A 246409-nucleotide genomic window follows, 5' to 3' on the forward strand; every position below is an offset into this window, starting at 1 on the left:
ATATATTAAAATGAAAAATAAGGATTTTACCAATCACATGTAACGAAACACGCGATTAATACGAATTGTATTGCATTAACGTAATTCAAATCTGCATATTAACGGCAATTTGCATTATGTCAGTATATTTAACTTAGCAATCATTTTATTACTTATTGCAAATAAACACACTAAACAAGTAAAAGCTGTAATATTAAATGCATATGGTAAAATTTTTTTTAAAAATTCCAACATTCCTCATGTCATTACCAAACTATAAAATATACATATTCTATGCTGATTCCTACGTGTTCAAAAAATTCTTAGTATATTATAATAAAGTATTAATTAAATTATTATCCCATTCATAAAAATTGAATTTTTCTGAGATACTGAATAATTAAGATATCCAAACAACTAAAAATGTGTTCAATTTTACAAATCAAAGTCAATAACTTTGTTATTGAAAAGCTGAAAGTTTATTTAATAATAAATACTTACTGGGAGTATTTATCATCTTGTTCCTCCGGGCGTTTCTTCTTTTGTTCCATAACTGATTAATTCTCCAATCTTGCGCAACTTTTTTCCTTCTGAATAAAACCGCGGGCTAATTTCAATCCGTCTTTGCATGCAGAATATCCGAGTAAGTTCAAATACTTTTTTCAAAGAAGTAAATTACTATTTGGGCGCAACGCTGAATTCATATCATTACTATAAGGATAAGCAATTACTGAGGCGAGTTCTCGACGTACAAGATTAGATTTTGTGCACTTGAAAAGTTTTTGGAGTGGCACCATTTTTTTTCCTTTAATAATCAATTTAAAGCAATTTTCCTCTTGTTTTGAATTTAAACAGAATATGGACAGAAAATAATACAAATTTATTGAGAAAACAATAAATCCTTACACTTCGCTTTTTAATTTTCCTGTTCATTTAAAAAAATTTTAGTGGTTATTGGAACTTAAAAAAATGGAATTCGAATTTTTCATATATGTTGCAATGAATATAATTTGAGAGTAGGATCTCCTTTCCTCTTAAAATGTAGAGGGCATTCCAAAGGATAGAGGTTAATATCATGAAATAAAAATTAAATTAAATAACTGTTTACCGAATAAAATGTTTGTTTACAGCCCCCTAGTTCTTAGGAAATTTTTCATTAATCTTTTTATAGTGCAAAAGGAAAAAGTTTGTCAAAAAAATTAAAGATAAAATTTTTTCATCATTCCTCAAGAAAATATCCTCAATTCTCACTCACAAATGTCTTCGGATAGATCAAAATTCTTGTTTGATACCAAAGCAAAGATTCCTCGGTGGTTCATAAAGATCTAGAAAAACTGTCTCTTAAGTTAAAATATTAAATTTAGTAGTTATATCAGCTTTGAATTAATCTTTATTTCAGTAAAATTTCATCTTTTTTACTATTAAAACCATCGTTCAAGGACTATTTTTAAAGCACCTGCGACTGAATTCAAAACTGCTCTTAGATATTAGGTTTTTCTTTTAATTCAAAACTGTAGACCAACAAATAATTAGGAATATAAAGCATTTAGTTTGCAAAAAAACTGTTTGTAATTCGTTAGTCTTAAATAATGCACCTTTTGATTGAAACTTATATGTTATCATAATAAAATCTATTTCATGACCTCTCAAAAACTATGCTATTAATCCTGTGAACACTTCAACTTATTTTTTCCACTATATTTCTTTTTTATAAACTTGAGGCAAGTAGAAATTCTTTTTTTTTCTAATGGAGTATACTTATCTTTGCTAGTGTGAGAAATAACACGTGCCTTGAAAGTATACAATTTAATGCAATCTAATGAAAGTGTACAATTTTTAATAAAATAAATCGATTCGTATTAATTATGAAAATAGCTTCTTTTATCGTCTTGAAATTCCTTAAATTATATTAGAAAAACAAAATTAATCATTTTTATCTTTACTGAATACATTTGATACTTATACAGGCAGTTGTAGCCCAGATACTTAAAAGCTGAAAGCTGCTAATCAACTTAGTGACAAATTGTAGAGATTATATAATTTTTCAGAGGAAATTGCAAAATTCTATTTTGCTTTCATCAACAAATTCTTACAGTGACTTTTTCCATTGTAAGTCTTATTACCTGCACGGATATCTTCTTTAAAATTCCATAAAATAATATTTTCGATTCATTTCGCACCTACCAAACAGTTGACCTTTCCATCCTAAATAATACTTGTCCCAAAATGATCTGCCTTCCTTTTAAATCCAGATTTCCTACAGAAAAAGGTATAATTTTTAAAAATTAATTAAGAGAGTGAGACTTTAACTTTGAACTATATAATCATACGATAGAACCTATAACCGTACGATAGAGAATCCTTACGTGTTTGAACCGACAGATATGTTTCTTTTTTCTTTGTTTGTTTGTTTTTTCTCAAGCTCTGATGTGCCATAAAAAATGACAGTAGAGAACAAAATGAATTTATTACCAAAGGTTATTAAAAAGTTACAAATATAGTTACTTTTCGACATAATCATCATCAATAACCATGCATTTATCATAGCCGTGATCAATTTAATTCCCCGTCTTTGAAAACTTTTACTTCCAATTATAATGTAAGAATAAGCCTTAACGTTTCTTTAAACTGTCTCATTAGTCTAGAGGTTTTTGCCTACTAACCGGTTTTTTATTTTAGGGACGAGTTGGAAATAACTCGGCTCTAAGCCACGTTCTCAATGAAGTGGAATACGAAAACACATCTATCGCAAATGAAAATTTTGTTCGACGAATTCATCAAGTGATTTAAAAAAACAGTGGATGCTTGAAATCCATGTAGCAAACCAGCCATTATGGCAAAATTACTACTTTGGAGGGTGAATGTTTAGACATTCCTGCCCCATATTCTTTCTTTACATGAAAATTCAAAAAGTTTTTAGTCTAAAAAGAAACTTTAAAGTATCGATATAACTCATTTCAAATCACAGGTGGCAACGTTCATTGAGGGAAAGATTGGAAACCTTGTTAACGACAAATGTTTGAATCTTCATGACACTTGCTTCAAAAAGTAACCGTGTTTATATTTAAAATTTGGTAATGAACTCATATTATGTTCTATACTTTTCTTTTTTAATGGTCAATCGGAACTTGAAAAAAAATATTTATAAATATTGAGAAAATAGGCTTTTGTACCTTTTTATTCCAAAATAATAAGGAAAAAATAAATAAAGCTCTTTGATTTGTATTATCTTTTAAACCGGTAGTCCAATATTTTATTATTGTGAAATTATCATGTATTGTTTGTATCATTATTACATTTATTGAGAAAAAATCAGACTTTAAAGATTTGTCAGCGAAAAACTGTTTAACCTTTAAACGATAGGCTAGAGAAAAATGCAAACAATTTATTTGCGAAGAAAACTTGATGAAGAAATACTAAAATGATTTCTCTACTTTTCTAATTAGTTCAATTTAGTAATGGTTCCTTCAACTTCCATTGAATAGAGTTTTTATTTATTTATTAATAATATAGTAACTATCCTGTCCAGAGTGTGTAATCGAAGGAGGACCGATTGAGAAAATGTTTGATTTTTTTTATCTAATCTATAAGTCATAGAAAATAAATAATTCATAATAAACAAAACATAATAATATATAATTAAATTCATATAATACCGACCATCTATAGAAAAAATAAGGTTCAAAAAGCAGATCAAGATTAACCCATTTAAGAAATATCCGTAAAATTCCAACATAAAAATTATATTGAGTAGCTGGAAATTGTGAAGAACTAACCTTCAACATTGTCCTTGCAGAAGGAACCAAACGAATTCATAGGAAAAAAAACTGTCCCACTGTAGTGCAAAAATGTTCAGTATATCGGAAGGCTGGACCACAGCAAGTAATCATATTTGCACTGCCTTGACATTCTCAAAATAATCCCGATTTTCAGCGACTCGTGTACAAACCCTTCAAACCTCACAAAGAGCTATGACCCCTCATCAGTGAAGGGACTGTTAACCAACAAACACCGCCATATTGTATTTCCAAAAGATATGAAAGCATACATGGTGAATTTGGCAACTTCTTATCCGTATATTCCTTACACTCTCACCCTGAAACGCAAATTAAGTATAAAATATAACCTGCCCTTGGAACTGTTATGTTTCTTTTCTTTTATTATCAATTGCACAGATCAATTAAAAAGTTAATTGTATTCCTTCATCAAAATTTTGTGTAATTTCTCATAATTTATTTATCATACTGGAGATTGAACGATTAAACGGTTGTAAAAAGTTCGACTAGTTTATAAGAGCAGAGACACATTGTTCTATTAAGAGGTGTGGAATTCAATCAGTATATGAAGAGGAAATATCTTCATATACTGATATTTGTAGTATATACTGTACTGATATTTGAAGTATATACTGTACTGATATTTGTAGTATATACTGATAATTTGTAGTGACCATTTAGAAAATATAAAGATAAACAGCTTTTACAACAGGGCATGAGGCGGCAAATGCAAAGGATAATTACTACATGGGAGTAGGGGTCTACCAGTAAATTCAGTAAAAGAAATGGATACAACAATTAAAGTGTGAAAAGAGGTTTAACATTTTAACGAATACTAATTTACTTAATATGAATTTAATAATACTTAAATACGAATTTATTAGCTTCCTAATTAGATGACACATCTTATTTGGGACTTTAATTTTTATTTTACTTTCTATAATGATATAAGAAGCTTTCAAATATTGAAGTGTTTCTGGCTGTTTTTTTTTTTTTTGCATTTTAAATTACTTAATACTTTTACTCAACTGCAGATTTAAAATTAAAATTTCAGTAATTCGATGCACGTGTCAGGCACGTCATTGTATGCGAAGCGGTTAATGCAACAGAAATTTACAACAGCCTGACATCACCGTTGAATCGATCAAGTCCACGCGGCGTGACCATATCAGTAATAAACCTTACATTAAATTTTGAAAGGAATTACTCGCCTCCATTCAAAGAGTTTGTTGTTGAGCTTTTTTAAATTTCTATTCCATTAAAGCTCTTACAGCCCTTTGTTTGTTATAAATATCATTTTCTTTTATTTAATTCTTTGGCAGATAACATATTCCGCCTCTAGTAATCACGCTTTATATTTGCTACTTCATGTTCGATTGCAAACGGGGCCGGTGGTGAGATCTTGTCTTCTGAACCGGAGGGTTCGAGACCTGATTCCACCAAATAATCGTTGTGTTATCGGGTCTGGTGCACGTTAAATCCGTCAGGGATAAACTTCCTCCCGCTGGTATGGTGCAGAAGTTAGGAGAGGAGGTGCCAACTTAGGTGTCGTCCTTGTCATCTGACGGCGGTTTAAAATTAAGAGGTCTATCCCAAAATAACCCTATTGTTGCTTTGAAACGGGACGATAATATAAAGTAAATGAAATCAATTGCAAACGTTATTTATCTCCACATGCATAATCATATCCAGAAGTTTGTCAGTGAAGTACCAGGGCAGCTTTGTACAAAAAATTAGGACTTCTTAATCTTTCCAAACCGCCCGTATAAATTTGTTTGAATAAAAAAAATTTGTATGGGAGCAATTTTAATTATCTTCCTGGATAAATTTAAAAAAAATAAAATATTTCCCAACCGGACACCAAAACATGACATTGAAAATCCGCACGCTTGGTCCTACTCAGATGCAGGAAACCTACCGTTTCAAAACTCCTATCAATGCTTTATCATTCCCTCCCCCTTTTAAATAGCAGAGCGAGTATTTCCATTTGACTGCTGTTGCGAATCTGGCAGTAAGCACTCGTAATTGGTTGGAACTTCACTCGCCCAATTTAAACTCTACTCTCTGCCGATTAAACTGTTCTACAAATGAATCTTAATGATATTCGAATAATGCCTTCAGAGGCGACAAAACAGATTCCGATGCAAAATTTTCCCTGGTAATCTTTGCGATTAGTTTCACTAAACATCTTGTTTCACCTGTTCTAAATCCTTGCAATGCTTAAGCTAGAAGCCCTTTCGATCGTTCTGAAGCCCCTTGAAAGATGAACATAGAATTAATTTACATGTTTTAGTGCTTATTTATTACATGTTAATTGGATTTATTATTAAAAGACTGTGATTGCTGATGTCGATATATTGTTTTGATGGAAATGTATGCTTTATATAGATATGGCTGATTTCTGTTCACTTTCTTGTGTGAGAAGTACAGAGGAAGTATTGTAATTGTCAAAAATTCGAACTCAAGATTTTGACGAATTTTCATTTCAGATTCAGAAGTTCGAAAAACACATTTTTGGACTATGTTTATCAGTCTGTCTGTCTGTGAACACGATAACTCAAATCTCTTAAAGCTAGAAGGATGAAATTTGGTATTCAAGATAGAGAAACCCGACCAATCCCAGGGCCGCGGTGGCCTGGTAGTAAGGTCTCGGCTTCGGAACCGGAGGGTTTTCAGGTTCGAGACCCGATTCCATAGAAGAACCGTCGTGTAAGGGTCTGTTGCACGTTAAATCCGTCATGACAAAACGTCCTCCCGCTGGTGTGGTGCGGTGTGAAGAGGGGGGTGCCAGCTCAGGTGTCGTCCTCGTCATCTGACCGCGGTTCAAAATTACAAGGTCCGTCCCAAAAAATAGCCCTAGTGTTGCTTCAAACGGGACGTTAATATAACTAAACCAAACCAAACCGACCAATCCAAGCAGATATACGGGTAGATTACAAACAGTCTGTCGAAAACCGGTATAGATAGAAATAATGATAAATAGCGCTTTTATACACACCATGCCTGATAATTTCAAACAATATCAATAAAATATAGAACAAGATTTACATATAATAAGCGAGAATTTAGAAACTACGAAATCTACAATTATAACAGAATTTTTTATGAGATAAAGTACATGAAATAAAAAAGTTGTGGGGGATTATGAGCGAGGATAGAACTTGGGACCTTGTGGTTTGCAGCCGAGTAACAAGACCACAATACAAAAGCAATTGCTCGTGTAGCGTAGCTGTTAACTAGCTTATAAGCTTTCACCATAAAGTAATTTACATAATGGCAAACATATAATATAATAATGATAAAAGTAAAAGGTAAATAAAAAAAAGGGGAAACACAAACAAATACAAAATAGAAAATACAATAAACGTAAGAGGGGGCCAATGAAATTTGGCATATAGACTTACATATAAATTTAGAGATTTAATTGAATTTTGAACGAAATCCATTCACAAGAAGTCCGTCTGCCTCTCCGTTCAATTCCAAATAAACTCAATAACTTTCAAACGCAGAAGGTTGTTAATTAATTAATTAAATGAAGCATCTAAAATAATATAGATGCTTATAAAATTTTAAACCAAATTTGTAAAATGATTGGTCGTATGTCTGTCGGTACCTCCGCATGCATATGAACGCAATAACTGATAAACGCAGCGACTAAAATCAATGAAATTTGGTATAGTACCTTGTGACAACGATTGTAATATTTTATCAAATTTTTGTGTTGATCAGCCAGTGAAAAGCTGCAGAAAATATATATTCTCACGATTTATTCAATAAAAATGAAAGATTTACACCAAGGATATATATCTCGTAAGTATTGATCGTGAATGTCATGCACGGAATTTGCGATCTTGTCCAAGGTCAAAAATTTTACGCGGGAAGGAAGAATAAGTCTTTTATTATAGAGAATGTGAGAAAACTTAGAGGAGACCACCCTGGCTAGTTTGCTTCTTGCTCTTTCAAGTATGAAATAAATGTATTTAACAAGAATTTTCTAGTTATTATACAAAATAATTCTTGAATTTGTTTTATATTTGTGATATACTATTAATGATAAACAAAATATTATGTAAGAATTCCAGTGAATAAAGGGTAAGCAGTTCATCAAGCTTAATAACATAATTATTCCTAAAAAAACACAAGTATCAAAACATAACCGAAGCGAACGCAAAATCAGGGCTTATCGGAATCAGCAACATATAAATAATAAATCGTTATTAAACAGCAATAAAGCAGCTAAAGAGCCCACTCAGCGATCAAAGCTTCAAAGCGAGTATTGATCGACTCACTCGCTTATTTCTCATGTATTTGTATATTTCCATGATAAGGTAAGGAATTTTCAATAAAGATCGACTAAACTTGGATGCAATAGAGTTACTAATGCCATAATTCTAGTATTTTTAAGTATCTTCCTTTTTGTTGCTAAATTCGTCATTAAAGTCGGAGATCACGGACATGACATCCATTCAATATCCCTCAAAATTATTTGCAAATCTCTCCTTCTTACTGTGAGACCAATTGCGCTAGGAAATAAAATTACAAATTCATAGCAATATTTTATAATTTTTGATTAATTTAATTTAGTTCAGTAAAATCCCATTCAAAAGTTATATAAAGGTTATTTTAGTGCAAAACTCGTCATTTCGAATCATTTGCAGATGATAAGGACGGAGCATGATTGGTAGTCGTTTTCCAAAATTTCAAAACTGATCAGGTACAGAGCATTAGAACTCGACGAATTAAAAGTACATCAGGATTATGTACGAATCAGGTGTCATAGATTAGTCACCTAATCACTTGTCCAGCTCATCTCGTCATTTCACTACAAGCCATTAATTAATAACATTTAATAACAGAAAACATTTTGTTTATGTTCAGGTATAAAAAGTAAATAAATAAGAAAAAATAAAAGATTTGATAAATCAAGCCTCTATTTTATCTTTTTCTGCTTCAACAACATAATTCATTTGTTTTATTCTTCACTTATATGAAATATAAAATATCATCCGAAAGTATCACTTTAATAAAAATTGATTTCATATTAAATAAAGGACGCAAATAAAATGTAATTCTAGGCTTTCGGGGTTCGAGTCCTGGTTCGGGCATGGTTGTTCTCTTCCTTGTGTTCTCTCTGTGAGGTGCGTGAATGAGCCCCCCTGTAAAAAGGGGTAGTGCAAGCGAGTGTGTGTGTGCTATCTTCATTTGAGCTAGAAGTCAGACTTCTGCCCTCGGGTGCTCAGGGGTCTTTACCCTCAGAAGCTACTGTGCAAAAATTTGGCTTAAAATAGTCAACGACAAAAAAATGTATTATTATTATTAATTAGCATCTTATACTACATAATTTTAGATTGCTTTAAGTCTAATTTATTTTTTATCTATTAATTAAATGTTGCCAATAGTTCAGCCAAACAATATTATAGAATAATATATATTACATTTTTCATAGATAATCAGTATTTATTTATACCAAGAGTTTTTCATCTCTTTTTAATTTCTCATATATGAAATATGGAAAGAGGAAGTATTGCTCTCATCACAATATTTGATCTCGCGATTCAATGAATTAAGGAATCACCTCCTTTGTAGAACTCCCTTAGTAATAATAATAATAATAATAATAAATTAGAGACCATACCTCTCTATGTACTTGGAAATGCAACAAGCTCGGCATAATGAAATTTATTACGTGGCTTTTACATCAAAATAGATTTCAAGAAATTTATGATTAATGACAAATCTGATGGCATTACTCATCAATATGGATAAGAAGAATCAGAAGCATACTAGCTAGATAAATGAAATGTAGCAAAACCAGAATAGTAAATCAGCATCCGATTTCGGACCAAATCCGTTCATTGATTGAATGTAGGGTTATATGTCTATCTACAAATATGTGAGCACAATAACCGAACCAGCAGAGGGGAAGAAGGTCTCTCCGGCACTTTTTTGCATACTTTTAAATAAAGATGTCCCCTTCTTTTTCCTTGCATGAAATTATAGACTTCGAACGCCACAATTAATTAGATTTTTAGCGTGCATACATGCGTTGAAGTATTAATCATAGAAATTGTTTTTGCATCATCTTAGAATTCAAAAAAATGAGTTATTCAATTATATAAACTTTATTCCTTGTAATTTCTTTCTATTTTTAGTCAAAAATATTTTTTGCGGATTTTACAATAAAATATTAAATTGTTCAAATAAAACGTAAAGTCTTTAAACATTAATCGTTTATATTGCTGTTAGTGATATTTTATCCTGCTTTTCTTCCATTTTTGATGACCAAGATATGAAGATATGGCTTATTTTTTTTATTGCTGAGTCAGTCCCAATATAAAATATGCTGTTAATAAAAAATTTTAATTAATTATTTTTTAATTAGGGTTTAATTTCATTACCAAGTAAATGGGGAAAGCTTTTAAAGTGTTCCTATTTTAAAATACTGCTTTTTACTGTGATAAATTGGATTTTTAAAGACGTTCATAGACATGCACGGCACGATGAAAAGAATGGTTTAAGACTTCTAAAATAGTACTATGAGTCATATGTTTATAAAAATTTAAAGATTAAAAATATTTTGATTTGGAATCCATTACGACTAAATTATTAAACATACTGAATTGAAATTTTTAGCAATAATTAGTCCAGCGTAGGGCCTAGTTGCCAAAGGCGGCAATATGAAAATAATACTGAAGCCTCTAATAAAGAGATCTTCTTTCTCTCCCCATAAAATGATGGACTTTGGATAAGATCGTGATCGCTTCAAGTGCTCAGATTTTTATTTTCAGTAGTTGTATGCTCCGTACTACAGTAAAGAAACCAATCCTCGTGTATTAATTACATGGAATCAACGAACAATAATTACGAAATATCGATCTTGGACTTAAATTTAGACTAGTGTGTGCTTTTTGGAACTTAATTATTAGCATGCGGTTAATACAAAAATACCAGAAAATCGAATATATATTTTGGACACCTTTTTTATTTCTGACTGATTGAAATTAAAATCTGACGCAGAACTATAATTATGGTGATAGGTTCACATATCAAATTTCAATTATTTAGATATTTCGTGTTATCGCTTTTTCATATATAAAAAAGCATTGACCGACAGACGATTGCCCTCTTGTTAGATTTCGTTCAAAAATCTGATAAAAATCTTCACTTCGGATGTTAAAACAGTGAACTAAATTTCAATAGTCTAGATTTTTACGCTTTTGAATTATCGCATTTACATGGTTGTGAAAGTTTACATTGACAGATGATCAACCTCTTGATGGATTTGTTTCTAAATGGAACACAGATCTACATTAAGAATACTAAATTAAGAGTATAAATTTCATCTATCTAGCTTTTAACGTTTTGTATTTATTGTATTCACTTTTACTCTGACAGCCGAAGAGACAGATTTATTTTTCGGAAATGGATTTCGTTAACAATTCCATGGAAATCCACCAATTTAATGTAAGGACCACATACCAAATTTCATCCATCTAGCTCAGAACGCTTTTCTGTTATCGTGGTCACGGACAAGTAGATAAACACAATTCCCAAAATACATTTTTCGGGCTCAAAAAGTTTTTGAAATGTGGAAAATGGTCAAAATCTCGAGTTAAAATTTCTTAACGCTTACTGTGTGTGTGTGTGTGTGTGTGTGTGTGTGTGTGTGTGTGTGCGTGTGTGTGTGCGTGTGTGTGTGCGTGTGTGTGTGTGTGTGTGTGTGTGTGTGTGTGTGTGTGTGTGTGTGTGTGTGTGTGTGTGTGTGTGTGTGTGTGTGTGTGTGTGTGTGTGGTTCTCTGATAACATTCATCGCTGTGGGGTTTGCTTTGATTGATAAAAAGAATGTTAAAAAAAGTAACACTATACATGATTTCATCTTAAATAACTCTTTTTGATGAGAGATATCAAAAAGGTTGAAAGAAAAAACACTGAAGAGAAATTTTTTACGGTCCTAAATTCGGTCACGACCCACAGTTTATAAAGCAGTAATGAAATCCAAAATGTACTACTATGATTAATTCTATCAATATTATCTTTGCAAATTAATCATTATAATTTTTAAATGTAAATTAAAAACAATATTTTAATCAGTTGAATTGTTTAAATATATATTAAAATAGTTAAAAATAAAGAATTGTTGGAGTTTACGGTCATACAATGGTAAATGTAAGGCATCTTTGAAATTTAAATTAAAAATTCTATTCTCTAGTTTCTGTTTAATTCTCTCTGATTTATTTACTTCTTTTACACTTCATTCTCAATCTATGCCAGTTTCGCTTTACGATTTTTGTTTTACTTACTTGTTTTAATTTATTTGCTTAGATTGACAGCGTTGAGCAGCGCGGGAGAAGAGGAGGCCGGCAGCAAAAGTCCAGCCGTCACTACCGCCCAGCCCAGCCCTTCGATCCCCGCACGGACCGCCCCCATCTACGATTATGAACGGGTGAGGCACGTCCCGGGAATGGCCAAGAAGAAGGGACACACGGCCCCCGTAGGCAAGGGGCCCTCCGCGCTATTCCTCTTCAGCGAGACCAACATCGTCCGACGCATCATGAGGTTCATCATAGAGTGGCCATATCCTTTTGCACGATAAGTAACATTGCACACTTGCATGGCTTTTCTCATCACTACAGTTTTTATAGTTTCAATTATTAAAAGATATTGCTTTATAAAGATAGGTTAGCTGTAAGTAGTTACTTTTACAGTATGATTCAAAAGTCAAAGGGAAGACAATAAGAGGTGCTAGATCCTAATACAATAGATTTTTTTAGCTTAGGTTTGCGCAATCTGAGCGTTTAAACATAAGAACTAAAAATATTGAAGAAATAAATGTTTTACTTACATCATCTTTGGCTATTAAACATTTACAGCAGTGGTTCCCAAAATTTATTCCTATCCTACCCATTCCTTAGTTGTTTTTTTATAGAATACCATATCACTTCCCAATTATCTCTTCATATTCTCCCAATTATCACTACTATATCAACTCCCAGTTATCTCGTTGGGAAAAGAAGGATTTATGAATTATGCTAAAAATTTGTTAGTAGATGATGTCAGTAGATTTGAATAGCATTAGCAGCATTAATATATAATACCGGGTGCGCGTTTCCTAACAGCATTGAAATAATTTTACATTAACTTATAATAAAAGCTCATAATTAACGATCAATCGATAAAATTTAATAGCTAAAGATAATCAATATTCAAATGGAAAGCAGTAAATGCAATTATTGGACTTATTTCAAAAAGCTGAAACAAAGAAAATTCTCTTCAAATGAAGATTTAAACTCATATATGGAATTGTGAAAGGAGAAAACACAATAGATACACAATGCGATATTTATTAATAAAGCTTAGTTGATATATTTGTTATTAATATATATAATAAACGGCTAATTCCTTTGAATAAGTTATGTATTCATGAAAGATATTAATTGTTCGACGACTTCATCATTGACATCTTAGTACTATTTTTTTTTCATTATTATCTAGTTAGTTTTCTAACTTACAAACTTTTCATTTTAATAACTTATATTTTATATTTTCCACTATTATTAAAATTAGTTTCGCATACCCCCAATGATTACTGCATGCACCAAGAGTAATGCATACTATAATTTGATAGAGCCCCAATAACAGATTATCTTTGAACCTCTAATTTCTTCCAAATTTACTCAAGGCTAAGCCTATCAATTAAAATGCATACTTACCTTTTGCAATGAACTGTGGCTTCAGCTTGGAGGGGCAGCAGCTCATTTTAACATTAATGATGTATGTTACCTGAATACCATTTTAGGGGCTCGTTTGATTGATCATGGCAGTCTTATCTTCTAGCCGTTGAAATTAAAACCAAAGGGTTAAGGTAGCCCTTCTGGTAATTAATATCCACTCCGATTACTTTCCTTAACTTTCTTTCTTTCGCCACAGAATATCCCCGAATTAGGAATATGTAGGATTCCCTGTCGATTGAAAGGATATACGTGGGAGTATTTATTAAGAAAAAAAAATTTTAATTTACATATACAATACACAGAAAAAGTAACTATATAGAATATTATAATGATGAAGGAGGGGTTCGGTGGGGAGTATGAGTAGATGAAATCTATTGAAGTTAATATATTCTGGAGAAGAGCTTGGTTGAGAAATGAAACGAACATTTTATACTGGGCTTGGGTCTGGAGAAATCAATTCCTCGTTCTCTTGTAGGAACCGCACAAGATTTCTTATTTTGACCTTGGACATCTTGTTTCTCATAACGTTGGTCCACAGGTATTTTCTAGGTCGTGGATGGGTTTTTTGAGATGAAAAGATGTGGTGAGAGGGTAGCTAGTGGCATAATGAAGGGGATCGCCTACTTCGCCACAGCCACAATGGTCCGATCAATTAATACTGAATCTGTTGAAATAGGAAGGGAAAGGGCCATGGCTAGTTGTAAAGATAATGTCAAACCTGTTCCAAGATGATGGGTTAAAGGACACTTTGGAGATGATTTGATAAATGTTTCTGCCAGTTGAGCCATTGTCCTATTCTTCTTGCTAAAACTCCGGGGGTTAAACTCCGGTTCACCTAATATTATTTAACAAGATGCATAACATTTATAAATAAATGAATCAAATAGATTGCCCTAATGTAACAGACAGGAACTTGACTAATTACATTTGTGAAAATTCTGGTATTATTCTTAAGCTTTATAATTTTACAAAATTCGTAATTTTTGGAAATTTATTTGTTTTACTAAATAAATACCAACTATTATTTTTTTTTTATTCCACAACAAGTTTAATAACAATTTTTAAAATCAATCTGTCTGTAGCCTCCATTAACCACAGACAGACTGATTTTTTTTTTTTAAAGTAATGATTAAAAAAGAATGATTTGCCTCAACAGAAACCCGCCATCATACTTTGTCGTTTCAGTAAAAGCAATACTGACAATGATCCATAATATTTATTCAAATAGAAAAAAAGGTCCCTAACAGATTCGACATAATATATTTTCCAACCGAATTAACTAATATTTATTTCAAAGTAATTTTAGTTATATGACGAGTGTCGCTCATCATTGTTCGGTATGGTATAAAAAACTATAATAAGCTCGATTCTATTTTTTAACCACCCAAGGGTTCGATTACTACTGATATAAAGGGGCCGCGGTGGTCTGGTGGTAAGGTCTCAGGTTCAGGTTCGAGCCCCGATTCCATCGAAGAACTGTCGTGTAAGGGGGTCTGTTGCACGTTAAATACGTCATGCCAAACGTCCTCCCGTTGGTGTGATGTGTGAAAAATAAACCAACCACCATACCAGAAGCTTCTCATCCTCAATTACGAGGTGCCCCTCCCTTGGGACATTCTTACCAATTGTAGGACCACACTGGCCTGTGAACCTCGGTCGGGAGCTTCTCGAAAACTATTGGACATCAGTGGCCCGGTGGTAAGGTTTCGGCTTCAGAACCGGTTGCTTTCAGGTTCGAGACCCGATTCCACCTAAGAACCGTCGTGTAAGTGGGTCTGGTTCACGTTAAACGTCCTAAAGCTGGTGTGGCGTGGCGTGGCGTGGTGTGGAGAGAGGGGGGTGCCAGCTCAGGTGTCGCCCTCGTCATCTGACCACGATTCAAAATTACGAGGTCGGTCCCAAAATAGCCCTAGCGTTGCTTTACAACGGGACGTTAATATAACTAAACTAAACTAAACTACTACTGATATGAATACTATTGTATTAGACAAGAATAAAAATAGGCATAAAAGTCGAAAACTTTATTGAGAGTAGAAGATGGCATCACATAGATTAAGTCTAAAATTCTTGGATGCTTGGTTGAATAAAGCAAACGAAAGAAAAGAAGAAGTACAACTAAATCCTTTCCAAAGTTTCTGCGAATATTGTGCTTTTGTTTACCATCTATTATTTACAGTCAGTATGGGCAATAGTTGAATCTTCTTTTCCATTCGGGAAATACAATACGTAGAAAATGTTCCACTAAATAAAGTTGGGGAATAAAGGTAAGATTAGGCAAAGATTTGTTGAACATTATAGTAAACAATTCGATCTAAAAAAGAATAGTCGTTGAAGAAATCGGTCACGAAGAAATGGTAGTCCTGAATAAATCAACAGAAAAGAGGCTGATTTGACGAAAGAAAGTTCAATGGGATTAATTCCATGTCTTCTAATAAGAAATTCATTCGATTTGCCAAATGATAAAGTGATGGTTTATTTTCCTTCATTTCATTCCTTTTCATTTCCTTCTTCATTCCTTTTTTTTTTCATTCATTTTTGCAGATTTCAAAAGAATTTTTCATCTTAGGAATCAGAGAATTTTAAGATATTTTATCTGGAAATATTACCATGAATGTTTTCTAAATTTCCTTGGAATGCTTAACATTTAGTTTATAACATATAACACATATGAAAATTTTCATCATTTCTTATATTTTATTCATTTTTCTCCTCTTTGCTCAATTGCCAGTTTCTTTGTTTGTCGGTAGAATAGGCTCAAAATGCAAATAGAAATTTTCTTTTTTAAATTTCCTTTATGAAATCTAATTCTTTATTCGTTTCAACTCGTTATCTCTTCAGCTTAAAGAGGACATGGATAATAATTCATTTAGAAAAATTTCCCAAAATTCCTAGCGAGAAATGAATTGCATTTTTGTAATAAATGATGCAGCACTGCCTCAAAACGATTTTGAATCAGTTTCTGTTAGATTATCACCCCCTCCCCTCCCCGTTCCGAAGACTTTAATGACAGCCCGTGTTCTTAAGAGAGTTTATACACACACAAAATTGTCTCGCTTATCTTATCGCTATTAAGCAAATGTATAATTGGACATCCTTAGAGAAGTCTCAAAAAATCTCTCTGTCCTTCAAACCCATTTGTGCGAGCGTCTCTAGCGAAGAAAGCACGAGCCTCGAGAATTCAATCAATCACACTTAACGAAAAGATGGGAATTTTTCGCAATGATAGCAAAACGTCTCTGATGTCCATTGTAATTGCGTTGAACAGGTGTTTGGAGCTTTCCAGTATTGATAGAATTCATCTAATATCTGAAAACTGAAAAAAAAAAAAAAATTTGTTAGCACTGAATTTACTTGTTTATTTATTTATAAACTTCTTACTGGGTCTGCCTAAAAACTGTGAGACTGTACATAGGTCAACCATAGTAACATAAATAGTAACAACTGCTTATTGCCACCCATATCCTATTGTAAATATGGCATATTTCTGTGAATTTGATTTTCTCTTCAAGTCTGGGGAAGATTGGAAATGTTACGGCACGATAGTAATCTCGAATCAGGATTTTAGTAAGCTCTGCAAATATGAAATACTAACTACTTTGCATAGAAATAGCTTTTAGTACTTATTGTCACATGACAACAATCAAAATAAACAAACCATCGTACACATTGCAGACTTAGCATTTAATATCTTTACAGATGCATCGAATTCCTCCTTTCATTTAGTTAATTTATGGAGCTGCAAATTATTATTAGAAATGTTCTGGAGAGAGTTCGCCGTGCCATCAAAAGTCCATTAAGTCAAAGGAAAGAAGATATTAAAAGAAATCAAGAAATAGGTATTAAATAGAAACTTAAATTGAAAAAAATAGGTTTAACCGTAGGCAGATAAGTAATATAATTTGCTTTTGAATCTATAGGTAGCAGTTATCTTATAAAAATTGTCTTTGTGTCATCTTTAGACTCCAAAAATTTACTTTTTAATGATATCAATTTCATTTCTGTACAAGTGTTTTCCTTAATTTTAATAATAATTTAAATTCAATTTGATATATTATTTTTTTATAATCTTACGATGGAACTCAAATTCATTTATTAAAACATTCAATTCCGCGCTTTTGCCAATCATTAACACCCTTCTAGAATTTCCACTTCCGCCTTTATTTTGATTTTATATACTTTTTAATTTTCAACAAATAGATTCAATTTACATATTAATCATGTAATATATTTAAAAAACAATAAATAATGCATACAGTCTAGTCGCCAAAGGTGGCTAGTTACAGTAAAAAAGCAAAATACTATGACCTTATCTTTTACACCAAAATATGGAAACAGTCCCTTAACAAAAAAATGACAAATATTTCCTTATGTAATTATAATATATTAAACAATATTATATATATATATATAATATTATTGGATCGTATATAAATGGAATTAAAATTTCATGTATCGAAATATTATTAAATGATGCATTTAGTATTACTTTTTTTAGATTAAAAATATCTCTTAGTTTTTTTAATATATTTTAACGTATCTTTATTTGGAAAATTATAAAAAATTTGGCTATTGATATATCCTTACTTATGAAGTAGCGATCGACTCTAACATGCAGATTGTAATTTTACGCATCCTTTTAAAGTATTTCAGTAATAAAAAACGCAATTTCCAACATCCAGTAAATATCTATATATTTTACACCTAAATAGGGAAACAATCCTTTAACAGAAAATGCCAAATATTTCCTTATGTAATTATAATATATTAAACAATATTTTTACTCTGGATATTTTTCAATGGAAAATCTATTCAAAATGAGTGTTGCCGTTGTAAAATTCAAATTTTCTGCAATTTTAAATATGTGGACATTCCCCTACTTATATATTAGTCACAGTATTTGATAATATACATTATTATTTTTAAAATGATATTTTTAGTACGATGATCGACAACAGAGTATAACTGGTTGACTCCTTTCCTTATCCGCGATTTTACTTGACCCATTCAAAAGCCCAGAAATCATCTGTTTAATTTTCCATTAAAAAAAATCCAGATATTATCAAAAATAAAGTGTCGTTCCAAATTAACATGTGTCTTAGCATTCAAAACGAAGGTATACTTCGAATGAATTTTAGAAAATGCTTTTCTGTACCTGATTATATGCTTTTAACTAAATTCACCTTTTTATTTCTTTTCATAACGCTTAAGTACATTCTGAAACATTCATAAAAACATTTACTTTATTGATCTCCCAATTAAAATCGATGAAAATATCCATCTCTCGCCAAAATCCATTTCTTTCTTTCATTCAACTCAAGATTTTCTGGAATTTTTTTACCCCTTTTTTTTTACCGCCCAAAGCTTACTTCTTTTTCGATCAAGACGAAACATGCATTAGTCAATATCTATCTTTTTCCCTCGGATTTCTTTTTTCTTAGCTATGAAACATGTATTACACGAATCTGCTCTAACCAAAAGCACCGCGCATGCGCATTTCCACCTAGGAGGATTCGTGCGTTCGATAACGTTTCAGCCAGATTCCAGTCGTTAGATTTATGCGCTTTTATTTCTCTTCACTGATGAAAAATATTCATTTCTCATTGGTTGCGAAGAAAAAAAAATGATTTTTTCTTTTTTTTAAGCTTAATGTTTGAGTCTTTAAATTCTATTCGTGCGAAAGGATTTACCGAAGATATCTTCTTTGGGTATCGCACTGGTGTTATTGAAACACATATTATGATGCAAACAAAATTGTTCGTACTTATATGCTTTAATCCGCCATAAATTAAATCTTATGCTCATTAAAATTATAAATTTAAAAATTTAATTTTTTGTACTTAAAATCGTTTCAAATTGTTATTTATTAACAAACTCATATATTTTTACGTTTTACTCTAATGCAAAGCAAACAAAGGAAACTTATTGTAATCGTTAAAAATTTTAAATTCGAGATTTTATCAAATCTCCAAGCTTTAGACACGCATGATTCTGCTAAACATATATCTGGAATTAAGGTGTATGTACACGCTTAAAACTTCAAAAATCTTTCAAAATATCGAAAAAATTTATTGCTTAATAATGTTCTCTGATCCTTTAGCTTTCAAAAGATACCAAGATGTTGTCAATATTCGAAATATTTCTCGAGTTATAATTATTTTTCTTGAGGTGCTTTCATTAAAAACTCTAGTTACGGTGTTTTTAAAACTCATTTTATGAAGAATGATATTTTCCCACTATGTTGCTTCATTCAAACAATCATAACTCAACAAAAAATTAACCAAATACAATTATTTATGTATCAAAATAATTTGTATGAAATAGGGGATGTTTTGTGCCTCAATCAAAGTTATATTTATGGAAATAAATTTTTAATAGCTACTTAAATTTAAAATGACAGAAAAAAAATCTCGCTTTTTCTATTCATCGTTAATGAAAAAATTATTTTAAAAAAACTATATATTTTTATAACTTGATTGAGGCAGACAACATGACGACTAATATTAGGCATAATTTCCAACTAGAATTATGTGTCTGTATAAATTAGAATTTAAGCTATCATGTTTCAAAGAATATGCTAATTAGCTCATTAAATATTATTTAATTAATTAATAATTAGTGTAATATGGTTTTTTCTCCCTGAAATGAGTTTAAACATAAATTAATGACATACTGTAAAAAAACTGGATTTTTAAAGTTAAAATTAAAAAAAAATCTTCTAGTGTGTAAGTACACCTTAAGTCTCTTTAGCTTTGCACGCAAAAACACAAACTTTCTTTGAGCTGTATATATAAAATTCGGTATCTATTAATTATATCAAATTAGTAAATTTCTGACAAATTTTGAACGAAATCCATACATAAGAAATTTACTGCTTGCATATACTTTGGCAAATGAATGCAGTATCTTCAAAACTAAAGCATCTACTTCAATAAAATTTGGTACACAATTTTAGCATCTAAACCATAGATCTGTATTAAATTTTGAACTAAATCCATCCAAAGGAAGATTGTATGTTGATCTATATATTCCCATATATGTAACCGCGATATCTCAACTACGAATCCATGACTAAATAAAATTAATTTGATATGTGGTCTTACTAATAAAATTGTACTGTTGTACCATATCTTGGTTTCGGTCGATCGAAAAGATGGCATCCAAAATACATATTCGATTTTCTTCTCCATACTAAGAATCGCAATGTACTCATATACGGAATCTCAAAATAAAAATCTGAGCATTCGTTGTTTTCAAGATTTTATTTTGTGAAAAATTTCATGTCGGGCCGGGGGATGATAAATTATTTATAAAAGAGAACGGGATAAAGTTTCGGGGGATTCGTAATCCACCTATTTTTGACAAAGGTTCAATTTTTGCCTGTGAAATCTATGGAATCTCGTTTAGCGAGCATAATCCGTGCGAACTTCATATTTGTTATGCGAAACTCGTTAAACGAAGCAAATTTTTTTATAGCAATAAATGTAAAATAGCGTAATGCGAACCATTCTGAAAAAAATACTCAAATCAATTTATACTAATACAATTTATTATTTACAATGTATGCATTTTTATTTATAATTATAATTTTTTTTTAAATTTATCTTTGCCGAAAAGTAGATACAATATTATCATTGCATAAATTTATAGCCCGCTCTGTTACTGCCTTATTAATACTGCGCTTCTCAACATACGATACAATAATTTTCCATCTTTTCAGCATTTTCGTTATTTCAATGGAAGATTGTTGCTCTGTTACGTCTATCGTTTCTTGCTCTCTTGACCAAATATTTTCCGCAGCCTTTCGCCGAGACGAAGAAGGCATCTTTATAATCTCTTCTTCGATAGTTCTAGATATGTTTTTCATCAGCTCGTAGATGTTGTTGATATCCAAACTTATATGCATAATCTTGGACAGAGACACAATTTCGTCGATTACGGCTTTACCGGTACTTGCTTAAACCCTTCAGAGTCGCCTTCGATAACACTATCCGGCCAAAACTTCCCCCATATAGACATAAATGTTCTCTTAAAAGAAGCGATCAACACAACATCATACAAATCACTCCAACATGTGGCATCAGGATATCTCTTCGTCAATCGTTCTGCGAAACATCGCTCTTTAAGCGAGTTACTTTTTTACATTTTGTTTTGCTCTTTATTCTCTAAATTCTATATCTGAGAAATGTAGACTTTTGATCATTTTGAATTTTAGTTTTCGAATAAGTGTATTCCAAGACTACATTTAGTGATTAATAATATATGGACATACTAGGACAGAAGTCTAGGTCTAGTCATTAATATACTAGGACAGAAGAAAGAATAGCCTTGAACTCGTCAGAATAATTTCTGTGCAGTTTTGGGAATGTTTTTATTTGTTTAAATAAAAGATATTTATGAAATTTTTAATCAAATATACTGCCTGGATATCCGTTTTATGAGTAAATGACAGATAATTTTTGGAACTAGATACCTTTACCGATCAATGTGTTCGCCCATATTATTGAGTTTTTAGACAGTTAAGTATGAATGTGGAATGTATATTTTTAAAAGGATTTCATTTTATTATTTACTAGCCGCCTTTGGCAACCAGCCGGCTCGCCAGTCTTAATGCTCGTTAAAATTTTAATAATTAAATATTTTATGTAATTCCTACTTTAATAGCTTCTTTATTAAAATATTTTAAAACTCCAAATTCTGATAGTCATATAATTCACTCAAAATATTATAAAGGTCTTCAGTCATAACGTAATCTGTAACTCTCAAATTTTCTGTTAGATTCCCGTAGAATTTATGCTTTAAATTAAAGTGGAAATGATTAATCTACAATTAATATAATAATATTTTTATTGAAGCAAAGCATTTTTTTTATAATATGATTACTGAAAACAGAGTCACTGAGCATTTAAATCTTATGGGCACTAAAGAATATATTTCTTAATTTATGTATTCCTTGTAACTTATGTAATTCCTTGTTAGCGTCGGAGAAAAAAAACTGAAGCCTTACTCATTTGGAGGTGGGGAAATGAAAAGATTTTTTGGCGGGAAAGTTAGTTTTTAATTAATAATTAAAATTCTAATTAAAAATTCAAAAAAAGGGACTCCAGGTGCACATTCCCGATCTCCAAGGTATGCATGTGTCAAATTTGGTAGCTGTAGGTCGAACGATCTGGCCTGTAGAGAGCCAACACACACACATTAAGCTTTATATAAGTATAGATTAAGACCGAAAAACATGAAAATTGTTCAACAGTCATATCCGTGGATTTCTGAAACTAACGAAGATTTTTAAGAAATTTATTGCCGTCTGTCAAATTATGTTAATATATATGTATAAGGGATCTATTATATATAAATCAATACAGAACTTCCAGATGAATCTTTCAGATGTAAATAATGAAAACATACACGTTGCAGTTCATAAAATTTGAACCTCTTCTTACACTTACATTGTCAAAAAAAATCGGATGCGAAACATAGATTTGTTTCTCAATATGGATTAGTAAAAAAAAATGAGAAATTATTTATCAATATAGAAATTAAATTTATAATAGTTTTCAAACTCACTTTTTGTTGTAGTGAAACTGATATAAAATTTGTATAAGTAATTGGATGCATCTATGTGTATTTCATTAATATTATATGCGGTAGTTTCCTCTAGTTCCTAAAAACGGAGAAGGGCTTCAAAAGCAGAATTAAATCTGGCAGTTATAAGCAAAGAAATCAACTGAAATCCAATAAAAATAATTCATGGAATATTTCGTAATCCAATAAAAATATCTCATCTTCAAAGGAATATTTCGTAAATTTAAAAAATTGCTTTAATTTTCAGTTTTCATAAAACTATGCTGGAAAAAAAAGGGAAATAATACTGAAGGTAATCTGATAAAGCATATTTCTTGGTTTCACTACGACCACTCGGTAAAAAAAAAAAAAAAAAAAAAAAAAAAAAAAGGAAAACCTCTTTTTTTTTTATTATTGAAGCAATTGAAAGGTTTCTGAGGATTACAAAACGTTTTCCTTTTTTTATCGAAGAAAACAGAAAGTAAAATCCGTGTTACTGAAATGTCGCTGCAACTAAGCCTTCCAGATCATCTTTAAACTTCTTTATGAAAAACTAATGTTTTAAGGAATTTCATTCATGAAATATCTATTGGTGACATCCATTTTCAAAGGATGTTTAGTGAAATTTGATATCAGTACTACTTATGAGTAAATTTGACACCCAAATACGAGAGGTGTACTTTTATTAACATATATTTATATAATTAATTACATTAAAAAAATGACATTTTCGTGCTAAAGTGATCTATTTCAATGAATTCACGCATTTTTCTTAACACAAACAATTATAATAGAACTATTTTTTTTAAAAAAAATAACATTTAAAACATTTCGATTTTAAAACTGCATTTTCTAAAATCGAAATTGCAAAGACTTTTAATACGCTTTTATTAATTCGCTTTCTTCTTTGTCTATCTGACAAATTTGTCAATAGATTTTTAACTAATTTCCAATGAGTAAGAAACTTGAAGTTTTAATAATGGTTCAGAATTGGGTCAAGAATTATTAGCTCGTTTTCTTGTCTGTAGGCTTGTTTGTGTGTTCTGCATTTTGCAATCGATTATAAACTTTTATTCACGGCAGATGGCGCCCTAACAAGTCGTTAACCCATTAAAGTTTTAGTTACGTTAAAGTTAGTCTAAAATTGCCTGATAATTTTACACACATAAGATTATAAAGCAGAAAATAATTGTTTAAATAAAAATACAGATCATGCTTCAAATTTGTGATTGTTAATTTTTAAAATTCACAGTCAGGAATTTTTAGGACAATCTTTATCGATTAGGCATCTGTTTGAAATTATAAATATGTATGGGGCTAGTAGAAATTGCTTTATACTTTTTTGTCTGTTTTAAAAACATGGTATACTAGCTTCTTAATTGTATGATACTTTTTATACAATAATTCACGAAATCTTCCATTTCTTGAAACTATATGAAAATGGGGCTTAATGTGAAGTTCTTTTCTAAATTTTAATAGATAAGATTTAAAAATAATAGGTTTCTTTTAAAGAAATAATTGCATAGACATATCCAGTTTCATGAGTATATAATTTTAAGTTGATAAAAAACGTATATAGTGAAATTCAGATTGTTATTTTAAACCAAGATGCCATAATCCTGTATTGAAGGAAGGTTGGCTGTAGCGATTGCTTTTCACTTAGACAATTACAGAAATGTGCATTAAGGTTACTTACTATGCATAATAATTGAGTACATAGGATTGAAAACATAGGGTAGTTTTTTGTTGTTGTTTTTTTACTTACTACGCATAATAATTGAGTATATAGGGTTGAAAACATAGAGTAGGTTGTTGTTGTTTTACTTACTATGCATAATAATTGAGTATATAGGGTTGAAAACATAGGGTAGGTTGTATTTGTTTTACTTACTATGCATAATAATTGAGTACATAGGGTTGAAAACATAGGGTAGGTTGTTGTTGTTTTACTTACTATGTATAATAATTGAGTATATAGGGTTGAAAACATAGATTAGGTTGTTGTTGTTTTACTTACCAAGCATAATAATTGAGTATATAGGGTTGAAAAAATAGGGTAGGTCGTTGCCGTTTTTTTATCACCACTCTACCATTTATAATAATAGAAGAATGCTGGTTAAATAAATTGTGTTTTATTTTAATTGATAGATTTCTAAATTAAATCGATTATACTATTGATTTCTAAAAATAAAAATCAATCTCGATTACCTTTTACAAAAGCACTAGCTGATATTGCCACCGTTGCTTAGGATTCAAATCCTTTCTTTTGTAATATTTTTAATACAGACACTACTTTTGTATAACATGTAAGAATATACAAAATACTTTTCAAGGGGTAGGTTTTTGAAACAAAAGACAAACTTTAAAAGTAGTGGTAAAAACGTTCGAAATCTTGATGCTGCTCATGGAAAAGGGACCTATAACTCTTCTTCTTTCAAAATCATCAGTTTTAAATGTTGTCAAGAATGAATATCAAATAAAAGTAATATTGCACAAAAATGAAATTGGTTAACTTGCAAATGCGCAGTTTTTAATTTTATGAGGATTTAAATTATTTGGGAATAATTTCCTTCAATATATTTGTACAAAGAAAGATATAAAATATTGGTTGATTTCTCATAGCCTGAAGTTGTCGCAGTCGTCGAATATCTACTCCATTTGTTCGCAAGAACTTTTATTTTGTTTCCTTCTTTTGAGCGATTAACTTTTTCCTGTTTTCAGGCGTTGTGTTAAATTACTACTTTGAAACAAATAAAAACCTGGTAAAATGGTATTTATTAAAATAAAACACAAATTTGAAAAAATTGAGACTAAAAGGATAATAAAATAATTAAAATTAAGATATTAAATTAAGATAATTAAAATTTGACATTAATATTAATGCGAATAATTTTTTTTCAAAAAAATAATAAAGGTTTAAAGAAATATTATACAGAAATGAAATTAGTATCATTGAAACATTTATTGAAAATTTTGAATTTTAAGATGATATAAAAATATTTCTTCTATACCAATAGCCCTTAAAATTACTAGGGAAGAAAAGGAGAAATTTTGGTTAAATACTTAATTAATTTTTGAAATTTGAAAAGTATGTAAGTAAATGAAAAGTAAGTAAAATAAGTACAGCTACAGTATCCTTTCTCTTGTCTTAAATAAATGTGCAAATTTTGATTGAATTTAGTTCATTTCTTTAGAAGATGTGGAATATGATGATATACATTATAAAAATGATATTTTTGCTGCTATTATTAAAAGTTGGTATAGATTCGAAGAAATTATACAAAAGAGAAACAGAACCCAGATTTCTTATTTTAAATTATTTTGTGAATTATTTAGGAGAGAATAGTATAAAATAAAAAATATAATGATTAGCTGGTTACTAATTAAATTGAAATCTCTTCTTTTCAATAGCATCCCATAAAAAAATAGTGATCAGTTGATTGCCAACTAAAATGAAATCTCCAATTGTTTGAATATAAACCCTGCCTGTTCATACTTATGAGCTGACATTATGAGGCCTGCTTATAGATATTGATCTACGAGCCTCTCCTAGATATTTGTAATCTTACAAGGCGGCATTTTAAACAATCATGTAAAACATATCGAACATAGAGAATTGTACTACATATAACGCAAATCGGAAATAGATCCCAAATCGATGTTGTACGCATATTTATGATAAAATATGTATGACTCAGAATAAATTTTGTTAACTTGACATTTAGTCGATGGTTGAGAGCAGCAATATTTCCAATACGGCAATTTTGTAGCTATAAAGTTTTTAAATTCAAAAAGAAATATCTCTGAATTGTAACAGAATGCTAACAAGACTTTTTTTAGGACTGTACGCATTTGTCTCCAAAAATATTAACCCTTTAAATGGCCCTTTTTTTCTATTCATATTATGTTAAAATATTTTTAGGCTTGAAATTAGAATAAGAAAAGGGATTCATTTAGCTTATTAAATAAATTCAATTTGATTCATTAATTAATTTGGTTAATTAAGTAACAAATCAAGACACATCATTTTGTGTGAGATAAAGAATTGAAGCATCTAAGTTTCTGACTTACTAAAAAAATTTGTCAGAACTTAAGCCAACCTATATAATTTCATACAAATATTGATAAATTTGGTGGGAAGCATACTTCCCAAGGCCCTAGAAAGAGTTAAACAAAAACTGTGAAAATGTTAACTCAATCATAATATGGAACTGTTTATCTCACAGAATGGTAGTCACGCTTTTTCATTTCTTATACACATGCATATAAACATAGTCAGTAGATAAAGAAGATAAGTGAGACACTTCTTTCTCTAAAATTGCACATCAAACTAGGAGGACATGGAACCCCAATGGATCAAGAAAATTAAGATTTTAAAACCAAACCATGTTCTGGCTGATTATTCACTTTTAAATAAAATGTTTCAATTTATCCCATTTTTACTTTCTGTTATAATAAATATGCAAAGAAAAAGTATTGTAAACATTAAAAAAAATTATACTCGAGATTTTAATGAGTCTCTCCGTTTGGGGCAAAAAAAAACATAGTCTTGGAATTACATTTTCTGTCTGTGAACACAGTAACTCAAAAAGTTTTAAGCTAGGTGAATGAAATTTCGCATATAGTTTCTATACCAAGTTTATAGATTTCTAACAAATACAATTATATGAAGTAAATCTCTCTGATTGTATGAAAGCACTTGAATGCAATCATCACAAAAAGTGAAGAGAAAAGCGAATAAAATTCGGTACATCTAATGTGTAGATTCCTATTATATCTTTCAACAAATATATCGATTCTCGGTCAGTTCTTACGCAAGCATGTAAATGCGATGTTTCAAAAAACATAACGATTTGGATAAATGAAAATGTATTAAAACTTGGTTATTAAAATTATAGCTGTATATCATATTTTAATTTCAATCAAGGAAAAAAATTCATCTAAAATTCGTTTTTGGTTTTTCTTGCAATTCTACGAAACGTTCATGTGCAGGATATTGAAAATAAGAATCTAGGCACTTTTGGCATTCCCAGCCTTGCTGGAAGTCCAAAACTTTTATCCGGAGGTGGTGGGTATATTTTTTTAGGGAGTATGCAAGAAAGATTTTAGAAGACCCCTCACACTGGTTTCGTCACTGACGTATACGAATATGTACTGTACATATTAATATGTTGTTTTCTACTATGGATTTACTGTATTTTTCTATTATGGATGAAATTTCACCATGGTTACTTTCGAAAAGGTCTAACAATTTAAATTACTTAACATGAAAATTTCATTTCATTCGATTTCTCAAGCTTTACATATACGCGTCTGGGTCTGTTAATGATCAATTTTCTTATGAACAAGGACAAATTTTAAGAGATAGTTTAATGTTAATTAGTTTTTCTAGAAGAAGCTTCATGCGTCAAAAAAAGGGTAGAGAGATAAAGTACGTTAGTTTAAAAGAATAAGTTTATTGATTATCTGTCAAAAATGTGTCTGATAAAAATGTATATACCAAAAGCATATCTATCCAAAAAATATTCAATAATAAGTAATATATATATATAACTAGCAGTACCCGCACAGCTTTGCCCGTGGCGTTATATCCAAGAGGAAAAATTATCTTTAAACTTAAGTACCTAAATGTGGACATTCTTTCTCTGATATTCGCTAACTGCACTTTTCTTTTCTTGACATTTTCATTATAACGCAACAAACGAAGCGTTTTGGCATTTAATGTGCACCGGCCAAGGTTGGATTTCCTTTTCTAAGGTATAATGAGTTTTGAATCGCTGTTTAAAATCAGAAGAAACAACAAAACAGAGGTAAACAAAGAAATGTTGCGCATATACATATCACAGCTCTTGCTACTTGAGCATTCGCAGTTTGAGGTTTTCGCACATGCGCGGATAAATGCAAAGCTCAGATACTGCTGTTTTACGCATGCGCGAATCGTAGTAGGAAAATAATTAAAATCGCAATTATAAAACTCCATTTTTTATTTTCATATGACTTCAATGTACTAAAACCTTGTCGAATAAATGCCCTACAAATTTGTACAAACATCTCCAATATCAATTAAGTATTTCTCGAATTTTTCTCTTTCAAACATATAGCCGCTTTCAGGAGACTTCATTTTATACTATGTATAGATAAAATGTATTTGTCAAAAATGAATATCAATTGTACATATTTGTTATCTAAACTAAGATTTCGGTTGGAAAGTGTAAAAAAACTATTTTAGGGTGGACTTCATAATTTGAGTTGTAACTCAAATAAAAATGATGATATTTCTCCTCCAACCAATGATGAGCAAATAATTTCGTTTCCACATTTCTACATTTTTAAAACATTTAGCAACAAGAAATTCAATATGCAGTAGCCCTGCAATTGTGGGAAATAATTCAATGAAATTGAGTTTCGAACCTGAGTCATTCTCATCCCTAAACCGAAAATAAAACCACAACCGTAACGAGTGTTTTTGTCATATGGGAGAATTCTTACGTATTCTCATAAGAAAAAAAAACTTACTTACACTCATAAGAAAAATAATATTCTATCTCCCCCGCCTTTTATATAAGGAAGTCATAAAAGAATTTATAGTGCACCTACTCATCCCACATATTAAGCCATAATTTTACAAAAACCCTAACTATTGATTGATTAAAGCCATAAAACTATTGTCTTTGACGAAATAAACTACTCAGTATGCATTTCATTTAAAACATAAACCCCCGCATAACGGAAATAAAGACTATTTCGAAGCCAACAATGCTTAAATAATCTCTTCCTATTTTCTTCCCGATAAATTTTATTGGAGTTCAGTTCTTAATAGTTCCTCTCTTCCAATCTGCACCACGTTTTCCGTAAAACAGAACATCCGCAACATCCCGTCGCTATGGCAACCGCTCTCCCCCGCCAACCCCCACCCTCCCATCCGATCCAGACGACGCCTGGAAAGGGTTTTCACTGCGTTTGTAGGTCAGAGGCCAAACTAACCGTTCCACATATTTGGGGGAAGGGAATTCGGGTTTTTCATCTTCCTGTACCTTCGGAAAACTTATAAATGAGCAGAGGAATTTCCTATGTTTTATTTGCAGCTCTTAAAGCGCTCCTTTACTCTTTATTAAAAAATTTAATGAACGAAACGCCCGCCGCCATGTGATACAAAGTCACATTGTAGATATAAGATAAATATCTGCAGTAAATGTGACAATGAATCAGTATAATTATATAAATATTATTGTAACATTGTAGACATATAATAGTTGAAACTTATTACCAACTGTTACATTATTAATATTCGTTGCCGTGTGAATTAGTAAATGATCATTGAATTACAACCCTTTTTACTTTCGTATACGTAATATAGAGAAAACGATCGTCAGAAAATTGTATCTCGAGACTTTGACAACCCTCCACGTTTTAGACACCCATGAGTTCAAAAAACACATTTTTAGAAATTGACCATCTGTCTGTCTGTGACAAAGGTAATTCAAAAAGGTTTTGAGTTAGACGGTTTAAATTTGATATGTCTTTATACCAAATTTGTAGATAACTATCAAATTGTGAATAAACTCTCTTCAGGAGGAGTTCGTCTGTCCGGTTGTTCAATATAAGTTAACAAAATAACTACAAAACGAGGAGCGCCAAATTGATAAAATTCGGTACACATATTTAGCATCTATAGTTTATAGACCTGCCAAATTTTGAGGAAAATCCAAAATAGAGTTGATTGTCAGTCGGTCCATTGATCGGTTGTCGGATGGATTGCTTTCAAAAACATGCAAACCCGATAAATCAGGAACTCAACTTATATCAAATCTGGTACGGGATTTTGTGTCTACAAGTGCAGTTTTGTATCCAATGTTTATTCCAAATTGTAGAGAAAAATGTGTCTAAAGCACAAATTCTATTTCCGGATACTGTTAACGACATGACAGAGATTAATCGCCAAATAATTCACCAAGGATGATATGATAGATTCAGCCAAAATACTAAATTCATGCCAAAAGTTAATATTTCGTAACTTCTCTACGCCAATGCCATGCAAGGCGTTCTCTGGCATGACAAGTTTGTTAGAGAATATGAGAGAAAGTTTGGGAGGGACCACTCCCGCTGGTTATCAAAGTTAAGAAACATAACAATTAAATGCTTATAGTTTTAACCCCTTGCCTGTCGAGGGCCTATATATACGTCTCCCTAAATCAATGTGCTAACTGCCCCTGGCGTATATATACGTCTCCCTAAGTCAATGTGCTAACTGCTCCTGGCGTATATATACGTCTCGCAACTATATACGTGGCACTGGGGACCGAATCTCGCAAGTTATCCTCGGCAGGTAAGGGGTTAACTAACGAGCTGATCAGTTGTTTCGCCGAAAATATTTGTTGGGTTTAATCTCAATTCAATTCCTTATGCATAAATTTTCATTCATTAGCCCTTGAATATACATTTTAATTATCAAAAGTAAGGCAAACATTAAAGCGCTGTAAATTTAACAGCTGTACAACTATAAATACAGGTATATATATATATATATATATATATATATATATATATATATATATATATATATATATATATATATATATATATATATATATATATATATATATATATAAATGGAGACGAGTGTATGACATCGTTATTAAAAAACAAAGTATTTGGGTAATTTATTTCAAACTGCATGCTATCTTTCGGGATAATCTTAGAAAATGTGACTTTGAAAGTTTTCATCTTTATTTTTCTAACACTAAAATAAAAAAAAAACTGCAAGCTACAATCGTATTTCATTAGAAAATTTAGATAGAATCCATTATGGCTTCTAACTTGCTGAATCAATTCGCTCTCGTCACAAAGCTGGCAATGATTTCTTACTGGACTTGTGTTTTTCTTGCTTCTTCAATACAAAAGCAAAGTACACAAACTGAAGTTATAAAAAAGAATAAAAGAAAACAAAGTGAAGTCAATTGGTTTCCAGGAGATATTATGTGTGTTTAATGTTAAAGAAATCTCTTATGCACAGTTTAATCTTCTTGATTTCCTCAATAAAGAGTTTTTAAACATCAAATTTAATAGCTTTACAACTGCTATGTATTCCGAAATGAATCTTTTTGTTGCAATCTAGTTTTATGATATAGACTAACAATGAATGTAATTGAATCCTGTGGAATATTAAAACTGAAATGGCATTTGTAATTTAATATTCCTTTATAGTTTAAAAATCAATTTGTTGAATGACATAAACAATTTAAAACAAGTATCCCTTTAACCTATTTATTATATAAACATTTATACTATAAAAAGAAAAATTCATCTAAAAACATTTTTAGCAATGAGGATTTTTTTTTCTTATCAGAGAATTATCAATAATAATAAAAATGATAATTAATCTCCTTGGTGTTTACATTTTTTTCAGTTTCTGATATAAATATTTTCTTTTCAAAATATTTGTTAATTTTTTGACTGAGATTTCTGTTCCAAGTATATATATATATATATATATATATATATATATATATATATATATATACAAAAGTATCAGAATCAAGTTAATAGGAAAAACAAAAAATCAAATAAAAATTAAACCAAAAAAATTATTAAAAATATAAAAAAAGAATCCGGCCTGAAGACTTTTTCAAGGGTCGCCCTCAGGCAGGGATTCAAAGAAAGGGATTTTTTCTGTGAGGAAATACAGACATTGTCTAATAATGATTCCTCGTGACCCGAAAATCCCCTGAAATTATGCTCAAGAGATATACCATTTTAACAGAAAGGAAATATAAAACAACAAATTAGAAGAAATTAACCACAACAAAGTAAAAATACAATAACAAAAATAACAATAAAAACAAAAAATAGCACTAAAATTAAAAATTAAAAACGAAAAAGCCGGTACATACCATCAACAGTGAAGGAAACTTTAAACTATCGATTGTGATTCCCTGTTTTTAAAAAACTAGCGGTAAATTATGTAAACAGATGTAGGCTCCCAGCGCCATCTATTGAGTGAACCAATATGCAAGGAAAGTTCTATTTTTATTTAAGCCAAAGCATTAATCCCAAACCATACCTTGTTTAATTAAAAAATTGAAATTACAGTAATTTCTAGGAAATTCATTTTTAATTAAATTTTTAAGGAGGTTGTTTGATGCTTCAATATAAGAATTTTTATTATTGCAAACCCTTTTGATCCTGTTAACTTGTGAGAAAATTAGATTTTTGAAAATTTTAGAGTTTAGATTGGAATGGTAGTTACATAGTTTTATTATTTTAAAGTTGAAATCATCCCTTTTATCGTATATACCAACTATTGTTTTATCATTAGCAATTTCGATTTTTAAATCCAGAAAGGTAGCCTCAAGTTGATTTTTATTTGTATCTTTTAGAATTAAATCTTTTGGATAGCAATTAGTAATAATATTAGTATTGTCGAAGTTAATCAAAAGTAGGTCATCAATATATCTCCACCCGTTTATTAAATTATATTTAATTATTTTTTTCTCATAGTAATGCAGGAAAATATTAGCTAAAGCACTTGAGAAAGCTGTTCCCATTGGAATGCCCTTGACTTGTTTATAAAAATTAATACCATTAAACACGTAATTTTCAGTAATATTAAAATTACATAACTGAAGCCAGTTATTTTTAGACCTCATGAAAAATTAATAAAGGTCTGCACTTTTATATATGACGAATATTTAAATGAAAATATCATTCCTAACAAGCATTCGTCGGAGCAATAATAATCTAATGGATACAATAGTTTATTTATTATATTAAAATGATAAATTTTAAGAAAGACATATTAATTTTAAATGTTGTCCGAAAAGGATGAATACACTCGAAACATAACACTTTTATTTAAAAATAGTATTTTTTTTTCCCCTGAGACATTATTTCCTATGCTTGTTTATTCCCTTTTTCCTTCTTTATCATAATTGACTTTCAAAACCGAAATATATGCATTGATTTTTATCTAAGCAATTGTATTACTCATATCTGAAGATAACACTCATATCACTTTTGGAGCATTTATTGAGTTTATGTCACATTTATATTTGTTATGGCACTTCATTCGTTTTGAACTTCAACGTCACACCAGACTTAATTGGTTTGTTCCACAATTTGAGATTCTACGTACGCTGAAACTTGTAGTGCTTTCATCAAGATGACGTCGAGGTTTAAGCTGCATGCTCGTGCCAGCCAATTAATCTATGTTGATGAAAGCAGAATCACCACAATTTCGTGTCAGAAGTCAAACTCGCAAACAGCGAAACTCGAACTTTCTGTTTCACCGAACTTTAAAGTGTCAGGGAATAATTCATTTCCTAAATGAAAGTCGTGCAAATATTGATTTTGACGTTCTCGTGTAAAAAGAAAACGTCAACCATCAAAAATTCGAATTAGAGATTTCGATAAATTTTCACATCTCGATCCTTCTAAATCCAAAAAAGACATTGCTGAAAAATTCTCTCTCTCTCTCTCTGTTTGCGCATGCGCGAGTGTGTGTGTGTGTGTGTGTGTGTGTGTGTGTGTGTGTGTGTGTGTGTGTGTGTGTGTGTGTGCGTGCGTGCGTGCGTGCGTGCGTGCGTGTGCATAACTCAAAACCATTTTAAGTTATGCAAATGAAATTTCATATATAGTTTTTACACCAGATTTATAGATTTCTATCAAATTTTAAACGAAATTCTTTCGCTGAAATCTTATCTATCTATCCGAGTGCCGTTGAATATTATAATTACAAAACCAAAAGAACTAGATAGGTAAAATTTGGCAACAGTATTCAAGTCCAATCAAATTTTGTATCAAATCCGCCCATAATTGACTATCTAACGATCTGTGCATAACATGCATATAAACGCTATAGCTCATTAAAATAGTGAGTAAAATGAATGAAATTTGGTATGTGATCTTGTTGCAAATAATGTAGTCCTATGTCAAATTTTGATTTCAATTAATTGAAGTGAAAGGGTCCAAAACTCGGTTTTCTTCGTTATACTACAAAAGGAAAAACACTAATTTGCGGGACTCTTAAAATAAAAATTATCTGCGCGGCTTTTGTTAAATGCAAAGGAAGGGAGGTTATATCTTTAATAGAAAATAATAAATTGGGGGGAGGGAGAAATTCATTATTTTTTTTTTCGGTAGGTGGTTGTAGTGAACGTTGTAGTACCTCGTAAAATATCGATCAAACAATTTCAAATTTATTTTGGTTAAAGATGACATTTCCAAGGAAGTTTTGATGCATCCATTATGTAGTCCAGACCTGGCACCAAGCGATTACCATGTTTTTCTTGCATTGCAAAACTTTCTTAGTGATAAGCAACTGACATCAAGAGAAGATTGTGAAAATCGATTACTAGAGATTTTCGCGAAAAGGGACAAAGAGAAGAATTATTAAGCTACCTTTAAAATGCCAACAAATTATAGAACAAAACGTTACATATTTGGCCGAAATTTATCATTCGAAACATGTTAAATAAAGACTTGGAATTCACATAAAAATAATGAATTTCTTTTTCTCTTTTCCTGTTATTATATAAGCGAGACTGTTTCGGGGAGAGCCCCTTCATTGGTTGTATTTATATCCCAGAAATGTTAGCATAGTTTTCCGAATAGAATGTGCGTAATTCTAATGTGTTCGAAAATATCCTCATGTCTTCCGATTCACGTGTCATGTTAACTCTTCTTTTTTTATTTGGCTTCTTTTTTTTTTTATTCTATTCTTGTAGATTACCGATAAATGACAAGAATAGCGGCTGGACGTCATTTCCCCCATCGATCATAGTGCAGAATAACAGGAGTATTTCTTTTTTTTTCCATAGTTTTATTTATACTTTATTATATTCTTAGAGAAAGTTCGATCAATTGTATTAAACACAACCATGGGCAAGATATTTTCAAAAATTAAAAACTTTGTATTAAAAATCATCGAATTTCTGATAAAATTTTATTTGAAATCAGTTTTGGTAACACTTTTGGACGTTGACCTTTACTAACAAAAACTAATTTCCGAAATTCCGCCTGATGATTGCAATTACTATGCTATTTCTATCCTGGCTAATTGTGAAAAATAGTTGATGAATTGAAGCCAATGAAATTGCTCTCCCTTCGGCTTGTTCATTCACTTATACAACATAACGCATTTGTGCTTCGCTCTTAGTGGAATGAAAAAGAACTGGGCATAACTTTTAAACTTCATGCCTTAACTTAAAACTTCCTTTAAACTTCATAAACTTATTTTTATTATTAATATTATAAATTAATTTTATTTCCATTGATTGTTGTGCGTTTTAGAAATCGTTTCGGTACTTCTTATTTTCTTGTATACGTAGTATAGAGAAAATATAATAATCGTCGAAAAATTTGAATTCGAAATTTTGGCGAATCTCCACGTTTCAGACATCTCCGAGTTCGAAAAACTCATTTTTATAAAATGTCCATATGTCTGTAAGAAACATAACAAAAACTCTTTGAGCCAGATGGATGAAATTTGATATATGTGTATACCAAATTTGTAGATTTCTGCCAAATTTTGAGTAAAATCCCTTCAGAGAAAATCTGTCTTTCCGGCTATTCGAATATAAGTTCACATGATAACTACAAAACGAAAAAAACTAAACAGATAAAATTCAGAACACAGATTTAAAATTTTCAGTATAGATCCTTCTAAATTTTGAGACAAATCCAAAAAAAGGTTCACCATCTATCGGTTTGTACTTTCAGAAACATATAAATGCGATAACTCAAAAACAGAATGAATTAAATATATCAAATTTTACAGGTGTTTTTGTGAATTTAAGTGTAATCTTGTGTTAAAATTTTGTTTCTATCGGGTGGGAAGAACGTGCATAAAACCCAAATTAGATTTCCGGATGTTACTAACACATACAAGGATTATTCGCCAAAAGCATTCGCCAATAAAACACGATAGTTTCAGTAAAAATGCTAAATTCATACCAAAGGTAAATACTTCGTAGTTATTGTATGTCATTGTCATACAAGGGTTTCGCTGGGATAACATCTTTATTAGATAATATGCGAGAAAGTTTTGGAGAAACTTCTCCAACTGGTTTATAGCACAGTTTTAGTTTGTACCCCTTCCCTCCGCTAGTTTATGATTATTGATGCAAAAGTGCCTCGCCTCCTTATGGTACAAACACTTGTTACGAATAAACATCTCCGTTTTGGTGACAGAGCATAAACGTATTCCACATGCCACGTGTATTTTGTTGTACAAAACATTTTAGTTAGTCGATTGCTCAACTTTTAATTTCCATCGTGTTCGCTTTTTTAAAAGTATCTTCATTATATAGGTGAGAAATACTATTTAAATATTTATGATACCGTTCAAAATAACTACGTGGATGAGGTTAAACAAAGAAAGAACTTCATGGATGATGTTAGACGATATGGATGAAGAACTAGAACTATATGGATAGTGATAAACGATATGTTTGAAGAACTAGAACTACATGGATAGTGATAAACGATATGTTTGAAGAACTAGAACTATATGCATAGTGATAAACGATATGTTTGAAGAACTAGAACTACATGGATAGTGATAAACGATATGTTTGAAGAACTAGAACTCCATGGATAGTGATAAACGATATGGATGAAGAACTAGAACTATATGGATAGTGATAAACGATATGGATGAAGAACTAGAACTATATGGATAGTGATAAATGATATGTTTGAAGAACTAGAACTCCATGGATGATCTTAAACAAAGAAAGAACTACATGGATGATGTTAAACAAAGGAAGAACTACATGGATGATGTTAAACAAAGAAAGAACTACATGGATGATGTTAAACAAAGGAAGAACTACATGGATGATGTTAGACGATATGGATGAAGAACTAGAACTATATGGATAGTGATAAATGATATGTTTGAAGAACTAGAACTCCATGGATGATCTTAAACAAAGAAAGAACTACATGGATGATGTTAAACAAAGGAAGAACTACATGGATGATGTTAGACGATATGGATGAAGAACTAGAACTATATGGATAGTGATAAATGATATGTTTGAAGAACTAGAACTCCATGGATGATCTTAAACAAAGAAAGAACTACATGGATGATGTTAAACAAAGGAAGAACTACATGGATGATGTTAAACAAAGAAAGAACTACATGGATGATGTTAAACAAAGGAAGAACTACATGGATGATGTTAGACGATATGGATGAAGAACTAGAACTATATGGATAGTGATAAACGATATGTTTGAAGAACTAGAACTACATGGATAGTGATAAACGATATGTTTGAAGAACTACAACTATATGCATAGTGATAAACGATATGTTTGAAGAACTAGAACTACATGGATAGTGATAAACGATATGTTTGAAGAACTAGAACTCCATGGATAGTGATAAACGATATGTTTGAAGAACTAGAACTATATGGATAGTGATAAACGATATGTTTGAAGAACTAGAACTCCATGGATGATCTTAAACAAAGAAAGAACTACATGGATGATCTGAAACAAAGAAATAACTACACGGATAATGTTAAACAAAGGAAGAACTACATGGATGATGTTAAACAAAGAATGAACTACATGGATGGTGTTAAACAAAGAATGAACTACATGGATGATGTTACTCAAAGGAAGAACTACGCGGATCATGATAAACAAAGAAAGAACTACATGGATGATGTTAGACGATATTATGAAGAACTAGAACTATATGGATAGTGATAAACGATATGTTTGAAGAACTAGAACTACATGGTTGATGTTAAACAAAGGAAGAACAACATGGATGATGTTAAACAAAGGAAGAACTACATGGATGATGTTAAACGAAGAACGAACTACATGGATGATGTTACTCAAAGGAAGAACTACATGGATGATGATAAACAAAGAAAGATCTACATGGATGACGTTAGACGATATGGATGAAGAACTAGAACTATATGGATAGTGTTAAGCGATATGTTTGAAGAACTAGAACTACAAGGATGATAGTAAACGACTTTAAGTATCGACTTCATTTGCCATTAAATATGAACTGTAGGCATAAAGTTATAATGTATTTCTTTGCTTTACAAAAACATTGCAAACTATTTATTATAACAAACAATATTACACAACAACTAGCTGTACTTTGATAAATCGACAAAAATAGTCTTAGAATATGGCAAATAGTACTATAAAACTATGCTCCAAAAAGGTAAATTCACATTAAAAAGAAATTACTATCATTTTACTGAGCATCAAAGCGAAATAAACTGAAATTCATTCAAAGTTCTGTTAAAGAAATCAAATACGGTAGAAAATTTCTACCCAGATAAAATTTTAATCTATGAAGAATTCTAGTTTCCTATCTGCCTCAATGCTATCGATCTGTTCATGAAGCTTCGTCGTATGAATTTATTTTGAAGCCGATGAAAAGGTCATAGCAGCGCTGTTTAAGATTCTGTCTTGACGTCAGAAGGTTTCGGAAGATTTTTTCCCCTTTCTTACTTTTCCCTGTTTTCAGTCCATTAAATTCCTAATCGCTCAACATCAGATCTCGAAGCCTGATTCAGAGAAAGGAATAAAACAATCGTATTCGAAAGCAGAAAAACATTTTTTCTCGAAAATCTCTGAGTTATGTTGTTCGTCGTTTGCTTTAAAGATGATATTTTCGTCTTCAGATATCAGCAGAATAAATAGAATTATTTCTTAGATAAGATTGATGCATAATTTTATAATAAGTTTCAAATTTATTAAAGAGGATTTTGCTTTTATAAGAGTAAATAAAATATATTAGATAAGGGGAAATAAAATATATTAGATTTTTATTTCCTGAGTGTAAATCAATGGGCTTTATTTTCAAGGTTAAATAATATTATTGCCAAATAAAAGTGGGGAATGTTTTATAACAATTAACTATCATGAACCTTTGTGAAAATTAAATACACAAATCTATGTCTATTTACATATTTACATATATTTAAATACACATATATATACATGTATTTTCTTCTTTTATATAAATTTACATTGTTAGTGAGATTTGTCGTACGTGCTTTTGATGTTAAGAGGAAGTTTATAACCAACTTTACAAAATATAAAAGTTAACAATAATCTGTCAATTAAAAAATTGACGGTCGTTTTAATGCTTTTAGTTATATCATCCGGAAATATTATCACACAAAAATGGTATCTATACCTCTTAAAACTCAATTCTTATCTTTTTGATGCTGCTAGTTTATTTCTGTGCATTTTTTACTTTCTCGTGTTCGTATTACAGAGAAGGTATATTAATGGTAAAAAAATTCGCACTAGAGATTGTGTCGTATCTCTACTTTTTAGACCCATATGAGTTCGAAAAACACATTTTTAGAAAATTTCCGTCTGCCTGTCTGTATATGACAAAGATAACTCAGATACACTTTGAGCTATATAGTTGAAATTTGGTATGTGTCTTAATACCAAATTTGCACATTTCTATCGAATTTTGAGTAAAATCCGTCTATCCAAATAAAAACCGTCTATCCGAATATAAATTAACATGATAAGTGCAAAAGAAAGCTAGATAGATAAAATTGGGTACACAGATTTAATATCTATAGTATAGACACCTATCAAATTTTGAGACAAATCTGGTTGTTGTCGGTCTGTACGTTTAGAAACATGTAAACATGATAATTCAAAAACGTGATAAGTTAAATATATCAAATTTGGTATGGGATTTTTTGACTACAAGTGCAGTTTTGAGTCAAATTTTAGTTTCAGTTCGGTTGTGAAAAACACAAGTTCGATTTTTGGATACTATTAACACATGCCAGGGATTAATCGCTAAATAACTCGCCAAGTATGACACGATAGATTCGGTAAAAAGGCTAAATTCATGCCAAAAGTTAATATTTCCTAATTATTGTGTGCCAGTGCCATGTAAGGGGTTTTCTGGCATGATAAGCATGTTAGAGAATATGCGAGAAACTTTTGAAAAGTATTTTTTTCTTGTAGTTTGATTTTTTTTTCAGTTAATAAGATTCACGATCTGTAACAATGTTTTTATTGTGGTTTATGAGTTGAAGCAATGAAACTGAAACTAATGTCATTGCTTCGGGAATCCATTCATTATGTTATTTTTGCCATTGCGGAAATGAATTTTATTTGTTTGTTTTTAAAAGGCTTTCTTTTAAAAAAATATAAAATATCGTAAATATTAATAATGAAGCAGTGGATTTTCACTCACACTTTTCTTTCATAGTCTATATATTATTTAATTTATACGAGCAATAATTTGTAGACTGATTCCATTAAATTCATATTCTCAGTGCTATCAGATGGCAAAATGAAAATTTAAAGAAAGACATTACATATTAATAGTTTAACGCACAAGAAAGTCAATTTTCTGGGCAAACAAACAAGCTAGTGTTAAAAAGCAGTTTAATAGCAAATTAATCTTAAATATAAAAGACAAATGCATTATGTATCATATTAGATCAATTTCCTTTTTTTTACAATTAATAAACTTCGAAGAATATTAAAATGTGGACCAGTTTCTCTAAAAAAGGTTTCCATTTCATTATAAATCCGTTATTTAATATCTTGTTCAGATATATTACCATAAATGGAATAAAAACCTCCATCGTATTATCAAATTGATTGGGTTTTATTTTTGTTGAGACTCACAAGAAAATCAATTCATAAGTGAACAAGACATTGAATTTTGTGCCAGGACATTCATTGATTCAAAATTATGCTTTTTTTATTTTTATTTCTTAGTTTCTCCATCAGGCACGAACTATTTGTACTTCAATTATTTTAACTAAGCAAAAATTTAATTGCGATCCAATCATTGCTTTCAAAATGTGGAGTGAAAAGTACTTAGTTCTTCTAAGACAAAAGAATTCCAAGGCTACAATCGTACTTCTTGAAAAAAATTTAGATGGAATTCATTACTTCTGAATTGATTCGTTCTCGGAACAAAGATGGTGTGCATTTCTTACCAGCGCTCTTTCAGAAATAAAAACAAAATAAAAAGAGGCCAAAAGAAAACAAACTGAAGTTAATATAAGTAATGATCACCTGCTCCTGCAAAGTTATTCATTGCATAGCTGTTTAATATGAGAACAGAAAATTATGAATAGTCCTTTATTTCTGAAGAAAATTAAAAATTGGTTACTTGATTTTTTTTAAAACCTAACCAGATATTTCTAATTTATTATTCAAAACCAAACCGAGGCTATTTTATTATATTAGCTATTTTAGGCGATCAGTTGATTCGCAAGAAATGTTGGTTGTATGTCATTTCCATTAAACATGTTATGTAAAACTTTTGCGGTAATCTGATCTCACATTCGAATTCCTGTAAACTATGCTGATATCCCTCATATTCAAAAATTAGAGAAATGGATTAAATAGTATTTGTTAAAACGTTAAAAAACGATTTGAATTTCTCTGCAATAATGAAATATTTAAATGAAAATTATGCTAATTTTTTTAAAACTATCAAAATTTAGAAAATAGAATTTAAAGGCAATTACATAACTTTTATTAAAAAAGAAAATGTTTTCATTTTTAAAGCGGCGTAAAAAAAATGAGTTTCATAAAATAATATTTTTATGAGTTTTCGAGAGAAAACTTCAAAATTTCGCTTAATATTGATTGATTAAAATCTAATCCGAGATGCACATTTTCATCTTCTAAAATATGTGACAAATTTGGTATCTTTAGAAGGAATAGTATGTTCAAGAAAACGCTAACATACATAAACACACACAATCTTTTTTTATTAGTATTAAAAACAATAATATAAATTCTGATAACATTAATGTATGTGAAATATATATATGTATATATATTGGATATCTTTTTTTCACTGCAAATTTACCATCTGTAATTTCAATGTCCATTCATTATCAGTTTGTTTCTTTTAAATTCGAGCAAATTTTCTACTCATCTGTCCTTATTAGTGTATAATGGCTGAGCGGAAACACGCTACCAGCAACTTGCTTTCCCATGGGCATCCCAGAATAATAATTGTTGATACTTATCTTTTATCCAGTTGGCGTGCGTTCGCCTAGCGACGCTCTGGGATAAACAAATTTTTTGGACGGTCAACATGTTAATAAGACTTATTACTGACCTAGTTCAAAAATTTATTTCCTGAAGCTCATTTTGAGTAATGACATAAGGTGGTACAGAGTTAATACAAAGTTAGCAGGAAATTGCTTATATGTACTAAATAATTCATACATTATTTCTATTAGTAAACATTTTTAATATGATTATAATTTATATTTATATTTAATAGCATAAATATTTAGTAATCAATTTATTATTTTTATAAATTGATTTAGTAACATTTTTTTATAATTTTACTATCAGTAATCTATATATTATTTATTTATTTTTATAATAGTTATTTTTTTATATTTTTACATTATTTTATAATAAAATTATATTTTTATTATTTTTGTCATTATTTTATTGATTTTTTTTTATTTTAAACAAAATAAAAATGTCTCAGATTTAAATATGCTATTTATTTTAATTCTAATAATAAGCACTTTTTATCAAACGATAAAGTCGTGAAGAACTTAATATCGTTTTTATTGAAAATCGTTTGCATAATTTCCTTCAACTTTTTGGAAACTTTAGTTAAAAAGTATTATTTGGTAACAAAAATGGTGGAAAATAAAAAATTCCATAAAAAAATTTTAAAAATAAAATAATAAAGTATACACATCTATATTGCAAAAATAAATACATCAGATTGTCGTTACAGATTTGAGAATACGTTTAATGTAATAGGAAACGGAAATACTGTCAAGCGAATTAATTCAACTTCATACATTTCTTTCATTTTTAAATGCGCATATTGCTAACGAAATGTTACATTTTATAAAAATTTCTTTTGGAATCTGCATTGATTTTTACATTAAATCATTTTATAGAAAGAACGCCAGACCAAATGTATTACCATGTTAAAAATATTAATTTTGTCTTCTCAATTTAAATAATTTCAAAAATTATTTGTTCAATAATGTATACTTCATTTTAAAGCTATTTTTATTTCTTTGAGCTTTATATTATTTCTGAAATAAAGTATCTTTATAAAATATACTGTGTAATGTATAGTAAGTTCAAAAGTATTGTTTTCAAGAATATATTTAAAATATTTTTTAAAGTTTATAAAAATTAATTAAAAAAATACATGCACAGAAACACAATTTGTATAACTGAAAATTTAATAGTTTGGAATTTAAAGTGATGTCAAAATGGTCGTCATCCAATGATGCGCCAAAGTTAATGATAAAATATTTCGGATTATTTTTAATTAAAAATCTAATAGAAGTTTTCAAAAGACTTTTTTCTTAGTAACCATGTGTCTACTACCTTAAAATGTGCGAAATTTGATAAATTTAGGTCAAACGATCTGCCATGCAAAGTATTTTGAACAATAATTGCATCACTTAATTGAAATAGAATATCAAATTTAAAAATAAACAATCATTTAACAATAGTTATTTAACGAATTGGATATTTCTTCTCAAAATTCATATATAATTTTCTGAGTTATTTTTTAATCAAATTCTAAGAGCTGGACAGAATAAAACGGTATATTTTTTTCCTTTCAAATCTCATATATTATTTACAGATTAACCAAATTCTTTCCATTGAATTTTGAAGTTTCAATTTAAATTCGTTGAAACAGGTCGCAAATCAAAGGTGCATTGGATGGGTCATATTATTACATATTATACTGATTCATAAGTATTAAATGTTTAAGAGCTTCTACTATACTATATAACGCTGATGAGTATCTAAAAAAAAACAATCAAAGATGCCTTTCTTTGTTAGACATAAAAAAAGCACCTGCCATAAAATCTGGTTTCCTCGTTCCTGGTGAACTGTCTGCACCTGGCTTCATTAGGCCGATTGCTCTCCCAGCATTCTACTCGGCAAGCAAGATGGCAGCGTTGGACCTTTGCCACGGCTCATTGATTGGAGATGGTATGGGCGCGAAAACTTTCGATTCTGTTAATGCCCATATATCTTTCGGTACTTGGATGATTCCCCAGGTAAAGAGATCGATACTTGAGTTGACATCGACCGATTTTTCACATCTTTTATTATCTGCCAGCGAAAACTTTTCAAAATGTCTCCATTTTTTGATAACGAACAAACAAAGCGAGGAGGTGTTTCCCGCCATCCACGAAACAATTCAGAAACGGCGACCTGGTGGACGTCCTGGAATTGGCTCTGAATTGTTTTTCTGCTGCCATTTCTGAAGAAAGAGGTTTTTATTATTTAAGAGGTCTGCTTATTTCAAGACATATCCATCGAATTCAGATCGCTCTAAAGATCATTTATCTAACATTCTAGCTTTTCATAAAATTTGGCTCAAAATAATTCATCACAGTTAGAAGTTATATATTTTTATTGATCTGAGAAATATTGAAACTACTAGCGTAAGGTTTACTGATATTTAAAAAAACCGTATACTTACAGTAATGGTCAGCATACTGATGCGGCTTGGAGTGGGCAGCTCTTGTAATACAGCTTAAGATTTCGAGATCCAACCAAAAAGAAAATTTTTAAATTTTAAACTAGTTCCAGATATCACTGAATGATAATGTTATAAGCTTGATTTTTCTGTCCTGTGTATAATGACTTTTATTTCATTCCATTTACAGAAAGAAGGACAGATAAAACATATTCCCATGTAAAAGGAATATCTTTTGATTTGAATGCGGCATTATTAAATAATAATTTTGAAAAGAATATGATTTTATTCAATTTTCAAAAAAAAAATACATGACAGCATTATTTTTTTTAGCTATTTTGTCATTCTCTTTACTGATTATGTTAACCTCGGATATATACTACGATAAAATCTAGATTGGGACAGTTTCATTGATATATTAAGATTAAGAAATTTGTAAATTAAATTACATAAAGCTATTCAAAAAAAGGTCAGATTTTAAATGTTTATTTTTTATGAACAACAGTAAATAGGGACACGATACACACCTGGATAAAAAAAAAAATCAAAACTTTTTTTTCTACAATCGAATAATTCCAGTAGGTGGCGCTATTATTTACGGAAAAATGATGATGCCTCAGGAAATGTTGTTAAAATAACCCTAAAAATTTCATGGCATTTTTGAAATTCCCTATTTTTATTGGAATTTGCATTTGAAAGCTTTATAGCAGAAAAATTTTCTCTTTCTGTATTTCTATCATCTATTTTTTTACTTTAATATTCATTATCTTGAATTTGTATTTATTGAATCAGAAATCTAAGTAAATTTTTGGTCTAAATTTAACCATTGTTTGTTTTTAATTTTAAAAAATAAATGTTTCATATTTTTAGTCTGAGTACATAAACTTTATTTTTTTCAGAAATTTCTAATTTTATTGTTGGCTACATTTTATTTACGTTTATTTTATAAAGAACAAGTTATTTTAGCCAAGCGATAGTTCTTTTTTTATGATTTCATTGATTTATATTTCTGAATAATCAAGAATTTATTACACTTTCTATCTGAACAAAGATAAGACATTCTGTAAAAAAGAAGCGCATGTATACAAAAATGGTACGCATTCACTCTCTCAGAATTTTCCTCTATGTATGAATATTTATAAACAATAATTATAACTTTCAGAACTTCTGACCATTATCAATGTCGGTCTTCGAAAAAAACATAAACATTCGCAGTCATCTAAATCTCGATTGATATCGCTGTAAAACTCTAAACCAAACTATTGCGTGAATATGCTCCATTACTTCAAACTATTCAGTTTGCTAAAAATTTACGGATTATTAAAATATTGAAAACGATTTTTGAACTCAATAACATCTGCGTAAAAAAAAAGGAAAATAGAAGACGGTGATTTGTTTTACCGTATTTTCGAGTACTGTAAAGAATCACGAATAGATTTTTTCGACTGATAGTCAATCACTCCTGCTAATGGCTTTACTGATAATTTGGACAGATGACAAATAGAATTGACGATTGCGATTGGCAGAGAGGCATTGTCGTCTGTCTTTCCGGCTTTTAAGAGTTTGGTAGAAAATGATTTTGATAATTAGTCTGTCTGTCAAGACGTGCCTTGGAATGATTGCAAATCATCAGTTATAAATAGCATTTTGGTGTCATTCTGGAAAAATATCAATCATATTTTTAATTATTTTGTTTTTAAAAAATGCTTTATAAAGCAAATTTTTATTACTAATCTCTATTAATAATAAAGAAAAATGTGTGTCTATGAATTGCGCGCTTTACTAGACAGTCCATTTTAGTCAGAGTTATATAATTTGGCACGTATATGCGCCTCGGAGTAGGGTAAAATTAAATAGAACTGTAATTGATTAAATCGTGGCAAGATTGCGTTTTTGAAGAAAAGCAAAAAAAATGTATATAGGTAGCTTATTTTATATATATTTTTTTATATTTTATATATATATATATATTTATATTTTATATTTTTATATATTTTATACATATTTTTATTTTATAATGGTAGTATATTTTTATAAAGCTGTAGGTATGGTATACTATACAAGATGAACATAAGGGTTAAAATTAAACTAGATGTTGGGGTTTTTCCACTAGACTCATAAAAATATTATGACAAAAAATTAAAAATAATTATTAATTAATTACAAAAATAATTGTTTTCAATCACGCTAGTTTATCTGTCATGGATTTTTTTCAAAAATGAGATAATATTTAAAAAATATTTTTTTTTAAGTTAATCATCTTTTTTCGATTTATTTTCTCTAGATCTGCTGGAAAGTTTGTGACTTTAAAAGAAATTTTTAATAAATAACAGCTATTTTTTTTTCTTTCGTGGATAGAATATAAATAGAACAAATTACTATTTAAACGTTTAATAACTTCACGTAAATAATATTACGTTGCTCTTAAATATACAAAATCCGTACGTATTAGATTAGAAATTTAATATAAACCTGCATGCGGTAGAATTTTATACATAATTTTTCCAGTAGTTATAATTCAAAAATATAAAAAAATTAGTTATTTTTAAGACGATTTTCCGTAAAACTGTGCAAGCTGTGAAATGTTAGTTAAAAATAAAACCAATTCCCTTTCTATAAAAATTATATTTTATGTAAAATAAAGAAGACATCGAAAGAAAATACTATTTTCTTTTTTTTTTTAAATCTAAACAAAAAATATCTTTTAAAAAGTTCTTAATGATGATTCGAAAATGTGTTAAGATGCGACAAGTTATCAATTCATGACCTAAATTGGTTAGCTAAATAAATAAAATCACCTTAATCGTAACATTACATTCAATAATCTCAATGAACATATATTCATTTTAATATTCTTAAAATAATTTTTTTTTATCTAATATTGTATAATTGAAAAAAAAATCTGAAAACTTCATGATATTTTTCACTATTAATAGCATCTTAAAAATGTGTCATGGCCCACAAATAAATAAACAGGTTCTACAAATACATAGTTTTTTATATATACTATAACATAAAATTTCATATTTGTGTAATAAAGAAATTTTTATGCGTAAACATCTAAATTAGAAAAAATATGCTTTGAAAAAAAATTGTATATTTTTTTTTATTTTATTATCAAATATATATTTGTTTCATTTTAAAGGTCATTTTTTTTATATTTTCAACTTTTCTAAACTATACATGCTATGCATTTCCCCAGAATAGCTGAAATTTATCCAATGATTTGAGAAAAAAAATTAAAAGATCGATTTTTTATGATACAATTCATTCCAATTTACTTAATATTTACTAACTAATTCAAAACAACAGCAAAGAAAATGCAGAAAATTAGGAAAATTTAATTTTGGATACCAAAATAAAAAAGTCATATGATCTTATTACGATACTTTTAAGAGCATATGCATATACAACTTATATATACTCTGCATATACTACTTAAAAAATTGAGAATTGATAGGATAAGTAACGCAATGGTTGCATATTTCAGAATCTTTTACAAGCACCATAACGCAAATATTTTGTAGTGAAAGGAGCCCCCACTCTGACAGGGCGGAATTTCACCAACAGTGCTGGGATGTGGGTCGTGATTACAATTGACAGAGGATTGTTCTGAACATATCGTGTCCCTGAAATCAAGGGAGTGACCTAACTCTCTAAAAGACTGTCGAGCCTAAATAATTGCTGTTTGGTGTAAAATATACATTGCTTGATCATATACAAACTTGTCGAATCAGCACAGTTCAACAATGATGACATGGTCAGATTCACAATCTGTTCTGGAAAGCTTGATGCCCAAATTCACTAAAGGCCCAGCGTATGTTTGTATCTAATACATGATGCATTAGTAGGAATGAAATATCGCACACCTAGATCTAAACAGGTATTAACTCAAAAAAGCACTTTTTTCAGAAAAGACGAAAAACTGATTACTGTGTCCCTGTGCACTGCAGGAGTTTTCTGTATTAATTTATGCTTTATATATGCAGCTAGAAGAAAGATATTGTAGGAATCTTGTGTTTTAATCATGTTTTGGGGCTGAAAATTAGATTTTTATAGTTATTTCTCTATTCCTTTATAATGTATGTATATTTGTTTCATTATTTTTAGTTGAGCCCTTGTTGGTGAATTTAGTTTTTAGTTGGCTTTCTTTTGAAAAGGCAACATAAATTTAAAATGTAATAGCATTTTGTATTATTTATAATTAGTCCAATTCATAGAGCAGTCTGTGGATCAGCAGTAGGGGTATATTGGAAGATAAATTAGCAAGAAAACACTAGAAATACTGAAATCAATCAATATTTGTTATTAATAATACTATAAAAATTAGTTAATGACAGTCTCGTATGTCCCATTTAATTATAAAAGTAATACTAAGAAATAAAAGTTTCTTATAAATTTTAACACAACATAAAAAATATAGGAACCTGACGTTCTATAAAAAACAATTTTAAATGCACATAAAAAATCACATTTGATTTATATTTAAGTATGACCTTTCTCTGTTAATTCTTAGTATTAGATTTTAATAATGTCATTATTACAGAACGATACTCAGGACTCTGTTAAAACTCAAAAACACTCAGAATTCTGAGTTCAACCAACCATAGCTATAAAACTGTTTTTGTACTTATTTGAATAAAGTTTTGAGTATCGTTGTGTACTATGGGCATGACAATAATATATTAAGATAATTTTGATTTGTAACTTTAAGTAGATATTTTTTTATAATCTCTGCAGATATCGGCAAATTATTTGTCACTTGAAATAAATTCTCTTATTGTTTGAGCTCTCAAGTAGCGAGATTCAATCCTTGGAATAGAATTTATAAAATCTATAACGCTCTGTTTAATTTGTGAGTCAATAATTGGACGTGTTTGCCTCTCAAATCGGCTTGAATAACTCCTGATTCCGTTTTCTTGGAAAGGGCTGTTTTTATCGCTTTATAGCTCAAGTCAAGAGTGGATTTGAAAAAGGGCTTGCATACTCTAATTTTGGATCCATTAACTTCAAAATAAAAGGCGGTGTTAAGTGCTCTAAAATCTTGTGTGCTTGAGTATCGATATTTAGGTTTTATTTGTTGCTAGTCTCGTACTACAAATTATCTCTGTCTTTCAAGATTGCCGAGTCCCCAAAATGCATCAAATAGCTGTTGTCCCATTTCATCGATCTTATCTTTGCATTTTAGTCGACATTTTTCTCCACAGGGCGGTCCAACTTTTCTCTGTGGCACTTGTTTCTTCGATTTCGAGAAAGACTGGTAGGCTTTGCGAGAATCTCTTAGCACTTTTGCAACTTTCGATTTCCACTTCGCTGGTTTACGTATTCTCTTTTTACTTCTTTCTTCTCTCTCCTCGGGCTTTTGGGAATTAGTTCCAGCAACCGTAACATTTTGAGGGTCTACTTGCTCACTATCATCTTCAGTGTCCAACGAACTATTAGATTTCGATGAATTCGAGCTGCTACTGCTAGTGCTGGACGACGTCAACGATGCAATAGAAGGTACGATATTGGATGGGGTCTTACCTTTGTGAACCAATCGGAAATTAGGATCTTCATCGGAGTCTTCAATATCACTTTCATCGCTTCGGATTGGTGAAATAAAGTAGTTTGATTCACCAGTCTTTTGTTGTTTAAACGTGCTCGGAATAGAGTTATCAACCACGGATAAATCGGCATGAGTTTCTATAGATGAGACTTCATCACTACTTGATGACTTCAAGTCATCTTCCATAGTTGCATGTTGAGTAAATATGATAGGTGTGATATTGCCTTTTTTCCCTTTCTAATACTATATTTATTAAAAACCATCCACGTTTCAGTGTTTGTCTGAAATAGAAAATGTTTATTTCATTAAATTGTAGGATCCTGTGCGTCAAATAAATTTAAAAAGCCATCAATATAACGTTTTCGATCTCATTAGCGATGTTGTAAAATTAGACTTGGTGGAGCTCATCTAAAGAGATCTAACTCAAAAATTAATCAGTAAAAAAGGAACAAACTATGTAATTGCTAGAATGAAAATAAAATTATATTCAGATGAAAAGACTCAATCGCCAATAGCCAAAAAGGTAAATTTAACTTGTTTTTTAAAGAAATATAAGAGTTTCAAAAATGACTCAACAAAACAGACTCAACTATAAATTCAAAAATGTTTCAACAATACGGCAAGAATTCTAAATAAAAATAAAAACTTTACTCACCCTGCCAGCAATACTGGTTCAACTTAGAATGTTGCATTAATTTACTCAGCACAAACCATCAAAATGGCGATAACTCAAAAAAATACTGCTTCAAATTTCGACAACACGGGTACAACTCAAAATAACTACAATTTGTTTACGACAGGCAAGTGCGCTCTGCTTGTAATACTGATTGCAACTAGAGATGTCCTGTTGCGGTGGAGAGAGAGCGAGGCTGGCTAGTTCAACAAAAGGGGCATTTGTCGCTATCTAGCGTCGAATAGTGAAGATTATTTTTAAATCTCTTTTATTAGTCGGTAGGTATTCAAATAAGAAATTAGATGGTGTGCATAACTCAAAAATTAAGATTTTTGAGTTAGCTCCCTTTAGATCTAGGTGTGCGATATGTGGTCAAATATTCTCCTAATGGTATAGAACAGAAATTTGTAGGTGATCCCAACATAGGAAATAGCCTATGCAATATTGGCCATACTTCAAAAAATTCCGCAGTGGTCTGGTAGTGGTAGGGGTATAGTTTCGGAACTGAAGGGTACCAAGTTCAAATTCAGTTGAACAGAAGAATGTAGGGCTGGTTCATGTTAAATCCATCAGAACCATATATCCTCTCGTTGGTGTAACATGAAAGTTTGGCGAGGAAGTAACAGGTTTTGATGTTACTCTCGATATGTGGTTACTACTCAATGGATATAATGGCCAATAGATATAATGCTGCTTCGAAACGAAGCGTAAATGTCAATAAAATGAACTAACTAAATTGCGATTCAGACTCACGAAGTTCCTCAAAACTAAAGAAGAATAACTTCAAAACCGAACTTTAATCTAACTAAATTAAACTCTAAAATATCCTTAAAGTACCTTTAAACATTAAATGATTGATTTTAAAATATTTTGCACTTTCAATTCTTGAATAAATCATGAATAAAATCCTTTTCAAAAATTCTATTTTGTTTTCATTAGCACGATTTATGGCTTAAAAAATAGCATGGTGCTTATTGGCAACATTAAAACAACTGGAAACAAGAGAAAAACATCATTTTATTTATTTGTTCATCGCATTGCAGTGTGCATGCTATATATTGATTTAATAACACTTTCAGTGCGTATCTTATTGGCAACAAAGGCCATTAGAGTTTCAAATTTACTCTCACGCCATTTTAAAAGACAAAACTTCGTGTCTTGTTTAAAGGCAGCAGCAGTCGATATTTATGGATAAATTGTAATGTGAATTATAACGATATTCATTTAAACCAAAATCTTATTCTGAAAGGATGGTTGATCATCAAAAGTGCTTAAACATTTAATAAACACCAACAAAAATGACTATTTGGAAAGTTTTATACACTAGCTGAATATGTTTCCAAAAAGAATCTCACTCTCCCATTTTTTTTTTTTATTTTTTTTTTTTTTTTTTTGGTTACAGAACATTTCAGAGAATATTTTTTAGAAAAGTAACTAGACTTCCTTTGTTTGTCAGTATTAAACATTTTAAATGTGAAAACTTAAGAAAACCTAACCAATTCTTGACGACTCATAGAACCCGCCTACCGGCAGGCAGCACTTAACATTGAATCCACTAACTCTCTGGCAGAAAAAGCTAAAAGTTGCCAAGAATGAAGCAGCTGCTATGAAACATTTAGATAAAAGCCAACAAGGTGTCGAAAAGGAACTTAAACTGCCTCCCGCAAAATAAGATTTCAAAAGAGGAGAGAAACAGTTTCGGTATCTCCCAAAGCTACGCTTGATTTCAACGACCACGATAAGAGAGGAAGAAAATGATTCATCAAAAACTGCCAAAATGTATACAAGACGGAAAAGATGTTTTTTTTTAACTGTTTGTGTTCCTGGAGCATAAATTTTATTGCTTTTTGTGATAAACCTGAGGCCTCTGCCTCGAGGGGATCATTCGAAGTTCTGAAGCCTTTTGAGAAATAGTTTATGATACATATTTCAAACTCAGGTTTCTGCCGGTTCAATGTAGGTTTTTTAGGATTGATTCAAATTAACTATTCATGTTAATAGCAAGGGAAATTCTAAAAAGTTATCTAAATGTCAAACATAATTGTTATAAGTATTTAATGGAGTATTTTTATAAAGGATATCGCTTTAAATCTTCATTTTTAATGATGCCTCCGGTGACCAGCTATTAATCATCCATATTTATTCTTTGCACTCGGATGGTAACTCTTACCATCATTCAAGACGGTACATCATTTTGAAGTTTTATTTATTTATTTTTCAATTATAATTGTTAAAATTACCTACATAGCAGTGAGAAGATGTAAATGGATAACGGATAATTTATTTCGGGGTAATTCAAACTTAAAGCAATTATGTATATATATTTATTTTTTGGAGCAATAAACAAGCCCTTGTATTAGGTGATTAATTATGCATAGAATTACTTTTTCAAGTGAAAAGAATTAATAGTATTAAGAAGCATTTAATCTTCGTTTCCATGAGTCATACAAGCATCGAATTGCCACTTATAAGCTAAAATTAAATCATTCTATGATGCCGTGATTCGCTGAAAAAAAACTATACATAACCTATAAACATCTCAAGTACTTTATCGTTTCTTAATTGAATAAGCAGACTAGTACATTCGAAAAGGAGGGGCGTCAATTAAATAATGATATGGGTAATCGTTGATGGATTCAAATTTATTCACATTACACTGACAGGATGAGGTAACTCCAATGTGGATATCAAGTTACAAATGATAAATTAAGCTGATAAGTTAGGCACAGCTTAGATTTATCTAGTTTATGTGCTATTAAGCCTCCAGCTACTCATCCCGCGATTTCCACTGTTTTTCTATTGCATCCCGTGCTTTTCGCAGTTTAGTGTGTTTATTTTTACGATTACAGATTTTTATTATTATATATTATTGTCATACAACATGTGGTATCAGTTCGCTTTGTTTAAAAAATATTTGAACTTATTTGCAAATGTTGCATTAATCGTGATTTTAAAAAATTGTGCAGTCAGAGGGTAAATCACAGTAGCTAAAATTTATTAAGAGAGTGCCGTAGTGATCACGTGTTAAAGTCTCAGTTTCGAAATTAGAGGGTCGCAAATGCCAGACCCAGCTTCAAGGAAGATCTACTGTGCTTACGAGCCTGTTATGTATTAAATTCGATGAGGATAAAGGGCAATCCTGTTGGTATGGTGTAGAAATTTAGAGAGTAGGTGACGGCTCAAATGTCATTTTCTTTATCTGGAATGATGAAAAGTAAGAGCAATCGAATAATTTCAAAACTAAACAGTAATCTAACTAAACTAAACAAATTCAGTTAAGAATTATACTTCTTTAAAAATTTTAAAGCAGAAGTAAGTAAAAGAACTATTTGTCCTCTTATACTTCCAAGTATTTGTGTTGTTCAGGTAAAATTTGTTAATACCGAAATGAGGCACTAATTTTGAGTTAAAATAAGAAAGTCGACATTTATGAACAAAGCTATAACATAACTTTTCTAATAAAGTATGTAATAAAATTATTATCTTTATTCAATTACAATTAGCTGAAACTTTTTTACTGCCACTGATTCCCTTACATAAGAAATCAAATATTCTGCTGAAATTCTGAAGATGTCATATTAAGACATTCAAATTCCATATTAAGAAAATTAATTTATTTCCCTTGAAAACCTTTTCGTCGAATTAGTTCTATGAATATTAATTTCAATGCACAACTGATAAAAATGGAATGGAATATATTTCTGTTAAATAGAAGAAATATTCATTCATTTTTCCAGAAATGAATCAAACATTTGATATCCCATGCATTATTAATAACGATAGAATTAAACTTACTTTATTTAATTGCTCTTTGATTTATTCGCTCTTCATTTATTCTTAAAAATGTTAAATTAATATTATATTTATTAATATTTTAAATGCCATTAATTATTTTTAGTGATATTAACCATCATAAAAAAATTTGATTCTTGACAATCTTGTTCATTCGCCATAATTTAATTAAGCACACTCCATTGAAAATTATAAAAGTGCACCATCATTTTGCTTAAACTTTGATGATGACTTTGCTTCTTACATTAATGAAAATATTCATTTAAAGAATCGCACAAAGCCTTTTGATTTGATAAAATTTTCAAAACAAAACAAAGGAAACTCCTCTTCTCCACAGTCTCAAGTATTCATTAATACGATGCATTTCGTTTGTATCTTCTATTATAGTTATCAAAATCGATTATTTGTTTCGAACATCTTTCATTTCATCAGAAAATTTCGAATATATCCGAAATTTTTTACAGATCTATAACTAACCCCTGGGGGGGAGGGCACCTCGAAATGAGGATGAGATGCTTCCGGCAAGGTGGTTGGATCTCGCCACCCTGTAGGGTACACTAATAGGTGGGGAATCTGACTCCTCCCATCTATGACGGGACGTACTTCCTTCGGGGAGGGTTGTACCGTGGCCGGTGATAGCCCTTAGGACTCAACCACAGTTCCCGCCAGTGTTGCTGTTGCGGTGGTCTGGTCATTCACTTTTATGGTTTAAATCCGTGTGCCTTCGTGGGGGTCGGAGAGTCAGATGGCTGACTTACAGGTCTATAACTTTCGAATCAGGACCATACAAAAAAAAAATTCAATTCATTACATTGTTGCCGAAATAAGTCCGGTGAATGTAAAATTAGAAATATAATATGCTCGGTAATGTATAACGAAGCTTTATTCATCAAGAAAACGCGAAAAAAAACAAGTTGTAAAGTTCAATCGAAGCATTCAAGTACTTGTAAAAACAATACAAACAGAATGCAACTAGAGATATCGTTCTACTATCAAGAGGGCTCCCTTGACTCACTGATAGCTTCTGTTGAAACAATCTCTTTGACAAAGCATCAAATTTTCTGGCAGAATCGCTGGATTATGAATCAAAATAGAGATATTGCCGTAATTCTTGTGTTTTTTAGAACCTTCATTTTTTGTTATCAAATTCGTTGCCAATGATAGTCTCCAAGTTTGTCATCAAAGCTGGTTAATTGGCATGGATTCAGCATCTATTAAAAATATCTGTAATTCTGTATTTCTTGCAATAAGATCAATTGCGCATGGAAGCAATATTACAGATTCGTAATAATGTCGTTGTCTACAATTATCGTGTTCCCATAAACGCAGAAATTCAAATCCTCTGACAGTATATCTATATCCATAGCAAAATTTGAATCAAAATTTCATGTAGACCTCAATTTGGCGATAAAACCATATGTAAAATTCCAGTCATAAAGATTGTAGCGTTTCTAAATTATCTTATAGACATCTGCATGAAAGAACAGGCAGACTTCGTTCACAAAGAATTCACTTAAAACTTGATACAGACTTACAACTTTGGCGCTATTACCAAGTTCCGTCACTCTCGAGCTTTCACCAAACACTATTTATATGGATTTAAAAGTACCTCAAATATAAAAATTCACAAAATCTCAAGGTTCAATGTCTTGATAATTACAATGCCTTTTTTAGGGTACTTTAAATACGATAAGGTAAAAAGAGTCATATCTCTAAATCTGAATAAATTTCTTTGGCCTTTGCTCCTATATTCATGCCTTTTGGCATCATAATAAATATTTAAATTGTAAATTCCCATTTGGAATCAAAACGATCATCTAAAACCATCCATAACTAAACCAGCGGCTCCTTTTGCCTGAGACAGGCGTAGCATCTCAGTCAAATAACTTCGCCGTAAATTGTCAACTCGATCTAAAAGCTGAAAGAGAGACACTAGACATTCTCCGAGCCTTGAACTCTCATGAAATTTTTTCATTCAAGAAATGTTTGGACTCGAGCCCAGTTTTGGCTGAAACTCTCTGCCTTGCCGATTCCGGCGACAAGCAAATCGATCACAGGATTTCAAGTATTCTGCTGTACTACATTTTAGCTGCGAAACAAAAGTTAAATTTTTAACATTACTTTTTAATGCATTTTTCAGCTTCTTATAAAACGTATCTGAGAATGAAAGATCTGAATTTTAGTGTAATGAGATTTTTTCGAAGATAACTGCTATACTACATTTTAGCTGCGAAACAAAAGTTAAATTTTTAACATTAGTTTTTAATGCATTTTTCAGCTTCTTATAAAACGTATCTGAGAATGAAAGATATGAATTTTAGTGTAATGAGATTTTTTCGAAGGTAACTGCTATACTACATTTTAGCTGCGAAACAAAAGTTAAATTTTTTAACATCAGTTTTTAATGCATTTTTCAGCTTCTTATAAAACGTATCTGAGAATGAAAGATCTGAATTTTAGTGTAATGAGATTTTTTCGAAAGTAACTACAAACAATATAATATGTTAAAATGTGTTTCAAAAAAATAAAAGTGAGCATACATCCTTATTTTAGGCATTTTTATCTCACTTTTTAGAAAAGTCTCGGATTCCATTGGTTTTTATATTAGTTATATTTATATTCAGTTTTGCCGGCGTCCTGGCATAGGGGTAGCACGTCTTCCCCGTAATCTGGGCGTCCCGGGTTCAAGTCCCGGTTTAGGCATGGTTGTTCTTCCGTTGTTCTATCTGTGAGATGTGTGAATGTGCCCCTCTGTAAAACGGGGTTGTGCAAGCGAATGAGTGATGCATGAGTAACTAAGTCGTACTCTTGACCCTAGTTGGCGCTACTATAAAAACAAGAGGCGCTCCCCCTCCGGCTTAAAATCGCTGTATTAGAACGGCGGGCTTGTCTGTGGCAAGTGCCATGAGAAACAACAACAACAACGTCCTGTTTTAAAACAACTCAACCGCTATTTCTGTACAAGCATTATAACTCTGAAAATGGTCAGTTGATAAAGGAGAAGATGGAACAGCTGTTTCTTCGAAAGTTTTGCATCAAACTAGAGGAAACAAATGTGACCCCAAGGTATTTAAGGAATATTATATCTATTTTCAGGTCTGCTCAAAAGTGTATCGGAAAATTTTGGCTTAAAAACCAAGATTTAAAAATTAAACACTGTGGACTGCAATTTATTTTTCAATAAAATTGTTTCAATTTAATCTATTTTTATTTTCTCTTATAAGAAATATACAAAGCAAAAGTATTGCAACCATCAAATAATTCGAACTCGAGAGTTTGATGAAACTCTACGTTTAGAACTCCAGTAACACGTAAAACACGTTTGTGGAATTAAATCTGTATGTCTCTCTGTCTGAGAACTAGAAAGGAGACAGAGTTCTTTGAGTTAGAAAGAGGTAATTTGGTTCCTGTACTTTACACCAAACTTGTTGATTCCTATCAAATAATGAACAAAGTTAACCCTTTCTAGGACAGTGGGAAGTATGCTTCCCACCAAATTTATCAATCTTTGTATGAAATTTTGTAGGTTGGCGTCAGTTCTGACACATTTTTTTAGAAAGACAGAAACTTAGATGCTTCAGTTCTTTATCTCACACAAAATGATGTGTCTTGATTAGTTACTTAATTTTTAATAAACCAAATTAATTAATGAATCAAATTAAATTTATCTAATAAGCTAAATGAATCCCTTTTCTTATTCTCATTTCAAGCCTAAAAGTATTTAAACATAATATGACTAGAAAAAAATGGCCCTTTAAAGGGTTAAGAGGCCAAGTGCAAGTGAAAACAATAACGACGAAACATAAACAGCTGTAAATATGAAGCATTTGATACATCGATTTCATATTCTAAAGCATAAATCCATAACAAATTTTGGAGCAAATCCAACAAGAGATTAATTGGTTATGGATCTGTAAATTCGCATATACATGTATGCTCAATAATTCAAAAATGCGTTGATAAATAAATAAAATTTTATGTAGAATCTTGTAACTGCAGTTGTAATTCTATATGAAATTTTGATTTCAATGGATCGCAAAAACGGCTTCCAAAATACATATTCAATTTTGGTTACTTGGTTTGAAAAAGTCCATAATAATAATTTGAACATACTTTTTTGAATGATACGAGCAAAACGTCATTAAAGTTCTACAGTTTTTATGGTAACAGTGTGTGTCGAAGCTCATTTTGGTGTGTTTTGAATTATCACTTTTTCATACATACGAACGATAGTCATCCCATCAATAGAATAAATCTGTTTCAGACTGGAAATTATTCTCATAATGTTATGCTCTAATTAAACTTTTCGTGTAATCTAATGTCTAATAGTTCTTTCTCTTATGCTGTATAGTGATATAATGTCCTTGCATTAGATTTCAAATTAAACATGAATGAAATTCACAAATTCATGGATGAAATTCACATGGATTTACAAATTCATGAACATGGATTCACAAATTCATGAACATGGATTTCCTCCTTTGATCCAATCATTTCAAGTCTAATGTCTAATAGTTCTTTCTCTTATGCTGTATAGTGATATAATGTCCTTGCATTAGATTTCAAATTAAACATGAATGAAATTCACAAATTCATGGATGAAATTCACATGGATTTACAAATTCATGAACATGGATTCACAAATTCATGAACATGGATTTCCTCCTTTGATCCAATCATTTCAAGTCTAATGTCTAATAGTTCTTTCTCTTATGCTGTATAGTGATATAATGTCCTTGCATTAGATTTCAAATTAAACATGAATGAAATTCACAAATTCATAGATGAAATTCACATGGATTTACAAATTCATGAACATGGATTCACAAATTCATGAACATGGATTCACAAATTCATGAACATGGATTTCCTCCTTTGATCCAATCATTTCAAGTCTAATGTCTAATAGTTCTTTCTCTTATGCTGTATAGTGATAAAATGTCCTTGCATTATATTTCAAATTAAACATGAATGAAATTCACAAATTCATGGATGAAATTCACATGGATTCACAAATTCATGAACATGGATTTCCTCCCTTGATCCAATCATTTCAAGGAACAAATAATGCGGATTCATTTTTACATAATGTTGAATTTTACTGATATGCAAAAACGAAATCAAAATAGTTCATACGATGAACATATAATGATTATTTTGTTTTTCCTCAGTATACAAGAGAAAATCTAAATAACATTCTAGTCCATAACTATCCGGAATAACTATACGAAACTTTCACGCTTACTATTTGATAAAAGTCTTATCCGTCCCATCCTCCTGTGCATAAAATAGTATATTTTGAGCAAGGCCAAGAACGTCACAAATGCTCTGATGTTTTCTTCAGACTCCCGCACATGAGAGTTTTGTGCTACTTATTATAGTAAAAAATGCCATATACGTATTTTAAAATTTTTTTCTGCCGTTTGAAACCAAAATTTGAGATAAAACCACAATGTTATCGATAAGATTAAAAACTAAATTTCATTTATTTAAGTCGATGCTTTTTTATATGCATGCGAAATTACAGATGGCAGATGGTCAACATATTGACAGACTTGGTTCGAACTTTGGTAATCATCTAAGTTTTAAATGCATAAACCATCTAGCAAATCTTATTTATACAAGTTATTGACTATAAAATTCCAGCTTTACCTGCATGCGAAACCACACAAAGAACATGGGTAATTCCATAATAGATTCATATTTAATACAGATATATACTTTAAATGTTAAAACTATGTATCTAATTTTATTTATCTATGTCTTTATGTTTTGTAGATGCCTTGTTTCATTGTATTCGCACATCCAGGTATGCAGACTTCTTGTGAATAAATTTCGTTCAGAATTTAACTTAAATTTAAAACTTTGATGTTGAGACTATATACCAAATTTCATCAGTCTAGCTCATAGCATTTTTGACAATTACTATATTTCCAAATAGATAGCATAATTCAAAAATGTTTTTTTTTTTTTGGCTCAGTATTTTTTCTTTGTATGTGTCATATTCAAGAAAATAAAAAGTAACTGCTTTACGACAAGGGGTGGTGGAGAAAAAAAATATCAAATCTAGATAGAAATTCTCGTTGATTTCTTTACTTTTTCAAAAACGCGCTAGTTATCAGTTTTGGGGAGTTTCCATGTAAAAGCACTTAATTTTTTTTTTTTTTTTTTTAAAGGCTCGCCTTAACTATCTGTTTCTCCGTTGACGATCTCGTTCTTTTGCCGTGCCAAAACTTGGTTGCCCGGGAGACAGAAAATAGCAAAGAGATCGTGACATCGTATTTTCCTTCCAGGGGGAAGATGACAGAGCTTGTTTTTTCCTTCTTCAACTCAGTCGATTGGAAAAGAAAAGAAAGGCCGGTCGCATCGATCGAGAAACGAACCCCTTCTTTTTTAACTCTTTCTTTCTTTTTCAATATTGGCATCGCTATTGCAAAGAGAATAAATTCATTATGTGATTCGAGGTCAGTATTAACTTTGAATTCGCTCAGACTCTTAGCAATTTGTGAATTTTGTTCATATTGTTTAAATGGAAATGTTATGTCGTATTCATAAAATGAGACAGACCAATAGTGCTTATCTTTTTAATAATTGGCAACAACTTTCCATACAAATTTTAATCAGTGCTTCTCCTAATTAATATTTAAATTAATGTTTTAAATAATTGATATAAGAAAAGGCATGCTCATCTAATATTTATCAGTCAGTTTCATGTAATATTTATCCTTACCTAATAAAGCACGGTTGTTCAAAAAAAATGGAGCCAATTTAAAATACGGGGTAATTATATTAAAGTTCCACTTTGAAATGGTCATAAAAGGAAAACTACTAAACCAAATGTTATCATACTTGATAATAGTTTACAGGAGGTCATGAGAATTGCTTTTCTACAGAAAAAAAGATTCAAAAACTCCCCACCAGTGGGAAATGGCGCTGGATGCAATATTGTTAAGCAAAATAGGACATGAAGATACCGAATTAAAATGTGTTTAATCGTTTCTGAAATGTGTTACAAATCATGCTCAATATGGCGTCGCCATTTCCTGAAAGCAAGTTAAATCGCATTACTGCATTCTCAGCAGTAGCTCTTAGCCTATCAGGAAGAAAGTTACTCACATGTCGGTGTATCCCATCTTTCAGTTCCGCCAAATGGTTTAGATTATCACCATAAACAGTGCGTTTGAGGTAACACATATTGAACATGCTTTATGACACGTTTCAGAAACGATGAAACACATTTTAAACCGGTGTCTTCATGTCCTATTTTGCTTAACAATATTGCATCCAGCGCCATTTCACGTCTAGTGGTAAATGTTTGAACTTTCTTTTTGGCAGAAAAGAAGTTTCCGTGACTTTCTTTAAATTATTACCAAGTTTGATAACATTTAGTCCAGTAGTTTTCCTTTTATGACCATTTCAAAGTGGAACTTTAATTATAACCACCCTGTATATACTTGTAATGAAAATGAATGAAAAAGAACTTGTAATGAAAATGACAATAAATGGGGATACATAAAATATAAAGCTGGGTAAAGGAATATTGTTCGTTGCAGGATACCGATATTAGCACTTTTCGATGATTGTACTTCGCTAAGGGATGGTACGCAGAAGATGAACGTTTATTACGCCTCCTACTACCAAGAATAACCTGAATTCACTCTATTGCTAAATGTAAATAATTCCTTCTTTCCTCATTCTTCTCACTGCTATTTTGATTAGTAGCACAAGATTAGTAGCAAGATGCGTTATTGAGCATGCGTTAGGAATTGTTATTGAGCATGCGTCAGGAAATAAACGTTTCCTGACGCATGCTCAATAACGAGGAAGGTTCTTGAATCCGAAAATGAGGAGTAATCAGAAATCGTCAATTGATCACCACCCAAATTCACAATATTCGTCTTAAAATAGTCCTAATGTTTAGAAATATTAATATTTCTAAACTTAATTAAACAAATGAATATATACTTTGATTTGTTCTATTAACCCTTTAAAGGGCCATTTTTTTCTAGTCATATTATGTTAAAATATTTTAAGGCTTGAAATTAGAATAAGAAAAGGGATTCATTTAGCTTATTAGATAAATTTAATTTGATTCATTAATTAATTTGGTTAGTTAATAATTAAGTAACAAATCAAGACACATCATTTTGTCTGAGATAAAGAACTGAAGCATCCAAGTTTCTGACTTACTAAAAAAATGCTTCGGAACTTATGCCAACCTACATAATTCCATGCAAACTTTGATAAATTTGGTGGGAAGCATACTTCCATGGCCCTAGAAAGGGTTAATTCTTCTACTATTTTTTTTTTTAATTTTTCGTCAGTTAGTTTCGTTTTTAATTTTTGTTTTTATTACCTCTTCCATAATTAATTGTGCCTTTATTTCCAAAATTAGTTTTATAAATTTTTAACCCTTTAATTCTCTTCATATTCCGTACCTTAAATTTTTTTTTAATTATACCTAAAATATGATTTGTGTATTTAACAGTCAATGCAATTCATTGGTTATTATTGTAATTATTCATGTTAATCGAATTTATTACTTTAACCATAACTTTATACTATATGCATATTAATTTTTTTGTTATGGCCGGTTGCAATTTTTCTTTAAACTTCTGGAAATCAATCCAGTACGTAACATAAAAGCCAGAATACTAATATGACAGAAAATTTTGCTCATTATAAAGGAATGCAGATTTATTTTGAAAATATTCTTGTCTTGTCTTGTTATTTTTACATTATCGTACGTGAATTATATAAACATAAAAAAAGTGCAATTCTAAAAAATTTCGTTTTTTAAAGTAATAAATTCGAACCCAAACATGGAAAAGACGAATTCCTATGTTTTAGATGTTCCTCATACCTAAAGAACATTTTTGGAATGATATTCGTCTGTCTTTTCTCTCCGAACATAATAACTCAAAAACACTTTAATCTAAGTGTGTGAAGTTTAATGTGAGAGTGGATTTGATCATACAACTCTCATGAGCTAAGTTCTCAAAATAAAAATCTGAGCATTTGTGGCTTTCACGGGCGTTCGCAAGAATTACAATTGTATGTAGGGAAAATAGGAATAGCACTTTATTAAAGAATATACGAGGAATTTTCAAGGAAATCACTTTTGACGATTAATTTGAGGTATTAAGGGTTGTGAGTCAGAGCACATTATAAAACAACATGCCATCAAATGGCAGATAACATACTTTATAGCATACATATATCTATCTTGTGAAGTGACTCCATTACCATATAGGAAATAAATGGATTAGTTAACAATGTAATAAATTGTTTCCATTTCAATTTAGGAAAAAAATCGATTAATTAAGAATATAATAAATTATTTCTGCTAAGATAAAATCATAAAAAAATACATTGAAACTCTTCTTTTTGACACGTGAGATCTTTCTTAATAATTACAAGTTTGTTACTAAAATGCAGTAGTATTAAAAACTTTAGAATAATAAAAAAAGTATTTAAATGCAAATTTAATTAGACTGGAATTGAAATTACTAGAAAGTCACTTCTCAAATATTTTTTTAAAAAAAAGAGAGATCTTCCCCCTAAGTCTCATTTGAAAATGTATTAATTATTTTATTTGTTTATTTAGATTTTAATTGCCTTTTACAAAAAAAAGGAGAAAAAACTTTGATTGTAAATCACAAATTAGAAAATATCTGACATTTTCTAAATTTTTCTAACAGTTCTCGCAGCGATGTCCAGTAAAGGTTATTTTAATTACTATTTTCTTTGCACTATATTGTAGCTTTTCTAATCTTCTTAATTTCTATTCTTTTTAATCTATGAATTCTCTCATGTGAAAAAAAATATTTGCTTTAAGACAAAGAATCCATAAAATATGTAGTTTCTGTCGTAGAGCTAGTTATCACGCAATTCTAGGAAAATCCTCAAAGTTTAGGGGAAACCCGCATTCGCGTTCCGCCCATCGTCGGAAAATCCCTAACAGTACCTACAGCGCACTCTCAGAAGCAGCAGATGCAATTTTCTGATTTATTTCCCCAATTATTCGATATGTTGAAGCCTAAAATGACTATAGTTAACTTTTCAGAACCATTTATCAAGTAAATTTAAAATAAAAAAGAAATTTGTAGTCTGGAAACTGTATACGTGGGATCCTATATGGTATTACTTTCTTGAGTACGAAGAACAGAAAGCATAAAAAGAAAATTATTATAATCGTCAAAAATATCCAAACTTGGAATTTTACAAATCCCTTCATTTCTAATTTCCCAGAATCCGGAAAATCCATTTTTGAAACATGCCTGTCTGTGAATATAAGTGAAAATTATTTTGAATTTTTACACCAAATTCGTACCTTTAAAACACATTTTGAATGAAATCCAACTACAGGAAATCTGTCTAGCCGTCTGAGTGCAAATAATTGTGATAATTACAAAATTTAGTCACAGATGTAGCATTTAAAGTGAAAATTTATATCAAATTGAACCAAATTCAGGGAACCTTTCAGGGATTGTCTATCTGTCCATCTATGCTTTCGAATGCACGTAAACGCGACCCGAGAAAATGAAATTTAATACACAGTTTTAGCATCGAAAATATAAAATCATATCAAATTCTTCAAAAGGTTGAGTGTCTGCTTGTTTGTATTTTCTCATGCATGTAATTGTGATTAAACAAAAACGAAATGACCTAAATAAATAAAATTTCGTGTTTGGAAATTTTGTATATATCTTATTACTAAAATTCTAGCTCATATCTAGAGCTCATATTACATCCTTAATCTTTCGTTAGTGTTTCATTTTTATATAGATATTTTCACCCTAATTTTTTGATTTGGCAGATAAAGTCATTTCTCTTTTTACATTGTTATAAAGAGATTACGCAATGCTCAACGTTTTCCTTTATATTGTGTACTAACTGCCTTTGGCGACCAGCTGGTTCAATTGGAATTAATGATCGCTAAAATCTAGTCACTTGATCTCCTAATAGCTTTTTCAGCAAAACACTTTTAAGTTTCAAATGTTGATAGACATACTATTCTAGAATCCTTATGCCGTTTTGTTCATTGCATTACGTATCTCTAATTTAGTGCTTCAATTAGTACTGATTGTACTAATGATTATGATTATGTAATGATTATGTACTTGTTATAAAGCTCATTAATCTTTATAAATTGTAGATTATTAATAGAGTATTAATAATTAGTAGTGTATTATAAATATAAATCGCTATATAAAGCACTAACTCAAAAGTGTTAGGCGGCTAAGGAGTGATATCAATCCACATTATGCAATAATAGTACAAAAGATAAAATACCAAGCATACATATAAAGATTTATATGAAAAACAAGACAGTAAAGCTAATATATTACATATAAAGCTTCTGCTTCCTTTGACTGATGTACAGTTTTAATTTAAAGATCGGCCATGTATCTCTAATTTAGTGCTTCAATTAGTACTGATTGTACTAATGATTATGATTATGTAATGATTATGTACTTGTTATAAAGCTCATTAATCTTTATAAATTGTAGATTATTAATAGAGTATTAATTAATAGTAGTGTATTATAAATATAAATCGCTATATAAAGCACTAACTCAAAAGTGTTAGGCGGCTAAGGAGTGATATCAATCCACATTATGCAATAATAGTACAAAAGATAAAATATCAAGCATACATATAAAGATTTATATGAAAAACAAGACAGTAAAGCTAATATATTATAAAGCTTCTGCTTCCTTTGACTGATGTACAGTTTTAATTTAAAGATCGGCCATGTTTCACTTTTTGAATATCCAAATGTGATACATTTCAATGATTTCGATTTAAAATCTGCATGCTAACTTTCATTCTCTAATGCGTTCAGTTTTTTGAAACATCGTTTCCATTGGTAGGCCTGCAGACTTAATTCAAAAGTTGGTTTCTTTATAGGTCTCAAACTTGCAATACAAAAAAATCTTCAAGTAAAAATTTTTAATGGTTTCAATACAAGCTCTTTTTATGCTTCGAATTTTAAAAAGAAATATCCTATTCTGTAGAAATAATTAATTTATTCTTCGTAGAATTATTGCTCTTACGTGCATTCTTTGTTAACTTATTATTTTCTTCACTTATTTAATTATTGAATTTTTTTTTGTTGTTGTTTTATTGAGATCTTTTTTAATTATATTGCACCAGCAGTCTTTGGAGACCAATTTCTTCGCTCGGAACCTTAGTTTCCTGACTGTGGAACTATTAAGAGGGAAAATATTTACTTAAAATTTCATCTTGTTATTTTATAAAACAGAAAATATGAATTTAATGGGATCAGTCTTCTACAAATTACTACTTGCACAAATTAAAAAGAGTAGTAATATGAAATAAAAGCGGAAGTGAAAATACGACTTCACAGTTAATATCCAAAGAAAGCAATTTTTTTAAATTTTAATTTAAACATTGGCAAAAGCAGGAGGTTGAATGTGTTTATGGAGCAATAAATTTAGTTTATATTTCATCGTAACAATAAAAACGTTTGTCATAAACAGTAAATTAAATTAAAAATTTAAAAGCTCGTTAAAATTAGAGAAAAATTATAAGAAAATGAAATTGGCAGCATTGAAAAGTTGATTTTTGTAATTTTATCATGATAAAAATGTAACATGATATTTTGTGAGATATTATCTTAAATGAAATTTTTGCTGTTATTGTTGACGTAAGATAGTATTATCGTTAAATAAATGCTTACTTAGTTTTTAATTAGTATATTTTTAATTAGCTTTTAGACTTTTTCAATGACTTTCATACGCGTGCCAAATTTCAAAATCCGGCAAAAAAAAAATATTTGAATTAAAAACATACAAAAAAAATCTTATATTCTAGCCGACTTTGGCAACTATCTGGTTCATCAAGAATAGTGGTTATGTTTAATTTCAGTGATACCGTTTAAATAAAACTTCATGTCCATAATTCTGTCCATTTGTAAGATATTAAAACCGAAAATTTTTAATTTATTACATTAAGCTATGCTCAATGTGTACATAAACTTTTTTAATGGAAATGCATCGCATGACATCGTTCCGCGATATTTTAACTTCAATTTATTATTCGTCTTGTAAACTACATAGATCAAACAGAATCCATTTTCTTTAACCTTCAAAAATAGTAAAGAAATCGCTCAATTAATTATTTGATGATACTACAAAAATTTCCATGACTATTATCAAGCAAATTTTTGCTGTGTCGTTGAAAAGATTTTTCGCTGCAAATTTTAACTGGTATCATTGAAAAGATTTTTTTTTAATTTTACGATGATGTGAAAATGGATTTTTGTGCTATAACAGTTACCAAAATTATTGCAGGAAAAAGTCAAAGTTAAGATTAAATTTTAATTAAAATTTCAAAAAAAATCACTCCGAGATGCGCATTTCTATCCTCCAAGGTATATATGTACCAAATTTGGTAGTTGTAACTAAAAAAGACTGGCCCGTAAAACGCAAATATATACATACTCATTCAGTTGCGTTATTAGTAGATTTTCTTAATGAAAAATTAAATCTTGACTTAATTAGATAATTCAAACATTATTGGAAAATCAGTAGTAAACTAATAAATAAAAAAGTATACTTTGAAGAAAAATATATCCTTTGATTCAACTCTAGATTAAACATCGGCAGTCAAATACTTTGCAAAAGATCGAATTTAATTTCAACATAATTCCAAAGAATTAACAAGAATTAACACTTATCAATGAATGATTTTTTTTTTATCCAAAGCAAATTTTGAGAACTTTTAATCGGATTTTTTTCCTTACTTCTTTATCAATACTTATTAATTTAAAGCAAATATACTTTATTACAATATATAAAATTTTCTTCGTTACATTTTGCAAATACAAGTCGTCAAAAAAATTTTATTTCAAATTTAATGCATTTTTTTATGAAATTTTAAATCATGTTATTAAATGGGAATTTTTTTGCGATAATTAGATTAATTAATTGTACACGTGGGCAAAAATTTAAATTGCATAGTTTATAGAATTTATTGCTTAAAATTGGCCAAATTTTGATATTTCTATTATTATAATTTATTTTATTTATTTTCTGTTATTATTTTTATTATTTTATTTATTTAATATTATTATAATATTTTACTACTTTTTTTCTATTTTCAATAATTTTACAAGCTATAAATTATTGTTAACAAAATTTCGAAGACTTTTCTTAAAATTGATATTTTGCCGACGAAGCATATTAACATTTCATTCTTTTTTCCCCTGCGTAATATAAGGAGAAAAACTATTGTGATTGCCAAAAAAAAAAAAAAAAAAAAAAAAAAAAAAAAAAAAAAAAACGAACTCGATATTTTGACAAACGTTTTTTTTTTTTTTTTTTTTTAATTTTGTCTAATTTTTTTTTAATTTTGTCTATCTATATGTTGCTCTACCTTTCTGAACACAAGAGCGCTTTGAGCTAGACGAATGAAATTCGGTATGTGGTCTTAACTTCGAATTTGCTTTTATGAAAATTTGAGCAAAATTAATACATAGAAAGACTATCTGTCCGACTGTCCCAATACGAGAGAGCGTGACCGTAACAAAACGATATATAAAATTTGGCACACAGGTTTAGCATCTACACTGTCTGATCATTGTCAGATTGATCGTCCATCAATCAGGCTGTGCTAAGGCATGCATTTAAATTCGGTAACACAAAAATACAGCAAATTCATTTAAATAAATGAGATTGGTTACTTCATCTTATTACTACAATTGTAGTTCTGTGTCAAATTGTAGTTTAATCAGTTGTTTAAAAAAAAGGCTTCAAAATGCATATTCGATTTTCTTTATATACTACAAAGCACACAAATTTAATGCACAAAACTGTAAAAATAAAATTCTAAGCACTCATGGTGTTGACGGCCTTGCCCAAGGCTCTTCATTCTATGAAGGGGGAGAGGCTAACATCTTCATTTTTAAAGTTATTCTATGATAAGATTTGTTATCCATTTAATTCACGTATTAAATTTTCTTTGCTTTTCTTTGTGGTTTCAATTTTTTATATATGTAGTGTTATAATAAGATAAAACAGTAACACAAACAATATATAATATAGTATTCCCTTACATAGATTAGGGCCGCGGTGGTCTGGTGGTAAGGTCTCGGCTTTGGAGCCGGAGGGTTTCAGGTTCGAGACCCGATTCCACCGAAGAACCGTCGTGTAAGGGGTTCTGTTGCACGTTAAATCTGTCATGACCAAACGTCCTCCCGCTGGTGTGGTGTGGTGTGGTGTGGAGAGGGGGGTGCCAGCTCAGGTTTCGTCCTCGTCATCTGACCGCGGTTCAAAATGACGAGGTCCGTCCCAAAATAGCCCTAGTGTTGCTTCAAACGGGACGTTAATATAACCAAAAAAAAAACTTTACATAGATTAGCTAAGTAAGAGAGATAAAAAACTGACAAATCACTATCAACGATAAATTATGGTAATATATAGTCACAGAACGCAAAATTGTTTAGAGCAATGTCGCCTATTTGATGCCGTAAATTCACCTTCAGCTTTAAATCTAATGTCGAATAAAAACGACGTACATCGTGACGAATAGAGTTTGACTCGCCTCAGGGTCTTGTCGCAATAGACGAGCGCCTCAAGCACCGTCATTGACTGACTGAAGCAGTTGAATCAACCATTACGCAGCTTAAAAAAAAACTGCTATATTACTCGTATTTTTACTACATGCATGAAAAAGACAATAAAATGAATCTATTTTTTCTTGTTGATAAAAAACAATTCGGCTCTGTATGAGAAAAAAGTTGATGATCCTGCTTTATAATAAACACAATTTATAAAGTCAATCTGTATATTTATTTTATATATTCTTTACTTTTATTAATAAATAAGGCAATATATAATGGATATCTGCAAAAAAAAAGAAATTTGGTCTATAAGTGAGAAAACTACTAACTAATGTTCCAACTTTGCATTATTCAAATCTATCTAAATTTAGAAAATACAGTGGCTCCCAAAAGTGTTCGTACACCAACAAGAATCAATTAAAAACCTCATTATTTACCATTATATATTCTTATTTTTACATGAAACTTTTTTCATAGCATATTTTTACAGTTCTTAATAAAGCAGTGAAGAATAAATTTTAATTACGATGCAAATTATTTTTTTAAAAATGACAATAAATAAAATTGCACAAAAATAGGACACAAAAGTGATCATACACTTAAAAAAAAACATCACTAAATATGAAATTTTCTAAAAATTTTATAAATGTTTAGTATTTAGTAGGATATCCTTTATTCTTTATAACAGCTTTTAAACGTTTGAGCATAGATTTAACTAAACGGTCGGTTACTTCTGCACTGATCTTGTTCCATTCTTCGAACATTACTGCTTTCAGTTGAATTTTCGATTTAATGTCGTGACTTCTTATTCGCACCTCTAATTCTTTCCAAATATGTTCTATAGTGTTTTAGTCCGGTGATTGAGCTGGTGTTTTAAGGGTTTAAGGGCAATGATAGAGGTAAAAAAGACGAACATTCATGGCCGTGTGCTTAGGATCGTTGTCTTGGTAATACGCAAAGTTGTTTAAAATGCCCAATTTTTGTGCTGACACTTTTAAATTATTATTGAGAATATTTATATAAACTCTATGATCCATTATACCATCAATGAATACTAAATTGCGTACTCCAGCCGCTGACATACACCCCCAAACCATGACACCTCCACCGCTATGTTTTACTGTTCCAACTAAATTCTTGGAATTAAGTTCGGTTTTTTTTTTTTTTTTTTTTTTTTTTTTTTCCCATACAATGATTTTCCCATCCGACCCAAAGATGTTAAACTTACTTTCATCTTGAAATAAGACACGATTCCAATAGCTCTCTGGCTGGTTTATCATAGATTTGGCAAATTTAAGCCCAGCAATTCTGTTCTTCTGACTTACAAAGAATTTTCTTCGTGCAGAGCGGCCATGTATACCAGCATTCCGAAGAATTCTACGAATAGTTTCACAGGAAATAGAAGTTCCATTTGATTCATTATATTGTGAAGTAAACTTTATTGCAGTCAGACGTGGATTTCTTAGAAATTTACTCACAATATTTCTTTGACTTCTAGCTGACAGAATTTGAGGTCGACCATTAGGAGGCTTGTTTTCAATCCTTTTTCCCTCTCTGTAACGTTTTATTATGCTTTGCACCGTTGAATGAGATAGATTAGTTATAGTTGCAATGCCTCTAATTGATTTTCCAACTTTAAAATGAAATATAATTAATTTTCGTACGTCTAAACTCGTTTCTTTACGAATGCGCATCATGTCTAAGAATAAAGTAAATAGAATAAATAATTGCGATATTAAATACTGAAATCAAACGATTTTAATGTATTTTTCAATTAGAAGAAAAATAAGCCGCAAAAGATATTTTTATGATGAATTTAAATAAATAATGTTTGGATGTACGAAGACTTTTGTGTTCTAATTTTGTGACATTTTTTATTTATTTATTTTTTTAGAACAATACTACTTAATTTTTTATAAAGATATTTGTTCAGTTTTATTAAGAACTATTTAAAGATGCTAATTAAAAAAAAACCAACCAATAAAATGCTTTATTAAGAATTATAGAACACAATTTCTGCAAATTTCTTTAGTGTACGAACACTTTTGGGAGTCACTGTATATCTTTTTCTTTTTTCAATCTTTTTTGTTGTTGTTGTTGGTTAAAAGAAACTCGATTCTATCGTAAAATTTTTTATCTATTCTTATTGTAAAACCGACCAATCAAAAATCTTCATCTCAATCTCACAGATTCTTAATTATATAAATTTCTGCAAATTATAGATAAAATAAATAAATTATTGCAAAATTAAATTATTGAAGTTATTAATTAACTGCAAATGATAGATAAAATAAATTAATTATTGCAAAATTAAATTATTGAAGTTATTAATTAACTGCGAATTATAGATAAAATAAATTAATTATTGCAAAATTAAATTATTCCAGTTATTAATTAACTGCAAATTATAGATAAAATAAATTAATTATTGCAAAATTAAATTATTGAAGTTATTAATTAACTGCAAATTATAGATAAAATAAATTAATTATTGCAAAATTAAATTATTGAAGTTATTAATTAACTGCAAATTATAGATAAAATAAATTAATTATTGCAAAATTAAATTATTCCAGTTATTAATTAACTGCAAATGATAGATAAAATAAATTAATTATTGCAAAATTAAATTATTGAAGTTATTAATTAACTGCGAATTATAGATAAAATAAATTAATTATTGCAAAATTAAATTATTCCAGTTATTAATTAACTGCAAATTATAGATAAAATAAATTAATTATTGCAAAATTAAATTATTGCAGTTATTAATAAATTAAAAACTGCTTGAATATAATAAAGTATAAAATTGAATAAAATGTTAATTAAGAAATTAATTTTTACTATATTAATTAAAAGAAAAGGATTTACCATATTACGCCCATCCGGCTCAGAATTTATAAAATACCTCCTAATCTGAAATCTGCTATTAATTTAAGACCATCCAAATCATCTAAACAAAAGTGATCTCTACGAATTGCATTTTTTTTTTCACAATATCAAAATATAACTTTAAAAGCATCATTTAGTTCCTGAATTGAAAATATTTAAGACACTTAATTAAAATAGATTTCTAAAAGCAAAAAAAAAAAAAAATGTTCCACAGCTCTTCAATTGTTTCATTTGATATCATCAATCAACATCAAATCGGAACAGGTAAAAACCCAACGGTTGTGGTTTCTCCTAAACTTTCTCGCATATTCACTAATAAATGTTATCTCAGAGAACGCCTTGCATATTATTGGCGTATAAAAGTTACGAAATATTAATCTTTGGCGCGAATTCAATAATTTTACAAATCCTTGGCGAGTTTTTTGGCGATTAATCCCTGGCACGTAATTAATAGTATCGAAAAACACATTTTCGTGTTTTAGACGCGGTTTTCCAAGCCGATTTAAACAAAAATTTCTACAAAACTACACTTGCAATCACAAAATCTCATCCAAATTTGATATTTAAGCCATTATGTTTTTGAGTTATTATATCTACATGTTTCTGAAAGAACAGACCAACAGACGGTCAATCCCTTGTTGAATTTTGTGCAAAATTTTCTAAATGTCTCCGCTATAGATGCTATATATATACATCGAATGTTAGCTATCTAGCTATTGTAGTTTTTGTGTTAACTTATATTCGGACAGCTGGACAGATAAAATTCCTTTGAATTGGTTTTGCTCCAAATTTCAAAAAAAAAAAAAAAAAAAAAACTGTAAATTTTGGTGTCAAGGCTTCATACCAAATATTATCCGGCTGCATCAAAAAGTTTTTGAATTATCTTTGTCACAGCTAGACAGACAGATGAACATTTTCTAAAAATGTGTTTTTTGAACTCAGAGACGTCTAAAGAGTAGATATTCATCAAAATCTCGAATTCGAATTCTTTGACGATTACAGTACTCTCTCTACATTACGTATAAGAGATAGTAAAAATTTGAAGATTCTATAAATATTTAAATAATTAACACAAAATAGATTGATTTGGAATTAATAAATACACAATCTGTTTCACCTCCCTTTATTGTAAATGAGCATAAATTTGTCAAATCACATCATGTGATCCAAAATAAGAATGCCACTTCTGGAATTTTTTATCGATAACTTAAAAAATTCCTCATGTTTATTTTCCCTTTCGCCAAACTTTCAAATTATATTTACATATTTGTTCTTGCGATACGTGAAACCCGCTGATATATATGCAAAACCACAATGCAAAACATTCCTAACCAAGTCTTATTTATCAATATTTACGAAAGGAATGCAAGGAATTTTCCATTTCCGAAATGAGGTGCAGTCATTTCCATTAGAGTACAACCATTTTTCCCTACCTCAGACAGATTCCCTAGAGTGAGGGAAAACATGCCTCCGGAATCGTTCTTGGGTTCTTCTTCTAGGCGACCTAAGTCACTTTCTAGACACTTTTAGCACGCTCTTTCTGGGTGTTCTTCTTCGCTGGATCTTCGGATCTTGCGCCAGTGGACGTAACACAATTTTCTTGGATAGTTTCTTTATTTAGTTTTTCTTTTTCTTTTTATTTCATTGCACCTGCAAACGCCGATTATGCCAAAGCATTTTTTCCCTTTTCTTGTAAATGAAATAAAAAAAAATGGCGGAAGTTCCCTGATTACAATATGAAAAACGACTCGAAAAGGATGAGATAGAGCAATAAGATTATCTGTTCTCTTTCGTTAGATTTTATTTTGCAGAGATTTTTTTTCTTTATGTCTTCCTAATTGCATTATTGCGCCTTTCAGATTCATTTTTAGTAGAAGGGGAAAAGTTAAAATGAAGAACTTTTGCTTATCGCTAAATGTTCTTTAATGTGGAGGAAATTATTGAAAATGTTTTAGTTGGATGAAAAAGAAAAGTAGTGTCACGGCGAATTTTCTTTCCTTTTATTTCTTTCCTCCAATTTCAAGTATTTCTTTAACTTTCGAAACAAAATTGTATTAATTGTCTACAGCCTTTTCATCTGCAATTATGTCATTGAGTTTTTAAATTATTGCGTTTACATGTATATAGAATAGATTGACAGGCCGGTAACCTTTTGGCATTTAAAATTGTATTTTATTGTTTATAATTTGATAAAGATTTCACTTTAGATGTTAGAACTACCAAATCTCACTTACCTAGGTTGTTGTATTTTTTTAGATATCATATTTATATGAATGCAAAGCAGACAGTCCATCCTCTGGTATATTTTTTTCCAACTTTCATGCGAATCTCCATTTTAGATGCTAAACCTGTGTACTATATTTTATCTATAGAGCTCATCTTTGTGTAGCTATTGTGTTTACTTGATCTCTAACAGATGGACAGACAGACTTCTGAATGGGTTTCGTCCAAAATTCGATAGAAATCTGCGAGTAAGGTATAAAGACCTCACACTAAATTCCATACGTCTAACTTAAAGTGTTTCTAAGGTATCTTTACAGATAAATAGCAAAGAAATTACGTTGAAATATTATTTTGCTGGTTCATCCGTTTCATTTAGAGACGGTCTCATACATATAAATTGAAAAAATATATATATTTTATAATTCTTAAATAAATAAATTGATAAAAAATATAAACTTTAAGAATAAAGATCTATGAATACAGTTTCTATGAATAAATCTTGAAATTAAAATACTATCGTACAATTTTATCAAACATAATTAGTTACATTACTATATGACTCATTGTAATTAATTCATTATTACAGTATTTATAAACCCGAACCGTCTAAGCCATTTTTACTAAGTTAATGAAATAAAATAATGAACGAAAATAAATTAACGACACATTGATTAATTTTTAAAAATATATTGAAATAATGAAACTGAATTGATTATTAAAAAATTAAATCAACTTATTCAAAATGACGGGAGGGGGTCTCATAGTAAGCACCGTCTGGGATCGCATAACATCTAAATCCATTCTGAAACCTGGGGATTTCTCAAAATATCAAGGTCGAATTTTTAGACGATAACAATATTTTCTATTTATATAACTTCTTATACAAAGCAATGAAATCCGTTACTAATTTTTTAAACCGTCCTATCTTTTATAGTGACATCAAAAGCCATTCAAAACTAGTCTTATTTCGGAATGGCGAAACAAGTGGAATTTTAAAGAGGGAAACAAAAATTCCACTCGATTCATCATTTCGCTAAGTATTAGCCTAGTTTATATAATAGGAAATTCAACACAGTTATTATACGATTGAGAATAGACCACACTCGACTTTATTGGATAACATAGATGATGATCGGTCACATAGACATTTGTTGTTATTAATCCGTCCCTCGATAGATATTATGACATTGGCCAATGTCAATTCGGCATATTCTCATAGAATGTCCACATTTTAATTATCAATGCCCCCACCGTTTTAATTCTTCTATCTTTTAACCCTTTAAAGGGCTATTTTTTTTCTAGTCATATTATGTTAAAATATTTTTTGGCTTGAAATTAGAATAAGGAAAGGGATTCATTTAGCTTATTAGATAAATTTAATTTGATTAATTAATTAATTTGGTTCATTAATAATTAAGTAACAAATCAAGACACATCATTTTGTCTGAGATAAAGAACTGGAGCATCTAAGTTTCTGCCTTACTAAAAAAAATTGTCAGAACTTATGCCAACCTACATAATAACCTACATACAAAGGTTGATAAATTTGGTGGGAAGCATACTTTCCACGACCCTAGAATGGGTTAAATTATCGCAATCTCTTTTTTTTATTTATTTAATTATTTATTTATTTTTGGAATTTACGAGTATCATATTTGTATATACATATTTTACATGTTTTAAAGGCTGTCCAAATAAGAGTTTTTGGTGAAGAAAAACAAACTGACTATTTATTAATTATGAAGACTTTTTAATCGACTTTTTAATACATGACCATGAGTTAACTATGGATAGTATGTATATATGAACCTTACGTTTAGCCCAGCAAAATCAAGAAATGGTTTACTCGAGTAAATCCCGTCAAATCTTATACGAGAGTAGAGAGGAGAATACTTCCTCTTGTAAAATATTAAACCTAACAACCATTTCTTTTTTTCTAACAACAACATGGACAATAAGTAAATCAGATATCAACTCATTCATTCACGAAGTAGCTGCTTAAACACCACCTTCCTTCTTTCCTTCGTAAATTTTTATGCGCTTCACATCCTCATCTGACGACACCATCGAAAGACATCATTATTAATTCCCGCCACAACTCGCACTTTATGCCTCCGAATGCTGTTCCATTCCCTCTTCAAAAGAAAGAAAGAAAGAAAAAGCAAAGTATCATTTACGGCGGCATGGATTGTGATGAGGCCGCTCCGAATGTATGAAGACAGTCTAATCCCCTCCGCCTTGACCGATGGTCAACTTCTTGGAGAGCTAAATCAAAAGAGCGGGAGGGAATGAGCAATAAGTAGGGCGGACGCGTAACACTGTAATCGGGATTAGAAAAAAGAGGGAATCGCGTTGTTGTAGATCTCTATTAAAGGGTTACTTTTGATGTGAGAGGAATGACTTTCTTTATTCCTTTTTTTTTCTTCCTTCTTTTTTAGTAACTGGAATAGTGTAGGATTTTTGTTTCGAGAAGGGAGTTATTGTGGAAGGGTATTGATTATTCGGACGCTCGTTAACGGGAACATCAAAAAATTTGGATAGATTAAGTCAAGGTTTTTGAACTAGGACCTAAATAAGACAATATAGAAAACCGACAACGTATTTTTTTCGTTAATATTTTTTTTCGTGTATTTTAAGCCAAGTTTTTGCGCAGTAGCTTCTGAGGGTAAAGACCCCTGAGCACCCGAGGGCAGAAGTCTGATTTCTAGCTCATAAAGAAGAAACACGCACACACTCGCTTGCACAACCCCTTTTCACAGGGGGGCTCCTTCATGCACCTCACAGATAGAACACATTGTAGAGAACAACCATGCCCGAACCAAGACTCGAACCCCGGACTCGCGGATCAAGGTGAAGACGCGCTACTCCTAGGCCAGTCAACCATCTAACTCTCCAACCTGCCACGAAGGCACACGGATTTAAACCATAAAAATTGAATGACCGGACAGCCGCAACAACAACATTGGCAGGAACTGTGGTTGAGTCCTAAGGGCCGTCACCGGCCACGGTACAACCTTCCCCGAAGGAAGTACGTCCTGTCATCGATGGGAGGAGTCAGATCCCCCACCTATTAGTGTACCCACCAGGGTGGCGAGATCCAACCACCATGCCGGAAGCATCTCATCCTCAATTCGAGGTGCCCCCCCCCGGGAGGATACTCCTAGGTCAGGACGCTGGCAATATTTTTTTTTTTATTTTCTCTATTAAAACATTTTATTAAGTCTTAGCCTAGTTTATCCAACAGGAAACTCGATACAATTGATTCACACATAGGCATTTGTGAGGCATTGCTGCATATAAAATATTATAATAAACAAAACATTGAAGCAAGATTTTGATGAACCTCCCCATTTTCAGATCTTTCTGAACTCGAAAAACACTTTCCGAAAATTCTGTCTGTGAATAAGATAATTCAAAAGCGGTTTGAGCTGGATGGGTGAAATGTTATCTATAATCTTTAAATCTGTACATTTCAATCAATTTATAATAAAAGAAATCCGTCCATAGCAATTTCGTCGGTCAGAGCAAACACAAATGAACATCGCGACTACTGAAAGTAAAGATCTAGATAAATAAGATTTGGTACATATATTTGGAATCTAAAATGCAGGTTCTTAATTCAAGTGCGTGTAAATGCGATAAATAAAAAAAAATGCAACAATCTAAATGGAAAAGATAAAACTAACAATTATCTTTATCTAAGATAATGATAAAAGATAATGACTAACGATTCTGAGCATTAGTGGCATTCACGGCTTTGACATAGATCCGTAATTTTATACGGAACGTCAACATTAACATCATTACTATAAAATAGGCGAAAAAGTTATGGAGAAGCCTTTATTACAATTTGTAAGATTAATATTTAATCAAGACATGATGTTGTGTCCGCGTTACCACGGAAAAAGGGTGCAGTAGCTTCTGAGGGTAAAGACCCCTGAGCACCCGATGGCAGAAGTCTGACTTCTAGCTCATATGAAGATGAAACTCACATATTCGCTTGCACAACCCCTTTTTTCAGGGGGGCACATTCACATACCTCACAAGACATTAATATTTTCCTTAAATAAAGGTATCGAATGTTCTTTTTATATGGAATGGCTACACGCATGCGAAATGGAATAACTAAAAATAAGCATAATTGTTCAATCTACTTATATGATGACGTTCAGTAAAAGAAATGTTAATGATTTAAATCCTATTTAGTGCAGCATATTTAGCAAACCACAAATCAATGTCTAATGACAAAAAGGAATATCTTCTGTAAGTCAAGAGAACTTGAAACACCTGAAGTTGAAGCTGAAGTCTCTATATAGGGAATAAAATTCTTGCTGGTGAAATTTTCCATGTTTGGGCAGCCAACTTGACTATAGACATACGTTTTTATTTTCTCGTATTCGTTATATAGATAATATACAGTAACCTTAAAATTCTGACGAATCTCAACGTTTTAGACGTCTCCGAGTTCGAAAAACATATTTTTTGGAAAATGTCCATTTGTCTGTGACAAAGATAACTCAAAACCGCTTTAAGGCAGTCGGTTGAAATTGGGTAAACAGCCTTTCAGATTTCAATCAAATTTTGAATAAATTCTGTTCACAGGAAATCCGTCTGTCCGGCTGTTCGAATATAAGTAAACGCGATAATTTCAAAATAAAGAGAGCTAGATAGTTAAAATTTGGAACACAGATTTAACATCTATATTGTGATCACCTGTCAAATTTTGAGCCAAATCCAACAAAGAGTTGATTGTCTGTATGTCTGTACTTTCAGAAGCTTGTAAACGCGATAATTCAAAAATGTTATGATATAAATATATCAAATTTGGTATGGGATTTTGTGTCAACAAGTGAAGATTTGTGTCATTTGGTTGTTCCACTCGGTTGAGAAAAACGTGTCTAAATCACAAATTCGATTTTTGGATACTGTTTATGGCATGCCAAAGATTAATTGCCAAAAAACTCGCCAAGGCATAATAGAATAAATAAAGTAAAAATGCTACGTTTGCGCCAAAAGCTGATATTTCGTAAGTATTATATGCCTGTGCCATGTAAGGTGTTCTCTGGCATGACATGGGAGACTATGGGATGAAGTTTTCCCGCTGGTTTACAAAATGTGGCATCAAACCATCAGTTTTTTAATAACTTATAGATCGATATCTGCTTAAGCAAAAAAATTTATTGAGAATTTGATTAAAAATACGCCCAGAAGATTGAACCCATAATATTTGGTTTTGAATATATTTTCCTAATCATGCTAGGTTATGTTTAACATAATAGGCAACATGTGCACATAACTGCTTTTAAAATATGACAATTTGGGAGCAAGGAACTATTTCCTCTCAAATATTTCGACTCAAATTTGACGCATTTTATCATGTTAGAACATAATGTTGTTTTGGTTTGATGTGTTTAAAGGCTCAAAATGCAAGGGCAGAAAATTGGCTAGTTTTGTTTTTGAGGCATCGAGATTTCGCATTTAGGGTTATTAGAAAATTATTTTTTTTTAAAAAAAGGTAGTCACATTTGGCGATTTATTACTACAAATTACTACATTTGACAAAAAGTTACAACTTGGTGCGAATATCCGCCACGTACCCGATTCTCCTGTCTGGCCAAATAAAGGACAGGGTCGTAAGAAGTTATCGTCTGAAAAGCACAGAGAAAAAAAATGGGAATGAAAGTGAAACAGCGAGGTGAGGTATCGAAAGTGATGTATAATTTTTATGATATTGAAATCTTCTCTGAAAAATCCAATTTCTTCAATCAAACTAGTTGCATTTTTCGATCATCATACGCATACAAGGACTGACGGATAATTATCAAACATAGTTTCAAAGTTTTGTTTTTCGTACTCAGTGAGTACAAAGTTAAACATCCAAATGTATTTTTTATTTATCATTATCCTTTGTGTGATCGAGTTTTGGGATGATTAAAATATTTAATGCATTCTATATTTCTTTTTATTAAAAAGATATATATTTTTCTAGATTTATTTCATTCACTTGAAGAACTGACTAATACTTCATACAACTAAAAGTTTGAGCGTAAAAGATATTTGCCAAAGCGTTTGCTATACACTTCATGTTTGAATATCTTTGAAATTTCGAAACTTTTCTATTCAACAAATCTCTCCCAGTATAAAGGAAATTTATAAAATGCATCACTTTTAAGAGTTATCCCTTCAAGATTTTCTATTCTGTAAAATATATTTCCATTCTTTTCAATAAATCATTTTAAGTCGAAATAACTCTTCTCAGTATATTTGTAGATAGTATATTTTTTGTTAGAACTCAGATTGTTCCCTTCTCTAAGATTTGCTTTTTTTCACTGTATATAGATGTTTAGAAATATATATATATAAAACAACCTGAATATACAACATAAATTATTGAAAGCAGAATATATCTGCTGGAATTTATGTTCTACACTTGATATTTTTTTTTATTTTGTTGGCTTAGACATATACATCTTTTGTGAACACGTGAATAATTAAATAGTTTCAAGCTGTTCAATAAAGTAGATACTCGCTGTAATGATATTTTTGCGTTTCATTTGATGATTGAAAAAAAAAAGGAAAAAAGGAAGAACTACAGTTTGTGTACAGACTAACTCTGTACACTGCAGAAATTCTTGTGTGACCTGTCTATGGCCTCATACTCTTATGGATAGGTTGTGTCAGTCAGTTGGGTTTTCATATAACTATGAAAGGTCATCATCTTTAAGTTCTTTTCATATGGTCTATGAATTGATTACATGGCAATAATCTATGGCTAGGCTCCAAAATTTGAAAAAATAAAGCAAAATATTATCATTAAATGAATTTGTTATGTGCATAACTACTGCCTCTATAAGATGTTTCTTCTCAACATGCGATTCCTTCATATCCTATGCTTTCAACCACTGTCTTATTTCACTGGAAAATTGTTGCTTTCTTATGTCTATTATTTCTTCTTTTATCTTTAATTATCCCAACCAAATCTCCTTCGTGACTTTTTGCTATAACACAAAATGCAGCTTCATAAGCTCTTCAGCAATTCTAGCTATGTTTTTCCGTCAATTCATCGATGTCATTGGTATCCCCCCTTACCCCCATGATCTTGAACATAGACACAATTTCGTCGATTCACCGGCACTTGCTCAAAGGTCTCGAAGTTTTGTTTGACAATATTAAGTGGCCAAAGTTTTCTCCTTACTGAAATAAGCTTATTTTCAAACAAGCCCTCAACACAGTCTGACATTTAAGATGCAACACAATCCTGCATTAGATGATACGATGGCTCTTCGTCACTCGTTCGGCGACACATCGCTCGTTAAGAAAAATTTTGTTTTAGCTTGTTTTATGTTTGTTTGTTTTTGTTTTGCTTTGATCGTTATGTCGCTCCCTAGTTTTTGGAAGATGCTGGCTAAGCAAATTATGAGTGTAACTTCATTTCTTGAATGCTTCAATAATTTTGGTATTCTATAATATTGCCGCATTGAAAAGAGGCTGTCGACTCTCCATGGCTGAATGGTCATGGCACTGGTCTCTTAATCAAGAGATCGTAAGTTCGAATCCCGCTAGAGGCAATGCGATTTTTAGTCTGCGTAAATATTTAATTCATTGATTTTAGGTTTTCCTTTATTTCCTGTTCCAGAAGATTCTGGACATTTCTTTAGTTCACCAGACAAGTGTTCTGGACTTTTCTTACTGTCTCCAGAAAAGTATTCTGGAACTTTCCCTGTTAGTATAAAAACAGAAGATCTGTCAGTCACTGTGTTCTCAGTTCAGAGTTGAGTTAATAAATTGGTTTAGCTCTACTTCTTGTGTGTGCCATTGAGTTCCACACTAAAGAACCTACGTGACAATATAAAAAGTAATATATTTAAAAAAAAATAGGGAAGGGATGAAGTATCCCAGTAGAACAGGTTTAACTATTAACTGTGTTCCGAATTTTATTTTTAGTTCTACACAGTCTTTGTTTTTTGATCCACAAAATATTTTCGTTTTGTTCCGGAAATATTTTAATCTATCTGAATCAATATTTTTTATTTTATTCTCAGCAAGTAATCTTAAAAAAGGAAAATAAAGAAAAATGCTGTCTTGCTGAAAGATCTATTTTATGATGCTTTATGATATAAAATAGTTTGTATAAAAATATTTCAATATACAGTAGGAGTCATCTCCTCATAACTTTCTAGTATCCTCCCTAATAATAGTGTAGTCTACCCCTCCCCTCCTCCACGATTAAAACCTTGCTGTAAAACCAATGCTGTAAATGCCGCAAGTGCTCAAATGCTCCCATTTAGTTTCTGACACATGAGTGTTTTGTTCTTCCTCGTATATTAAAGAAAGCTGGATATACGTTTAAGGGGGTTTTTTCCGGTTGATTAGAACTAGAATTTTAATAAAGTTATAATTTTATTAATAAGATAACTTACCAAATTTCATTTACTTAAGTATTTACGTTTTCGAATTATCGCGACAAAAAACACAGACAACAGGTACACAGATAACACAACAGACAGTTAACCACTTGATGGGTTTGATTCAAAATTTGATATGGATCTAAATCTTAGATGTTAAATCTGTATATTAATTTCTTTCCGTCTAGCTCTTTTCATTTTGTAGTTTGTAGTGAATAGCTTATAATACAGTTAACAGCTACGCTACCCAAGCAATTGCTTTTGTATCGTGGTTATGTTACTGGACTGCGAACCACAAGGTCCCATGCTCTATCCTCGCTCATCCCAAACCGCCACATTGGTGATCTTTGACAATGAACTTTCAACTTTCATACAGCTGTTGTGGCGCCATCTACCAGCAACCAAAGTCGACAGACTCACTTGAAGCAGCAACCACTCACCCACACTCGCCATAACGCTTGGCGCTACTCAAATGGGTACAGGCGCATGATACATCAGCTAATACATCACCACTCAACAGCATATCGTTCGTCTCACCTCCGACTCACTGGAGGGGGAGTGAATAGCTTATAATCCAGTTAACAGCTACGCTACACGAGCAATTGCTTTTGTATCGTGGTCATGTTACTGGGCTGCGAACCACAGGGTCCCAGGCTTTATCCCCGCTCATACCAATTCGTCACAAGTTACTGTCAGACACCGTTTCGCTTTTACTTTGACAAATTGACAAACCTTATGTGGGTGGATTCAATTCGAAAATTCAATTCAAAATTTGATAGAAATTATTAAGTTTTATACTAACATCACATTCGAAATTTCACTTGTCTAGCTCAAAAGGCTTTTGAGTCGTCATGTTCGCAGACAAACGTAATTCCAAAAATAGGTTTTCAGAGAGTTTTGAAACGAGGACATTTGTTTAAATCTCGAGGATGAAATTTTCGTGGATTACATTTCTTTTCCCTTCGGGTATTTCATAAGTGAAAATTCTGCATTTGTATTGCTCTTCGATCCTCATGTTTCTGAGTCAAATAATTTTAGATTTATGATAATGACTTTCAAATTCTTTAAATAAAAGCTTTTACTTCTCTTTATACGAAATATGCAAAAAGAAAATATTGTAACCGTTCTTTGAGGGCCGTGGTCGCCTGGTGGTAATGTCTCGGCTTGTGAGCCATAGGGCTTCAGGTTCGAGACGCCATTCCACCGAAGAACCGACGTGTAAGGGGGTCTGTTGCACGATAAATCCGTCAGGACCAAACTTTCTCCCATTGGTGTGGTGTGGTGTGAAGGGGGGGGGCCAACTCAGGTGTTATCATCGTCATCTGACCGAGGCTCAAAATTACGAGGTCCGTCCCAAAATATCCCTAGTGTTGCTTTGAACAGGTCGTTAATATAGCTAACTAACTAACTTGTAACCGTTCTTTGAACTCACAATTTAGACGAATCTTCATATTTTTAAACCTTCCTAAATTTTTAAAACACATTTTTGGAAATACGTCTGTTTGTCTGTCTGTCGTTGAACACATCAACTCAAAAATACTTAGAGCTGAAAGAGAAATTTTGATACATGATATTTTTACAAATTTGATGATTTCGTTCAAATTTTGAACGAAATCCACTCTGAAATAGTTTATCTTTCCAACTGTCCGAGTTCAAATTACGATAACTACAAAGTGAAAAGAGCTATATAGGTAAAATTAAACACGCAGATCATTAACATTTCATACACATTTAACATTTAAATTGCTGACCCAAATAAAGTTTTGAGCCACTTACATCAAAGGATTAATTGCCAATACTTTTGTGTGTATATCATTATGCTAACTCAAAAACGCCATGATTTAAATAAATGAAATTTTGTATATGATGTTGTGATCACAACTGTAGGTTCTATGTCAGTTTTTGGTTTCAATATGTCAAAAAAACATATTCGGTTTTGTAATACTTGTGTATTAACTGCATCCCGACTATTAATCGCCAAAAATAGAATCCCCGGTGATACATATTAATAGGCCCGCTTCCTGGCATAGGGGTAGCGAGTCTTCCCCGTGAACTGGGCATCCCGAGTTCTTGTCCCGGTTTGGGTATGGTTGTTCCTCCTGTTCTATCTGTGAGATGTGTGAATGTGCCCTCCTGTAAAAAGGGGTTGTGCAAGCGAATGAATGATGCGTGAGTAGTCAAGTCGTACTCTTCGCCCAAGTTGGCTCTACGATGAAAACAAGAGACGCTCCCCCTTAGGCTTAAATTGGCTGTCTTCGAACAGCGGGCTTGTCCGTGGCAAGTGCCATAAGAAACAACAATAACAACATATTAATAGGCTTTTTTGTAATAATTGTTCCCAGTAACTTGCTAATAATAAAAGAGTATCGGTTTTCTTTATTATACTACTAAGAAACACACAAATAACTATCATGCGTGGGATACTGAAAATAAAATACTGAGTATAAGTGGGTATATACCTTTGCCTGCGGTCAGCAATTTTATATGGGGGTGTCAAAAAAAAATTTTGGTAGAGAAAATATAAAAAAGTTTCGGTTCGCTAGTTTTGAATGACGTCTAGAAGCAAAATGGACAAAACATGTTTTCAGAAGATGTCAATCATAGCATCAAAAACGTATATTTTTTAAATGATTAAAAGCAGAAGTAATTGAAGAGCAGAGGTTTATGTAAGAAATACAATTCTTTTCTCTACATCGAGAGGCTAAAATCAAAATACCTCGAATCGTTTAAGTATCCGAGAAAGTCAAAAGAAAAACACTTTCGTCAGTATATACCATTGATACATTCCGTGCGAAAAGCGCATTCGATATTTTTAGCCTACTTTCTGAAGAAATCGATGACACATAATGATAAAATGTTCGAACTTCAGTAGTATAAAATTCCGTTGATATTTATGCAGCCTCTTAAAAGATTATAAATTATCAGCAAAATAGACATAATTTCCCTTTTTTTGAAAGTCTAATTGCAGTAGCAGAGCTCTTTTTTCAAACGCTTACTTGATTAACGCGTTTACGTACCGCCGCACAAAAGTATACAAACAAAACTTCTAAGCAAATAAAAGAATTTCCGGATATAAATGTCTGGACACTCTTTCATTGCTCTAGACGGTCCTTCCATCCCAAAAGCATTGTGAAGGCTTGAATGTAGCTGTAGTAGTTGGCGCCAAAACTCCTGGCTCAGTGACTGGATGAAATTTTCCGGATCTTCCGCTCGTTGTTGCCATGGCAACCACGAATGAGAAGCCACGTGATCGATGGTCTGGTGACGTCATTCAGACTTAAAATGCCCAAAAAGAATGGGCCCGATTTTCCAACGGTCCTGGATAGAGTAAAAAGAAAAAAGTAACGTTTGCAGCCTGATTCTAGAAATTCTTATTACTGTCCAGAAAACTCCATTTTCACGTTAATACCTTCTACGCCATTTTCATTCATTAAATACAATGGCCCTCCACTCATTTTTTCAATGAATGGATTAAGGTGAAAGTTTCTTTCGGTTAATGAAGTCCCGAGTGGACATTCCATTTTATTTATATTTTTTTTCAGAATTTCAAACGATATATAGCAAGAAAAAAAATTTTAATAGTTACTAGAATCGAGGGTTGTTGTTTTTTTTCCCAAGCTTCTATGTGCTATTTAAACTAGCAGAAGTGGTCTCCCAAAAACTTTCTCGCATACTCTTTAATAAAGTTGATATCCCTGAGAATCCCTTGCATGGCACTGGCGTACAATAGTTACAAAATACAGTGCATTCCCAAGTATCCGGTAAGCGATCATCCGGCTTCCGTGCTACCCGGTCTAGTTATATTTTATCGTAATTAAATGAGGAAGGCTTGCTTTGACAACATTGCCAAGGCATTGGACTCGTGCGTCTGCTACGATCCTCCTACGTGTCTTGTACAAAATATAAGTTGTGGCAAGAAAAGAGCAGCGTTTTGCTCGTTGTTCATCGTTTCGCCCGTGTGTAACGGACCTCAATTTTTGCCGCTGTTCTAACTGCACAGTATCGTTAATTTTTCTTGGAGTAGGCTTAATGTTTTTTTTTTAGTATAACCACGGTGAAGATTTCAAAGTGAACGATAACCGAAAAAAAGTTTTAGTGACAATAGAGGAGAAATTAGCGACTAGACCCAGGTATAATAGTAAAAACCGGCAACCTCTTCTATGATTCAATAGGTTGGCTGCGTTCACATTCTACCTGGCTTGAGATAAATGGAGGGCATAGTACTCAATAAGAAGTGAGAAAATACGTATTATAAAAGTGAGTTTTACTATAAAAACTTTGTCTTCTGGTATTGGTGGGCAAAGAATTGAGTTCCAATAACTCCGGTCAATTCGGCTTTTCTGTTATCCGGCCTACCCTTCCGCCACATTAGCAAGATACTCGAGAGTGTACTGTAGATATTTTTGGCGTAAATTTAGCATTTTTACTGAATCTGTCATATCATCTTTGGCGAGAGTTTTGATGATTAATCCTTAGAGTGTAATAGTAACCGAAAATCGAATTTACGATTTGAACACGTTTTTTTAACAGACTGGAACAATGATTTGACACAAAACTGCACTTGTAGTCACAAAATCCAATCCCAAATTTGATATGTTTAAGTCACTACGTTTTTTAATTATTGTGTTTACATGTTTCTAAAAGTACAGACCGACAGACAAACAGCCCATTGTTGGATTTCGCTCAAAATTTGACAGATGTCTACATTGTAGATGTAAAATCTGTGAACCGAATTTTATCTATCTAGATCTCTTCGTTTCGTAGTCATCATGTTGACTTGCATAGATGGACCGGAAAGATGAACTTCCTCTGAACAGAATTTACTTAAAACTTGATAGAAATCTACATAATCAGTTTATAAACCGCATACCCAATTTCAATTGTCCAGCTCAAAGCGTTTTTTGAGTTAATTTTGTCACAGACAAACAGAGAAATGAACATTTTCCAAAAAATGTATTTTTCGAACTCAGGGAGATCTAAAACATGAAGATTCGTCAAAGTTTAGTTTAGTTTTATTAACGTCCCATTTTAAGCAACACTAGGGCTATTTTTGGACGGACCTCGTCATTTTAAACCGCGGTCAGATACGAGGACGACACCTGAGCTGGCACTCCCCTCTCCACACCATGCCACACCAACGGGAGGACGTTTGGCCCTGACGGATTTAACTTGCAGCAGACCCCCTTACACGACGGTTCTTCGATGGAATTGGGTCTCGAACCTAAAACCCTATGGCTCACGAACCGAGACCTTGCCACCGCGGCCCCTGAAAATTCGTCAAAATCTCGAGTTCGAATTTTTTGACGATTACTAAGCTTTCTCTATTCTACGAATACGAGAAGGTAAGAAGCCAAGTGTAAAGGTTGGGAGATGAATTTATTAATAGCTAAATACAAACACGATTATGTTTTCGGAGATAATTGTTATGAGGATTGCCATATCAGTGAATTATGTTGCTGGTCCCTTCTTTATAAATTTTTGTCACCAGTGATATGTGATGGGCCTTAACGTTCCATTTAAGCTTCTCATTTCTCTGAATTTATCATTTTAACCTCTTAACCAGTTCTTCGTTTCAGAGATGAGATCAAAATCACTCGTCTCTAAGCCATGTTCTCGATGAAGGGATATTTGGGACTATCACAATAAAAGCTTATTGAAGGGTTTGATCAAATTTTTCGAAAGAAATGGAAGATGCTGGTAACACAGAAAACATGTTAATTAAACATCATGCCGAAATTACTACTTTGGAAGGTGAATGTTTAAACATTCCTGCTGTATTTTTTTCAAGAAAATTCAATGAATTTCAATACAAATGAGGAACTTCAAATTAGTTTTAAGATCCATCTCGCATCAGTGGTGGCAATGTTTTTAGAACAGCGGATCGGGCGCATATTAAACCTTTGAGCAAAATAAATACCTGAGTCTTCATAGTGATTACGTTGAAGCATAATTATGTTTCTACTTAACTTTTAGTATCAAAATATTTTTTTCTTTACTCTTGTCTTTTTTTATGGTCCATCAGAACTTGTGAAAAAAATTCTCCTTCGTATTTTCAGAGATTTAGTGAGAGTATTTTACTTATTGACCGTTTTCAATTATAAAAAATGACCAAATGGCCATATTTTCAATCCGTGCCGCTCTAGATAGGAGGAGAGTCAATATGGGATATGTAACTGAAAATCGTGACAACAACTGATTTTATCATTACCACACAATCCTATATATTGAATTTGAGAAAGCTAAATAATTGCAATACGAAGCATATATTATCATTTAACTAGAGAGATAATGTTATGATAAAGAAAAAGTTGAGAAGAAGAATTTCTTAATAGCTTCAAATCAAATAATAGTTTCAAAATACAGCCGAGCTACTCGACAACAAACTGGAAGAATCTGAAAAAAATTCGCTCTACAGAAATTTCTCTACATAGATATTTCTATACATAGACATTTTAAAGCACAGAATACTTTATGCAAATTTTTACCATTTTTTTACTAACCAGAACCATGCATGATTAATTTTGGTGAGATTAAAAAAACTTTAAAGAATTTTTTAAAAAATTTTAAGAAGTTGGCAGACAACGATTTTTTTAAAAATTGCTGATCCATACTCACAAACATTTAATACATTTTTTACTAAGTCTTCATTTTCATTTCATTATTATAACTTTGCTTTATGTCATTATTTATTTGTTTTTTGGCATTATTGTCTTTTCGTTCTACTTCTTTTACTAAGCCGAAATTCCCTTTCTCACTTTCATATTTCCATTAAGGGACCATATTCACTTTAAGAAATATAAAGCTTAACTGAATTTAAAGTAAGATCTCAATTCAACTTAAGAAAAGGGTTTCATAGGACAAAAGATAGGAATAAAATATAAGTACCTGGGAAGGTTTCATTGCTTTTTTGAAACCATCTTCAGGTCTTTCTAAATATTTTAGCGCGCCAAGTTTCTTTTCTCATTATTTGCATTTTAAGTTTTTTCTTATTATTTATATTTGTTAACTAATATCTCTTCCAACGAAAAAAAATAATCACGTTTTGACTGTAATAAATATATATAGTTTTTATTCGAAAAAAAATTTCAATGCTCAGAGGGTTTTTTTTTTCTTTTGAAAATCCAAGATTCCTAAAATGAGTTCGAAATATAAAGATTGCCGTAATATGGGAATTCATTATATGTGGGTTCTGTTCTATTTCTTCAGCAAATCAGTTGCTACAATTAATATCATTCCAACTTTTATATTTGTCAAACATATTATCAAAACAGAGTACTTTTTCATAGTGAATTTACTCTTTCAAACATTTATGCATATTTTACCCGCAGTGTATGAAACGATGGCAACTATGAAGGGTTTATTCATTTTAAAAAAGGTCAAACGTTTTTAAGCAAAGTATAAAATATGAAAAGTATTATTCACTTTCCCTAGGCCCCAGCTAAGGGGGGGGGGCACCTCAGATGTGAGTATGAGAAGCTTCCAGCATGATGGTTGACTGTCGCCACTTGGATGGGCACAGAAATATTGTACTCTCTACCAATAACTGGACGTGCTTCCTACTGGAAGGTTTGTGCCATGGCCGGTGATGGCCCTTAGGACTTGACTTTAGTTCCCATCAATGCTGTCGCGGGTTTCTGACCATTCAAATTTTACTTTATGCCTCAGAGGGGGGTGGAGTAATCAATGTGTGATACACGTTCCCTAGGTATTGTGAATAATGCCTTAGAATCTTACAATCGTTATGTCGGAGGTTTTGACTGCATTTGGGGAGTTCATATATACAATTAACAGAAGAACCATAAGGGCATTAAATTAACATGACTTTGTTATCCTTCACGATTTGATACTTAAAACTATTTTCCTGGTGAAATCCTGAAAGTTATTCGTACGGGATTTAATTAAAAGCAAAGAAAAAACAATATTCTAAGCCGAACCAGCAAGTCGCCAAAGGCAACTCGTACTTAATAAATGAGAAGAAGAAGCATCTAATAAATAAAAAAAGATCTAACGCAAAAAAAATCAGTTAGTGGAAGGAATTTATAAAACTCGATATGTTTTGAAAATCTTTATGGAAAATGGGAAATTATCTTATGGGAAAATCTTTTAACAGAAGGCAAACACAAATTTGGAATTTGATTTTTCAGCAAGAAGATTTTTACGACTTGGATACAACTTTACAGGGGAACGGCTATGAGATCGCTTAGATAACGATTCTTACCAATGTATAAAAAAATGTATATACATGTGATCATAGCCGCCTTTGGAGACCATTTGGTTCATCGGGGATAATATCTGCTAAAAATTTCAATTAGATATTGAGTCTAACTATATCTTAATGTCCTCTTCAATGAAATAGTTTGAAGCTTCAAATTTTGATATACATAAAACTTGGACTATTTTAAAAACCTTACACCGTTCTGTTTAATTTTCTGTTTCTGAAGTTTTTTATCTTTCCTTGATTTTAAAGTTAAACTTTAATGCAGCAAAACTCTAAAAAATTTAATAAAAGCGTACATTTTACTGAAACCTACTCAACATGGAAAAACAAGCTGACTTTTCATATCTTAATTGTCAACAATAATAAATAAGATATGATAAAACTATAATAAATACTGCAATTTTATTGGCTACTAAGCCGAATTAATTTGTTCATCAAAAAAATTGACCGACATGAAATCGTTCAAGCATAAGAAGATCATTAACTACTCTAAACAAAATGGAACTTTAATTATATATAAAATAATATATATAATTTTTAATGAATCATTAGAAATGGTTTTTCTTAAGATACTAATTTTTTACTTCATTTATTTAAAGGGCAATTTGTGTCAATACACTTTCATATATCTGTGAAGATGCAAAACGGTTGTAGAAAGTCAAAAGTAGTTTGCGTGGAATGTTTAATCATGCGTTTTCAAATAACAATAAAAAATCAAAATTTTTAGAAGATATCTCATTTTTAATGATTCTGCATTTGTTACTGATTTATTTTCTATGATCTGAAGTGCATAAATCGTGTCCTCTACCCATAGAAAAGTCATTTTACCAACATTGCTTCTACCATAGGAATGTGACCCCCGGGGGTGGGGCACCTCGAAATGAGGATGAGATGTTTCCGGCATAGTGGCTGGATCTCACCCCCCCTGGAGGGTACACAAATAGGTGGGGGATCTGACTCCTCCTATCGATGACGGGACGTACTTCCTTCGGGGATGGTTGTACCGCTGCCGGTGGTGACCCTTAGGATTCAACCACAGTTCCCATCAGTGTTGCTGTTTCGGCTGTCCGGTCATTCAGCTTTATAATTTAAATCCGTGTGCCTTTGTGGCGGGTCGGAGAGTCAATTGGTTGACTACCATAGGAATGTAAGCATCCAAGAGAATGAGACAGAAAGTATTACCGGAAGATCCGCCAACGACAACTGAAAAGGATATCCGTATTTCTTATGTGTAGCTCTGTGTCCGTAAATGGGTTCTCCAGAACTCACGGAGCCAGTGGAATCATGAGACCCAAAACAGACTAAACCATGGCCCAACCCATCCACTGATTCTGTATCACAAGTTTTTGACTCATATGAAAGTTCGGGACTTCTAGATATGCCATCATTAATTATCTGCCTTCTCCACACGCTATTTTTAAGGGAATTTCAAAAGAAAACATCTTAATGCATTGTCTATGAGGAAATCTTGCGACAGAGTTCGCCAGCCACAACCACTGAACCAAATTTCAAAACTTTTATTTCGTATGAAATCTTAGGACCCCTAAATTTGTCATCAAAGGTCGCTTGCTTCCCGTCACATTTCCTTTTTGGGAAAAATTGAGAAAGCAAAATGTCACTACACATTCTTTATGGAGAGATCTTACTCCAGTTCCCAGACAAATCCAATGAATTTATTTCGGAAATTTTTGTTTTATATGAATGCTCATGACTTCTTGGTACATCTTCCTTGTTAATACATTTTGATGAACTTTGTCAGGGCTTTACCTTCCATAGAATACACAATGAAGTAATGCCTTTAAAATATTTGTCAAAAACTGACAAGATCAGAGTATTTCGCCAATGGTTTCACATGAACGTTATTTTACCTTCATATGAATATTGATGGCATTGATTTCATATGAAATAAAAATCTGTATAATGTTAATGACAGAGGGAATGGTTCCCTGATTTTTGTCAATTATTTGAGGCATATAGATGATGAGCAAACAGCTAGTCGCCGAAAGCGGCTAGTAATATTATTATCATATCTATATGTTTATATCAGTAATTATATATAATGGAGTACGGTTGGGATTCATGGAACAGTGGTGATTGACAATCAAAGAAAAAGGGTTGAGAAATGCTGTTCTAAGTCTTTGCACTTTCTAGTTATCGTATTCACATACTCACAGATAAACAAACCGACAGATGGCCACTTGATCGACAGACTTAACCCAAAATCTAACACGCATGTATAATTTAGATGAAAAATTTGTACATCAAATTTCATTGTTTGCGTTTCTGAGTTAGAGGGTCGCATGCACTCTGACATACAAAACAGACAGAATTCCTTTAGATAGATTCCATCCAAAATTTGAAAGAAATCTTCAAATTCAATGTTAAGATCATATAATAAATGTCATCTCTCTAGCTTTATGCATTTGCGAGTTATTGTCATATACAAACAGATATAATTCCTGTAATAAGCTGGGAGATTTGTCAAAATCTAGGAACTCGAATCTTTTAATGACTACAAAGTTTCTCTTTTTATACTTTGTGTACGAGAAAAACTAAAGAATAAAATCCCTCTACAAAAAAAAATCCAAATCCCTCAATAAAATCTTGAATACGCTGCAAAACCTTAACTCTGCCAACCCGAGCTTAAAACACTGCTTTGTATTGAATTTTCTCTAAGCCATCTTTTGGATTGTCTTTTTCCTAATTCGATAGTAAGCTCTGTTTTGACACTAACTCGGATAGTTGTGACATTCTTTTGCCATAAAAGAAAGATCTTAAAGGACAAAAAATAATGTAAAAGGAATCGAAGTATTGGCGATTTTCCAAGTTTCCTCTTTAAAATAACATTGGCAACATCATATAAGTATATAAAAGTACTTAAATGTGCGACTTTTATAATGTCTTTGAAATTTGATTAATATCTCAAAGATTTTCCTTTAATTTATATGTTATATAAACGTATTTTTACAAACGTTATATACGAATGGGTTATGTAAATTTGAATTTGTTCTACCATAGTGGTTCTCAGCTTATAAGAAATAAGTGACAGAAGAATTTCCAAATCAATTCATATTGAACCAGTTCAAATTTAAATTCTATACTATCTTTTATTTTCCTTCAATATACTCCCTAACTTTTTATAATTGTATGTCATTTGACGTCACGGAATTATTTTTTTTTTTCAAATTTACTATCAGATGCAACTAACCTCTTAAAAAGAATCAAAATGTAATTAAAATTTATCTGTTAAATAAAATAAAATTCTGGATATATTGAATATTGATGCATGCTACATCAATCACAACATTATTTTATTGTAGTCAGGAACATACATCTGTACAAAGTTTCTGAACTTTTGCACATCAAAAAGTTGATCAAATATTATTCTTCTAAATTAATCAATTTGTTCTTTTTTTTCAAAAGAAATGCGATCAAAAATAGACATATCATTAAAAAAATACAATAGAGAAGTTTTCTTTGCTGATTCAAACATAGATGCGCTCTTCTCTAGTAAAACAAAATGTTTTTCAAAACAAAATAAAAATTCGGTTGTATATTTGAATTGCATTTAAGTGATGTAATGAAAAATAAAACGAAAATCCAAATATCATCACTTGTTAGCTACATAACATGCCTCAATTTTCCAAATTCCGTTAGAAGAAAAAGAAACTCTTTTACAACCGATAACGAATTCCAGACATAAATATCTAGTCTCAAATTCCTACCAAATATAAAGGAAACTAAAATATATTCGTTTCAAAAATTCCAGTTTATTTTCATATTGTAAAATTTAGATTGCTGTCATATTAAGCGACAATATACGAAGGCCATTTTTTTCCACCAACATCCAATGTGCCATAAAAAAAAGACTAGAGTAGATAACAAAAAGAATTTCCTTCCAAAAATTATATCTAAATATGATTACTTTTGTACAAAATTTCTGTGAAGATTCAGACATTTGTCATATCGGTGGACCAGGTTTCTGATTCCCTCCTGGATGAAATGTGATGTGTCTTGATCTGTGAAATGAGATGGGTCTTAAGAACCTTTTGAATCTCTTTATTAGTCTAGAATATTGGCATCCAAGCAATTTTTTTCAATTCAGTGCAGAAAAGAGATGCAAATCATTTTGCTCTAAGCCACGTTCTCAATGACGGAGAATAAGACGCCAAGTCTTTCGCATCAGAAGATTCTGTTCAACGAGTTCATAAAGTGGTTTGAATGAAACGGAGGATTATGGAAATCCAGGAAACGAACTGATAGAACAAAATTACGACTTTGGATGGTGAAGGTTTAGACATTTCTATTCCATATCCTTTGCTTAAAAGAGTTCTTCCAGACTAATAAGGAACGTTTAGCCCATTTTACATTATTAGAGGTAGCATATTTCGAAGAGAAGATCGAAAACTTGATCACTGGTATGATAAATGCCTGAATTTTCAGGGCGATTATATTGAAAAGTAACCATGTTTATACGTAATTCTTGCTAATTAATTAATTTTATTCCCTACTTTTACTACTACTACTACTTTTTGTGGTTCATTGGAGCTTGAAAAAAATCGGTCCTCAAATGTAAAGAAACTAACGAAATTTATAATTCGTTTATTGAAAAAGGGAATATTTTTATGCATATTTTAAAATATTTTAATTTTTTGATTTGCCTCGGAAACATCTTAAAAACAATTATTTAAAGCTCTGTTGTTTCTTCCGTATGGAATGAACCGAAATAGTAACAAACATCTGATTCGCAGTCCTGTTCGAAACTTCAAATTTATCTAAAAAATAGGTACAATTAAATCTGTTCGTCATGATATTTAGCATCTATTGATTGATGCCAAAACTAGAAGATCAAGCACAGCACAGTTCAAAAGGAAAGAATTATTTTTACTGAAGAAAATGTATTGAAGTTTGAAAAACTAATTAAATTTAGTTATAATTATTATAAATATATAAGATATATGCAATATTGTATTAACTTGTAGCTGTTTACATTATTAACATCAAAGTATATTTCCCATCATCCTTCTTGGGGACACTTATTAAATGTATTCTATGTTAGTGTCATATATTTTTCGTGTTCGTGTTTGATTGGGGGTGAAATGGGGAATTTAGGAAATAATTAAATAACTGTTCCTCAAGCTCGTCTATTCTTTTCATCTACCTTATAATAAAGTTATAAATTGTCTCGTCCCTCAACAAACTCCGTTAAATCAAGTGTTTTGAATGTTTATAGAGCATGACATGGAATAAAATAGACAGTGTTTAATAAAAAGAATTTAGAAAAAATTCATGATCCAAATATATATATATATATTCGTCTTTTCCTTATTAAATCTAATAACGAACGAGTGCGGGTGTCCTGGTATAGAGGTAGCGCGTCTTCCCCGTGATCTGGGCGTCCTGGGTTCGAGTCCCGGTTTGGGCATGGTTGTTCTTCCGTTGTTCTGTCTGTGAGATGTGTGAATGTGCCCACTTGTAAAAAGGGATTGTGCAAGCGAAAGAGTGATGCGTGAGTAGCAAAGTCGTACTGTTGGGCCTAGTTGGCGCTACTATAAAAGCAAGAGACGCTCCCCCACCGGCTTAAAATCTCTGTTTTCGTAACAGCGGGCTTGTCCAGGCAAGTGCCATAAGAAACAACAACAACAACGAAAGAGGAAATTCGAATCAGAGTAGAAAACGATAGTAAAAATATCAGACAAAAAAGGGGATAATTAAAAAATCTTAAATTAAATTAGCTAATAAAGTACGAAATGTAAATAAACAATTACTTGAAGTAGGCATCCCATTGGAATGGCAGTAAACTACTTTGAAAAGAGGGATGCGAGTTCAGGTATCATTCTCGTCTTCTGACCGCCGTTCAGAATTACGAGATTCGTTCCAAAATAGCTCTTGTGTTAGTTTGAACGGAACGTTAATATAACGTAATTAAATAAACTTAAAACAAAAAAAAAACCTTCAAAAGAATTTAGCATCTCTATTTTAAATTAAGGAGACGGTCTTCATGTGTATCACATGAATATTTATTGAATTTCTTTCCTAGAAAGAAAATTAATTTATCTAAAAGCATTGTTATAAATATTTTTTTTAAACCATATGCATATTCAGGTGAGAAACATTCGATCCCCCCCCACCCCACCCATTATGAGAAACGCAAGACAAAGATTATGATCCTCATAAAATGAAGAATTTTATATTGGATAATTACTCTATTTATAAAACGTAATTAAACAAGAAAATTCTATGCAATTAAATATTAATTTACCCTTGAAATATTACTGCAGTAATTTTTGATCTCGAATTAAATAACACGATCAAAGCAAATAGATACCAACCTAAGCAATCTTTCTCTGCACGTTCTAAAAATAACGCACTAGTTCTGACCATGGAAGGAAGAGAAGTGAAGGGAAAAAAAGAACAGAATCTTCAAAGTTATTTCCGTCAAGCTGCAAAGAAAAATTCATCCCTAAGCTTTTAAAGGAAGGATTCAGGAAATTGATCACGTTTTCTCCGCTATTCGAAAAGTTATCTTTTCCGCGGCGTCTCAACGTGAATAAAACGTTTTCACCTTTTTTTTTTCCTCAGTTGAAAGTCAAAACTGCTCATTCCGGCCAGTTTGATAATGTGTTATGTCACTCTTGGAATGTGGGTTTGAAAACAATGGATACGTGGAGAAATGTCAGGGGTAGTATCATATTATATGAAAAGGAACTTTTATTTTGAATGTGTCTTGGAATTCCGAAAGTAGCAGCGATTTGTTGGTGGATTTTTATCATTGGGGTCTTTTGTTATTCTCTATTTCCGCCCGTGAGATGTGGTGCGAGAATACAAATTTTTGCACGCGTTGTACCATTTAGGACAATGTTAACTGATATTCGGTTATATGCGAACTATCATTTATGTAACTGGTACATTTATATATATATATCCTCAATGTATCAAACATTTTTGTCATTATAAACATTTAAAACAATTTTATACAATTGTATGTTTATATTCATGATTAGCCATCACTTGCGACCAGTTTGTATATAGGTATTAATGGTTGCTTAAAATTTCAATTAAATACTTATTGTAACTATGCCTTTATAGCTTCCACAGCCGGTGTCCTGGCCTAGGGGTAGCGCTTCTTCCCCGTGATCAAGCCGTTCCGGGTTCGAATCCTGGTTCGGATATGGTTGTTCTCTTCCTTGTGTGCTCTGTGTGAGGTGCGTGAATGAGCCCCCCCCCGCTGTAAAAAGGGGTTGTGCAAGCGAGTGTGTGTGTGCTATCTTCATTTGAGCTAGAAGTCAGACTTCTGCCTTCGGGTGCTCAGGGGTCTTTACCCTCAGAAGCTACTGCGCAAAAAAGTGGCTTAAAATAGTCACACGACAAAAAAAAATAGCTTCCACAACAAAATAGTTTTAAATTTCAAATTTTTATAAACATATAACTAATATTATTCTTGATACTTTACATCGTTTTATTGATTTTGCCAAGCATTTCCATAATTTTCTGTCTATATTTGTATGAATCCAATTATATCATAAGAAAAAGAAATAGTATATAAAAAAGGAGTACACTTTTAAAAAAAATTTTAATTTTATTTTGAAATGAAACTTTAATTATTAATACTACAAAATTTCAAAAATTCTATTAAAATCTATCTTATACTAAAAGCGATACAACGTGAAGAAAAAATAAATCTAATTTTTATATTTAGACCATAAACAAATGAAAACTACAGAGTTGAAATATTAGTAGTTGCAATGAAAACGATTTGAATTTCATTTTCGGAGATGAAATATATTATTGTAAAATATAAAGAAAATATTTTTTCAAATTCATTAAAAATAGTAAAATATTATTCTTCAAAAAATTCGTATCAATATGCAGATTATTTTTAATTTTAAGACATTGTAAAAATTATTTCTGCTGTATTATTTTCAGAAGTTATCGCTGAGAAACTGCAAAATTTTCCCTAATTTTATTTAATTAAAATTTCAAAAATTGCTGCGACTTGTGCATTTCTACCCTCCAAAGGATATAAGTGCTCAGATTTGTATGTCAAACTGTCTAGCCAGTAGAGCGCCAACACACTTTCTTCTTTTTTTTAGTGGAAATAATATTCCAACTTTAAGAAACTAGAATAAAAGGAACAGTTTAGAAAAACTCAATGGAATCATTTCTTGCTCACGTTAAATAAACTTTGTCTTTTTAAATTTCCAATTTTTTGCTCACTTTGCATTTGATATTTGTAATGTTATGAACAATTCTTATGCTTTTTGTAATAATCTGTTTCCCCTTTCGTCTCATATAATTCTCAAATGATATCATTTTAATTCTTTATAGTGGACAACTTTTCTTTAGTTCCTAAACTCTGTGTCGAATTTGAATTGGTCTAATATAAACTAGATTATTATATTTTTAATATAAAATGTACTAGTCGTATTCGACCAACTTTGATGTCAACCATCTTATCAACAAAATGCAGTAATATTTAAAATTAAATTTGATCAGTAAACATTAAGCATTTGGATTGGTTAGCTATGTCTGTAAATTGCGAAATCTATCCAACTTTAAAGCCGAAGGATTATATAGAAACGTTTTCCTTTAAAGATATAAAGATGTGATTTCGAAATTTCTCTCCAAACTGAAAGAGGTCGCTGGTGAATATTGGTGACTGCTATAGGGGGGTATAGTTTTAGTGCATGTGTGGTTAGGAAATTGTTGCAATTCTCTACAACCCCCTCTCCATAGCAAAAATGTATATTGAAGTTATGTTTTTGAGATTTTTCTCAAAAATAGAAGATTGGGAAGAAAGGGAAGGTGGCCATTGATGTCACATTTAGAGATCGATTTTCATATAATATAAAAAAAAGCGAAATTGAATAGTTGTTAGAACTGGATAACTGATTAGTAGGCTTTGTTTTCATCTCAATATTTTAAAATATAGATTTATATAGCTTATAATAATTATTGAACTGATGTTTACTTTATTATTTTGTATGATTTACATAAGTTGGATGATAAAAAAATATATTTAAAAAATCCTTATACATAAAATAACACAAATTGTTCTTTAATTAACTTATTTTACTAATTTTTTAACAAAGATATGGAATCCTTTTTCATACAATGGTTTTTCTTTCAGTACTTCAGAGTAAAGTCCAACTGCAGTATGTTTTTCACTTTCCCGTATACGAATTATACAAAAAGAAAATATTGTAATCTTCAAGTATTTACCCTAGAGATTTTGACGAATCTCTTAAGTTTCAGACCTATGATAACTCAAAAAATGGTTTGAGCTAGATGAATGAAATTTGGTATGTAACCGTGACCCCATAATTGAACATTCCTATAAAATTTTTAAAGAAATCCTTTTAAAGAAAGTTTGTCTTTCCGGCTGTTCGAATACCAATGAGCACAATATTACAACCCATAAAGAGCTAAATAGAAAAAAAATTGGTAAGCAAATTTATTTAAAATGTCGATCTATATCAAATTTCGAACCATATCTCTTAAGAGGTTAATTTTTCATTCATTTGTACGTTTGCATCCATGTAAACGCGATAATTCATAAACGCAGAGATTTAAATAAATGAAATGTGATATCATGTTACCTCATTTTGCGATCATGTTACCACCATTGTAGTTCTTATCCAATATTCGCGTCAATCAATCGAAAATAAACATCCATTTATTTTGCATAGCATAAAATTGCCATGTGAGAGACTCTAAAAATAAAATCTGGGTACATGTAATATTCATAGCCTTGTCCGAGATCCACCATTTTATGCGGGGGAGAGAACACCCACTGGGGGGCGACCTCGAAAATGAGAACAAGAAGCTTCCGGAATGGTGGTTGGTTCTCGCCGTCCTGAAGGATACAGAAAGAAGTGAGGATAGGAAATCTCCCATCAATGATGGGACATACTTCCCAAGAGAAGGTAATGGCCGGTAATGGCCCTAAAGACTCAACCACAGTTCCCGCCAGTGTTGCTGGCACTCATTCAGTTTTATCCGTGTGCCTATAGGCGGGTTAGTCAGTTAGTAATTATGGAGAGGGAAGGGAATAAATGATGGTTTTATTTGAGAATATATGCAAAATAGGAGATACTATTCCAGCCGGTTCTTTTAAGGCATCTTGTGCAAAATATAAATACAAATTCTAAGTGGACAACCAACACATGAATATAACATGTGGATGAAAGATGATATACCCATTTTTTTTCAGCGTGTGATTCCATTATTTCAAAAAGAAACTTAAATAAATTACTCAAGTAACGATCAAATAAAAAAAATAATTTTTATTAGATATTTTTACAAAAATAATAAAAAGTCATTTTTATCAGTATATGAATTATTCCGCTTAAACAAGAATTACTAAAACATATTTCAAAAAATTTATCTTTCTACTTAAAATATGCTTTTATCGATATTGCTTTATATATTTTACAATCGACATTTATATATTTATTATATCGATATATATTTATATATTTATTATATCGATATATATTTATATATTTATTATATCGATATATATTTATATATTTATTATATCGATATTTATATATTTATTATATCGATATTTATATATTTTACTTTGCGAGAAATTATTCGAAATCGTTACTACAAGTACTGTCAAAATAGTCTATTTGAATAAATGTTATATAACTTTAATATATCCACATATTTCAGAAACAAATAACTGCATTGCCACATCAACAACGTTTCATATTCATTGAACTAAATTGTTAAAAATTGCATTAAGCATTTTGCTTAACATTTTCAACAATTTTATTCGTTTATTAGTATAATAACATAACTAATTCCATAAATAAAGTATAAAATTTTCGTAAGAAAATTTTAAAAAAACATTACCATTTGTCAATGGAAGGGATGTCACTCAATTTTTATAAATATCTGAGTGATTTTTACATATATAATTCGATAAAAAAATTCTTTGTTTAGTTTTTCAGGAATTAAATAATATATTATGATTATGCTTTTTCTTTTTGTAATAAAGTAAAAGTTTTCTGAAAAAAAAATGTAAAAAGAGAATTTAAGCAATTTTATAAAAGTAAAAGTTTATACTCTATAAGAAAATCAAGGGAATTCTTAAAATACTTTTCATATAAAATGCAATTTGATGCATAAAAATACTTATTAAGAAAATAAATTTAAACAAAGCCATTAAACATTAAAAACTAAATTATCTAGTGAAAAAGATTCGTGTATTTCCTAAAGAAAATAAATACGAGCATCAAAAAAGTTATTTAGGTTTTCAAATCGATAATTTTTTTTTATTTCGTTAAAAATCTATATCAGGAGTTAAAAGTTTATTTTAATTTTAAGTATTCAAGGGTTTAAGTCAACCTTTGAATACTAAAATAAAAAATATTTATTAATAATTAAGTTATATATTTTTCTATAGTTCTAGGTTTATGTATATTCGTTTTGTACGTAAATAAATTTGTATTTTATCAGATATTAATTTGTTGATGGTAATCGTATTTTTTCATTAAATATTCATCAAATAAGAGTTGAAAATAAATTTTTGCCCCAAATCTATGCTTACTATAGTATCATATTATTATTTGTGCTTTAAATTTATTTCATAAAAGGCTATTTACAGATCATATACTTAATTCTTTATTTCAAACATTTTAGTATATTTCTTTATTTATCTTTTATAAGAGAATATTAGTGAAATGCGGTAACTTTTAATTTTAACTGTGTTTTTTTTTTCAAAAAATTAAATCATATGTAAAATGGGATAATTTTTTATTTTAAATGTGTTTTTTTTTATTTAATCATTTGTAAAATATAGATAACAATAATAGTTTATTTTCCTTTCTTTCAAATTTCATTTACAAACGCATTTGTCTTATCATTAAGATCAAATTATAATAAAATACAAAAAAAGTCATCTTTTTATTTTTAATAAGCCCCATAATTAAAAAAAAGTATTAAAAGAATTAAATTATAAACATTTTAAGCGGCATAAATCACGGACTAATATGCAAATGAAAATCTTTAAAACATCTCTGCATCGTATCTGTGATAAAATTCGAATCTTAATAGGTTGCTTACTGAAAAAGCTATTTCCCCGTTTAAATTTGAGAAATACGGTATTAAACGCCTTCAACAAAAGATAGATGCAATCGTTCAAATCCAAAATGTGTTTGCTCTTTTGGTTAATTACCAGCTTTCGCCTCTACGAGAATGAAGCAATTTACTTCTGAATGGCGCATTGAAGCAAGGCTCGGACTATTTCCGCCAGGAATAAACAATGCTAGCGCCATCTCGTGATGCCCGTTATAACAAATGATGTTAAGTACTTTATTGATCTCGAAGTTAACCCTGTTTCAATTCAGCATTTTGTATTGATTGGCGCATTCCCGCCAGTGTAAGAGTTTTGAAATTTCATTGACTAAAATAGACATATCCATAAATTATTAAATGGTGATCGTTGTTTGATATTCTGAAAGTTAAATAAATGTAATTTATTTTTAATTAAAATATTTATCAGCGTTTTCAGTAGAAAAATATTTTGCTGTAGAGTATCAGTTAGCCGCCTTAAAGAGGAACTGTAGATATAGGATTAGGGAAAATTTTGAATGTTTTTTATTTATTTATTTTTGGATGATCTTTATTTTTTACTAAAAATAAATTTGAATATGTGTATGTACAGGCATTTTACAGACGAAAATCGCTTGTCCTAAAACTAACAAACTTGGCATTATATATTTTGGAAAGTGGGAATATGTATGTCATAGCAATTGTTTTAAGTTTTAATTAAATTTAAGGGAAATTTTTTGATATTTTCCAGAAATAACTTTTATAAATATTTATCACTGAATTTAAGTTTTCGCCGTTTTAAAATTCAAAAAAAAATTATTTTTCCAATGATATCAAATTTGTTGCATATAATTTGTACACTATTTTTAATCATATTTTCAAAAATATTTTGAGCATATTGTAAAAGAATATATTTCAGTATTAAAGTAAAATTTAAATTGTTTTCATTGTTTCTATTAATATTTCATTCTGGCCCTTTTTTATTTCTGTTGTTGATCGAGATATGATTATTCAGTCTATTTTTCCAGGTTAAGTAGGTTTCGATATAATGTATGTTTTTAATAAAATTTTGAAATTTCGTTGTACTTACAATTAAGATTTAAGTACAGAATCAATTAATGTTGAGAAATTTTTAAAAGTTTTCAAATACTACTGCTTTTTTCTATGGTATAATTAGACGTATGAAAATATAAACAGAAATTTATTCCAACATCTAGAACAATGAACAGAACGGTATATGGCTTCTAAAATAATTTCAGGTATATATCTATCAAAATGTACTGATTGAAAATATTTTGCCGAGGAAATCATTAAAAAACCAATTTATACTAGATACTCATTTGGAATTTTTGGCAACCGTTAATCCTGGCGAATCAGTAGGTATCCAAAAGCAACTTGTAAAAAAAATGAAAAAATAAGCTTTAGAATGCACAACTTCATTTACAAATCTTAATTTTAAAATGTAATTAAAGAAAAGGGAATTGCCAAATTATTTAAACTTATCTTAATTTAGAAAGCAACATAAAACTGCATTTAAAATATTTATTAAAGTAAACAGGTTTTTATGCTTATTTTATTTAGATAGAAATTTTTGTAATAGATTGATGCTTTTTAATTGATTTTAAACTGCATGAAAAAAAAATATATCATTCTATGCTTGAGGCTTTCGCTCGCTGCTCTTTTAAGATCTCCGTCCTTATAAACAATTTTGCTCGGCCGTTCATGAGACTCAAATCCGTCAGACTTTAAAAATTGAATAATTGATTCGTCGGTCATTTCACGTAAGCTTTTAGCTCTCATTTGCTCATGAACATCTTCCACTCTTACCTCACATCCAAAAATAGGTCCTGAATGTTTAGCAACACAGATAAAATGGAAATCTGAATGTCATATATATGCCTGACACCCCATAAACAACGAAAAAAATATCTAATAATTAGTCATCTAACGATTAAAAAGATTACAATTTAAAAATTTTATGCGTGATTTTTTAATTTATCCCAAACTGATGTCTATTAAAAAGAAAGTAACAAATAATTTATGGTCGGATAATTCAAATAAAATTAACCCATTCCAGCATTTGTACATTCTGTGCATCTGAATGACCGGCCGCCGCGACAATAATATGAATATTGATGTCAGTTAACCGATATTAATGTTTGTAAAATAACCAGGATAAGGGACAGCTATATCAATTACCGAAATGTGACCATCACTCCTACACCACCATTGTTGTATTCTCCAGGAAAGCGAAATTCCCTTCACTTATCGAAGGACCCCTCATTTCATATTTTAAAGCGGACGATTTCATGCTTGGATATTAAGAGTTTAGTGTATTTCGTGTAAACATTACTACTTTATCTAATATCTAAAAATAAAGGAAGCGAACGACAGTCATCATGTCTACAGGTGATAAACTTTTATGCGGAATAGAAATTGAAAAAAATCGGATCAGTGATTAGGGCAGGGGGACTCATTCTTTTATTTTCTCTAATTATTTTAAATCCATTAATAGCATTATCAGCAATGTAAAGAAAATATTACTCTTCTTAAATGGGTAATAAGACAGTAAAAAAAGGGATAAATGTTTGTTCACTTTATCATCCATCGCACTTTCGAGATTTCAAAGTTTAAAATTCTCCAATTTAGTTCAAATATATTAAATCCTAAATTTATTGTTTTTCCATAGGATGTTCAATAATTGAAAGTAATTCCATTTATTTTTATCGATTTCAATTCACTAGATGAAAATAAAATTATGAAATAAAGCTGGAGCGAGCACTTTTTTTTTTTTTTCCTAATTTTTTAGTTTACTATAGATTGCTAAAGGCGAAAGTCTTAGAGGACTTTGGACCTTGGAAACTAATAATAAAGAAATATTGATTTTTGACTGAATATTGATTTCGACTTTGATTATTACTGAATCTATCATGCGATCTTTGGCGATTTGTTTTTAATCTCTGACATGCACTTAATACACAAGTATTCACAAATGAAATTTGTATTTTGGACGTCTTTTTTTAAGACCTAATAAAATCATAGAACTAAAATTGTAATTACGAAGTCAAAAACAAAATTTTCATTTATTGGAGTCATTGCGCTCTTGAGTTAACATAATTACATGCTCACAATAGTTTAAACTAACAAGCGAGCAATCCTTTGACAGATTTCATTCAAAATTATATAGAATCTTCATCCTAGATACTAATCCTGTTTCCCGAATTTTATTTATCTAGATCGTTACATTTTGTATTTATTGTGTTCTCTTATAATACCAGACAGATTTCCTTTGAATGGATTTTGTTCAAAATTTGAAAGAAATTTGTAAGTCTATATATCAAAGTCAATATATCAAATTTCCTTTATAAGTCTATGCGGAAGTCTATACATCAAGTCTATACTTAAAGCATTTTTTAACTGTCGTGTTCACATACAAATGGACACATAGTTCCAAAAATGGGTTTTCTAATTCAGGGAGATCTGAAAAGTGTAGATTCATCAAAATCTCCTTTTTTTTTTTTTTTTTTCACAATTACAATACTTTTTTTTTTTTTGAATACTTCACGCATCAAAAAAATTTAATGCTGAACATCATTCTCTATTTTTAAACAAGAAATAAATTTTTATTATTATCATGTGAGAACATGATGTTGTTTTGGTTAGTGGATTTTGAAGTTGGAAATCGCGTAGGCAATGAATAAAGCATAAATGGCCATTTTCATCATCATCTTTTAATCGCATATATTTTTTTACCTGCTTTTACCAGTAATGCATTATTATTATGTATGCTTCTTTGAAAGCAGATGCGTTTCTAAAAGGTTGACCTGCTTTTACCAATATTTCTTTATTATTACGTATGCTTCTTTGATATCAGATGCGTTTTTAAAAAGTTGAAGTAGAACTGTGATATCATAGCTGTTATTTCATCTCAAAATCGGTCGAGCTCCAAAACTTTGTTTGCCAGCTAGAAAAATTGAAAATGAAAGTTTAAGAAAAATTATCATTATATAAAGAGAGGGGGGGGAAGGGGATAGAGGCCGATAGAGAAGTCTCGTGATTGTTTCAAACCGGTTTAAATTGGTTAATGACTTAAGGTGTATGTACACACTTAAAACTTCGAAAATCGTTCAAAATATCGAATATTTTTTTTATTGCTTAATAATGTTCTCTGATCCTTTTGCTTTCAAACGATACCAAGATGTTGTCAATATTCGAAATATATCTCGAGTTATAATTATTTTTCTTGAGGTCCTTTCATTAAAAACTCCAGTTACGGTTTTTTTGAAACTCATTTTATGAAGAATGATATTTTCCCACTATATTGCTTCATTCAAACAATCATAACTCAACAAGAAATGAACCAAATACAGTTATTTATATATCAAAATAATCTGTATGAAAGAGCGGATGTTTTGTGCCTCAATCAAAGTTATATTCATAGAAATAAATTTTTAATAGCTATTTAAATGTTAAAATTACAGAAAAAATCTCGCTTTTTTTTATTCATCGTTGATGAAAAAATTATTTAAAAAAACTATATATTTTTATAATTTGATTGAGGCAGACAACAAGAAGACTAATATGGGGCATCATTTGCAACTAGAATTGTGTGTCTGTACAAATTAGAATTTAAGATATCATGTTTCAAAAAATAGGCTAATTAGCTCATTAAATATTATTTAATTAATTAATAATTAGTGTAATATGGTTTTTTTTTCTCACTGAAATGAGTTTAAACATATATTAATAGCCTACTGTGGAAAAACTGGATTTTTAAAGTTAAAATTTTTTTTTAAATCTTCTAGTGTGTACGTGCACCTTAAATGAATTAAGACAAATAATGACTTAAAAAATAATGATGTCCACACATGATAACTTCAAATTTGCGATTGTAGATTTCGTTTTAATTTTTATCTGTATCATTAACCTCGTTAATGATACAGATTTGCTTTAATTTGATTGTTTTGATTTGTGATATTTCTTTCATCAAGCTCCAGCCTCTCAACAGTAGCTGCGATTGTTCTATTATTTTTTGTAATTTCCATGCAAATAATTTTCAATAGAATCAAATTCAAATATTATTGTTTGCTACAAATCTGTCACTTCATGATTGTAGTAAGTCTTAACTTTTGAAATTTAATTATTAATTTGAAATATTTATAATTTAATTATGTTAGCCACATATTTAATAATGTGTGACCATTCTATCTTACAGGAAAGCTTTAAGAAACAAGATTTCCTCGTGCTATTATTATTTAAAGTGTAGTTTTTATTATATTAAAGAAAAAAAAGTATTTCCTTACCCAAACTTGCCTTAAAATACTGAATACTTACATCGAACTAAACTTACTTAATCGAATAAACCCGGTGAAAAAGTTTCTTGCGTTAAATAACAAACATAATTACTTATTTATAGAAACCAATTTTGATACTTTTTCTTTCAACCGAAATTTAATAATAAAGAGAATATAATAACATTTCGAAATATTTCAATCACATGATTTGTAAACATTTGTATAAATTAAAGTAATATTACTGCAAGGTTGTGCATCTTACTTCAGTACTTAATTTGGTTTGGTTATATTAACGTCCCGTTTGAAGCAACACTAGGGCTATTTCAGGACGGACCTCGTCATTTTGAACCGCGGTCAGATAACGAGGACGACACCTGAGCTGGCACCCCCCTCTCCACACCACACCAGCGGGAGGACGTTTGTCATGACGGATTTAACGTGCAACAGACCCCCTTACACGACGGTTCTTCGGTGGAATCGGGTCACGAACCTGAAACCCTCCGGTTCCGAAGCCGAGACCTTACCACCAGGCCACCGCGGCCCATTACTTCAGTACTTAATATTATACTTTATTTCACTAAAAGAGTATGTCTTCTATTTTCTAACATTTCATTCACACTATTAGTAACCAAAACAACACAAGCTCAAATAATATTATTGCTCAGATATGCCATAACTTTTTCTCTACTTAATATTAAACTTCACATTTGAATCAATAAAAGCATGTGTCAGGATCATTTTTTTATTTGTATCTTTCAGCAAAGGTTTCATGTATTGATTTCGAAAAATGTTTTAATAAATCAGCAAGATTCGCGCATTGGACACGCATCTCATAAATCATGATAAAAGCCTACATTTTCTATTTTCAAAACTGGAATTCTTTTTGCCATCTATGCATAGCTGTTTTTAAAATCGAGTCAAATACTATTAGTGAGAACGTAGTTGTACCCACCAGATATTGCATATGAATTATTCATACAGATCAGAACGAGAGATTCAAAAAAAGGTCATTATTTTCTACCGCGTCTCTTTTCCTTTCAGTTTTTTTTTTTTTTTTTCTCCCTTTTTTCCTTATTTTCTTGCTTTGACATTTATAAGTCTTGAAAAGAAGTTAAACCATACCTTCATTTCCGTTCAAAGAAAGATCATCGCTTTCCTTCATTCATTCTTCAATACAGTGGTTATGATAAGAATTTATATGGAACTAGCCGCCTTTGGCTACTAGTTAGCTTGGTCTAATTGACTTTTTAGGTTGTCAAATGCATATTTTTATTTCACTTTCCTATTTAATATGACTGACTGTGTGATTTTAATTGAATTACTTGACTACAAATTATTATAATGGCAAATTTTAAAACATGTCTGGACTACGAAATAAAAGCGTAAGCAGAAATTCTATTTCGAAGTTAAAGTCCAAAGAAATCCATTTTTACTATTAATTTAAACATTACAAAAACACGTTTTGATGGATGAATTCAAATTTCATTATAACATTAAAAATGTTATCACTAATTGTATACCAAATTAAATTTTTAATAAGAATAAAAAATAAAAAATGAAATTCATATCATTAATTTTTTTTTGTATTTTAAAAAGAGTCACAATCAATTTTTGTGAGATAATAATATAATAGTCATAAGAAATAAACAACAATTGCCATTGGCAAGTCATTAAGTTAAACCATCTTTCATTAAATTAAACCAATAAGCCTAATTTCATGGTTGATTAAATTTTGTAGCCTACTTCTGTCATTCTATTGTTTTATATCTTCTGACCTTTGACTGAATGAAGTTTTTGGTGACAAATTGTGTCCTCTCTCGAGAATTTCTGCATCCCTTAATTAGTTAAACAAAGAGCTGAATTAAGTACATGTGCAAAACATTCAATGAAGCAATCGGAATTGTTCATTTGATTGTTTGTTTAAATTTGACTACAATAAGACCAATATCTGTGCCATGTATATTAGCATTTCTATATTATAAGATTTTACATATAAAATGTCAATTACTAATTCTAACATTTTAGGTCAGGATTATAGCAACTCTTTTAATTTAATCTGAAGTATATGCAAAAGAGGTGTTCTCTTTTCGACTTTACTCGATTTCTCAGAAGAAAAGAAAAGCTTGCTTCGAAAAAGAATCTAATATAAATTTGGATCTCCTCTCTTCAACCAGATAAATCCTGCATTTAATACAAGCCTACAGTTATCAATACAGCATCCCAAATCTTATATATAGCTTGATATATTTTTGAGTTACCGCATTCTTAAATTCATGTATAAACAGACCCATAAATAATCAACTCTTTGCTTGATTTATCTAAAGTTTTAGTTTTATACATGTCTCAATACTGTTAATTTGACAATTTTCATTCATCCAACTGGCTGCCTTTTTTTTTCGCTTATCTTGTTTTTATCCACGTTTAGAGAAAAACTTCCATTCATGGATTTCGTGCACCAGGAAACCGGAAATATATAATTTCGTTGTTCGATCTCTTTGATTGACTTAGTCAAAAAATTTATACACATCTCAGTTCTAGTACTGTATGACAATTTTTTATTATCAAGCTAATTGCTTTTTTTTCAGTCTTCGTTTCCTCCACATGAATAAACAGACATATTTGACTTTGATACTTGACAAAAATCTGCAATTTTGATACAAAGATTTCGTGCTAATATTTTATGCTTCTAACTTGTTGCGTTTTCAAGTTGTGGTGCTCCAAAATGTGCATAATACCAACAAAAAAAAAACTTTTTTTTTATTCAAAGACATTTTAAATACAGAGATTTGTCAAAATCTAGAAATAATTTTTTACTGATTAAGATATTTTCTCTTTCTATTTTTGTCTATAAAAGAAAACAAAAAAGAATGGAACAAAACATTACCTTTCTTGAAAGTTTATTTCGCATTGAACTAAACTCAAAAATAGAGCATTTATAAAATCTTTCATTCCTAAATCATTTATTGCAATGGTCTGGCGGTAAAATCTTGGCTTCCAGACCGAAATAAGTTAGTTATAGACCTGATTGTGCCAAAACTCTTAAAGCTTTGTGATGCATTGTGCATGATTTACGCAAAATCTCCAACCATAAATGAAACTTCTTTATTATGAAATGACATGAAAATTTGAAAATATGACTCTAATTCAAATATTATACTATTTGGTAACATTTCAAAATCCAAAATGAACATTGCTTAAAAAATGGTCCTCATATATAAATCTGAAATATTTTACACTCAAATTGAGACACAAACTAGTAAATCAATCTTTTTTAAGTTCGTTTAGGTTTTTTTAATTATAATGATGCAAACCAAAAGAAATAATTCCTTGAGTACTTTATTTCCTCATTAGATATAAGAGGATGTATTGCTGCATTCATAGCATCTAATTACGAAGTTGATCACTGATTTCGTACCCCTTTATTTTTTTAGGCATGAAATATTAACAGAGAAAATATTGCATTTTCCAAAAAAATCGACCAAGAAATATTCGTAATTTAGACTCCCATTCGGTAATATTCCGCCAGAAAAATCAAAATCATGTTTTACGCCTTTGTGAGCTGGTCTATGAAATAACAAGCTTGAACGATGAAATTGGTATGTGGTTTACACATTGACTCGCTAACTAATTTTAGACGAAATTTACCCATATATCACTCCCTCCATATTACATGTAAACTTGATAACACAAAACCGCAGCTAGGTTAATGAATTTTGGTGCAATTTTTCACATAAAAACTGTAAATCAGCATTTAATTTTGGATTAAATATATTAGTATCAAATTCTTGGTTTTTCTGTCTGTGTGCACGTGAACATGATTACTCAGAAACACAATAAGTAAAACAAATTAAATATGATATTTGGTTTAGACACCAAATATCATATTAAAGATATTTGGAGACTGTCTATATATCCATAACTGTAACCTTGATCTTAATGTAATAAATGTATATTTGTATATATGTTTTTTTTTCAATCAAATAATAATGTAATTATGGATGTTGTTGTATTCTTTTATATGCTTAAATTCCATGTTTTTTCTTTGTTATACGCCTTAACTAATGCTCACTCCCTTTGAGTATGCAGTATTGTTGACTATCATTGCCAATTGTATAGTTTTAGCCTTGGAGGAGCACTTGCCCAATGATGATAAGACGCCACTAGCACAGAAATTAGTAAGTATCAGAAATCATTTTGAAATTTTTTTAAAGAATAAATTGTTTTTGAAAAAAAGGATAATAAATTGCTTTTCTAGAAATACAGGCTAGAATAAAATAAAACGATATTAAATAAGGAAAAATGAAAAATCTATAATATACAGTGGCTCAAAAAATTGAGAGTACACCTTACTTTTACTTGATAAATCCGACTTTCAATATAAGTAACACATTACCGGGAAGTGCAAACATGATTTTATTTTTACACATAACAAATGGTGTAATTTAGAGCAAAAATAAAGAAAAATCAACGAAAAACTTCTAAATTGAAAAGTTTCAGAAGCATTTTAAATAAACATACGCAGAATTTTGCCTCAAAAAATTGAGAATACACCAATGAAATTTCTGCAATATCACTCATAGAAACGAAGTGTCACTGTTAAGTTGCGTGTCTTTTGGCTCTTATAATAGCCTTTAAACGTCATGGTACCGATTCAACCAATTTTTGGTGATATCTGAAGATATTTCACTCCATTCTTCTTGCGCTACTTGTTTTAAATGGGTTTTATTTCTAATTTTGTGTTTTTGAACCACTTTTTCGAGTATGGCCCACGAATATTAAATGGTATTGATGTCAGGGTACTGTGGTGGTGTGTGTAACTGCTGTTTACAATGAAAAAGACACCATATATTGACGTTACGTTCATTCTGTTTGGGGTCGTTGTCCTTCTGGAAAATGGAATTTCCATCTTAACGCAAATTTTTAACACTTTCCTTTAAATTGCTGCCACCATATGGTTCATCCAGCTTGTTTCAGAAACTTTTCAAATCATAGGCAGAAGTGTAAGTGCTGAAACTGTGCGAAATGCCATTAGGCAAGCTGGATATAAAAGTCGCATTGTTAGAGAGAAACCGTTTATCTGCTTGCAAATTCAGTAAAAGCATTTGAAGTTTTCAAAATCTCATCAATTGAAGACCAATTACTTTCGGAAGAAAGCTATATTTAGTAATGAAAGAAAACTCAACATTTTCGGCAGTGACAGCCATCGTACTGTTTGGAGAAAGACTAATACTGCTTTGGATCCAAAAAATTTACATCCTACAGTTAAACATGATGGTGACTCCATCATGATTTGAGGCATGGCTTCATCCCGGGTAGGAAATTTAATTTTTATAGATGACATTATAAACGATATGGTTTACTTGGATATTCTTCGCAGCAATCTAAAAGAAAGTACTTAAAAATTTGGGTTTTGATGGAAATTTCATTTTTCAGTAGGAAACGACCCCAAACAGAATGCATGTAACGTCAAAATATGGTGTCTTTTTCATTGTAAACAGTAGGTACACACACCACCACAGTACCCCGACATCAATACCATTGACTATCTGTGGGCCACACTCGAAGCAGTCGTTCAAAAACACAAAATTAGAAACAAAACCCATTTAAAACAAGTGGTGCAAGAAGAATGGGTAAAATATCTTCAGATACCACCAAAAATGGGTCGAATTGGTACCATGATGTTTAGAGGCCATTCTAAAAGCCAAAAGACATGCAACTTAATAGTGACACTTTGTTTCTATGCGTGATATTGCAAAAATGTCATTGGTGTATTCACAATTTTTTGAGGCAAAATTCTGCGTATTTTTATTTAAAATGCTTTTGAAACTTTTCAATTTAGAAGTTTTTCGTTGATTTTTCTTTCATTTTACTCTAAATTAAACCATTTGTTACGTGTAAAAATAAAAACATGTTTATACTTCCCGGTAATGTGTTATTTATATTGAAAGTCGGATTTATCAAGTAAAATTTAGGTGTACTCTCAATTTTTTGAGCCACTGTATATAAAAATCAAATGTGATATAATTATTAAATCATATGCAATGCACCTCACTGTCGTAAAATAATTTAGTTTAATTTTTAAAGGAATTTTCAATTTGAAATTTAAAAAATTAACATGCTGAAAAAATATCACTTTTTTTCATAAAATATTTAAATTACACCATATAAGATATGTTGTGAACAGAAATATATAAAATCTACCATATGTTAATTTTATGAATTATGCAAAAAAATCATTCAAACAATTTTAGTATTTGTTTATATTTAATTAATATTATCACAGAACTTTTTTTGCTGTTATCCCATAATTTGTATAAATGCATGTTTGGCAGTAATTTTTATAGATAGTAATAATGTTGAAAAATTCAAAAAACAGGAATTTTAAGCATTATAATATTTAGCAAGAATTATCAATAGTATTCATACATTATAATGTGCAATAAATTATCAGCAATCCATAAATATTTTGAGCTCTTTTGTTTTTGAATTTAATCACACATTTTTTAATTTTAAAAATTCCAATTTTTGATAAACTACATTCAATGCTGATTCATGCTGCATTCTGATCAACTGCAAGCGGAAACAATCAAAATTTCATTTTCTTGTGTACACTTTACAATGAATTGACATTTATAAATTCTTTCTTTTATTAATATATTTTTATTCATTCTGGTATTGTTTTATTTAATTCTTTTATTTATTTATCTAGAATTGCCTATTAAATTTGAAATCATCTGTTTTATCACACGTTATATAATTTTTACTTAATAATTAGCAATTGAAAAATTAATTAAAGTATGTTTTGATTAAATTATGAATTTGATTAAAAATTATTTAGAAATCGTTTGTTTTATGTAATAAAATTTTAATTGGTCCAATAAATTTTCTTTTTTAAAAAATATTGTGGCAGCATCCTTTTTCTGCAAATGATAGTAATTCTAAAAAGATAAGAAAATATTTTGATCTTTTCAGATCGAATATCGCTACGTTTTGACTTGTAAAGATTTTAGAATATTCAGAAATATTTAATAATTTTTAATATTGAATGCAATATTGTAAGTTTGAAGTACTTCTATTATTTTTTCCTTTTGCATTATTCGATACAATATTTATGTTAAATTCTTCTTTTTATCTAATTATTTCACTTTTTAAATTGAGGAAATAAAAAGAATTAAAAATATATTTTTTATAAAATGGACTTTCTGGTTGATAAAAAAAAATATTATTTAATTTTTTTTACTTAGAATTTATTAAATTGTGCAATATAAATGCAAATATATTTCTTTTATTTTCCAGGATCAAACAGAACAATACTTCTTAGCGATATTTTGTGTAGAATCTTTAGTAAAGATCTTAGCGTTAGGCTTTGTACTTCATAAAGGATCGTACCTGCGGAACGTGTGGAACATCATGGATTTCATCGTAGTTGTCACTGGGTGAGTTCGGAATTCTTTTTATTTGGAATCCAGCATTGTTACAAAGCTTCAAAAAGAAGAAAAACGGTTTTAGCATATCATCAAAAAGTTTTTACAATTATGAATTTTTTAAATCACTTTAGATTTTCATACTATTTAAATGTGAAATAATATAAATTGATTTTCAATAAAAATTTATATTCTCTAGAATAATATTTTCATGGATTCATTTATTTCCTATTTAATATTTTCATGGATTCATTTATTTCCTATTTAATATTTTCATGGATTCATTTATTTCCTATTTAATATTTTCGAAAGATTATTAAATTTTTTAATATGTCAATAATTTTTGTGTAAAATCATGGACAAAAATATTCTAATACAGAAAATCGCAAGTTTCGCTTTTTCTTTCTCAATAATTACTTTTCTTCTTTCAATTTAAAATTTCACGGTACTGTTCTGAATTTTATATTTTAATTAATTTCAATTAAAGCCTCAAAAAAAATTTTTTAATATATTGAATCTTTAAGTAATTATATTTACCAATGTAAGAAAGCTCTTGTCCATAATTATATTTGTTTCTAAATTAAATATTTTTTAATATTTTTATGTCCATATCAGCAATTACTGCTTTTTAAATATATCTAATAATTCCAAAATTCAAGTATATTATTTGGACTTCTAAACGGAATTGTTTAGCAGAATAATGTGAAAAGATAACAAAAAGTTATTTCAAACAAAAAGCAAATAAAAATTTTTAAAAAAATATCTTTTTTTTAAATGGAAGAAATTAAAATTTTACAAATTTGAAGAAAAAAGTGAAAAAAATTTTAATTTCCAAAAATGAACTAAAATTAATTACAAATCAATATCCTATCAACCTGAAAACATATTAAAATATATTCTTTTTAGCAATAAATGTATGTAGTTTTAAAATAGCAAGATTTTTTTTTTTTTCATTTCAAACCAGACCTGAATAAAATGTTTGTTTTATCTGGACTTATTTTCATTCAATTATAAAATAGTTAAAATCAAAATTGCTAAAATGCAATGGGATAATGAATATGGTGATTCGTATTTTGTATTTTTAATATATTGTACTTTAACTATTTGGAAATTTATTACTGTCCATAATAATTCTTACATTATTTACTTAAAGCAACATCAAATCACGCAACTCAAAGATGTAAGCTTTCCCAGAGTATAAGTATCTTTTTTACTCTAGGGCATAAAATTACCCTTGAAGGTTCCTTTGTTCTAATTTTTCTTTTTTCGTCTTGAATCAAATTTATGTTGTATTTTATAAATGAACAGTGTGTAAAAAGGACAATTTCTTATTAAAATATGGCAATGTTTGAATTTAATAAATTGAAGTATTTTATGTGAATATAAATCGTAATAACAAAAGAAATTGAGCAAAATCTGTAAGGTAATCAGCCTGTGATCTACAAAAAAAACTTAAAAACCTTTGTAAGATGGAGAGACTATTTTTAAAAAGATAAATATTTAAAATTTAAAAAAAAATCATTTAACGTTTCGGAAATATTTCAAGCTAAAATTTTCAACAAAATACTTCAAAAATATGTATAAGACTGTTTTAAACACAAATTTTTAATTCTTGTCTTCTCCATTCTATTCATTTCTGTGTAAAATATTCCCTATTAAAACTTTTGAGCCAACATTTTTATACTTAAAACTTTTATATTAAGATAAATTCAAATTAGTTACTTAAAGTTTTCAGAGTCATAGTATTCGTGAATTTGGCTGAAAGATGTTTAGCATGTTCTAAAATGAAGCTATGAAACTGATCCAAAATAATTGTAATGCATATTAGTATAAATGTGTAATAAAGACTCATTATTTATCAAATCATCATGAAGTAATTTTCAACCTTTGATGTCAAAACTAATGGTTCTGCCTGAGTCGAGAATCTATGTTGTCAGTTAAAAAGTCATAACAAAAAGTTGATTTCGAATATCTTATTAAAACAGTAAAATGAAAAATATCAAAAAAATTCGAAATTTTACATATAAAAACAAAAAAAAATCCACACGTCATTCGAATCAAGATATATATTTTTTTAACAAATAAATTCGATATTTTTTTTAATTAAGATATACAACAATCTATGAAAATAAAATAATCATAAGTATTATTGAATCAATTGCACAAAAAACGTTAAAAGCGCAGAATTTCAATAAGTTTCCTCAAGATTGTACCTTCTTCATGTATCTTCATTGTACCTTTTTACATGTAAAATATTGCATTGAAACGTTGTAGCAATCACGTATATAATTTTTTTGTTTCATTATTAAAAATTCATAACTGTCTCTTTTGTACATACTATGTATACGCATTTAAAGAAATTATATTTCAAATTTAAATACTAAAATTATCTTTTTTTTAATTACCTAAAGTTACCGTTTTTAGAATTCTGTTACTTTTAATAGAATTCCATAAATGATAAGTTTTCAGTTGAAATCTGTCAATAAATTTCTTAGGAATTTTTTAATTCTATTATTCTGAAAGTAACCCATTTTTCATTGAAATTATTTTTTATACATTCATTATTTATAAAAAGAGTTACCTGATTTGATGACATGAAAATTATGTTATGTGAGAGTAAATTCGCATCCCGTCTTTTTGATGCTCCTTTATACTTGATTCTTTATTATGCTTTGGGTTATAGCATTGGTTGAAATAGAATGCTGTTCTCGCAACCAACATCTTCGTATCCAAACTAAGTATGATTCTTAGGTAAGTTAGATCAGAGCTTGAAATACGATCTAAATGTGAAAGTGGTGGAAAATGAATTCTCGTTTGTTCGAAACTTCCTTTCTTCTCTCTATAGACATTATAGAACAGTTAGATCTCTTCAGTGTTCTCTCTGAGTTATGTATTGTTGATGAAAGTAGTAATGTAGTCATAGTGTAGGAAATGAAATAGTATACTTGCAAGAATTTTATGAATGATAGTAGTTTCTTATTAGTATTATTAGTAAAGTAGTAATAATATCTCTTTGCTAATCTATTAATATCTGTTAATGCTAGACGTAGATAAAAATGTTCAGTACTTTATAAAACAATTTAAGGGGTTAATATGGTAATTTCAGCAGTTTAGATGACTTTTTTTAAGACATAAGAGAATTTTGCTTTTAACTTTATTATTATGCTACAGAAAATGATTTAAATTGCTTTGAATTCATATTATCAGTGTCAAATATTTGCATTTTTCCGAAAGAAACGAAATCAATATAAAATCAAAATTTTTGTTCCAAAAATTTCTGCTATTTTTACAAAAGAAAATTCAGTACAGGTTTTATTGCTTAACATTAATAAATGTTTATTACCAGTAAGTAAGAATTCATTCGTATGCAAAATAAACAAAAAAATATTGCAAATAATAGCTGAAATGTTTCAACCATATTTCTGTTAAAAAAAATTGTTTATATTTTTAATGGCCAACTGGTATGCAGCATGTAAAAATTATATACATAACCTTACTTTATACAGAATATTGAAGGAAAACCGTATATTACAGTTTGTGTAAATTTTTCAGAAATTTAAAAAATAATCATATTTTGTCGAATGTATTTGTATTAGCTGTTATAACTAACAATCGCAAATAAATAAACAATGTTCATGAGCATATTCAAGAATGATATTTTCGAGTATAAAATGAATTACTTGTTGCTTTGACTTATTATAACTTATTGTCAGTAATGCAGATAAAAAGAAAACTTGTAGGCATTTATCAATATTTTAATTTCTTTCTCGCTTAAAATAATAGCTCATAAACAAAATTAAACTTGTATGATAATCATTACCTCTGAAGACTTTATGTAGATTAGCACTTTTTTATTTGTTGATCATGTTCTACGCTTAGAATAATTAACTGCAACAGAGAACATAGTATGTATTTAGATTTTTCCATTGCAAAGTATTTAGATTTTTCCATTGCAAAGTATTTAGATTTTTCCATTGCAAATTCTTAGCCACTGCTATTTCTTATTAAATATTTTTTATTTCAAATTCTAGAAATGCATCCAGTACTGTCTTCTCAAAATAAACTAGTAATGCATTAAAAAATTATTATAAAGATCTAATAACTATCAAAGAATGAGTTACTGAACATTTTTGTAGATTAGTTTAGTTTTAGAGAATTAATCATTAACGTGTTTGAAATGAATGCATGTGGATGTTATTAGACTACATTTGGTAGCTAGACAATCTGGCCTCTTTCAGGTTCATAACATCTCAGGTATCTGAGGAAATAGATCTGCGGACGTTGCGGGCGATTCGTGTACTGCGACCACTGAAATTGGTTTCTGGGATTCCCAGTAAGTATATTAATTTTACGAATACTTATTAGACAATTACGAATCTTTTTATTTAAAAATAAAATTTATGCACTTACAAAAATATAATGCATGAAAAAAACTTGAATTTTTTTAGCCAATTTAAAATGTTATGTTTTTTTTTAAAAAAAAAAGGAAAGAAAGATAGCGTTATACTAAGATTGCATTTCAGCCTTATTCCAAATAATGAAAATTATTATGAATTACTCTTAGGTAATGGAAATCCCCCCTTCTTCTCCACAACTTTCAAAAATGATAATTTTTTATTGATTTTAAATTTTATATAAACAGCTTTAAGAGGCAGATTTTGATAAATTGAAATAACAAAACCTTTTTCTTTTTTTTTTCTGGATTTTTTTCAAGAAAAATGTTTGTTTCAGTATCTCGGCGATAAAAAAATCAAAATCTAAATGGAATTTTAAACATATTAATGAAAAAGTGATAAAATGTTTTAACACAATTTAAATGCTGTTCAGTTACAGGATTAGGCGTTTATTTTTTACACACAACTTATTTAAAATTATAAAGTTTGCCAATTAGGAATGCTTCTAGAATAATGTTCAAAACTTTAAACTTTATTTTATTTGAAGAAATTTAAATTTAAAATCCTGGGAAATGAAAAAAGAAATTCTGAAAATACTGCAAAAATAGACGTATCCCCTCCCCTACACCTACAGGGACTTACAGCAATTATTTACTTTGTCTATTTAATTAATCTAGCTTTATTAAATTGATATGGTGCAAAAATTTTTAAAAATAAAATATTTTCAGCAACAGTTCAAATTTACAATACGTAAAAAATTACTAGTCACTAATGAATGTATTCTTCGCGTCTCAGTGACATAGAAAGAACTTCATGAAACTGAATATTTTTTAACGTAGATTGCCATTTAAAACTAAATTCGATTCAAATATACCGATTATGAATACATTTTCATCGTTCTTAATTGGCGCAATGATATAATACCATTCAACCTTTTTAGTATTATCAACTTCAAATGTCGCAAGTTGTAATTGATTTTTTTTTCTTTTTCTAATCTGTCAAGAAATTGTTAAAATATATAATTAACTAGCATTACTTACAAAAAAATGTGTATCTGTATTGTATTCTTCAATATTTATGTAAAAGCATTGCTTATTTATTTAATATAATTAATAATAATAAGTAATAATTAATATTTATTTAATATAACAATTTATTTAATTATTTATATATTTATTTAATTATAAAAAAATTGTGAGCTAGAATTATTATAAAAAGTTAATGAAGCGAACATTTATACATACTGTTAAGAGTTGCTATTTGATGTACAATACAGGTCTCCAAGTGGTTCTCAAGTCCATCATCAAAGCGATGGCACCTCTGCTACAAATTGGCCTTTTGGTGCTTTTTGCCATCGTTATATTTGCCATCATTGGCCTTGAGTTCTACAGTGGTGCTTTACATAAAACCTGCTATCTGATCGCAGATCTGGGTAAGCCACTGATTTTCATTTCTTATTATATACATCTATCTTTTGCATAATTCTTAAGAGACATTAGTGTTATACAAATAAAAATATTTCTTTTTTTTACTCCTCAGATGTAATATATAAAGAAGGAGAAGCGGAAACACCTTGTTATAAGGGGGAGAATGCCCCTTATGGAACTCGAAGCTGCCCGCAAAATATATCTGTGTGTCAAGAAGGATGGGACGGGCCAAACCATGGCATTACGAGTTTTGATAACATCTTTTTTGCCATGCTGACGGTATTTCAGTGCATCACCATGGAGGGGTGGACAGCTATGTTATATTGGGTAAATTTCTCTCATATAATCCTATTTCTTTAACTTGGTCATATACTTTTAATATTACTAAATTCCCCATTTTATAAAAGTTTTTAATTTTCCTTAGATTTGTTTTAACAGATTTATTAAGGTAAATTCATTAATACAAATTCTTGATTAATAAAGATAATTTTATTGTATAAATAACTGTAGTTTTTTTTTCTTATTAAACAGATGTTTTAATCAGTTTAGAGCAATAACTTCAGTCATTTACATCATAATTGTTATACGTTAAAAATTACTTGTCTGGGCTAGAAAATGTACATTGTAGAAAGTTTTATAACAGTCCTTCAGCGATCAAAATATGTATAAATTTAAATTTTTAATGTTTAATTTTTTATGCTACTGCTTCAGGCTGCAAATATGTATCTATTGTAAATCAGTGAAAAAATAACAAAGCAACGAAAATGATAGAATAATAAAATAATTAAACTACTTCCCATTATTCTGGCGCCAAAAACAAATATCTTTTCCCTAGTAGTAAGTTAATTGCACAGCAAATACAAATGTATATTTGCAATAAATTGCTCGTATTTGTCGTTTATTTTATTTTCAATTTTTAACAATAGTAACGTTTCTAAATTTTAAATCGATTTCAAAATAATACAATAAATATGCTTCAAATTTTAAATACGTATTCTACAAGGATAATCATTAATAGTTTGTTTGTTTCAAAAGTTATAAATTAAATTATATTTATGAGGCTAACTTTTATCAGAAATAAATTATTTGTTTGTTTGTTTTCATATAAAAATATACAAATGATAAAACAAAAAAATCATAATGTGACAAAATCTAAAAATTCTAAAATAATCCACTATTAAATTCAAATTTTTCAAAATATTTTAATATGATATATTTCTTTAATTCTATCTTTCTGAAAGGAGGAAAAATAAATTTAGAAATATAGCAAATATATATAAAAAAATATTCTTAACAGTATCTGTTCGAATTAATTTTTAACATATGAATATTCATTAGGAAATCACATTGAGAATTTGGTATTATACTGATATAGATATTGTTGATCCACTAAGATTTTCTTGTGTATATCACAAAAAAAATTGATGTGTATATTTTGATACGGAAATTATCTCGAAATTTAAGTTTAACATCTTGTTTTAAACTTATAAGAATTCTTCAGGGAACACACTTCGGGGATGGCAAAAAAAGTATCTTTAACTGACGCTTCACTCTTCAAACTTTTAAATCAAAGTAAAACTTAGAACGATGACTAATGTATAAATTATTAATATTATCATCTATAAGCGAATAAAATATTAATTCTCGAATATTGTACATAAATATAAGAAGAAAAATTTAATTTAATTTAATCTATTAGTAACCAAAATAAAAAGAAAAATAGATCATGTTAAGCTAATGCTTGAAGAAAACATTGCATTCTTTTTTAAAATGCTCTGACGGACGCTATATTACAAATTAATAATAATCCAATAGAGCCAATTCAAAGGGCACTACAACCACTTAGTAAAAGTGAAGGTATTTGCATGTCATCTTATATTTAATTGCCCGTCATCTTCTGCTCTGTTATGACTTAATATGTTAAGCATAGAATATAAGATGCACAATATATTCCAAAATTGAATACTCACTGTTACTTGAAGTGTATCAAGCATTGTGCATGCTAGCATAAATTTATTCCATTGTCACCGAATCACTTGACCAAATATTAATTGTTTCCCTCGGAATAATAGCAGATATAATAAATACTTTTCAAATCAAAAAGATAAATAAAATTAATATTTGTATTTTTGTAACAGAAAGAGAATTTTACCCTCTTGGTATCAAAAATTTAAAAAGCTTCAAGTAAATTAAATTTAAAAAATGAAGTATGCATTATTCTCATGTCAAAATTCAAAGAAATTTCTTTTTCTTTTTATAGACGAATGATGCAATGGGGAGTTACTTCAATTGGATTTATTTCGTACCCCTCATCATCATTGGGTCCTTTTTTATGCTCAATTTAGTACTCGGTGTTCTTAGCGGGTAAGTGGTAATGGCTCTTGCTTTTCATATGATGTTATTAAGTAATTACTCTTTATTATTATTCAGATTTTTAAATTCACATCAGGTTTTTGCTTTTTGGAAAAAATTCGCTTAATTTATATTTTTGAAGGGAAAATACAAGTGTTCATGATTACAGTGGACATTTGTAATTTCTATCAAACTAAAGGTTTACATATCAAAATGTAAGAAGCAAATGATTTCTTATAACTTAATGTTATAAAAATTCATACTTTAAGAAAGATTTTTTTTGCGCTAAAATTATAAAAAATATATTGTCCAAAAAAAATATGTAAAATATGTTCTTCAAACATGTAAAGGGACAAAACAACTTCAAACAAAATAAGAAATTGAAACGCTTCATTTCCCCGGTATTAAAAGAAAATTCCTAAATAGTCTAGATTTGGAAAACTCGATCATAAGACCTTTAATAATCCTTCAATAAAATTAGTATATTAAGAGAATTTATAAAAAAAAGAAATATGAAGTTAAAATCGCCCGTTTAATAGATTCAGATGCCTTAATAACGTAAAGGGATGCTTACTTTCAGTATTTTAAAAAGTATAAATCATGCAAGTAATTTATGATAAGTGCTTTGTGTGTGTGTGTGTGTGTGTGTGTGTGTGTGTGTGTGTGTGTGTGTGTGTGTGTGTGTGTGTGTGTGTGTGTGTGTGTGTGTGTGTGTGTGTGTGTGTGTGTGTGTGTGTGTGTGTGTGCGTGTGCGTGTGCGTGTGCGCGTATGTGTGTGTGTGTGTGCTCGTGTGTGTGTGTAAAATCATGTTTGGGATTTTATTTAAAATCGAATTTTTATTATTATGTAATATTAACACTGAGTGCTTTACAACTAAGTAATGCAGCATCCATTAGAAAACAGTTTTTTATCAATTATCCATAATATATTAAATATAAAAAGCACATTAATTTTTTATTTAAATAAAGTTACAATTTTTAATGCAAACGAAATTTACTCAGTTCAAAATTATATTGAAATTTATATAATTCATTTATAAAAATAATTAAAACCTTTTTTCTCATCATTTAATCTGACAATTTTTATAGATTTTTTTTTGTATTTTTTTTTTTTTTTTTTTTTTTTTTCATTTTTATCACTTTTTTTTCTTTTGTAAGTAATGGAGTCTACATTATATTTGTTTGCTTTTTGTTCACTAGGTTTTGTTCCAAAAATTGTTACATCAAGTTTTCTTTATTATATTCAAAGCCATTTTTTTTTTTTTTTTTTTTTTTGCTGCTGCTGAATATAATAAATCAACAAATGTTGCGAGACTAAAAATATATTTAAAAGTTGCAGGCTTCAAAGTAGGGTGCGATTTAAAAACTGCCATGAAGGTTGCCTGGTTATTTTCAAAAGCAAAGTATATTTTTTTTCGCCATGGCTTAAATGATGTATGCGTCTCATGCAACCTCTACTGATTCGCATCCATGTCACTGAGAGAATAAAATCCATTTCAGTATGATAAATTTTGTGTTTACTTCCGAAGCAACATTTTCCTTTTATGAAACCGCCAATATCGAAGTTTTTCAAGATTATCTTGGATGCCTTCCCAAAATGGTCAATTTCTGCCACTCTTCAAACAATTGAGATGGCTTTCCTTGACCGATATACAAGATGTTGGCCGTCATCCAAGTGGGTCAAAACGCTGTTGCATTGTTGTTCGAAATGCCATAAAATTTCGATAAAGAAAACAGTTGGAAATCTTATTTCAATTGCCTATCTATCGGACCGAATAATTGAAATTTCAGAATCTGCATATGGCTATCTTTAAAGAGAAATAGTCTATTTCTCACAAAATAAGAAAAGGATTTTCTAACCTATATTTGTATCTTTTTATTATGTGAATTCAGAATTCCCTATGAATTTATAACGAAGTTAAAAGCATTTATGAATGGCCTTTAATATTATCATTTTTTTATTACAACGTAAAACTTTTTCGATTTGAACTGTGAATGAGAACTTTAAGTGAACTTTAAAAACCAATTTATGAGATTTCAAAAATATTTAACATCATCTCATCTATGCATTTCAAGGATAATTTTCAATTGCTTTTCAAATCATTTTAAAGCTTTTGCCTTAGTGCTTAATTTGATGTCGAATGTAGTTAGTAATATATTAATATTTCAAATGAAATAAATATGACTTTATTTCAGTAAGTTTATTAAGTAACTTTTACTTCATTTTCTTAGAACGTAAGTTGATTAATATCGCTACTTTGATTATTATTACTACTCTGCTTTCTTAAAAAAAAAGTTAATGAATGTTTTTAAAACTAAGTAAGTAAGCAAAGAAAAAGGTTTAAAAAATAAGTAAAAAAATAAATTTACAAAAAAAGCTTTTATACGTCTTAAAAAATTACTTAGCAGTAAAATTATTATATATCCCTTGCAGATGCAATATAAATAACATTTCTTTCAATTTTGGATACAATCAAGATGCAGTAAACTCAATATGAATCAATAACATTTCGAAATTTCTATAATAATTTGCAAGGTTTTTTTAGCAGTAATTAAACTTTTCCACTATTGGTATGGAGCTAAAATTTAAATCAAGTACATAAGTTTGGACAAAATTAGGATACCAGTAAGAGAAAGTATAAAATTTTAGGGCTTTTTTCCTTCCATTTAAGATAATTATTTTATATATAAATATAATATAAATAATATAAAAGGAATTAATAAAGGCAAATTTCAGATTTTTTTTTTTTTTTTCGAACTAAACTATTTAACTTTCGATTTTTCATAAGAATACTTCTTAAAAATTATATAATATACGAGAGAATACATTCAAAGTAATATACAAAGCATCACTTCAAAATGTGAATTTAGTTCGTAAAAGGTAATAAATCATTATGTAAAGTTTTGAATTCATAATATAAATCTGAGACCACACTCTTCACCACATACATGGAGTTTGATTAATTAGCCTGTGTACTTGCTACTTGCAACTTGCTACTTCTGTGCTACTTGCAAAATAAGCCTTGCTATGATTTAACACAACATTTGATTTGCATAAGGATAACACAATTCATAATCTAGAAAAAAAGGGTATGTACTCTTACGATGCAACTCAAGAATAGGGAATCTAAAATAAGGCCGGCAATTTCTCGACTTTATATTAAAAGTATAAAGCACATGGAATATCTATTATGACATCAGAATCTTGTTTTTCACTCAAAAATCTTTTCAATTTTCCAATTATCAGAAATTTTTGCTGAAAATATACATAATCCAAAAATACAATTTTTCTGTCTTCGTGTTTATAACTTATACAAAGGTGGCTAATCTTATAATAGTTATAATTCAAAACATTTGAATGAGAAATGATGATGTTCAATATTTTGGTTTGTCTTTAAAGAAATGTCCGTGCAGCCAATATATTTCTTTTGAATTATATCACTTTCAAATTGCAACCAGCTGTAGTTGGTATCCTTTAAAAACGATTGTAATAAATTTTAGTTCCTCAAAAGTTACTTTGAAAGGAATGTAAGGCACGAGAAGAAAAAGGATTAAAAGATGATAAAACAAACTATTCCAGATAATTTCTCAAAAACAAGTTCATTTTATCAAGTTCATTTTTGTTGTTATGAAAAATTAAATGGAACTAACTAACTTGCACATTGCTTTACTAGTAGACTGCACAGTGATATTATGCCCTTTTTCCCCTTCAAGATTATAGAATAATTGATTTCACTGAAGAAAAAAAAATTGAAAAAAGTTCATATGCTTTTTAATGGGCATATCTTATATTTGTACAACACAAAGCACAAGCACAAATACATAGTTGTTGTAAGTGTCTATCTTACAATTGTGCGCCACGTTCATTAAAAGTGTCACAACAACTGACATTTAACAATATAATTGTAGCGTTTTGAGGAGCTCTGTATGTGGTACCTAGCAATATACTTTAAATTATGATTTTTAATAAAAAATTATTTTTCTAACCTTTTATTGGCTTACACCCTGAACGGACACATTACTAAATCGTTAATTCGAAAATATAACTCAATTATTTTGAAAAAATATAATAGAAGGAGAATTTTTAAATAGATGTTAATTATAATATTATTTCACTTGATTTTTGATAAATATGCGGTTTTGTTTAAATCTCTCGCTTTTCTGATTCTACACATTTTCATTTTATTATGAAATAGAGATTCTAACATCAAATGTAGGTTGGATACCTTTTATTTATTATTTAAATGTTCAAAGATAGTCACTTGAAAATTTAGAATTTTATACATTTATACAAAACTATGTAATACGAGCAAGAGGTTTGGGAGGAACAGAAACCTTTTTTTATTTTATCAATAATTTAAACTGTTCTTTTGTTTTTTACAGAGAATTTGCGAAAGAGAGAGAACGTGTAGAAAATAGACAAGAATTTCTAAAACTTAGAAGAGCCCAGCAATTAGAAAGAGAGCTTAATGGATATGTGGAGTGGATATGTAGAGCAGGTGAGAGATTGCTTTGTAAGGTCACATAATAAATTCGATCTAAATTTTGAAATAAATGAAGTGTTTAAAAACTTCTTCAGAATTTTTAATTGGAATATCTTATAATATTTTCATGACATTCGGATAAATCTTGTATGAAGCACTGTAGTAGTCATGGAAAAACACTGCTTATATTTTCAAAATATGGAATTTTAGATCAAAAAATGCAACTAAAAAGATCATTTTAAGAGATATGCAATAGAAACTGTGATCTCATCATTGTTGATATCATGTCATTCTCTATTATAAAATTTGACAAAATATAAAGCGTTATATACGCTGTATTTGAGAAAGTCATTTTATTCTGCATAGAAAAAAAATTAAAAAATTCGCTCCGAAAAATGAAAGAAATTTCAGATGTAATTAAATTTCTGGAATTCCCTTAAACTAGTAATAGAGGTTTTAAATAAACCAAGACTAAAATGGGCCAACCCAAATATTGCCAATCATTTATAACATTTTTTAAATCATAATTCATAAATTCATAGCTTTAAAACTAATTTTATTAAATGTTTAATTATTTAGAGATAATAAATTTCATTATATATTTGAAAGCGCTCGAAAATAAATATCTAGACTGATTTGTTAGTTGGTTTGTTAGGTTCAATACCTAGGACCACAGTTTTAAAATTTTATTAAATTCTTTAACTACTTTTATATTGTTTCACAAAAAAAAATTGTCAGCTTAATTTATATCGATGTTAAAGAAAATTCATAGAATTTTGAAAATTAATTAAAGGGAGCTTTTACTAGAAGATTGTGATGATTATGAATACAAAAAATCAACCAGAATTATTTATCTGAAAAACTTTCATAGTTACATATAATAACTAATTGAATATTTCTAGGATTTCCAAAAAGGAAAAAGTTATAAAATACATACTTTTTTAAAAATAAATATTGTTAATAAATAAAATGAATAATATAAATATTAATATTATTCATTTTTACACTCAAACAAGGTAACACATGGCGTTTTACCAAAAATATTCTGTTTTTTATTATGTTTACTCAGAAATAAAAAAAAAGAATACTTAAATAAGACTTAAATTCTGAGAGTATAATTTCTTCATTGCCAAAATATTTATAGGAAAAAAATCTTTTTTTCAGAGGAAGTCATCCTAAATGAAGAAAGAACAACAGAGGAAGAAAAGATGCTAATTATGGAAGGTAAATTTTGATTTGCTAATATTTTATAATAATCATGAGGTTATGTGACTGAAAGATTACCTAATAGTAATTTTCAATCTCCGTAGCTTTTAATATTTATACATTATTCCTACATAATTCTGAAATGTATAATGTGTTATCTTAATGTATTGATTCTGAAAGGTAAACAGCAAAAGGAGTGCTATCATAACCGTACGAAGACTCAATGACAAGAAAAATTTACCTTTTCAAACATGGCAAGAATGCGACTAGAAAAGCTAGTCAACCCAAAATCTTAAATAACAGATTCTTTCTAAAAGAAAATTGCTTGATATAAAAACGACGTTTTTAGTGCATTCTGATCCGTAATTCTGTTATCAGAAAAAGCACCGAAACAGACATATTGTTAAAAATTAGACGACCTTATCTAAATAGCATTAAATTTTAGAAGTAACAGAATATCTTTAAAGATGTTTTGCAATAGTAGGAAATAACTCTTCCCAAAAAATGTCAATGATTCCGCTATTTCCCGCCAGTGGAACCGAATCAAAAGGAAAGAACAAAGCCAAAAAGCAAGTCAACTACAACTGCTCCAGATCATCACTTTCTATATCACCAAGCAATACGCTTTAAATCATTCATTGACATCAGCTTGCTCCTGATCTTTCATCATCATTGCAACAAACTGTTTTTATAGACATGCATATTAGATGTATGCAAAGAATTTGTAACTTGCGTTTAAAATAATTACCTTTCAAAGTGAGCTCAAGTTCATCGAAATTGGACATACAAAAAATGGAATACTATGCACTTTATCGATAAGTTCTGGTTTTATCGACAAAAACACTCCAGACACAAGTACAGATCTGCAAAATGTCTGGAATTCTAAGATAATGATAGCAACACTCATGAATTGTCCATTTAAAGAGAAAGTAGTTTAGTGGTTTTGGGCGCAATTGCTGATAAACTAAAACTGATTTTCTTACTAATTATGATATTTTGACTGCAATGTGTTATAGATATGACGTTTGTGTGCAATATGTTCACCCATGAATTGAAATCATGCTTTTTTTCTTTGTGCTTATAATATCCTAGTTAACTTGAATAGTACTGTCAGATAATATATAGGATCTGAATTATGCCTCCGTGTGGAATGGCAATCATGATTGTCCGATTTGAAACTCATTAAATATGTATAGGACATGCTACAGAGTTTTAAAATCTTCCCCTTAGAATAAAGAGCGTATCATCACTATGCATTGTCCCCAAACCTCAAATCATTATAGATGTTTTAGTTCAAAATATGAATAGATACTGTAATGCCTATGAAACAAAAAGACAAAATCGCATTTCACATAGACATAATTCACTCGTTTATCATTTTTATATTCTACAATCCTATTTTTATGCTATACTATAGTATTTGATCATTTACTGAGCATTATCTTTGTATACTGAATATCTTATTATTAAAATATACCATTGTCATACAGGAAAACATCTCCAAATAAATGATTTGTGAGCGACATCAAAATGGGGTGGATAGCCAATCTAATGAATCACTCTATAGAGTAAAAATATAATTCAAAATGAACACTTAAAAACTGATTATTCAGTGTTAAGTATATTTTCCGAGGTCTAAAAAACGTTGAATTTTCAGTGATCCCATCTGATCTAGGTCACTTTCGAAATTCAGCTTACAATGACATTTTTAAACAATAAAATTAAACAATAAGACAACATTGTTTACTTTTAACAAATATTGTTAAGAAACAATATTTAAAAATATATATATTTTTCCATGATTGAAAATTCTGCCAGTGCAACTAATGATTTTTTTTTTCATTAGACACACTAAATTATGCGTGAATTCAGTAAGAATTTCTTCTTCAGAACTATTAATTCTTTAAAAACTTATTCTATTAATTCTTTAAAAACTCTATTCATTTAATTATTAATTCATAGTATTTGTCAAATTTTTGTTACTGAATTTTAAAGGATCTTAAGTAATGAAAAATAATTTCACTCAATAATCGTAATTATGTTATAGAAATTATTAGATGGTTAACATATGTGTAAAAACCTTATTGATTTTCCGCAAATATTTTAATTCAATATCTTTGAAATATTTCTTGAGATAATAATAGTTATTTCATATATCTTCTGCCGCAAGAAAAAATCGCAATCTTTTCTTACTTCTCTCTCTCACTTTTCGACATTTCAACTTCTCCACTCATAAAATTTTGTAAAACCTTTTATTCGATAGATTAGCCCAGTAGTTGAAAATATATTCGAAGACATATCAATGCGCATCTCTGAAGAGAAAAATGAATTTTGGAACAAGTATTTAACTTGGTACGGATCCTAAAGATTTGGAATTGTCACACATCATCCGTTTATTGATTTTAAAATCAAGGCTGTCTAAAAAGGTCCTAGAGAAAAGCACTAGCATGTGAGCAACTTTACACCTAACACTTCTGCTATAATCTTCTTTATCCCTGGCAGGTAGTTGCGCTTCTAGGCTTAAACCCTAGGGACTTCCCCCTCAGATCTCATTGGACTTGTTCAGAAATGCTTATGATAATTTGAACAGAAATGCAATAATTAACGCAATAAGGCATGTTGAAACTCATAAACTTTATAAATATTATAAAGAAGAAAAGGGAGATGATGATTCGTCATAGATATATTATTCCAAAATAGATAGAAATTAAATATGATGCATCATGATATTCGGAATTACTTATTATTTAACATCTCTTGAGAGAAAACATCGAAAATACCGACATTAATACCACAGGCTCCATATAACAAAAGTGTTCAAATCCCAGATTTTGCAGATGCTTTAGATATAAGCAAAACATACAATACATCCCAAGATAAACCAAACCGAAAGCAAGTAAAGAACACATAAACTGTAAAGCGATATTATACAAGTAAATGAAATATAAAAACCCTACATATGTAGGGTTTTGTGATCAGGAAAAATTGTACTTGGACCATGACGAATAATATTAATTTAATTAATAATTTTAAATAAACTAATTATAAAATTATAATAAAAGTAACTTTTTTATTTTCATTAAAAAATTTTAATAAATGAAAAATTAATTATATAGATGTTAATAAATTTAAATGCGAAATTAATGTTGAAATTTTATTCATCTTGTTTTGATAAAGGTTAAATAGTTCTCCTTCGTACTTTCTAATGCTTGAAATAAGATAAATCAGACTTAACTGTTCCATGTCATCACAATTAAGATATCAATAATATTCATGTTGGAAAAATGTTGTTAATTTGCGTGATTTTATTTTTAACCATTTCAATCAATGCTGTCAATTGGTGAAAAAAATTGGAATATTTTGTCCTTTTCATGAAGACATCATCTATCATCTCTTTGTTTAGATTCATCAGGATTCACATTCTTTTCCTGCATAAAAATGTCAAGCCTTCCTGAGAGCTCTTTTAGGCTACTCTCACTATTTTTAAGACTGTTTGAATTATAATGATTTAAAGTACTATTAGCAATTAATTTAACAAGTTTGTTACAAAAATAGTTGAACACGAAATTTCCATCTAGATTTCGAGTGATCCTTTATAAATAAATAAAAAAAAAACTATAATGAAAAATATGCCATTTGACATTTTGAAAATTTATTGATTATAAGTAACTTTTCAAAAGAATGGACATTGTTCATGTTTTCATCACAATTATATTTTTCATAACAACATTAAAAGCACAAAATCTGCTTTTTTTCAGAATCATATTTAAATATACAGGGATGCACTAGATACAAAAAAGAAACATTATGAGTAGTAGAATCAAAAAGGAAAATTATTGTTCTTCTAAACCATTAATTATTGTACTTAACTTTTCCTCAATACTTTTTTATTATTTTGCTGAGTCGCAAAAATTATTCTATTGATAGAAATATTTTTTGTCATTTGACAAGTCAGCTTTCTCCTCTATTTTTTTCGAACTTTTTCCAATTCTGCAACTGTTTTTTGTAAGCTTTTATTTTTCAGTTACTTAAATGATCAAAAAAGAATTTGAATCGAACTTGAATTTCTTTTTCTTTCAACATCTTATGATCTTCTAGGTAAACCAAATATTTTTTGCCTTGCTCCTGCTACAAACAATCTTAATTCTTCCATGATTTCAAGACAACTTAAAATTTCAAACATTGAAATAATCAGTTATATTTCGTTGGGCTATAACAGCTTGTTCTTTTAGGTTTCCTGTTTCGATTCCTTTATTAAAAGGCAAAAAAACTTTCTATAACAGCTTGTCCATGAAAAAGCATTAAAAGTATTATTTTCCATAATTTTTAAAAAATTTTATCATTTTCTCAGTACAAAAAAAAAAGAAAAAAAACGTCATTACAAACTGCTTCGGTTAGAATCTGTATTTTGAAGAATTTGGTTTTACTATTTTACTAAGAAAATAATTAAAGTTTATTAATATATTATTGCAATCATTTTCTTCTATATTGTTATACTTTTATTTCTGCATTTTTTCTAAATAAGATAATACATTTCTCAATGTGTTGTTACAGTCATAATTATTTGAAGACAATTTTCTTAAATAAGTACAACAGAAGCTCTTAGCTATTCTGAAACTAATTGAAGATTTTGTAAAATATCTTTACCATCTTCAAAATAAATGCTTGGCAATATAATTTTAAATCAAAAATATTGTTTGGAAATCCTATCTGCCGTGAATCAAAACTTATCTTAGAAAAAGAGGCAAGATCTGATTTGTCTCCATGGTTGAATTTTGATAATTTAGAAACAATATTCATGATTTTCAAAAAGAAATTTTTTTCGTGACAGTTACCGGGATTAGTATCAGTTACAAGTTAAAAATAACTTTTTTTTAAACTTCTCCCAAAGAACGGCAAAAGAGTTTTATTAGATCGATAAAGAGTTAAAAATAGACATCATTTTAGTCAATGGAAGAAAGAAACTTATTTTCGCATATGTAAAAATTATCTTAACAACCAATAATATTATGGGAAAGATTCACAGCCGGGTTTTGGAAACTTCTCCTTTTCAACAATCTGTAGACAGTTTTTTTTTTTTTTTAATATCGTCTCAAATATCTAACATTTTTTCGATTTCTAGCACGTTTCCCAGACATGTGAGTGCATCTGAGAGAAATTTTAATATAGTCTTTAAATATCCAATAAAGAGCTGTAAATAGAATTTCCAAATTCCATTTGCTCTATTTCGTACTTTAAATGCATTATTTAAAATATGCAAACTACAACTGCCTATATTTAGTAGCTCAGTATAGAACTCAACTCTAATTTATACTAGGATTTTGTGGAAAAAAAATTTCAGTTAATTGCTGATCCATCCACTAAAGTTTGTATCTCCTTCTTGTTATCTAACTTTTATAGGATAGGATATAGCTTTTAAAGTGTCTTCTGTTGCAGAATGACACGCAAAAATTGAATTTAAATATCTTGTTTTAATTTTAGGGGGCATTTGAGTTCTAGACTCTTCCTAGTATGTCTTTCTTTTTTTCTTGTAGAGACTTGTTTAAGGATTTATCATTTTACAAAGTAAATTTTTCAAGACATAGTAACGAATTATGCAGAAGTAAAGTAAAATATGGAGTAATTACAAGACAAAGGAAATATTCACACTTTTTTGGTCTACAAGTAAAGTGTTTTTCAATTTTAATGTCTAGAAATATTTTTGCCAACAAATTATTGATTCCATGCAAGAATTGTATGAATAATGTGAAGTAATATTTTCATACCAGGAGCTCAAGTGAACGAAAATCAAAGCCTCAGAATAGAAAAGAACTTTTCCAGGGCTCCAAAAGTAAATTTTACTATTAGGTATCAAATTAGATTTATCATGCGTCATCTGTAATAGTCTAAACAGTACATCATTTTGTATAATATTGTTAAATTTGGTTTCAAAAAATACTGCTTATTATTCTTTCATAATACTGAAGCGATATAAAAGACTTTTGTTGTACAATTCAATGTTGTTTTGTTATACAGTTCAGTATATTGAGTTCCAACATCGAGTCAATTCAAGCTCATACAGATCGCAGCTCTCAAATTTTTTTCCCCACTTTTAGGAAATTAAAATTAATGAAGCAACTTAAATTATTTTTGATACATTTTCCATTATTTTATCATTCTCTTACTACTTTATTTGTAACCACACAATTCTTCACCGTCCCATCCATTCATAAGGCATAAAGAATTCATTTGAATGGCCGAATCACTGAGATAGCATTGGCGGGAACTAAGGCTGAGTTCTAAGAGCAATCACCGTCCACAATACAACCTTTCCCGTGGGAGGTACTTCCCGTTATCTGTAGGAGGTTGTTGAAACTCACCATTTCTGTACCCACTCGGGTGGTGAGAACCAAGCACCATGTCGGAAGCTTCTCATCCTTATATTTGAAATGTCCCTGGTGGGAGATTATTTTACTTGTAAATGAACTAGAGAACTATTGACTTAAGGAAACCTTAATTTATAATATTTGATTATAATAACGGAGTGTCTGGTTTGGGATTAATACTCAATATGTACTTTTAAACACGTCCATATATAATTTTGAATAGCCCTTTCCATGTAATTTTTAAAATTTGAAATAAAAGAGAAGGCGATTTTCTCACGAAAATAAGATTTGCTATTGAAATAAATTAGACTCGGAAATAATTGTTTTTAAGGTTATATGATATACAGAAAATTATCATATCTCTGATTTGCCTATCCCTATATCGTCGTTTGCATATGGATGTTCAAGTTATAGTTATAGTTCTAATGCGAAGTCAGTCCACTGCGATTAATTTATTTGGAATATTATCCTAACATTGTTAAATAAAAAATTTACCGTATACGCAATTTGTATTACAGTTTATAGTTTTGTAATATTTCTCACTGTTGTCAAATAGATAGTTTATAATATTATTTAATTAATATGTACATACATGAAGATTTGTTCCAAGAATGTTTTGAAATAATCTCTGTTAATTGTAAAGAAAAATGTGTTTGAGAAAGAAGGTTTTTTTAAACTTTAATTAGAATTTTAATTTATTAAAATGTAAGTTGAATTGTTGCATTTTTTCAAACCAATATTGTACAAAAATAGATTCTACGCCATTTCAAAACTGTCTTTTAAAAAAAAAATAATTTAATAGCCATGAAAATTTTTTACTAAATTTTGGTAATTTTAAAAAAAAATATTTTTGTATTATTTATTAAGAATAGATTTCATTGTTGGATTGAAACTCAAACAGTTTTCATTGTCTCTTAAAATGTTTAATGATGTAATTTTCTTCTATTGATGAATAAGGATTCTAATTAATAGCTACATATAGTTTATATCAGGAATAGCAAAGAAGTTACAAAAAAAAAGTATGATGAAGACAATCAATTTGTGCTTTTAAAAGCCTTCTAAATGCCATAGGATTTCATTTCACTAGATTACTTAATGAATAGAGTAGGTGTAAGGCTATTAAAATACTATGGTTTTAATATCAGTTAAAATAGAGGTCTTATAAACTTTACCTTTACATTCAGAACCTGACAAAGGCAGGGGCATACGGGGCAGTTGCCCCGGGCCCCCACATCAGAGGGGCCCCACAAATCGAATAGAAAGTTTATTTACGTTTCCTTCTTTAATTAACTTTTTTTGGCATTTCTTTTCAACGACCCAAAAGACAGAGTCCCCCCTCCCCCCAAAAAAGAAATTTTTGCCCCGGGTCCCACTTAAGTCGGGCCTTGTTTACATGAACAAAGACGTAAGAAGAACATCTTGAGACTCAAGAGATCTTATTTAAAGTAAACACAACCAATATTTCTGCAGAGTTGTCCGGTCGCAAAAAGTAACTACTCTTAATTAAAATGATTAATTAAATTGAAACTAATATTTCATGCCACGATACATTTTTAAAAATTTGCTTCCTCTAATATCATTAAATTATGTGCAATATTATTGTTGCGGCATTCTGCATTCCTTAACAATTCACTGCTATTCGATCACAATTTAGTGTAGAGGAAAATATATCTCAATATTGCTGTGATTCTGAGGAGCATATAGAATTTAAAACACAACTTTGTCGAAAGTTATATAAGAAGAAATTATATATATATATATATATATATATATATATATATATATATATATATATATATATATATATATATATATATATATATATATATATATATATATATATTAAAACATTTTACGTACACTTAAGAAGACTTATTTCAAAAATTAAAAATTCAGTTGAAATTGTAGCGATTGTTCTAATTCTCTCAGAAAAAGCGCGCCAAAGTGTGATGTGCGTTTCATCTCCATTAATCATAAAATGGCCTTGAACACGCAGCATAACTCAGTTTCCCGCCTCTCGGGGAACGCGGTGAAATACAACCAGAGTAGCTCCGAGGGACAGAGTGCGCATGGTGTTGTGTGTCGAAAGAAGATTTATTTTTTATATAAAGGGAGAGTGATTGTTTCCCAACCCTTACATGGAATCAGATCATGACAAATAACATTATGGATTAATCAACTCTCTTCAAAATAATAGTTATTTGAAAGATATATAAAAATAACAATAAATTAATAGTTTTTAATAAAAAAAAGTAGATTATACTAAATTGCCTAAGTTCATATCATTCATATTTTTCTTTCAATAGATTCAATTAGGGATGACGAATATTTTCAGAGCGGTTATAACGTAACCAATATCAAAAAGTCACAAATACAAGTGATCAATACTTTTCAAAGAGGGGTGTGATTCAAATCCTTCATACGATCTTACTGATGATATTTTGATTACAAGTTTTGGATCACGATAGAAACTAACAATCGATACGATATCACTGAAATTTGCCGGAGCGGTGACGATACGATCTGTCCAATGGAAGCTCTCGAAAGAAATCGGTGATTGGATTGAAAAGTGAACGGACCGGTTATTGGAATTATCGTATCGTATCATTGAATTGCATATCACTGAAATTTATCGCAGCGGTGATTTCACTGGAAAGTGCGAGGCTTCACTGGAAAGTGTGAAGTCACCGATATTCGTATTTGATGATGCACTATTCCATACAGATCATTTTTTATTGCTCGTGACATGATTGACTTTGATTACATGTACTCGTTTTTGTTTTTGTTTACTGCTGGCGCCATCTATTGGTAGAATATAGGACTAAAGTAAACATTTTAAAGAAATGACATATATTTTTAACTCATCTTTTCCAGAAAATGGTTCACTCTAATAAATAAATTAAATAAATAGTTTTGAGGAAAAAATAAAATTTAAGAAGTAAGCTGAAACAGATATATTAATTCATTCACACGTTAATTAAATTAGTAAATTAAGTATTAATTACAATTAATAAATTTTATATTTAATATTAAGTAATAATTTTTAATTAATAATATGATTGAAATAACAGATATTTGGAACGCATATTTAAAAATAACAATAGCAATATTATTTGTTATTCAAAAAATCGTGGATTATGCATCTCTAGATTCAATATTCGTGATATCTCAAAAGTGGAAGCAAAAAATAGCTCATCTAGTATGCGTAATCAATCATATTCATCCCATATTTGTCATTTATAATTGTAAAGTGAATTTTATCAAAGCTCTGACCTTTCGCTACATCGTTAAATGTGATTAAGATTATTATAAATTAATCCTGGGTGTAATTCATTCACCTTATTTTCAAGAAATTTTTTGAGAAGATTCCGAGGACATAACATGATTGAACTTGTACTATCAACAAAAACTGAACTGAAGTCATGTATGCGCGTAATGCTATGCTCTGTTTAATGGCGGCTCGGAAGAAATTGCTTATTTTGCCTTGCTCTTTGGAAATGAACGCTGTATTTGTTTTAGGCTACAAAAATTTTCAGAAATAATATTTTAATCTTAATTGCTTCATTTTCTTTATCTCTTGCATCAAGTCTTTATTTTCATTTGAAATGATTCCGCCATCTTTAGATTTTACATCTGAATTATTTGATCCTTACGAAGCTCTTCATAGCAACAGAGTCTTTTTAGCATATCCAAAAGTTAAAACTTATAATAATGTAGCCGAATATTATTCTCATACATTTCTAAAGAAGGGATTTGAATCGGACAAACTTTCAAAAAATAAAATAAAACCACGTGAGCGGAATTACGAATGGTATTATGATACATTGGGATTAAATGAATATGAAAGAAATCTTATACGGTGTACCAAAAAGAAAAGAAAACGCCCAGGTAAAAAACCAGTAAGTGTTGTTACTATACCTGGTTCACCATTGAGATCTGAAAAAGTTACTGTTTGTAAATCAGATTTCAAAGAATATTGTCGAAGAAAGTATCGTTCATTGAATATTACGTCCGTCATCATGGATTCAAAAACAAAAGAATTTGAAACTTTTCCATCAAATAGTACTTCTGAATCTTCTTTTAAGTCATCAGCGCTAATAACGGAGTCTTCTAATTGTACATCGGTGTTACCACTCGTAAAACTTGAAGCATCAGGATCCTCATCTACATGTCCAAACTCACTGTTTAGTATTATAAAGTCTGAGCCAGATGAATCACCTCTGCCAACAATAACTGAAATGCCTTCTACTTCATGTATTGTGAAAACTGGACTGTCTGATTCATGCCCAATGAAAACTGAATTTTCTGATTCATCTAATGATTCATTTACAGATGATATGCTCATATTTAAAATGAAGTCCAATTTCCAGGAAGCTAGTGCATTGAAAAATGCTTATGAATTCCCTGTTTCATTCCAAAAAAGGAAAGAACTATTGGAATTTTCTTCAAAAAGCAAGCATCCTTATATTGATTCAAAATACATGCATGATTCTCGTCAAACTGTAAATGACAAGAAATTCTTGAAAATTTCTAATTACAATTATCATTATTCATCCAATGATAATTCATTAAATATCAATAATAATATAAAATCCTGCAATGCTTTAAATAATTCTAAAGATACATCATTATCGCACATAAATGATTCAAATACATCTATAAACAATAAAAAGAAACCTAGTAAAAAGCTTCAAAAATGCAACAATAATGAATTTCAGTCAAAAGGCGATCACAAAATTTCTAAGCATAAAAGAAAACAAAGATGTGACAAAAATAAAGATAATAATTCAAATGTTTTAAATTGTGATGAGTTTCAGAAATCTGTTTTGCAGAATATTCCTTGCCAGGAGAAATGTACAGCATATAAAGAAAATAGTTCTGTTATTGATTCTAAATCTAATTTTGGGTTTATTAAAAAGCACAGTAAATCTGCCTTAAAATCTCAAGAAAATGTTTTAGATTGTAAGAAAACTTCATCTGCAATTGGAGCTGATAACAAACCGAATATTGTATCTGAAATTAAAACTGAAAACTCTGCAGTGATTAATCATTGTACATGTAACTTTCCATGTGGATTGTCAAGCCTGTGCACTTGTGGTTATTATGCAAATGCTAAAGAAGCATTAAGTAAATTTAAAATTCCTCGTAAAAAGAAGTAAATCAAAAAAATATCACATCATTTTTATATCTGCAATTCACATTTATTTAGTGTAAAAAAAAAACAGATAACGGTAAAAAATTTTAATATGTTGTGTAATTTGCAATGATTTAATTTTTCCAGATAATCAGTACATTTTTATTGTATAATTGTATTAATATAAAACTTTATCAACTGTCAACTATTGTAAATGAATATATGATATTTAGTGATCATTTGCTGATTATTTTATTATAGTTCTTTTTTAAAAAATTAAATATACAATAAGAAATTTACCACACTGTTATTTTTTTATTATATTATAATTATTTTAGCATTTATATAGTTTTTGCTAAATTGTATACCGAAAAACTAAGACTCAATATTTTCAGCGTGAAATTTATATTTTAAATGCTATATCCATAGCTAATCTAATATTAATAGAATTGTTTTAAGGTATTGAATTGTTGAAGTATATAGATTTTATATATGTCAAAAAAAATATGCTACTGGTTTATTAAATACAAGTCAGAAATTTATGACCAAAAATGTCTTGTGATTATGTTTGCTAGTGACATACAGTTTACATTCTATTGGCATAATTAATACTCAAGTAGCAAGAATATGATTGAAATGCAGATTTGCATTGTATTAATTAGTTTTAAAAACTGTGTAGTTGCAGAACCTAAACTATATCATTGGAAAATTAGATTTTCTTAGAGAATTTAGCCATTTACACCATTATTTATTTACCAATTTTATGATGTAATATCGATTGATTATTACTAACATTTTTAATTTGCCGATGTTATTTGATACTGGCTAACATTGCATTTTTATAAATGAAAATTTGATTGCTTTTAATTAGATATAATTATGGAATCAATAACCAAATCCATTTTATGGATTTCTTATACTCATCATCCAACCATCTCCAAATTAAAATAATGTAATAAATGTGTGTAGTTGGCAATGCAGTTTCTTTGTAACGTAATGAAATAGTGTTATATGGTATATAATTCTTTTAAAAAATACTGCATTTGATTTTTTTTTCAAACAAAACAGTTACAATATATATGTCATTTGAGAAGTGTTAACTAGATAGAATTATGATTCTCACTGCCAATACTTATATTTAATTATTTTACATTACAATTTGAAACCAAGCTCATTTTATCCTAAATTCCTCAATTTATTTTATTTATTTATATTTTGTGTCTTTTAATATAATTGTGGTAGTTTTTGTCACTATTTGTGGTTCAAACTTATTAAAATTATATGGTGTGTAATCATTTTGTATATAAACATGGCTTCTGATGTTTTTAAGATGTATTTATAAAAAGCATATAAATAAACATTTGTTTTTATTTAATCTGACTGATTATTCTCTTATTATCTTTAACATAACATTTTTCTTTATTTTGTTTGTATATTCACAGAATGCTAACTTTCTATTAATGAGAATATGTAACATTGATTCATATTTCTATTTTGTATAGAAATGTAACATTAATTATTTCTACATTAAATATTGTAGTTGTATCTTGATATATATTTTAGTAAAGAAAGAATGAAAATTAAATATATTTCTTGTCTGACAGAATTAAATAACTGCTAAATGTACTAACTTTAATTTAAAGCTGTTAATGTTCTAAAGCTCCAATATCTATAATAAATAATTTTAAAAAGTGTTTTATAAAATGCATTATAAGTTGTAAATTAAATCTATTCTGAAATGAATTGCTTATACTAATGTCACTTACTTGAATTCAAATTAATGTTCCTATAAGGTATTTCTGAAGCAATTACTACATATTATTTCATTAAATTTATGCGCATGTATACATTAATCATTTGATTGATTTCATAATTTTAAAAAAAAATGCTTGGATAAAAAATAACTTGTTTTACCTCCTTAGCGTACTTGCCTTTTCATTTATTATTTCTAAGTTTGTTTGCTTCCCTTAATTAGAAAAAAAAAAGGGGGTACATAATTATGACTTGGTAGGAATAACTGAAAATTTTATTTCCTAATAAAATTTAAATATTTCTTTGCTTCTGAATTTTGTAGCTCGACGGAAAGCTGCAGCAAAACGAAAAAAATTAAAGGGCATGCGTGGTCAAAGTGAGGAGGAGGATGAAGAGGCAGATGATGAAGGTATCTGGTGGTTGCTTTGAAAATAGTATTCTGAGCTGTTTTTCAAACTACTTTTTAAATGAAAATTGCATGAATTAAATGTTATCCACTGTGCTGTGTATTGTATCCTATAAATGTGTATATTCTATTTTATGTATTTATGTCTTTAATTCTCATACTGCATGCTTTTTCTCTAATATTTTGAAATGTCCACATTACCTGTAAAATTCTGCATGCATACAAAATGCTTGCTGTGTTTATAGAAAGTTTGTAATTATTTCAAAACAAAAAAAAAATCATTAATATTAATCTTATAGTTGTTTATGTTTAATGTTTTTTTCAGTAGTAAAAAAATTGATAGTATGTTATATCTAAAAAATTTATTTATTAAAAAAAATGCTCTAAATTTGTAGAAACAAGTATCTTATTTTTAAATAATTTTTCTCGTAAAAATATCTTTTTTTTCATTTTTTAAAAATAAATCACTTAATGATAAAATACTTGTTTATTATAAACTGTGTATTTCATTTATAATAAAATCTTAGTTGATGAAAACTGTAATTTTTTTTTTAAATTTTAGCCATTTTTAGGTATTTATAATTTTTGTATGTTATTGATATATACTAATATATATATATATATATATATAAAATATAGTACTAACATTTATTTTATATGTTACTGATTCTCTTTGAAAAAGGATTAATTAATGATTGAATTTTATTTCAGTATGTTTATGTACCAAATCTCTCTGTCATAATGAACTATGCTTGAACTACTAATGTCATTTTCTTCTCTTTTGCATGTGCTTCACCGCTGCTTTGCCCTTCACGTGCCACTTAACCCCACAGCATCAACTGCAAAGTTAAAACAGAAAGGTATAGGATTTAAGAGCGGGCTATCTCTTGGCAATTAAAAAATTATAGATTTTGAAATATTTAGAATTAGTACTTTTACCATTCTTTATGAAATCTAACAAAAATTGGTGCTTCCAATCTCAGACATTTTTCTTTTATCTCTGAAGTTATATCATTTTTCTGTCTTTAAGACAAAAACATTTAAAAAGTGAGTGAGACAAGAGTTATAATTAATGGAAAGCTGGAAATGATTTTGATACTTTACATGGTATAAAAAAATGCTTAGTATAAAATTTATCTTTCATCAATATAGCTGTCAGACACTCTATTTTCAAGATTTACTATGCTATTGTTTATAAATATTATATTTATGGAATCCTCATGTTATGTTTTCAAGTTTGTTTTTGTTTAGCACTAAATCTGAAATTTTAAGGCATATCTTCCATGGCTAAACAGGATTTTTATGAACCAAATTTTGTGTTTGATATTTCAAAGTGCACTATAATTAGACAATATTTCAACATGTTAAAAATATTTCATTTAATTATTTTTCACATTCCAAATTAAATTGCGTATTGCAAAGCTGGAGTATATTATTTTATCCAAAGCTTATGGGTGATTTTTGAATGAATGGCTAGTTTGGAATCCAAGTGCTTGAATTTGTTAATGTGAGTAAATTCTTGACACTTTTATGCTATGCTAGAAAAATCCATTCATCTTAACTATAAAGGTGATTAGGTCACTTTCCACAACTAGTTAATTAAGTGCAAGATGTTTATTTCTAATTATTAAGAACTAAAGTAACTCAAATCTTAGAACTTTAATATTGTTCTGTTGATTCTAAAAATCAGGGCAAACTTTGTGAAAATTTTCAAAAATTATTTTATTTCACTTTATAGCTTTTCCTCACAAATGATCTAAAATTAGTAATTTTTAAAAATTCATTTGCAACCACTTTTAGAATCATGCAGAAAATTTTGTAAACTCTTTATGCTTATAAAGGGGGAAAAAATGGGGGATTTATCTTTGCAGTTTTTAAAATTATATATTTCCTAATACAAAATAAACCTACAAAAACCTTTACATTTTAAAAAAATTCTAATTGCATTACTTTCCAAGCCTTTCAATTTATTATTTACTCATGTGTGCATGTTCTTCAAGAAAAATGTAAAGCATTCTTGTATGTTTGCAGTGAATGAAGTAAAATAAATACATTTTTTAAGCGTTTTTTAAAAATATGTTTACAAAATGAAGTTAACAAAAAAGTAAACTTTAAAAAAAAATCTCTATTCATACAGAAATCATCCATTTGCAATGGTATTTAAAAATAAAATATATCTGGAATAAAAAATAGTAATTATATATTACTTTTTCATAAAAAAATTACAGTTCAGGAAATTAGATATATTATAATTACCTATTGAGAGGTGGGGGATTTTTGCATTTAATTAAAGAATATCAAAGAATTAACTTGAGTTTAAAATTATTAAATAACAAATATACACTTAATTTTTTCAACAATGTAGATTTCTTTCCATGGTTACATTACATTAATTACATAAAAAAATTATATTAATTTCATAAAAACTTTTAGTATATTCTACTCTGTAGGAGTAATGATTTAATACATTAAATACAATATTTCTGAATACTATCATTCATCATAATATCATTCTTATAAAATAAATTTAGAAATTTTTCAGTAGAGAGCGTACCATTTATTATTGGTTTTAAAATTAAATGGGAAATATTTCTAATTATGTTAAATATTAAATGAGCATTTATGTTTTAATGTATTTTCCCTCAATTTTGCATGAAGAAGTGCATTGCTGTATAAAAACCTCTTCCACTGTTAAATGTTATCCATGACTGTATCCCTTATTAAATGTTGTCATTGTTTCCTCACCATTCACCTTTGCATGCACCATCATTAATTGTTTTCAGTGTTGGAAAAAAATGTTTTTCAGTTCTTTTCTTGAATGTGTCATATATAAAAAGTTTTTGAAATCATATATCTGTGCACTCAATATCCAAATGGTATTTAAAATTTAAATGCACATCAATTTTTTAATAATGATTATCAAAATGTATCTGCCTATTTAATATTATTCTATACTAATAACAGTTCTTCCTTGCACAGTTTTTGTCTTATGTAGAAACACGTTTTTAGTTTTTCTAGATTATTAGAAGTATGTTATGCATAACACATTTTTAGTTTCATTAAATTCATTGTTTGTTTTAAATATTAATTTTATAAGCACAAGTAAATGTTTTACTTTAGAATACATGTATTTGAGTAGAAGTAGTTATAATGCACATCATTAGCTCTAGATTTTATATATGATTTTATTTATTAAAAATAGTATTTAGTACCTTTTTTGAGGAAATATATATTTCAGTTAAGCAAGAATTGTATGTTAGTATTATATTTGCTTGAGAATTGTTAGAAAAGTTGTAGTTTTCCCAATTAAAAATAGATTAGTTGTAGATTATGTTATGTTTTTTGAGTTGACAATAATTTTTGCCTATTATTAGGATTTATTCAGAATAATTTTCCAAGCTTTTTTCAGATTACACAAAAATTATAGTTTCATACACACCTTAAATCTATTTGGTTTACTATTTTAATGTTTGCCCCCCCCCCCTTTTTTTTTATGAAATACTTTTTAACAACAATAATTCATTTTCTTGGAATTTAAATTTCTGAAATAATTTTTATTCCCAATTATTTTTTCATTATATATATATATATATATATATATATTATATTTTGAAAGTAAGTGCCAGTGATAACGCATTCTTTTTTAAGTTAGTAAAAAGTCTTGAAATGCAAAACTGGAAGCTTAATAAAGTTTTCTTGGTTTAGGTGCATATTTAAATTTAAAGTGTTTCTTAGAAATGTTTATTTATTTTAAAAAGAGTTGTATTTTATTTATTTTTCCATATTCTTATTAAAATAAATGAATAAAGATAAAATTAAATTATAAATAAACAGTACATAATTAAAAGTATATTTGATTAAATTTGCTTTTAGGTGATGGAATGTTTGAGTTTCTGCTTTTCAATTTTCAATGTTTCATTTCTTTGCCTATTTAAATTTAAAATTGAGATCAATGAATTTTATATTAATGTTGATTACTATGTACTAAATATGATTTTCCACACTTAATAATTACTATAGGATTTAATTTTCACTCCAATTAATTTTATTGCATCAAGTTGCATTTCATTGCCTTATTAATTTTATTGTAGAAGCTGTTAATTCTTTTATTGTAAGAAAATTGAATATATGTATCAACTTTCAAATCTGAGGTTTCAAATCTTTATTTAGTAAGTTTTTTTATCTTTACATATAGTTTTATAATAAATCTTATGTATACTCTGTATGCATTATTTCATGCTGATTTTAGATCTATTTATGGCATCAAAAATGTCTGTTAGATATCTTTTATATTAATAGTTATAGATACAGTTGAAAATATTTCTCAAAAGTTGCTTCAAATTTAGTTTAGAACCTAGGGTTTAGTTAATTTCATGTGAACTTTTACATATACATTTCTTGATATCCAGGCATTTCAAGATCTCCTTATTTGAAGCCATCTTTAAGAGATAGGGGAAAATGTAAAAAATTCTGGAGAGCAGAAAAGAGACTTAGGTATACATCTTAATTTTTTACATTATTGAAAAGTGAGAATGTAAGCTTTTTCTTATGATTATTTTTCTTTCCCTGCAATTTTGAAATCTTATCTTATTTGAAAAATGACTTTATAAATCTATACTTTGTAGCTTAATGAATTTCGGTAATTGCAAATGACACTTTCACATTATCATCATTGGGTTAAAAAGTATGGAGGGCATCTGTAATATACTATTTTTTTTTTTTTTTTTTTTGCCTCTCATTAGAATTGACTTTAAAAAAATCACATAGGGTTTTTGTCTCCATGGTGCTTCCAAAGCCTAGTATTCAGGGCATCTGTCTCCCCCCCCCCTTCTCATCATATTTTCATTATGCCATTGATGATATGGTGAAACATCTGTTTTGTCCAAACAATTCTGCGCAATAAGGGTATGGTGACAGAACATATTAATTTCCATGAATAGAACATTCTAACATGCTTAAAAAGGCATATGTGAGTTGAATATCTTCACAAGAGTAATTTTTCTGTTTTAATATACGTGACGCTTGGCCTTGATGAAATAAATGCTATTTTGATGACAAATGTTTCCTCATCAGCTGCAGTGTTCTTTCATAAGAATTATGTTATATATGAAACCAATTTTCATATATAAAGTAGACTTGACTCATTCATTTTGAATCAAATGGTGATGCAATTAAGACAGTTGCTAAAAGATACTCTGTTGAAGTATCAGAAGTAAAATGCACACAACAGATTTCCTCATAGTGCTGTCTTTTTTAAACACAGTACGATAATTTTGCAGGATATCTAAGAAGCTCCTGCTGCTACATGAATTGTCATTTCACCAATCGTAGTATATCAGTTTTTGTTTGCTATTAGAATTATAGTATTGCAGATGACCTAATTTGCACCTAATACACTGTTCATGAAATGTTAATCAAGACCTGGAAAATCATAATAATCTAATCATCTAATCTTAATCATAATTTTGATTTCTTTTTCATTCAACTTTTACATGTGTAAAATTATAAGAATTATGTCTTTGTGTCATAATTTTGTGCACCAAAGCACTGATTTCCATTTTGTTTAAATGCTGCATCTAATACTTATCTACATGCACTAGATGTTTGTGACATCGTATGTCATATGTTTGCAGAAAATGATCATAAGCAAATAAAGCAGACAAATTATCATAAGCTGTAGTATTCAGTTTAGTAACATTGTTGATTGAGTTACATTAGATTTTGTCTACTAGAGTGTATGATTAGCTTTAAATAGAAACAATATGCATCTCCTATTAAAATGCTCTGTTGTTTTTTGTCTGTTGTAGTGAATCAGATTCATTACATTGTCTTCTGGTATTGAAAAAAAATTATAATATATATTTTTTATTTACCTAAAGAAATATTCTCGATTTAATAGATTTTTTTAAATATTTGTTATTGGCTAATGATATCTTTCATTCTGCTAGGTATTCCATTCGTAATGCATCCAAATCACAAACATTTTATTGGGTTGTTATTGTCCTTGTATTTTTAAATACTGTGTGTGTAGCTGTAGAACATTATGACCAACCTAAATGGCTGGATGATTTTTTATGTGAGTATTCATAATCAGTTTGAGTATCTGCTAGTTAGTAATTTTTTATTTATTTATTTATTTTTGTTGTTGTTTTACTTGTGATAAAGATGAATGTGTGCCTGTTTGGCACCACAAACCACACCATTTAACTTAGTTCTACCAAATTTTACACAAATATATTTTAATGGATGAGATTATGCATCCCAGAATTGATTTTTAAAAAAAAAGTAATTAAAAATTAAGCTAGATTTGATATTTTTTTTGTGATATCCATCAAAAATATTCTTGCAAAAAAATTACTTTTAGACTGTTTTAAAATCCAAAAATTTATCAATTCAATTATGTTTATTTAGTTGCGGTTAAATTTTTTAGTTTAGATTTAATTAAATTTTAAACACATTTTTAAGTATATTTCGCAAAAATATTTTTATTATTTTTAATAAAACCAAACTGTTTTCAATGTTTTCTTAACTAGTTGATTATGTGATTTTCTTCCATTGTTAAAAGCTGAAGAAGTCTTTAATATCAATGTAGATTGCAGCGTGAATAAAAAAGGATATTTACAATGCAACTAAAATTTAGAAGATAAATTAATTGAATATTTATACATTTAATAATGCTATGATGTCATAGAACTACTTTACTTTTGAAAATTTCATGTGCGCATTAAACAGATCATAAACAATTAAAATAGCAGAGCTTTAATGTCTGACAACTTGACTGTAATGGGTATGAAATTATGTGAAATTAAATATAATCAATATGTCTGGTAAACCAACTGGTTGCCAGAAGTAACTAGTATAATATGAAATGTGTTGCATTTCATCTTCAGTCATTTGGCATTATCAAAGCAATAAAATTTTCTATTGTCAAATTATGGACATAGAATTTGTTATTGTAAGATGAGGAAGAATTCTGTTCAACTATGCCTTACAATTTCTGTCTCAGTTGATGACAATTATAATACATGAATTATTTGAACAAATGAAAGCTATTTTTTTTTTTTTATGATTATAGAATCTAGTAACTGGAACAGTAACTATGTAATGGGATTCAGTTATTAAAAGCTGTTTTCTTTTAATCAATTCGTAAAAGAAAAAATTGCAGTTGGAACTAGAACACAAGAGTTTTATTTCAAATAATCTTAAAATCTTCAAAAACCAATATGGTTGGATTAGGGTAAAAAAAAATTGGGAAAAATAACATTTCATGTCAAAATACAAAGTAATATATAAATTCTTTAATAAATAAGAAATATATTATTAATTCATTAAAATGTATAAAAATTGGCATCTAAATCATGTTTTAATACCCTTTGTTCCATATTTTGTGAAATAAAATTAATTAATTTTAAATAATTTAAAGCTAAATTTAAAATTTCTTTTAATTTAAATAATTGCTTGAGATTTTTTAAAAAATTATTTATATTTGAGAATTTTTTTATACTGTTAAAAAAATAATGATTTTTTTTTTTTTTTTTTTTTTTTTTTTGTATAAGTGAGCACTTTTTTTATCTGTGAATTAAAAAAATGTGTATAACAAAACAAACTTTGCTCATACTTAAAACATAATAATTAAATTTTTTTTTTCTCTTTCGATGCCTTGTTTCTGTATTAAAAAGAGTGCATATGCATAATGACTGAAACATTTTTATAAAAATATTTCTCTTCTTAATCACCTTCTTTAAATTTATTTCAGACTATGCAGAATATGTATTTTTGGGACTTTTCATTTCTGAAATGCTTTTGAAGGTTTATGCCCTAGGACCTCGCATTTATTTTGAATCTGCCTTTAATCGTTTTGACTGTGTTGTAAGTTATACATTCTTATTATCTTTTCTTGAAATAAAGAATATAAATTACTATTTTAAATTCCACTTATATGTTACTCTGAAGTTGCATCGATTTTCTATTTTAATGTATCAAATTATAAAACATGAATATATGTCTGATCATAATATAAAATAATGCATATGTAAGTACAGAATTATTTTAAATGCATGCATAAGTTATTTAATTTTCAAGCAGTTTTGATTCTCAAAAGAACTAAAGAATTGTCGGGTTTTTTTAATAGTTTGTATGGCTATTTTTTTAAATTCGTCTTCTAAAGTATATACGAATTTACAAAACTAATAAAGAGAGAACTTAGTCTAACCTTTTTTATTGATGTTTTAATTTATTCCAATTAAAATTGAGTAAGCACACAACAAAATTATACTCATTTTTTAATTTTTTTTTTTTTTTTTTTTTTCTGATTGTTTTATGATGCAGAAGTTCTTGAGACACTTTAGATTATTCATGGACTTCTGCTATTAGATCTAGCAATGTGCATGCATTATCCCTCTAACTGTATGTTTGGGATAAAAACTGTTAAATGGTTGGTTAAAAAAAGTATTAGGGTTGTTGTTTTTTTTTATATGCAAGAATTATAAGCTACTTCAGGATAGTGAATTTAGAGTGTCAAATTCCTATTTGCTTCCTTGCTCTTATGAAAATTGATGTGTTTGGAACATCTGCAGAAGATACTTTTACGTGGAATAGTATATAATTAAAATTGTGGAATTTATATTTTATTACAAGATATCTTTATTCCTGAAAAGGCAACGTTTACAGTTAATTATAGTATGGTGCAAATTTACTTTTGCATTTATTCCTGTTAGGACAGATTTATATATCATTTCTTTTACACCACTATATGGCATTCCAATCAAGTCCTGTTAAAATATTTTAGGATGGATCATATCATATGCTTGATTAGTGTGCAAGTATATAATATTTATTATATTTTTTAACATGTTTCAGAATATATTAACTTTGAAAAAAAATAAGAATATTGAAATCAAACACCTACATTTTTTTACCTTCAATGGAGAAGTTATTGTTTAATCTTGTGACATGTTCAGTTATAATACTCATTATTTTTATAATATGCTGCTGATATTTAAATTCTCCTTATGAAAAAAAATTGATAGTATTTTTATGGAAATATTCATGAAAAAATACTGTTCACGTAGGTTATCTCATTACTAATATTTGCAATATGATCTAGCTTTGTTTCAACCATTCTGTATAATCTCAAACTTTAAAAATTGTTCAGAATTTCACAACTAATTTTATCAATTTAGTAATAGTAACTTTCCAAGGTGTTCTTTTATATTAACACATTCATTGCTATAGATAAAATGCCTCATTTTTCAAGAAACCTGTAGTACCAAAATTTGATTTTCATATCAATTTACATAAATTTAATATGCTAATAAATGTATGGAAAGCATTAACATTTTTCTTTTTGAGTATATAAATTTGTCTTGTTAAATAGGTAATTAACTAATATTCAAATTATTTTGCATTGAAGTATTTTGTCATACTAAGTTAACATGTTAACTAAATGAATAAAGCAATTTTCTTTTTTATTATTCTTTTTTTTCCATGATTAAAATGTAATATATTCAAATCAGTATATTTTTAACTTTTTTCTCTTTCCATTTCCTTAGGTTATTTGTGGTAGTATATTTGAAGTTGTGTGGTCCAGTGTGAAAGAGGGATCATTTGGTCTTTCTGTTCTCCGGGCATTGAGATTGCTCAGGATTTTTAAAGTTACAAAGTAAAAGAGTATTCTATTATGCTTTATAAATTTTTAACTTGAAAGTTTATTAATGTAAAAAAATGCCTCTTTAATTCCAAAAATAAAATAGTTAGCTGTATAATAATATTCGTTTTATGAAATATATTAATTTTTAAAGTTGCAAGTAGAAAAAATTTTTTATTTAAAAAAGAAGACTTTAACATTTAGAAAAGAAGTTTGTGACTTCATTTTATATTTGAAAGCATTTTTAGAGATTATTTGAATTACTGAATTTAAGTTTTGATGACTATCAGAAGTCTCTTTACAGTTATGAAGAAAGGCAATTTTTTTTTCGATTCTTTTTTTGAACATTTGTGTAACATCATTCTCTTTTTTGCTTTGTAATTAATAAAGCATATTTCTGCATTATTGGTAGTATAAATTTATAAATATATTTCATGAAATGTGATATAAATGAAAAAAATGTATTTATCAAATCTAATTATTACATGCATTATTCATATCTAAATATGAAAACTTATTTCAATGCCTTTAAGACTACAAATTGTATGTCATAATTTAATAATTCTTTGTAAATAATCCTGAACTTTTATATTTGAAATTAATCAGGAATATCTTTGGGTTGATAATCAAGACACTAGAAGTGTATTGAGATTAAAATATTTTCTTATTTTCATAGTTAAATAATTTTAAAAAATTAACAATGTAATCATTGGATGATTCTTATTTCCCCTTTCTGTTATTTTTCTTATCCTCATTCCTTCCTGAAAAACAAGTATTGCATTAGCATATATTATCTTTGACTTCATTTTAAAGTGGTATTAATCATGCCGTTTAATATTAAAAGAATTTTTGAGATATAAATGAAGAATTCATTAAAAATATTATGTTTAGATATAGTATGATTGTTCTTAATCTAAATTATTCTACAATTAGACACATTTGTTAATCTGTAACTAAACACACTTTTACAGTAATGAATAAAGTGTTTTGTTAAAAGTATTTTATTGGTAATATTTTCTAATTTTAACTTAATATTATTAATTAATAGACATATGCACTATACTACATATGTCTATTTTAAAAATGTTTACATCATTTGCTGTTTTCTTTTTCAGATAAAAGATTAAGAGTGTTCTTGAAATATGTGAATATTTTATTCATATTATTATTATTTATAATATTTTATTTGAGTAATAATTTTTGTTAACTTGCAGGTATTGGTCGTCCCTTCGTAACTTAGTTATATCATTGCTCAACAGTATGAGATCTATCATCAGTTTGTTGTTTCTGCTCTTCCTTTTTATACTAATATTTGCACTTCTTGGAATGCAGTTATTTGGGGGAGCGTAAGTTGTTTTCCACATTTTGTTTATGAAGTTAAAAAATATATTTAAGTATATTAGTAATATGAAATTTAAGTATATAACCAGTATGTTGTAATTCTATAAAATATATTTATTTTAAACTTGTTGATATAAGCAAAAGTAAAATGAAAATTTCGTCAAAATGTAAAGGAATAAAATGCATATCACTTTCTTTATATCTTTTGCAAAATAAAAAAAGTTATCTCAAGTTAGAAGTTGATTTTAACTTTTATTAAATTTTGTTAATTTTACATTGGATATGAATTTTTAGTACAGCGTGTTATTAAATTCCATCAAAAAAAATTTCAATAAAAATTGAGGTTTACAGTTAATAATAATTATTAAAACTATTTTAACTAAAATAAAATTTTATCATTTTGTTTTACCTTTTTAATAGGCGTATAGAAAAATGACTACTGGGCTACCTTGTAAAAAAGGAGGAATTTTCCTTTTAAAATTTTTTTAAAAGTATAAGTTAACTTAGAATGAATCATTTTTAAATAATTACTTTTGATTAAAATTTGTTTGGAGAGAAATTCTGATTATTTAAAATTTTTTAATCTTTTGGATTTAAAGCAGCATTTCCTTATCTCTTAAGGTAATCAAAGTAATATGACATTTTTTTTTTTTTTTTCTTTTCTAGTTTCAATTTTCCTGAAGGCACACCTCCAGCAAATTTCAATACATTTCCTATTGCCTTGCTTACAGTATTTCAGGTATTGATTGCATTAAACTTCATTATTTTAATTATTAAGTTTTTTATCTCTTTTTGTAATGTTTATAAATTTATTAATGTCATGCAGCTGAGAAAAATCTTAGTAATTATGTTTTTCCTTTACTTGTAAATTTATCAAAAATAAAATTAAATTTGTAATAAAAAGGTATTTGTAAGAAAGAGTAGCTCTAAAGCAAAGCTTTATATTTTCATTAAATGACTTTGCATGTGAATTATGGCATAACATTTTTATTATATTTAACACTTAATAAAAATTATTTTTAAAAATTTTGATCATTTGGTAATATTCCATTTTCTTAAAGTATAAGGAGAAAGCTTTGAGTTTTAGATTGAAGCTAATAAATTATATATTGTTCATGCTTTTTATTGATTGCTTCTTTTTTTTTCATATGTTTTTTTTATAATATTTATTCTTTTAATTCTAGAAATACTAGTATTATTAGATTCTAGTAGGATTTTGGTATTATTTTCAATTACCAAAATATTTTTTAAAAGAGAAATAAATATACTGAATTTATGAGAAAGTTTTGTTGAACTTATATTTAACTTCATCACACATTTTGTAATGCCTCTTTGAAAATATAAATATATAAAGATAGGATGACTTCCCAATCAAGAAAGACCCAAGAATTTCAAATAATTTGGGTTTTATTTACATTCAACAATTTCTTTTAATCGAGTTATTTACATGCAGCTTGTATCTGTAAATTTTGATTTCAACCTTTATAGAAAAAGTGGGAGTGACATATTTCTGCTAAGAGAGTAAAAGGCATATAAAAAAAAAAGGTGTTGGTTAAGTGAAATGCAGTATTTTCCTGCAGAACAGTTTCCTGTTTCAATATTTTAAAGAAGTTTATGGTGATGCTCAATTCAAGCTCCTATAATTTCTCTATGTTTTATCTATCTCATTTAATTTGTCTTTTATTTAATGATAATTAAAATTCCAAAATCAAAAATGGCTTTGTAATTTAGCTATACATCCTCAATTAATCAGTTTCTAGTGTATCTCAAAGCGCTGTTATAAAAAATTTGACTTAAATTTTTTTTAAATTCGTACTTTTGATGAAAATAAAATTTAATCATAACTGAGTATATTATTAAATATGGAAATAAAAAAAAGCATTATCCAAGTATCTATACCAAATATTTTTATATATATATATATATTTTCTTCAGAACATTGAATTCATGTAACAATAAAAAAGGAATTTTGCATTCAAAGTAGCAGTTATTTTTATTCCTCTTTTTTATGGGGAGGGGCTCGTTTGTTTTTGTATAACACTTTTTTTGTTTGTTTTTTTACTCTGTGTATGAAATTTAATTTGGTTCCAAATATTGGATTCTGAAATGAGCAATCACATAAAGCCAGAATTTCACAAAAGAGTCACATCTGCTAATAGATGTTTTTTGGGGATTACAAAAATGTTTAAAATTGAATTTCATCATTAGAAAAACCAAATTACTCATTTACAAAATTTTGATTAGGTTCGTTTTCATATATGCTGTTGAAACATAGGTAATGATTTTAGAAGAGATATACTTTCTATATTTAAAAAAAAGAATTTTAAGGATCATATTTGATGTAAATAAATGTGATAATTATTTGAGAAGAACCAACTCTGAAATTTGCAACTATGTAAAAAGCCAGATATTAAATTTATAGCAATCTAGATAATTAAATGGGAAGATCACTTAATAAGATTGGATGACTATCAAACCACTAAAAAGATCTTTTTGGCTAAATCATGTGGAAAGAGGAAAGCCAAAACTTAGATGTATTGACTGCCTGGAAAAAGACTTGAAAACTATTGAGAGTGATAAAGGTTATTTCAGATTACAATGTTTATAAGAATACAAATTTATTGCATATTTTGATAATAATTGCTTTTGTTTATTATTTAATTTTTTTTTTCTTATGCGTTTGAAATAACTTGATTTTTTGAATTTTAAATCCTAAGTAGGTGCTATAATAAATTTTTGAATGTGAGTTTCTACAATTTGTAAATGTTTTACTGTTATTTAGATTTAATGTTCTATAAAAATTTCTTATTCAAAATGCATTCAAATAGTTAAAATTATGACCTTTCACATATGATGAGTTAGTTAGACTCTATAAGAAAGAATTAAATCTTAGATTGATATTTAAGATAATAGAAACATAGTTTCTTTGTATTTAGAAAAAAGAAAATGCAATTTGAGGGTTTACGATAAGAATGGTTCTTAAAATTTTTGCAAACTCAATTCCAGCAGAATTTTTTTTTTCAGAATTTTTGAAGTTAGAAAATAACTAAAAAAATTAAGTATTAATTAAGAATAATTAAAGAGGATTTCTATTAAAATAATTATTTCTAAAATTTTAATAAAATTTTAAAGTCAAATTTTTTCAAAATTATTTATCAGTTTTGTCTATTGAATGTTATTTGCCTACAACCTGTGCTAAGTGCACCTCAGGGTTCAATAGTAGGTATGCAGAAAGTAGAAACTTAAAATGGAAAGGATTAAAATGAAAAAATAACTATAAAATTTATTTCCCACTGTTTCTGTGAAAAATAAACTTTATGAGGGACAATAAAGGTTGGGATCAATAATTTAGATTAATTATTTGCTCAAAATTAATATATTTTAATTAGAAAATAATTTTTGATTGCATGAATTATGTACATTCAATGGAATTAAAATATTCTTGTATAGCACTCTTTTTTTTTTTTTTTCAAACAATTTTGTAACAAGTAATATTTTATCCTTAGATACTAACTGGTGAAGATTGGAATGATGTTATGTACAAAGGAATTGAATCACAAGGAGGAATTGAAGGAGGAGGCATGGTGTATAGCTTATATTTTATAGTATTAGTACTGTTTGGGAACTGTATCCTTTTATTAATGAAGTTACATATATTAATTATAACGAAAAAGATTTTAATTATGCCAAAATATCTTGCATAGCTTATTAAATGTCTCTATGGATTTTAAATTTTTGATTAGTTGTTTAAATTGTAATTCCCATTCTTGGAAAAAAACAATTTAATGATTAAAATCTGCAGTTATTGTGTTTGACTTTAAATTATTCTTTTGGTATGATTTTCTTTAAATATTGTAGTATTGCAAGAAATTTCATGAAATTTAATTGTGCAGATACTTAGTGTTTTGAAAACTTTGTATTTCTATAATATCTTCAAAGTTTTAACTTAAAAAAATTAATCATTTAAACTTTTCTCATCTTAAGCTTTATTTTAATATTTAATAGTAACTTAATATGTGATATTTTAATTTTTAAACATGTGTATGGGATAAGTTCTTTTTTCTATTGCTAGATTTAGTCATATTTTTATGCCCATTTATTTTGTTCTCTTATTTTTGGCCTGATAATTTCCTCTTTTTGAAACTTTTTCATTCATGCAGTGTGATTGAATTGTAAGTTTTTTTAGCCCTAATGTATTTTTGAAAAGACATAAATTTGATTTGTATACGTTTATCATTAAATATGTTTAAATACGCTTAACGTTAAATATAATAAAATACGTTTTGTATTTTTTTTCTTTTATATAGCTAATTTTTCTATGTATATATTTAAAAATTTAATGCTCATATTGATTTTGTATAGACTTTCCGAATTTAGGAATAGAATTTTCATATTTTATATGAAGAATATATTAACTTGTTGTTGTTGTTATATTTCCTTCATTCTATTAAAGACACTCTTCTGAATGTATTCTTGGCTATCGCTGTCGACAATTTAGCCAATGCTCAAGAACTTACAGCAGCTGAGGCAGAAGAAGCTGAAGATGTAAAAGAATTTTTTTTAATTTTTTTATGTTAAAAAAGTCATATTTCTATAACAAAAAACTGCTATCAAGAAGAGGGTACCAAATTAAAAAATGAAATTGAACTTTTTACTCATTATTTTCATATTTTTTTTTTTTTTTACAATTTATCAAAACATGTTAATTGATGTTGATATATTTTTATAAAATATAAAATTTTTTGAAAGAGTTTTCTTATTTTAAAAATAATGCAGATTTTTCTCTTCAAGGGCATTTAGATTAGAATAAACTCTTTATTGCATCACAATAACTATGTAAAAGATAATGTTTTATATACTTACATTATAAAATTTTAAAAATTGAATTAAATTTAAAATCCCAATGCTTCCCTATATTTGTATTTTTATTTTGAAATTTCACATATTTACATATTTATTTATTATATATTCTAAAAAAATTACTTTTTAAAATGAAACTTTTATTACTTTAGATGAAAATACTTTACAAAATATAAAATAGCCTAAAGCAGAACATATACTACTGTTTTTATTTTGCTAGGGACATAAAAAATATTGTTTTACAACATATTCTGCCATGATACATTTCTGCAATACATACAACATTTTTAATAGAAATATTGACTTGAAACTTTGTAATGATGCTAAACATTGGACTATGTTACTTTTTTTAGAGAGCCAAAGAACTGGATAAAGAATTGAAGGAATTGCAAATGTCTAGTGATCCTCCTCAAGTAAACATTTGCCCTCCTTCGCCTATGAATAATGCAGAAAAAGGAAAGAATTTCAGTTTGTAAGTTATCATTTCTTTTTGTGTTAGATATATGTACTTTCTACTCTATATTATGTTATTTTTGTGAGCTCATCAAGAATATGTATTGTGTTTTTATTCATCTATAGAGAAAAAGGTAGCAATGAAAAGGTTAATATGAATGATGATGAAGAGAAAGGTAATCCTAATGATGAGAGTAAGTTCAGTTTTCATGCATAAAGTATAATTTGTACTCATGAATATTTTTCTTAGAAATACCATTGGTGTTTTTTTTTCTTTTAATATTTATTTATATTTTATTTAAAAGGGGCTTCATGGGCTTAATGTTATATATTGATGTAAAAATATTATTTATTTTTTATTTTTTTGCAAACATTTGGCCCTGTTTTTTTGACACAAAAATATTTAATTGAATTGACTAAATTTTAAAAGTTTAAAACTTATTTACCTGAATGATGATTCATAGAATTTATACTGCTTTATTTTTAAGTACTACTTACAATCAAATAAATCATTCAAAATTGTAAAGTAATTCTGATAATTTTCACAAAATGACTGAAGGTAATCTTCTGATGTTGGAAAAATCTTAAATGGAACTTTTAAAAATAGTATTAATTTATTTAATGATATAAATATTTTTATTGAACTTTACCTTCGAAGATCTGTATAGTATTACAAAATTTATTTGAATTATATCTAAATTTTTTAACTATTCTGAAAATTATATTGGCCTTACTGTTTATCATTATATTTGCAGAAATAAATTTCTTAAGGCTTGTAAACAATATGCAGGATACAAATTCTTGCAAATTAATGTGATAGGAAAAGGTTTTAGATTCAATTTTCATAAGGACAATTTACTTACTTAGACATTTATTAATCATATAGAAAATCAGAACTAAAAAGCTAATATATATTATCAGCATAAATATATAAGGAATAAAACATATAAGGAAATAAAATACAAAAATCACAAATTGTAAACTTATTATATTTATTTGTATATCAGATTGTATTTCATTAGTTTATGAAGCAATTATATACTTTTTTTGTTTGATTTGTTAACAATTATTTACATAATTGTAATGATAAAAATAATGCATTTTTTTCATTTTTATATATATTTTTAAGTGTTTGAAATGCAATAAATTATTATTCTGTTTATATGAAATTGTTTCAAAGTTCACCAAATCAATTTTAACTTAAGCACCAATTTTATTCAGGTCAGCTTTGAATAGAAGCAGTTTATAATTAATGTACAATATACCAGATACATGGTAAAAGGAGTTTAGAGAAGAATTAACATAATTTAATAGCTAAGTCTTGTAGTTTTTATTAATGAATTGCAATATTTTCATCAAAAAATGAATTTATATATACTGTAAATTTAGGATGTGCCATCTTTTTTTGATGTGAAATTTAAAAATACCATACTACATTTGATGCTTTTTTAACAGATATTTTTAAAGCCTATGACATCTAGGCAATTAAAAGGTTTTATATGCAAATGCTATAAATTTGTAGAGAAATTCCCCTCTCCCAAAAAAATCTGTTATGCCTACATCAAATTTGGTTGCTCATATTTTTAAAAATCTTGAAATTCAGTATTAATTTTTTAAATCTGGAATTTGAGTGTGTCTCATGTATTGAATCTATGTTTTCTAGTTATAAGTTAAAATTAAGTCATTCACAGATTTCATAAATGGATACATAAATTATGTAGAATCCATAAACATCTCAAGTGTTCCAGGGATTTGAGTTGTTTAGCATTTTGGCAGTATCTTTCTAAACTCAAAGATATCATCTAATTAGATAACAGAGATAATTACTTAGTTGAAAGGTTAAATGAAATTTGATATATTCCTATAACTATATATTATGCTATAAGTTTATAGAATTATCTATAAAGTCTTGATTAAAATGAGATTATTAGTACTTTATTAATGAAAATATGTGATTGAACATTTTCTTGTCAACTATACAAATTTTATTAATATTAAAATGCTGGCCTGCAAAATGGCATTTAACCACAAAAAAGATTGGGAAAAAATGGAAATATGTTGTATCATTGTTATTACTTTCAGTTTAATATATAGATCTATATTTCAGCATAAAGAATTTGGCTATTGTGAACTTTCATATTTCTAAGGAATTTATGTGCATGGTGTTTCAATGTCTAAAATGTGTTAAAATTTTAAATTGGAGTTATGTATTTAAAATACACAAGTGAAAATTTTTATTCTATCCTGGATCTGTTTTACATTTGTGAAAGTTACATTTATGAATTGATAATTAATTAATATAATGCTCTATAAATTCTTTAATTTTATTTATAGATGAAGAAAAAGAAGAAGTTAAAGTCCCCAAGCCAATTTTGCCCTATTCTTCCATGTTCATCCTTTCACCTACAAATCCGTTAGTATAACTAGATTTTCATTAACTTTTTGCTTTCTCTAGTTTCAATGAAAATATTTTTAAATAAATATTATATTAGAATCATCATGTGCATTTGCACTTTCAGTGTTTTAACTTAGAATATTAATTGTGAACTGAAAATTTGACTTCTAGAGTTAATTTATAATTTCTAATAAATGAAAAGGGATTAGAAGAATTTTTTTGATGCAATTAAATCTTCAGATCCAAATTTTAATCATTTTTTTTGTCTTTAATTTCAGTATTCAGTTTGATTTTGATACTGAATTTTAACCTTCTTTTCATTGTTTAAAGGCTGGAAAATTTTATGATTAAGATTATCTAATTTTCATTCACATTTTAATTCAAACACTTTATGGGAAATAAATTTCTTTACATTTCAGGATCCGCGTTGCAGCTCATTATGTTGTGAATCTTCGTTATTTTGATTTATTCATCATGATCATCATCACACTCAGTAGTATAGCATTAGCGGCAGAAGATCCAGTTGAAGAAAATTCTCCTAGTAATGAAATTTTGAATTACTTCGATTACGCTTTCACTGGATTTTTTGCAATAGAAATGGTTTTAAAGGTAAGTTATTATTAATAGTTCTGAATTACATTACACATTAGTTTTCAAATTCTGTATAATAAAACGGTGCCTTCTTTCATATTAACCATTTCACTTTTTCCTTAAAGAAGATAAAAAAAATAGTATAATAACATTTATAATTTTTATAATAAGTAAGTTAACTTATTAGTAAATAAGTTTTTAGATTAGTTTATTTCCTTCACTAGGAGTGTGAGAAATTGCAATAATCATCAGTTTTATCTTGAGTGCATGAAATTTTAGGCATTACACTATTTGTTATAAAAAGGATGATTTTTGTTGAGGACTATTAAAAAAAAAGCTTGATAAAAATATACATTAAAACATATTATTATGCAAAACTTGAAAATTAAAATTCTTTTTAGGTAATAAAGATTTATCTTATCTGGTTTCTATAAATTTCCACATACTTTTTTAAAATTATTTTTAATCATTAGATCTTAAATTGATTTTTTAAACAAATTTACTATAATTTCATATAATTTATGTAAAAAAATAAACTTAATATTCTACCTAAAAAGTATTAAAGACAGAACAATACACCAGTTCTGAATGGAAGTATGACAATGTGATTTTCTGTATAATTTAGAAGTTATTACTAGAAACAATTTGATGAAACTTTTTATGAAACTAATTTAGTTTCTAATTAACTTCTGATGAAACTAATTTAGAAAAATGCAAACAATCAGTTCGCATTTTTCTAAATTAGCAAATAATTGATTAGGTAGTAGATATAATATTTCTCGTAATTTTTTTTGTAAAACTAGAATTAATTGGATATTTGTCAAAAGTAAAAAGATTGAATATTTTATTGGAAATTTTTTTTCAAAATGTATAATTTAATCATAGTATCATGAACAAGAATTTGAAATCAACCTCAATAATTATATTTAAATATGAATTAACATTCTCTTGGTTTATGTAGGTGGTCGATCAAGGTGTCATTCTTCACCCAGGATCCTATTGTAGGGATCTGTGGAATATTTTGGATGCTATTGTTGTCATTTGTGCTCTTGTTGCCTTTGCCTTTGTGTAAGTCTAAGTCATTTGTATTCCAAAAACTTTAAATGTTTTCTTATTCTGTTTACTTTATATTCTGACAGATAGTTTATATTGTTTTGCTTTTAGCCAAAATGTGTGTTAAGGTTATTATAGCCTTGGCAGTGTTAAATTTCCAAAATAAAATTGATATTTATGTATGTAAATAAATGTACAAATATACTAAATTAAGGAAAAGGGGGGGTTTCCCCCTTTCTTTTTTATCGATCGAAAGCTGTACATGTGTATATTTTTTAATATGCTTATATCTTGTAAATCTGAATACTGTTTCAAAGCTACAATTTTGAAAGATAATTTTAAATGAAAAATTGTAAAATTGATGTATTTTATTAATTTTTATTAATGATAATGAAAGATTATAAAGTAAGAATAAAATATATTACAGTTTTTATTATTTAGCATAATTTAGATATCATTTTTAATAATTACTTGATATCCCTATATTTAATCTTGATCTTAGTATCATTTTTTCATATTCAAAAGAATTGTATTCTTTATTTCAAATTACGTTAATTTGTTATTAAAACAAATGAATAATAATCATTGTTAGTCATTAGTTATCATTTAAAAGTTCTTTTTTAGATTTACATTGTCAATTGATACATTTTTATTACTCAGTAGATCACATCCCTATACACATTTTAGTGCAAGAGGTTTTTGAGCTGATTTTTAATGTATTTGATACGCTGGTTTGTAATATTGAAAGCAGTTTTTCTCTATTAGTTTTTGTTCTGAAATTCTGTGTAGTTAAGTTATAAAATATTTCACTGTACATCTTACTGAGTAATGGTTAAATTATGTATTTTAGCTCTTGCTTTTTTTTTCTCCCTTCTTTTTTGTTCTATTATTAGTTAAATGTTTAAAGCCATATTTGCTGTTGTTTACCTAGTGTTTACATATAACATTACCTATAACATTCTTTGTTTTACAAATTGATCAAAATAAAAAAAATGACATGTAATTGAAAAAATTATGTTAATCACCCTAATTTATTTTGTTCTGTTTGTGGTGGATATAATCTAAAAGAGAAAAGATAAACTGTATTTAACTTTATTTAGAGAACTTACTTAATGTACTTTGTTATCATATTTAGAAACAAAATAAAGTTTGAGTTCCTTGCATTATATATAAATATTAAACAATGACCTATTAAACTAAGATTAAACATCAAACCATGATAACCTAATGATTAAACAATGACCAATGATTAAACAAACACCTTTAACAATGAATTATTGAACTGACCCTATGAATTGTTTTGATTATTGTATTTTTTTATACTGGAATATAACTGAGATAAATCAAGATTAGTACATTTCTAATTCAGCCTTTGTAAGAAGATCTATTATTAAGTCAAAAATAACAATCATCAAAGTAATTTATTTTATTTCATTCAAAACACTGAAATACCAATTTTTTTACTTTTTCTGTTCCATAATTCCATTATCTTTGATGTTGGGTAGAAGTTTTACATTCAATCTTTGAAGCCTACACTTGATCAACAAACATAGTGTCCACCAAAGTAAATTCTAACAAAATCAGAATTGGCTTTTCTTTTCTTTTTTAAATTATATTCACTACATACATAGTAAAATGCATCACAGTGATTAACAAGCTTCTTTAGCTGATAGAAATTCTTTCAAATAATTTACAAATCAAAAATTTTTATAGTTATGTTAGATGTAAATAATTGATTACGCCAACAAAAAGAATTTTCTCCAGTTAACTAATAATGGTACAAGGCAGAAGGAGAAAAAAAAAGTGCTGATTCACATATTTAAACATTACTTAATGTTATGCAATTTAACTATGCTGGATCTCAGAAAGTAGAGCTGGCAGAAAAAAACTACATGTTTAAAACCAACATGCCAGATATCATTAAAATCAGCTTTAAAAAATTATTGGATGTAACAAGAAAAAATTGTATTTTTATTATGCATAAATGAAACAAATAACTTTGTGCTTTAAGTTTCCTTATATATAATAACTTTATTTTCATATCATTTTTACAGTGATAGCAGTACTGGTCAAAATCTTAGCACTATTAAATCTCTGAGAGTTCTTAGAGTTCTCAGACCGCTCAAGACCATCAAAAGAGTACCTAAACTAAAGGTATGTCTTTAATTTTTTGATTTTCATGTATTTGTGTTTTTAATTAGACTTATAAAAAAACATAAAGAACTTTAATGTTGATAAATTTTTCATCCAATTTTATTCAAATTTATTCTTAATTATCACTATAAGTTTTAAATTTTCAATTGATATTCTGATTAGATCCTTTATGTTAAAGGGGTTGTTTTTTCATTCTTTCAGTTAAGGCATTTATGTGATGCATTCGCATTTCAAATTTAACTTTGAGATTAGGAACTATTTTTGAAGAAATAACTTCTTAATTTTTATGAATGTCTTTTATATGCATTTTAGAATTATTTTTTACTCTATGTAATAGTTGCAAAAATTTCAGTAAAATTTTCGCTGGCAAAGGTAAGGGGAGCGAATTTCATATGACATAGTTATAATTCAGAAGTAATTGTTTTGATTAATGAATAATTTTTTCATTAATAAATAATTATTAAATTATTAAAACATACACCAATATATTTACAATTAAATAAAATACTATAAGCATTTTTAAACTACCATTAATGAAATTGTGCTTCATATGTTTATTAAATTGCATTAAATATTTTTTTATATTTAATTTTTTTAATCATTTAATAGACAGAGTTATATGTAATTATATACCAACTACCATTTTATTGATTTTTCTTTTTCTATACAAAGCAGTTCTATAGACCATGTAACAAAAATTGCGCTAATTTCATTCTGTTATGTTACTAATCATATAATGCACCATTTGTTTTTGTTTTTTTAAATGTATCTGTTGGTGTTTTTTCTTGTGATATCTGGAATAAATAGATGTATCTCAAAATGCTAACTGGATTAGTTTCTAATTATCTAATTGTGTTTATTCACATGCATATTTTTTTCTTAATCGTGGATTTCGTTACATCCATTATTTGAACAATTATTTATTGATTTTTGTGATGTGCCAAAATTTGATTAATTTGATGCATGCCATTATTAATACTTTTTTGTTTGTTTTAGGCTGTATTCGATTGTGTTGTTACATCACTAAAAAATGTCTTCAATATTCTCATTGTGTATATTTTATTTCAATTCATCTTTGCTGTGATAGCTGTTCAGTTGTTTAATGGAAAATTTTTTTACTGCACTGACCAGTCTAAGCTCACTGAAGCAGCATGCCAGTAAGTATTTTTCTACCTTGAAATAAAGCAAAAAATAATTGATTCATTCTGTCAGTTTGCCAAAGAGGCTTTAAAAGTTTTTTTGCAAAAGCTGATTAGAGATTACTAATAACTTTTAATTTGTTACCCATTCTAACTATGGTTTTTAACTTCATGCATATGAGTAATCTGACAAATTTAATCTATCTGAGTGATCTCTACAAATTTAATCTGAGTTATTTCTACAAATTGATTTAAATTTGAATAATATATACATAGAAAGTTGTTGCTCATTGTCTTAAAATAGACTCTTTCATGAATACATAAAGTGTTGTATTAGTTAAAAAAAATCATTAATATTTTTTGACAGACTAGATAATGAATTTAATTATTGAGGGAATCTGTAATACTAGTTTTGTAGTCATGTTGATACATCACTTAAATATAAGAAGAAATATAGAATACTCAATGCAGAAACACCTAATTTCTGAAAAGATGTAAAAAGCTCATAAGTTGAATTTAAAATTCATAAGAAGGTCTGAAAAAATAAACTATGAAATAATAACTCTTGTTAATTTCTATAACATTTGAAACTTCTCCTTCAAACAAATGTATTTAAAAGATCTTTAAATCTACGAATGAATAAATGTCTTTGGTTAAGCTACATATTTATCATAAATTAGTGGAGGGAGAGACTATGATCATTTATAAATAATTATAATCTGATTTGAAAGTTTTTCTATTCCCAGCGTAATACATGGAATTATACAGTCATCATCTATGAAGAGGGCATATAATATTAAAAGAATGGATTTCCATTCATATTCAGCAATCATTAGAACATAGATAATAATTTTTATTAATAAGCTTTTCTTTTGTTTTTTTATCAAATTATCAAAAATAGGCTATTAGATTGTTACAATATTTACTTAAAAATTGTATCTTATATTCTTCCATTTTTTTATTGCTAATTAAATCTTTTATCGCCTGTTAGAGGGGAGTTTTTTGAGTTCAGTGGCAGTGATAGCCCACCAGAAGTTTGTAAACGAGAATGGAAGAAAAGAGACTTTCATTACGACGATGTTGCTGCAGCCATGTTGACACTCTTTACCGTACAAACTGGGGAAGGGTGGCCTTCGTAAGTAAAACTTTTTTAATGCTTTCTAATTCTTTATTATTTTAAATACTTTTTGTAATTAAGTAATAAATTACAATTAATCTAATAAAATAAAATTAAGCAATTGAATTTTACTATAAAATTCAATATTTGTCATTTGTGATTTAATTATACAGTACTTTTTCAGGTATTGCAAATTGTATTTTTTTAATGTAATGGTTGTAATGTCACATTTTATCTTGATTATTATGAAAAAAAACTGGTGTTCTAAATTATTATTTTGCATTTTAAAATTATTATGCAATAATATTTGGTCTTAGAAATGCGGTGATCATTAATTTTTTTTTTACTGCTTTTGTTCTGAACATTCATACAGTATTTTACCTCCCATTTTAACAAATACTTTTTTTCATTATGCATAGCAATTGTTTTATGAAGTATTATTCTTTTCTTTGTGATTATGCAAAAATGATATGCTTTATGATTATTAAAATGTAAAAAACATACTAGAACATTCAGAATATGTAGTCACATTTTATAGAACTTTTAACATTAGTAATAAGTGCCACCAAACCACCTTGCCTATATTTATTCATTTAAACATAAATGGACGAAATCTGTAATTAATTCTTGCTTAATTCAGTCTTCCAAATGATTTTTGCATGACAGTAAATAATTCTCTTCAGTTTCCTTTTTGTATGGTCTTAAAATGCATTGCATTTACTAAAAGCACTATGCCATAGTGTATCAAAATTGGAAGTTTATTCATAGGAAGAACATATTACCTATACATATTTAAATAATTGCATAAAATAATAACTTATTATGATTATTTCAAAGGGCAATGAGACATTTGCTGAAAAAAGCTAGTCAGTACAAAAAAGACATTAAGACAAAAGCAAATGCACACAAAATACTGCCATAAAAAGATTTTTAAAAAAATTTCCTATAGGAATGTTACTTCTCCCTAACACTTTATATAGAAGTTTTCAACAAAATATCTATTTTAATAAATAGATATTGCTGCCCATTACAATAATTCAGTCATGGTATATTATTTCAGTGAGAAAAAGGACCTTTGTTGAATAGAGCTAATTTAGATTGTCTTTCAAATAAAATCTAAAGTGACAAACTTTCTCTTTGGTTTGATATAAAAGGAAAAAGAAACAAAAAAAAACCCAAAAAAAACAAGCGTATTATTTTTTCTGTACCATATAGCAGAAGCTTCAAATGTTTAAACTGGGAATGCATAATGATTCATTTTGGTATGTGAGTCTAAATTTCTTGATTGTGTATAAAAAACAAGTACTTAATCCAACCTGCAGATTTTTTCAAAAAAAAAATCAATTATTAATTTAGCTACAATACAATTTCGTCTTGAGATCAATTCTAAGGATGCTCTGATTAGATTGATAAGGCTGTAGGTTTCAGATACTTTCTCAGAGAAAGAGCAAATACTACTAAATTGTATTTGCCATTTCTTGATATCCTTTTTAAAAATGTTTATTATAGTATAACTCTGAAATTTGATATAATTTTTGCATTTTACATCTGTAAATCAATAACATTTACTTTCCTTTTAGGGTGCTACAGCATTCTATGGATTCTACATATGAGAATGAAGGTCCTCTTCCTAGGTTTCGTGTCGAAATGGCTATCTTTTATATAGTTTTCTTCATAGTTTTTCCATTTTTCTTTGTTAACATCTTCGTGGCCTTAATTATTATCACCTTCCAAGAGCAAGGAGAGAAAGAATTGGAAGAAGGTGATCTGGACAAGAATCAGGTGTTTAAATTTACTCAGTTCAAATTGGTCATTCCTTCATTTCATTCATATTTAAATTTTACGTGTATCAGCGGAGTTAGTACAAATATACCATTATTAAAAAAATTTCCTTCAAACAGAAATCTTGCATTGATTTTGCCATACACGCAAAACCTTTGGAGAGATACATGCCACCAAATAAAGAAGGAGTGAAGTATCGGATTTGGGTTATGGTAGACTCTACTCCATTTGAATATTTCATCATGTTTCTTATTGTGTGCAATACTCTATTGCTTATGATGAAGGTAAGAGAGGAATTAGTATGGCAATATTATATCATTTCTCTCATAAAAATATTTTATTATCTTAATTATTAGTTATGTTAATTAAGAGAAGTAATAGAAATATTTTTTTAAAGAAAATATATATTACTTATATTTATTGCAGAATGCATTTTGTTTTAATAACTTCTATTTATAAACTTTTAAAGAAAGATTAAATATGTATTATATTATTCATCATGTAAATAAATATAATTGTTCCTATTATGTAAAATTTCCTCCAGTATCTTTTTTCAAAAAACATTCAATCAAAAACATCATTTATAATCTATAACTAATGTTAGAATTTTTCTTATTTTGGGGATTAAGAAACTACATAAGAGTTAAAAATAAGTATTTAAGTAATAAAATTATAGATTTAAAATCTTATCTTTAACGTTCCTTTGATCAGAATCTGATTTCAAAATGCTTCATTTAAAAGTAAAATAAATTTAAATAAATCGAATTAATAAATTAGTCTTTCTAATTTTAAAATGATGTATGTAATTGCTGAAATAAGAATTTCTTAAAATATTGAATTAATGATTAAATACTTGATAGCCCTTCAAAGATTATTGATGGTAAATAACTTAAGTAATTGTAATTTTTTAGCGGTGTACTAATTTTTTTATAAATCAATTATCATATGTAAAGAAAATTACTTTCAGCAGAAAGTTGTTTCATTCTAATAAGTTATTTATTTGATTGGACTTGGTAAATTGAAGTCATCTAACTTTTGCATTACTTAATAAACATTAAGAATTTTATATTATCCGTATATCGTTTTTAAGTATGATTTTTATATTACTAACAAGATATTAAAATTGTAATTATTTCTGATGGAATAAATTTAAACTTTTGTGCTTTTGATATTTTTTTAAAACAAATGTTGATTTTGAAGTTATAAAACACAGTTAATTTCTTTGCATGATATGAGAATAAGAACATGAGAATTTAAATTTTATTTATAATATTATATTTTTTCATTAATAAAGCTTATATATAATTAATCTTTAATAATGCAATATATATGTTTCAGAAAATATAGTTTTCTGAAAGAAAGTTATATTATTTTTATTCCTATAATTTAATATGAAAGAATCTCAAGACTTAAATATAATTTCTTTAATAATTATTAAACATCTTTCTTTTTGAGTAAAAGTTATATTATTTTTATTGTTATATATAATTTAATATAAAAGAATCTCAAAGCCTTAATATAATTTCTTTAATAATTATTAAACCTCTTTTTAAAAAAAAATCTTCCTGGGGTATTAAAGTCCTTCCTCTTACTCTGTTTCAAAATATACTAATAGATTGTATCATCACTATGATAAAAATGGAAACATGAAAAAAAAAATTAAATAATAATTTTTATTATTCTAGGTTTTTTTTTTTTTTTTTTTTTTTACAGTTTTATTTTGATGGTGTAGGAAAAGGGCAAAATCCAAAAAATATATTAGGAAACAACTTAAATTCATTTTTCATTTATTTATCAACTATTGTCTGCTTAAAAGTACTTTTATATTGGCATTTTGATATTAAATACTGACATAAATTTGTTTTCATAATAATGTAGAATTTTATATATATTATACAGTTTTATGTGTTTCAATTGTGGTAGCTTGAAAAAAATATATATATTCATAGAATATCATTTTAATAAAAATTTATTTAAAATTACAGTGTTAAGAACTGTAATTTTTAAATATAATAATACATTATTCTAGAATTTTTTCAATTGTTATAAACATGTCATTGTAACATAATTAATCTCTGAAATAATATGTTGGATAATGCACATTTATTCCAGAGCCAAATTATCAGCATTTCACTTCTTTTCCAGGAAAGGAAAGAGATGATTGAATTTAGGGAATTAATCACTAAAAATGATTCATTTTATCATATAACACTGATTAAAGAAATTGAAATAAATTTTTTTCTATTTCTAAGCCAATCAAGAAAAATTTTTAGTTAACTGTCTGCTATATTTTTAAATCAAATTATGTTGTTTGATCTCTTTATTTTATTTTAAAGTTCTATTTTTGAAAACAGTGAATATTTTTTAACCTAGTACAATGGAATAAAAATAATATAATTTTCAAAATTAGTTAACATAAATACATTTTTAAAAAAATTGAAATCTTACATGTTATTACTATATTTTGTTTTCATGCTTGAAGTTTTATGTTCAGAAAATGCTAACATGCCTTTTTTATGATTACATGAATTACTTTGAATTCTATTAAAAATTTCTATTATTTTCAATATATTACATATACTAATTTCTAAAATCAGCATATTGAAAGCATTCTTGAAAAAAAAAAAGAAAGAAAAAAAAAACAGAGGATTTTTGAGAATGCTATTGAATCTTTTAAAGAAATTGTGTAGCTGTTTAGTTAATTTTATCATTGCATGATTTTAAAAACTATGTGGTATTTTTATATTAAAATTACCTCTTTTGCCTTTATTTAATTAAAATGTATAAGGAATTTTGAGATTTTATATTATTTGAAAATATATCATATAACTTTAAAAAATTATATAATATTCCTTTAAAGATTTTATACTTTAAAGATGACTGTTATATAATAAAAATAACAATAAACATATCATAAATTAGCTTAAAAATTTTTGATTGATAAGATAAAAATATTTTAGAAACCTTTTGACTTGTTGCAACTTTCTAAAGCATGCTTGTAGAAAGTGTGATCGTCCATTTTGAAATAATATCATATATTGCATTTGTCTTTGGAATAAATCATTTCTAAATTCATAGTTTTGGATATAATTATAATATAAGTGCATGTTTGAAAATTAGTTTCTTGGTACAGTTTCTGGTATTGCAGTTCACAGTCATTAAAATCTTTTTTGCATAATTATAAAATGTTTCAAATGTCTTTTTATAAATTATATAAATTAATATAATGATTTTTTAAATTTAATTCTGATTTTTTTAAATATTATTTCTTTTATATGTATATATATATTTCTAATTCCAGTAAAGCTTATTTCAAAATTCTATGTAATAAGTTTTTAGTTAAAAAATGAGTTGCAATTTTTTTTAATTCTATAGAACCTTCAATTAAATCTTATTTACCTTAATACTATATTTTATTAAACTAAAATTCCTTTTACTTTTCTTTCTGAAATGAAATGTTAACTTACTGAATTAATGTTTAAAATGCAGAGATGACTGTGAAACTGTTTCGATCTTTACTGCTATGAATTTTAGTCTGTGCATCAGTGCATGTTAAAATGAAATCAAGCATGGCTGTAGTGTTTGAATAAATGTAATGCTCACTTCTCAATTCACTCTCTTGCCCAAATGAATTGCAAAACATATATAAGAGTTTTTATTACAATGCACTGCTCAAAACTGGGCTCTGTGATGAGATTTACTGGTACTTTAGTAATTTATATTTTTTAAAAGAAGTTCTATGTTTAAAAAGTTTACCTGAATTGGAATTAAGAATAGTTTTTTTGTGATATTAAATTTTAGTATTCATAAATTATTTTTATCTTGGCCTAGATGAATTTAAAAACTAATTTAGTCCGTACTAAATTTTTAGATAACTATTACTGTATAAATATGCAGCAAATATTCTTAATTTAATTAATTTTTTTTTTACTTTGATAAAATAGATAGCTAAGATTTGTAAAATTAATTATTATACAAGCATTGTTATTTGCTTATTAGATTTAAGGGGAAAAAAAACGTTTTGATATAATTCAATAACAATTGCTAAGAGTTTTAAATATCAATGTTAAAGGTATATATTTAGAAAAAAATTAAGAAACGTAATCTCATAATGTTTTCAACATCTTTAATAATTTAAATTATACATTTAAATTTAGCATTTTAATTAGTTACCTTAGGAAATTTAATTTTTAATGTGCTTATCATTTTGTCTTTTAAAAATTAGCTACCTTCCATAATTACATTCTACATTTAAAACTATTTATTTGGATTCTTATTAATAGTATTTAAATAATATATAATATCAATAATGAAATAATTTATCATCATTTAAGGATATTATTCAATTTTTTTCAGTATTAAATTCCAATTTTCATGAAATAAATCTTTTTTTTATTATAAATTTCATGTTTATTTTACAAATACTTTAGTATACTAGTTTCATGGTGACTTCAGTTGAAAATGTATGCTTAGTTTTGCATCATTAATATTTCATTTAGCTGCTTTTTTTTTCAAATAAAAATTTTAACTTAATTATTCATGGGCCTATTAGTTAACATCAGATAGTAGCAAAACTTTTACAGTCCAAGGTACCTGAAAAGTAACCTTAGTTAACATAATCCTGTTTAAACCTCAAAATTATATGTTTTCAGAAGTATCATGTTTTTTATTTAAATTGATAACAGCATTCTTTCAAATTTTTTTTGTTCAATATTATCTACAGTACTTTAAACTTTTTTGAAAATAATAGTTAAAATTATGCTTAAAAATATAAAATTTATTGCTATTCTGAATGATAAATTTGCAACTCTAAATTTCAAATATATTAATTTGTTTTTAAAAAATTCTCATTAATTATAGGGTTATTATGAAAGTGATCTTATTACGAAAAAAATAAGTTAAATTTTATTGATGAAAAAAATGTAAGAATCCACAAGTTCTTTATTATTGTTAAAAAAAATATTTTAATTGTAAGATTTAATAACTACAGTTTTTATAGTAGCTGCTACGAATTTTTTTTATAAATGTGCTACACCATGCAGATTTTACATCTAAACGATTGTTAGAAAGTTCCAGTTAATCTCATCCATTTTTTTAAATGCAGTGGTTCAAGGAAAATTGTGATTTTTCTTTCCTTTTTAATCTGAATAATAATTATTGCTTCAAAAATAATTTATATGGCCCACTGCTTTGTATACCATTTTCCACATTTCTTTCTATATTAAAACGACAAAGTAGCTCAAAATAAAATATTTCAATTTTTCCCAGTAAACAATTATTTATAATATTATATTACTGTTTTTTTATCTAATTAATTCAGAGATAAATTTTCCAACTAATTCAGGTTAAACTATTGTATTTTTTTATTTGGAGTTTACCACTTAAAATAAAGTTCATCATTAACTCTAACGTGATTTAAATATAATATACTTAATTATGTTTCAAAACTAGTTGGAACTATTATCTACAGCACTGCTTATCTAAAAATATTCAACCAAAATTATTAATTTAAGGTTTGTAATGCAGTTTTATTTAGTTTTTATGATATGCAAATTAAATGAAACTTATTTTGTTGCTTAATTTTTTTCCCTTTAGTTATATTTTTATGTTTTTCTCTTTTTTCTATTCAAACATGAAAGAATTCCTCTGTGGATTTTTAGTAGTGTTTATACTTAACATTTCTTTCCCTTTATACGTCTCTGTCTTTGTTTGTGACTTACTGTAGCATAACGATGAAAGTGATGTCTTTGAAACAACCTTGAAGTATATGAATATGACCTTCACTTCGCTTTTCTCCCTTGAATGTTTGCTCAAGATGGTGGCATTTGGAGCCCGGGTAAGGCGGGGACACTTAGATTGCTCTTTAACCCTTTGAATTAATAGCTATTCTAAAATTTCCTTAAATGAATTCAGTTTATTAAAAAGTAGCAATAAAAATTACATCTTTAAATTTAGATGTAATTTTTTTAAGGAATTTCAAAATTAGAAATTATTTATTTAATGGCTCATCTTTAAATGGCCATTATTTTTAATTTTGTTTTAAGTTTTTCGGACTTCTTCATAAAGAGTATTCATCTTGTACAATTTGTTTAATTCTGTTATTAATTTCATTATTTTTAAACAATTAATTTTAGATCCCCAAAATTTAATTTGAAAAGTTTAAATGTAACTAACCATTATAAAAATTTAAACAACATTTAAAACTTTCTTGTTATGAAATATATTGTAAATAATTTGGATTTTTATACTCTTTGAGCAACCACAATGTCACTTGAGATAATTATATTTTTAATTTAATTTCAACTTTATTTAATCCAATAATTATAAAAAATAATTAAAAAAACTTCTAAAAAGGTAACAAGATTTTAACAAAATGTTTTGCTTCATTCTGTATAGGAATTTTAAATAATTTTATTTCATAGAATTTAACATTTTATTTTCTTCAGAAAAATTGATTTTGGTAATATAGCATTTTTATTCTTGGATTTTGAAAAAAATTCATCATTAAATAGTAAGTTGAGAAATCAAACAATGTATTTCAAAAAAAATTGTTACACATTTTTTTTTTTTTTTTTTTCCAAAGAAACTTGAAATTTATCTTAAATCTTTTCCTAATTAAACAAACATTTTGAATACTCTTTTCGTAACTAAAAATTTTTTAATCTATTTTGCTGCTAATGAGAAATATTTTATTGGTATTTTTGTTATTTACCATCTAGTTATATAAAGCTTTTAATTCAAAGGGATAAAGTAGTTATAGCGTTTAGGTCTATTTTGTAGACTATAACAACTTGAGCAGTGTATAGGTTTGGATTGGAGGCAGTTAAGTTTTTATAGCTTTATAATTTAATTAGCTTTATTAAAATATATGATATTTTACAATATTTCTAAATGTGAATGCTCTTAAATGGCATTTTTTGCCTGTTGAAAGTTTAACGTTTAATTTATTTAAATGCCTCCAATCCAGTCCCAATTCATATTAAACTAATCAGAGTGCAATTTTGCTGCATGTGATTTGCATATTGGAAACTGAATGGTCAGTTCATTATTTTGTGCTGCTGGCATCTTGTTTAGCAGCATTACAAAAGCATATAGTATGGTGTTGAGTCGTACCTGTGCATCATTGTCTTCAGTGATAGTTCTATTTTGTGCCATGACACACTAGCTTGAAATGCACTGATTTAAATTTCAACCCTTCCCTCTATGTATGTGTGTTTCTTGTGAAAATATTAGTTTTTGTAGTAACTTATCCATTCTTAAATGTATAGTTTAGAAAAATTCATTAAATGGATTTATTTTCCAGATTTAAGGAATTTTTTTTATCTTAATTGTCATCTAAGTTTTAAACAATAAAAAGTTTGATTAACTTCAAAAGAAATTAACTAGATAATGCATGATATGAAAAGAATACTGGAAGGGTTGAAATGTAATAAAAATATGTATATAGATACTTTCTCAAGATGATATGCATAAAACATGTTGCTGTATGAAAGATATTGGTGAATAATATGTTACAAGTTGCATTAGGTCTTGCTTACCTACCTCCTTTAAAGAAACATTTTATCCTTATGCTTGCTTGCATCCGTCTGCATGTAATGCATCTTTGCCCACACTAAAGCCGAGCAAGCACTAGTGATTTCGGGCACATTTTATTTTCACATATTTACCTAAATTTAAAGCATGGCATCATTTGGTTGTCTTCTCAGTTTGTGAGTATGAATGCATGAATTTATTATTATACAATTGCATTTTTCGAATATTTGATATGTAGACATTAATGATTTACCATGTTTTTAAATTTAGTGCAGTGTACATTTATTATATAGATTTTATTCTGAAAAAAAATTCCCAACTGGTTACTATGTAGAAAGAATTTTTAGTTTGAAATTATTTTTATATTTTATTAAAAATAAACTGACTTGTGTTCCAGTTGGTGATTTGGTTGCAAAAATCTTATAGTTGCTTGGTTTTATGTGTTTGCAGTTTTAAACCTATCCCAACCTATGTGATATTTTGTCAAATTTATTTACCTCCTGCTGCCCTATTTTATTATTTTTCTCTTTCTTCCTACACCCTTCCTGCGCCTGTAGTACCACAACGCAAGCAATTTGTATCTAGACATTTTAAGCTACTTGAACGAGGTTTTCACGTCTATGTTCCTGCTAGAATGTGTACTGAAGCTTGTGGCTTATGGATGCAAGGTTTGGAGATTTCTTGTGACTTTTATGATAAAATTTAATAAAAATTATAATAATCAAAATTGCAGAATTGTCAGCCTGACAGTTGATTCATGTTGTTGAATAATATATTTGCTTTTAAAAATTCAATAACACATTTTTTTTAATATATATTTGTATTGTCATTGAATCTAAAATCCAAAATGTAAAGACAAATCTGCATATTTTGATGAATGTTATAACTAATTTTTCTTTCTCCCTAACATAGAAGAATGCATTAAAGTTTTATTATGTTTAAAATATTAATTTAGGATTATTGCCTCTAGATTTTTTGCTGAAGCTATCGTTATTCAATAAATTTTAATAACTTGCATACATCTACTATATAATATTATTTCCAATAGAATTAATGGTTTCTTCATATATAATATGATTGAAATTTTTTTACTTCAAAACTGGATTAGATCACTTTGCTGCTCCACTTTAGTTTTTAGATAAATGATCTTAAAAATAATTTATTTTAAAAATGATTATGATTAAAAATGATTATGATATGATAAAAATTGTAACATATGAACTTTGGAAGAAGATTTAAGTTTGTTTGGGGGAAAGCAAAGAAATTTATGAAGTATATAGATTTGATGAAACAAAACCTTTTAAATGTGAAAAAATATATTTATTATTGCATTTATTTTTAAAAGCAATGAAATCTGAGTTTCAGAAATTAGGAGAAACATTTCAAAAGATTTATTTACATGAAATAAATAAACCAATAAATTATGCAAAAAAAAACCAATAATTATGCAAAACCAATAAATTATGCAAAATTTATTGAAATCAAATGAAGAATTTTTTTTTTTTTTTTAATTCAGTTGTCTGTTCTTATAACTGGTTTTTTTTTTTTTTTAATTTACTCATTATAATTATGCTTCTAAGGTAGATTCAAATTTACAGAAATGTATTTTATTTTGTTGATACATAAATAAACACCCAAACATATCTATTCTTTTGATAAACTGTGAAACAATTTTTAGTAACTAGGATAATTTAAGCATTATAATTTAATTTTACATTAAATATTTCATTTAGTATTATTAATATTTGTTTTAAATAATTTATTGTTGTTTTTATCTTATATAACTATTTAGGTGTTTGATTTTACTTTCTAATTATAAGAAGTATATATGGAGAAAATACTGTAACCATAAAATAAAAGTTTTAAAAATTTAGCTCGAGGTGTTGAATGTCAACATTTTAAACTTCGCTGAGTTCGATAAATATTTTTTGAAGCTTGTAAGTGTGTATTTACCTGAATGTGAGTCAGTTTACCTGAATGTGTGTCAGTCACAGGGTCGCCGCTTGGGTATTAGGTGCCCTTGTTCAAATTGAAATTTGGCGCCCCTTAATGGGGTTCTGTTCACTCATATAAAGTGCTGCAAATTATATGTAAAATACTGTTTTATAGTATTCAAAATTAGACTTTCGAACTGAAAAGCTTTAAAATTATAATATTGAAACACGTTTGTCTTATTGTTTTTTTTATTATTATTTCATAAATTTTAAAAACAAAACAATGATAAAACATTTTTTAAGTAAAATATAAGAATTAGAAAATATATTCCAATATTGATTCTCCTAGCTACAAACGCTCGTATCAATTCCTTTATATTTAATTTATCAAAAATTTCGTTCTCTAAGGATATAATTGACATGTCCGATAATCTCTCCTGCGCCTTGGTAGATCACATGTAGTTTTTTATAATTTTAAGTTTTGAAAAACTTTGTTCTCCAGTAGCCACCGAAACTGGCAGGGTTAAAGAAATCCGTAAAGCTATTGCAATATTTGGAAATGTATCGGTAAGATTGTTTTCATAAATATAATTTAAGACATCAATAGGTGACATATCCCCTTGGCAAAACATCATAAAGATTGTATTTCTTCGATCAATGTCCTTTTCATTAACATTTTTAGTATCCGTTAATTTTTGTTCTAATTCTTTACATTGTTTTAAAATTTCATTGTCACTCCAGTTTTTTAAATTTGGTATATAGTGTACTTACCTTGTAGTAATTGTAATGTTCTTTTAATTGACTGAATTTTTCAATAATTGAAGAAATAGCAGTGTCTAATATTATATTGTTTGTAAAATTCAACCTTAAATTTTTGTCTTGAATTGCTGATTGGTTCGTCGGTTTGTTCATCTTGAAATAGTTTCTTTTTTAACCTGTTTTGACTTTGAGGAAGATCAGTATCCACCCCCAAATCATCAGCAACGATACTTGCATTGGCAATTGCATATTCATACGCTTCATCTGATCTACGAATATTTAGTTCTGATATAAGATTTGTAAATTAGTCAGTCACGATTTGTAAATCACATTTAGAATTTTGCATTATTTTGTTTGCTAAATTTAAAATATCGTGCCAGATGTTAATGGAACAAATGAATTTAAACGAGGAAATCTTCTGAATCAAATTTTTTGCTTGAGTTCTTGATTTCATGTCTCTTGTTTGATCTTCTTGAATATTTATGAACGCTCTCAAAATCCCTTGAAATCGTTTTTCAACGGTCTTAAAGCTTGAATTCTACTTTCCCATCTGGTGTTGGAGAGTGGCTTTAAAGTTAGATTTTCAACATACTGTTGCAAAATAGACCAACGTTTAACGGATGAAGAAAAGAAGTTGTAAAGTTCCTGCACTACTCCGAAGAAATTAACTGCTTCGTAGGAAATTTTAACTGCATCATTTAAAACTAAATTTATGTCCCCTGCTTTGTCCATTCTCTAGAGTGCTCTCGAATTATTATCAATAATTTTTTTGTTGCAATCCTTTATGCTTTCCTTTCATATTAGCACCATTATCGTAAGATTGGCCTCGTAAATCTGTTAAATTTAGTTCTGACGATTTTAAATGTCCATTTATGAATTCAAACAGACCCTGTCCAGTAGTGTTCTCAACAGATTGAAATCCTAAAAAATGTTCAATTTGGACTTTATTGGTTTCCTCGTTCTTATAAACAAATCGAATTACAACAGTCAACTGTTCGGTATGACTGACATCAGGTATAGCATCCAGAATTAGTGAGTAATATTTTGATGATTTAATCATATGTAATAAATGCTTTTTAATTACTTCTGAAATAATGCTTATAATTTCATTCTGAATTTGATCCCCTAAGTAATGAGCAATTTTCTTGTTTTGAGATGTTTGAATTTTGTGGAGATATTCAGCGATTATTTTATCAAATTTTGTTATAGTTTCTACCAACCTCAAAAAATTTCCATTATCACTATGATACAACTCTTTCGAAGAACATCTAAATGCAAGGTATTGCCGGGCTAAATATTGAATTAAATAAATAAGCCGTTCAATAACTGATTGCCAGTAAACCTTTTCTGCATCATAAAGTCTTTGTTGAGCTGCATCAATGGTACATAAATTACACAAAGACATTTTGAGTTCACTGCATTTTGAACTATGTTTAAGGTGAGATGCACTGCTTTCATGTTTTTTCAAAATGTGGATTAAATATGCCCGAACATTACATCCATCCTTAATAAGCTGTGAATGCTTCTCACTGAATAGTTTACATGGGAAGCAAAAAACTGTGTTTCGGGAATTTGAATATACTAAATAATTTCTAAATACTTTTTCTCCATTCGGTAATGTTCTATAATAGAACGATTCTGAAAACTTTCTGCCAGAATTATCTCTCGGAAAATGTTTCGTTATCAAACGGGGAAGGCCATTTTCAATTAAATAATCTCTAATTTTTATAGAAATTGTATCAGGCCAGGTAGCTGGATGCTTTAATTCAAAGTCAAAATCTTCATTTTGAGATATTACGTTATTACCAAGCGAATTTTCTACGGCAACATCTAAGTTTTCTATTGGTACAATCGTGGCTTCTTCTTGATCATATTCTGATGAATTTTCGTTTTGAGATAAATTTTCATTATGAAATTCCAAACCAGATGTTGATGGTCCTGGTTCAATTGCTTGTCCGTCTAATCCTATTGTACTTCTGAGATATTTATTTAGAGATCCCTCTAGTTTCTGATTAGCTTCCTCCCGTTGCAATTTCCTTTTTCTATTTTGTACTCCAGACTTTTTTTCTTTATTTGAGAACATGTTTCTAAAAAAAAATTTATTGCACTAAATAAATTTAATTTTCATTCCATATACAAAATGCATCTTATGATTTTCTCTCAATATACTATTTGAAAGTCGAAAGCCCATTTATGTCATTTGCTACTAAATAAAGATTCAGATAAAGAAACTAATTTGACTGAAAATAGAAACTTTATTTATTTATTTTGTGGAAAATTATTTCTGAGAATTTATTGTGAAATTTTTTCTTCTTTCTGCTGATTCAAAATATTTAAGTAAATTAAACCAATATTAATACAAATTACTAAAAAGCATTTTTTATAAGTAATTGAAATATTGAAAACATCTCAGATACATTATAATTCTAAATTTTTAATGAAAAAGTGCTATAATCATTAGTAATTTTTTTTTAGAATTTTTTTTTTTCGATTATTTGGAAATTGTAATTGTATATCAGAAATGGATAAATCAAATTTTGCCCAATTAAGGGTAAGATTTATCTGGGTTTTATAGAGATAAATAAAAAGTTGCTTTTTGAATTATTTTGTTAATTTGAAAGATAAAAGTTTTTCTTAATGAATTGTTTCTTTTTATGAATCTTTACTGCTTTGGTAATAATGCTAATAATATATTTAGATTGTTCACTTACCTCTAAATAATAATCCTATTTTTTCGAGCAATTATAAACAAAAAATAATTTGAAAACAATTAATCACAGTACTTTGCTTGCGAAGTAATTCACAGAATGTATGTATTTTATGAGCAGCGACTACGTATATGATTAAAAATAAGTGTATTCCCTGTTAATTCAAAGGCACACACGGATGGTGGCGCCTCCACCAACATTCAAAAAAAAAAAGCAAACTAAACAACGACGTTGACTTGCAACAGCTTCATAGCACATAAAGAATAAATATATGCCAATGCTGTTGTTACATGTTACAAATTCTTAGATTTTTAACATGTTCCATGTAGTAGCGCGAACTCCACATGAAACGTGGTTTTATTGCTCGAATCGGCAATCAAATTTTGCTTTACACAAACGAAAACAAAAGTAAAATAAAATAAAAATAGAATCTCATTTTTTTTTACTTAGAAAATATAAAACATGCAAAATTACAAGCGTATAATTAACAACTTTTATTTAAATAACATTAAATTAAAACTCGATAAAAGTACTATAAATTTTGGCGCCCCCCTGGCCCTGGCGCCCTTTTGCGGTGAACAATTTTGCCACCCCCACGCGGCGGCCCTGGTCAGTCAACTCGCAAATGCAAAGATGAAGTCAGTGATAACTCATAATTGCTAAATGATGAAATCCCACATATGATATATTCCTCAAAATTTTAAGTCAGTATCAAATCTTAGGTCAAAACTATCAATAGGAAGAGGTCTTTGACCTAAAGAGATATGATATTTTCTTTACTAAGGAGTATACTGCAAGAAAAATTGCATTTTTCTAATACTGGACATTACTATAGATTCTGAATAAAAATATATCAATTATTGCATTTAATTTCTTTCTCATTACTTCTATAAATATTATTACCAATTTTAATTAATGTTTTATACAGATATTGGCTGTTATTGTCTAATAAATATATTACTTTAATTATTACAGAGGTAATTACATTAGATTTATTTTAGAATTGGATTAAAATTAATACTTCTTAAACCATGATAACTGACATTGGCTTTGATCTTCACTGTCTTAGTACAAATTTTTATTTTACTTCCATCTTTATTGTCACTTTAATCTTTTAGCATTATGAATTTTTTTTATTTCTTATTTTAAATACAATTAATAACATCTTTCTGAAAGCATTTTTTTAAATGTTTCTTTATTTATTTATTGAGCTATGATCATTCGAAGTATAAATTATGTTTACAAATATGCTTGAAGCAGGCAGAAATAGCTGCATCAATCATGTGGCATTGCGCGCAGATGTTCAATAGGCATTGATAATTTAATTTCGTAAGTTATATTGTCTTCAAGTCACATGCCAGAAGTATTAAAAGTGAACTCATGAATAGAAAACCCTGCTAAGTATATAGATTGTGGATCATTATAATTTTTGCATTCTAAAAATCTTTTGTCTGCTACTATTCAACGCAAATTATGTGATGTTTATGAACTCATGCGAAAAAAGCATCCAAGAATGCTGAGTTCCCCAAAACTTTCAAACATATCTGTTATGATATTTTGATAACCCCACCTAAAGCCAAGATGTGGTCTTAAATTATTGTCATTTCTTCAGGTGAGTGACTTGCATCATATTGTCTTAGCAAAGATACTCTGCAATGTTTCATTCTTTGGTGTGAAATTTTTAAAATTTATTTCAAATATTATAAAAAGTTTTGATAAATGCTTCAGTTCACATGACAATGATACCGAAAAGTACTGTATTGTTGCAGTTTTCAATTATAAGTAATAAAGATTATATTTCTGTAAGCTTTCACAATTGTCCTCGTAGGTATATTTTGTCACTATAAAAGACTATATTATATGAATAACTTCTTGCTTGAAACTGTACTTAAATCTTATGAAGAAAGCAATCAAATTTATTATTTAAAAAAAACGTAAAAAAAGAAGAAACTCAGTAATACAGTGATGGTATATGAAAATTTTAAGACATTGTTAAATTTATGAAATGATGCAGTTTCTTAAAAAAAAATAATAAGCAGTACAAAAGAAATATCCTATGAACCGTTAAAAATCAGTGTAAGAGCTTTTTTTTTTTTTTTTTTTTTTTTTTTTTTGTAGTTCTGCCAAATTTAATAAGCACCGGGTGGGATTTAATTATTAATTTATTTAAAACCTAAGAGGATTATTCGAAATATTACTACTAATAATAAGAAAATAAATAATATTTACTGTGAAGAGGACTGAAACAGGGAATTCATGGCTTTCGAAAAATAAAAGTAAATAAAATAAACAAAAAATTTCGATATTCGGGAAGAATTAATAGCATATTTATGAACAAGATCCATTGCTTATGACCTGAAAAAATGAAGAAAAAAATATATAAGTCTTTTTTATATATTACATATATATAAAAAAATTTATTATGTATAAAATAAATAAATATTATTCAATAAAAATATCTCTAAAATATTTCGATAAAGTAAGTCTTTCATTTCAAAAATATTTTTAAAGTAAATTTGGAATGCAAATTAACTTAATCCTTCCATAAGTTGAATCCCAGCTAAGAAATAAATATTATCTTCTAAACTCTAGATTTTCCTAAAATATTAAAATTTTTCTGTTTAAAATTATCTTGCATTAAACCGTCACTGTACACTTCTAGAATCTACATTGATTGTTCCTATAATTTCTCTAATAATACATAAAGACTCTTCAAAGCGAAGTGCAACTTTTTTTTTTTTTTTTTTTTTCTTAGCCCTTTTTGGAATTTCAGGCAGAAATTGATTTTTAAACGATTAAAGATAACCGTCCTCATGCAGCTCTTTTCCAGACCAGAAAAGTATATAGAAATTAATTCAACTATCTCATTTCTGATATTCGATAGTGTATGTGCGTGCGTGTCTCTCTCTCTGACTCTCTTTCTGTGTGTTTTCTTAGAATGCATTCAGCTTGTATTTCTTTTACCTAGCTTATTTCTAAATTTAATGAATTCGTCAAACAATATAGTGACCGGAAGGCATCTGAATATTCTTTGAACCTGAATAAACTATTTCTTTTGAACAAAAATTTGATTACCCTTGGCCACTTTTAATAAAAATATTTTTTGTGATAATAATTAAACTGGTTACTGAAGGTGACTGTGTTATCGGAGCTGTATGTGCTGTACAAAATTCCACGAGAAAGGAACGTGAAATTTCAGATTATGATAGACATGCAATGATATTTTTAACATCGATAATGATATTCTGACATCGAAAAATCTTCAAAAACCTATCAACATCGGAGAGAAAAAAAAACATTTAACGAAAAAGAAAGTTAAACGTTAAATTCATAAAACAATGAAATATTGATGAAAATTATATGCATAACAAACAATTCTGTTTTGGAAGAGATACTCTATAAAAATATTTCGTTACTTACCTTGAAATTAATTTTAATATTCTGTGGTATGCCATGTCATTATTTCAATTAAAAATCAAAAATATAGTTGCCAGTTGAATATATTTTTCTAAAAAAATTACAACGAAATAGATGGTAACTATTTGGTATCATTGGAAAAATAATTTTCTAAATTTTAAAATGACCCTAAAATAATTCTTCTGTTATATTTTCCAAAAATATTGCTATAAAGAGTAAAAATTTCACCTAATTTTTAATCAATTTCATTTGTAAAATGTCTATTCTAGTTATATAATAATGCGTAATGCTCACTTTTACAAGTCAATATGTGCTAAATTTTTTTGCTATTAGTCCAATTGTTTGACTTGTAATAGAGCACCAATGAATAGACACACACATTTGCTATTATTAAAGATTTTTAATTTAAAATACATTTAATTGTATCCTTTCATTATTAATATACTTTTTTATAAAATATATTATATATTTAAAAATGTCAAGAAATTCGATCATTTCGTCTATGTCTTTTTTTAATGCCGCACTGTAATCAAATGAAATGTGGGAGATGCAACCTCTTTCTAACCGAAAGAGGATGAATTGAGAGTATTTATCATTCTGAAGTTTCACTTTTAAAATATCTATTGAGGATTGGTCGACTTTCATCATCATGTGTTTTCATCATGTGTGTGTGTGTGTGTGTGTGTGTGTGTGTGTGTGTGTGTGTGTGTGTGTGTGTGTGTGTGTGTGTGTGTGTGTGTGTGTGTGTGTGTGTGTCAGTCAGTCAGTCAGTCAGTCAGTCAGTCAACACATCAGGAAAACTCCAGAATACATTCTATTGGTCCAAATGAGACAAAATTTTCATTACAGATCATTCCAATTATGCGCTAAATAAAAAATAATGCACAAATTTGTCAACAGATCACATGATAACACAAACGGTATTTAATTCATATATATATAAAATAGGGAAAACTTATATATTTAAATACCGAACAACATCGCAGGAATATCTTATAATATCTTGTGCTAATAGGGGTGACTAAAGCAGTCGTTGAAGCCATCAGCCAGTTACCGCGTGCTGTATGCTTATAGTGTGAGTGAGTTAATTATTTCCTGTGTTTTGAATATGTCGTATTCCTCTGTACGAAAAATTTATCTCGCATTTTGCATTTTTATCCCTACAAAATAAAGCCTGTGCGCTTATTGCAAGACGGGCACTCAGAGGTTTGTATTGTAGCTCCTTGATGAAATGGTAGTTGACATCACTTCACAATGGAACATTCTGTCGAGTGACGAAGCCCACTTTTGCGTCATTGGGCAAGTCAACACCTACTATTTTTGAATTTGGACAATGGAAAACTCTCACATTTCTTAGAAACAACCCTTAAATCCCGAAAAGTGACAATATAGTGCGATTTTAAGGCTACATTTATCATTGGGCCGTATTTTTTTAGAGATAACAACAAATGAAATCCAGACCTGTTCCTTCTCAAGATAATGGCACCGTGAAATGCTGAAGGATTTTGTGATTCCGCAACTTCAATAGCGTGAATGTCTTTAAGACATCATTTTCATGCAGCATTTTCACCTCCTCATTTTCATCGGCATGTAAAGCAATTGCTGATGCAGGATTTCACAGATAAACAAGTGATCAGCCGTCATTTTTTCCAATAACACAGTCTTCTCGTTCGTCAGATGTCATCTTGTGTGGTTTTTGGTTGTGAATTTTCTTAAAGGATAATATCTAACATCAAAAATCTCTGCAATATCTGAATTCCGGCAGATTTACTCCGATCAATGCGGAAAACATAGTTCTACCATTGAAGCACATTGTTGAGCAGCTTTAATGCTAATTTTCTATATTATTAAATTTTTATAAAGCATATTAAGTGGTTTTTATATTTTACGATGCCATCTATCAGTTAATTTTTGTACTAAAATTTTCAATTTAAAGAATGTAAAGCATTTTTTAAATTAATTGCACTTTAAATTTCACGACATTTGGACCAATAAAACGCATACTGGAGCTCTCCGAGATTTATTTCTTGTTAACCCTGTATATTAAGTTATTTTTAGACATTTAGGATTTTGATATTATGCTTGATTACTTTCTTAAAATTTCCATTAGTTTATTGAAACATAAAAAAATAAATTAGTAAAAGATAATTATGTTAAAAGCAATAAAGATCCGCTAGATTCTGAAAAATATTAGATTGTTTATGTCTTCCTTGTAATGTGTGGTAAGTAAAAAAATAATTTTTACTTATGTGAAGATCACTTTTTTATAACTTTTATTTGAAAAATATTTTCTTATAATTGGCATCGCTAAGAAGATTGTTGTAAAGAATTGTGTCGATGTTTTGAAGTTACAAGTAAAATAAATGAAAAATGTAGAACTGGCCATTGTGAAAAAATGTAATTTTCTGCCAAATAACAAGATTTTGTAAAAGACCAAGAAACGTAAGTAACAATGATTTTATTCCATTTGCTATTTATTTTCGAAATTCTTACAGATGCTATATAACAATTATCAATAATTCTGTATAATTACTAGTAAATAATATATATTTTTATATTTTAAAATTAATTGTCTGTGCCATAATCCTTAAACAATACTGAAAACGATCTTTGTGATATCAATAAATTGTAGCTATTGACGATAGCGAGGACCGAACTCGCAATGTTTGGGTTCGTAGCCTAGTAACAAGACCACAAGACAAAAGTAATTACTCGTGTCTCGTAGTTGTTATCTGGCTTATAAAGCTTCACCACAAACTCTAATATTAATTACGTTTTTTAATCATCAAGAATTTTATTTATTAGTATCATAAATCAACGTTTGCACGTTAAATAATTTCATCTTACTGTTTTATTTGCTTAAAATTTGTATCACTTTATTCTGAATTAGAAAAATTTTAATACTTTTTTTTAGTTTGTTTATAATATTACTAAAAACTTTTAGTTCAGTGAAATAAATTGACAGTTGATAAAAATAAGTGTACTAAATCAAATATTGAAGTTCAGTTTTCATTTGTTCTCGTATATAGTTTGAATCTTTGTACTGGATTCATTGAACATAAATAATGTCATCGTTTCCAGATTCATTTATCAGTTAACTGTTAGCTTACAGAATGAGAAACTTCTGGTATACAGAGAAAACAAGGTTACATCGCAAAGTGGGTAATTCCTTCCACAGCTGTTTTCAATAGAAAAAGGGGGGGGATGATTTAGGACCATTGCTTATATGGTGGAAGGGCTATATGATAGAATTTCTTCATTTTCTAATTTTTCATTTTTGTTTGAGTATTTTCAGATATTGAAAAGAATCGATATTTTTCTTATAATATTGCGCCTTTAATTTTTAATGAAAGACTTTTAAAGCAATAAAAACAGTTCCATCTACAAATATTGTAAGACCCAGCATTTTTTCATTACAATCGGCCATTTTTTTTAAGATTCAATCCTCTAAATTTTAATTGTAATGTATTAAATAACCTGTGTAGAATCATTCCGCGCAATATGATAAAGGATAGGTGATATTACCTCAAAAAAATAAATATGTGGCATTATCCTGAGCCAGCATCCCTTTACTTAAAGGGTGACTTATGTTTATATCCCTCGAAATTAAACACGAAGTTTTGGAGTCAGGCTCAACTAAAAGTAACTATTGAAGTTGTTTTAAATGTACACCGAAAAATTTTTAAATCATATTTAATTAATATTTACTTTTATTTTATAGAGTTCGTAAGAAAATTGTTTCCACTCCTCATTCAGAAAAATTTAACTCAAAGCCAAATACGAAGAATTTCCTCGCTCAGTGTGCGGAATTATTCATCAATAGGATAATATCACTGAAATAAACCTTTGAAAAAAAAAAGCGATTTTTTTGGCTAAAAAAAATCTAATGCTTTCATTTGCACTTAATTGATAATGAAAAATGATCATTGAAAGTTCATCACTTTAATTTACTATAAGAAAACTAAAGCTCGGAATTTCACATTATCCCCTATATATTTTATGTTAAAATCAAAGTAAGCAATCTTTACTGGTCTTCTAGAATTTCGTACAAATGAAGTTAAAAATTGGTTATTTTTACTTTCTCATATAGAGAAAATATAGTAATCGTCAAAAAATTCGAACTTAAGATTTTGACGAATCTCCACGTTTTCGACCATCTTAAGTTCGAAAAATACATTTTTGGGAAATGTCCGTCTGTTTATCTGTGACAAAACTAACTCGCTTTCAGCTAGATGGTTGAAATTTGATATCCAAACTTAAAATAAAATTTGTAGATTTCTATCAAATTTTGAGCTAAATCCGTTCAGAGAAAGTCTGTCTGTTCGGCTTTTCGAATATAAGTTAGTACGATACTTACAAAATGAAGACTGTTGGATAGATAAAATTTAGTAAACAGATTTAACGTCTGTAGTATAAGTGCCTATCAAATTTTGAGCGAAATCGAAAAAAGAGTTGACCATCTATTGGTTTGTACTTTTAGAAATATGTTAACGCTATAACTGAAAAACGCAAATGATTTGAATATATCAGATTTGGCACAAACTTTTGCGACTTTAATATAATTCTAATAAATTTTTGCTTCAATCGGTTGGGAAGAACGCGCCTGAAACCCAAATTTGATTTTTGGATACTTTTGACCGCATGCTTGAGATTAATTGCCAAAACGCTCGCCAAAGATCACTCGATAGATTTAGTAAAAATGCTAAATTGACGTCCAAGGTTAAAAATTCACAACTATTTTACGCCAATACCATGAAAGGCGTTCACTGGGATAACATCTTTATTAAAGAATATGCGAGAAAGTTTTAAGAAGATCACTTCCGATGGTTTAAAATAATACTAATGTATATATCCATTCCTTCTTTTTTAATTAAGAAATGTAAAACCACATTTGTACGGAAGTAGAATTTGAAATAGATAGCAGAGACTCAAAAAGTTATATATGTTCATGTAATTTTTCTATTTAAATTGCAAGGGCAAGATCGAATCTTTCGGAAATCATTCAGTTGAAGATAATTTTTATGCAAAAATTTGAACTACAATGTGTACTGTGAGTAAAATCGTGAAGAAATGAAATCGAAATATTTATTTCATTTATTTCTTATGAAAGAAATCACTGTATTCTTACAGATTTCATATTTAAATCTGCGGATGCATGCTAATTCTTTCTTTGTTGAGCTCTTTTCATTTTTGAGTTGCAAACAGACGGCTTCACAGATTCCCTATAAACGGATTTTATTTGAAATTTGTTCTGCATTTGCAGTTATAATTCTATGACATAAACCAAATTTCATCCATTACTTGTAAGCTATCATACTAGATGAACTTAATTTTTCTTAAGTGATATTTTCTTTTCTGGCTGTGAAAGATTTCAAATGTGATATTACTAGGTTAAATTTATTGAGGATTACGATAATTTTCTTTTGTACTTTTTATATGCTACAAAATAAGAAAAAAAAAAGTAGCTGTTAAATTCTTTAACTTAGTTTTCATCCTTAAATATAATCTGCTTAATCCAATTCTAATAGTATCCCTCAACTGAGCTGAGAACACTCTGGGGAGAATAGTTGATTCAATCGGGTACATTTCTATCTGTTTTTATGGGAGGGGTGATGGAAGAGTGTATAAAAACGCGCACGCTCACACAACTGAACAAACTTAGCTCAAAAGCCTAACAAACGAAATGGATGAAATTTTGTATGTGGTCTTCACACTAAAATGGATCTCTGCATCAGATTGGACTTAATCCATCGATGAAAAAGACTTGCTCTCCATATGTATCTGAGCACAACAATGAAATGGCATGTGCAGTCTTGACACATTAACCATATGAGTTCTGACCGCCCAATATCGCATCGTTCGACAGGGGCCTGTCTCAGGCACTTTGGATCGTTAAATGAGAGCTCGTCGAGAAATACCTTTCACCCCTTAAACTCATTTAACTGCTCCAAAGCACCTGAATCAGGCCCCTATCGGGCTGTCAGGGCTCATTGGGTTAAAGATCTACATCAAAATCTGGCACTAACTATATGTTGCCTATTTGATTATTCATATATATTTTGAATAATCAAAAGTGCAAGAAACTGCCCAGAAAAAACTTGTATGTGACTTTTGCACCAAAATTGTACAGTATATTTTTTCTCCTTGAAAGAGGTACTGCACTCGAAGCATAAGCTAGTTATTATTGTAGTTGGTTGTAAATCTGAGGCATTGCTTCAAAAAATTTGATTGAAACTAATTTGATATTCCAAAACAAATTTCATTTTAAAATTATTATGAAGATTTTTCATATTGCATAAAAAAAGTACCTACCTTTTCTTATTCATACCTTTGCTTATTTAATAAATGATAACCTTAAGAAATTACAGCAAAAAACTTGCAACTTCTAAATGTTTCTATTGATGAGGTGGCCCATTTTGGTAAATCACACATTAGGATTAGCTTCTGGAGCCGAATCTTATGTTAAATCGGTAACTTATTCCTACGAGCAATATACACGGGTTGTATAAGAAGTATTCGACTTTTGACCATTTTTTTTTTTTTTTTTTTTTTTTTGTTACGTGAGGAAATCGAAGCCATAATCATAGTTCTCATAGTTCCTTGTGCCTCCACACACTTACTATCTATTCTTCCTCTGCCAAAAGCATCTCTGAAAGGGTTCTTTTGAAATGTTGCTTTTCTCCAGGTTTTCCATTATCCTTTTTTTACTCCCTAAACAGAATCTTTTCAATATCGTCTTCAACTCTGAGAAAAACAGAGGTCTCTAGAATACATGTCTGAAGAATAAGTCATATCACTGACTCTTTGACCTGCCCGAAGGCTCGCGGATAAAAAATACTGAATGACCGGACCACCACAACAGCAACACTGGCGGGAACTGTGGTTGAGTTCTAAGGGTCATCGCAGGCCACGGTACAACTCTTCCCTAAGGAAGTACTTCCCGTCATCAATGGGAGGAGCCAGACCCCCACCTTTTCGTGTACCTTTCAGGGTGGCGAGATCCAATCACCATACCAGAAGCATCTCATCCTCTTTTCGAAGTACCGCCCGGAGGGGGGGGGGTATGCCTGGAGAATAAGAATGTTGGCAAACGACTATGAATTCCATATTTCGCCAAGAAATTCTGAATCAGATGCGATGAATTTACTGGAGCAATGTCATGGTGAATCACCATTACGGAGTTAGTAGAAAACTTATTAATAGTACTCTTTTGCCACTGTTAGTCCATCTGGTGCATGCTCATGGTACAAAAATCCACGGATATCAAAGAACACAGCATTACCTGGATTTTACTTCGGAATTGTTGCAATTTTTTCCAACCTTGAAGTCCCAGCATGCCTTATTTTCAAAGTCTGTGCTTTTTGTTTCTGGGTCCCACCAGTACACTCATGACTCACCTCCAAAACTCAAGGTGAGTGCTGCTAGTGTTCAACAGGTCTTGTGCAACCTCACGACGGAATTCTTTCTATTCAACCGGCAACAGCTTGAGTAAAAATTTTGGGCATGTTCAAATCAATAAGCGAAATTTTAATTGCTGGACCTTCACTAATCTCATCCTCTTTGCATATCAAACGATAATTTTCCTTTAAAAAGATTTTCCACTTTTACAGCAAACGCTACATTCCGAGCAGTTTTTGATATCCCAGAACGCTAGTTGCACTTCACAAATATGCAAGCATTTTAAAATTCATTAAACAAATCTTTAATTTGTGTTATCCCCATAGCAAAGTTTAAAAACACTTGCTGAGTTTTGCGAATTATTTTCCTTGGATGAGAGAGCTCCGCGTGAGTACTCTCTTACACGGACAAAAAAAAAAAAAAAATTCAATTTGCGCATTAAAATAGCTCCTTCCACTGTGCATAGTAGCATGGTCCAACACCATTACAGTGTATAATTCAATATCGTGTGTGTGTATATATATATATTTCAAACAGACAACTAAAAAAATAGTAGAATGAAATCTTCTCTAATAACCTTCCTAGCTACTAAGTGATAAATGCCATTAAAACTTATAAGAATATCTAAACAGAACGACTGGGGCAAATTTGATTAAATTGAGTAAGCATTTTGTATCAAATTAAAATATTATAATATGAAATGTGACTGACTATCTGTCTGGAAGGTGAGTCATTGAAAAACATTTAACAAAAGCCCATTTAACAGGAAATTTTTATATTCAGGATCACTAAAAACAAAGATGCCCTCAAAGGGGTGTAAATTGCAAAACTCTGTAAGAAAAATATAAAATACAATATATTGCGTAATCAGTTGATAATATTTTCAGTTTCTCAATTTTGTTATGAGAATTCGAGTAATATTCTATCACTAAAATAATATTAATAAATACTAAACTATTTATTAACCAATTTTAACATTTTATCCCTTTCTATTATCTTCTGCGAAGTTTTGAGTATTGCTGAGGATTGGTTTCGGCTTAAAATTACATAATTAAATCAATTAGCAATCGATATATTAGAAGTCATCTAAAATAATATTTCAGATGTTATTTCCGGATAAACTTCGTCATTCACATCTTATGGAAATACTATGTACATTTTTAATTATTCCAATATTTGCCTATGCATTCTGACTTCACTTAATGAAAATATTAATTACTTATGTGCACGTTATCGTATCTAAAATGAAAATGAATTCATATTTATCAAAAATATTCTAAAAATAACTCTTGCAAAATATTGAAATTTTTGAACATTATTATTATAGTTATTAAAATGGAGCAACAATACTTTTCTTCAGATTCAGTGTCTAAAATTTATCACTACTTTTACCCGCCTTGAGACACACGGAAAAATCTTGATTGACGGAACGCCGTGACAACATTGGCGGGAACTAAGGTTGATATAACCCCTCACATTGGACGCACGTCCCGGCTTTAGTAATTACTATTTCTGTACCCACCAGGGTGGTGAGAACCAACTACCATTCTGGAAACTTATCCCCATATTTGAGGTGCACCCGGAGGGATAGTAAAATGGAAAATAAATAAATAAACATTTGTGACATTCCATTAATGATAATTATAATTTTGGATTCTTTTATTGTATTATTTTTCCTTTCAATTAATACATTCGATGCATGTCACTATGGCAACCTATTTTTGACTACATATTATAATTGGCATCATTCTATTGAAAATTTTAAGAAGGGATGCTTCTATCAATTCTTACTTTCTCATTGTTGTTATTGTTTTAATAAAAGATTTTTCTTAAAGTCTATTATTAATCTATAAGCTTTCAAAATTAAATTCTATTTAAATTTCTCTTAAATTCTTTCTATTTAAATTGCTCTCCATTCCCAATGTAATTGCGTACTTGGAAATTTAGAAGATTTATTATCGAAAAGAAGGATACTTTCATATTTAATTCGTGTTTCTTTTATACAGAGTGACCACTCTTACCGTGGCGCAATAACTCATTTCTAAATCATTCGATATATGCATAGGGTTTCCGTCAGAAAAACGCTTTAAATGTCTGATGGATGCGTTCAATGTTGTTCCATCGATAAAAATCTGATAAAGTGATAACAAAAATTAGTAAAGATACTAATTTTTGTATACGATCCCCCTTGTTCTGTTAGAAAAAAATTTTATAACTAATATTGGCCGAGTCAATAAAAATCTGAAACACTTTTGAATTCTAATTTTTGTATACGATCCCTCTTGTTCTATTGGAAATAATTTTATAACTAAAATTGGCCGAGTCAACAGAAATCTGAAACAGTTTTGAATTCTAATTTTTGTATACGATCCCCCTTGTTCTGTTAGGAAAAAAATTATTGATAACCTGAAACGTGTGATTAAGAGAGGGAAATGCTTTATTTTATAATTAAAACTGAGCGAGTCAATAAAAATCTGAAAAAGTATGAATTCTATTAAATATGTGTCTTATATATATACTATTTAAAAAAAGACTTTATTTTATGACTAAAATTGGTCGAAATACAGCTGTTTTAAACTTAATCAGGGCGTATACAATTTTTTTAAAAAGAAGCAATTTTGAAAATCTTCTCAACAATGCATGAATTCAATTTGAAAACAACTCTTAAAATTTCTTCCGTCATTACAAATTTAGCTGCAAACTACATCTAAAATAGTTATTTTCAACGTTTCATTTCTCAATCAGTTGTAGACGCGTAATAGTAATTTTTTTAAAACTATAGTGTCAAAAATAATTTGCGAAATATGGTTGATAAGAGCAGCAATGGCGGATTTCCCACATTGCTGCTTATAATTCATAAAAAAAAAATCTATTTGCCGGATAAACAAACATGTAAAAAATACAAATTCTACGAGTTATAAAATATTAAGATAATATTAATAATTTATTATATATAATTGTCAAGTTCCTATCTATTTCATTACCTTCACTTAGTTATTAGAATATTCAAAATTACCGAAAATCTTTTCATTAACATTGTATACAAACGTGGATGCTCGATAATCTAGATCATTATATATAGATAAAAACAAATACATTTACTGAACAGTAATAAAATAAAAAGGTTACCTTACACATTTAAAATGCATTGAAATGTGAAACTAAATTTTCCGTTTTATTAAAGAGATACTCATAATATGCACTGCCTAAGGCCGCTACATACCGAAATCCGCCATTGAGGACAAAGGGGAGCTGTATAAAAAGACAGATTTCATAACTTTTTCAGAAGTTTTTTTTGTTGTTGTTGATGGTGGTGTTTCATTAATAAAGATGTAATATATTTATTAATACAAATAACATAGATAGTAATTCATCTCTCGTTCAAGACATTTCTCCAGCTTGGACTGTATGACTAACCAATAGTTTAAAAATTAACTATTTTGTATTTTAAAATAAGTATTGTGTAAGAGCAGACAATGTGCGTTCATAATTCCTATTATAAGCATGCTTTTAGTAAAAACGTGTTAGTTTTAACCTTAACTGATTTCAAAAGATATATTTGATAAATTACTTCCTTTTGACGAATTCACAGTATGAGTGAAACTTCTCATATTTTTATCTAAAACTTAGCTCACAAGAATATAAAAAAGCCATTCCAAAAGTGCTTTAGTTCATAGATATGTCACGATAATTCTTGGAAAGGAGAATAGACGGGGTTAATTGGAAGTCATTTTTTTTAAACTACATGATTAAAGAAAGACTTCTATTTCTAGAATATTTGCAAAAGTTCTTTGTTGGAAGAATGATCAGCGGCAAACAGTCCGATTCGGAAGGTTAGATAGAAAATATGAAAAAGTTACCGTATGAAAACAATTTGAATTGATATATTTTAGACTGAATTTGGCTCAGAACAGTATTTTGGATTCGGCACTTACTACTACTTTTAGTATAAGAGAATGTTGAGCCTGAGGAATTCAAAATTTAAAGAGACGCTTGAATTCGTGTGATTAGAAAATAAATATTTTTAAAATGTGCATAAATTGAAATGAAAATCATTTCATTTATATTTTCTGGTACAGGAAACAAACGATGAATTATTATATTTCATTATTATTAAGGAAAGGGTACAATTTTCAACATTGGTTAAAATTTCTTTATTGAGTTCATAAACAGGAAACGCCCGAGCCAGAATATGAACAAAAATGAGTATGGGAACGCATTCAAATCATTTCAAAAGAGAATTATAGCTAAGTTAGTATTTATTTTACTGAAAGTAAAACTGAAGTGTAAACTGAAGAAAAGTAGGCAGAAAAACACGAAGAATTCAGAAATTAGTGACGTGTAGTAGGAGTGACAAATACGTGATAAGAAAATTGTAAGATATGTATTCTTAATCACCAGTAGTTACAAATAAGTTTATCAGTGAATATATATATATATATATATATATATGAAGGCCCCTTGAATATAGATAATATTGAAATTAAGTAGAGTTTCTAAAAGTAATTACTTGGCTTGCCTTCGATATTCGTTTGAGGGCTACTGCTTTATCATATTTTTCTTTGCTTAGAGAGCTGAAACGAGAAATCATGAAAGCTTCAAAAATTAGTAAAACCGATTAAAAGGAGGTTTTGGGCTGTGATGTTAAAGGGTTTGTCTAATTTTGTGGTTGCAATAAAAGTCTTCAAATAATAAACTTCACAAGTTAATGTAGTTAGAGGGAAGAAGTAATTTAAAACATTTTGGAAATGTGTTTATTTTTTCTAAAAGTAATCAAATCTTTTGTATTTGAATTGTTATAAATCGAATTAACACATTTAAATTGAAAGGATGAAAAAATGTTTTTAAAAGTCTTAAATTGCAGTTATATTAGAAATGTTTCCCTAAAATGCTCAATAAAAATTCATTCATTCTATAAAAAAGTTAATAAATATATTTCATTATATTTAAATGTCAATAAATTATTAAGAATAAATAGTTAATGAACCAAAATCGTTTTAATCCATATCTGATAATATATATTAACGTAGAAATGTGATATAATTAATTGTTCACTTTATGTTTCACTATTATGTACTTTATGTTTGGTATAAAATAAATACTGTGAAAATTTTATATTTCTTAAAAATTGTTATAATAAATTTTTCTTAAAATTTAAATCATGTAATTGATTTGATAAATTCAATATCTTTTTGCAACATATATCATTAGATTATTACTAGAAATTTATTTTCATTTCTTAATAAGATAAGGTAGTGTGATCTGGAAGTGAAACTGATAATACTACGTACGAATAAGATGTACTGCATGCGGGGTTTTCAGTAGCGAAGAATTCATTTTCCCATAAAATCAGTAGTATATGAGTACTTAAACAAAAAAATTTTATCTTGTAAAAAGTATGCCGTCCTTCTATCAAGTGATGCAAAAGATCCTGTAAGGTGATGGACTAGAGATCCTAAGATCGACGGTGCTTGATCGCCGAACGTTGTATTGCTAAAAGAAAGTGGAATCATATATATATATATATATATATATATATATATATATATATATATATATATATATATATATATATATATATATATGATGTGATTAGTCAGTTATTATAAATAATAACATTTTAGTTTCATTGACTATAACACACATAAATAAAGTTTGCTTCGATATATAATCTTTTTCTCTCATTCCTTGTTTAATATTTTTAACATTAAATCTTAACATGCAATCATTTAATCTTTTTCTTTAATTACTTTATAAGATTTTGCACCTCCAGTGATTAAATTAAATAGTGTTTTGAATCCTTTCTGCCAATATATATGAGATTTCAGCTTTAATTATTTAAGAATATCTGAAATTCATAAATCTATCCTTGTGGTGTTAAATAATTGCCTTTGTAATTTTACCTAGTGCATTTAATATGCCATTGATTGGTGCTCTTCCTTAAACGTTATTTTTTTTTTTCTTCACTCATACTAATCAATAAAATTAACTATGATAAGTTCAGATTTATTAACCCTTACATGTATATTTAATAAAATTTGATAATATTATTCTTAACGAAATCGACATACTATCAGAAATTCTGACCTAAAACTTTTAGGCAACCATCACTAAGTAAACATTTCACTGAATGTTTCCAGAAAATATTTCATGGCTTAACAACAATGCCAGGAGCACAAAAAGCTGCATAGTAATCAACCTAATCGTTGCAAGATATTGTATAATGTTTATTATAGTTTTATATTTATGTTACGGCCAAAGCCCGAAATCGGCCAGTTCGCGAATTGGCCAACGTTGCTGTAAACTTACCGGCCAATGTCTGATCTTTTCTTGATTTCCGGCTTTGGCCGGCCAATACGTGAAGTGGCTTGGGACGATCAGCCAAAGTAGGAAGAAAGGAATCAAGTGCAGATTGGTTTACACACTGTTAAAAAAGAAGTATTTAAAAATGAGTACTTCTGTGTACTGTTTTTTTTTTTAAGTACAATTGTTTCAGAAACGAGTTCAAATATAACTGACACCTCTGAGTTAAAAATAAGCTTGTAATATATGAAAATATGATCTCGTGTTATTCTGTTCTCATATTAAAGCCATAATAGAAATTATTCAGTGAAGGTATATGCTGTAACAACGTGATAGCGTGAAGATTAGATTTGCGCCCGTTAAAATGAACGAATTATATCTTGAGCAAAGGCGTTGTGTATCGTGTATGAATACAAAGGCAAATTGAGTACTCAGTTTTCAATTACCTTTAAGGGTGATCCTAAGTCTTTTTCTGCTCCATGGACCTAATGTTAAAGATTCCAGATCATATTGTCTCCCGAAATATTGCTTCAAAAATATGAAATTTTTTGCAAAGACAAATAGCAAATATAAGGGCTAATTAAAACAAATGTGAAGGAAATATAGTTTTGTTATTAATATGATTTAAAGGCATTTCTTTATTGGCGCCATCTGTCGAATTTCATCTACAGCATGACCTTATTTATATTTTATACATAAATGTCATTATATATATTTACCACTAGCCGCCTTTGGCGATCAGCCGGTTCGCCAGTATTAATGATCGCTAAAATTTTCAATTAATGTAGCTTGTTCACTTAGTAGCTTTTTCTGCAAAATATTTTTGAGCTTCATATTTTGGTAGTTATATGATTCAGTCATACATTTATGTCGGCCTTAAACAGTTCTGTTCATTGTACTACTTTCTCTAATATTCTGTCAGTATCCATAAAATTTCTACTTTAAATTAAAGTGAAAATGTTAAACTGCAATCAACATAAAAGCTTTTTATATTGAAGCTAACCATGTCTTTTTTTAAATATGAAAATTGAAATCAGAGTCGTTTGGCAGTGAAATTATATGTCCACTGCAGAATAATTTATAATATCTTAAAGAATTATTCAACAAAAATTTCTCGTAAAATTAATTTTTTACTTTAAAAAAATTTAAATGATGCAAATAAAAATATTTTATTTTATTTCAGTCAATAAATGAACTTATGAAAAAATTACGAATTTTAAATTTTACACAGTCTTTTGGTCCCAAGGAATCATATTCTGCAAAATACTCTTGACACTTCAACTTTTAAATCAATAAATAAACGTCTCTATCTTCTGCGATGAATCTGACCGATTTATGAAGTTTTTATGCATCAATTTTAGAATAATCAACATTTTCATTATCACAGGCCAATCACTGTCGAGAAATCCTGGCAGAAGATAAGCATATCTTCATTGAGAGAGTCAGTGAAGTAGTCTAAAATCGCCAGTTTTTATAGAAGAGTGATATTGAAATTTCATAAATCAGTCAGTTTTAGTGATTGATTTAGTTGGTTGGAATTCAGCAATTTTTATTTAAAATATTGGTGTCTCAAGAATATTTTGTTAAATATAATTCAAAGGGCAGAGAACCTATGTAAAAATTTAAAATTCCTGATTCATCGGAGCATTTATTGACTAAAGTTATATTAAATATAATTATTTAGTTCCTTTAGACCATTTTGTTAGCAAATGTATGCTCCAAATTAGCTGATGGTCGCTGATTAGAATGACTATAAGTATATTAAACTATGTTTGCCTTAAATTAAATTGTTTTATTGAATTAATAATATAGGTATTGTCAAAGCTCATAGAAAACATTTCCTCCTTTTACTTTTCAGAAAATATCTTATTTCATTTTTTTTATACAGACACCTGCCGAAAATTACAATTTTATTTATTAAATTTGCAATAATAGTTGATTTATTTTTTAATTTAAACTTCTATCAATGTGATGGCAACAAGTTAATAAAAGCTTTTTTTTTTTTTTTAATTTGACGTGCTCGTGGAGATTAAATTTTATTTTTATTTTGAGCGAAATATATTATTGAAAAATATGGTTAAAATATTTCTTTAAAAATTCATTAAAAATCTAAGCATAATTTATAAATTAAAACATTGGTATCATTAAAAGGATAATTTTTTGAGCTTTAATTTGATGCAAAAATCGATTTTATGCTGTATTATTTTCTGGTTATAGCGACAAAACGCCGCAATTACGCTTAGTTTTTAATTAAAATCCTAATTAAAAATTTTAAAAAATCGCTCCATGGTGCACATTCCCGACCTTTAAGGTAATATATATGCCAAATTTGATAACTGTATGTCAAACGGTTTGGACTGTAGAGCGCCAACACATACACACACGCGCGCGCGCGCGCGCAAACACACATTGAACTTTATAAGTATAGATTATCACATCGGGCTTTGGCCAAGGATTCCCGGCCACTTCGCGAAATGGCCAGCCAAAGTAGAAAATACAATATTAATTGCAAGTATTTCGGACTTTGGCCAGCCAATTCGCGAATTGGCCGTAACATTTATAAAAAATATACTGAAAAAATACTTTGTAAAAAATTACTGCATTTTTCATGAAGTTTGTTATTACATTTTAGAGGATCTTTGAAAGAAATCGTACTGTATTGTGTGCGGCCTTTTATTATAGTATATGTATCGTTATTAGATCAATCTCTGTATTTCTGTTCTTTATGTAATATAATTAAATTCTTACCGAAAATTGATTACTTCTAAGATGATCCAGACCAGAGAAGTCATTGTATTCCCTACAGTGGTGAAATAGTTTGTGTATAATTTAAATTTTGTTATCCAATATTATTTTATGCAGCTTTTGAAATTCATGATTTTTTAAATCTAACTTTGCATAATCCTTGTTTAGTAATTTCCTATAGCGCAATTACTTCTGAATTACTCTTCATAATTTTCTTTTATAAAATAATATTGAATAATTAAAAGACAATTAGACAATTGCACTTAGCAGCTTATTCATTAAACAAGACAACAATATTAAAGAAATGGAATAATATATTTGAAACAGTTCGTAAATCTTTTCTTATAATATCATAAAGTTCACCATAAACTATTAAATAGTGTACATACCTTCTAATATAAAAATTTAATTTCAGTTATAATTCATAAATTTTATAAATACTTTTGTTTTTAAAACTGATATACATACTCGTTGAAGAAAAAATTTGCCTTCTTTAGACTTCAAAAAACTACTTTAAAAAAAAATCCAAAGAAAGCAACTTCAATGACTTTTTTCATAAGTGGAGCAGCAAATTGAAATGTTTGTTCAAAAAATAAAATATCTTTGTCTTAAAATACTTTTGAATAGAAATTTAAAACATTTTTATGCAGATTTTCGAACAAGTTATTGAAATATATTTGTATGCAAGTATTAAAAGAAGTTATGCGAAGATAATAAAACATTTAAAAAAACGTAGTAGTTGTGCACATGCAGCAGAATGTTCTACTGATTCTTATGGATTTAGAGTTTTTTTATATGTGCAGACATGTTAATTTACTGCTTAATGTTTATAATTTTTCCTCGTGAATTATTATTATTATTAAAAATAAAAATTCTAAATGCATTAATTTCTTAAATGTCACTAATTCTTTATGAAATAAAAGTTTTAATTCCGTATTTGCTAGAGTTAAAAGCAACATAATTTCATCTAGTAAAATATGTTTTATAGATTCAAAATTATTTCCAAAATAAAAATTAATTTTAAAGCAACACCTTTTTCTCTTTTTTTAAAATGCATATTTTAAAATTTGATCTTCTCTATGACATTACATAATTTTATTAATAACGAAATTGAATATAAAATATTTTCTGAAAATAAATAAATCTAATGCATATTAATTCATAATTTTTCATTGAATTAATAGATTTTTCAACTTTGAAATAATAATATATTATTCCATTTTTTAAAGAATTTTTTTAGAGATCCATGGAACACTTTCGATTTCATTACTGTTGTTGGAAGTGTTATTGATGTTTTGGTTATGGAACTTGGGGTAAGTGGCTTTCGTTATTTTTTTTTTCTTTCCTTATTATAGCTAACTTTTACAGAAAAAATTAATTTTAATTTTTTTAACTGAATATAATTCAAGTATTTTATAATCAGTATCATAAATTCTAAGACCGAGTTTTTCTAAGCACATGCTTAGAATCACATTGCGCAAGCTCGTTTTTCAAAGTATTGCCTTGTTCGATCTACATTTTTTCAATGAAAATCAGTAAGCTAAAATCAAGCACAGGACTCTATTCGCTATATTGGTGATATTCAGTGAAATATTCGTGTTCTCGGGATCTCACAGTCTCATTGAAAAAGAAGGAAACAAATTCATCTCATGCATATCTTCGCCTCTTTCAAATCTTCCTCCAATTCTTCTGTACTTAAAAGGTTAACTTATTTTCAGCAAATTTGAATATGGAAAAACAACGCATTAAATGGCTCAGATCTCCGAAATTGTATGACTGTGTCATCTGTTATATAAATTCTCACAAGCATCTTATATTCCTGTACTTTTTGTTATTAGAACTTCCTCGGAAATTGGTTAGAAAATTAGTTATTATTTACTCTTGATTACCCTAATTATTTGATACATTTGCTGCTTTTTAAAGTCTCATTCAATGGAAGCTCTTCCAATTAGGCTGGTGGGTTACAACACTCCCTGAACTTATTTTTAAAAGTTAAAGTTTCTTTCTTTTTTTTTAATCGAATTTCCTTACTTTTCCACTTTAAGACTTTGATTCTCTTAGGTTACTTTATCACTTTGAAAGTCTGATGATTCACAAAAATAAAAATGTCAAAATAAGACAGAAAATAAACCAAAAAGCAATGCGGCCTCTATAAGTCCGGTGCTCGCATAGTTCATTGAGTAATTTGAAGGAGAAAGAAAAAATCAACTCTTTACTTTTAATTTAGAGAGCACGAGAACGGCAGTCGGAACAGGCCGGGCTTCCATCCAAAGTTCGTCTTTTTTTCTTTTCTTTTTTTTTTTCCCCTGTTTTTCATATTAGATGTTTATAAATTTTATTTTCGATTCTTGATGTCATGACCGATACACATAGCCTTTATTGAATATTCATTTTCCTTTCTTAGGAATTATTTTTAGATGTTACTTTTCTACAAAAGAAGTATGTAGGTAATATCTAAAACATATTTCAGGTGGAAATTGTATGAAGGATAAATTATTATTAATTATCGCTTGTGGAAAACGATGAAATGGACATCATTTTTAGCACATTTTCATTGATATTCCTTTTTGGACAACCATAACTGAGTGAAGGTGGAAGCTTGAAAAATAGGGCTCTTGTACTTTCATCTGCTGAATTATCATTCAAAAATTACAATTTTCTATTAACAAAACTGCAAGGATTTTATATACTGATTATTTAATAAGTCTGAAATGAAACAAACTTTATATACGGATTCGAAATTAAAAATTTTTTAGACACTTATGGGTAAAGCATCTTTTTTAAAATTGCAAACTCTTGGGAAATATTTCTTTCAGCTCTGTTAATTTCTGAGCTGGAGAAGTGCTACTGATCTCATTTTTGTGCCATAAAATTGAAAATTCTCGGAATTTTTCACAAGACGTAATACGTTAATCCCTTGATTAATGAATTGGCCTATTCTTGCATTGTATTATGCTCATCATTTCATTCATTAATATTCATAGATACCGGACTGTGAATTGGTGCGAATTAACATTAAACATGAACAATTCTCCACTGTTTAAGGCTTTCTTTCAATATATGCTGTTTATGAAAGATTGTATTATCTCCTACATAGTAACAAATCTTAGAACTTATTGGTGACAGTAATATGCTTGACATTTAATTGCTTTGATTTTGATATTATGAATAAATGTTATTAGTTATATTTATTAATGTTATACGAAAGCTTAAAAAATTTTCTTTCATATTAACGTGCGCCAATGATATATGTGTGTGCTTTGCTTTATATGTAATAAAATTATACGTATATGCTTTGCTTCATATGTTCTTGTATATATATGAAGACTTTTATTCCTATTTACCTACAGGATTTTTCTGTCTGGTTTATTTGTTTTAAAATTGAATGTAACTGAAAATTAGAAAAGCTGTGTCATCTTCACTGATTTCGTTTATTAATCTCTTTAATTAATTATTTACCTTAAGTATTTTAACCTCAGTATTTCTGTTTGTGTTGGTTGGACCCTATTGCAAAATTTCAAACTTTCCAGAACAAAGTGCTGAAGTCTTGTTGACTGTAAACTTCTGAAAACTGACACATGTTTATAATATCTTACTGTATTCTTCCATATCCTGCGTACCTGTTCGGATACATTCCAACAGGTACGCAGACACACCAACTTTCTCGTAAAGCACTGATTTCTGAAGAAAAATAGTGCTTAGTATGTAAAAGTTACAAGTTTGGGTGACAGAATAAACATTCCTATTTGATACAAAGCTATTGAGCTATTTTTAAGATGAAAAAAGATTTATTTTAAACCAATTAATTCGATAAATACTAGTTGGTGTACTTTTCCTAAAACATTACTTAATGTTACCTTTTTTTTCCCCATAATTGAAAAAAAAAAAGAAAAGAATTACATTACTGATAACGTTTTAGTATCAAATGTAGTTCATTTTATGCTTAAAAGTTTTATCAAATATCATTAATGTTTAAAGAAATTACGAGAATAATTTACTTAAATAATAAAACTTACATTTTTCTCTTCGTGATTATAAATATATTCTCTTATAAAAAATTTAGTTAAAAAATTTAGAATTTTAAAATTATTCTGCCCGTTTGTTTAATTTTCATATATATGATGACATAAATGAGTTTAAAAATTAATACTGTTTGTAAGCCATGTTATAGTTAGTAATAATTTAATTTCAGAATTTAATGTTAATTTTTCCTAAAAATATAAACATCAGTGTTTTTATCACATTTAGATTTATTTTCTGTGACCTTCAATTCAAAACTTGTTAATGCTTGGGTTTAAAGAAGCAAGAAATTCTCTCTGCTTCACTACATATATATAATTTATAATGTTCTGACATCAGAAATATTTATACAAGGATAAAATTGTGGTGAAATGGTTCATTTCATTTTTTTATATTGTTGTGTTATAATTGAAGTGACAGTGTGAATTATTAATATACTAAAAGTAATTTTAAAATATAAAAGTAAACTACTAATTTTAGCAGTAAAACGTAGGAAGATTACATATATACTATTATTATGTCTTGTCATTATCAAATATTAGAACTTTTCTAATACAAATGTCAAAAATATCACTTTTTGATACAGATTTCGCATAAAACCTTTTTTTTTTTTTTCTAATCTATTTTCTCTTTTTCTTTGAAATTATGCACTGAAAAGCATTTTAGCACTGCAAATTTGCAGATCTTTTCACATTTTTTATACAATTTATTCAAAGAAGCATTCACCAATATCTGCATTTTCTTTTTCTACACATTTATAAGATACATATTTTTTCATGAAATCTGGTATTTTAAAAAGGTAATACCAAGCTTCAGTTAATGAATTTATAGTTTTTATATAATAAAAATGAAATATATATTTTTTCTGTACTTTTCCAGAAGATTTAGTTTCCCTTTTATCGTTGCTGTGAAGAAAACTAATATAGTTTTTAGCAAAATTTACTATATAAATTTTATCTGGTGACATCAAATTGAATTTTTTTCATTGTTGTTGTTCAAAGTATCGAGATATTTCTTTAATGTTAAATATGAATTATTCGAAAGATTTTTTTTTCACTACTTTTCATCATTATTTGATATTATTTTTGTACTAAGCGTAAGATTTTTTTTTGTGTGTGTTTTTTTTAAATATTATCTTTTTTTTTTTTTTTCACTATTGTGTTTATCTCTAGAAGAATATTTTTTCATAATATATAATATTTTTAAACATTTTATTAATATAGTTTTTGTTCTTTTTCTTTTTATAATTTTGAATTGACATTTTTTTTTTCAAGTTTATGATTCTTTTCATATAAATTATGAGCGAAATGCTTTGAGATTTTTTTTTAAAAATTGTTTTTGAAAATGAAACCTGAATCATCATAACTGCAACTTAGGTTGAAGGTAAGACATGGCAGTTTTTCATGCAACTAAAATGAGACACCTGCAATTAGTACTTTTTGCTTTACTTCACAGCTCGTTTAGTATAGTATGCATGACAAATAGTTAGAATGTTAGGCATGATAACTTCCAACAGAATTTTGAAATCTTGTGCATTTCAATAAATATTATGAAGCATTTACAAATATTCGCATTTAATTATATAATACTCTTCATTGCATCAACTCATTTTTGTCCCTGTTTTCTTAATTTAAAAAGTAAATTTGTGGAAATTAATTATTTTTGATTAAATTATTTATTGCTGTATTTTGGCATTCTTTTCACATATTTGTGTTGTTTTTTTAATTTATATAATAGGTCTAATACAAAAACTTAATTCCATGTGTGATTTTTTTTACTCGTTTCCATTTTTTTTACATCCCCCCCTAAAAAAATATAAAAACTTTATATAAGCTCACGGTATCTTTAATTTATTTTCTGATAACAAGATACCTAAAGTCATCTCTACTTTTAACTATGTTTTTGTAATTACTTGATCTTTGATGTTTTGAACAGTATTTTTATAGATGCATTACATATTTATGCCATATAGTACTTATCGGATTTGATTGCTTAGTTTTTTTCTACTAGATTTTTATATTCTTTTTCAGTTGCTCAAGTATGAAATTCTCTCATTTAATAGGGATTTTTTGTTGTAGTTTGTTTATTATTTTTAAAATTTAAAAAAAAATTATAATCAATATATTATAATTGTTTGTAAAAATTAAGTTAAAAGAAAATTAGGGGTTTTGTTTTTCTTTGGGGGAAAAAAGGGGAGGGGGGTCATTGGGAAAGAAAAAGTTTTTTTTTCAATTAATTTATTATTTAAAATAATTTCATTCCTATATATTTGGAAATAAAACAAATTTAACTGAAGAAAAATTAATATGAATTTGTTTTGAAAAATATTTTAGAATTTATTTTTTCAGACACTTTTTTTATTAAGTTAATTTTTTAATTATTTAAATTGCATTTTCATTAGACTTGACAATTAATTATTTATATATCCATTAAGACAAAGAAAAATCCAGTCAAGCAAAGTATTTTATTTTAATTATGTTAAAAGTAATTGTAAATTCCATTCTTGTTCTCTGGAATTAATATGTCTAAAATAAATTAATAAATTTCTTTTGAAGGATAAGTTTTGTTGTGTATTTACTTTGTCTGTTGTGTGTTATTTCAATTTTTTTTAATTGTTTCTTATTATTTTATAACAGAATTCTATAAAAAATTAATTTTATAAATTATTCATTTGTTGTAGAATGTCTTTTAATTTCTTTTATTGTTAAAGGATCTTTTTAGATCCCTTTTAATTGTTTTTTATTAATTATCAATTTTTTTTAACCACAGTCATGTCTACTTTAAATTAATAATCAGATTATGTTAGAAAGTTACTTATTTGTAATTATTTAACTATTATTTTACTATGAATGATTTCTTTGCATGTTTCTAAGTATGAAAAAATTTATTATATTAGGAATATAATGATAAATCAGCTGTGATCAGGTATATATTCGATTGATTAAAAAATGATACTATAAATCCTACATATTTTATATCAAAAAATAATTCAAATAAAATCATAAAAACACTTGGTTAAGTATTATTATGGGTTTTCATATTATTTTCATTGTATTTAAGATTAATTTATATATGCATTTGTTAAGCATCATGCATTTCATATAGAAAGGTAGGCTTGCAATGTATGCTTGATTGTGCAAGATATCTGATATCAGTGCCTATTATCTTGCATGAAATTTATAAATTGAAATAGCATTGTGTGATTTTTGATGATATTTGTGCTCTTTGTGATTCAATTATATAAATTTGCTTTTCAATGGCATTGCCAAGAAATGATGTAGCATTAACTTTTGTAGCAAAATTCAGGTTACAATTATATAGTTACCTCTGAACTACTTTTGATTCTATTTAAATGCTTTCAAATAAAATACTTTACTGGCTTTTCATATTTGGAATTATCAATATAGATATATGGAAAAGAGGTTCATTTATTTTGATTATTTCAAAAATTTTGCATGATTTCTTTATTTTAATTGTGGTTAACTATATTTTTCTTAAGAAAAATGAAGAGATGTCTTTTGAATCAAAATAAGACATGCAAGATGTTTTTAATATTTTTGATATCCAATCCTTTTATCAAATAAAAATTCGTATAAATGGTTTATTAAATCGACGTTATTAATTTTTTTGGACACTGTATTGCAAGTTTAGATTTACTCAAAACAAAATAAATTAAACATAATTAATTAAGATTTAAAATGTGTTCAAAATTGAAATTTACCTAATTTAAAATCTGCTCTGATCATTTATAAAACTAATATAATAAATGCATAACAAAACTCAAATTAATAAAACATAAGCTAATAAAATATATTTAATATTAAATCACTCTTATTTTTATTGTATATGATATTTCTTTCATTTTTAAAGTTTTAAGAATTTAATTGCATGGCTTTCTGAGTAATTCTATAAACCTTTAATTCTGTTCATGAGGTAACTAACTCTTTAATTGAACCACTTTTCTACAGCCATAATTAATTTCAAAAAATTTAAATTAACAAAATCCTGTTTAATTAATGTGCCATTAAAAGTTATTACTCTGATGCCATTTTGTGTAGATTTTAATGAATAATAAAACCTTGACTAAGAAATTCTGTTCTTTACAACCGAAAAAGAAATAATATTTCACCCCACAAAATCAAGCGCATATTTAGATCAGTGCATGATATTGAAGCATATTTGAAGTCTTAAAATTCATGATGTGTTTAGCTCTCTCTTGCTATTGCTTGCATGGTCAATGCATTTCTTTCAAAAGAGTCTTTTTATATATATGCTAGCTTGTCTTTCTGGCTCTTAATAATATTTATATTGCAAGCTTTTTAATATTCCAGCATTCTGTCATACTGCCTTTCAACTAGCAGTTATCTGATTTGGGATTCATTTTTTCTCTGTATTTCAATGTTTCTATATAGACAATTCTGTCAAAACAGATCAGCTTCTTCAACGTGGGATTTCTGAGGTTATTTCGAGCAGCTCGGTTAATCAAGCTTTTAAGGCAAGGATATACTATACGGATTTTGCTCTGGACATTTATACAATCTTTTAAGGTTTGTTGATATTTCATTATCAAATTAAAAGTATGTGTAATTTTTTAAATGTAATTTTGTATATTTAAAAACATTGTTTTTCTCCTTTTTTTAACTTATAGAATTTATTATTTTAAAAGCATAAATTATTGCTATTTATCTTTATTCATTTTTAAGATTTTTAAAGAGTACATAAAAATAAAGTAAAATTAAGGTAACATTAAAGTAAAATATTAAAAATAAAAATGATTAAATTGTATTTTTTCATTTAATATGTGAAAATAAGTTTTAAAAAATGTTTAATTAAAAAAATTAATATTTTATTTCAGGCTCTTCCATATGTATGTTTGCTGATTGCTATGTTATTCTTCATTTATGCCATTATTGGAATGCAGGTATGTAAAGTCGATTTTATCAAAATTAAAAAGCCTTATATGATTGAATAAAATTTAAATTTTTAAAATTTGATACAGCAGTACAAAATTAATTTTGATACTTTGCTTCTTAACTTAAAATAATGCATTTTTTAAAATAGAATCGAAAAAATCCTGTTTTATATGTTCTTTATCTACATATAATGTATTACTTTTCATGAATTTTGTAGTTATTTAATGTTTAAAAGAAAGTCATATTTTTCTACTTTACATGAAATCAGTAGAAATGTTTTATTGATTAGCAATGATTAAAAATAATTTACCAAAATTTTCTTTTAATATCTATAATTTTATAAATATTTTAGAATTTTGCATTGTTTTTGAACTTTTATTGTGTTACTAGGTTATTTAATTTAAATTTGTGTATTCATAGAAGTTTAAATTCCTGTATTTCAGCAAAAATTTTACGCATATTTAAAAATTCTGTTGGGCACCATGTAAATTTAGAAGATTGATAGCAGTTGTTATATAATTATATATTGCAAAGTCTTGTAATAAATGTTATTTCTTTACTAGTTTTTAACAACTTGTAAAAATTCTATTCTACTTCTATATAATAGACCAAAAATGTTTTAACTGAATATTCTTACGAATTTAATTATAAATTTTTGTTATCTCTTTAAAGATCAGTATTTTGTTAAGTTATTTTAATTTTTAGTATTGTGTTTACAATTGGGTGTTATTATTTTAAATACTTCTGTCTGGATTAGAAAAATAATTTCACGTTGAAGATGTGTTGGGAAAAAATTATCATTGAAACTGTCTGCATTTATCAAATTATTCTTGAATATACTAATAACTCATATAATTTTTCTGCAAGGAACTAAAAATTGAATCGATTTCTTAGGCTTTTTAACTCACTGGGTATTAATATGAGATATTAATAATTCATATGCAAATAATTGCAATAGAATCTATTCAAATATTGAAAACTATAACAATTCCTCTTACCGTATCTTGGTTATTCCTTTAAGTGAAACTTTGTCACTGGAAATTTTTATACAGCAATTTTGTACCTTTTAATTAAAGTAATGCTCAATAAATAAAACATCATAATTTGAAATTGAAAATTGTTGAGTTTTGGCCATCATTATGGTCTCCTTGAAAAGTTAGAACCTACTAAATAGATACTAATTTTAAATATCACTTTAATTCAGATTCTGTAACTTTAATTTAATCCAAAATTAATGAATGCAATTTATAGCATAAAATTTCTTAAAAACAGAAATTTTTTAAATATATATTATGGGTTTTAAGCAATTTTCTATATTATATTGTTCAGAAAAAGCTATCATTTCTTGAAATTTTCATTACAGCAGTGAATATGAATTCTTGTTAGATTCTTGTCAGATTCATGAAGAATGCTTTGATTGTCTATTTTGATTAAACTTAAATTTAATTTAAAATATAATATTTCTGTAATTTCTCTTCATGAAGTTTAAGCTTTTAACATCTTTATAACTGGCATTACATTGTTATTAATGCATTTTTGTTAGCTTTTCTAACTAAAAGATTATGTTTATTTTAATCTAATGAAATCATCTAATAAAATCAGGTATTGAATATAGTTGTTCCTGAAAACAACTTGGACTAAAAATGTATATAATTTCTTGATCATAACTGTGCTCATCATCTAATATGCAATTATTGTTTTAAAATTTTTAATATTATTTTATTTTATACAAGAAATTATATGTTATTAGATTGTATTTTAAGTTAACATTGCTCCCACTATCAAAATATGTGGTTATAAAATTTCATCTTTAAATTTGATAATTTATAAAAATCTTAGAAATATTTTATTTGGGATAAAGACTATACTATTCATTTCTAATTATAGCATTTAAAATCATAAAAGTTTTTAGCCTTGATGTTTTAGTTATGAAAACTAGGCTCTTCTTTTATATATAAGCTTCTTTTATATTACACATATCATTTAGTTTAGAAAACTTTTAGTTTATTATATTTTTAAAAAATAAAGTAATTTACATAGAGACTGTAATCACATCAATGAAACCGATCAAAATTTCACAAACATATGAAATAAACTTTAAAAATAGCCTGTGGCTTAGCTGATTCACATATGTAGGAAATTTTAACTTCCTTATCCTGTTTTCCTTTATCCTACTTTTTCCTTTTGTTTCTTCCAACTATGCATTTGTTTCCAGCTCTTTATAATAAACAGCTTACCTATTTTTTTTAATGCCTGCTTACTGACTTAATTATTTTATGGAAAAAAGCCTCTATTGTCCTGACTAATTATCCTTGGCCATAATAAATTGTCTTATTAAGCTGAATGAAAGTTTAGTCCCTTAAAGCTGTTACAAATTGATATTATGTCATATCTTTTTATTTGTATAACACTTTGAATGCATGAACCTGCAATCAAGTTCATAATATAAAATTCAGCTTAATAAGGTATTATTTTGTCTATGTTTTATTTTCTCCTTCAATCTTTTATTCTTCCATCTATTATTGTGTTGTGTGTTCTTAAACATAACCTTTCTCCCTTGTGCTTCTGTCTGTCTTCATCCCTTAACCTTGGTAACCAACACACAGGTTTTTGGAAATATCAAGTTTGATCCTGATACAGAAATGAATCGCCACAACAACTTCCATACCTTCATACAGTCTCTCATGCTCTTATTTAGGTGAGTCAGCTACGGCTGAAACACCCAAACATCTTTGTTGTCATGAATTGGTGACTGCTGTTAAAGAATCTGGACAAATCTAAATTCTAATGTTACTTTTCAAAACTGGTAAATCCAATACATATAGTGTCAGTGTGTTGCCTGATTAACTATCATCATAATAGAGAAATATTATTTAAAAATATGTGCATGTATAATTTTCAAAAAAGCCATATAATTATATCCCTGACACTTGTGCTAATTCTTACCTGATTAATTGTTTTAAAGCAATAACTACACACATCTCATAGTAAAAATTATGCAAATGATTTATTTTAATAGTAAAGTGCTTTCCTTTAATTTAATATATATATTAATATAATGCAAAAAATCAAAATAAATGCTTAAAAGATTTCTTTGATATTGAATTATCATGGGCATTTCAACATTTTCAGAGTTCAAAATATAACGGTTTAATAAAATCAAATCTTGAATATCTGACTTTGAGAAAGTTAGAAATAAATATCCTTCAGAACTTTGAAAACACACGATGAATAATTATCTCAGTTTCCTTTTATACTATATTTCCTAAAGCATCGTCTGTCTTTTTTTATAACAGAAATCTGGTTTGATCTTGAATATTGAAGGAAAACAGAAAATATTTCTTTACTTTTTTGTATTAATTATAGAATGCCTTCTTAACACTTTGTTATATTTTGAAAAGACTTTTATTTCCTGTTGCACTAAATTTGGCATAAAAGCAATAGAAGCTTGCTATGAACAACAACAAATTCTTTTCCAGAGATTAAGCAATACGTTAAAGGTTATATGATTTTCCTAAATTCAAGCAATTATAATAAAACTTTGATTTACTTTTAGACACAAAAAAAACTCTAATAAATTTAAACATATTTTTGATTTAAGTATAAATATCTTTCATATTTTTGAACATATGCAGTTTAAATTTGAAAGAAACCATATATGTTCATCCAGAATTTTTAAATAAAAATTCAAATTTTATTTCAATAACTTTTATTTTCATATCTGCCTCAGGCTTTTAGCTGATCTTGAAAAAGCCAATAGCAAGAAAATTAAAAATGTCCAGTACTTGCATGCATGCATTTTTTTAGCAGCTTCTTGGATCTTTTAAAGTTGATACCAATCATGGCAACAAAGTAATTTTGTCTTAGTGTAGAATATAGCATTAATTTTTCTCCTTTATCGTAGAGTAGATAATAGTTTGCATTACCTGTGTAGATATGTATCGTTCTTGATTTTTCTGCATTCTTGTTTTTATCTTTTTCTAATTTTTAGTAAAACTTATAAGTAGATTGGAATGACACATTTATATTTTAGTGGGTCAGTGCAAGAACCTTCCCTTTTCTCTATGAAGTAGAATACTAATTATGAAGTTTTATTGTATTTTCATATTATTCAAAGATATGTTGAGGGATTGAATAAATACTTTTAACATATTCTCCCTCTACATGCCCAGGTATTTGGTAATATTGCTCTCAACCCTGAACAGCAAATTACTCGTCATAATAACTTCCGTTCATTCTTTCAAGGACTAATGCTACTTTTCAGGCAAGTTGAAGTCTCGCAGAGTTTTTTCATGTTGTATTTGGTGTGTGGACATCATTGGCAGCTGCACTGCAATTTGCACGTTGTATAATAAAAGACAATCTAAACAAAATTATTGACGATCTGGAGCATTTAATACTGGATTAATTTCATTTGATTATATAACTAAACTTTAAATTTTTTTATATAAAAAGTAGAAAGATTTCATTACTTTTCATTTATATTTATTTAATTTTTTTCTGTCTAAGATTTATTCATGGTAATGAAATTTGTAAACGAACTATCGCCTTTTGAATTGTTGTTTAATCAGCAAAGGTTCCCCTTTTTAATTTCCACCAATATTTGTAAGTACTAAGTGATAAAAAAAAATACAACTTAAAAGTACCAACCAATATTTTGCAAATTATTAGCTTTGAATATGCTTTTTTTCTAAAGATATGCTATATAGGTTTCTTCAAAAGTAGACTATGCAATATGAATTCTAACCTTAAAATTATAGATCAATTGGTTGATGTAACTAATATTTGATGTGTATCTCATTTGAGAACATTCAAAAGAACATCTCAAATTAATGTGGAGTTTGTAAATTTTTCTCCAAATTCTGATTTTTGCTGTCATCATATTTTTTAAATTGAGTTTTGGAACTGATTTTTATATAGAAAGTTTCCAAACTAAATTAAATTTGATTTATAAGCATTAAAATTTATTGGAATACTTTTTAAAATTCTTTTGAAAAAAAAAAGAATTAGCTTACAAAAATTAAATTTTTAATCCATAAAATCTAGATTAAAATTATGATACATAATTTTTCTGTAAATGTATTTTCTTAAATTAATCATACAACAACATGCTCCAGATCTCAAAAGATGTCACAATGCAAATTGCACTCTATCAAAAATTTTAAACAGCATGCATGGGCTTCAGTATCACTTCTACATTAAATTGGAATAATATAAGTGATAGGTGGCCAAAAGTAAATGCATGTATGCTTCATGTGTTAACACAATTGTCATAGGTACTGTTTCAATAAACTTAAATGCTTCTTCTAAATGTTGTGTGCATGCACCTGGCATTCATGGTTTTAGTTGTATTGTGTCATGTGGACTCAAGAGTCTTGACATGGGTCAGGCTGCCTTTAAATTGTCAGTTCAATACATTCATTCAAAACTTAAGCTGTTGTGATGTGACTAATTTTTAAAGAATATTTTATAAAATGGTATTTTATAACTATTTGACTTAAATAGGCTTGATGTCTTAGACTTTCAACTCCTCAAATATAAACTGTTCATTTTAAACCTGTACTCAATTTCAGATAATTTTATACATAATTTCCAATATTTTTGTTAAATAATGCCTATACTTAGTGTAAAAGTAAAAACATACAAGTTATTGAACTTGTAATTTTTAAAAAATCTTTTGTCTGCAATTCTCAGGACAAAATTCTTTATATTGGATAAAAATTATATTATTTTTTGTTTATTTATCAAAATTTTCTTAATTAAATCTTATCTCTATAAGCTAAGAGAGTCTAAAAAGCTTCTATACATAATGAGCAAAAAACAAAATGTTATATTAAAGTTTACAACAAATCAGAATTAGATGGCTCCTGAGTTAGTACAATAGTATAAAAATGCAAAATCTAATACAAAATTTTACTAGCATATGTGTTATAATAATAATACATATTATTTTTACTATCTGGCCCATGCTTGAAATTAATGCAAGAATATGAAGTGTATAATTAATTGTCCTCTTTGAGGTTAAAAGATGTGAAATATATAAATAAATATATATATATGATGAAGAGAGAAGATATTTTCTTTTTTATTTTAGTTTATACTTGAGAGAAATGCTTCCTTTTTGCTGGAACCTTTGTTAACTAGAAAAATTAATGGTTGTAAAAATTCTATTAAATTTCTAAATATAAAATTTGATAATTTTTCTAAAAAAATTTATCTTTTATTAAACATTTGTCAACATTTTTTTATCTTAAAATTTTGAATTCTGTTAATGTTGAGTAATTTCCTCTGTTCTATCTGTTAAATAAGCTATTAATGTTTTTATTTTCTATTTCAAAAAAGAATATATGTTTGATGAAAAAAATCTAATTAATTTAATTTTAAAATAAGAATAACTGCTTATATAGAATGTAATTATTTTGGAAAGAAATCAATCAAATACTTATTTAATTAATAAATAATTTTATAAAAGGTATTTGAATTTAGTAATTCAGATTTTTAATTTTTAAATTTTTAATATCTTTGCTGGTAACTTGTGCCTACCTTTTAGAATGCTTATTAAGCATTAATACATTATTAAAACCTTTATATTAAAGCTATAATATAAAAAAATTAATGCTCATGTAAATGTATTCTTAAATTATTATTCTTTTTAAACAAAAGAAATCTTTGATATTTACTCTTTGAATAAAATATATTCCCTAGCAGGATGTAATGAGAGAGACATTCTTTTTCCTCCACTATTACTTCCTGACGTCTATGTTCAAATATTTTTCTGTTTGAAAAACCTGTAAAATCAATTATTATATATGGTCTTAGAATTGCCTTGATTGAAAAAAAAAAGCTTTTAAATATTTTCATTTGATTTACTATTTGCATTTCTCTGGTATTATTATGTTAGATATAATATTTCTTTCAGCGTCAGCAAAAGACATCTTCCAAAAAATATCAAGGACATTTTAATATTTTAATTTTTGTTTCATTCAATGTTCATCTAACTTATATATTTGGTTGATTTCATTAGAGTACTAATTTATATATTGCTTCCAAATTTGTTAATAACCAAAGTAAGTCGTATTAAATTTAAAAGTGTTAAGTATTTTGCGAAATATGTAAAGAAAAATATAATGTACTTAAAAAAATTTTCCTTAAAATGAGAATAATTAGTAATTAAATAAGATTAAATAATTATTATGCATTCTGAGATTTGAATATAAAATAAATTTTGTTATTTTATTTGTTTTCTTTTCTATTATGATTGTGTAAGACCTTTTTACTTATCATTGTATGAAACAAAAAGAAAAAGAAATTTTAATCTGTGTATATATGTCCAAAATATAAAAATGATTCTTGATTTATTTTTTTTAATTATTTGTTACTTTTTGTTATCAAATATAATTTTCATTTTTATTGAGTTTCATGATCATTATTATAGATAATATTGTTCCAGAATATTTAAAAAAATATTTCCTTGTGTTTATTTGAAGAAACTTCTCTTTTCATACACTCTGTAAATAGTTAATGGAGAGACATTTACTTGTAATAAAATTAAAATACTATAAATTAAACATACTGAGCTATTAGTATTTTATAAGAATAATCAACAATAAATTTGGGGGGGTTGTAAAAATCAAAGTCTACTTACTACTTTTGTGTGAATATCATTCTTTATATTAAATTTACATTGTCCTTATCACTCCCTTGAATTTGATTTAATATTATTCCGTTTAATTTAATTACTATCTGAAAAAAATCTACATTGTGTATAATTATCTTGATATTTCGTTATACAACAAAAAACAACCCCCAGTTGTCTATTTATAATGGCTAGCGCTGACCCATTCATTTTCAGATACATAAGCAGCATGTTGCATTTGCATTTTTTATATAGTGCATGCTTTGTGTTGCAAGTTGCATGCCATAGTTGTAGTACTGCATGATACATAAATTGAACTGAGAACAGATATAATTAAATGTGCTGTATAGTAAGCACTATGTGCATTATTATTTTTTAAAGTAATTCATATTTAAAATTATACTTTTTTTTATCTATATTTTTTTTTTGTACTTTTTTATTTGAATAATCTTTTGCTTTTAAAATTCAGTACTTCTGGTTTTATACAAAGTTAAAAAAACTCCAAAATTCTATCTGTTCTCAGTTTTTCTTACTTATTAGCCTGAAATCTAATTGAAATGTAACATTCGTTAGGTGTGCTACTGGTGAGGCATGGCAAGCAATAATGTTGTCATGCATTAAAGGATCTCCCTGTGATGAACGTTCAGGAAAGGGTCCGAAAGAATGCGGGAGTAACTTAGCATATGCTTATTTTGTGAGCTTCATATTTTTCTGTTCATTTTTAGTAAGTACAAAAAAAAATTGCATTTTTCAATTTTTTTAGTTGTAGTCTTAAAAATGTTTTCAAGACTATTATAGAATTTTTTTTTTCTATATAATTATTTATACATTATTTTATATTTTTAAATTAACGTAATCTATAACAGAAACATAATCTATATTTCGAAATTGAAGTTCTTACATTGTGCTCATATCACTATAAAAGTTTCTGCATTTCTTTTTCTTTGTGTCAGTTTTATTTCTGTGCGCTTGCTTTAAAAATTGTAGTACTGTATGTATTAATAATTTTAATATATCTATACATCGTGTAATTTATTTTTGTCTGCATTGAATTATTCTTTAAATAAAAAAGGTTAATTATTTTTAATTTAAAAAAAGGTTTTAATTTCATGATCTGTTTTCATATATGTTTTTTCTGATTACTTGGAATAGCTAGAACATCCCTTTTTAGAAATGTGATAGTATAAATTGCACTTCCTTGTTTGTTGTTAATGCAATAATGATAAAAAGCTTCTATATCTTTCTAGATGATTAAAGCTTCCAAAACTTAAACAGAAAAATTCAGACAGATATGCTAGATTCAGTTGTGTTTATGATTTCTCTTTCTTTCTGTTTCATCTATTGCTTTAATTTGAATTCAAGTGAAAGCTCAGTAAAATAGTTATTCAGATGATATAGAAAAAAATCTTAAATTTTTGATATTCTGATATATTCAATCATTTATCATAGATGCTGAATCTTTTTGTTGCTGTTATTATGGACAATTTTGATTATCTTACTCGAGATTCTTCAATTCTTGGAGCACATCATTTAGATGAATTCATTAGAATGTGGGCAGAATATGATCCCCAGGCAACGTAAGCAATTTTCTCTAAATTATTCATATGCATTAAATGTGTATGCAATGAGTACTATTACAAAACAACTATATATATTCATTTTACTAATTGATGAAACAAATTCCTATCTTAAAGTTTCTATATTTTAAACTAAATCATTATTTTTATATGTATTTGTGATAAATATTCAAATAATTTTTAATGTTATTGTCAAAAATTATTAGTTGTCCAACCAGTTATTCTCATTTCAAAGATATAATTAACAGAGAATATTTATCTAAGCATTTTCATGACCTTAAATACGAATTAAAATAAAAACCAATGTATGGCACATGCATTGAAATAATATAAAAGATAGAAAAATTATATTTTTATTGACTTTTTATTATAATTTTCTGAAAACTTTGTGATTGTGTAATAAAATTAACAAATTAAAGTGCTATTTTAGCAAATACCTTTGAAAAATTTAGTAAAGAGGAAGTTTCATGAAAAAAAAAAAAAATCAGTACCGCAAAAAATTGCTATCCTTCAAATGCACCAGGAGCTTGTAGTGCAAAATTAAATAATTCGATAATTGCATTTGCCACAAGCTTTATCCTGTTCAGCTGTTAGAAAGCTTCTAATAGATTCTGTAAATTGTTATATAGAATATCATAAGTTATATATGTTCATAAGTTATTATTGTTGAATATTACTTTCAATTGAAAATTGAAGAATTCTTGTCTACAACAAATAAAAAGTTTTTCCGAAGTAATGCATGTTTTAATTGTTACATTTTTTTTTTCGATATGTTTTTAAATATTTGTGAATTTTTGTTCTCCTAAACACTATGAAATACCAAAAACATACTTAAAATCAACTTAATATCGAAAGTTTATTTTCAAAATTTAGTTGATTAAAATGCATGTTGGTAGAAAGTAGGGATAGTTGCATAAGACCAACAGATAGTCCATCATAACTCTAATCTACATATTTCTGTTTGTATGGTCTGTTTTTGTACCTTGACATAGGTTATTGACTACTGTTGAAGTTTTGTGATCATTTAGCTGTGTTTAATATTTTCATCATCCAATAGACATATTTTCAACTTAAAATTTCATAATGTCAAATTCTGCGTATTGTGTAATTCGTAGCAATATTCTGGGCACCAATCTTAGAAAATGCTGCTGTTTTTATATTAATTTTATATCCAAATATAAAAGAAGAAATGAAAAAAATAAAAACATGCCCTAGACGCCATTTACTTTTGCCAAGATATTGATGGTAATGAAATTGAATTATCGTATTATATCCCAGACGCTACTAATTTTCAAGATGCTTTGGGAAACGATCCAACATTCCAAATGCAGCTATATATAGGCTCTTAATTGGAAGGAGTTGTATGGTGAAGGAGCCTGTATGTCTTATTCGAGAAATCGCATTGCTAATTAGTATTTAATGTTTAAAAAATCAACTAAAAAATTTGAATATGCGATTATTAGGCGTTCTTTAATAAATATTTATGTGTTTTTGATAACATTTAATAAAAAATATATATATATTTGAGTATTAATATAAGTTATATAGAAATTTTTTTTACATTAAAGCTTTTAGTTTATTGGAAATTTTATTTGTTATATGTTTAAAATATATAACTAGTGAAATTTCTTTGAAAATATGAACTTAAATGGTTTATGTTTATGATCATATACTTCTAAATAACAAAAACAAAGTTATTGTTTTTCTATCATCTAGTAAGAATTTTGTTTTAGGCTTTTATAAGATCAAATTTTATTTCTGTCATTTTAGTAATAATAATTTGAGGTATTAATATTAAAGTAAAAACATGGATTGAACATAGTATATATTTGAATCTAGGAAGAATTTTATTCTATGATATAGTTCATTGTTATTTTTATCATTATTTATTTTTAAATATTTTCTAATAAATTTTATTTATAAACTTTTTCAGTGGTTGGATTCATTATACAGAAATGTATGATATGTTACGTAACATGGATCCACCTCTAGGGTTTGGAAACAAGTGTCCTTATCGATTAGCATACAAGGTATGAATTTTCAAAATTACTTTTTTATATTGTAATTGCGTTAATTATCTTTGTTATTGCAGGTATTACATCACATATAGTTGTAGACAATTATTTATGGCTTCCCATAATATTTTTATTATGATTTTCTACTTTATTTAAAATTCTCATATGGGTGTATTTAGAATAGAATAATTTATTCATTTAAATTGTATATCATAAATATATCTAAATCTTGCTCATTTTTGCCATTAAGCAAAGGAAGTATAATAATGTTATTATGGCTATCACTTCGTAAGATTTATGTTGTTTTGTAAAAAAAAATTATCTGGAATTATAAAAAGAGAGCTTGAATAATGATAGCACAAAGTAATTTAAAAATATTATTAAAATATTTTAAAGAAACAAATCTGGACTGATGTTGTTTTGACATTAGTCTGCTATATTTATTTATTGTTTCTCTTACACAGCTGATAATTACTTTGAATTACATAATTTTTGTTCATCTTCTTTTGTTCATGGCTCTCTTAAAAATCATCTTATCATAAATTCAAATGATTCATTAAAATTCTGCTACCATTACATAATCAATTATATTTTTATTGTTTATTGTTGTATACCTACTGGGTTATTCATAGTGTACTAAATTAGAGTTGTTGATAAAGCTTTAATTCAATAAAAGCTTGCAATCTACCATTGCACTGTTTGATTTTAAAATGTTGTCCAAGAATTATATTTGGTCAGTTCTAAACTGCTAAAATTTCTTTATGTTGGCACTACGAATGAAGCTTCAAACAATGTTTCACAAAAATAAAATCTCAATTCCTTCTTTTGATATTTTTTTAGAATATCTTGGAAACTTACTATAAACTGATGACTGACAAACCATTTTTCACTGAAACTCAATGACAACAATGATTCTTTAAGAAAATGCCTTAATTTAACATGTGTGACAGGTAAACTGACACATATCCAAAATAAGACAACAAATAATGCTAACTTTTTATGAGCACGAATTTAAGTGTTAAATAGAGTTAATCGTTAGAAAATCAGGATTTCATATATCATATTAATAGACGTTAATAGTCTGAAGGTGACAATTTGCAAAAATGAGTTCTCTGTTTCTCAACATCCAGTGGTTGATGACTTATAGTTCTTCTTCCAGGCATTTAGATATCTTAAGATATATTAATAAAAGATATATTTAGATATCTTTTATTACATATTTTTTAAAAATTCTGAGTTCAAACTTTAATTAAATTTTAGTAATTATTTCTGAAAAAGTTTCAAATGTTGTTTCCTGTAGAACAAGATTAGATAAAAAATATCTCAATCTTATAGTATACTAGCCGCCTTTGGCGACCAGCCGGTTCGCCAATCTTAACGTTCGTTAAAATTTTAATAATTAAATATTTTATGCAATTCCATTTTTAATAGATTCTTCAGCAAAATATTTTAAAACTTCAAATTTTGATAGTCATATAATTCACTCATAATATTATAAAGGCCTTCAGTCATAACGTGATATGTATCTCTCTAATTTTCTGTTACCCCTCGTAGAATTTATGCTTTAAATTAAAGTGTAAAGGATTAATCTGCAATTAATATAATAATATTTTTTACTGAAACAAAGCATTTTTTTTAATAATATGATTACTGATAATAGAGTCACTGAGCATTTAAACTTTATGGGCACTAAAGAATATCTTTCTTAATTTATGTAATATCTCAAGAATTTGTCAACAAAATTTTCTCAGATTCATCATGAACGGATCGATTCATTAACAATGTTTCATTTTAAATGCATCAAACACTAAGAAAATAAAATGAATCGTTTAAAATAATCGGCCGAAAACAGGTTTAAAAAAACTACTTAAAAAACGATGTACTTAAAATTATAAGCATATATAAAAAAAATATATAACTAACATAAATACAATTTAATTATAAAAGCAGGCAACTAACCTAAAAATAATTTAAATCATTGAAATCAGGTTAAAAAAAACTACTTAAAAAACGATGTACTTAAAACTATAAGCATATATAAAAAATATATATAACTAACATAAATACAATTTAATTACAAAAGCATGCAACTAACCTAAAAATAATTTAAATCATTGAAAACAGGTTAAAAAAAACTACTTAAAAAACGATGTACTTAAAACTATAAGCATATATAAAAAAATATATAACTAACATAAATACAATTTAATTACAAAAGCATGCAACTAACCTAAAAATAATTTAAATCATTGAAAACAGGTGAAAAAAAACTACTTAAAAAACGATGTACTTAAAACTATAAGCATATACAAAAAATATATAACTAACATAAATACAATTTACTTACAAAAGCATACAACTAACCTAAAAGTAATTTAAATCGTCCGTTGATAATGGTTGCCATGCCAACAATCAGAACACAGTGCGCATGCGTGAATTTTCTTCGCCTTTTACGGTAACGCAAATGAGTGAATTTTTCTACGCCAGTTGGGGTAACGCTATGCAGATTATACATTTTTAATTTCCTTTATTCTGTGTTATTTTAATTCAAAAGTACTTCAGAATGAATCTGAAACATGGATTAATTAACAATGTTTAATTTTAAATGCATAAAACATTAAGAAAATAAACAGAATCGTTTGAAATAATCCGCCGAAAAATCTTAACCCTAGCCTCATTACTGTTGGGAGAAAAAAAGAACTAAAGCCTAAATCATTTGGCGTTGGGGAAAATGGAAGATTATTTTGGCGAAAAAGTTGGCGGTGGGGAAAATGGAAAATTTTTTTGGCGGGAAAGTTAGTTTTTAATTAATAATTAAAATTCTAATTAAAATTTCAAAAAAAGGGACCCCAGGTGCACATTCCCGACCTCTAAGGTATACATGTACGAAATTTGGTAGCTGTATGTCAAATGACCTGGCCTGTAGAGCGCCAACACACACACACACACACACACACACACACATTGAGCTTTATTATAAGTATAGATATAGATAACAAACTTTTTGCTAAAAGAGAGTTCTAAATTTAAGATACTCTGACAGCTGAAGAATTAATTCATCACTATTGTTTTCATACATGGGAAGGCATTATTGAATTTAGTTCACAGATTATTAGGAAAAAAGTATAATTATATTGCTATGACATTTTTAGGAAATAAGTTTTAATCTACATTAATAATGTTGTATATTATTTTAACATCATTTTTTTTCTGTGTGTGCATTTATTAAATATATTTTTTTAAGGTTATGTCGATAATCTTTTTGATATTTCATGATTAAATTGTTCCATTATCTATCATTCTTTTAGAAACTCATCAGAATGAATATGCCTCTTTCTCCTGATTTAAAAGTTAACTTCACAACTACTTTATTTGCCTTAATAAGAGAAAATCTTAGTATAAAAATCAGACCAAGTAAGTGATTTTTACAGTTTGGAATAAAATAGTTTTTATGATTTCAAAACTAATTTTGTTTAAATATTACTTTAAATGTGGAATTTATCATTCTAAATGGCTTTTGTTTATTTATTTCTTTACTTAGTTGTGATTCTTGAAATTTAGTATATTTCTTTTTCATACATTTCTAATTCACTAATGTTTACTTTTTTTCTTTTTATAGTTGATGAAATGGACCAAGCGGATAGAGAATTGAAAGAAACAATTCGAAAAATATGGCCATTGCAAGCCAAAAAAGCAATCGATAAGCTCTTACCACCTGATGATGGTGAGTTACATCCTTTTAAAAAAGACCTTTCAACTTTTATTTTGATAAAAAGTCATTAAAAGTAAGCTTATTGAACCTAAATATATATGTATATATATATATAACAATTTTTTTATTTTGGAAATTTTCAGATTTGCAAGGTATCAAAATAACAGTCGGAAAAATTTATTGTGCTTTGTTAATATTAGACAATTGGCGAACAACTCGATTTGGAAAAATAAATACTGGACCGCGAATTCAAGTAAGTTGAGAAATGACATTTGAGTATGAAAAAAAATTATAATATTTTGAAACGTGAATAATTGATATTTTATCTTTCTAATGCTTTACATGATTCCATTAATGTTTTTAAAAAGATTTTACCATTTACAATGTTATATTTTATATGAGAGTTGACATTTTTTTTCACTAGACAATATTGCTCTTATTATTTTTTAGAAAAAGGAATGGTCTTAATTTTTAAATAAAGTATTCTATATAACATTAAAAAAACTATTTGATTGAAAACATTTTATTTATTTTTTAAATATGAATTCATTTAATGCAGAGAAGTTTTATTTTATTTTTAATGATGGACAAGCTCCAAATTTTGGTATTCATTCATAACAGTTGTTCTTTCTTTTAATTAAGTGCTTAAAGAAACAAGAATTTGCCCAAAGTAATAATCTGATTATGCTTTATTCCAATTCATCTAATTTGATTTTATTTGAGCTAAAAAAAATCTCAAATTATGGGTTGATCTATTATTTATGATCTTTTTTTTCCATCAAATGATGAATTTAATTTTCTGTGTTACAATTCATTCCATTTCCTCACAGAATTAGAAATCCACTGACAGTTAAGAAAAATTATAAAATTAATTTATGCTGAATTAAATTCAGTATGGAAATAATATTATATGTGTATAAAATCATATAATGTTTTTTTTTATATCGGAACATAGAAATGATGGTTAAAGCTTTATGTTCAAATTCTGTGTTGAAAAATTTGAGATATTTTGATTTGTTTAAATGTTTGTCTTATGCCTTCAAAAATACATCTGTGTTATCAAGAAACCAAAATATGAAACAGCTAAAGATCTTACCTTAAAAAACCTTAGATTTGAGATCTTTACAAAAGAGGGTTGATTTCAGAATTTTCCTTGTTTGTGTCCGTTTAATAAATAACAGTGCTATGCGCGAGATGTCGGTACATTATACTGGAAATATAATTTTTGTCTCTGATTTCAGCATTTTTCATCTTTAAATACAAGTAATCTCAAATATTTATCCTTCTATTAAATATAAAATAAAATAAATTCTAAAATTAAAAGGACCTTCTATGCAAATCTTAGTTATAAAAAAAAATTTACAAATACTGTAATGAATTGATTGAACTGTCCATTGGTTAGAAAAAATTTTTATTTCTGACATTTTTTATTGTTAAATATGCATGTTATTGTCCAAGTTAAAATTTTTACAAAATACCAATTTTTCAAAAGATGATAGAAAAACATTGAGTTACCTAAATTAATAAAAAAAATGATAGAGACATGTGTCAATGATTAATTATAAAAGCTTTGTTTATTTTATTTTTCATTTTAAGAAAAAATTTACATTGATCTGTATTTCAGAAGGCACTATACAGTACTTAAAAAAAATTAACTTATATAGAAACTGTGACAAAAAATTATGAACAAAACAATTATCATATTTTTTATTTATTATATGTTTTGCATTATTTATAGATATTATAATTTTTGAGAAATTAAAGGTTTTTAAAAATTTAGGATACTGTGACATCAATATATTTATTTGTTTCAGGAAAAGAGTCCTACGCCTCCACCTGATTCTCCGGTAGTGTAGACACTCTCTATCTTTAATTTTTGTATTTTTACACCTCTTCTTCTCTCTTATATTATTATTTATCCATTTTTCTCTTTAATTTAATTTTTTATGTTTCACTTGCAGTATATACTAAATAAAAAAATTTCATGTTTCAAATTCGGCAAAAAATGAACTTTAGTAAATTAATTAAGATATAATCTAGATTCAGAAAATAAATTCCTATGCATGTATTTCAAATATCTCTTTATCATACTCTTAAAAGACATATAAAACAATTCTTAATTTTCATTCTTGATACTTTCTTGAAAAAAAATGTAAATAATACTTGGTTTAATAATTCAAAAAAACTTTTCTATCTTCCGAAAATAAAATTATTTAACGAAATTGCTTAAGGAAATAGAAAATTATTTTTAAATTAATTTTTTATCCATTTTAGCTTTTATGTTTATAATATAGCTACTAATTTTCAATAAGATCTTAAATCAAATAGATTTCGAAAATGATTGGCCATTAAGCAGAAATTATTATTTTCTTTAGAAAAATTAAAATATAAGAACATGTTCATTTTTTTTTTTTTATCAATGTTTTCCATTTAACTTTTTTTTTAAACTTGCATTCAGTTATGCTCACTGCAAGTGAAGTTGCATGTTATAGTTTTTCATCTTCACATATGTTATAGTTTTTCATCTTCACAAGCATGCTTTCTCTCTATTTTTTTTTTTTTTTTCACTTCTTAAAAATTCTGTAACTTGAAAATGGTTTCTTTTCTATCACATTCATCTCTAGAATCAGCATCTTTTGCATGTGCTATGAAATATTTCTAGCTCATGGCACGAACTTCAATTTTCATTATTAGATAGAGATTATTCACTCAGCACGTAATATTGATATTACTTATTATGCTGTATTTTTTACTTAATCTGATGTTTTATTGTTTCATCATTCACTTCTTATTCTTAAGAATATTTATCTACCATAATATTCATGAAGAAGTGAATATTTCTCTTTTATTAAAGAGACATCTGGCTTAAGAAATATCTGTGATACTATGATAAATATGATAAAAACTTAAAAATAACTGATTTAAACGAAAGTAATTGCGTAAATAAACAATTTATATATTCTCTCTAACTTGATTTACTTTTTATTTCTTTAATGTGGAAATATGTTTATGTTATATTCCTTCATGCATGATCTGGTGCATGGGTCCTTTTATTTCATCTGGAAAAAAACTTGTAAATTTTTACGAATTTGGGTTTGGCTTGTGATCTCATATTGATTCTCATTGATTACATATTACACATGCTCAGCAACCTTCAATACTTTCTCGTCTGATGGGAGCTGTATGCAACTCCAACTCTCGTAACAGTCATGCACGCTTCAATGTAGATAGTTATTTTGAGGATGACAAAAGTCAGCTTTCTCGGTCTCCAAGGGGATCAATTTTACAGTCAAATTATAGGTAAGTTATAACTGTATATTAATATGAATTTTTAAAAATGCCAGTTTCTTTTCTAGCCTTTCCTATTTAAAAACTGAAGTAGTTAATATATATGTATACATCTCTCTAATCTGAAATCCTTAAAAGCTATACTTTATAAATTATATTCATTTTAATATCAAAAGATTATACAAAATTAATCTGTTATTGTTCCAAAAGTTTTGTAAGATTTCTTTTATTTAAAATGGTTTTCCTATAGTTATGCTTTGAAATTCAAAACTAGCATATTTTTTCGATTTTCTAATCTGTTCTATTTTAATATGGATGCATTATGTAGTACTTAAAAGTAATATGGGCACCTTTTGAAAAAAGGACATGTTGAAATAATTTCATGTTGTAACAAATTGATCTCAAAGGAAGCATTGAAATGATTTTAATATCCCCTCAAGTATTACCACACACATGAAAATAGCAAGAATTTGAAAATCATTGTATTATGATCATTCTGATGCAAGTAAATATTAAATTTTTAAATTCATTATTTTATTTTATTATTTTAATTACAATAATTTGTGTCATTCTTTTTACATTTTGGAAAATTATCATGCTCTGTTTTGGCACAGATACAGTATTATTTCTGTAACAAGATGCCTGGTAAAAAAAGTGAACAAAAACTGCCCTCATGATAATAAATATACTTTGACAAATTTCTATCTGGAATATATGAGAGATCAAAAGAGACAAGAATGGTCTGTTTAGTGTAATCTGTGATATGAATTGTTTGTATCAAAAGTTTATTTTTATTATTATTTTTGCTTTTATAGAAAAGCAAATGCTATTTTGAAACTGAAACATCTGCAGCATATTTTCCATCTATGATTTGACAAAACTGTTTTCTAAATATTGCTATATCGAAAAAGTGTGTGTGTGTGTGTGTTGTGTGTTGTGTGTTGTGTGTGTGTGTGTGTGTGTGTGTGTGTGTGAGAGAGAGAGAGAGAGAGAGAGAGAGAGAGAGAGAGAGAGTTGCATAATTCTGCTAATATTCTTAATGTTACTATTTACTTTTTTAATAACAGAAGTATAGCCCACTTAAGTTCGTTATAGTTACTAATTATGTCTATGAATCTATTTTATTACTGCATATATTCTCAGAAAAGAAAAATATTTACACTTTTTTACATACCTAAAAAATCAAAGCATAAAGGTGTATCTAAGATAAAGTTTATTCCGTGATTTTTTTTAATCGTTAAAATTTCTGCGAATGGTTAACAATATTGATAGTATACAGAATTTAATAATACCAATTAGCATTTTTAGTTTAAAGCGGCTTATACCTTGAAGACATTTGTTTCTTTTTTCAGTTAAATCATTTCTCATATAGGAATATTGAATTTCCCACTAAAATGGCTATAATTTTGAATACTCTATAATTGTTTTCATCTCAAGACCATTGTTTTCGTCAAAAATCGTTTATTTTAACATTTCTTCATTCAGATACGAAATAGAACCCGGAGAACAAGATGTCATCTTGACCATGTTTAAAGACAAGATTACTAAGTCCTGATGGGTTATCATGCTTTTAAATAGAAGCTGTAATCAATAGATTTACTTTTAAGATGTGCACCTAAACCTTCTTGAGCCAATTCTTTTGGTCTGTTAACACAACTTTTAGAAAAATAAAAGAAATTTAGATTTAGATTTTTTTTCATTCATTGAAATATAAGTATAAATTAAAATAAAGTTAAATATTTTGTAAAATTGTTTCGCGAATTAATTACGGTTGTTACGATGTATCAGGTCATTTTGGAGGTATATTGTAATCAAGTTGAAAACATGAATCCCTATATCCTTATCCTATGACTTTTAAATGTCTAAATTGGAAGCTCATCAATTTTGTTTCTAGCTAATTTAATTTCATTGTGTGCTATTTTTAAAATTTTCTTCTAAATAAATGGAATTAAATATTTTCTTCCATCCTATGAAATCATATATGTTTTCTATAATTGACTCTTGGTAGTTTTAAAATAAAAAATGGTAGTAATAAAAACAGCAATTGCATGTGGATTCTGTCATATTCCCCCTTTTTCCTTTTTAATGCAATTTCCTTTAGTATTTTATTGTAATGTAATATGCAGTTAATAAAACTCAAATGTTTTTTTACACAGGTTTCATTAGATTATTTGAAAATAAATTACGAATCTGATATTGCTTCCGTGCACAATTAATTTCATAATAAGAAAGAGAGTTTACAGACAACTCTAACACGTACTGAATAAATGCCAGGTTAATGGCGACCGGCCTTGGTGAGAAAAACTTGGTGACTTTAGCAATAAAAATGAAAGCTCTAGAATATTCGAGAATTTTGACAATACTTCTCTTAGGACACGAGTTCCACCGTTTGTCCTAGAAAATTCGATAATGTAGCGGGAATTATAAAAGTAGAGGCTTACAAACGAATGACGTTAGTAATGAAGAAAAGAGAAGTAACTGACAGAAGTATCACTTTTTGAAGTGTTGATTTCCGGCGAGTACTCTCTAAACGCTGTTACAGATCTTTACTAGCGATTTGATGTTTTTGTGTATACTTTGCTACCCTGTCTTCGTCTAGAATAATATTTAGTTATCCATTATTGCGCTTGTTAGACTTTTTACTACAGAACCATTGGATGGGTTTCCCTTAATATACATTTCAAATATGTCAAAAATTAGATGTGCAGGATTTCTTCCGCTTTTGAATAATTCATTAATTTGTTGGTGAATGAGTTGTCAATACCACGAACCTCTGATTTTTATTATTAATATAAATGATTTAAAGGAACGTTGTTCTTTATTTTTAATTAAAAGTCGTCTGTAATGAAAATTAATCAAAAATTATTGTTAAAAAAATTCGATTATCAAGAATGATTCTTATTTTATGTATCGAACAAAAGTAAAACAATAATTTATATTAAATCTAGACAAAAAAGATTCTGAAAGAGCTACAGGTATAAAGAAAACAGTATATGCAGAAATCTGAATAGCTTGTTTTTGTGTAAAAGTAATGCTCCTTTTCATTCTGTTATGGATAACACATTATTCAACAGTGAAATTCCGGTCTTTCACATTTGGTGTCCTTGAACTATTTTGAATTCTTAAAGTAAGAAACATTTAGTATGGGCTAAGAGATATTCAACTTTCAATATTCATTTAATTAAAAGCAATTCTAAGAAAAGAACATTGGAAATTCTTCCAAATTCAACAATAATGAGTATATAAATTGTAAAAGTATGTAAAAAAAAAAGTTTCGCTTCAAAAATAGCAATTAGGTTTGTTTGTTTTTTCAACCATCACTTATATATATATATATATATATATATATATATATATATATATATATATATATATATATATATATATATATATATATATATATATATATATATATATATATATATATATATATATATATATATATATATATATTTAAAACACTATGTATTTCCAATTCATTGTTGAAAACATTTTTTGTTCACTTTGTTCCTACATCCTAAAAGATAAAAATTTTAATAATTTTCTTTACACCATCTTTTTCCTACCTGTTTAATTTTTTTTTTTTTTTAATGGCATGAAATTGCAACATTGCCCAAAAGTATATTTTAGCTAATGATGAATAATTTGAGTATTTCTTTACAGAAACTCTTGATTACTATTTGGCATATTAAATAAAAACATTTCTGATAAATTTATTTAAATAAAATAATGGGGGTTTTTTTGTTAATTTCCGACTAATTAATATGAATTAGCCACTTTTGGTGATTGACTAGATTGTTTGCCAGGACTATTATTTATATTGTACTAATTTTTCTAAACTTATTTTGATTTTCAAAGTTCCTTGAGAAAAATACTTGAAATTTTGAGCTGAGATATATATTTAACCTGAATTATTTAAGGAGTCTTATATCTGTTCAGTTTTCTAAAATTTTTGAGTTTCAGTGTAAATGTGGAGAAATAATGAAAATCAAGTAACTCATTAGTAGGCTAACTTAGTCTAAGCATGATGATATAAATAATATATTTGTATCCTAGATATTTGTATACTATTCTAATGTAATATTTTGGGTGTATTTCCCAAGTACATTCAGACACTTTTTATTATTATTAGGGATTTGTTATTGCTATTGCTAATTGTTTACTATTATTGCTAATTGTTTAATTTTATTTAATGATTAACTTCCTCTGAAGGGTCCCTTAAGCATTTTTTATTAATTTTAAATTGCACTATTAAACTTACTATTTTAGGAACAAGTTCTGTCTATTGTACACATGTACCTGTCCAGTTGCAAGTGTGTGATATCATATAAAATTGAAATGTTAATGTAAAAATGAAAATGGTTACAATTTAATGTATCGAGTTTATATTGATCTAACCATGGTATTAAAGGGTTTAAATAATACCAGATATAATCATCAAGAATAGCAGATATATTTCGTAATTTGCTTAATAGCGTAGAAGGTTTTGTTTTTAGATTCCATTGAAAACTTAAAGAAATAAAATAAAATTCGTCATGATATTTTCAAAAAAAATTAAATGGTCGATTCTTAAATTCCTTAAATTTTAACAGTGGAATAAAAATGTACGATTAAATATTTTTGAAATAATAAAAAAGATTTGAATTTCATAAGAGCAATAAATAGATCTGTTGCAAATCATGCTTTAAAAAGTTTTGAATTTTTTTAAATTTTTTTGAAACAAATTTACACAGCAATTAAATTGGATAAAAGGATAACTTTTTGAATTTTAAATTGTGTAAAAGTCCTTTTCGAAAGATTTTTTTTTTTTCCAATTTCGCCAAAAAACGCTACGTTGTAATGCTTAGTTTTAAATTTGTTAGAAATTTAATTTTATTAAGGAAAAATTCACTTTGAATTGTGCACATGAATTGTTTCATACTGTACATCTTCCTGCAGAATATTAACGCACATATATATATCCTCGTTTTTATTATTACTAGAGACTGTTCTAATCTATGCAACTCATCATAATTTGAAATTAATGCGTTGTTATTTCCACTCTATGTAAATCATTAGTCTGATCATTCATTGTGTTTTATAATTCATTTATATTACTTAAATATTTAATTTTTTTTCTTTATATTAATCTGCAAATTTCGTTTTTACAGCTTGGAAAAAATTCATGAAGAGGAAAAACCCTGGCAAAGATCATTTAGTTTCTTGCGGAGAGGCAGTAGTCGTAAAAAGAAATATTATGAAAAAAACCAACAGGTGTGGTGCATGGAAAGACTTCAATGTGTTGTGTGCATTATTTTAAATGCACGATCCTCGATCCTCTTTAATGCATGGGTCCTTCTTACTCGTTGTCAGTTGTTATGCACTACCTAAATGTATTTATTGTATTGTACTTCCTGAAGAAATAAAACTTTTTTCTCTCCTGTGGTTGCACTATACCTTTGTTTTCTGCTTTGTCTGGATGTCCATGTGTTGTATTTGTGTGGCTTTCTCCCTCTCTGTTGTCTTGCCATTTATTTTATATACCTGCATATTGATGTTTTGTTTCCATATCTTGTCATTAAAAGAGAATTTTTAAAAATGTTTTTAAGTGTGGAATCTGAAATATCTGTATGAATGTTATGCAAAACTTTTATTGTGTATGTGATAAGAAAATGAAATTCTTTTTATGACAGAAAATTAATATGTTTAAATTTAAATTTCATGTAATTTTAATCTTTAAAATGTCTAATTAAAAAAAATGCATGCTGTCTAAGTTTATTTTAAATAATATTTAAAAATATTTTATTTGGAAAGTATGATAATAATTTTTTTTAAATGTTTCAAGATGACTATTAACTATGGTTATCAAGATTTTGTAAATTTGATATCCAATGCCATTTTGTACAAATTGCATTTTTTTAATCATTTAGGCAATTCTCGCCTCAAAAGATTAATTTTATTTTTCAATTATTTAAAAAAATTAATTTTTCAAATATAAATTGTTCTTATTTTCCTACTTTTGATTGATTATTATTTGCGCTGTAAAATTAAAAATATACAAGCAATTGTGAAGTTTTAGAAAAAATTCATTTTATTACAATTGCTTTATTTATTTCATCTAACCATTTAAAATTTTCGCAATAATTGTAATTATTCACTTATGCAGTTATTTTGCATTATTTTATCTCGAAAAAATTTAATCTATTTTGCAGCTGACAAATTATATCAGAAATGCATTCTTAAAAATTGAAGTCAAAAGTGATAATAAGTAATAATGTTAATTAAAAATGTGACTGTGAATGAAAATGGCATTCATATGTAGGATTGTATTATTCTGTATAATAACTATTATACTATTGTTGTTTAATATTCGAATACTGTGAATACATCAAATATGAAGGTGATATATTGCTTTAAATGTTATTTCTTGTATACTTTAAAGCATAAGTATTTTTTTTTTTCTTTTTTAATTATTTAGGGAATGGAATTACTTGGAATTGATAATTCATCTAGAAGACCATCAGCTATTAGCCTCCGTGGAGCATCTCCTAATAGAGGAAATGTATGTTTGGATTGAATTGTTCTTCTTGTTTCTAAAATAATAATATTAAGCTCAAAGTTTATTTCTTTATTCTCAGTTTATTTCTAAAAAATGATATAATTTTTAAATATCTATTTATTAAAGAACAATGAAAAATTTGTGTAAATAACAATTTTTTTATTCTTTTTCATTTCAGATTTTTTCTACCGAGAAAAATAAAATATTATTAAAATTTATATTTCAGAAGTTAAATGATTTTATGTTTATACTTTTAGAAAACTCTCCGTGTCTTTTAGTTTCCAAATAGTTTTCACTGTAAAAGACTATTTATCCCCAATAAACCGATTACTAAAAACGAAGTAAAGAACAGTTTTACTTAATTCAGAGAATATTTTCTATCGTCAAACACTAAAGTGAAGTGATTTAAAAAGATGTGGAAATGCTATTAAGTTCCACAGTCCAGATAGAAGCTAATGAACGCATGTTTTCCTCATTTATGCGCTATTTTGTCTTGTGTACTAAACATTTCAAAACTGTTAAGAGAATCAACCTATTCAATGATGTTTTACAGAATGGGCAATGAAAATGTACTATCCTGGATTTTGTCATATTTTATACACGAGATTGAAACACCTTTGCAGAAATGATGATGCAAACTTGTGTTGCTATTACATAACGATCAAAATTATCTCTTTTTTTTAACAGCACTATAATAAATTTTAGTAGATTATTAAACTCTCGATCAAAAAAAAAAAATCGGCTGATGTTACGAAAAAAGAAAATAATATGTTTTTGAAACAATGCGTGGTGATACTGCGACATTCACCTCTGATGAATAAACACGTGTGTAACACATATGTGTTATTATTTTTTTTGTATGCGTCATTTATTACCATTAAAGTTACTTTGGTTTCGTGTAAAAGGTGTCTCTAAACTGCAAACAATTTAAGTACTGTCTTAAGTACTAAACTGCATATAAGATATTAGTTTTTTAGAAAAGACAATAAGTATTTTGTTTTTCTGTGAGCATCAGCATGCTTTCTTTGTGTGCAGGATGGTGATCACTTACGACCAAATGGATTTAGAAGGTCCCGTTCGAGGTCTCCTGGTCGAGGGCGGTCGCCTTCTCCACGATTAAGAGGACGCTCACCAACACCAATAGGAAGATCACCATCTCCAAGGAGAGGAGGAGGAGGAGGAGGAGGACATGATATTGGTTTTTCGGATGCTGTAAGTGATGTTGTAGATTTAGTGAAGTATGAAAGCTCTCGCAGGGAAAGATCGAGATCTAGATCTAGAACTAGAGGTGAGATATTTTAGTTGTGATTCGTATTGTTGATATAATATTTTAAGTTTTCCTTTTAGATTTTTTTTTTTTTTCAATTCACCTTTGAATCTAAACTTTATCTCATACCTACTACATATACCTACTTCAGTTTGGTTAGTGACTAAATTATCTAATCGACTTGATTTGTTTCTATTTTAATTATTCATTTTTTAATTTCAACTTTATAGTAGCTAAAATATTTACCTTTATATATGGATCAAAATGTTTGCTATATCAAGTATTTATTCAGCAAAAATGACTTTCAAATCTTTTCGTTTTGGAAGTTTTTGAAGAAATCAAGAGAACTTTACAAATCAATTATTGACGAACTAATGAAGATTGGAAAAAAAAAAAAAAATGCTATTCGCATAGAAGGGTGAAAATGAAATCGGAGTCTCGAAGTCAGGATAGATAGATAATATAATTTGCAATTTAAATAACTAAATAATTCTGCAACTGCTGCAGCGATATGCTGTTAGAATAAGCCACTGAATGGAGTAACAATTTACACATGTTGAATGTATTGAGCTTCATTCAGGAAATCAATTGTCAAACGTGCAATGACGTAGTGATCTGGAGAATATATAATTCCCAGGTGCCAGCATTGTGAGGCGTCATTGAGATAATATAGTAATGCGTTTACATCATTTTTTGAAATAAAAATATCACAAAGAGGCAAAAAATAAAGCGCTATCTGTATTTTATCAAACCATAGATAACAATCTATATCTGTTAAACCACTGGTGACAACTGAGCGCGAAAAAATTATATTATGCGGTGATCGCCTATTACTCTCGCTACGCCATTGTAAACAGGAAACTACATTTTTCCATAGTATTGAGTATCACTTTTAAAAGTATGACAGAATATGAGTAACAAAAATGCTCCCTAATATTATTTTAAAAAATCTACAACTATGGTTTATTGTTTGAAAGCTAAACTTCTGAGAGAGTATGCACTGAACATTGTAAATTGTTACTGAAGTCAGTGCCTTATTCTATGTAGCACATCATTTTGCAACAACGATATTATCCAGCGTTTTCAATTTTTACAGGTTTCACTTCCATTCTTTTTGTGGAAATGATGTCTTTCAGTCTTCATTCATTTCCAAATTATTGATTTTAATAATGTCTTCATATTTTCGATCCACCTTGTATATGCAATAATACATGTCCATTTTTCTAAATAATTATTTATTCTTTAATTAATGAATGTATTGCGTGTGAAAAATTTCTTTTAAATACTTAGAAATACAATCAAAATTATAAGGAGTTATTGCAGCTTCATAATCGAAAGTTAAGGGTCCTCCTTCTCATTTCGAGAGTTTCTATCTGCATGAGAGAGACACACTGTTCACTGAATCGTAGAATATTCAAACTTGATTTTTGGGTTTGATAAAAGAATAGGAAAGTAGCTTAAAATTTCAACATTTGATAATGATTCAGAATAACAGGCCCCATTCCAAATTCCATATGACTTAGTTAAAAAAAATGGAGCTAACCTGAAGAAAAATAGATTTAATTAATTTTATATCAAAGTTCTATCGTCAAAGTAATTGTGTACATTACTCTGAAAGATAACTACTAGTGGAAAGTTTAAATATCGCGCTTTATAATTAGTATATATTTACTTTTATTATTTCAGAATATTTTCAATTTCTAGTTTGACTTTCACTTTTATCTTACAGATATTTATTTAAAAGTTAACTTTCAAGCAGTTACAAAGCTACAGAACATGCATTAATACATGTATTGTATTTTTTAGAATGGAATGAAATTTAAAAAATATTTATGCAAAAAAAAAAAAATTATAGCAAGAGTGCGCTTTTCACTTACCTTGTTTGTTTACAGTATTAACTTTTTAATTTTACTTAGAAATTATATGTAGATACAGTTCTTACTGTTGTAACAAAATTAAAAACTTTTGGGTATAATCTGCTAATCTTTGAGTTTTAGAATTTATATATCGATATGCACTAAAATGTCATGAAACAGTGCTGTATGTTTTCTGATACGTATGTGCTAGTTGGCCTTGATTATGTCAAAATAGGAGATGAAAGATGACAGAGAAGATATTTACTTTTTATTAAACAATATATGGAAATATTACACGAGTTTCGAACTGATAATATTAGCAAGATTAAATGCAAAATATTAACAAGATGTAAAATAAAATAGTAGAGAAGAGGTAGGCAGGGTTTTTGAAATAGACAGTACAGTAAAGTGTATTGTGAGAAACAGGTTTGGCAGCTTTAAAATTCTGATAATGTACCCTTCAAAATTATTTCATTCATGTTATAAGATGGATGTGACTGAAATGCTGAAAACAGTGACATAAACATATCAGTTAGGTTTGCTTATGATAATGTATTAATCTGGTTGATTATCTTCAAAATTTTGATAAATTTTTAGTTTTTTTAAAGATATTAATTTGTTGATTTGATGTGATTTTAGATAAAATGCGAGGCGATGAATACAACATGCATCCAAACGAGTCTCCTACGCGGGGCAGATCTCCCAACCAGTGGACTAACAAGTCCGGCTGGCAGGCCGGATCTCCTCCTCGGTGGAGCCGAAACAATAGCCCTGAATACCATTCTTCGTGCCTTGACAGAAGATCCCGCAGCCCAAGCCCTAAACCTACGCCTACCCTCAGCGACTATCACTACCGCATGGGCGTCACCCAGCAGGAGCATCGCTCTCGCAGCCCAAGCCCATCCTCCGCCCACAGCCTTCCTCCTCAGAGGCGTCCAGGGGGTCGCAGGCTACCTCCTACCCCGAACCAGCCCTCCCGCCTGCGTTTCGACGTGCATTCTGTGGAACGAATGAACTTTCCGTCACAGATCCACTCTCCGATGCCCCAGCATCGCGGGGTGCAGAGTGTTATACATTTTCCGCGTCTGAATCCATCACCCACTCACTTGCCAAAGCTTCAGATGCCTCCCCTTTGGCGTGATAGGACGTCAACTTACTTGGAAACGCAGCCCCCACCCCTCATAAGGACCGAATGGCAAGGTGGCAGCTTACCGGGCCACCCACCCGGCCTGAGAGAGCGAGACATGCATTTGTATCCTTCTCTGTCATACCACCTGGGACACGATGAACCTCTCAGCTTCGAAGTGGCCGCCAGCATAGGTAGGGGATCACGTCATCTTCCATCAACACTTCCTAATGGTTATAAACCGGGCCAAAGAGATCGAATACTGCACAGAGATTCATCCATGGCTGGGTTACGGACAGGTCACGTGGGACTCCGAAGAAGTGATTCGGACGAAGATGATTGGTGCTAACCAATCGTTTCAATAGCATTTCAAAATGTAGGAAATATAGAATGCTCTAGCCAGAAAACATCTGAATTATATATAGGAATTAAATATTCCCATCACAGGCATCATTTGTGCCACATATTGTACATAATGTTAAAAGTTTATTTCCGATTGTGATTGCCATTATCAGGCCCTAGCAAGAAATAGTTGCTTTTCTAGAGCTAAACCTATTTCTGGTCATATCGTCTAGTATCAACCCATTTGGTCTTTCATGCTGAGAATGCTGTGATAACACGGCTTCAATATAAGGTTTTATTTTAATGCAATACTTCAAGAATGAAAATATGTGTATTTGTTAATGAATCTGACTTTAATTTGAGGTAACACATAACTTCCCTCTTTCTGTCCTGTAAGTGAGGACAATTACAAGTGTGCTCATTTATTTAAATTTTTGAGTGCTTGAAGTTTAAATTCTAACGAGACTATTCCGTTTTCAGAAAGATTGATGCAGTGCTTTATTAAAAGTATTTTCCAAAATAATTAAGACATTAAAAAATCTATATTTGTTATAATTATAGTAGAAAAACAAACTATTTAAAATCAATTATTAAAACTCTCAACAAAATTATTTTTCATAATTATAGTAAGGGAATGGTTTTAATTGCTATTCCACGATTTCTTAAGGCTCCAAATCGTATTAAATATTTCACAAATGAATTTCAAATTTTTGATTTTGGTTTTAAAAAAAAATAGTATTATAAACAGTTAAATTGAAATCAAAATTACACACTTTATTATTTTTACATAAAATTCATTAATGCAGAACAAAGCATCCAATAATTTTTTTTTTTTTATTTAAATTTACTATTGAGCTGTTTGTTTAAAGAAAGAGTACTAAAGATAATAATTCTCTCTAAGACTTGTTCGAATTTCTCTGCTGCCCCTCCCTCTCCCTCTAACTTTCTGTGTTTCCCCTTATTACCGGGTTTCATTCTAAATTAATGTTATGGAAAATCCGAAAAATGAAAGAATGCACATTTAATACAGAAGCAGTTCATTATTATTATTATTATTAGTTTGTATGTTGTAACTATCACTATTTTTAAAGGACCAAAAGGTATTGGGCGAAAAGTATGAAGAGCTCACATAAATACAAAATATTTCTCTCATTTTTCTACTGCATTAAATTTGCAACTATTGTAAATTATCTCAAGGCTTTTAAAAAGCACCGAAATGAAATCTAGATGGAAACCATCCAAAAAAAATTTTTTTTATTTTTTATGTAAAAAATGCAAAATCTGTAAAGGCAAATTTTTGCAATTTAGGCGTTTAATTAAATAATACCAGAGTTTGAAATCGTTTTATTCCATATCTGGTTACAATGCAATAAAAATTTTTTTAAAAAAGATGCATTGAATTTGTTTCAAAAGAAAAATGTATCGAAGGCAATAATCAATATTAAACTATGATTCATATTTCCATCTTGAACAAGATACAATAATTGAAGTAGGCACAGTTATGGCAAGATTAAGCCACATCAGGAGTAAAGAATTTTTTTTTTATCCATCATCCATTTTGTCACATTTATTGGCATATGGAATTTGTCTGGAAATAAGTAGTTCAATAAAACTTTTTATGAATTTATATACACAAGTATTATTTATATTAATAATTTATAATAATGTTATCGGATTATTTAAGTAGATTATTGCTCGTGGATTTTAATTTTTTAATAAAATGTGCTTAAAAATTTCCTGCCAAAATGTAATTAATTATTTTAATAAATGAACCAAGAAATCGTTTCAAAACTAATTTTAAAACGACCGAAAATCTAAAATTGCATAAGGATTTTCGTTGTGGTTGCTTTCGAAAATGACAACGTTGCTTAAGTTTGTTAAAAGAACTTTCGTAATTAGCTGCAAGCACTTGTGTTATTTCAAGTATAATACTTTTCTATACACATAATCATTTCAAAATAAATTTTTGGATGATCGTCTTTTTCTTGTAATGCAGTAACATTTTGCAGTCGTATTTACATATGAAATTCTGATTTCTCAAAGTCTATGCCGTGAAATTTATTCAGATTTTTATTTTTTATAAATAGATCTCTGTGACAGTAGTTTTTATAAGTTTCCTATATTTTGCAAAATTCTAAATTTTGAATTAAAATCATGAATGCGAGTGAATCATGCTTTGATTTTCTGTTGAAGAAAATCAAAAACACTTTAATGCTTACCCTCTATACAGAAAGTTTAGCATCTCGAGCTAATTCTCTTGGCATTTTTCATTGCATTCAGGGGGTTGGAAGAGAAATATACCTTTTTTTTCTCTTGTTAATTTTGTAGTATAATTATTTCTTATGGGTTTGAATTTCAGTTCGTTCAATTTCTAATGAATCATCTAGGGCAATTCATTTTAGGGCTTTATAATATTATCAAACCTTATAAAATTCATTGGCAAAAATAGATTAATGTTATGATGCACTCTAATAACTCTACTAATTTATTCAGTTCGTCAAAACAGAAGAGCGTCTGCTGCTTCAAATTTAATTTCTTGGTGAGTATTTTATTTATTTTAACACTTGTAATTGGGCATTTATACACACATATTATCTCAAACAATCAGTAGACAAAAGCAATCAAATGAAGACATTCTGTTTCATAGCATTTTTACCAAAGATATCTGAGTATTGAGGAGATCATTATTTCATAATTCATTATAATTCGCAAGAGGTTAAAAGTTTTTTTTTTTTTTTTTTTTTTTTTTGTATTAATTTGTAGCAATCTGGCCTATGAAGAAAAGTAAAAGCATAGTAAAATTAAATCGAAGCAAGGTCTCAATCAAATTAATCAAGCAATCAAATTTCATCAATCCGAAATGAGATTTTTTTAAACACATGTCTTAATTTTAAAATTGACTTAATTTAAAATTTCATATGAAAAAGATCTTAGAAAAAAATTTTAATTTTATTTCTTATTTTCTGTTGGTAAAATCAGAAATCCCTCCACTGAATTATTTACCACTAATCTCGGAATCAGCAGGCATCTAATCAATAAAAATGTAGATTAATATGTGTAATAATGTTTCATTATAATACCTGCCTTTTCTCCTGAATATTGTGCACAAATGTTGCTTTGATTATTCAAATTACAATGCTTTTTTTTTTCGTCAATCTAATAATAGTTTTAGTTATCCAAAGCTTTCTATTTCATATGATCAAGTTCGCTTTTACGAAACTGGTCCTGTCCACTGACATTCTAATGTAATAAAATTATTTTTCATAATTATATGTTTTGCTCTTTCCTAATCTAAAGAATGCAATCCTCATAGAAGAAAATACGCCATTAACTGTTATGCCGTCTAGCACAGATGATCTTCTTAAGGCATATTATAGGTAATTGAGAATTTAAGGAACATTGAGAGTTAAGGGAGCCTGTTTCAGTAATTAAAAAAGACTAAATCGTTTACAGTTTTTCTTTATTCTGAATAAAATCTGATGATAACAGAATTTTAAAAGAAATTTCTTTCATTAAAATTCTGAATTCTAATAGCACTTCAGAAGATAATTTTTAATAATCTGAGAAAAAGTGTTATATGATGGAAAAAATAGCAATTTAATTTTCTGTCACTAAACTCCTACAAA

General features: G+C 28.3%; 1 protein-coding gene across 1 annotated transcript; it reads left to right on the forward strand.

The window, feature by feature from the left end:
- Positions 1 to 114303: 114303 nt before the first annotated feature.
- Positions 114304 to 243394, forward strand: LOC129980819 (voltage-dependent calcium channel type A subunit alpha-1-like). The gene is made up of 46 exons (XM_056091210.1): positions 114304 to 114396; positions 117518 to 117657; positions 121884 to 121978; positions 123316 to 123471; positions 123579 to 123793; positions 125727 to 125830; positions 130202 to 130317; positions 131467 to 131526; positions 145082 to 145168; positions 145999 to 146025; positions 149575 to 149659; positions 151114 to 151241; positions 152922 to 153034; positions 154717 to 154826; positions 156026 to 156157; positions 156819 to 156891; positions 159659 to 159779; positions 160606 to 160697; positions 161366 to 161484; positions 161592 to 161659; positions 163800 to 163878; positions 164280 to 164469; positions 165413 to 165519; positions 167559 to 167658; positions 168655 to 168815; positions 169789 to 169932; positions 171495 to 171696; positions 171816 to 171980; positions 177422 to 177532; positions 179787 to 179897; positions 205723 to 205806; positions 212926 to 213060; positions 213369 to 213434; positions 217599 to 217690; positions 221636 to 221786; positions 222512 to 222639; positions 224573 to 224669; positions 227963 to 228068; positions 228274 to 228378; positions 228510 to 228619; positions 230181 to 230213; positions 231515 to 231666; positions 236805 to 236907; positions 238112 to 238195; positions 239228 to 239480; positions 241955 to 243394. The coding sequence occupies exons 2-46, from the start codon at positions 117632 to 117634 to the stop codon at positions 242788 to 242790; spliced, it is 5832 nt and encodes a 1943-aa protein (XP_055947185.1). The 5' UTR covers positions 114304 to 114396; positions 117518 to 117631; the 3' UTR covers positions 242791 to 243394.
- Positions 243395 to 246409: the final 3015 nt, after the last annotated feature.

The sequence above is a fragment of the Argiope bruennichi genome, chromosome 8 (genome assembly GCF_947563725.1).
Source record: "Argiope bruennichi chromosome 8, qqArgBrue1.1, whole genome shotgun sequence".
Lineage (NCBI taxonomy): Eukaryota > Metazoa > Arthropoda > Arachnida > Araneae > Araneidae > Argiope > Argiope bruennichi.

What these genes read in the sequence shown, in the direction of transcription:
- LOC129980819 (XM_056091210.1), top strand. Translation starts at nt 117,632, where the DNA reads ATGGATTTCATCGTAGTTGTCACTGG. An exon ending in TGGTGGCATTTGGAGCCCGG is followed by an intron (nt 177,533 to 179,786) that starts GTAAGGCGGGGA and finishes CTGCGCCTGTAG; the next exon opens with TACCACAACGCAAGCAATTT. An exon ending in GGACTAATGCTACTTTTCAG is followed by an intron (nt 217,691 to 221,635) that starts GCAAGTTGAAGT and finishes AACATTCGTTAG; the next exon opens with GTGTGCTACTGGTGAGGCAT.